The sequence below is a fragment of the Prionailurus bengalensis genome, chromosome A1, assembly GCF_016509475.1.
Source record: "Prionailurus bengalensis isolate Pbe53 chromosome A1, Fcat_Pben_1.1_paternal_pri, whole genome shotgun sequence".
NCBI classification, from domain to species: Eukaryota; Metazoa; Chordata; class Mammalia; order Carnivora; family Felidae; genus Prionailurus; species Prionailurus bengalensis.
Genome location: NC_057343.1, coordinates 1,350,874 through 1,594,666, shown reverse-complemented (window position 1 = coordinate 1,594,666; position 243,793 = coordinate 1,350,874). Strand labels below are relative to the sequence as shown.

Sequence of the window (243,793 nt, the reverse complement as noted above, 5' to 3'; positions counted from 1 at the left end):
CGTTCATGCTCTGTATCTCTCTGTCCCAAAAATAAATAAACGTTGAAAAAAAAAATTAAAAAAAAAAAAAAGGGGAGAAGGTATAGAGTGAGCAGAAAAGAGAACACACTAACTAGAGAAATACAGTAATACTGCTTAGGAAGTGTGTGTGCTCTGTCGACCTTGATGATCATGAATTGGTATTGATGCTCATCTACCCTGTTGTCTGGTACTCTCCCAGTCCCATTTTCTCCATTGGATTTTCATTAAGTACAGACATAGAAAAAGGCAATGGCAGGATTCATCCAGGGTTGGAATTCATTAGTCAGTTGCAAAGAAAGGACAGAGGGAAAAACGAGTTATAATGGTAGATGTGAAATTGAATACGAATAATAAGGGAACCAAACTGAAGGGAACTAATGAATAAGAAAAAAGTTGAGCAGTCAGGTCAGAAGTGCTGATGGGGTTGGAGGAACAATTGCCACAGGTTGGAGAGTAGGCTTTCTGAGCAAGCCATTCTGGAAATAGTGCAGTGTTGAGATGGTAACGAGGCCCAGGATTCGATGATAGGTGCGATCGGGAGGAAGCCATCCGGGATTAGGAGTCCAGAGTTGAAGTCACTGGAATAAGGTATATATACTGAGCCAGTGGCGGGGGAGAGGGGGGAACAGGCAAAGGAAGGAGAAAGTCGGAAGAGGTTTGAAAAAAAGTATGGCCTGAGATTCACAGCCACAGAAGGTTTGCAAGAGGGTGGGCAACTGATGGTCTGGAAGCAGTGTGGGGAAGTCAAGGAGAAGCTACTTACTAACTCTACTTTCTGACTCTGAGATCCCTGAGCTGTGAGAGAGTGACCTGACGGGCCTTCACAGGAAGCATGGTCCTCAGAGGACGGCCAGTTTTCCCCATTAAAGCAGAGAGGCGGGAGAGCACTGGGAAAAGAGTTTTAAGATGTGGGGACACTATCAAGCGCAGGACGAAAATTCCAGTGGACTTGGGGACAGTTTGGGCCAGGGTGTGGCTGCTGACTGGAATGACTGGCCCCAGGAAAACAGGAATGTGAGAGGGGATGGATGTAGAGCAGACCCTCTCTGGGAGGGCTTGGGCACAGAGTCGTCACCGAATTCCGCTGGAGCTGCAAGGAGTGCCATGTTCCCTTTCTTCACCGTCAGCTGTTGATGGCAGTTTCAGGCCATCGGCAGTGGCTGGCACAGCAGCAAATGAGCACCAGCGTTGTGGACATTATTTATTCCGTGGAAGGTGGTGGAGGGTGGGTATGTTCAGTCTGGCTTTCGACATTGGATTGATGCTCTCGTGATCTCAAGGTCAGTTGTCTCAAAGGTCTGTGTTGTGTGTCATCCATCAATAATCCTGTCTGGCCTGCCACATTTCTCTCCAGCATTCCCCGGTCTCCATCTCCCTACCACCTGGAGCGTCTGGGCAGCCATCTTCTCTTGTCTGTCTGGTTACCGTAACTTCCTAATTCTCCTCTCCGCTTCTTCTTTACTCTTCCATCTTGCTCTCGTTCAATGTATTGTCACACTGTAGCCAAAGCGATCATCCTTAAGTGACAATCTGATCACAGGATTCCCTGCTTAGAACATTTGGGTGTCCTCACTCGCCACTCTGCCTTGATCTCTGGACAAAGTCTAAACTCACAACGTTGTTTATAAGGCCCTTCATAGTCTGAGTACTCAGGATTCTTTGCTGCAGCCAAGAAAAACCAATTCATGCTAACAAGCAGAAAAGAATTTTTTTGGAAAGATATCAGGCAACTCGCAGAATTGTCAGAGAGATTAAGGAATGAGGCTTGGAAAAACAAAAGAAGCCCAGGGAGTAAGACACAGTCAAAATCACACCTCAGCAACAATCTGTCTAAATTATGGAGAGCAACCCTCCCGGTTTGCTCTGGATTAGGGAGTTCCCAGGATGAGGGATTTTTAATTATAAAACCAGGAAAATCCCAGGCAAGCCTGGGAAAGTTGGTCACCTTACTCAGTCTGCTGCTACTGGTATCACCTGCCCTCGCCTTGATAGCTGTCATCTTGTCATTGAACTCTTGCTGCCACAGAGCTGTACTCTGTTGTTTCTGGCACTTTCTTCCTTGCCACTGGACACTAGTTTCTACCACAGACCCCGTGTACAATTTCTAGCCATCCTGCGCTTCATTTTTCTCCATCCAGAGTCAAAGACCCAGATGGGAACATGAGCTGACTAGGTTGGGGTCAGTACATGTTCTGGCTTCCAGGGAGCTTAAAGACAGGGTATGTGCTGTCCCTAAGCTTCCTCCCGCCGATTTTGGGATTCTTGTAAAATGGAAAGGGTGTTCAGATGTTAGACAGCCCAAAATGACAAATGTCCATGACACTTCTTCTTTTGTCCTCCTCGCTTGCACATTGTGCCCCAGGTATACTTAACGACTTTCAAGACAACTGGCAGGTATCATGATCTCTCTTACCTCTAGGCCCCTTTTCTTTTCCTAAAAGGGCCTTTCCTACCATCCTCTTAGCCTAGCCACCCCTCTCTCCAGGCTGCCTTCCTTAATCCTTGGTGTATTCGTCTGCTAGGGCTGCAAGAACAAAATAGCACAACCTGGGTGGTTTAAACTACAGAAATGGATTTTCTCACGGTTCTGGAGGCTGGAAGTCCGTGATCGAAGTGCCCATAGGGTTGGTTCCTGCTGCTGCTGTCCTTGTTTTGCAGATGGCTGCCCCTGGCTGCGGCTTCACAGGGATGTCCCTCTGTGCATGGGAGACCCCTGGTCTCTCTCTGTGGGTCCTAATCTCTTCTTATAAGGACACCAGTCAGATAAGACTAAGACCCACCCTAAAGGCTTCATTTTAACCCACTTACCTCTTTAGCCAGATACAGTCACATTCTAAAGCACTAGGGGTTAGGGCTTGAATATATGAATTTGAGGGGACACAGCTCGCTCCGTAACACCTAGCTCATGTTAGGTCCTGTGCATGCCTGGAGTATGTTGACCTTCCACTATGAGTACACACAGCACAATTTTATGGTTATTACTTATTTGTAAAAGTTTACCCAAGTCCTGCTCACCACTGGGTTCCCACCCCAGTATGACACAACTTGATTTCTCTAATAAGTAATTTAGACACTGTGAAAACCTTTCCCCTAAGCTTCCCAGAAAAATACCATGAAATGCAGTCATTGTCTGTTACATATTTAAAAGTATCATGATTCTTTTCTACCTAAAAGTGAAAAGCAAATTAGCTTGAAAATACAGAGTGACAAATTTTTTCTCATCTTTAAAATAACAAACCAGTTATAATACTTTTTCTACTTATTGGGAGGATAATCACCACTCAATATTGTGAAAATATGATCACTGAAGTTCCAACCTTCTTTTCTTTTACTGTTTGTATGACACAGCACCAATTTATACTCCTACCTGGATGTTTCTCAGGGGCTCACTTTGTGTTGAAAAGTGCAAGAAAGACTGACTAGCCCTAATTTGCATATTCTACATCAAATATATTGTACTCTCCCCTTTTAGAGCCACTTAAAAGAGATTCATATTTCTTAATATAAAAAAAAACAACAACAACACTGTTTTTCCAACTGGCACCAATCCGGTCTGGAGAAATCATCATCTTGGCCTTTGGAAGGATCTTTAGATAGCAAATTGTAGACAGACCCCATACTCACAGTTTAACAGAAGTATCGTACTTTGTGCTTAAAGCTGTAAGATCTCTTACTTGCAAGTTACGAATTAACTTTAGCCTGCCAATAATTTCAATCTGTCTAAAATAAATGGATGTTGGATTATAAATTACCCTAATGAAAGAGTCCCATTCCATTCACAACACAAAACCTACAGTCATTAACAAGTTGAAATTAATGTGTAACACACAAGGAGGCATGAGGTATTTCAAGTTGTGCCCACACTAATGTTAGCACTGGGGGATGTGAGAGTGTGGGTATCATAAATGGCAGCATGAACAAAGCACAGTTCAAGTAAGAGACTCTAATTTATAACTAGGGAGCGCTCACTAAAGTCCAACCATTAATTTTGTACTATGTTGTTTGCCAAAGAGGGATCAGCCAAATAAATAATGACTGAACATTATCATGACTGATGACTTTCCAAGGATGAAAAAGGCAAGCTCTTGGCCTTCTAATGGTAAAGTAACCCAACTCAAAGGCACACGTAAAAATAAAATTAATAACACTGGCTGCATATCACTCAAGTATGCTACTCATGCAGCTGGTATAAAGCATTTGTTTGCTTTTGCCGCTTTCCCTTTTAAATCAATCTCTCTCTCTCTCTCTGGTCTTGGGTCATTCTTACTGCTTTAAGTCTACCTCTAAAATCTCATGCCTACCAACAATTCTTGATGTATACAACAAACAAGAGCCTAATAATTGAGTTCACTGATGTGGCTCCAAGGATGAGACTCAGAGAACTAGGTGTCTATTAAGAAAGAAGAGTGTCTCGGGGCACCTGGGTGGCTCAGTCGGTTGGGTGTCTGGCTCTTGATTTCAGCTCAGGTTATGATCTCAGGTTTGGTGAGACTGAGCCCCGTATTGGGCTCTGCGCTGACAGTGCAGGGACTGCTTGGGATTCTCTCTCTCTCTCTCTCTCTCTCTCTCTCAAAACGAAAAAAGAAACATTTTAAAAAAATTAAAAAAGTAAAAGAAAGCAGAGTCTCTGAGGCGTGGAGATATCCAGGCTAACTGGCTAAGTGTCGTGTAAGCAGATTTCTGTGTGTTGTCAGAAGGCAGTCTTTACTGTGGGTGTGAAGTGCTTGTTTCAGGGTAGTGGTGCCTCAGTTGTCCTTGCTACTCCAGGATTATGGAATCCCAGCTGTCATTTTATTACTATTACTTTTTTTATTTTTTAAATGTTTATTTATTTTTGAGAGAGAGGGACAGAGTGTGAGTGGGGGAGGAGTAGAGAGAGAGGGAGACACAGTCTTTGCGCTGTCAGCTCAAACCCGTGAACGGCGAGATCGTGACCTGAGCCAAGTTGTCACTTAACCGACTGAGCCACCCAGGTGCCCCCTCAGCTGTCATTTTAAAAGAAATCAAGTCTGCATTTTGCCTCCAACCCCTCAGGTGGTATCACCATCGTCACCATCATCATCATACTAATGTATCATTGTAAGCTTCTGGACATGGGGGCCATGCCTTATATTTCTTGGCATCCTCCATGGATGTGTAGAATAAATTTGATTTTCATCTTAGCTTTTTCAACTATAAAAATAAAATTGAAAGGTTTTTAAAAATATTCAAATAAAAAAATTTACTTGTAGGGGATTGCAGACAACTCAAAATTTCTGGACCTGAACATTCTTTTTTTTTTTTTTTAATTCTGGTTTTTTTTTTTTTTACATCCAAGCTAGTTAGCATATAGTGCAACGATAATTTCAGAAGTAGATTCCTTAATGCCCCTTACCCATAGCCCATCCCGCCTCCCACAACCCTTCAGTGACCCTCTGTTTGTTCTCTATATTTAAGAGTCTCTCATGTTTTGTCTCCCTTCCTGTTTTTATATTATTTTTGCTTCCCTTATGTTCATCTGTTTTGTATCTTAAAGTCCTCATATGAGTGAAGTCATATGGTATTTGTCTTTCTCTGACTAATTTCGCTTAGCATAATACCCTCCAGTTCCATCCACGTAGTTGCAAATGGCAAGATTTCATTCTTTTTGATTGCCGAGTAATACTCCATGGTATATATATCTGATATCACATCTTCTTTATCCATTCATCCGTCGATGGACATTTGGGCTCTTTCCATACTTTGGCTACTGTTGATAGTGCTGCTATAAACATGGGGGTTCCTGTGTCCCTTCGAAACAGCACACCTGTATCCCGTGGATAAATACCTAGTAGTGCAATTGCTGGTCCTAGGGTAGTTCTATTTTTAGTTTTTTGAGGAACCTCCATCCTGTTTTCCAGAGTGGCTGCACCAGCTTGCATTGCCACCAACAATGCAAAAGAGATCCTCTTTCTCCGCATCCTCGCCAACATCTGCTATTGCCTAAGTTGTTAATGTTAGCCATTCTGACAGGTGTGAGGTGGCATCTCATTGTGGTTTTGATTTGTATTTCCCTGATGATGAGTGATTTGGAGCATTTTTTCATGTTTTGGTTGGCCATCTGGATATCTTCTTTGGAGAAGTATCTATTCATGTCTTTTGCCCATTTCTTCACTGGATTTTTTGTTTTTCAGTGTTGAGAAGTTCTTTATAAATTTTGGATACTAGCCCTTTATCTGTTATGTCGTTTGCAAATATCTTCTCCCATTCTGTAAATTGTCTTATAGGTTTGCTGGTTGTTTCCTTCACTGTGCAGAAGCTTTTTATTTTGATGAGGTCCCGATTGTTTATTTTTGCTTTTGTTTCCCTTGCCTCTGGAGATGTGTCGAGTAAGAAGTTGCTGTGGCCCAGGTCAAAGAGGTTTTTGCCTGCTTTCACCTTGAGGATTTTGATGGCTTCCTGTCTTACATTTAGGCCTTTCATCCATTTTGAGTTTAGTTTTGTGCATGGTGTAAGAAAGTGGTCCAGGTTCATTCTTCTGCATGTTGCTGTCCAGTTTTCCCAGCACCACTTGCTGAAGAGACTGTCTTTATTCCATTGGATATTCTTTCCTGCTTTGTCAAAGATCAGTTGGCCATACATTTGTGGGTCCATTTCTGGGTTCTCTATTCTGTTCCATTGATGTGTCTGTTTTTATACCATACTGTCTTGATGATTACAGCTTTGTAATACAGCTTGAAGTCTGGAATTGTGATGCCTCCAGCTTTGGTTTTCTTTTTCACGATTGCTTTGGCTATTTGAGTCTTTTCTGGTTCCATACAAATGTTAGGATTGTTTGTTTTAGCTCTGTGAAGAATGCTGGTGCTATTTTGATAGATATTGCATTGAATATGTAGATTGCTTTGGGTAGTATTGACATTTTAACAATATTTGTTCTTCGTAGCCAGGAGCATGGAATACTCTTCCATTTTTTTGTGCTTCTTCAATTTCTTTCATAAGCTTTCTATAGTTTTCAATGTAAATTTGATGATATTCTTATGGGGGCTCACTTGTATGTAACAAGTTTTTTTTCTTGCTGCTTTCAAGATTCTCTCCTTGTCTTTAACTTTTAGCATTTTAATTGTATTTTGTCTTGGTGTGTGTCTCTTTGGATTCCTCTTATTTAGAACTCTTTGGGATTTCTGAATCTGAATGTCCATTTCTTTCCTCAGGTGAGGAAGTTTTCGACCATTATTTGTTCAGTTTTCTTGCCCTTCCTCTCTATTCTCCTTCTGGAATTCCTCTAATGTATAGGAATGTAGCCTGCTTGGTGTTGTCTCATGAGTCCCTTACACTATCTTTACTCTTTGTTCATCCTTTTTTTTTTTTTTTTCTTTTTGCTCCTCTGATTGGGTAAGTTCCCCTGCCTTGTCTTTGAGTTCACTGGTCCTTTCTTCTGCTTCACCTAGTCTACTGTTGAACCCCTCTATGGTATTTTTTTCAGTTCAGCTACTGTATTCTTCCGTACTGTGACTTCTGTTTGGAACTTTATTATATTTTCTATTTCTTCAATATGAAGTTCTGTGTTCATTCATTCTCCCAGGTTCAATGAGCATCTTTATGGACATTATTTTGAACTTTTTATCAGGTATTACTTATCTCTGTTTCATTAATGCTTTTGTTCTAACATTTTATCTTTTTCTTCCTTTGGAACATATTCCTGTGTCTTCATTTTGCTTGACCTTCTGTGTTGGTTTCAATCAATTAGTTGAAACAGCCACTCTTTCCATCTTGAAGGTAGGCTTTGTGTAGGAGCTACAAATTATTGTTCAACCCTGCTCTGTTTGATCTTGGTTGTCTCTCAAACCTTCATGATTTTCCAAGAAACCCATTATATTCTTAACAGCCCAGTATTTGAGGGTGTGCCAAGACCAGTCAGTGTCCTCAAGGTGGGGAGGTCTCAATAGGTACCTGGATTCAGGCTGATTGGAAGCCAGACACTCAGGCAGCAGCTTTTAAAGAATGCAAATATATACAGTCCTGTGGGACTGCAAGCATAAACCTGACTGGCTTTCAGAGCCAGATGATCTGGGGGGTGTCTCCTGGGTGGCAGTCACAATAATCGGGACTCTAGATGAATGGACAAACTCCTTCTGGGAGATACCAATGAGCTATAGTGGGACAGAGGGAGAATGTAAAGATGATGTCCCCTGGCCTGTGTCCCCCAGGAGCAACGCCGTAGTCTCTAGATGTGTGCCAAACAGGTAGCCTGCCCCTAACTTCAGGCCCCATGACTAGCAAGCAGTTTCTTTTTCACAGAAAGCCTGGGGTATGTTTCAATCTGCTGTTCATTCAGCTTCCTGTGGCCAGCCTGCCAAGAACAGTGTCTCTGATTATTATAGTCCCTTGGGACCCAGGAATGGAAAGCCTTCGTGTCACCAGATCCAGGCAATCCAGGGGTATCCCTGGGGCAGCAGCCTTAAATATTGAGGCACCAGATAGCGGCCACATATAAGAGTTTCCCTCTAAGAGTTGCTGGTGCTCTGGTTACGACAAAGGGAGAATAGGAAGAATGTGCCCACTTTCTAGGGTCTTAAGAAAAGTTAGACAGCCCTTAAATGTGTGTTTAACTAGAAGCCTGTGCCTCAGCTAGAAGGCTACTTTCCTTTTTTAATGTTTATTTTTGAGAGAGAGAGAGAGAGAGAGAGAGAGAGAGAGAGAGAATGGGGGAGGGGTGGGGGGGAGCATGAGCAGGAGAGGGGCAGAGAAAGGGAGACACAGAATCCGAAGCAGGCTCCAGACTCTGAGTTGTCAGCCCAGAGCACAATGCGAGGCTCAAATTCATGAACCATGAGATCATGACCTGAGTCAAAGTCAGATGCTTAACCCACACAGCCACCCAGGCGCCCCAGGCTACTTTCACAGAAGGCCTGAGCTCCTGGGTCTGCTGTTTATTGCTGTTTAAAAGCTCTTTCTCCATTGGCTAAAGTCCCATGGAACCTGAGAGCATAAACTTGGATCCTGTGTGATATAGAGATGTCCCCTGGCAGCAGCCATAAAAATCAGGGCACTAGTCAAAGGTATAGGCTCCTTTCTGGAATGCCAGTGAGCTGAAAAGAGGCCGAAGGAGAGTGCAAAGATTGTGTCCACTGGCCTCTGATCCCTGAGAGGCCCTCTGTAGGCCCCTGTAAGTGCATCAACCCAAAAGCTTGCCCTGCGGGCCAGAGCTCCTGGATGAGCAAATAGGCCTCTTTCTCAGAAAGACTGGTGTGGTTCTGTTATCTGTGCAGTGCCCTGTGAGCGGTAGTCTGCCATGAAGTGTCTCTGTAATTGTTACAGTCCCATGGGACCGATGAACGCAAGGCCCCCTTGGCCTCCAGAGCCAGGCAGATCGACGGGTGTCCCCTGGGTGGTGGCTGTAAAAACGGAGTCTCCACATGTGAGTTAGAAAAGGGGGAAGAAAGGAAAAGAAAAAGAAGAAGGAGGAAAAAGAAGATTAAAGGCGCCTCCCGGCTGTCTCAAAGCAGAGGGAGAATGTGCAAGGTGGTGCTCACCAGCGTCTGGCCCTGGAGAGTATCCAGCAGACCTCTGCTCTGCAGGCCAATGCTTTACAATGAAGAAATAGGTCTCTTTCACATGGAGTCTGGGCACTTTTCAAAGGGCTGCTTTTGTGTTGGGCCTGGGGACGGGTAAGTCTGTGGGTGGGCCTTTAAGGGCTGTTCCTCAGTTCCCACAGGCCTGTGGATCTCCTGGGCAAAGGCCTCATTTGTCTTCAAGGCCAGATGCTTTGGGGATTCATCTCTAAGGTGCTGGTTTTGAAAGTCAGGGTGCCCAGTGTGGGTGAAAACCCATCACTCCTCAGGGGAGTTCCCACCCGATTGTGGGTAGCTACACAGGGGAGGGATTGACGGCACAGAAGTCTCTGAGCCTTCCTATCCACTTCGATGTGGTTTCTGTCGCGTTTGCCTGATGTGAAGGGGTCACTCCATCGGTTTTTAGGTTTTTTTCGGAGGAAATGGTTCCACACGTAGCTGTAGATCCAGTATGTCCGTGAGAGGAGGTAAATTCGGGATGTTCCTACATCGCCATCTTGAACCAGAACCTCAAATATTATTTTACATTAACGCAAATATGGATATATTGTAAAACAATGTAAATGATTATACTTTCTTAAGAAAGCACTCCAAACTCCAATGAGACATTAAGTTTGGAGGAGGTGTCTTCTCTGACCCAAGGAAGCGTCTTCATTCTCTGCCATGGGGGTTCTTTGGTGAGAACAGTGGAGACATGTTGGCCATAGAAAGCTTACCTGCCTAAGTTAGGGATCCTGGCTTCTGCTTCCAGCACTGCTACGGGGCTGCCGCGTAACTCTGGGCAAGTCCCTTTCTCCTCTAGGACTGCATCTTGTCCCTTGTAAAAGGAGAAGCCGGCCTTGGCCTCTCCTGGCACTAACTGCTTCTGGGCTCCGATCTTACCCGACTTCTTTTCACATGTCACAAGGATGACTCTATTTCAGCTTGTTATTGCCAGCTAGTCGGACCGACGTTCGCTTCGAAAGGAATTTTCACTATTGTTTAGAAGAACTTAAGTATTAATCTATATCTTTCTTCGGGTTCAAAAGTAAAATTCTCCTTTACACAGACCTCTCACTTTCAAGAACCAGTAGAGCGCCCTAGATTTAGGGTAAGAAATCTGTATTCAGTGTTACAGGTGATTACTGATTAAACAGGGGAGTGGGGCAGAGAAAGAGAAGAAGTGGAAAAATACTGTCAGAAACACTGAAACAACTTTTACGGATGGAAACTAGTAAAAGGTGACCCGAAGTCTACTCTGCTGCCTACGTAGTCTTGCCTGTGCCCGGAGCGAAGGGGGGCCAAATGGAAGGGTTTCTTTAGAAACCAGCACACTCCTGCCCTTTCATGAGCCCCAGACACTGCGCTGTTGTTACAGCCGTGGCTTTCGTGCCCCACGAAAGCCGACTTCTAAAAGGGCCATTTGTGCAGGATATGTGCAAAGTAAATTTCCATCACTTTGGCTTTCCTTTCTCTGCTTTCAGAACTTGCTTACGAAAAGCCTGATTTCCTAGTATAACATGTCAATTTTTCCTACTTGCTTGGGTCAGTAATGCAATCAGTTTCATAATAACAGATGTGAATCTAGCTTTTCAACTCAAAAGTAGGATCAGTGAAGGCTGGAATATGTTTTGAAAAAAACCCGATAACCCTCATGCAATCCAAAGTAAACTCCTAGTCATTCATCATCCAGAACCACACACACACACACACACACACACCAGGAACACTCAAGTAACCAAACTTTTAGAATATTTTACACAGATATTTGATGACACGAAACAGTGAAACTAAGTGCATTATCTTGTCAGCATCATATATTTTTATTGATCTGCATCTGCTATATATGGTATCTACTTATAACATGTTCATTCATTCATTCATTCATTCATAGGGGTTTCACAAACGGATAAGCCAGAAATAAAGCATTTCTGGCAGAAGGAAGATGATGTATAAGCTGCACTGTCTAGTAGGGCAACAATTAGCCACAGGTGACTATTTAAGATGAAATTTAAACTAAAATGAAACAAAACCTGAAAAAAACAAAGTAATTAAAATAGAATTAAAATGAAAATTCAGGGGTGCCTGGGTGGCTCAGTCGGTTAAGCATCCGACTCTTGATTTCAGCTCAGGTCATGATCTTACAGTCCGTGAGATCCAGCCCCACGTTGGGCTCTGTGCTGACAGTGCAGAGCCTGCTTGGGATTCTCTCTCTCCGTCTCTCTGGCCCTCCCCCAGTCGTGCTTGCTCTCGTGCACACAAGCTCTCTCACTCTCTCAAAATAAATAAATACATATTTAAAAAATAAAAACGAGGGGCGCCTGGGTGGCGCAGTCGGTTAAGCGTCCGACTTCAGCCAGGTCACGATCTCGCGGTCCGGGAGTTCGAGCCCCGCGTCAGGCTCTGGGCTGATGGCTCAGAGCCTGGAGCCTGTTTCCGATTCTGTGTCTCCCTCTCTCTCTGCCCCTCCCCCGTTCATGCTCTGTCTCTCTCTGTCCCAAAAATAAATAAACGTTGAAAAAAATAAAAATTAAAATTAAAAAATAAATAAAAACGAAGATGCAGTTCCTTAGTCTCACTAACCACCCTTCGAGTACTCAACAGCCAGACACGGCTGGTGACTGCTGTGTTGGAGAGGACACAGGGAGACCATTCCAGCATCACAGGAAGTTCTATTAGACAGCACTGGGAGGGTGGAGAGAATATTAAAATCACCTGAGTGCACCATTTAAAAATAATTTTGAATAAACTCTATTTGCTCGTGAGCCCCAAGCATGGTCCAAAGAACATTAGTGACCTGATAGTGTTTTCTAAACTCTTCTATCTATACAGATATACAATATATAATACATACACAACACAGAACACTGAGGAACGAATTTGTTTCATTGACACGTGCTCTGCAAAACTCTCCTTAGGAAGAACTAGAGGTCCCTTCACTGACACATTGTTAGTCTTCCCATTCCTTTGGTTTGTGTTTGGGTGAGTTTAATGCTACCGGAAAGTGAGAGTGGCTTAGAAAGATGGGAGGTTTTGTCTTTCCGAGGTGGCTTGTATGTAAAATTGCTGAACTGTGCCAAGAGGCCAAGAGAATCTTTCTTTTTCATGCAAATGTGGCTCTATCCCTAACGACTTTGACCCTGAGGCCCCAACAAAGAAAATCAAGAGTCACTTGGGGTGGAGATCTTAATTGTCCTGTTTGCTTAAGACTGCATGCTTGTTGATTTAAGCTCTTGTGCTTGGCATGCTTTTCAAGTCAAGGATCTCCACCACCCATTCTCTTGTTCTGCTTCCTACCACTCCAGAATCCTAAGGCTAGACAAAGATAAAGTCCATGAGTGACATCTTCTCTGAATGAGTTCAGAAATCATTTGGAGAGAAGCCACATTTAATTATAACAGTGATGAAATCCTTAGTTTCTGACAAGGAGCTACAATCTATTAGGACACAATTATATTCAAGCACATGAATTTCCTTAGACAATATTATTCTCATCACAACCTCTGCCACATATGGTTGTATAGGTTGTGCATTGCACAAGGGAGACACATCTAAGGAAGTGTTATTTACATTATGGATATCATAGATTTGGTATGTATAACAATGATAAAAACAATTTTCCAGAAGATGGCAGTAAAGTATCTTATCTCAAAATCAATACAATATGATTATTTTCAGCAGATGGGAAATATAAGTGTCTTGAGGAAGAAGTGTTTGTTGAAAATGCATACAAAGGCATGACTTTGATTATCACTTGCTCTCGGTCCTGTATAAAATCAAATCTCTGTTATTAGTGAAAGTGAACCAGTGCAGTTTAACAGGTAAAGAAAAGGAAAAAGAATTATCAATGTTAGGTACTGAAGTTCCAGCTTCCAAAATGCTGACTCTTTGTTAAAATAATAATATCAAGATGGGGGCGCCTGGGTGGCTCAGTCGGTTAAGTGCCCGACTTCAGCCAGGTCACGATCTCGCGGTTCGTGAGTTTGAGCCCCGCGTCGGGCTCTGGGCTAATGGCTCAGAGCCTGGAGCCTGTTTCCGATTCTGTGTCTCCCACTCTCTCTGCTCCTCCCCCGTTCATGCTCTGTCTCTCTCTGTCTCAAAAATAAATAAACGTTAGAAATATTAAAAAAAAAAATAATATCAAGATGGGACACCTGGGTGACTCAGCCGGTTAGGCATCTGACTCTTGATTTTGGCTCAGGTCATGATCTCATGGTTGGTGAGATCAAACCCCACATTGGGCTCTGTGCTGATAGCATGGAGCCTGCTTGAAATTTCTCTCTCTCTACCTCTCTCTACCCGTCTCCTGCTCATGCTCTCTCTCTCAAAATAAATAAACATTAAAAAATAGTATCAATATATTATATGAGATATATAGTATAAATAATATACATCTCCTGGGAGTGTGGGTACACATATGATTAATGTAAATAAATAGGAACTCTTCCACTTTGAGGAACATCTGTCTCCCCAAAAGTGTCCCCACCATATACAGTCTTTAGTCTTTGGTTCTGCAAAAGAAAATGAATCAGAACTATTGTGATATTAAGGAGGAAAAGGCAGCACAGGAAAAAAAGTTCCTGATTCACTTTGCAGTGCGTTTAAATCTTTTTGCTGTCATTCAGAACTATGGTCTTTTTGGGTAACAGTGAATGATCACGAAACCCCTATTTCTGGTGGAGCAGTTTTATCGTGAACTGTGAGATCACCCAGGTACCCCTAAAAAAGAACAGGAAAGAAAATGGGGCGAATGATATGTTTTTTTCTCTTGCTTTTGGAAATAGGCAGAAGAGAGCTTTTAGAAGCATAATTAAAGAGTATACCAATTAAGTGCTTAGTAAGGAAAACTGGGGCATAGTCCTTAACCTGAAGAAGCTTACAATTTAGCAGAAGACTAAACATTAAGCATCACTTAACACAGTGGATTGTACAATGAAAAACAGAGTGAATGAATGACTAAAAGTTACTGTAATGCTCACAGTAAGCTCAGTTTGCTCAGAGAAAAGAGCAGTCATCCCTCGGGGGGGGGGGGGGGAAGCAGTCATAGCTTCAAAAGGAAGTGGGCACTGACTTTGTAAAAGAAGAAGAAATTTTGGATAATTTGGATAATTTGGGGAGTCCTTATCTGTCTTGTTCACCATTGCCTCCAAAACCATAGAACTGACCTAATACAGTAACCACCAACCACCTGTGGCTATTTAATGTAAGTTAGAATGAACCAAAATTAAATAAAATATAGATTTCCTCAGCCACATTAGCCAAGTGTCCTTGTGTGACTAGTGACTACCATATTGGACAGTGAAGATATTGAACATTTCTACCGCTACAGAAAGTTCTGCTGGACAGTACTGAGTCACAATAGTGACTGGCACGTAGGATGTGCTCAGTAAGTATTTAACGAACGAGGTTAAATAAATGAAAGTTGCTGAACTTGCCTCTTAGAGCCTCCTGTTTTCTCATCTTACAGATGAAGAAAACAACAATTAAAAGATTGTGAGGATCGAGTGAGACAATGAAGCGAAATTACTCCATGCACTAGGAGAACAACACTAGTGTAAATTCTCGTAATTCAAGCTTCCTGGAACTGTGGGTACAATGGGATTATGTAGATAGGAAGGACTCAAATTTCACTGGCACTTGCCCTTGCCTACCTAATACACATGGGTTCTCTCGTGAGGCCCCTCCTGATGTCTCAGAGCCCCTCGCTGGCCATTCCTGCCAGTGACCACTAGCTTGACAATATTGATAACGGAGACGCGGATCTGTCTCCTGAAGCATTCAGACTCACAATTAAAGAAAAATCCACAGGTCAAACAACAACAATAACAAGTTTGTGAGTTAGATTCACCCAATATCAAAGTGTTTACGATCCCCAGAAGCCTGCTTGATTATCCAGTCTTCATGGAGTTTTGCATCTTCCACACCAACTGGGAGGCACGTTCCTTTCCCCGAGACCTCTTGTTCTCCAGCTTTGCCAGTGGGCACCAAAGGACACCTGCATGTAGCCCTCCGCCCCACGGAGTCCTTACAAACACAGTCCCGTCAGCTTCTGCCTGCCTGCGTCCTTTCTTGCCAAGATCCAGACAGATGGTAAAAGAAGGGTCACCAGGCTGAGTCCTTCATGCCCCCATTCCTACCTCAGGCTCCCTTTCACAAGCCTCCTTGATGTCCCTTTTTACCTACGCAAATTATTCACAGAAGTAGGTATTCACAGGCTGCAGACTCCATCAGTTAATCGGACGCAGCCAGGCCAATTGGCTTCAGTAACAGTTCATCTCACCGGGGTCTCCTCTGTTTTGTGCAGTGAAATGTGTCTAGTCCCTAGGCCGAGGCTCCTATCCTTCCCCACAACTTCTTGGAGGGTACAGCAGGTGGCTGTTAACTCATTTCTTTGGATTCTCATCTTGGGCTTGGATTCTCATCTTGGCTTCATTTCCAGGTGTGCTGATTTGTGTGAGTTTAATGACTTTCAGCTGCCAGGACCCGGCCCTGACTGTCCTGAAGTGGGGAGGCAGCCTAGACCCCAGTTCAAGGTCTGCATCATGTGTACAAGGTCTTGACACTTCGACCTGGCCTTTTCTGTCTATCTCTGCTTCCTTTAGACTGGAGGACTGGGGCTGCGGCAGGAACTTCTTTTTCCTTCAAGCATTCTGTGATCAAGGAGGTTTGCACCTGTCTCTATCTCAAAGTCAATCCTTAGGATCTGAGGCTATCTTCTGGAAGTATCCTAGTTTTCCACCATTGATAGGAGTTTTTGGGTTGTTTTAGAATACAGAAAAGATGATCCAAATATTTACTTTTTTTTTTTGACATTTAAAAACTCTCTTTAATCGATATTAGTCCAAAGATCAATAAAGTCATAGAAAATCTAAAAACATTACCAATTATCTTGATGTTGATATTTATACATTACACCCTAAAACTGAAGAATAAACATTCTTTACAAGTGCACGTGGCATGTTTACTAATAAAGACAATATTCTTGGCATATAATAAGCCATAATAAATTTATAAGGTTTGAAGCCATATAGAAGCCATATAGTGTTCTCTTAACACGATGGAATTAAATTAGAAGTCCATAACAATAAGGGATCTAGAAAATCCTCAAATATTGGAAATTAATTGACATACTTCTAAGTACTCCATGTATCAAAAAAGGATTACAAGAAAATTAGAATGAATATATATATTTCAAATATATAAAAATATACATACTTCAAGTTTGATCAGGCTCTACTTTTAGGTACCTTTTTGCCCTCAGTTTCTTTTTTTTTTTTTTTTTGTCTTTTATTTTTTTAATTTATTTTTTAATTTACATCCAAATTAGTTAGCATATAGTGCAACAATGATTTCAGGAGTAGATTCCTTAGTGCCCCTTACCCATTTAGCCCAGCCCCCCTCTCACAACCCCTCCAGTAACCCTCTGTTTGTTGTCCATATTTATGAGTCTCTTATGCTTTGTCCCCGTCCCTGTTTTTATATTAGTTTTGTTTCCCTTCCTTTATGTTCATCTGTTTTGTCTCTTAAAGTCTTCATATGAGTGAAGTCATATGGTATTTGTCTTTCTCTGACTAATTTCACTTAGCATAATACCCTCTAGTTCCATCCACGTAGTTGCAGATGGCAAGATCTCATTCTTTTTGATTGCCGAGTAATACTCCATGGCATATATATCTGATATCACATCTTCTTTATCCATTCATCCGTCGATGGACATTTGGGCTCTTTCCATACTATGGCTACTGTTGCTAGTGCTGCTATAAACATGGGGATGCATGTGTCCCTTCGAAACAGCACACCTGTATCCCGTGGATAAATGCCTAGTAGTGCAATTGCTGGTCCTAGGGTAGTTCTATTTTTAGTTTTTTGAGGAACCTCCATCCTGTTTTCCAGAGTGGCTGCACCAGCTTGCATTCCCACCAAATGTTCACTTTTTATTTCTTAGACTTCTTAGATCTTGACAGCCAGTTTGCTTGTCTTTAAAAAAAATGCATCAAAATTTTAAACACTTAAAAAATTTTTTTTAATGTTTATTGATTTTTGAGACAGAAAGAGACAGAGAATGAGCAGGGAAGGGCAGAGAGAGAGGGAGACACAGAATCCAAAGCAGGCTCCAGGCTTTGAGCTGTCAGCACAGAGCCTAACACGGGGCTTGAACTCACAAACTGTGGAATCATGACCTGAACTGAAGTCAGAGGCTTAACCAACTGAGTCCCCCAGCTGCCCCTGGGATTTTTCTTCTCATAAATTTGAGGTTAATTTGCTTTTCTTTTTCTAGTTTCTTAGGGTGGAAGTTTTAATCACATATTTGAATTCTTCTCTTCTAATATTGACATTTAATGGTACATTAAGAACTGAACAGTTGTATCTCATAATTTCATTTTTAATTTTTAGTTACTTTAAAATTCACATACAATTCTGAGAGTTTTGTCAAATGAGTAGAGTATGCTCTGGATTCAGAACAGTTCTATCTCCCCTATCCTTCAATTCCCTCTTGATGCTCCTTTTCATTCGACCCCTCACCATCCCCCACCCCCTGGCAATCACGGATCTATTCTCTATCCCAATCGGTTTGCCATTTCCAGAATTTCGAATAGATAGAAGTACACAGCATACAGTCTTTTGAGTCTGGCTTCTGTTGTTTAGCATACTTTATTTGGATTTATCTACGTCGTGGACATTAATAGTCATTCCTTTTTATTGCTGAGTTTGTTCCTTTTATTGTCCATTGTATGGAGGTATCACAGATCAGTTTTCTATTTGCCAGTTGAAAGGTTACTTACAGTTTGCGGATTTGAACGAAGCAGACACACATGTTTGCCTATAGGCTTTCATGTGAACTGAGTATTCGTTTCATTTGGGTAAATACCTCAGAATAGGAATTCTGGCACTTTGTGGAAACTGGCAGAAATTCTACATAAGAATTTATGTATGCTACGCATATATTTAAGTTTCTAGGACACTGTCAGACTTTTTCTAAATGGGTTGTACCGTTTTGCATTCCCACTGGCAAACATGAGAGTCTCAGTTTTTCCACATCTTCACCAGCACCTGGGATTGTCAGTTTCCTTATCTATTTTGATTTTAGCCATTCTGTTAAGTATGTGTTGGTTCCTCACTACAGTTTTGATGAGCACTTCCCTAACGACTAGTGATATTTGCATCTTGTCATGTGCTTATTTGCCAGCCATACATCTTCTTTCATGAAATGTCTTTTTAAATCTTTAGGCCATTTAAAAAAGCTGTGATAAAGTATACACAACATAAAATTTATCACTTTAACTATTTTTTAAAAATGTTTATTTTTGAGAGAGAGAGAGAAGTGCAAATAAGGAAGGGACAGAGAGAGAGGAAGACACAGAATCTAAAGCAGCTTCAGGCTCTGAGCTGTCAGCACAGAGACGGGCTTGGGGCTCGAACCCAGGAGTTGTGAGATCATGACCTGCGCCGAGGTCAGATGCTTAACCGACTGAGCCATCCAGGAGCCCCTCACTTAAACCATTAAAAAAAATTAAAAAAAAAATTTTTTTTAACATTTATTTATTTTTGAGACAGAGAGAGACAGAGCATGAACGGGGGAGGGTCAGAGAGAGGGAGACACAGAATCTGAAACGGGCTCCAGGCTCTGAGCTGTCAGCACAGAGCCCGACGCGGGGCTCGAACTCACAGACTGAGAGATCATGACCTGAGCTAAAGTAGGACGCTTAACCGACTGAGCCACCCCTCACCTTAACCATTTTTAAAGTGTACATTCAAGGACACCTGGGTGGCTCGGTTGGTTGAGTGACTTTGGCTCAGGTCACAATCTCACAGTTTGTGAGTTTGAGCCTCACATCAGACTCGCTGCTGTCAGCAGAGAGCCTGCTTTGGATCCTCTGTCCCCCTCTTTCTGCCCCTCCCCCACCTTGTGCTCTCTCAAAAATAAACATTAAAAAAAATAAAGTGCATATTCAGTAGTGTTAAGTACATTTGTGTTGTTGTGCATCCACTCTCCAGAACTCTTCATTTTGCACAATTGAAACTATTCCATCAAACAACAAAAAAGTTTAAAAACTTGAAAAAAATACATTGTGCTAAAATATACATAACATAAAATATACCATTTTAAAGTGTTCAGTTCTGTAACATCAACTATATTCCCATTGTTGTACAACCATCACCTCCAACCATCTCCAGAACTTTTTCATCTTCTCAAACTGAAATCATCCCCATTAAACAACAGCTCCTCACTTCCCCCCTCCAGGAAGCTCCCGGAAACCAAAATTTTATTTTGTCTCTATGAATTTGACAGCTCTAGTCACCTCATATATGTGGAATCATAAAATATTTCTTCTTTGTGACTTAGTTCTCTTAGCATAAAATCTTCAAAGTTCATCCATGTTGTAGTGTGCCTCAGAATTTCCTTCCTTTTTAAGGCTGAATAATATTCCATTGCACGTATATGCTATATTTTGCTCACCTATTCATCTATTGATGGGCACTTAGATTGCGTCCACACTTTGGCTATTGTGAATAATGATGCTGTGAGCCATAGGCATACAAATATCTGTTTAATACCTACTTTCAATTCTTCTGTGTATATACCTAGAAGTAGGATTTCTGGATCATATGAAATTCTGTTTTTTAATTTTTGAGGAAGTGCCATACTGTTTTCTTCAGTGGTTGCACCAGTTTACATTCCCACCAGCAATGCATATGGGTTCTAATTTCTCCACATCCCCACCAACACTTGTTATTTTTTTTTAAGTTTATTTTGAGAGAGAGAGAGAGAGAGAGAGAGGGAGGGAGAGGAGTGGGGGAGGGGTATGGGGGGGGGGACAGAGGGATCTGAAGCAGGCTCTGTGTGATAGCAGAGAGCCTGATGCAGAGCTTGAACTCATGCACCATGAGATCGTGACCTGAGCTGAAGTCGGACTTAACCTACTGAACCACCCAGGCACCCCTCTCTCTCTTTCTCTTTCTTTCTCTTTCTTTCTTTCTTTCTTTCTTTCTTTCTTTCTTTCTTTCTTTCTTTCTTTGTTTCTTTCTTTCTTTCAATAGTCATCCTGATTGGGTGTGACGTGGTATCTCATTGTGGTTTTGTGATTATTGATATCAAGCATCTTTTCATGTACTTTTTGGCCATTTGTATATCTACTTCGGAGAGATGTCTATTCATAAGTCTTTTGCCTTATGGTTTTTGAATTGGTTTGAGTTTTGTCTCTTTTTAAACTTAAAAAAAGTGATTATTGAGTTGGAGAACTCTTTATATATTTTTTACGTGAGGCCTGTAACAGATGCCTAATTTGAAAATATTTCCCCCCAGTTTGTGGCTTGTCTTTTCATTCTCTTGATACTGTTTGGAAAAAGCAGAAACTCTTAATTTTGATGAAGTCTAACTTATCAACTTTTTCTTTTGCCTTTTAACACTTTTTGTGGCATATCCAAGAAATCTGTCTAACTCAAGGTCACCACGTTCTTTCCTATGTTTCCTTTTAGATGTTTTGTAGTTTTAGGTTTTGCATGTAGGGTTGTGATGTATTTGGAGTTCGTTGTTGTGTATATGGCGAGGGGCTATTATTATCACTACCTTATCCACCTGTTCCAGCTCCATGTGTCGAAAAGACTATCCTTTGCCATCGAATTGCCTTTGTACCTTTATTGAAAGTGAGCAGACTATGTACATTTATGGACTCTGGGATCACAAACCAAGACTCCCTCTTGTCTAATGTCTTAGAACATTCTCCCTGGATTTTGGCAGCAGTGGTGCGTGTGTGGGTTTCCTTCTGTTTATTTAAGGCAGGAGCTTAAGTCTGGTTTCTGTTACTCCGTCTCAGCCAGAAGTGAAGCCCTCTGTACCATAATCTTTAAAACTGTCTCTTTGATAGTCATCATGTTTTTAATATCTATTTTAACATTATTTTAAGATTATAATATTTCCATATTTTTAAATTCTATTTCTATGCTGAAATAATTTTGTCTTTGTGTCTACTGGTATTTTTTTTTATTAAAAAGATTTTTTTTTCATGTTTATTTATTTTTGAGAGAGAGAGGCAGAGAGAGAGACACAGAATCCAAAGCAGGCTCCAGGTTCCACGCCGTCAGCACAGAGGCTGACTCGGGGCTCAAAACCACGAACCGTGAGACTATGACCTGAGCCGAAACCGAGAGTCGTACCCTTAACCAACCGAGCCACCCAGGCACCCCTTCACTTGTATTTCTGTGTAACATACATCTAGACTGGAACTTGCTAAGCCAAAGTACATACCTTTTCAATTTTGGCGCGTCTAGAACTGGGAGGGGTCTGAGATTGTCGCCGTTTTGCAAACTAACAAGTCAGCTTGCCGCACTTTTGTGGAAGCTGCCCAAGACACAAGACTCACGGATGAGAGATGCAAGACCTTACTACCCACAGCAAAAGCAGTAGCCAGAGTGTCAGCATGGCAGCACCAGTTCTTGGAGCCCCATTTCCGGCAGGGTTACAGGGCGGGCCAGATGACCCCAGCATCTGCAAAGGGCCGAGGGACCAGCACGTTTTCAGCACAGGGCCAACACTGTGGTAAGCAGCACACAAGCCAGTCCCCTTCCAGCCCCAGAGACGAGCAGTGACGGGTACTCACTCCGCGGGAGCCTTGGCCTACTAGCCGCCTGTGTGCGCAGCTGCAGAAAGCACTTAGCATCAGGAGATGGAGACGTCTTACAGTCTATTCTGGTCAGTAAGGACGTGCCGCAATGCTCAGGGCTCGTGGCTGGCTGCTGTCCCGGCAGCATTTCTATCCAGAAAGGCTGTGTCCGTATCAGCCTGCCTTCAGTTGTGTATTAAAGAGTTGTATGTCGGAAACACGTCACTGCCAACATGGATATTTTATCAATCTTTGTAATTTTAGACAATTGATCCGTAAAAGGTGAGTTATCTTTCTTGTGTTAACTTTTCATTTACCGTCCCTTGAGTTGCGCACCTGTTTCAAATGTTCGTTGACGGTTTGTGAAATTATTCTTTTTTTTTTTTTTTTACTTTTTTTTTTCAACGTTTTTTATTTATTTTGGGACAGAGAGAGACAGAGCATGAACGGGGGAGGGGCAGAGAGAGAGGGAGACACAGCATCGGAAACAGGCTCCAGGCTCCGAGCCATCAGCCCAGAGCCCGACGCGGGGCTCGAACTCACGGACCGCGAGATCGTGACCTGGCTGAAGTCGGACGCTGAACCGACTGCGCCACCCAGGCGCCCCGAAATTATTCTTTAAAGCCTACTTCCCCCTGTGACATTCCTCCTTCCGCGCTCTGAGTGGGGAAAACGAAGGAGGAGCTCCGTTTGTCGTCCGCGTTGCACACGTTTTCCGCTTTCCAATCATCCTGAACTGGATGGCTGGTATTCCCCTTCAGCTTGCGCTGTGTGGACGCGAACTGTCTGGCCACGTATGATGATCCATCCTCTTGGTCTGCTCGTCCCTGGGATCTGAAAAGAGCCGGGTGTCAGGCACTGTGACACTTCCTTCCTGTCATACACAGACTCTGCCTCTTGAAGGAGGAAATACAGTTCAACCCGGCCCCACTCCTGACAGTCCCCTTAGCACAGTGCAGTGGAATTAAACACGGCTTCCAGGTTCACAGATTATTAATACATTTGGAGCTTTCCGTTTCCGCTTTCCCGAGGCTCCTGGGTCTCAATTCCCATCTGTGGAGAAAGGCAGCGAGGATCTTTCTAGAAACGAATCACGAGTGTAAACCCAGCAATAAGCACTCTCATTATAAACGCCTGAGCTGGTGTGCATTGAAGAGGTGCTGATATTTTCAGACAAGAAATTCAGGCAGTTTCTTTGGGGTCCTTTAGCGGTCAAGCCTTGCGCCAGCACGGAAGTGTCCCCTTCTACGTACACTGATTTTGGGGTGCGCATTTGGAAACTAAAGTATGAGAAAATGAATTACTGCAGTCCGCAGGGTCGGGTCTTCGCGCTTTCCCTCCGGCGTTGCCCTCCGGCCCGTCCTCCTGCGGACCTGCCCCGCCCGCGCCCCTTAGCACGGGGTCGGCGCCTGGGTGTCCGGGTGGAGGTTCCGCCTGCCACGCGCACCCAATGGGGGCCGAGGCGGCGGGCCCGCCTCCCGGCCCTCCCGCAGCCTATCGGGACCCGCACGCCCGCCCCCGACTCGAGCGCCCAGCCAATGGGCGCGGGTCACGCCCCGCCCGGCGCGGGGATCTGGCGCCGCGCGCGGCGTCCGGGAGCCCCGTAGCCCACTGCTCTTCGCACTTGCGGTGCGGCTCCCGGGCCACCCGGGCGTCGGGCCATGGCGTCCCCAGCGGCAGGCGTGGTGGTGATCGTTGGCAGGTAAACGGCCCCGACCCGCCGCCCACTTGCCACGGCGCTGGGGGAGACCCGGACCCCGCGGTGCGCCCGAGCATGGGGCCCGCGCGTCGTCGCCGCGGCTTGGGCGCCCAGGTCGCCGTCACCTTCCAGAGCTGGAAGCGGCGTGGTGGAACGCCGGCCTCCAGCCCTCGAGGGCTCAGTGCGTCCTTGCAGCCCTCCACGCAAGCGGCCGGGCGGGGAGAGTCGCCCGGTAGCGGCGTGGCTTTGCAGGTCGAGGCGCCCCGTAGAGTGCTATTTTGTTTCACTTCGGGCTGATGTGCAAGCAAGGTTCGGGAAGCTGACGGCGCAGGCTGCGGTGGAAATGCGGTTTGTGGGATTAGTTGATGCCAGGCCTCCCAGCTAATACAAATAGACGTGCTGGGCGTTAGACATGGACGAAATGGAAGTCTGGGAAAGATTCTGCAGGACTGTATTCTTAACTGTTCCCATTTTACGGATGAGAAAATGGACATTAAGCAGTTTGCCCCTGGTCGCAGTTAAGTGACTGACATGGGACTGTCCCAGCAGAGAGGTTCATTAGCACACCTGTGGACAGGGCTGCCTGCAGGGCGTAGGAATGTGCATGTTTTTGTCCCCAGGCGTGTCTCTGGGCGGCAGCAGGTGTTTGGCGAATACACGGGGCAATTCATTCCTGATTGCTGATTCGTGGGGAAAGCGCCTGGAGGCCAAAGACTTTTCTAGGGCGTGTCAGTTTAACAGCCTGAATTCTATGCAAATTTTTGTTTGTGCCCCCCAGCCGCTCTTTTAAAACTCCTGCTATTTTCATTAAAAAAAAAAAAAAAAAAAAGCATTTATGTGTACCTTTGCTTTGATAGGGTATCATAGCAATCTGTAGGCATGGGAATACTTGCTGTTTATAACTAGAAGCACCTTTTTAGGGGTGACTTTGTGTCTGTTTTTGCCGCCGAGGTGTTGGCATACCTGACCCTCCCCTCAGCGACAATTCCAGTGTCAGGGTTTTTCCCTTTAGAACCAATTGGAAGAAGGAATCAGGATGCTTTTTGCCAGCTTCCTTTTGCTCACAGCTGTGGAATTCACTGAGCCTTTGGCCTTTACAGGCACGCGAATGTGTGACTGCCCCGTGAGGGAATATATTTTCTTTCTTTTTTTTTTTATTTAAAAAAAAATTTTTTTTTTCAACGTTTTATTTTTATTTTTGGGACAGAGAGAGAGACAGAGCATGAACGGGGGAGGGGCAGAGAGAGAGGGAGACACAGAATCGGAAACAGGCTCCAGGCTCTGAGCCATCAGCCCAGAGCCTGACGCGGAGCTCGAACTCACGGACCGCGAGATCGTGACCTGGCTGAAGTCGGACGCTTAACCGACTGCGCCACCCAGGCGCCCCAGAGGGAATATGTTTTCAAAGTGTCCCCTGTACTGGATAACAGTGACCATGCTTGCTTTGCGTTTCAGTTGTCCAGGGTCAAGGGCAAGAGTTTTGTGTCTCACAGCATGCTTTGGAGTGGGGTTCTGCTGGCGCCTAATAAATGTTAAGTGAAGCTTGGAATTGATGGTGCTCCGACCTGGTTCTTGGGTGAGGGAGCACAGTCTCCCAAGAAGGAGTAGGGATTGGGGAGTCCGGTTATTTCTGCTTTCCTTGAGGGAGTTTGACAAGGAATTAAATAGAGTTGGCAAACTTTAATGACCACAGGAATTAGCACAGGGTAGGAAGCCCTTTCTGTCTGTCCCTACACCATCAGCACCTCAAGACACACCCATCTATGCTTCTAGAGTAGTGCTGCTCCCCTCCCCTTCATTCCTCTCTGTTCCCTCCCTCTCTCCCCTCCTCACCGCTCCTCTCCCTTCCTCCCCCTTCCTTGCCCCCTCCTCTTTTCCTCTCTTTCCCAGCCCCCTGGGTGATTCCAAGGAACCTCCATTTATTTACCAAATGGGGCTGGGAATGTAAGTGAATTCGCTAAAACCTGGTTGAGTTTCATTCTTGGATTTCGACAGACAAAAGTATCCGTATTTCAATTTCAGGGACATGTTGGACCATTGTTTTTCCATCTTTTCCTAGTAAGTACCAGACTCGTTGAAAGTCGCTGCTAGAAATATAGTCCCTATTTAATTCTTTTCCGTTCATTTTTTTTTTTTTCCCCCTAAAGGCCACTCGTCCTCACGGCTTTTTCCTGCAAGCATCCGGGGCGGGTCCCTTCAGAATGGTGGGCTTGACCCAACAGGAGTGTGCTTTTGAAGAATTAAGAAAGAGAAAAAAAAAAAAAAAAAGCCTCTTGTATCTAGGGCTGTGGGAACATACAGAAGGGAAATATGGTAATGGCAGCTTTAAAAAATGGAGTAAAAGTGGGTGTCCTGAACACATTTGACTGGTGTTCTCCAGCTTTTGTATCTGTTAGCCCTAGAAGCCTGCAGAGGAACTTATCTGTACATAATACAGTGTTTCTAAATAACTGAAATGTGAATTCTGTATCCATATACATACTGCATTGTGTTTACCCACATGTTAGGCCCTGAGCTTGTTCAAATAGGAACCAATCTGGGGGAGAAGGCCAACATCGTCACGTCCCTGGTGCCTCCTGTGCCTCTTTTCACTGAGCACAGTTCTTTAGGACTGAGCGCAGGGGCCCATCTGCTTCAGGAAAAGTTCTGCTTCCCCTTTGGGTGGAAATTGTATCATCGCCAGCTGTATATCCATCATGCCTGGTCCTAGTAGACAGATGTTTGAGCTTTGATAACAGAGATTGCATTTTTTTTTTTTAACTGAAAAAAAAGCCTGAAGGGCTTGCTAGGATGCTAAGATGTTGGTTTTTTTTTTTTTTCCCTGTTTTTTTTTTTTTAATTGAAGTAAAATTGGTATATAACCTTATGTGGAATCGAGGTGTACAACATTATAATTTGATATTTGTATACACTACAGAGTGATCACCACCACGAATCTAGTTATCATTCATCACCATACAATTGAACCCCTTCCCCAATTTTTCCCATTGGAACCCCTTCCCCTCTGGTAACCACCAGTCCGTTCTCTGTATCTATGAGTTTGGATCAGTTGAGTTTAGTTTGTTTTTCAGATTCTACATAACACTGCAATCATACGGTATTTGTCTTTGTCTGACTTCTTTCACTTACTATGATACCTTCAAGATCCATCCGTGTTGTCACAAATGACAAGATATTCCTTTTTTTAAAAAATGTTTATTTTTGAGAGGGAGACAGAGTGCGAGTGGGGGAGAGGCAGAGGGAGAGGGAGACACAGAATCTGAGGCAGGCTCCAGGCTCTGAGCTGTCAGCACAGAGCCTGATGTGGGGCTCGAACCCACAAACCAGGAGATCCTGACCTGAGCCAAAGTTGGATGCTTAACTGACTGAGCCACCCAGACGCCCCATAAGATAATCCTTTTTAAAGCTGAGTAGTATTCCATCGTCTGTGTGTGTGTGTGTGTGTGTGTGTGTGTGTGTTTATACACCATGTCTATCCATTCATTCATAGGTGAACACTTAGGTTGTTTTCATATCTTGGCTGTTGTAAGTAGTGCTTCAATGAACGTAGGGGTGCATATATCCTTTCAAATTAGTGTTTTTGTATTCTCTGGTAAATAACCAAAAATGAAACTGCTGGATTGTATGGTATTTCTATTTTTAATTTTTTGAGTAGTCTCGATACAGTTTTCCATAATGGCTGTACCAGTTTACAGTCTCATTAGCAGTGCACACAGGTTCCCTTCACACCCTCGCCAACACTTGATGTTTCCTGAGTTTTTGAGTTTAGCCATTCTGACAGGTTTGAGGTGTTACCTCATTGTGGTTTTAATTTGCATTTCCCTGATTGTGATATTGAACTTCTTCTCACATGTCTGTTGGCCATTTGTATGTTTTCTTTGGGAAAAAATATATTTAGATCCCCTGGGTTGTTTTTTGTTATTGAGTTGTAGTTCCTTGTATGTTTTGGATATTAACCCCTTATTGGATATGTCATTTGCAAAGATTTTCTCGCATTCACCTTTTCATTTTCTTGATGGTTTCCTTTGCTATGCAGATGCTTTTTAGTTTTATGTGGTCCTATTTGTTTATTTAAAAAAATTTTTTTAATGTTTTTATTTTTGAAGGAGAGAGAGAGACAGAGCATGAGCAGGGGAGGAGCAGAGAGAGGGAGACACAGAATCCGAAACAGGCTCCAGGCTCTAAGCTGTCAGCACAGAGCTGGACGTGGGGCTCGAACCCACGAACTGTGAGATCATTACCTGAGCTGAAGTCAGACATTTAACTGACTGAGCCACCCAGGAGCCCCCCCTCCTTACTCTTTTCAATCTCTTCTTTTTTTTTTTTTTAATGTTTATTTTTGAGAGAGCAGGACAGGGCGCGAGCAGGGGAGGGGCAGAGAGAGAGGGAGACAGAGAATCCGAAGCAGGCTCCAGGCTCCGAGGCGTCAGCCCAGAGTCGGACTCAGAGCTCAGTGTGGGGCTCCCTAAGGGGCTCAACTCACCAAGGGTGGGATCATGACCTGAGCTGAAGTCAGACACTAAACTGACTGAGCCATGCAGGCGTCCCTCCATTTGTTTATTTTTGCTTTTGTTTCCCTTGCCTTTGGTGCCAGATCAAAAAAAAATATTGCTAAGACATGTGTCAGGGAGCTTACCACCTATGTTTTCTTCTAGGGGTTTTATAGTTTCAGGTCTTAAGTTCAAGTCTTTAATTCATTTTGACTTTTGAGATATTTTTTGTGCATGTATAAGATAGTGGTCCATTTTCATTCTTTTGCATGACTGTCCGTTTTTCCCAGTACTATCTGTTGAAGAGGCTCTCCTTTCCCAATTGTATATTCTTGTTTCCTTTGTCAAAATTAACTGACCAGATATGTGTAGGTTTATTTATGGACTCTATTCTGTTCTGCTGATCTGTTTGTCCATTTTTACACTAATACCGTAGCGTTTCAATTACTATACTTTTGTAGTATAGGTTGAAACCAGGGAGCATGATACCTTCAGCTTTGTTCTTCTTTCTCAAGATCCTTTGAGTTTTTTTTGACTTACTTTGAATTATTTGTTATAGTTTTGTGAAAAATGCCATTAGGATTTCGATAGGATTGCATTTGGGTAGTATGGACATTTATTTATTAATTTATATATGTATGTATGTATTTATTTATTTGTGTTTATTTTTGAGAGAGACAGAGCATGAGTGGGGTAGGGGCAGAGAGAGAGAGAGAGGGACACACAGAATCTGAAGCAGGCTCTAGGCTCTGAGCTGTCAGCACAGAGCCTGACGTGGGGCTTGAACCAATAAGCTGTGAGATCATGACCTGAGTGAAGTCAGACGCTTGACCGACTGAGCCGCCCAGGCGCCCCAGTATGGATATTTTAACAATGTTAATTCTTTCAATCCATGAGCATGGAATATGTTTACATTCATTTATACCTTTAATTTCTTTCATCAATGTGTTAAAGTTTTATGTCTTAAAGTGTCTTTTACCCCCTTGGTTAAATTTATTCCTGTACACTTTGAAGTCTCTTTTGTATGATACAAGTATAGCTATGCAGCTTTGGTTTCCATTTGCATAGAATATCTTTTCTTTTCCATCCCTTCACTTTTTTTTTTTTTTTTCAACGTTTATTTATTTTTTTGGGGACAGAGAGAGACAGAGCATGAACGGGGGAGGGGCAGAGAGAGAGGGAGACACAGAATCGGAAACAGACTCCAGGCTCTGAGCCATCAGCCCAGAGCCCGACGCGGGGCTCGAACTCACGGACCGCGAGATCATGACCTGGCTGAAGTCGGACGCTTAACCAACTGCGCCACCCAGGCGCCCCACCATCCCTTCACTTTCAGTCTGTGTGTGTCCTCATATCTGAAGTGAGTCTGTTGTAGACAGCATATAGACTTTATTTTTTATCTGTTCAGCCACTCTTTTGATTGGAGAATTTAGTCCATTTACATTTAAAGTAATTATTGATAAGTATGAGCTTATGGCCATTTGTCAGTTGTTTTATGGCTGTTTTTGTACTTCCTTTCTGTTCTTCTTCTCTTACTCTCTTCCCTTGTAGTTGAGTGATTTTCCTTAGTGTTTTGTTTACATTCCTTTCTCATTGTCTTTGTGTGTCTGGTGTAGATTTTTGCCTGTGGTTACTTTGAGGTTCATGTAACAACTCTATATAACAGTATACTTTAAGTTTATAGAGTCTTATGTTTGAATTCATTCTAAAAACTGTACGTTTTTACCCCCTCACACGTTCTGTTTTTGATGTCATATTTTTCATCTTTTTATTTTATTTCTTAATAATTATTAAAAGTTAATTGTACCACTTTTGTGTTTTACTCTTCATATTAGTTTTATAAGCAGTTAATCTACTGTGTTTACAATATACTTGCATTTACCAGTGAGATTTTTACTTTCATATGTTTTCTTGTTACTTGTTAGACCCTTTTCTATTCACCTTTAAGAAGTCCCTTGAACATTTCTTGTAAGGCTGGTTTAATGGTGATGAACTTGGTTAGTTTTTGTTTATCTGGAAAATTCTGTTCTTTCTTTCTTTCTTTCTTTCTTTCTTTCTTTCTTTCTTTCAAGTTTATTTGAGGGGGAAGGGGCAGAGAGAGAGGGAGAGAGAGAATCAACTCAGGGCTTGATCTCACAAACTATGAAATCATAACTTGAGCTGAAATCAAGAGTTGGACGCTTGACCAACTAAGCCATCCAGGCACCCCTCTCCTTCAATTCTGAATCATAACCTTGCCAGGTAGAGTATTCTTGATTGGAATTTTGTTTTTTTCCTTTCAGTATTTTGAATATACCTTGCCACTCCCTTCTGGCCTGCAAACGTTCTGCTGAAAAATAAGGTCATAATCTTATGGGGTTTCCTGTGTATCTAGCAAGTTGTTTTCTTCTTGTGCTTTTAATAGTCTCTTTTAATTTTTGACATCTTAATTATAATGTATCTTGGTGTGGTGTCTTTGGGTTCATCTTTTTTATAAAATTTTTTTAATGTTTATTTATTTTTGAGAGAGAGAGAGAGACAGAGTGTGACCAGGGGAGGGGCAGAGAGAGAGGGAAGCACAGAATCTGAAGTAGGCTCCAGCTCTGAGCTGTCAGCACAGAGCCCAATGTGGGGCTCTGAACTCACTGAGTGGTGAGATTGTAACCTGAGCCGACTGAGCCCTCGGTGCTCCTGTCTTTGGGTTTAAGTTATTTGGAATATGTTTTGCTTCTTGGAGCTGGCTGTCTGTTTCCTTCCCCAGTCTAGGAAGTTTTCAGCCATTATTTCTTCAAATAAGTTTTCTACCCATTGATCTCTCTTTTCTCCTTTTGGGACTGCTATAATGTGGCTATTATTCCACTTGATATTGTCCCATAGATCAACAGCTATCTTTGCTTTTTAAAATTTTTTCTTTTTGTTGCCCTGAACGGGAGAGTTCCACTGCCTTGTCTTCCAGGTTGCTGATCATTTCTTCTGCTTCATCTAGTCTGCTGTTGAACCCCTCTAGAGTATTTTTCAGTTTATCTATTATGTTCTTCAATTCTGTGACTTCTCTTTGGAACTTTTTTATGTTTTCTGCCTCTTTGTTGAAGTTTTCACTATGTTCATCCATTCTCCTGAGTTCAGTGTACATCTTTATGACCACTACTTTGAACTCATTATCAGGTAGATTAGTTATCTTTATTTCATTAAGGTCTTTTTCTGAGGTGGTGTCACATGCTTTCATTTGGAACGTATTTCTCTGTCTTCTTATATTGCTTGGTTTTGTGTATTTGTTTCTTCGTATTCTGTGAAACAGCTACTTCTCCCAGTCTTGAAAAGTTGGCCTTGTGTTGGAGATGAACCTTATAGTTCAGCCTTGCTCTAGCTTGTTGTTTAGCGGAACTTTGTGAAAGCACCCTGCTTTGTTCTCCATAGGTTGCAGTTGTTGAGAGTATGCCAAGACCTGTCAGTGTTTCAAAAGGAGGGATCTCTGACAGTGCCTCGTTTTAGGCTGATTGTAAGCCAGATCCTTAAGCAACAGCTTCTAAGGTGCATACAAATATATAGTCTTATATGTATAATTATAAACCCTGACGACTTCTAGACCAGGTGATCTGGAGGTGTCCCCTGGGCAATAGTTGCAAAAATCGTGGCTTTAGACAGGTGTGTAAACTCCTTTCTGGGCAGTATCAGCAAACAGTGGCTGGGTCAAGGTAGAGCACTAATATGGTGTCTCCCTGCCCATGTTCCCAGGGGGCACTGCTGTGGCCTCTGATTATGTGGCAAGCCTAAAGCCTGCCTTTTAGACTGAAGCTTCAGAACACGAAAACAGGCCTTGTCACATGAAGACTGGGAGTGTGTTTCTGCCTTCTGTTGTGCAGTGCCCCGGGGTTGATGGCCTGCCAGGGAGTGTCCAATTGTTTCGGACCTGTGGGGCCCAGAAACACAATCCCCTCTGGCCACCAGAGCCAGGCAGACCTCCTGTGTGGGCTGTGGGTGCCTGTTGGCCGTGGCAGGGCAGGCCAAGCCAGTATTCTGTAGAGGTGGGGATGGGGCACTCCCACCTAAGTTAGTAGGCTGGGGGGTGTATAAAACTGGTTCTTCTTAAAGCTGGCACCAACAAGGCAGAAGGAGAACACAAAAATGGCACCCACAAGTGCTTCCATCTCCCGAGAGAGTCCCAACAAGTTCCTGCCTCTTCTCAGATGCTTTAAGATTAACAAGTGAGGGACACCTCGGGGCTCAGTTGGTTGAGTGTCCAACTCTTGATTTTGGCTCAGGTCATGATCTTGTGGTTCATGGGATTGAGTCCTGCCTAGGGCTCTGTGCTGGTAGTGTGGAGCCTGCTTGGTATTCTGTCTCTCTTCTCTCTCTCTCTCTCTGCCCTTCTCCCCTGCTCACACTCCCCATCTCTCCCAAAATGAATAAATAAGCTCAAAAAAGAAAAGATTAACAAGTGAGTCTCCTTTGCATATGCTAGGTGCCTTTCAAATTGTTATTTTTGCGCTAGGCCCCAGGGTCTGTGGACCCTTTAAGAGTGGATTATTTTAAAAAAATTTTTTTTAATGTTTATTTATTTTTGAGAGACAGAGAGAGACACAGCATAAGTGGGGTAGGGGCAGAGAGAGAGAAGGAGACACAGAATCCGAAGCAGGCTCCAGGCTCTGAGCTGTCAGCACAGAGCCCAACACAGGGCTCAAACTCACAAGCCGTGAGATCATGACCTGAGCCGAAGTCAGATGCTTAACCGACTGAGCCACCCAGGTACTCCAAGAGTGGATTTTAAAAAAATTATTTATTTATTTTTTAAATTTACATCCAAGTTAGTTAGCATATAGTGCAACAATGATTTCAGGAGCAAATTCCTTAATGCCCCTTACCCATTTAGCCCATCTCCCCTCCCACAAGCCCTCCAGCAATCCTCTGTTTGTTCTCTATATTTAAGAGTCTCTTATGTTTTGTCCCTCTTCCTGTTTTTATATTATTTTTGCTTCCCTTCCCTTATGTTCATCTGTTTTGTAGCTTAAATTCCTCACATGAGTGAAGTCATATGATACTTGTCTTTCTCTGACTGATTTCGCTTAGCATAATATTCTCTGGTTCCATCCACATAGTTGCAAATGGCAAGATTTCATTCTTTTTGATTGTTCTGTTTGTTATGGAACCAGGCTGGAATGCCAGCGGAAAAACCAAGCGTCACTCGGAGATCTTGGTGGATTGGAGTTTTATTTAACACCGAATGCAAGTGGGGAGGGTAATCTATAGTCGTCAGCTTCCATATCTGTGGGGGTTTTCATGCAGGCAGCAAACAAAGGAAGAAGAAACCGGAGGAGGGGTCTCTAAGCTAGAGACCAGAGTCTGTTTTTGCCCCATAGGCCATCTTTGGCGTACTGTGTTCACTTCTCCAACATGTTGATTGCTTCATTCTTTTAATACTCCATTGTCTATATACCACATCTTCTTTTTTTTTTAATATTAAATTTATTGTCAAATTGGTTTCCATACAACACCCAGTGCTCATCCCAGCAGGTGCCCTCCTCAATACCCATCACCCACCCTCCCCTCCCTCCCACCCCCCATCAACCCTCAGTTTGTTCTCAGTTTTTAAGAGTCTCTTATGTTTTGGCTCCCTCCCTCCCTCTCTAACCTCTTTTTTTTTTTTTCCTTCCCCTCCTCCACGGTCTTCTGTTAAGTTTCTCAGGATCCACATAAGAGTGAAAACATATGGTATCTGCCTTTCTCTGTATGACTACTTTCACTTAGGATAACACTTTCCAGTTCCATCCATGTTGCTACAAAGGGCCATATTTCATTCTTTCTCATTGCCACGTAGTATTCCATTGTGTATATAAACCACAATTTCTTTATCCATTCATCAGTTGATGGACGTTTAGGTTCTTTCCATAATTTGGCTATTGTTGAGAGTGCTGCTATAAACATTGGGGTACAGTGCCCCGATGCATCAGCGCTCCTGTATGCCTTGGGTAAATTCCTAGCAGTGCTATTGCTGGGTCATAGGGTAGATCTATTTTTAATTTTTTGAGGAACCTCCACACTGTTTTCCAGAGCGGCTGCACCACTTTGCATTCCCACTAGCAGTGCAAGAGGGTTCCCGTTTCTCCACATCCTCGCCAGCATCTGTAGTCTCCTGATTTGTTCATTTTAGCCACTCTGACTGGCATGAGGTGGTATCTCAGTGTGGTTTTGATTTCACATCTTCTTTATCCATTCATCCATCGATGGACATTTGGGCTCTTTCCATACTTTGGCTATTGTTGATAGCGCTGCTATAAACATGGGGGTGCCTGTGTCCCTTCGAAACAGCACACCTGTATCCCGTGGATAAATGCCTAGTAGTGCAATTGTTGGGCCATAGGGTAGTTCTATTTTCAGTTATTTAAGGAACCTCCATACTGTTTTCCAGAGTGGCTGTACCAGCTTCCATTCCCAAGTTTGATAAGTTCTTTATAGATTTTGGATACTAACTCTTTATCTGATATGTTGTTTGCAAATATCTTCTCCCATTCCATCGGTTGCCTTTTAGTTTTGCTGATTGTTTCCTTCACTGTGCAGAAGTTTTTTATCTTGATGATGTCCCAATAGTTCATTTTTGCTTTTGTTTCCCTTGCCTCTGGAGATGTGTCAAGTAAGAAGTTGCTGTGGCCAAGGTCTAAGAGGTTTTTGCCTGCTTTCTCCTCGAGGATTCTGATGGCTTCCTGACTTACATTTAGGTCTTTATCCATTTTGAGTTTATTTTTATGTATGGTGTAAGAAAGTGGTCCAAGTTCATTCTTCTGCATGTTGCTGTCCAGTTTTCACCATTTGCTGAGGAGGCTGTCTTCATTCCATTGACTATTCTTTCCTGCTTTGTCAAAGTTTAGTTGGCCATATGCTTGTGGGTCCATTTCTGGGTTCTCTATTCTGTTCCATTGATCTGTGTGTCCGTTTTTGTGCCAGTACCATACTGTCTTGACGATTACAGCTTTGTAATACAGTTTGAAGTCTGGGATTGTGATGCTTCCAACTTTGGTTTTCTTTTTCAGGATTGCCTTGGCTATTCGGGGTCTTTTCTGGTTCCATACAAATTTTAGGACTGTTTGTTTAGTACTATGAAGACTACTGGTGTTATTTTGGTAGGGATTGCAAGAGTGGAATTCTTGTTACCTATAGCCCTATGGTTCTCCTGGAATTAAGCCCCTTGATTGTCAAGATCAAACACTTTGGGGGGCTTGTTTCTCTGGTGTAGTTCTTTAGGGTTGGGGTGCCTAATGTGGGGCACAAATCCCTTGGTCATTGGGAACAAAATCTGTATTGTGATGAGACTATGGGTGTAACAGAATAAATGTCTACCTGCGGTAGTTTTTTTGAAGGACTAATTCGGAATTATGAGTTGAGAAGCTTTTAAGCATATCCGCGCCCGTCCTCTCCTCTCGGCCGAATTCCCCGCGTGCGGGCGCAGGACGCGGGGGGCCTTAGCCGAGGGAGGGCTCTGCGGCCCACGCGGCCCCGGAGGAGCACCCCCCCCCCCCCCCCCCCCCCGCGGGCGTCCGCCCGGCCAGAGGCGGTCGAGTCACTCCGGAGGCTCGCGGTAGTTTCTCAAACCGCCGAGGGCAAAGAAAGAAGAGCGCGCTCGGCCTGAAAACGATTGCTCTGAAGCGTGCCGTACGTGCAGCGGGCGCCGCAGTCATTCGGGCACCGCGTGGACGCGCGCTGCAAACCCCGCCGCGGGACTGTCCCTTCTAGACCGAGGCTGCAAGCGGGGCTTCCCCTCCGGTTGGATGAGTCAGCGCACACCGCAAACATCGTGATACTGACAGCGGGACGAGGAGCCGAGGCCAGTGGCTGGCCCCGTGGGATCATCCGCGCGAACGTGTCTCGGCCTTCTAAGCCCCCGCCCTGCAGCTCTGGAGAGAGCGAGAGAGCGAGAGAGCGAGAACACGTCTGTAAGGAGGAGAAGGAAGTCTTTTCCGGCGAGCGCGAGCGCGTGTCTGCGAAGAAGGGAAGTCTTTGTGCGCGGCCGGGCTCCTTCCAACCCCGGCTTGTGGCGTGGCGGACGGTCTAGGGCGACAGCGCTGGTAACAGACCTTTCTGCGAAGAGGGAAACGCTCCACCTACGCTCTTGCTGTCCAGGCCGGCGGCCCCTGTCCCAGGTGGCTGTTGAGTACTTGAGACGTGACCTGATTTTTAAAGTTTATTTAAGTTCATTTAATGTAAATAGCAGCATGTGGCTACGGTCGGCCGTATTAGTGCAGGTCTAGAGCACTGAGGGCTTAGTAAAACTTTATATGTACATAATGTGTAAATTTTACGTTAGTTCTAAAAGATTTTAATACCGCAGGAGAATACGGAGTAAAGTCTCCTGTATCATCCTGCGCCCTTTGCAGAAGTCGAGCAGAGGCCGTTTTAGTTGCTTCGCCGGCGTTTTTCAACCGATGCCTTTGCGTAATATACCTTGTAACAAGATAGGAGCCCCTCTCAGTCGCCCTTTGCGTGTATCGAGGGCTCAGCTCAGCTCAAGTGAGCGTTGCGCGAGGGCTGTGAAGCCCGGATGGCCCTTCTGTGGCATTAACAGGATTTTCAGGTCAATCGGAGGCAAGCCGCGCTCTTCCCTTCCATGGCTTGGGCCCGAGCCCCACAGAAGGGGGGCTTTGTGGCCGTGTGGGGCACTCCCTGGACTCAGTCGGACCTGTAGATGAGCTGAATTAGGAGGGGGAGCGGGGGGAGACCCAGCAGGGACGATAACGTCTCGGAGCGCATCCTTGGCTTCACTGTTCTTCTAGCCCCGCTCCCGCAAAGCAGCTCGCGTGGGCGCCGCGGTGAAATAAGGCCACGTCTGAGACCAGCGCGTCCCACTGCGTGTTCTGCCTACTTGCAAGCTAGTGATTCAGCGTGTTGCTCTTTCTTGAACGCCGGCAGAGGACACGAGACTCACGGGTCAGAGACAGAGGGCTTTCTTAATCATAGCAGGGCAGGCGGCCTGAGCTTCCTGCTTACGCGTTTGTCCCCTTGCCGTGGGGGTGGCTGTGCACATCCCAGGTGCGTGCCTGCACATTCAGTGAGCGTGCTCCAGTGTGGGAACGTGGAGCTTGGGGAAGCCACTGTTTAAGCAAGCCTGCTGTTTGTCTCCAAGGGACGCATTTTCCTCCCCTTGAGGTGGTGGCTCACTGCCTAGGAACTCCGGAAATGGTCGGGCGAGGAACAGCCACGCCGCACGTTCTTGGCACGCCTGGCGAGGCTGCAAGTGCTCGCAGAGAAGTGCCCCCACCGCTTCATGCTCTGCTTTGTCCACACGCCCCTTCGGGACCCTCTAAAATGGGAAATACGTTGCTGCTGACATTTGCACCGCACTTTTTTTTTTTTAACATTTATTTATTTTTGAGACAGAGAGAGACAGAGCATGAATGGGGGGAGGGCCAGAGAGAGAGGGAGACACAGAATCTGAAGCAGGCTCCAGGCTCTGAGCTGTCGGCACAGAGCCTGATGCGGGGCTCGAACTCATGGACCGTGAGATCGTGACCTGAGCGAAGTTGGACGCTCAACCGACTGAGCCACCCAGGCGCCCCTGCGCCGCATTTTTAAGAGCGTCTCGTTTAGAGGAAACCCAGAGAGTGTTGTTGATTTGTTTTTAAATTGTATAGAGTAGAAATTGTAAGGACATTTTGTGGACGGGATGCAACTTGCGTTTGGTACTCTAAGTGGCATTGGAAGATCTCAAGGCTGGAAGAAAAATGGAGCGTAGTCCAGCTGCCTATCCGATATTTGGTGCTAAGTGATTACCTGCCTCTGTTCAGACACCCCCAGTTCCAAGGCTTTTCCACTTGCTTGATCACTGGGGCTGCCTTTTCCTGAGTAACATTAAGCAAGTGTCAGGATGACGAGGCGGTGGCAATCGGTACGGTGGCCTCAGAGCGCAGTGCTGGGTTGTCTGCGGGAAATCCCACTCTACAGCATGTAAACGTCGTATTTCTTCCAGGCTAATAGTATCCCCAACTTGAGCGCATTTCTCCTTTCAGTAACTGCCACGTTTTCCCTTAAATCTCAATGAAATTGTCTATTGTGTCTCTAATTCCTTTGTCCCCATCCATATTCTTTATATTACGGAAAAGTTTCAAATCATATTAAAGTTGGGAGAATAGTACAGTGAAAACTTGTGTACCCCTTCTACCCCAGTTTCAACAATTATTAACACAGGGCTAATCTAGTTTCATTTATATTCCTTCTGTGGATTAATTTGAAACAAATCCCAGACATTGTGTCCTTTCACCTACGGATATGTCAGCGTATATACCTAAAGGATCAGGGCTGCAGTTGACCCTTGAACAATGCAGGGACCAAGGGTGCCAGACTTCCCCACACAGTTGGAAATCCGTGTATAACTTTGATTCCCCCCAAAGCAAAAGCCTTATTGATAATATGAACAGTCAACTAACACATATTTTTATGTGATACATATTAAATACTGTGTTCTTGCAATAAAGTAAGCTAGAGAAGAGATGTGAGGAAAATCATAAGGAAGAGAAATATATTTATAGTACTGTACTGTAAAAAATCTGCATATAAGTGGACACGCATAGTTCAAACCCTTGTTCAGGGGTCAGCTGTATTTTATTTATTTTTTAATGTTTATTTTTGACAGAGAGAGATAGAGCGTGAGCAGGGGACAGACAGAGAGAGAGGGAGACACAGAATCTGAAGCAGGCTCCAGGCTCTGAGCTGTCAGCACAGAGCCCGACACGGGGCTCAAACTCCGGAGCTGAAGTCGGATGCTTAACTGACTGAGCCACCCAGGCGCCCCCAAGGATCAACTGTATTTTAAAAATATAGAACTGTGATACCACCATCATGTATAAAACATTAACAGAATTCCTTGCTATCATCACATAATGTCTTTAGATATCGAGTCAGCATTCAAAATTTACCTGATTACCTAAAAACTTTTTTATACTTGGTTTGAGGGTCCAAGTAAGGCCCACACGTTATATTTATAGTTGATATGTAGCCTTCTTTCAATCTATAGGTTTCTCCATCCCTCTTTTTTTTTTTTAATTGTCTTGCAGTTTCCTTGTTGAAGAACACAGTCACTTGTCCTGTGAAATTTCCTACGTTCTGGATTTTGCTGCGTGTATCCATGTGGCGTCCTTTAATGTACTTGTTCCCCTGTCCCTCCATTTCTAGAACTGGTAGTTAGATCTAGAGGCTCATTTCTCTTAAACGCAGGCAGGCTTTCTTCCATACCAGTATGTCAGAACTGCTCTTGTCACTGTCCCCACCCCCATTCATCTTGCTAACCCCAGTGGCCAGCCCTCAGTTTCGATGTCACCTGGCACCTAATATATGCTGAAATGCTGGTGGTGGTAGCAGTTAGTATTTTCCCCCATCTTCCTCAAATAAGTAACATCTCTGTTCTTCACATTAAGTGACTTGCCTAAAACAGTGGTCAAATGGGGGTTCACATAGGAGCCTTTTGCCTCACGACACCCTACCACTTTACTACTGTGATTTCTTTTTAATGTTTGTTTATCTTTGCGAGAGAGAGAGAGAGAGAGAGAGAGAGAGAGCGAGCATGAGCAGGGGAAGGGCAGAGAGAGAGGGAGACAGAATCCGAAGCAGGCTCCGGGCTCCGAGCTGTCAGCACAGAACCAGACGCGGGGCCGGAACTCACGGACAGCAAGATCACGACCTGAGCCGCGGTCGGATGCTTGACCGACTGAGCCACCCCAGGTGCCCTGCGCTACTGTAATGTTCGTTTCAGGTGTGAACTAATGGTAACTGCCTGACATCTGGCAGTGCGCCAGGCATAATATTAATGCCGACACTGGAGTTGAGAATTCAGGGGCTCCTACACAGAGATACAACATTTTCAATGAATACAGCTATCAAAATGTGTAACTATTCTTAAGTATTTTAGAACAGGGTGCTGTATAATTTTAAAAATTTCATTCTGGGTTGGGAATGAAAAACTGTTCCATTAAGTTAACTGGAAGCCTTTCTTTCTCTTTAGTGGACTCATCGGGCGAAGCTGGGCTATGTTGTTTGCCAGTGGAGGCTTCAGGGTGAAACTCTATGATATTGAACAACAGCAGGTAACAAATGCCTTGGAAAACATCAGGTACGTTAACTGGCACCTTCTGGGAGGACTTGACACGGCTCTTTTGCTCTCAGGAGGTCTTGGTTATCATATTCTCAAGGCTTCAAACACTTGTGATTTTATTCTTCCCTTTGGTGGCGGTTCCAGTGCCTTGGAGCTGGTAAAGAGACCCGCGGTGGCTGAGACGTAAATTAAGACCGAAGAAGGAGCTCAGATGGTGAGGAGAGGACCCTTAGGGTTGTAAAGATGTGTGATGGGAGTGGAGTCGCTGAACAGGCATCTGAGGCTTCCAGCCGGAGTGAGTGAGTGAGCTTACCTCGCTGTGTCCCACGGGGCTGGACGTCTGGGTCTCCCTGTGGTCCCCGGGCAGACAGCGGTGGCTCACAGCACGCGGTAGCCGGAGCTGCGTGGGCATTGCGTTTTAGGAACAGGAGGTCCCGCAGTGTGTTTCGACCTATTGATCTAATGATGCCAGGACTCAAATGAACCGTGACAACTGTGATAGTTAAAGGCCTCAGAGTAGGTGAACTTACATAGGCTGAGTGCTAAGCTTGGGGGAGGGCTAAGTTTTGGGAATAATCACAGGGGGCAGGATAAAAACAGGAACCAAAGGAAAAAGGCCAAGAATGAGGGAGGTCAAAGATAGAGGCTCCAAACGAATACAATGTTCCGGAAGATGAAAGGGCCCTAATTCGTGACCTCTTCACCCAACATGACCATCACTGAGCACAGTTTTGACCGTCTCACACATGGTGTCGTTCAGGCAGGTATTCTCCTTGGAGGATATCCGCGAGCATGCAACCTGAAGTTGTAGTCGTGTAACAAGACTGTGCTTACTTTATAGTTTATTTTTTGAAAAGACTAATATACATGGCTATTATTTAATATTATCGGTGCCTGATTAGATTGAACTTTTAAAAGCCAGTTTGTAAGAGTTTTGCATCAAAAAAACCAAAATAATTTATTGCTATTAGCAGCCTTATGAAAGAAAAGCACATCTGAATTCTTGCATATCTAAAACTTAAGTGTACACACGGTCCTTTCGTCAATAGCAGTAGCTTTGTTTTTGTAGCCCATCTACACATGACTCTGAGTTCACTTAAATATGCAGAACTGGTTGTACTTCTTTGGCAGGAAGTAGAGATCTCAGGGTATCTTGTGACTGACTACCTTTTTCTTCTGGAATTATTACTAGCAAATAGTAGCAGGAAAATCAGGTTGAATGGTGTCATGTTGCCCTCCGAGGGAAGACTACATTTTTGGTCTTATCACCTAAGTAAAGCCAGCTGTTTCCCTTACTTACGCAAGATTTTCAGATGCTCCTTTCCTGGACACAGAGACCAGGTTAAGAGCATTGAGTCCAAACCTTATTTTTGCATATACCTTGGTCAGTAGAAGAGTTGTGAGTTTCAGTGCTTTTTCAGTCAAAAAAGAATTACTGCTGCTGCTTTCAGTAAGTCAACCGTGTCACTCAGCACACAGAGACTGTTAGCTCACGTCAACAGCACTGGCTGTTTGGCTGTGGTCCTAGTACGTTCAGGAACCGAGACTAGAACGTCCCTGACCACGTCTGAGGCACAAGTGTAAGGAGAGCCAACTTGATCCTTTTCGTCAAGAAGTATAAACAATGCATCTTCCTGATTGGGTTGAGTTGACTGATGGGTCAAAATGGTTTGTGCCCACCATGCCCCCTTTTATGCCACTGGTTTATGTTCTTCATTCATCACACTAGGTTGTGAGCTCCATGGGGACTGAGACTATGCAGTATACTCACAGTGCCTTCATTATTGAAGTGGTTTGTGATCTCTGCTAGCCATGACGGCCGCAGAAGGAAGCCACATGCACACCTCTTGACCCCAGAGCCGGGCACCAGCTCAGTAATTGTTTTAAGTGAGTCATGGGAGCCTTTTCTAGAGTCTCAGAAAGTACTTCTTGGCGTGTCTTTTGTACACTCTCTCCCTACCATCTGTCCAACCCTTGCTGTTTGCCTCACTTCCCATAGTCCCATCCTTCCAGACATCTTATGGTAGGGAATACATGGTTGAAATCTTACTACTTCTGCATGAAAACTCTATGTTAGACTTATTAGACACTAATCTTAAACGAGTAGAAATTGTACATCTTGATTCTGAAATTGTAAAAATTAACTTAAACTGGTGCAGTTGATTTATTTTTTAAAGTTACAACATTAGAAGATGAGAGGAATTATCACGACTCATGCCATACCGAGAGATCATGGAGAATTAAAAAAAAATTAAAAAGATGTCACGCAAGACTAATTGTTTTCTAAGAGTGGTAAAATGAGAAACTTAAAAGTTATTTAAATCTCAAAATAGAAAGGTAGCTTGACCTCAGAAAACCTCGTTAGCTGCTGCTTTACCACTTGGTTTTTGGTTTCCATTGTATGCCTGATGTTCGGCACGTGTTAGGTCTCAAGAATCTGAGACTGAATGTATTTTAAGAGAAAAACAATAATCAGGTAAAAGTTGTAATATGGACTCCTAGATCAGGACATGACTTTTTGGAATTTGGATCCAGCATCGTTTCCACGTAGTGACAGGCCATTCTCGCCATCACCAGACCAGGGCTGCCTGGCATGAGCCATATTGATATCTCAGGGACCGCTCCACTCTGAGGCAGAGGACAAACTGCCTTGTTTTACATGAGTCCCAATCTGAAATCACTATCATATTTTGATAAACTTTCTCTTTACAATTTCTGGATTGCCGTCTCTTTACTACCTGTAGATGGTCATTCTCGTATGCAAATCCCCCCAAAATGAATCTGCTTTCTACACAGATTAGGATTTAATAAACCACCAGAAGTGATCCCTGAAAGCAGGTAGCTGCCCTGTACTCCTGCCTCCTGAGTAACTGAACTCCTTGTCTCTGAACTGAGGCATTTCTAATAACTGGGTTCCTGGGGATGTGTTTAAATTGCTACCCCGACCCCTACACTTGCTTAAATATCTTGAATTCAGTTTTGATCTGGGTTCCTCTGGATTGATCTGTTCTGGTTTGAAAGGAACTTTTAGTTTTCCTGTGTACCTTTTGGCTAGAATAGCTGAGTGTAATCACGAAATGGCCATGAACTGCTTCTATCCCTGTCTGCACACCTCCTTGTATTGTGACTTTGCTGCTCCCACCGCCCGACTCTGGGTTTGGCCACAGACTTTCACTGGCCAGTGGGACAGAGAGCAAATGCCATGCGAGCAGAGGCCTGGAAAGCTCCTGTGCATTGAGAACTTACCCTCACTTGCTGCTGGGAACCCTTCCTGCCATCCTTCATCCTGTCGGTCAGTTCAGTCTGGCCCCCTGGAGACACGTGGCCCAGCTGTCAGCCGGCACTAGCCAACACCAGCATCGACCCCTAGATGGATGAGTGAAGCCATCCTCCACCAACAGCCCCTAGCTAACCTGCCACACGACTGCAGCGTCACGCACGAGCTGAGCTGACTGCAGCCAGAATTACTGATTCCCAGGATTGTGACAGCAGATTGGTAGATTACCAACATACCAAACCTTGGCCAGGTTCCTGTGCTTAGATTGCTGTCCTCTACTGATTCTAGGTTCTGAGGGGTTCTGGTTTTGTCTTCTTACAGCTTTTACAAGGGAATTCTGCTTCTGTGGGAAGTGATGGAAAGCTATCAGTCCCTTCGCTGTCTTAAGGGAACATACCGTGAATGAACTTCTATTGGGAAACGGCGTGCCCATTTGTTTATGTATCGTCTATGTCTGTTTTCACTCTACAACGAGTAGTTGCAACAGAGACCAAATGACCCACGAAGCCTAAAATATTTACTATCCTTTCACTCCCACCAAGGGAAATGGATCAGCAGTGTATGAGTAATAATTAACATGCCGTGAGATTTCAGGAGAAGTTGAGCAGGCCTAGCTGAACTGATAGCACATGCTCTATTGTCAGGTGAGATTTGAACATAGATTTTGTAGGGAAAACTCCAAGGCTGGGGAAAATATATGTCAGGCTGAAAAAAAACCAGTTATATTTCTATACATTGGCAACACATAGTTTGAAAACAGTAAAAAATTTGCTACAGAAAATGTAAGCAAACTAGGGATAAATATAAAAAGAATGTGAAATACATTCATGGAGAATTTTTAAAAAATGTTATTGAAGGACAGTTAATAAAAAGTAAATGGAGAGACATCTATCCTAGCAACAACCTGTCTTTGGTGGTTTAATTGAAACCCTCCTAGCAGCGGGGGACAGGGAGTGGGTTGACTAAACCGAACTGCATGGAAAAGTGCAGAAGGGATCCGAGGTCCTGATGCCAAAAGTTCACACCAGTGGGCTATGGGTTCAGCCAGGTCATTCAACTTGACTTATCTATGTGTTCACAGATCATGCTGTCACTTGGCTGTCATTCGGACAGTTCAAATGATTGCTTCATTTCAATTATTTATTTCCCTTCCCAAACAGAAGTCGTGTTGCTTTATCTGATTTGTAAAAGGTATATATGCTAATTGTACATTCAGAACATTGGGGAGAAGTAAGAGTATTTCGACTGTCTCTGAATGGTGGGAATAAGAGTGAGCATTGTTGAACATTTTGAGGACACGCGCTGACACCTTGATCTGGCACGCTTCTGTGCACGTGGACACGCACGTGTCAACAGTGAAAGTAGGGCTGTGAAGGCTTATTTGGTATTGGGGGTGGACTCAAGAATGTTACGAATTCTGCTTTGTCTGGTCGTCCGCCTGTGAGGTTTCCAACAGTGACAAACAAAGTACACGTGTTAACTTTGGTGAAATCAACACTACTTGAGGCTTAGTGGGTCCTCTGCTCCCCTGAGTATCTCCCCGCCCACCCAGTCCCAATGTCACCACCAGCCTGAGGGAAGAGAACTTCAGGGTGCCCAGGCGAGGGGGCAGAAGTGGGCGCAGTGACAGGGCCAGTGGAGGCAATCAGAGCCCCAGCTTTCCTGGGGGGTGAATGGGGAGAGTTCTCTTTCTTTCTGTAGTACATTTAACTTACATACTCGCTGAGAGGTCTTCAGATTCAGGTGTGCAAGGGGGTTGGGCTGGTAACCCAGGGGAGAGAGTAAAGTAGCAAAGAGGTGGATCCTTCGGCAAATTGGACCTAGTCTTTGGTGGAAGGTATTCAGGACTTAAAAACACTGTGCTGTTGGGGCGCCTGGGTGGCTCAGTTGGTTAAGCATCCGACTTCGGCTCAGGTCATGATCTCCCAGTTCATGAATTCAAGCCCCGCGTCGGGCTCTGTGCTGACAGCTCAGAGCCTGGAGCCTGCTTCAGATTCTGTGTCTCCCTCTCTCTCTGCCCCTCCCCTGCTCATGCTCTCTCTCTGTCTCAAAAATAAATAAAAACATTAAAAAAGTAAAAAAAAAAACCCACTGTGCTGTCAAGCAAAAAAGGTCTGGGGCCACTCTTTAATAAATTTTTTTTTGTATTCTATCCTTTCATTTCCCATTTCAAAAACATTAGGAATGATTTTTAGGGTCCACCTAGTATCCCACTGCGGAAGATGGGCTGTGCTGTTGGACATGCGTTCCTCCATTTTCATATTGCAGTTAACTTAATACAAGAATTTTGTAGAGCTTCAACTTGATCTGCCCGCGTGTAGTTAGCATGGTCCCTGGGGCACTCAGGAAGTCCAAGGTGGGCCTCCGTGCCAGGGCGGCAGAGCCTGGTTAGAGGACAGGAAATGGCAGTGCCGTGTCTAAGTATCCATGTCTGCTCGTCTCCTTTCTTGGACTCTTCAGTTTGCCCGGAAGAGAATCTGCCAGTTTCCATCTGGCACTGTTGTTCCTGATCAAAGGAAAGTGCCCGGAGGTGCCTGTGTATGTGTGTGTGGGTGTGTGTGTGGGGGGTTCTAAAGTATGTGCGTTTTATCTTAACTCCCTGTTTTCAGCAGCATGGCGTCTCTCTCTCTCTGCCTCTAACATGTCTCGTGAGTTCTGCGAGTGGGGAGGGGAGGAGATTCATTAGCTCCCAGGCTGTGCTGACCTTCAGTACTCTTTGGCTCTTGCTCCTTTCTCAGCCATCTGTCCTATCTGCTGTCTACAGATTCTGACCTTTGCCCGGTCTCTTGGGAGACTTGCTTCTCTCATTGGCTTTCCTTTCCCCACACTTAAATCTCAGCTCTCTCTACCCCATCAAGTCATTTACCATACCACTTTTGTGTTCTTTTCCGTCTCCCACAAAATTAGATCTTTTGTCCATTGTAACTTCGTGATGTCTTTGACTTTGTGGGCGTTTATGTGTGTATCTGTGTCTGTATCTACACCATCTATATTGTCATCTATGTCTATATATCTGTCTATATCCATATATCTATATGTATATATTTATATATGTATATATATAAAAGTTTATTTATTTTGAGAGAGAGGGACATTGAAAGTGAGTGGGTAGGGGCAGAGAGAGGGACAGACAGAATCCCAAGCAGGCTCCACACCGTCAGGACAAAGCCCAATGTGGGGCTCCATCTTGAGATCATGACCTGAGATCATGATCGTCAAACCTTGAGATCATGACCTGAGCCGACAAGAGTCAGATAAGTACTTAACTGATTGGGCCACCCAGGCACCCCATGTAGTTTTTAAAGATTCCTTTAGTTTGGTTTTATTGAGGTTTTTGGAGGGAGCAGAGATAAAATGTATGTTTTATCCAGTGTGTGTAATTAGAAGTCCAAGGCCTAGGTTATTACATGAATCAACTGGGATGACACTGGCTAAAATGATTTTCTAACTCCTTCTACAGAATCTCCAAGCCTTTTAGTCCCTTACAGTTTATTTCTGAGTTCTGGTTCATATGGAGTTTAGTTCTTGCATGAATTCTACCCTCTTTTACCTTCTAGAAGAATCAAGTTCAAACACAATTTAAATGCCACAGTAATCACTTAAAAAGAAAATATATTGTTTCTATTTTTAATTATGGCAAAAAAGTAACAAAATTTACTTTTTTAAAAACCATTTTAGGGGCGCCTGGGTGGCGCAGTCGGTTAAGCGTCCGACTTAGGCTGAATAATTTTCCATTGTATGTACACACCACATTTTGTTTATCCTTTCATCCACTGGTGGACATTTGAATTGCTTCTACCTTTTGGCTCTTGTGCATAATGCTGCTGTAAACATGGATGTCCAGATATCTCTTTTAAGTCCCTGCTGTCATTTCCTCCGAATATATACCCAGAAGGGGGATTGCTGGGTCATACAGTAATTCCATTTTTAATTTTTCTAGGAAGCACTATAATGTTTTCCGTAGCAGCTGCACATGTTATAATCCCACTGGTAGTATACAAGGGTTCCCACTTCTCCATTGTCTTTTATCTTTTTTAATTAATAAATGCTCCTCTTGAATAAAAATTCAAAAATATAAATATGAAAAAATTAAAACCACCCATATTTTGCCATACAGTGATAACTGTTAACACTTTATTTTCTCCAGTTTTAAATAAAAATTTAACTTCATTGAAGTTACGATGGAAATATTTTGACTTCTGGTGCTAGGTTGACCTCTAGAGGTAGAACTGGTATGCTGCAGCCACTTACTAAAGTGCTTTGAACAAAGTGCATTCTTAACTATTAAATAGTGTAGGTTGCAACATTCTGGGGTGTGTCAGGCTGCTGAAAACCCCACTGAGAGCCCTGTCTTTTCCAGCTGTTTATGTGTTAATTTCTTCCGAAGTATTCAATGTAAAACTAGAATAATGGGGACAAAACATTGCCAAATGGCTGGTTTTGATTTGTGGGCATAGTTCTTGAACTTGAAGACAATGTAAGGGATTGTCTGAGTATGTCTAAAAGCTCCTCCAATGTCTTACCTGGTTTGCTCTTGGGGTCCTGGAGTTGGCAGCCATCCAGGGGGTTAACGTGTGACCAGGTCTCTCCCCTCATGCTCCTGTTTTTTCCAGGGGCAGAAAGGGCCTTGAGGCCAAATCACTTACATGGATTCTTCACTCTGAGTCTAATCTGCATGAGGCCATTGGTGTGGCTATTCTGGCTCCTGCCTTCTGTCTCTTTTTCCTTCCTTTCTTCATAGGGGTGTCCCTGGGAATTCTACAGAACAGTAGCTCATCTAAGCGACAGGAGCCACTCTTGTAGTCCCATCTCTTTGATCTAATCTGACTCCGCACATTGGGAAGAAAGGACAAAAGTTTGCTTTGGCTTACTCATGCTTAAAGCAGGTGGTTTTGAGCACATGAGCCTCTCAAACATAATTCTCTAAATGAAGAAATGGGTAATCATTATGTTTTCAGGGTTTAGCATTTAAAAATCCCATCTGAGTTCAACAGAAGAGGTTGGTGGATAAAAGAACTTCAGTGTTTTGTTTACTTAAAAAATGAAAAGCACATATGTCAGGATTGGTGGTTTTTAATTCTCATAAATGTGCGGATGTTTATTATTCTTTCCACTTTTTTTTACTTTAAAAAATAAGTTACAGAAAGAAAGTCTTTCCAGAAAAAGAACAGGGGCACTGTATTTTATTTGTCACTTGTTCCTCTGTGACAGCAAGTACATTTAAATGAAATGATCTTTTTGTTTGTTAGCTGTAAACAGTTTTTCAGAGATATGAACATTTTTATTCTGGTTATATTTATGGGCAACGTAGTTAATGTTTATCAGTGTTATTGGTTTCTAGGCTTAGCCACTGCTGCAGGTCTAATTTATATAAATCATATAGTTTAAAACCAAGCAGTTTAGATATGGTATAATTTTCTACATCCTATCTGTCAAATTTCTGAACAAAATAGACGCGAGGCCCTTTCAGTTTATAAGGATTGAGGCATCCAGATTATATCTGTTGGTGGATGTTTATTGCAAGGCTCTTCAAGGAAGCAAGGGATACTGGGAACTGTCTCTGCAGCTCCATCACTGCTGCAGAAATGGGACATTGTTCAGGGACACCCGAGATTCTGACAGTCAAGACAACAGCTCTGGTAACTTTCAGCGGTTCTGGGGAGGATCGTTTCATAGCCGGTCCTTGTCTGAGGTCCTGCCTTTCTAAACCTCACCATTGCAGTGACTCTACTGTGGGCTCCACCGACCTTTGACCAACTTACTTCATGGGTCTTCATTCAAACCGCCATGAGGGATGAGTTGATGGATGGGCCATGTACCGGTGGCACAGGCACCCAGTGGGCTGAACTCTGGAGCCGGGCCGTAGGTCAGCCTGGCACACCTGTTGGTAACGACATCCTGCAAGGAGATGGTAGGTTTGCTAGGTACACCAGGGCTCCCTGAAGGGACGATGGGAGCCCGGTAGTCTAAGTTCAAGCTCAGCAGCATTCACGAGGGAGGGAGTGGATGCAAACTCTTTGTTTTCTCCAGTATATTGTCGACCTTCGATTTTCAAAATTTAAGCCAATGCACTGTGCCCATTAGTTCTACAAGTAATAATTCCCACCAGACAGGGTTGTGTGTGTATGTGTGTGTGTGTGTGTGTGTGTGTGTGTGTGTGTGCGCGCACACGCCATCGTGGTCTAGTAGGAGTGAGGAAGAGGCAGTGGCTCCTATTCTGTGTGCTTTTGTGAGAAGGAGTCAAAAGACCGGCTTCCATCCCACATGCTGCTAGCACTTTATATCTTTGAGTGATCTAGCCAGTTTGGGCCTCAGTTTCTGAAGTATCAGAGGGAATAAGCTAGATTAAATGAAACAGAAATGTGCTTTGCATTTTGATGCGTTTCAGAAGTATATTGTTATGTTTAAGCCTAAACTTGTTGGATTCAGGTGGATTTAGGTATTATGTATATACGTATAAATATAGAATATTCTTGTAATAACATATACATACTATTTTGTATATAAATAATATAAACATGTGTATGTTTTTCCAAATGGGTAAAACTGGGAAACAGAAGAGTAGGCCTTAGCAGTGGTAACTCAAAAACATCAGTATTGTTTTTCTTTTCTATACATACGAACAGGAACCATGATGTAATCAGTCAGTGATTATGTGTTATAAATTGTGTGTATAGTAGAGATCATATTCACATTGAATAACTTATTGCTGAAATGATATGGTCAGTATTTCTCCTTTCTCATGAAATATATAAAATGTGCCTAATACCTAAGAATATTAAATCTCAAAGAAACAGTCTAGGGTTTAGTTTCTGGCAATACGGCAACGTAAGCATCCTAGAAACCCTTTTCACTTCAAAATACGTACAAGTATTGAGTAAATGTGTAGTTTATAATGCATAGCTGAGCTGGCAAGAAAGTAATGGCAATTCTCAGAGGCCAGATTGGGAGCACAGATCCCAAGAGGTATGTGAGAGTCACGGCTGCTCTTAGTAAGCTACTTGCCAGTCTTTCTTTGGTTCTAACAGCAGACCTTAGTCTGAGCAAGATGGGGATCAGATTGGAGACCCCCACGGGAAGCTGGTTTCCAGAGGTCTACATTGCTGCTGAGAGGAGTAGGAAACTGACCCACACGTGGGGGCTTGTCTCTCCTGGCCATGGTTCTGGGTGGAGGGGAGAAGGCGTTTCTCTGAGGATTTACAGCCACAGACAAGCTAAGAGTAGGAGCCTGGATTCATCTTCCCGGGTGGACTTAAACATTCCAGCCCAACAGTTCACATTGGTCCCTTGGTTAGTGGTGCCTTCAGTGCCTGCCCGAAGCAAATACGTCCCATCTCCAGGATAATGTACCTTAAACAAAGGCTCAGAGAATTTCTGCAGGGTTCAGTGGACATCTGCTCACAACTAAAAATCCCCAACACACGAGAGACGAGGTTTTATGAGTATAGTAACCCGGAAGTCAGATCTGAAGATACTATCTGGCATGTGGTTCGGGAGATAGAGGTTATATGTGACAAGAGTAGTTAAGAAACATGGAGGATACAGAGAGAGTGTCTAACAAGATCTCCTTAGAGGTCTGAAAGGGTTAAGGAGAATAGGGAAAAACAATTTATGAGGATGTAATGATTGAGACTTCGTTTCAGTTGAAGACATGGACCCTCATATTCTGGAAGAACAGAGTGTCCTGAGCAGGAGAAACAGGAAGGGTATCTATATCTACATACCTCACAGTGAAACTGTAAAACTCCAGGGAACATCAGAAAAGTCTTACAGGCAGTGAGAGAGTGAAAGGAGAGGCTGCTCACGAAGGAACGACGGATTGACAACAGCTTTTCAACAGCCAGTGAATTTCTGAATATGGCGGAATAACGTCTGCAAAGTGCAGAGAGCCAAGCATAACCTAGTTATCTGATGTGAGGCAGCTTTAATGGGCAAGTGCTCTCTGTTCTGTAAGCACAGTTTTGGACAGTAATTGTACAGGAATTCTATCTACATACTCTATTCTAAAAGTTTTTTTAAGTTTATATTTTTGAGAGAGAGAGAGAGAGAAAGCAAGAAAGGAGGGGCAGAGAGAGGAGGAGACAGAATCCCAAGCAGGCTTCACCCTGTCAGTGCAGAGCCCTATGCAGGGCTCGAACCCACAAACCGTGAGATCATGACCTGAGCCAAAATCAAGAGTCTGACGCTTAACAGACTGAGCCACCCAGGTGCCCCTTGTTTGTTTCTGTTTTTGTTTTGTTAAAAAGTGTGGTAGTCAGAACACTGCTTCTCTCAGGCCCTCATCCCTGGAACCTGGGAATGTGTTACCGTACGTGGCAAAGGAGACCAGATGTGATTAAGTTCAGGGTATGCATGTGGGAGATTATCCAGATTGGTTCAGTGTAATCACGAGGCTCGTTCTTAGGAAAAAATAGTCAGGAGAGTCAAAGAAGGAGGTGCGATGACAGAGCAGAGGTTGGTAGTGAGATTGCAGGCTGTGAAATGGAAGAGGGCCACAAAGCCAAGGAAAGAGGTGGGGGGGGGGTGCTCTAGGAACTAGAAGGCGCATCGAACAGATTCACTTCTAGAGCTTCCAGAAGGAACTCAGCCTTGCTGATATTTCGACGTTAGTCTACTTGAGATTTGCAGCCTTGTGGTACTTTGATGTTAGTCTACTTGAGATTTCTGACCCCTGGACTGTAAGGTAATAAATTTGTATTGTTTAAGCCACTAAGTTTGTGGTAATTTGTCACAGAATCAACAAGAAACAAATACATCAGCTTTATCGAGATAGAATTTATATACCACACACCTGACTCTTCTAAAGTATACAGTAAATGGTTTTAGTATATTTACAGACTTATGTAACTCTAAAACTTCCGAAAAATGGAACAAATACATGAAGTGAAAAATAAATGATCTTTGGATCACATGGTGCTCTCCTCACCGTTGTTGTTTGAATGAAGAACACAGACTGTGTTCAGGGAGGTTTGGGGACACTACTGGTACATGGTCACAGGAACAGGAGCCTCTAGAACAGGTAAATATTTGCTTTTCCTTATCTTAGTAGGGTAACTTTTTCTGGTAACTCTTCATACGTTTCCCTCGATGGCGTGTAAGGTACTATTTTCTGGCATTTAAGTCCGTTTTCTTGATGTTAGCTTATCAAACTTACAAATCATAGATTTCTAACCTGTTGCTAAAACCCCACGCGCTATTCTATACAACGAATACAAATTTCTTGAACTGGCTAAGAAACAGACCTTGTTTTGTATATTTTCAGTAACTTTATAAACCTCTACTTCAAGGAATGTGTTGCATGTAGAAATACTTTCGAATGCCTGCTAATTGGGGTTGGTGGTCGGGTTATTCAGTTCCCAACACTGAGTTGTTCCGAAGGGCGCCTTCCACATGTGTGTCCTTAGGATCCTGCGGAATAAGGTAGCCATTTTCTGGCCCAATTTTAAGGTAGATTTTTTAAAGCTGATATATTACAGACCTTCCAAATTATCTGTATGCCGTCATCTCAGATTCTCCCTCTCCTTGAAACAGATTCGGGTTCAGATCCCAGGTGTGGTGATGGCCCGCCATGGCATTTTTCTGTTTGCTGACCCAGAAGCAGGAGAGACTTTGAATCTGCCGGATCATTTATTGACTCATTTACCTTTGCCAGGAAGCTTCTTTTTGTTAATTAAAATAAAGAAATCTGTTTGCATTTCAGCATATCTTTTTTTCCTCCCAGTAACAGTAGCAATTTGGTCCTCAGTGTGTAGTTAAAACAAAATACAGGTGCATAGCTTTAAGAAAGAAAAAAAGACAAAACAACGGAAGCACAGCCCCTGACGTCTGGAGCTGGCGGGTCCTCACGGGTAGGCCGTGGCACTCTCCTGTTGGACATAAGGAGTCTCAAGAACACCCACCCCAGACAAGGTCACTCTTAGACCATGAGAGAACGCGACACAGCAAGACCACGTTTTAAATTTGTCTAAGCACAGACAAGAACGAGGGCACCGTGCAAACCCACAGACGCTGAGTCTTGGCTAAAACGAATGACTGTTACTTCTTTGCCCATTACACCTTTATCTTCCATTTAGTCTGCCCTGCAGATATTTATGTTTGTGGAGACACTCAATCCTCACGTTGCCTTCGCTGAGTTCACAGCATCCAATCCAGTGAACTCAGACCCTCAGATCCTCTTCCGAATCCCCCCACCCAAGCTCACATCTGCTCTCGGTGCCCTCAGACACCCTTACTGATACCCCACGGCTCCCCCTGGTGTGCACTCTCCCTCACTGCAGTGAGTAACGAACCTGAGCCGCCCCACTGTACGTGTGTTCCTGGTGCTCTGGCTGAAGACGCTGACAGCGTAAAGATAAAAACCATGATACGAAGCGATGTAAAAATTGTTTGACTCACTGGGAAAATCCCACAGAAGTTTTTGGAAAGCATAAATGTTGTTCCTTGCTGTGTGTGTTTGTATGTGTTCTTTGTCTTGTTTATTTAATATATCACGAATTATAAGCCGGACTGACTGCATAATTTATGAGGCTAAATGAAAATGTGGGACCCTTTGCTTGATAGTCATTAAGAATTTTGAGACAGTGAGGGGCGCCTGGGTGGCTCAGTCTGTGAAGCATCTGACTTTGCTGCAGGTCACGGTCTCACGGTTCGGTTCAGGAGTTTGAGTCCCCCACGGGGCGGGCTCAGGCCCTGCTTCAGGCAAGCTCGAGCCCCGTTGTGGGTGAACGCTGCTCCTGTCTCTCCCTCTCCCTCTCTGTCTGTCCCTCATGGGATTCTCTTTCTCCTCCCTGCCCCTTGCTCACTCGTGCGCGCTCTCTCTCTCTCTCTCTCTCTCTCAAAAAAAAAGAAAAAAAAACACAAACAAAAGAATTTTGAGACCGTGACGGCAGGGCATCAGACCCAGCCCAGGGCCCTTCTGAGCGCCCATCTCTGTGACGCACAGGCCGCACCCCACGAAGCCAGCTGCTCCTGATTATGAGATACGTTCTTTCAGCCCGTCCCCCAGGACTGAAAGAAGCGGGCGGAGAACTACTCTCCAGTCTTACCTCCTGTTGGCCTCGCCCCATCTCTTAAAAAGATAAAAATAAAAAAAGAATTGTGAAATGTACGTAACATAAAGTCGACTATCTTAATAATTTCTGACTGTACAGTTCAGCGATATTAAGCGCATTCTCACTGTGCAGCCATCCGTCACCAAAAGGCCATCTCGCACAACTGAAACTCTGTATCCCCGAAACCACCGTCACCCTCACCCAGCCCTGGCAGCCTCCATTCTACTTCTGCTCTGTGAGTTTGACTGTCCTGGGCACCGCGTATAAGTGGGATCCTACAGCACTCGTCTTTTTGTGACTGGCGTATTTCACTTAGCCTGACGTCCTCAAGGTCCGTCCCGTGGTTGCCGTGACAGGATTTCCGTTTTAAGGCTGAATTGCACTGATTGAATTCTGCTGTGTGCACACGCCACATTTGTTTATCCATTCACCCAGGTGTGGACTTTTTGGGTTCCCATCTTTTGGTTATTGTAAACCATGGAACATGGGTACACAAATGCGCATTTGAGTACCTGCTTTCATTTGGGGAGGGGGGTATAACCAGAAATGGAATTGCCGGATCATTTGGTAGTTCTGTTTTTAACTTTTTGAGAAGTCCTCAAACTGCCACTGTGGCTGGCCCTTTCACATTTCCACAGGGTTTCAATTTCTCCACGTCCTCACTAACTCTTGGTTTACTTATTTAGATTCTAATGGGTGTGAAGGGGTAGATCGCTGTGGTTTTGATTTGCATTTCCCTACTAGTTAGTGATGTTTACCTTTGTTTTAATTAAAAAAAAATTTTAAATGTTTATTTTTGAGAGCGAGCAAGAGAGAGTGCGAAAAGGGAAGGGGCAGAGAGAGAGGGAGACACAGAATCAGAAGCAGGCTCCAGGTTCTGAGCTGTCAGCACAAAGCCCATCGTGGGGCTCGAACTCACGGACCGCGGCATCATGCCTTGAGCCAAAGTCTCACGCTTAACCGACCGAGCCACCCAGGCGCCCCTTTGTCTTAATTTTTTTTAAGTTTATTTATTTTGAGAGAGCGCATGAGCGGGGTAAGGGCAGAGAGAGAGAGAGACAGACAGACAGACAGACAGAGACAGAGACAGGGAAAGAATCCCATGAACCTTGAGATCGTGACCTGAGCCCAAATCGAGACTCGGACAGATGCTTAACTGACTTAGCCACCCAGGCGCCCTACCGTTCGTTGCCTTCAATTTGCTCTTGAATACTCACAGGGTCACTCTTCTTTCTAGAAAAGAGATGACGTTTCTGGAGCAGTCGGGCTCTCTGAAAGGCTCTCTGGGTGCCCAAGACCAGCTGTCACTCATCAGTGGCTGTTTGAACATCCAGGAGGCAGTAGAGGGCGCCCTGCACATTCAGGTGAGTTAAGGGTCCTGCACTCAGGTCTGTAAGCTCTTGGGATGGTGTTCCAGTCCCCTTGGAAGAGCAGGGGAAGATAAAGGGCAAAGTGTGGGCATCATGTACCTGAAGGTCGGGGTTCTGTTTTATGTGCTAGGAAACATTGTTTCAAAACATCTCCTATACAGTCTCTCCTCAAACTCCTGTGTTCAGAGGAGAATTTTGAGCAGAAATACAATTTTCTGGACAGCTAACACGTTTCTTTTTGTTTTATGTTCTTACTGAATGAGAGATCATATTCTTGTTCTGATACATAATACATTAAAAGCTTAAAGAAATCATAGAATAAACCTTTTCATTTCTTGTAATATTTGCATTTAGCTTTTCCAGCGACTTCACTTTTAAAAAGAACTCCTGAAAGAACTGTTGACACAGCAGAGAAAGCTCCAGGCGAGGCTGGGGACAGCCTCAGGGGCTGTGCGGGCAGGTTGGTGCCTGCCGGGTCAGGACCCATCCCTCCTGGAGCTCCTGTGTCTGTGGACGGCTTCTGCACCTCTTTAAGAACCGCGATGTATAAATTTGTCTTTGAAACATGTTACACTTAGTGCTGTAAGGTTTAAGCAGGTTTACCTAAACTAGCATCACTCCTGATCTCCCTCCTGGATATTATGTGTTCTGAGGCTGGCCCATTTCCATTTATTCCTTGTTGCACATTGCATTTTGTTTCTGTAACGACATTCTAGCTGAGAATTTGGGAGCAGACCAGAAAGACAGTGTGTTTTATGGTCAGCTGCTACTTTTGAGATTGAAGTCAAAGACAGGAAATGTAGGTTCTTCATCTTCGTAGCACTAAAATTTTTCTACTTCATTTAACAAATGCGTGTTGGGGCGCCTGGGTGGTTCAGTCAGTTAAGTGTCTGACTTTTTTTTTTTTTTTAGTTTTTTTTAATGTTTATTCATTTTTGAGCGAAAGAGACAGAGTGTGAGCAGGGGAGGGACAGAGAGAGAGGGAGAAACAAAATCTGAAGCAGACTCCAGGCTCTGAGCTGTCAGTCCAGAGCCTGGTGGGGGGGCTCCAACCCATGAACTATGAATTCATGACCTGAGCTGAAGTCAAGTCAGACGCTTAACTCACTGAGCCACCCGGTGCCCCTAAGCATCTGACTCTTGATCTCGGCTCCGGACATGATCTCATGGTTCATGAATTTAAGTACTGTGTCAGGCTCTGTGCTGTCAGCTTGGGATTCTCTCTCCCTCTCTCAAAATAAATAAATAAACATTAAAAAAACCACAAATGAGTGTCAAATGGAACATAAGAAGAGCACTGTTTGCCAATTCCGTATCTCTTTTGAGTATTTTCATCTCTGTCTCTCATTTGGTGAAGGTTGTATCAAACTGGGGAGTCTTACCTGGGATCAGAGGGGTCCTTTAAGGAGCTTTCAAGTGCTGTCTGTTCCACCCTTACTGCGATGCTGGGTGCTGTGAGGGTGGGGGATTCACCGTCTGAGGAGCACGGTGTGGGCTCAGCAGAGAAGGTTCTTGACACACATCTCGTTTCTAAGGAAAGTATGTGCTTTTTATGCTGATCCTACCAGAGGAGGAGAATCAATTTACATTTTGTGGCTTCTGACACGAAAGGCCTGTGGGAGCTTCCTGCCGTGGAGGTGGTGGTTGAGGACACACACTGTAAGTCAAGTGGACTCCGCACTGAGCAGCTGTGTGACCTTGTGAGTCTCTTAAGGTCAAAGCTGCGCTTCCTCATCCGTACAATTGACGTAATAGCCAGGGCACCGGGTGCTTGTGAAGAGAACCATCCGTGTTCACACCTGAGGTCACTGCCATGGAAGTCAAGTCCATGTTTCCAATGAGAAGATGAAAACAGTTCTTTCTGGGGTCAATTTGATGTATAATATTTACATGGTCCATAATAAAGTATTATAGTTACATATATAATGTGATCTTAAATAGGCATATCTAACACATTACTGAAATATTTCCTTCACATTTTTTCAAAAAAAGCCATTTCTGTTGAAACTCTTAACAAGTGTTTCAGGGCTCCCCGGTAGCTCAGTCGGTTAAACATTTGACTCTTGATCTCGGCTCAAGTCATGATCTCACAGTTCACAAGTTCAAGCCCTGCACCGGGCTCTGTGCTGACAGTTCAGATTGTGTCTCCGTCTCTCTCTGCCCCTCCCCTGCTCACACTCTGTCTCTCTCAGAAATAAACATTGGGAAAAAAAAAGTATCTCTGACTCCAGTGTCTGCCTTCAGTAGAGTGATGTTTTGAGAGTCTCTCTTTTTTTTCTTTAACGAATGAGACTTTATTATTACTTAAAAATATTTTTTAAAATGTTTATTTTAGGGGCGCCTGGGTGGCTCAGTCAGTTAAGCGGCCGACTTTGGCTCACGTCATGATCTCGCTGTCTGTAAATTCGAGGCCCGCGTCGGGCTCTGTGCTGACAGCTCAGAGCCTGGAGCCTGTTTCAGATTCTGTGTCTCCCTCTCTTTGACCCTCCCCCGTTCATGCTTTGTCTCTCTCTGTCTCAAAAAATAAATAAACATTAAAAAAAATTTCAAAAAAATGTTTATTTTAGAGAGAGAGACAGAGTGCGAGCAGGGGACGGGCAGAGAGAGAAGGAGACACAGAATCTGAAGCAGGCTCCAGGCTCTGAGCTATTAACACAGAGTCTGACATGGGGCTTGAACTCACAAACTGTGAGATCATGACCTGAGCCAAAGTCGGACACTTAACTGACTGAGCCACCCAGGTGCCTCGAGACTTTATTATTTTTACTAAATTAATTGATTTATTTTGAGAGAAAGAGACAGAAAGAGTGAATGGGGGAGAGGCAGAGAGAGAGGGAAAGAGAAAATCCCATGCAGGCTCTGTGCTGTCAGCAAGGAGCCTGACATGGGGACTTGGTCCCATGAACCGTGAGATCATGACTCGAGCCAAAACCAAAGGTTGGATGCTTAACCAACTGAGCCACTCAGGCGCCCCTTGAGTCTGTTTTCTAAACAGTTTTCTACAGCACATCTTCTTTGCTTTCCTGAGATGTTGCTGTGCATCACATGTGATATGGCATTGGAAGGTTTATATCCAGCCTTGACTACCAATTCTCAAAACTTTCTCTGGTGGTATATTTGTTTCTCAACATAACAACTATGTTGCTTTTTGTGTGTTAAAGTGATCTTTATAAAGTTTATTTACAAATTTTCCTGCCGTAGCAATTGTGAAGTCATGCCCCAGGAATAATTAAAACACCTATGTTAAATTTCTTTGTCTCCTGGTCCCATTTTGAAAAATAGATTTTATCAGATGATCTCTAGGCAAGCGTGATTGAATTAGTTCAGATCAATGTGTCTTCCCCAAACAGTATATTATTTTTCAAAAAAAAAAATGATAGTACTGCGTAATAGGAGAACTTTATGATGACTTGAATGTAAGGTGAGTCTTCCTCTTACGGGATAGTTTTTGGGGAATATTCTGGGTTATAATGCACGTAAAATTTTTAGTCACAGCACTTAACACAGAAAATGCTTAAAAAGTTTATAAAATAAATAATTTTCTGTTGTGACCATTTGTATACAATTTTGATAGTAAACAGATGATGTGTGTGGGGTAACGTGTTCTATGCACAGTATTGAAAGTTGCTCTTTAAGGTCTGTCTGCAGATTGAATACATGTGACATTTACATACTGAGCAGCATTTGTTATGCAGAACAACACTGAGTCAGTCAGTGTAAGGAAGGGAATATAGAGAAAGGTGATGTAAACTCTAGTAACTAGATTTATTTCCTATCAGAGATTATGTTCTTTGGAAATTCCTTGTACTTCTAGTTCTATGAAGAGTAATAGGGAGGAGCCCAGATCTGAGCCAGGAGGGTTTGGGAAGGTTTGATGAAGGTAGGATATGAGCCTGCTTTGGCCTTTGACAAGTGGATTTTGGGGAACGGGTGGGGACAGTGTCTCAGAAAGAAATGATCGGATGATGGGGCACCTGGGTGGCTCAGTCGGTTGGGTGTCCGACTTCGGCTCAGGTCATGATCTCACGGCTCGAGAGTTTCAGCCCCGCGTGGGGCTCTGTGCTGACAGCTCAGAGCCTGGAGCCTGCTTTGGATTCTGGGTCTCCCTCTCTCTCTGCCCCTCCCCCCCCCCCTCATGCTCTGACTCTCAAAAATAATAAATAAATATTTTTTAAAAATGGGGAATGAAAGAATGAGGATGAGCGGTGCCAGTGAGTGTATTTTAGGCAACCAGAGTGGAATGGTGAGGCTGTCACAGGGCATTTGGAGCAGTGGGAGAGGGCTGGGAGTGGAAGCCAAGTGGGGAGCGCTTGAATGCCAGCCTGAAGACTTACTTAGAGGAAATGAATTAACATTTGCAAGATGCTTGTAGTAACGCATGGCTTATAGGAGCGCTATTTAAGTGTTCTCTGAAAGAAATCAAGAGTTTGGGTTTTATTCTGTATCCTGATTAGAATCCTCCAAGGAAGGCGTTTAGTAGGACAGTGAAGCTAGTCAGAAGGAAGAATGAGTAAGAAAACAGAAATCAAGATTGCATTTTTTTTGTCTGTTGCTTTGACTGTCTTGAGCGTGTTTACACAATTTCTTTGACCCAGGGCAAACTCGATTTTGCAAATTTTGCAACTAATGCTTATTAATTTCATCTTCTGTTTATCAAACAAACAAGTCAATAACCCTCCCAAATCAAAACCTTCCTCGTGTTCTATCATGTGTTTGTTAAATTACATGAGATTTCTAACAATCTAAGGATGTTAAAAATATGTTTTAAAGAGTAAAGAAAGAATGAAGGGAGTTTAGGAAAATCCTGTGTCGGTCCATTGTTCCCAAATGTCTTAACGTTTTGATGTATTTTATTTCCTTCCATTTCTTCTAGGTCTTTCCTCTCTTTCTCTAACATACTTAACATTATACCATAAATAGAATTTTGTATCGTGACTTTTGTTTAAAACTTAGAACACTTCTTGCTGTGTGCTTTGCCCAAAATTGTATCAGATTTAAGTATGATTTTTGGATTTAACATAATTGTTATGTTCATCATGTGATATCTGATCTGAAAGAACCTTCCATCTAAGAATGTTATTAAAGCTGAAGTACCAAAGCGCCATCTGTCAGGTGTCTACTCTTTACCAGGCCTCCTGGCCCTGCCTCATCTTGGTGCCCATAGACTTCTCGCTAGCTGTACCCTTATCAGCTCTTACAATTCTGTTTTCCAATTTATAAAAGGAAAGGTTTGCCTCATAGAAATATTAATCTGGGCCATTTGGAGACATTTTCTTACAAAAGGAAAATTATCATTACCTTTGGGAATTGTTCAAAAGCAGGAGACGGAGTTTGTGAATTAACAAATGAACAAAACACACTGCTTGCCACACGGTTGTTTAACTACAAACAGTCCTGTAGGATTTACTGAGTCCCCGAGGGTCAGAGTCCCAGGAATGTGAGTGTAACTCTCTATGGTGGATTGTCTTCTACCCAAACCCCAGAGGGTAGGAGCACGGGTCAGAAAGTTCCTTAATTGTCTGCTGAAATGTGGGAGCAGGCGAGAATGAAACCTGAATTACTAGAACTTAGTGCAATTTGGAAATCAAATCTTGCCTAGCAAGAAAATCTACTGTGCTGGAAAAGTAAGTTTATTCTGAAAAGCCTGTCTAAAGCTTTGACTGACTCTGAAAGAGCCTTAGTGGTGTGATATAGAGCCTTTATCTGATTTCTGGAATTTAAGACTTGAGATTGAAGTAGCTGGTAGGAGCCATGGGAATGGCTTATAGAATTAGGGAGTTTAAATGGAATTTACTTATACAAAATCAGGACAATTGCTGAAACCCTAGAAGTAAAAATTTCATCATCTGAATTAGGGAGTTTAAATGGAATTTACTTATACAAAATCAGGACAATTGCTGAAACCCTAGAAGTAAAAATTTCATCATCTGTGTAGATGAGCAGAATTTGCATCTGAACTTTACCTTTAAAATTTAGAAGATGCGAGTCATTTTGATGAGGACTTTGAGACACTGTCAGGAATTACAGGATGCACTATTCATAAAAACTAACATCACTTTTAAATGTGTATATTTTCTTAAAGGATGGAAACTTTTTGGACATTAGGTCTTGGTTCACCGAGACTCAGTGTAATCATTTCGGTAGGGACGGGGCTGTGGGTACGGGGCCGGGGAGCTTGCGTAGCAAAGGGCACATGGGCAGCCAACACTGAGAACATACGGGAGTATACACAGAAACTCAAATCTTACCTTTTCTGTTCCATGTGTGTTCTTTTTTAATTTTTTAATGTTTGTTAATTTTTGAGAGTGAGAGAGACAGCATGAGCAGGGGAGGGGCGGAGAGAGAGAGGGAGACAACAGAATCCGAAGCAGGCTCCAGGCCCCAAGCTGTCAGCACAGACCCACAAACCGTGAGATCATGCTCTGAGCCGCAGTCAGAGGTTTAACTGACTGAGCCACCAACGCACCCCTCCGTGTGTTTTTTTATTTTTTATTTTATTTTATTTTTTTTCAACATTTATTTATTTTTGGGACAGAGAGAGACAGAGCATGAACGGGGGAGGGGCAGAGAGAGAGGGAGACACAGAATCAGAAACAGGCTCCAGGCTCTGAGCCATCAGCCCAGAGCCTGACGCGGGGCTCGAACTCACGGGCCGTGAGATCGTGACCTGGCTGAAGTCGGACGCTTAACCGACTGCGCCATCCAGGCGCCCCTCCGTGTGTTTTTTTAAAGAAAAATTTGTAAGATCAAGTTTACGTAACTATAGCTTACATATGATAAAATTCACCATTTTTAGTGATCAGTTCTATGTGTTTTGACAAATGCGTATAATCGTGTAGTCACCATCGCATTCAGACTTGAGAACATTTCCATTACCACCCAGAGTGCCCTCCTTCCCCTGTTCTCAGTCTCCTCCCTCCCCTTAGGCCCTAGCAAACAGTCATCTGTTTTTGTTTTTTTTTTCTTACCGTTTTGCCTTTTCCATAATATTCCAAATGTTTTGTTTCTTAAATTCCACATAAGAGTTATCATATGGTATTTGTTTTTCTCTGGCTTATTTTTCCTAGCATAATATTCTGTAACTCCATCCACATCATTGCAAATGGCAAGATTTCATCTTTTTTAGGGCTGAGTAATATTCCATTGTATGCGTATACCCTGTCCTCTTTATCCATTCATCAGTCAATGGACACTTGGGCTTTTTCCATAATTTGGCTATTGTAGATAATGCTGCTATAAACATTGGGGTGCGTGTATTCCATTGAATTAGTATTTTTGTATTCTTTGGGTAAATACATAGTAGTGTGATTGTTGAACCGTAGGGTACTTCCATTTTAATTTTTGAGGACCCTCCCCACTGTTTTCCAAGGTGGCTGTACCGGTTCACATTCCCACCAACAGTGCAAGATGGTTCTCCTTTTGCATTCTTGCCAACCCTTGTTTCTTATGTTGTTGATTTTAGCCACTCTGACAGGTATGAGGGTGTCTACACTCATTGTAGTTTTGATTTGTATTTCCCTGATGACCAGTGATCTTGAGCACCTCTTCACGTGTCTGTTGGTCATTTGGATGTCTTCTCTATTCATATCTTCTGCCCTTTTTTGATTGGATTGTTTGTTTTTTGGGTGTGAGTTTTACAAGTTCTGTCTAGATTTTGGATACTAACCCTTTATCAGATCCATCATTTGCAAATATCCTCTCTCATTCCATTGGTTGCCTTTTAGTTTTGTTGATTGTTTCCTTGGCCGCGTGGAAACTTGTTACTTTGACGTAGTCCCCAAGCGTATTTTTGTTTCCCTTGCCTCAGGAGACATCAAGAAAAAATTTGCCGTGGCCTGATGTCAGAGAAATCACTGCCTGTGCTCTCTTCAAGAATTTTTATGGTTTCAGGTGTCACATTTAGGTCTGTAATCCATTTTGAGTTTATTCTTGTGTATGGTGAAAGAGAATGTTGCCGTTTCATTCTTTTGCATGTGGCTGTCCAGTTTTCCCAACACCGTTTGTTGAAGAGACAGTCTTTTTCCCATTGCATATCCTTTCCTGCTTTGTCGAGATTAATTGACCATATAACCATGGGTTCATGTCTGTGTTTTATATTGTGTTCCATTGATCTGTGTGTCTGTTTTTGGGCCAATTCCATACTGTCTTGATCACTACAGCTCCGTAATATGGCTTGAAATCTGGACTTGTGATGCCTCCAGCTTTGGTTTTCTTTTTCAGGATTGCTTTGGCCATTCGGGGTCTTTTCTGGTTCCATACAAATGTTAGGATTGTTTGTTCTAGCTCTGTGAAAAATGCCATTGGTGTTTTGATAGGGATTGCATTACGTGTGTAGATTGCTTTGAGTCATAGAGACATTTTAATAATATTTCTTCTTCCTGTCCATGAGCATAGAATGTCTTTCCATTTCTTGTGTTGTCTTCACTTTCTTCCATCAGAATTTTATAGTTTTCAGAGTATAGTTCTTTACCTTTTTGGTTAGGTTTATTCCTAGGCATCTTATTATTTTTGGTGTAATTGTAAATGGGATTAGTTCCTTAATTTGTCTTTCTGCTGCTTCATTATGGGTGTATAGAAAGAAATGCAGCAGATATCTGTATGTTGATTTTGTGACCTGTGACTTTACTGAATTCATTTTTCAGTTCTAGTAGTTTCTTGGTGGAGTCTTCTAGGTGTTCTGTACAGAGTATTATGTCATCTGCAAATAACGAAAGTTTTACTTCTTTGCCAGTTTGGATGCCTTTTATTTCTTTTTGTTGTCTGATTGCTGTGGCCAGGACTTCCAGTACTATGTTGAAGAAAAGTGGTGCTGGGTTTCCTGGGTGGCTCAGTTAAGTGGCCCTTGATTGTGGCTCAGGTCATGATCTCACAGGCCATGAGACTGAGTCCCTCATTGGGCTCCATGCTGGGAGTCCAGATCTCTCTCTCCCTCTCTCTTTCTCCCTCTGCCCCTCCGCTACTCACATGTGTGCCTGCACTCAAAATAAATTGAATGAATGAATGAATGAATGTTCAAAAAAAAGTGGCAAGAGTGGACATTCCTGTCTTGGTCCTGACTGTAGAGGAAAAGCTGTCAGTTTTTCCCCATTTAGGATATTAGCTGTGGGTTTTTCATATATGGGTTTTATTGTGTTGAGGTGTATTTTCTCTAAGCCTACCTTGTTGAGGATTTTTATCATGAATGGATGTACTTTGTCAAATGCTTTTCTGCATCTATTGAAATAATCATATGGTTCTTATTCTTTCTCTTATTAATGTAATGTATCATGTTGACTGATTTGCGAATGTTGAACCACCCTTGCAACCCAGGAATAAATCCCACTTGATCGTCCTGGATGGTTTTTTAAATGTATTGTTGGATTTAGTTTGCTGGTGTTTTGTTGAGGACTTTTGCATCTGTATTCATCAGAGATATTGGCTTATAGTTCTCTTTTTTTTTTTTTATTTTTTTTTCAACGTTTTTATTTATTTTTGGGACAGAGAGAGACAGAGCATGAACGGGGAGAGGGGCAGAGAGAGAGGGAGACACAGAATCGGAAACAGGCTCCAGGCTCTGAGCCATCAGCCCAGAGCCCGACGCGGGGCTCAAACTCACGGACCGCGAGATCGTGACCTGGCTGAAGTCGGACGCTTAACCGACTGCGCCACCCAGGCGCCCCTATAGTTCTCTTTTTTAGTGCTGTCTTTATCTGATGTTGGTATCAGGGTAATGCTGACCTCATAGAACGAGTTTGGAAGTTTTCCTTCCTTTTCTATGTTTTGGAATAGTTTGAGAAGAATACTTATTAACTCTACTTTAAATGTTTGGTAGAACTCACCTGTGAAGCCATCTGGTCCAGGACTTTTGTTTGTTGGGAGGTTTTCGATTACTGACTCAATTTCTTTGCCGGTTATCAGTCTATTCAAATTTTCTATTTTTTCTTATTTCAGTTTTGGTAATTTATATGTTTCTGGGAATTTATCCATTTCTTCTAGGTCGTCCAATTTGTTGGCATCTAGTTTTTCATAATTTCTTGTAATTGTATTTCTGTGGTCTTGGTTGTTACTTGTTTTCTCTCATTTGTGACTTTATTTGGGTCCTTTTTTTCTTTTTGATAAGTCTGGCTAGAGGTTTATCAATTTTATTAATTTTGTAAAAATCAGCTCCTGGTTTCACTGATCTGTTATTTATATCATTTATTTCTGCTTTGATCCTTATTATTTCCTTCCTTCTGCTAGTTTTCGGTTCTGTTTGTTCTTTTTCTAGCCTCTTTAGGTTAAGCATAGGTTATTTATTTGAAATTTTTCTTATTTCTTGAGGTAGGCCTGTATTGTTACAAGCTTCTCTCTTAGAATTGCTTTTGCTGCATCCCAAAGATTTTGGACCCTTGTACTTTCATTTGCATGTACTTTTTTATTTCTTATTTTGTGTCCTGATTGACCCATTCATTGTTTAGTAGCATTTTATGGAACCTCCGTGCATTTGTGGCCTTCAGGTTTTTTCTTGTGGTTAACTTCTAGTTCCATAGTGTTGTGGTCAGAAAAGGTGCAGGGTATGACTTTGATCTTCTTGAATTGGTTGAGGCCTGTGTTGTAGCCTAATGTGTGATCTCTTATTCCATGTGCACTTGATAATAATTTGTATTCTGCTGTTTTAGGTTGGAATGTTCTGAATATCTCTGTTAAATCCATCTGTTCCAGTATGTTATTCAAAGCCGTTGTTTCCTTGGTGATTTTCTGTTGAGATGATCTGTCCATTGATGTAAGTGGGGTGCTAAAGCCCCCTACTAGTATTGTAGTATTATCAATGAGTTCCTTTATGTTTGTTATTGTTTTATGTATTTGGGTGCTTCATGTTGGGTGCATAAATACTTACAATTGTTACATCTTATTTTGGGTCGTTCCCTTTATTGTTTTATAATGCCCTTCTTTGTCTCTTGTTACAGTGTTTGTTTTAAAGTCTAGTTTGTCCCGTATAAGTATTGCTACTCCAGCTTTCTTTTGACATCCATTTATATTATAGATGTTTCTCTGTCCCTTCTCTTTTAATCTGCAGGTGTTTTTAGGTCTAAAATGAGTCTGTCTGTCTCGATTGATTGATTGAGAGTGCAAGGAGGGGAGGGGCAGAGAGAGAGAGAGAGAGAGAGAGAGAGAGAGAGAGCGATCCGAAGTGGGCTTTGTGCTAACAGCAGCAAGCCCAGTGTGGGGCTTGAACCCATGAACTGTGAGATCATGACCTGAGCTGAAGTTGGATGTTCAACCGACTGCGCCACCCAGGCGCCCCTAAAGCAAGTCTTTTGTAAGCAGCGTATAGATGGGTCTTTTAAAAATTATTATTATCCATTCTGACACCCTATGTCTTTCGATTGGAGCATTTAGTCCGGTTTGAATTATACATTCAAAGTAATTATTGATAGATATTTGTATTTGTTGCTTTGTAGTTGTTTCTGGAGATTTTCTCTGATCCTTTGTTATCTTTCTTTCATGGTATGCTGATTTTCTTTAGTGATATGTTTGGATTTCTTTTTCTTTATTCTTTGCCTATTTATCAATAGGTTGGATTTGTGGTTACTATTAGGTTTGTATATAGCATCTTCTACATATAACAGTCTATATAAAATTGATGGTTGTTTAAGCTTCAACCCATTCTTTACACCTGCCCTCTCCACGTTTTAGCTGTATGGTGTCATATTTTATATCCTTTTGTGAGTTCCTTGACTGATTTCTTTTTTAGTTTATTTTTTTATTTATTTGTATTTGTTTAAAAATCTTTTTAAGTTTATTTATGTATTTAGAGAGAGAGAGAGAGAACAGGGGCGGGGCAGAGAGAGAGAGAGAGAATCCCACCAGGCTCCACACTGCTAGCACAGAGCCTGATTCAGGGGTTAGAACTCATGAACTGAGATCATGACCTGAGCCAAAACCAAGATCTGATGCTTAACTGACTGAACCACCCGGGCGCCCCTGATTTCTTTTTTGTTTTAAGTTTACTCATTTATTTTGAGAGAGAGAGAGAGACAGACAGAGACAGAGTGGTGGAGGGGCAGAGAGAGAGAATTCCAAGCAAGCTTTTGCTGCCAGTGTGGAGCCCTGCACAGGGCTTGAACCCAGGAACCGTGAGGTCATGACCTGAGCTGAAATGAAGAGTTGGGCGCTTAACCAACTGAGCCATCCAGGCACTCCCTTAACTGATTTCTTATAGAAACATTCATTTTTCTGCTTTTGTGTTTCCTATGTTCATACTGTCACTTTGGTTTTTCTTTTCCATTCACAGAGTCCCCTTCAGTATTTCTTGTGGGACTGGTTTAGTGGTCATGAACTCCTTTAATTTTTGTTTATCTGTGAAGCTTTTTATTTCTCCTATTTTGAATAGCCTAGAGGATAGAGCACTCTTGGCTGCAGATTTTTCCCACCCAGCACTTTGAATATATCATGCCAGTCCTTTCTGCCTTGGAGAGTTTCTGCTAAAAAATCTGCTTATGGGTTTTCACTTATAAGTAACTGTCTTCTTTTGTATGCGTGCTTTTAAGATTTTTTCCTTATCACTATATTTTGCCAGTTTAATTATAATATGTCTTGGTGTGGATCTATTTTTGTTGATTTTGTTGGGGGTTTCTCTGTGCCTCCTGGATCTGAATATCTGCTTCATTCCCCAAATTAGGAAAGTTTTCAGGTATTATTTCTTCAAATAAATTTTCTGCCGCCTTTTCTCTTTCTTTTTCTACTGGGATTCCTATGATACAAATGTTATTACGTTTGATGGAGTCACTGAGTTCCCTAAGTCTATTCTTATTTTGTAGGATTTTTCTTTCTCCCTTTTGTTCAGCTTTATTTTCCATTACTTTGTCTTCTAGGTCATTAAATCTTTCCTCTGCTTTTCTTCTAGTCTGCAGTTGATTGCATCAAGCATGTTTCTAATCTCATTTATTACACTCTTCATCTCTGAATGATTCTTTTTTAACTCTTTTTATCCCTGTTGTAAGGGTCTCCCTGTTGTCTTCCATTTTTTTCCTCAAGCCCAGTGAGTATCCTTATGTCGATGCTTTAAATTCTCCGTCAGGCATGTTACTTACATCCGTTTTGCTTAGATCTCTGCCTATGGCCTTGTCTTGGTTTTTCATTAGGGCTAAGTTCCTCTGTCTTCTCATTTTGAGAGAAGTCTAAGTTTCTGCCTGCTTCTGTATGTTAGAAAGTCCAGTTATGTCTCCTGCTCCTGAAAGTAATAGAAGAAGAGGTCATGTGCCCAGGGCCTGGCCCTTCAGGGAGTGCCTCTAGTGTGTGCTGTGTGCATTCTGCTGTTATGTTCTGGCTGGTCTGTCCTTCAGACTGGTTGTCTGCAAAGGCTCTCCTTGCCTTCTGTGGGCAGTGTTTGGTCTCTGGCCTGAATGTGGTGAGTTTTAACTAGTTGTGTTCTGGACTACTTGTAAAATGAGACCAGTCACCACCTCCGCTGTACCAAGGTCCTGTAACACTCTCTGGTTGGGAGACACGGTGTGGCCATGGGTCTGTGCTGGTCTTCTGTGGGAGGGACTCGCTGTGCTGGGATTGAGGCAAACATGACTGAGAAGGGCAGTCTCACCAGAGTGTGTGTGTGGGGGTGGGGTGGGGCTTGGTATAAGCAAGTTAGGCAGCCATTGTCCGTGCTGTCTGTTTCTTGCAGGTGGCTCTGTGTTTATACTGAGGGGTAGGGGAGAGAACCGGCACTGGCCAGCTAATTTGTTCATGGAGAGGTCTCTCTCTGAATGCTGCCTCTCCGGAGCATGCTTTGAGAAGGACAAATAATCTCCCCACTGTGCTCTTCAGATCTCTGTTTCCATGCCGTATGTCCCTGGGTTGTTGGCCTGCTTCCTCTCCAAGAGCAGTCACATTGCTTCTGGACTCTTCTGGAGCCTGGCCCATTGGCACTTAGAACTCCAGGCTTCAAGGCCCTCTGCTTGCAAGAACTGATGAAATTCAGCTCCTTTTGCCTTCCAAGCCAATGGCTATGGGGAAACATTCTCCCCTTATGTTCCCTTGTATGCTCCTCTTTCTCTCTTGCCCTTCTCTTCAGTCGTGGCTGCCTTCCCTCTACAACACTTACGATTCGTTTCTCCCATAAGCCTCATCGCCACACTTCCTGCCTTCTTCGATGTGCCCTCTTGTCTGTCTTTAGTTGTGGAGTTCGTTTCACCAACATTCAGGTTGATTTCTGGGGTATTTAGGATGACTTGATAGTTACCCAGTTGTATTTGTGGGACGAGGCCAGCCTCGGGTCTTCTTCCTCCATTGTTTTCTTCCCCCTTCCCCTCCATTTGTTCCATTTGGTTTTTGTTCTCCTCTGCCACCGTCCTTTTAGCTGCCTTTTGGATTGAGTATTTTTTATCATTCCATTTTATTTCCATGATCGGCTCTTGATTTATAACTCTCGAAAATCTATTTTGGTGATCACCACAGGATTTATGATATTCTTTTAAAATTAGCCTTCATGTGCCGTGTAAGGATCTTACAATAATATGTGCTCCCAGTTCCTTCCATCTTTTGTGTAATTGCTATAGATTCTTCTTTTGCACATGCCAAAACCACAACTACAGTGCCGCCACTTTTTCTTCATACATTCAACTGACATTTAGAGCAATTAAATTAAACCTTGTACTTACCTTCATTTCCACTATTCCAGCATTATTCCTTTTTTTGTGTGTATAAATCCAGATTTCTCCTGGACTCATGTACCTTTTGTCTGAAAGACTTCCTTTAAGGTTCCTTAGAGTACAAGTCTGCTGGTAAAGAATTCTCTCAGCTTTTTCAGAGAAAGACTTCATTTTCTCTCCCATTTTTAAAGTAACTTTTTTTCTTGGTTTAGAATTTTATGTTGACAGTTTTTCTTTAGTTCTTTAAATATGTCACTTCAGGGGCGCCTGGGTGGCGCAGTCGGTTAAGTGTCCGACTTCAGCCAGGTCACGATCTCGCGGTCCGTGAGTTCGAGCCCCGCGTCGGGCTCTGGGCTGATGGCTCAGAGCCTGGAGCCTGTTTCCGATTCTGTGTCTCCCTCTCTCTCTGACCCTCCCCCGTTCATGCTCTGTCTCTCTCTGTCCCAAAAATAAATAAATGTTGAAAAAAAAATTAAAAAAAAATAAATATGTCACTTCATAATCTTCTGGCTTGCATAGTTTCTGACAAGTCTGCTTTATTATTATCTTTATTTCTCTGTATGTAATATGTCTTTTTTCTTTGCCTCACATTAATATTTTTCATATCTTTGGTTTTTAGCAGCTCGAATATGAGGTGTCTAGGAGTGTGTGTGTGTGTGTGTGTGTGTGTGTGTGTGTATTTGCTTTCTTTCCTATTTGGTGTTCTGAGCTTCTTGGATCTATGAGTTTCTGTTCATTTTGGAAATATCTTGGTCATTTTCTCTTCAACTTTTTTTGCCCCCTTCTGTCTTCTTTTGGAATTATAATTACGTGTATGTTAAAGTACTTCATACTCTTCCACACCTTTTGGATGCTCTGTTCTGTCCCCTCCCCGCCCCCCCTGCCAACTTGTGTGTGTGTCTGACCTTTCATTTCATGGAATATTTTTCATCATTATAGAGTTTTCTAATGATACTGTCTGTATTAGTTACCTATTGTGTCACAAATTACCCCAAACCTGACTAGCTTAAAACAACAATAAACCAATACTATCTTGGGAGTACCTTGGTTGAGTGATTCTTCCTTAGGGCTTCTCTTGATGTTTCAGTTAAGACTTTGGCCAGGGTTGCTATTATCTAAGACTTGGTGAGGCTGGAAGGTTCGTTTTCAAGATGCATCGTTCACATTGTTGTCAAATTAATTGCCAGGAGACTGTGGTTCCTTCCACTGTAGACCTCTCTATAGGTTTGCTTGAATGTTCTCATGAGCTGACATTTGGCTTCCCCAGATGAGTGATCTCCGAGATGGTGAAAGCTGCAATAACTTGTATGACCTAACCTAAGAGGCCACATATAGTCATTTTTATAGTATCCTATAGGTACACAGGTCAGACCTATTCAGTGTGGGTGGGGACTACATTAGGGCATGCATACAAGGAAGCGGGGATCTTTGGGGGCTGTCTTAGAGGCTGGCTACTACACTGTCAAAGGCAGCTTTTATTTTTGTCATTGTCATTTTCATTTCTTGCATTTCTGTTACTTTTTTTTTAACCTTCCAGCTCCCTGCTGAAAGTCCTCATTTGTTCACGTAGCCATTAGAGCATTTAGCATATTGAATCATAGTTACTTTAAGTTCCCTGTCTGCTAGTTCAAATATGTGGATTATCTCTGAGTCTAATTCTGTTGATTGCTTTGTCTCTTGACAAAGTGTAGTTTCCCTTGCCTTTTTGTGTTTCTTGTAATTTTTCACTGAATGTTGACATTGTGTGCAGGAAATGAGAAATTGAGATAAAGCACTATTTATGCCTAGAAGTGGATATGCCCTTTTTCTGCTAAATTGTTGGTATAAATCGAGTCAATCTAGTGAAGAATTTATTTCCGTGGTTACTTTCAGCGCACTACCAGCCCTCACATTCCTCTAGCATTGTCTTGTGCTTTGGGGCAGCTGGGTTGTTCGAGAGTGTTTTGCAGTGTTCTTGGTCTACTCTCAGCTTTTAACCTTTTGCCTGTCCCAGCTCCACAGAGGGGATTTTACTTCCTGCCCTTGCCCCTCCCCCAGAGGTAGACTGCTGTCATTTGTTAGTTCAGCTTCAGTCGTAGGCAGGCTTTGTACACCTTGATTTCTGGGGTAGAGCTTTCTCAATGATCCCACCCCTCCTCACCATGGCAGCCAAATTCTACCTTGTATGTTTGGTGAGTCTTACACCGGAGGGTTTTCTGCTCCTTCCTCAGCAGAATTTCTCAACTATGCTGCTGCTGACGTTTGGGGCTGGATAATTCTTTGTCTGGTGGCCGTTTTATACATTCTAGAATATTTAGCAGCATCCCTGACCTTTACCCATAAGATGCCAGTAGCATCCTCCCTCCAGTTTTGGTAAGCAGAAGTGTCTCTTGACATTGTCAAATAACCCCTGGATGAGAACCGCTATTCTCATGGCATGGAGATAGAATCCTTGACCTAGGATACTTCTTTATTCCTCCTTCAGGATGGAGAGGTTTTTCTTTCTACCGATTGCCCCCCAACTGCAATAGGTCTTTAAAGTTTACTCTCTCTTACCCCGAATTCCCTGTGGCTTAAGGCTTTTATTCTGTAAGGGAATCAGGGCTGGTGGGCTTTGTAGCTTTTTGTGCAGCAGCAGATGCTTCCCTCTTCCAGGCCTGCACCATCGAGGAAGCGTCTCTCTGCTCTCCTACCTGTTCCCAGTCTTTCTTGGGAGTACCTGGTATAGGATCACAAAGAACCTATGAGTGGATATGACCTCTGCTTCGTGTCTGGGTTTCCTGGTGGTTTTTACACCCGAGTGCTAGCTCACACTGAGCCTTCAGCAATTTGTTAAACATTTGAGCTGACTTCTTACCTACTTGTGTGGTGCCTACTGTCTTCCTCCCGTGCTCTGCCACAGGTGACCTATCCTCCAGTCTCTCCTCAGAAGGGTGAGGCTTTCCTTGGATTTCAGCCTGTTTCATTATCTTGTAATCTCAGCTAGGTTCAAGAAAAGTTATGATTTTATAACGTATCTGGCTTTTTCTTGTTTTTAGGGTGGAAGCAAAGTTCTACCCTGCTTCCACATCCTAGGCAGAAGTGGAAACCCATAGCTTCTTTATTATCCTTATTTTTATAAACAGAAACATAACATTTGTATTTAAAATAGGAAAAGCATTTATTTGGACATTTTACTGTTGTCCTAAGAGTTTAAACATGGTTCCTGCTCGTTGGAAAATAACGAGAACTATAAAGATGGATAGAAAGTAAAAAGTGAAATTTCTTTTTCCTTCATCGCCCAATCCTTAGGGATGAACATTGTGACTCTGGAGTCCTCCAAGAATTCTTGTAATCCTATATTACAGACTTAACATTTTAATAATAGGAATCCATTATAATACAGTGTTCTACAACTTGGATTTTGTACTTAATAATATATTATGACCATTTTTTCCATGTCCTTACATGCTGATCTGCCTAACAATGTATTTTCAGTAGCTTGGGAAATCATTTGTGAGTACACTGTTCAATTATTAGCTAAATAATATGTTTTCACAGTTGAACACATTGAAATTATCTTTACAGTTTGAAGAAGAGAAAAAAAGGGAAATAGATATACTTAGTATTTTGTTGGTCTCTGAAAGTTTGTATGCTCATAAAGCATACTATAATACCAGGGTCAGCAAATTCTTTATATAAAAGGCCAGGAAATATATATTTTAGGCTCTGAGGGCTGGGTAAAGCCTCTATTGCAAATTTGATAGTTCTTCAAAAAAGTAAAAAACAATTTGGCTTGTGGGCCATGGAAAAATAAGCCACGGACTGAATTTGGCCCAAGAGTCACAGTTTGCTGACCCTGGCTCTAATGTGTTGAAATGCTTTCTTTCTCCCCCATTCTCTCCGCTCCGCCATACCCCTCGACACCCTTCCCTAATCCACCACGTTTAGTGTTGCTTGGTTGCTGGAAGTATAAGCTCTGAAATTCAGATGTCGGCTCTACCACTAAATAGTGAAACTTCTCTGTCCTTCAGTTTCACCCACTGCACGATTGGGATAACAGTGCCTACCTCATTGTGACTTGCGAGAATTATGCTGTTATTCGGCAGATGGTATCTTGAGAACCTATTACATGCCTGGCGCTGTTTAGGGCTAGGAAGTGCTTGGCCTCATGAAGCTTACAGTCCAGTGGGAGATTCTGTGTTGATCAGGATACTTTTGGTGGCAAGTGACAGAAAACACAGTTTAAAATGGCTTAGGGAAAAAGTAAGTTTTTTGTTTGTTGTGGTGGCTTTTTTGTGGTTTGTGTTTTGGCTTATGTAATTGAAAATTACAGACCTAGGCCTGGCTTCAGTACTGGTCTACCTGGAATCTCTTTCCATTTCATGGCTCTGCTTTTCTCTCAGGCCTGTTCCCACTATGAGGTGGACAGAATGCTACTGGCAACTCCAAATCTTCATTCTCTTGGCTCATTAAGCCCGCGAGGGAGGGGTTTTTCCTTCTAACGACCACAGAGAAGTCCTGGGATTGACTGTACACTCCAGCTTGTCTTGTGCTGCCATCCCTGTAGCCCAGAGGATAGAAGACTTTGGTTGGCCAGGGCGAGTCTGATGCCCATCTCTGGGAACAGGGTTAGCCCCACTTGAACTTTCTAGACTGAATTAGAAGGGGAAGCTGGGTAATAAGCAAAAATGTGTTCACTAGCGACCTTCAATGTATGTAAACCATACAACCGTATAATTATTAACTATAGTAGTTGCAACAAAGGTAAGTGCTGTGATGGTGTTCAGTGGGATGGTCCGATCCTGCTGGGTGATAGTCAGGGAAAGAGACTTCGGCCTCAGCTGAGAAGGAAGTGAAGCCATTAACTAGGCAAAAGGACTAGGGTGGGTGTGGTAGGATAAGGAGAAAAACATGTGCAAAGGACCTCTGGTGGGTGATTTCATGAGAAGTCTCGTGTGCTTAGAATGGAAAGAGGGAGAAGGAAGTAAGAGCTGCTTTGGATTCTGTGTCTCCCTCTCTCTCTAATCCTCCCCCATTCATGCTCTCTCTCTGTCTCAAAAATAAATAAACATTAAAAAAAATTAAAAATAAAATAAAATAAATTAACTGTAAGGAAGTAAACCTACAACATTAATTGGCATGCAATTTTATTACTTTATTTCATAGGTCTTTACACTTTGAGGGTAAGAACATTACTAGGGTTGAATATGTTGTGGTAAATCAGAAAATGCACTAATTAGTAAGGAGGAAACAGTGAGCAAAGCACTTTAACCTCCTCCGGATCCTCAGTTTGCTCACTTGTATAATAGGAGGTTTGGACTTAAATGGTCTCCAGGACCTGTCCCAGCTCTCTAATGTGCTTTTCTTTGATAAATATTTACTGACTGAGTTGTGGGCCAGGTGTTGTGCAAGGGGCTGGGGACACAGCTGTGAGCAAGACAGGTGAGGACTTGTGGCCACTTGGAAAAACAACCCATGGTCTTTAGGCTTTGTCTCTACAAAAGAAGATAATCGATCCCTAAACAAAGCTTACTAGGTAAATAGATGAAAGGATAGCGATTAGGGTTGCAGTCTGAAAACTCTGAGCATGGAGTAGAGGAATCCGAGTGCTGTCACATCCTGTGGTTCCGCGTGTGTGGGCGGAGAAGGGGTTGCCGTGGGCTGATAGCGGAGGGCCTCGTGTCACACTGGACAGGCCAACAGAGCATGCTTGTGTTCTGATACTTGTTTTTCTGTTGGCCTAGTAATTAGCCTAATACTTTGATCATACTCAGACCTATTCTCTTGAGAGATTCATTTTTGCAAAACACTTCAGGATGGATCTGTGACATCCTTTAGCTTTGAAGATTTCTTTATGATGTGTTAAATCACGTAATTTATAGACCAGTGCATCTCAGCCAGGGGATATTTGGCAATATGCGGCGGCACTTTCTTGTCCCCGTGACAGGTAGTGGTGCGCCGTTGTCCTTTAAGGAGGGAAGGGATAAGGATGATGAATGGCCTGCACAACGAAGAAACGTCCTGAACACAGTGCTAGCGGGGCCTCTGCTGAGAGGCATCCCGTGGACGAAGGATACTCACCACCCACAGGAGGCAAAATGTAATATGTTACATTGTCCTATGCGATATCTACCATACAGCGGCAGCAGGTAAGTTGCTTTCTCATTGACGTATGATAGCGTTTCATAGCTACTTTTTAGGAATCGTACATCTGGAAGGACAGGAGTCCTCTTATTTTGGCTACAGAATCCCTGCGTTAAGCCCAAGTCAAGTTAAAAGGAGTGATTCTGCTTGGAAAGAAATGGTGCAGCAAACCCAGTGTAAAACCTCAACTCTTCCTCTCTTTCCCAATAATCTGATGATAAGAAACCAAATATGGTATTCTTCATGGAAACGGTTAAATTTAGGTTGTAAAACTATGTACTTTGGTCTGGTAAATGTTTTGGGAAAGGACTAATTTCCTTTTTCGAATGAAAAATATAAAAATATAAGAACTTTTATAACCATTTGACTTTTTAGGAAGGCTACTCCGTCCTACAGGGGTTGGTGATCATGCCTACAGAGTAACTTTGCTTTGTTATTTTTAGACAAATCCATAACAGGGAAGAAGAGAACCATCATTCTTTACGTTACTAAATAATGTAATTTAATTAGAACATCACACACAAAGCACAAAATACCTTTCCCACCCTACCCTCCTCTGAGTTCTTCACGTGAAATTTTCATCCTATGAGGTCATTTTGGTTGCTGGGTAAAGACTTAACTTTTAGCCATTGTCCTTTCGGTGTTAATAAGAGGGAAATAAATATACCACTTCTTTGACCCTCCTGAATTTTGTTCCTTCCAGGTTTAGAAGCGAGTAGTTAACCAAATGTCTGATTAACAGAGACCTTAGTTGGCGGGATGTGTCCTAGGAGCAAGGAGTGCATTGTTCTGGCCAGAAGGCAAAGAAGGTGGTGTGGGCCCAAATTGTGTGCGGAGGGCTCAGGAGCTGGGACATCAACTTTTATGGGTAATGGATGGGCGGTGTCCGAGGTCTATCATAGCAAAAGCTGCTTTGGGGGAAGGTTCATTTGTCTGTCGTGCCTCGTAGCTTTGGAAGTAAAGTAGGGTTACTTTGGGCTTGCGTTGTGCTGTCGTGGTAGGCTTATAGGGGAGGTGGTGGTGGAAAGAGAGCCATTCGTTGGCCGCTCCCGGCTTCTGGAGCAGTAGCGTCTCGGAACCTTGCCAGGCACCTGCCAGGGCCCAAGTGCCAGCTCCTAAGGAGTGCGTCATTCCCATGGTCTAGGTACGAGCCTGTTTCACAAAGCCACGGGCCATTTGGACGTATGCTGCCTCAGCGTTTTTACTTGCCAGGTACGAGAAACATTCTGTCCTCCTCTTCTTACTTTGTACCACAACTCTTGCTTTTCTCACGGTTCACTCCTGTCACGTTCCGGTAGTGTGCCCGTAGAGCTGGGCCTGAGGTCCCGTGTTTTGTTCTAGCGTACCTGTGTTGTCTTTACTTACTATGATTTTTTAAAGTTGATTTATTTTTGAGAGAGAGCACAAGCAGGGGAGGGGCAGAGAGAGAAGGAGCGAGAAGGAGAGAGAGAGAGAGAGAGAGAATCCCAAGCAGGTTGTGCACTGCCAGCATGGAGCCCGACACCGGGCTTGAGCCCACGAACCACGAGATCATGACCTGAGTTGGATGTTTGACTGAGCCATCCAGGCACCCTGATTTACTTATTATTATTATTTTTGTAATGTTTATTTATTTATTTTGAGAGAGACAGAGCATGAACGGGGGAGGGGCAGAGAGAGAGAGGGAGACACAGACTCCGAAGCAGGCTCCAGGCTCCGAGCTGTCAGCACAGAGCCTGACGTGGGGCTCGAACCCACGAACCGTGAGATCATGACCTGAACCGAAGTCGGACGCTCAACCTACTGAGCCACCCAGGAACCCCTCGTATGAATAGCTTTAAAGATGCAACATGAGCAAGGAATGAAAACTGTTATCATCTGCATTTGAGAGTCCAGCAAGTTTTACTCTTAATCTGTAATTATGTCTCTGGCTTCTTCCAGTGACCAAACAGGATTTGAGAAAGTGATTAATTAAAACATAGGAAGACTGAAATGAAGAAATAAAAGGGGAGGGCATCTTCACTGCATTCACTCTGGTTGTGGCAAGGACTGCAAGTGACCAGCCTTCTACATCGGTCCCCCATAGTGTCCAAGAAAGTTCAGGTGTGGGCGCAATTCGTGGGCCCACAGGCCCCTGTGGTGATGAGTGAGCCCGTGGCCTCAACTGTGTGCCAGACAGTGGGGGCTCTGTAAGGTCATTAGGAAGATATTCCACGGTCATCTTGGACCTTTAAATTCTGGACTTGAGTATGAAGTTAAATGTGCTGGGGCAGAGTGTTGAAAGGCTCTAGACTTTGACATTAGCCACCAGGTGTTGGCCTTAGCTTGGTGTCGGTCTGAATTTCCACACCACCTCCTGATTTGGGACGTCAGCATTTTTTCCTTCACACCAGAGGTACAGAGTGAATTTTTTTCAGAGTTAACACTTACCTTCTTTTCTGAGGTGTTTAAGTCTTGGAGGCCGGGTCGAGCTGTGTTACGACTTGGAGTTAGGTTTAGGGTGTTACTGCTAGCGTGGACCTGACTCGTAAGGAGTGCATAGTGAGGTGACGTGTTCTGTTGGAGCGGTACGGGGAAGACGCAGTTGTTGGTGACGGATGGCTGTGGCCTGTGACTTACCGATGAGCTGGGTGATGACAGGAAAGCACGTGGCCTAGCGCCATCCACTGCTGTATCCGGGGGGAGTGCCAGCACACCCGTCTCATTTCTGAACGGAGTATCCCAGGGGAGAGAGGTAGGCGAGTGCTCGCGTGGGCTGTGGTGGGGGCGCGCCTCACGTGGGGTTGCGTGGTGCAGGTTCCACAACAAAGCACTTGGTGAGGAAGGGCTGATAAATTGCTGTCGAAGCCTGTGCTTTGTCCCCAAGTCTGTGCACGCCAGAGTTCCTTCCAGGGCGCTTTAGCACATGAGCCACCCCGGTAACAGGTGTTACTTGTAAATCCTAACGATGTTTGAATACTAGAAAGGGGAAAACCTGCCTAATTCAATGATCCCGGTACCCATTTGTTACATTTTTGTGTTTCCCTCCAGTCTTCTTTCATGTGTAATTTTTATAGGGTAATTATAGTGTCTGTATATATATATACTGTTTCATGTTCTGCCTTTATTAATCAACATCTAACACTTTTCTATTTATTAGAGTCTGCAGTTTTTCTGGTCGCTGTGTAAGAATCCATCAAGTGGCTCCATCAACTAAATCAAATACCATTTATCCATTTACGTTAAAGTAATTACCGCTGGGGAAAGGCTTACCCTTCATACTATTTTGTTTTCTGTGTGTCTTGTAGTTACTTTATCTCTTCTCCCTCTCTTGCTGTCTTCCTCTTTTGTTCCCTTGACTTTGTTCATTTGTTTTGCTTTTTGCTTTGACTCCTTTCTCATTTTCTTGTGTGCATCTTCTTTGTAGGTAGTTTCTTCCTGGTTACCATGAGGAGTCACATAAAACATAGAAATTTATTTTAAACTGTAACAACTTAGTTCAACTGTATACAAAAACTACTCCTATGCATGTCCCTCCCACTTTATGTTATTGGTGTCACAAATTACATAGTTTTGTGTTTTTTTACATTAACATAGTTTTGCAGTTATAGCTATTTTTTATGCTTTTTATCTTTTAAATTCTGGACCAGAATTAAAAATGGGCAGTGCACCCCCATTATGGTGTTCAGGACTCTCTATTTTTCTATATATTTACCTTTACCCAGAAAGCTTTATATTTAAAAAAATTTTTTTTAACGTTTATTTATTTTTGAGACAATGCGCGAGACAGAGTGCAAGCAGTGGAGGGGCAGACAGACGGAGACACAGAATCTGAAGCAGGCTCCGGGCTCCGAGCTGTCAGCACAGAGCCCGACGCGGGGCTCAAACTCATGAACTGTGAGATCATGACCTGAGCCGAACTCGGACGCTCAACCGACTGAGCCACCCAGGCGCCCCACCAGAAAGCTTTATATTTTTAGAAATACTCTTGTTGCTATTTAGCATTTCAGTTTGAAGGATTTCCTTTAGCAACTCTTGATGAAGTCCCTCAGCTTTTGTTTTTCTAGGAAGGTCTTTATTTCTCCATTTTTTTTTTTTTAATTTAACGTTTATTTATTTATTTATTTATTTATTTATTTATTTTAAATTTTTTTCAACGTTTATTTACTTTTGCGACAGAGAGAGACAGAGCATGAACGGGGGAGGGGCAGAGAGAGAGGGAGACACAGAATCGGAAACAGGCTCCAGGCTCTGAGCCGTCAGCCCAGAGCCTGACGTGGGGCTCGAACTCACGGACCGCGAGATCGTGACCTGGCTGAAGTCGGACGCTTAACCGACTGTGCCACCCAGGTGCCCCTAACGTTTATTTATTTTTGAGACAGAGAGAGACAGAGCATGAACGGGGGAGGGGCAGAGAGAGAGAGGGAGACACAGAATCAGAAGCAGGCTCCAGGCTCCGAGCCATCAGCCCAGAGCCCGACGTGGGGCTCGAACCCACGGACCGTGAGATCGTGACCTGAGCTGAAGTCGGACACTTAACCGACTGAGCCACCCAGGCGCCCCTCTCCTTCATTTTTGAAGGGCAGTTTTACCAGGTACAGTATTTTTAGTTGTCAACTTTTTCTTTTCACCACTTTGTTGTTGTTTTTTTTTTTAAATATTTTAATTTATTTTTGAGACAGAGAGAGACAGAGCATGAGCAGGGGAGGGGCAGAGAGAGAGGGAGACACAGAATCCAAAGCAGGCTCCAGGCTCTGAGCTGTCAGCACACAGCCCGACGCGGGGCTGGAACTCACAGACTGTGAGATCGTGACCTGAGCTGAAGTCGGACGCTCAACCGACTGAGCCACCCAGGTGCCCCTCTTTTCACCACTTTGAGTAGATTGCCCCACTACCTTCTGGCCTGTGACATTTTTGCTGAGAAATCTGCTGATAATTTCGTGGGCGCTCCCTTAAATGTGACAAGTAGTTTCTCTTGCTGCTTTCAAGATTCTTTCTTTGTCCTTGACTTGACAGTTTGATGATGTGTCTTGCTGTAGGCTTCTTTGGCTTCCTCCTTGTTGGAGTCTTTTGAACTTTTTGAATGTGGATGTACATTTCTTCTCAGATTTTGGAAGTTTGTGGCCATTATTTCTTCACGTAAACTGTCTACCTCATTCTTTCTCTGTTCTCCTTCTGAGACTCTCATAACGCACGTATTGATTTAGTCAATGGTATCCCATAATTTTCTTAGCTTTCTTCACTTTTCTTTGTTCTTTTTCCTTTTTATTTCTCTGACTTAATAATTTCAAGTGGCTTGTCATTGAGTTTGCTGATTCTTCTGATTGGTCAAGTCTGCTGCTGATCCACTGTACTAAATATTTTAATTCAGTTATTATATTCTTCAGCCCCCGAATTTGTTTGTCTCTCTCTGTTGACATTTTTATTTTGTTCATGCATTGTTTTCTGATTTTATTTAGTTGTCTGTGTTCTCTTGTAGCACACTGAGCTTCTTAAGATAGTTATTTTGAATTATTTTTAGGGTAATTCATAGATCTTTGTTTCTTTAGTGTTGGTTTCTGGAAATTTATTTTGTTCCTTTAATATATATAAATTAAGTGTTATTCAATATAAATTAAGTGTTATTCAGAAAACAATGATCTTATTGCTACTTCTAGTACTTTGCTATTGGTCAGTCATTCCTGTATACCATTCTTCTCTCTTTTGAGTTACCTGTATAAAGGCACATTTATTTAAAGTGGAATTAGTAGGTATAAGCACCTTTGTGGCTCCTCATAACATTTGACTGAGTGGCAGTGTAAATGCCCTTTATTCATTTAAGAGCAACCAATTAAGACAGTTTGATTTTAAGCTTGCCAGTATTAGGTATATTAATCTTTAAAATCCTTATTAAACTGAAAAACGAAAGCAGATACTTCATTATTAGAATTTATAATGATAAACATGTCATTGTAACAGTGGCATTCTTTTTCTTTTTATTGAAAAATTTAAAAATCTTTAGTTTTGAGAGAGAGAAAGAGAGAGAGAGAGACAGAGTCCGAGCGGGGGAGGAACAGAGAGAGAGGGAGACACAGAATCCAAAGCAGGCTCTAGGCTCCGGGCTGTCAGCACAGAGCCTGATACAGGGCTCAAACTCATGAACTTCAAGTTCATGACCTGAACCAAAGTCAGATGCTTAACTGACTGAGCCACCCAGGTACCCCCTAACATTGGCGTTCTTAATTTGGTTTCTAAAATTGCTGTAAAACTGAGTGAGCAACCCTCCTTTTCTCTAAACTTAGAAAAATAGAAACTCAAATCTTTGTTTTTAAAGGACACTGCAGAGGGGCACCTGGGTGGCTCAGTTGGTTGAGAGTCCAACTCTTGAGCTCAGGTCATGATCTCATGGTTTGTGAGGTCAAGCCCTGTGCTAGGCTCTGTGTTAACAGCACAGAGCCTGCTTGGGATTCTCTCTCTCCCTTTGTCCCTCTTTCTCCTTCTCTCTCTCCCTCTCTCCACCTCTCTCCCACACTCTTTGCCCCTCCCCTGTTCATGCACACACACATACTCGCTCTCTTTCAAAAATAAATTAGAAAAAAATAAAGGACACTGCAGAGCTCTTTTGGAAAGATGGGGATGATACTTTAATAAAAACTTGAGAGTTGACGAAATGCTGATTATATATAGATACAGATAACAGATATGGGGGACTCTCTTACACTGCTGGTGGGAATGTAAACTGGTGCAGCCACTCTGGAAAACAGTATGGAGGTTCCTCAAAAAGTTAAAAACAGAACTATCTTACGACCCAGCGATGGCACTACTAGGTATATATCCAAAGGATACAAAAATATAGATTTGAAGAGGTTGCATGCACCCTGATGTTTATAGCAGCACTATCAACAATAGCCAAACTAAGGAAGAGCCCCAGTGTCCCCATCGACTGATGAATGGATAAAGAAGATTTGGTACACACACACACACACACACACACACACACACACACACACACACACACACACTGGAATATTACTCAGCTATCAAAAAGAATGAAATCTTGCCATTTGCAGTGATGTAGATGGAGCTAGAATGTATTATGCGAAATAAGTTAATCAGAGAAAGACAAATACCATGTGATTTCACTTATGTGGAATTTAGGAAACAAAACAGGTGAACATAGGGGAAGGGGATAAAAAAAGAGGGAAGCAAACCATAAGAGACTGTTAATGATAGAGAACAAACTGAGAGTTGATGGAAGTGTGTGGGGGATGGGCTAGATGGGTGATGGGTATTAAGGAGGGCACCTGTTGTGAGGAGCACTGGGTGTTATGTGTAAGTGATGAATCACTAAATTCTGCTCCTGAAACCAATATTGCACTGTATGTTAACTAATTAAAATTTGAATAAAATTTTAGAAAAAAAAGTTTATTAAATGGAAAAAAACGTAGATATAGATGTAAATCTAGATCTCTATCTGAACCTACATTTCTATAGACAGAAACTTAATTATCCCTTATGCCTTGGAAGTTGTATGTTGTTAGGGGCACCTGGGTGGCTCAGTCAGTAGGCGTTCAACTTCGGCTCGGGTCGTGATCTCATGGTTCGTGAGTTCGAGCTCCGCGTTGGGCTCTGTGCTGACAGCTCGGAGCCTGGAGCCTGCTTCGGATTCTGTGTCTCCCTCTCTCTCTGCCCTTAATCCACTTGCATTCTGTCTCTGTCTCTCTCAAAAATATATAAACATTTTTTTTAAAATTAAAAAAGAAGTTGTATGTTGTTAAATTAATGTCCAAAGTAAAAATAAGCAAGTGTCTAATATAAACATTTTCATTTTGTGAAATCCGTTAAATGGAATATGTAAATACCAAGTAAGGAAAGAATTTTTTGGTCTTAATCACTCCGTTGCAAATATGGTAAGTCCACGTGAAAGTAGCCAGGGCATGCACATTTAATGTTTGGAAAATAGGAAATGCTTTTGCAATTGTAATATTGGTCTCTAGTTTTTTCACTTGGCTGTTGACGGTGGGCGATCATTATTTACCAAGAGCATCAGATACCACGTGCTACACAGAACATGTACAGTCCTGTCTTTGAATTTTTTTTTTTTCCAACGTTTATTTATTTTTGGGACAGAGAGAGACAGAGCATGAACGGGGGAGGGGCAGAGAGAGAGGGAGACACAGAATCAGAAACAGGCTCCAGGCTCTGAGCCATCAACCCAGAGCCTGACGCGGGGCTCGAACTCACGAACCGCGAGATCCTGACCTGGCTGAAGTCGGACGCTTAACCGACTGCGCCACCCAGGCGCCCCCAGTCCTGTCTTTTAAAGAGGTTTGTTATAAGGCATATGAGGGAATCTGGGAATTTAATCTTAGTAGAAAGTAAGGAACACCTGGGACAGAACTCCTGCTGGTAGAAGTCCCATGGACCCCAGCATTCGGGAGCGAGTGCTGTGTAAGCATCCCGGACCGTTTGTTTGCTTTTCCTCCTGCTCTTGGCTTCCTGCTGCTTGCCGAGTGGCATAGGCACCCTGGGATTCATATCTGCTTACTCTGAACCTCCTTGGTTGTGTTTATTTTCATTTGAAAGTCAGCATTCAAAGACTTGTTGCCCAGTATATGTGTTTGAACAAGTGTGGGGGGGAATCAAAAGGTTTCTTTCAAGTTGGTGACTTGCACCTTTTAGGAGTTGGGTTGTGCTGGGCCAGTCCCAGTTCCCCGGGGGACATCTTCCCGTCATTCAGAATCCCTGGTCATTAGCACACATTGAATTGCACGTTTGTGTGAGGGAATGCATCTCGGATACTTGAGTAGCTGTTACTGCTGTTTGGGCTGAGGAGGTGGCTTCGCCCGTTCCCTTTGACTGATACTAAGTGTTATGAGTGTGGGTGGGAGAGGAAGAAAGATGTGCACACCTTCTCGCCTGCCTTAGCATTTGCCCTGAGCACGGTGCACGGGACAGGGCACGTGCGGCCTTCCTGGAGGGTACCTTACTCCCTTTCACGCTGAGAAAACATACATGGGCCTCCCCTTAATAAAGAACCTTTTCCTGCTGTTGATTATGTTACACGGACTTGTCTTGGGAGTCCTCTGCATTTTCTTGTGTTGCTTACAAGTTCAAATGAGCTACTACTTATTGTACGAAGTTTTGGAGTGATGGTGGGGTGGTCCTGAGCCGACGACAAAGAAAGGATTCTCAAAGACGTCTTTGGTGCAAAAAGGTGATTTTATGAAAGCACGGGGTCAGGACCCATGGGCAGGAAGAGCTGTACTAGGGTTGTGACGGGTAGCTCATTACATACCCTCAGGTTGGGAGGGGTCAGGAATAGAGTAAGTCTCCAAGGAATTTTGGAAGCAAGGTTTCCAGGACCTTGAGGGGCTGGCTGTGGCTAGGGAAGCGCCATTTATTACCATTTAATAAAACCTCAGTCATGAGACCCTTTAGATGTATATCAGGGGCCATAAGCTTGGAGTATGATGGCCACCACTTATCTTGGGGCAGTTGAGATAAAGGAAGTTGACTTACAGGATCCTCCAAGTTGGGATCATGTGAAGCTAAGGTTCTCTTTTGTCCCCAGCAAAGTGTCATCCTTAGGCAGCCGAGCTCCTTAAGGGAGGTCACTCTGCCGGTCTCAAGGACTTGTAGGCAGTAAGGCAGTAGGGAATTTAATTTTTCGTTTGCCTTAGTTTCCCACATTGCCACGGCCAGCACTTAAACCCCTTTCCTTTGTCTGTTCTTGGGTGGCCAGGAGTGTCTGAGGAATAACACACGTTTTCCACCTGGGGAGAGGGGGCGGGTACCAGCCTGTACTTCGCCCTGAGCTTGCCCCAAGCTCCCTCATCACTTGTCTGGCCACAGAAGTTGGTAGGTGGTGGGTGGAACTCTTCTCCCCCCAAGGGTCCTGGCTTTCTTCTCATGACTCTGAGCATCTGCCAGAGCAAGCCCTGCACCACCGAGTGACTCTCCCCCTCACCTTGCCCAGGGCGCCCTGAGGCCACGCGTGGCTCCTCTTTCCTCTTGGCCAGTTTTGGCCAGTATCGACCCACTCTTAGCAGTAAGTACTGTATGTCGATCCCTCATCCTTTACCGGGTTGTGTCTTGCCCTCTACACATAACCCAGCGCAGCCCTCGCAGTGACCCTGTGAGGTGGGCACTGTTGTGTATTCTGTGCCTCTCTCCCCCACTCCCCCATTTATTGTAACCTCCATACCTGGGGGATACTTGTGCTGGTTTCATTTACTGCTGTATCCCCGGCATCCCAAAAGGTGCCTGGTTCATGGCAGACGCTTAATACTGACATTTGTTAATTCATTTGTTAGACTCGGCGGATTCCCGCTTCACAAGTGAGACGTTAAGGAGCTTGCCTGAGAGCCCACGGGCAGTAAGTGGCAGGGGCGCATTTGGATTCAGGTCTCATAACCTTGGTGCTCTCCTGCCCCTTCCGGGGGAAGGAGGGACGCGAGGGAGGGAGTGCAGCCGGGCCTGGAGTGCGGACAGAGCCTTTCCCCAGCACCCCCGGGCAGTTCAGCCTCCTCTCCCTTCTTGTGTAGGTCGCTGCCCCTTTACCACACCCTTAACCTAGCTCTGACCGTCCTGCAGGCCAGACAGAACTTTTTACTTTTCACTCCTGGAAGGAGACACAGCGAGAGGACTTTGCTGCCTGCTTGTCCTTTCCTTGTGGGGGTTGGAGAAGCCAGGGTGAACTCCAGGGCCAAGGAAGGCACGGAATGTTCGGCTGACTGCACAAGGGTCCGGACACTAGCCTGTTAGAAGCCAGAGAAGACAGACCGGTGTTGCAGTCGGCTTGACCTTAGACGAGTGGCCTTATCCCTGGTCTTTTGGAAGCCGAAAAACCCGAAGTTGAGAGGAGCAAGGTTGCTAAGCTGTCCCCTTCCTCAGCTGGAAGTAAAGGAGATTGGGGCAAGCCCAGGCAGGCAGCTGGTGGGTGAAGGGCAAAGGCAGGAAAGGGTCCCTCCAGCAGATCGCTCTGGGCTGGGGTATTAGCTCTAAACGATGTGGGAGGGGGGAGGCAAGTGCCATGTGTCCCCTGCGGGCACAGCTGGCCCCAGGTACCCTGGTCTAAGCTGTGTAGAGGCCAAGGAGCCTGGGGGCCCTGCTGCAGCTGAGAGGCCCAGAGTACGTTATTTCTTCCTCAGTTTTTTGCTCATTCTCTCCTCAAGCTGACCCTTGAAATGTTTTGTTTGGCTGTGGGAAAATATTACCAGTGACAGTCAATGCCGTGAATGGAATTCTGTGCAGTAATTATTCACTTTGTCAGGTATGGGCTGGGCTAGCTTTTGGTAAGTCTTCGATTGCAACACAAAGCTTTATGTGTTTTTAGCTTTATTAATTAATTTGTTGCTTGTGGAAGATGGCCCTCTCTTTGTAAGTGAGAGATTCGAGAGAAGACCACTTCCCATCTCCCGTGCAGCCTGGGGCGGGGGGGGGGGGGGGGCACTGCGAGGGCCCCGCTGCGCTGCGGGAACTGGTGTTGGGCTTGGAGCATGCTCTGAGGACTGTAAGGGCACAAAGCCACCGCGATGCCGGGAAGGGTAAGAAAATATGGAAAATGTGGTGTCTCTACCTTACAACTCCTGCCGCACCCTGACATGGAGCAGTTTTCGGCAGCTGTTAAGATCTGAGCGCTCTTCTTTGTGGGCACCTGTGCTCTCCTGCTTGGACCCAGACATTTTGATTAAACGTCTGCTCTCTCCCTAACCCGAAGTAGGAAATCCCCTCCTTTAGGGGTTAAGAGGTGGAAACTGATGCCTTTTGTTAACAGCATTATGGGTAATCCACAACTAAATTACCCTGTTATTTAGACCTAATTAATTTGATATGTTTTTGGTACTTTCCTGACACCTTGCTCCTGAAATGTTACAATAGGTGAGAATCCTTGTTTTGATATATAGCCAATGCTTAAAAATGATAAATGAAAAATGAGTTACCTTGAGTCACGCTGCTCTCACAAATTACCTTTTTTTCCCCTGCTTTCTTTTGATCCCTGCAAAATTTTATGTGCAATTCTGTATTGTGCTTCCCTGCCTCCACCTTGACCCAGGTCTTGTTTTTCATTATATTTGTCCTTCTGTAGTAGAGCCCTGTTGTTTGTGACAGCCGGGAAGCTGGGCTGTGTGGGCCACCTCGGGAGAGACCTTGCCAGTGGGCTTGGTCCCTGTGCTACGTGGCCCCCCACCTGCCTTCCCAGGACCCCTCCAGTCTTTCTAGCGTAGGGGCAGTTCAGAGGCTTCCAGCCGGCACCCGAAAGCTAAATCTGGCCATCTACAGTTTTAAAAATAATTTTTTTGTTTGAATGAGTCACTCAGCTTTAAAAGTCAGGAAATTTCCACATGAAATGTAGATTTCTAGTTGCTCTCTAAAATCTGGTTGTCTGCTAGGATGCCTCCTTTCCCTCCAGCCACCCAGCGCCCACATACGGTACTGGCTCTTTGGGAACTGGCGGACTGGGAAAGCGTTACGATGGAATTTCCCATGGAAGGTCTTCCCGTGGAGCAACTTCTGCTGCTTTGTCCTCACTGATGGTCTGCCCTAGCGATCCATTTCCGGGACTTGGAGGGCCCTCACTGTCCTCAGCCCCATCAGAATTCCCCTTTCTCAGAGGCGAAAGCGGTGGCAGGAGGCAGAAGTAGCCACCACCCCAGCTGGCCACCCCCTTGTCCCCACTGAGGAAGGACAGCACGGCCAACAATTGCACAGGAAGTGTCAGAGGCAGGCTTGCTCGTCTGTGATGTGGAGATGGTAATAGAAAGCTGAAGCCTGCGAAGGCTCTAGTGATTTGGAAGTGGGCTAATGCAAGCAAAGTGTTGAGAAAGTACCTTGCATGCAGTATTAGCTACTGTTACGTTAGCGTTATTATTAATGGTGGTGGTGGGAGGAGCATCCGTAAATTTAGTTTCCTACGGGAGCAACGCTGTCCGTCTGGATCTCTTCTGCTTTGTCCATACACGTTTTGTTACAGCACACGTTGGACATGGAGGTCGAATGAATTGCCCACAATTATGCAGCATTCGGTGGGGGAGTGGGGGCCACACCGGTTTCCGTGACTCCCTGTTCAGTTTTTTGTTTAGTTCCAAGCTATTTCGTGCTGTGAAACTGTGTTTATCTGAGCTTTAGGTCACTTGTGGAGATGCTTAGTCAGTAGTTGGGATATTAAGAAGTCTGATATCCCCTAATCTGTAGATATGGTCCATAAGGGACTGCCAGTGAAACTGTGCTGCTTCTCTACGTGAGCCACTGAGTTGCTAAAAACAAGAACAACCTGGGGCGCCCGGGGGGCTCAGTCGGTTAAGCATCCGACTTCGGCTCAGGTCATGATCTCCCAGTTCGTGGGTTCGAGCCCTGTGTCGGGCCATGTGCTGACAGCTCTGAGCCTGGACCCTGCTTCAGATTCTGTGTCTCCCTCTCTCTCTGCCCCTCCCCTGCTCACGCTCTGTCTCTCTCTCTCTCTCTCTCTCTCTCAAAAATAAATAAAAACTAAAAAAGTTTAAACAAACAAGAACAACCTGAATCTGAAGAACAAATCTTTTTGAGTGACTAAAAGAGTCCTATCAAGGGACTTCCTGGTCAGAAAGCATTATCAAAGTTGCTTTGAGAAAGATGGAGAGGTTTCTTGCCCGGGTGTGGTGAAGGTGGCCACGTGCAGGACATTTTTGTCCTGAAGGAGTGTTTTTATATTCTTGAAAGCTGTAAAGGCTTTCCTAAGCATGAAATGGATTCTGAAACAACACTGATGAATACTTATGTGAGGCACACGTAGTGAACAAAATCCGCAGAATAGGAGAACATTCACAGGAGTGAAAAAAAAAAGTGTCTTTAGAAGGCTAATGTACAAAGAACTGCCATAAATCAAGAAATACATAAGAAACCTTGTGGTAAAACGGTCAAATATGAACTGCTGATTTACACACAAAAATATATACAAAGACAAATAAAAGTGTGAAAATCTAAGTCTTTTTTCCCCCCATCTAATTGGAAAAATCAAAGATTGACAAGACACTATGGTGAGTATATTCTTGTCTGCTTTGGTGGATTTGGGGGGATTAGGGGTGATTCCCTAGGGCTGCCATTACAAATGGCCGCAAACTTGGTGACTTAAAACAGCAGGTTTATTTTCTCACGGTTCTGGAGGTGAGTGGGGGGCTGGCCACCTTCGGAAGGCTCACGGGGAAGCGCCTGTCCTTGCTCGTCCTTCATCACCACACAGCCTTCGTCCCCGTGCGTCTCCTTTGTGTCTGTGCGTCCACCTCTCCCTTCCCTTTCTATTATGAAGACACCAGTCATTGGATTTAGGGTCCTCACTAATCCAGTGTGACCTCATCTTATGTTATGTCTGCATAGGCCCTCTTTCCAAATAGGGTCACACTCACAGGTACCTGGGTAAGGACTCGACTGTATCTTTTGGGGGGGGGGGCACAATTCAACCTGCAATGCCTCATTTCTTTTAAATGGGCACATGCTAGAATTTCATCCCTATGAAATTCTGCTCTATGAAAATAGTCTCCATTTGCACAGAAGTGTATATTCAAGGCTGTTTATCACAGCACTGTTTGTAATAATAGTAAACTCAAACCAACCTAACCATCGTTCAAAAGGAGAGTAGAAAACCACAGGATGTTTATGGAATGAGAAATTACACAACTTTTTAGAAGGAGGTAGCACCATCTACACCGATCTAGAAGGACATCACTTTTAAGCCCAGAGAGCAAGCCATAGCTCCCCATCTCTGGCTTTGTATCTGTGTACCTGGCCGATGGCTGTTTTTAAGGGTGGCCTAAGCTGCGTGCACACGTGTATATGACACGTCTGTGTTATGTTTAAGCACAGAAAAAACCATGCAGCATTCCCATACTACCCTGTTGGCAACAGTTCTTCCAAAATAGATCGAGAAGTGAGGAGCGTCTCTTTTCATAGCGTGAATGGCTTTTTATTCTGGTGTCCTTCACAGGCTTTGTATTGTTAGGTGGCTTTGTAGAATGTATTGAGAAGTTTAAGATTTTTTTCTGTGCTTTGAAATACATTACATGGGAATTGGGTGTTCTTGAGGGTATATTATTACTCATTCACACACACTCTGCTATCTTATTTTTCCATCAGTTATGAAAAAAATTTAAAAATAGAAAAGTATGGAGAATGCACTCACCCACCACCATGAACTAACAACCCAAACATTTTGTTCCTCTTGTTCTTTGCTTAGAAAGAAAAAAATCTTTTTAAATTGTTTATTTATTTATTTTGAGAGAGAGAGCATGAGTGGAGGAGGGGCAGAGAGAGAGAGAGAGAGAGAGAGAGAATCCCAAGCAGGCTCTGCACTGTCAGTGTGGAGCCCAGTGAGGGGCTCGATCCCACAAACTGTGAAATCATGACCTGAGCCAAAACCAAGAGTCAGATGCTTCACTGACTGAGCCACCCAGGTGCCCCTAAAATTAAGCAACTTTTAGTAGGTTGTTGGTCAGTTGGGTTTTCTCTGCTGCTAGTCACCTGTTCATTCATATCCTTTGGCCATTTTTCTATTGGATTGTTCATCTCCTTATTAATGAGTGCTGTTTTAGGGACATTGGTTTCTTTTCCACTAACCCCTCTCCCCAGTAACTGTACCCCACACACACACACACACACACACCCAGTACTGATTTTGGTAACATTTTTTTAGTCTATTGTGGATAAACTTTTGGCCTAAAGTTAGACTATAAACTTTAGTTTATTTTGGATAAATAGTTGGCCTAGAGTTATACACGATACAGAAACAGTGTTCAAATCTGCAGTCACACTCTCCTCGTGTCCTGTTGCCAAACAGTATGAACTCTGGCCAGTTTGCTCCACTGATTTCCTTGATGTCTCCCTCTCTGCACTGCCCTTCACAGTGAGGATGCGTGCACACGGAGGCACGCAGAGACCATTTTGGAAGTCTCAGCGTGCGGTGTCCTCGTAGGCATGAAAGCATGCTGCAAGATCCAGGGAAGCTCTTCTTCCAGCTGGTTAGGATTCAGTCCGCTGAGCACTGGTGACTCTCTCCGTGAAAAGGCCAGTTTTCCACTTCTGGGCCATAACTCTCAACATGAAGAAGAGTATGGCCATGTCACTCTGGAAACTCTTCTGAGCTGCATCTCCTATCTGAGCTAGGAGGTGACTGGGGACACAGAGGGAGCATATCTGCTCAAGTTCTTCTAGGAAAGTGCAGGAAAGGCTCTCGGTTTGGCCAGTGCCTGGGTCAGTTTTGCCTTTGGGAAGCGTCCACTTCCCCTGGGAAGTAAGTGGGATTTGAAGTAAATTTAACACATAGCTCAGAAAGGGGATGGTAAAATTTGTCCAGCCTGTCGAGGACGAGGGAAAAAGCTCGTATGTGAGACATATTATTGAAATCTTGATAATAGCTTCCCTGAGAGTGACTTACAAGGAGGAGGAGTCTTCTTACGATTTATTCCTGAGTAAAATCAAGCCCTGTGCGTCTTAACTAAACTTCATGCTACAACGATGGGAAAATAGGAGCTTGCAAACCAGTGTGTACAGTGATCGGAGTTGTTATTGAAAAATGCTGGGGAGAAAACACCAGTGTCACTAATGATTATCTCCTGGCGATGCAGTCTGAGTGATGTTTGTCTTGTCCCTCGGTCATATTTAGAATTTTTTCAACAGCGAACAATCTTGTAAAAGTAAACGCATGCTTGTTTTTTAAAGGGCCTCACAGGTGGGGTCCTCTGGTAGAGGCGAGGTTTCCAGGGCACCACTGCACGTGCTTCTTTGATGGGGAGCTGAGTGTGCAGCAGTCAAGACCTTAGTAGATGCACGGGCCTGGGGCCCTGGGACCCCGGGGCCCTGGGGCCCTGGGGCCCCAGGGGCCCTGGGGCCAGTCCCGTGCCTGTCTGCCGCCACCCATGTGAGCTTTGGCAGGTGAATCACCTGTGTGTGAGGCAGATGTCCCATTTACAAAGCATAGATAATATAAATACATGATTGTCCTGAGAATTAAATGAGAAGGTACAGAAAGTGCTTACCACGTACCAGGGACTGTTTGAAATGCTTGGTAAATGTTAGTATGCTAATGACCTACCTTTAGAGTTTTTTTTTAAGTTTTTTTTAATGTTTATTTTTGAGTGAGAGAGAGAGAGAGAGAGAGAGAGAGAGAATGGCAGGGTAAGCGGGGGAGAGGCAGAGAGAGACGGAGACACGAAATTTGAAGCAGGCTCCAGGCTCTGAGCCTGACATGAGGCTTGAGCTTCCGAGCTGTGAGATCATGATCTGAGCAGAAGTGGGACGCTTAATGGACTGAGCCACCAGGCGCCCCTGGAGTTTCTTTTGCCAACAGTTTTATTTACGCTTTTTTTTTTCTTTTCAGTATTTCTTTTTTGTTGTTTTAGCAGAGGACAAATGAGGAAAAACAGAACTGAATCCCCTAGGATGCAGTCATGTCAGAGCCTCAGTGACCGTGGAGAGGTGATCACTTTTTTTTTCTTTTAGGTATTTCTTTTCTTTTTTAATTTTAGCATGTGACAAACAGGGAGGAAAAGCAGGAATTGAATTACCCTGTGGTTCTGTTTCTCACTGGTTACAGTGAAGAGGTGAATGACTTTTTTTTTTATTGAGGTACAATGGATATACAGCACAATAAACATTATATTAGACTCAGCTGTAGAACATAATGATTCGATATTTGTACGTATTGTGAAATACCACAGTAAGTCAGCACCTGTTATCTTACATAGTTACATTCTTTTCCTTGTGATGAGTACCTGTGCTTTTTTATATCTGAGTTCAATATGGGCAACTTTGGCTGTATTTCTGATTATGAAAGCTGTGGAAATGTACATTTCCCGCAAGTATTAGAAAAACTGCATCATATGCCTATTACTTTAGGAAGGAATAAACTCAGTAGCCTCCTCCCCTGTAGTTAACCAGAATCAGGTGAACTGCCAAACCAGAGGCCCCGCCCCGCTCTCCCTGCAGAGAACCTTGGCTTTAGGCAGTAGCCACAGACCCGCACAAAGCCAAGTGGGTGAACCTCGTGATCTTTTCTTGAAAATGTGGCTACGAGTGAAACTACTTAGTTATTATTTCAAATGTGGGCTGCAAAGTGGCTTACGCTGTGTGATGGCATCCCGGCTAATGGAGGCTGCCAGCGAAATATCCACATTGCCAAAGCCGTGGAAATATCACCGTCTTCTTTAGAGGCCTGGCTGGATTCCAGAACCCTCTTCCGGGCAGTGCTCAAACCTGTCCTAGTTTGTTTTGTTGCTCTGTTTTCAGGCAACAGATTTGGTCATTGCTGTTACTGTATGAGTGCTGAAAGGGTGTCCTAAATATCCACCTACTCCAAAGATAGTCATCTGTGTCAAGATTCCCTGGAGATTGCCACTGGCATCACCGTCTGCCGACCCCCGAGCCAGAAGCCCGGGAGCCCTTCTCACCTCATCCTCTTCCGACCTCCCACTCTCAGACTCCCCACATCCAACAGATGATTCCACTTCCTGTAATAGTTCTGGAATCCATCTTTTCTTGTTCTCGTTTGCCCTCGCTTTCGATTCTTTCTGAGTGGCCGTTCAGTCGGTCATTTTAAACCCTGCAGTCATTTCCCGCTGGCAACGGGAGAGAAGCTGAGCTCCTTGGCGCGGTCCGCAAGCCTTCTGTGGCGTGTTCCCTGCCTTCTCTTCCACCCTCTCCTCCTGCCAAGCTGAGCTCTTCAGACGCCCGCGAACACACCCGTGCTTGGGGGAAAGTCCTGTTCCCTTATGCGACAGACCGCAAGGCTTTCGGCGAGGCCTTCTGGAACGGCTCTTCCTCTCCCTCGCCCCTCCGCTTCTACCAGAATCACTCAGGTTTTATCCCCCCACTGAGCCACTTAAGGATTTTAGTACAGGATGAATCATGCCACATTGTGGTAGTTTACTTGGGTGTTTCTCTTCTTGGTTAAGACCCACTTGAGGGCAAGACCGCGTCAGCTTGATATTTGTAACGCCAGTATTTACCCTGGTGCTCACGTCTGTGGTCTAAAGAAAGAGTGGCTTGTGGAACTGCCATCTTTTCAATAAAGACTAGCACAGTTTAGTATATGCTATATCTAAAAATAAATACATAAAAATAAGCATGTGATGGATTAAATAAATATTTTTAAAATGCTAAGATGGGGGCGCCTGGGTGGCTCAGTTAAGCGTCCCGCTCTTGATTTCGGCTCAGGTCAGCATGTCGAGGTTCATGGGTTGAGTCCTGTGTTGGGCTCTGCGCTGACAGTGGGGAGCCTCCTTGGGAATCTCTGTCTCTGTCTCTCTCTGCCCCTCCCCTGCTCATGCATGCATTCTCTGTCTCTCTCAAAATAAGTAAACATGAAAAAATTTTTTAAAAATGCTAAGATGTTTTAGAAGATAGTACAGGTCCTATAACATTGGGATAAGAGGGGCTTTCAAAGTGAGCTATGAAACCTAGGGTCTGATAGGACCTAGGGACTTCTGTTAGACAAGAGATTCTGTGAACAAAGTCAAAAGATAAGTAGCAGACGAGGAAAAAGTATTTGCAGTGTCCAGATCATATTAAAAGAAATCTAAATAAATAAGGGACCAAGAACGCAATATAAAAATGGGCAGAGGATAGGAACACGAAATTTGCCCAAAGGAAAACCAAATGGTAAATGTATGAAAAGATGATAGCATTCAGGGAATGTTGGTATTCAGGGAAATGCAAAATAAAGCAGCTGGCTGTGGAAGTCAAGGCAGCCCCTACCCTTGGGACGCCCTCCTGCAACCGGGCAGGGGAGAGTTTCAGTGTTTCTTTTGCGAAAACTCAGACGGCCACACGCTTGTTATGTGTGCCTTTCCCGTGTGTGTGTTACTCTCCGGTACGTTATTTACTTCCTGAACTCTTAGAAAAGAAGAGCTGCCCTCTGCCTTTGCCTCTGAGGTTGGCAGAGGTGAAAGAGCATCCAGCGCCGATGAGCGTGTGGTGAACTGGGGATTCTCCATCGTCCCTGGGTGTGGTACCACCGCTGCCTTGGTGCCTCCTTTTGGGAAGGATTGTTTGTCAGCTAGTCGTTAAAAATAAACTGATCGCTCCTGTGCCTTAGTAATTCTATTTCTAGGGATGTGCACGATGTCATGCAGAGACTTCATCCCACGTTGCTACTGATAATGAAAAACAGGAAACACTCTGAATGGCTACAGATAGAGAAGTGGTGAAGGTCGGGCGCGTCCATCTGTGGGGCCCGTGTGGCTCTTAGAGGCATTTATGAAATGTTAAGGGGGGGGGGGGGAATTGCTGGCCAGTATATACAGTAGGGACTATTTTTGTTAAAAAAAACCAGAAAGAATCCAAATCATTTGTATGTAAGTTTGTATAAACTAGAAAAGAATTCAAAAGTCTTTTAACAGTGAAGGATGGATTGGAAGGGGTTGAAACCTCCCTTTCTACTTCTGATTTTGTTGCATAGTTTTGCATATGTTCTAAAAGGGTGGGATTGAACAGTTTTTTAAAAGAGCTTTTGAGAGATTTCTACTGTAGCTTTGGTGGTAACTGCTGATAAAGTGGGTGCTGGTGAAAACTTCGGCCACAGACTTGCACCGGGCACGAGGCTGCTGCGGGAACTGGGTCCAAAGTTGCACCATTCAGCACGGCAGCCGCAGGCCCCCCGTGATTCTCGAGTGCCTGAAGCTCACCGGCCAGAAGCGAGATGTGTCGTCAAGTGTAAGATCCCTGTGGATTTTACTTGCTATGGAGAAAAGAATGTAATATATCTCAATAATTTTTAATATCGGTTATACATTGAAATGGCAATATTCGCACATATGGAGGAAAATAAAATGTTATTAAAACTAAGTTCATGTATTTCTTTCTACTTTTTAAAACCGTGGCTTCTGGTAAATTAAGAATTGCGGACGCGACTCAAGTTCCATTTCTGTCGGGTAGCTGGTCTGGGGTTTGAGACCTCGGAGGGCTCCCTGGCCTGGAACTGGACCCGTCATGGCTGGTACTCTGCTCCTTGGGTGGGCCTGCCCTCTCGGTTGCTGTGTACATGAGCAAAACCTGTGTGCACTTGACGAGCTGTCCGCCCGGAGCAGCTGTTGTCAATCTGCCAGCACGTTTGCTCTCAAACTTCTGGGCGTATTCTGAGCGTGTGCTGTCTTACCTCGTATCGAAAATGCTGTTGAGGGGCGCCTGGGTGGCGCAGTCGGTTAAGCGTCCGACTTCAGCCAGGTCACGATCTCGCGGTCCCTGAGTTTGAGCCCCGCGTCGGGCTCTGGGCTGATGGCTCGGAGCCTGGAGCCTGTTTCCGATTCTGTGTCTCCCTCTCTCTCTGCCCCTACCCCGTTCATGCTCTGTCTCTCTCTGTCCCAAGAATAAATAAACGTTGAAAAAAAAATTAAAAAAAAGAAAATGCTGTTGATTGTGAGATATCTTCTAATTTCAGAAACATCAGGGGAAAGGTGTGCAAATTAGAATAGATGGCACACGGCATTTTCTAACCCTTAACCTGTTTGGTGGTCAGGGTTTCTTCCTCTGGTTAATTAGTAAACGAATGAAGCCATGTATTTTCTGTAACTTTTTGCAAAGACCTTTGGGGTTGATTGAATCTGTATTCAGGGTCTGGCTTTGGAGGCCGATGTCCTGGCTCACCTTTCACTTCTGCCACTTGTTACCTGGGTGGCCCGAGCCACCAGCTTGGACCACGTCTGTGTGCTTCAGTTTCATCCTCAGTGCAATGATAATAATAACTGTCCCCATGACCATCCGGCGGTCACGACAGCCGAGTGAGTAAATAAACGTGTGCCAAATGAGCTCATCCGTGGACGGCATTCGGAAAGGTGCCTGGCACAGAGTTGGCCCGAACACGTGGCCTCACTCGCAGGCCCTTGTGGGGGGGGGGCCCGTTTTACAGACTAGGGAGCTCAGTTGACTGAGGTGGTATATTTAGTAAGTCATCCGTCGGTCAAGATTTATCTCCCGTTTTCATATTTTTTTCCTGAGCTAAAAGCAAATTTAAGATTTCTGGTTAAGTAAAGGCCATAGTTCTAGTGACGTATTTTTGCATTGTCATCCTGAAATTGGCTGGATGTTGCGTTTCGTCTGAACTAATTTCCACATCAGCCAACCTCACAAATTTAGAGAGACCATTCGGAATAGCCCAAAGTTTTGTGGGTTGAGTTTTGAGAACTATTTTGGGTGCGGCAGGGGTTGTTTCAGGCCCAGGAGTCCAAAGAACACGCCTGGTCCTCCGTGTTAGAGCCCTGTGAGGAGACAAAACCACATTAGCATTCGAACAGGGAAAATTTAATAGAAGAAATTACTAACTAGTGATAGGGGATTACCTTCTAAGAGAGGATCAAAGAGAACATTAAAGAACACCCTTGGGCTGAGGGAGAATGCCAGGAAAGGAACAAACTTGGAATGTGTCCCCAGCTTAGGGCTGAGACGCAGACCTTGCTGGAGGTGTGGCTGTGGCCCAGCGGTTGAAGGACATGCTCTCATTCCCTGGGATGCCCTGGTCTATAGCTGGTCTGTAGCTGCGGGGGGAGGCTGGCAGGCAGGAGTGGCGGAGGCTGGTTAGGCAGGAAATCTTGAGCGGGGACTGGGAGCAGGAAGCCTCCAGCCAGGGTGCCGGCAGGCTAAGGTGGAGAGCTGCAATCTTGCTGGAGGGTGAGCCACCCTGGATATCGTGCACACATCCCACTGGCAGCCTATGCGGGAAGAGCCAGAAGAAGGGGGAGCCCCCTGACCAGGCAGAGGAGCCCCTTCTCCCCAGAGTATTGCAGAGAAGGGCAAAGAAGTGTGGGTTTGCAGCAAAGGCAGCACATTGACAACGGCACGCCCCCCTTTTCATCTGCCTACCTTCTGTTGCTGTGGCTTCTTCCCCCACATCTGTTCTTTCCCAGAGCCCCTCACCTGTCCATCCTCCATGAGAATGGTTTTCCTGTCCTGGGTTACAGAAGAGGTTGTAGAAAGGCCATGGGGAGTGTGGGGTGGCACAGGGGAACGTAGCAGGAGAGTAGCTGGTTAAGAAGGCAAGGGGGGGCCGGGATAGGAAGGAAAGATCTTCTGAGAGGTAAGTACGTCTACAGTGGTGAATTTTGAAGAGAAGAGAGGGAATAACACGTTGCGTCATGGGAGAGAGGCTGAGAGGTGAAGGCAAGGTGAACAGGAAGTGTAACGCACGGTTTTTAAACGGAGGGTGGGGAAGCGGGACGGAGAAGTCAGGAGGTGAATAGGCGGTGAGCTGCAGAAAGCTTTCTTTGATGAAAACGGGACTCACATATGTGTGATGAGAAGTTTTCATTTTCAGTAGACCTCTTAGGGATATTTTAAATCTTATATATAGGTTGATTGGGATTCTCTTCAGCAGGAGTAACTCTAATTGATTCCCATACACGTCGATTCCCTTTGCTTAGAGCAGGGATGGAAACTTAAATCCTACAGGGGCCTGACTGGGGATGTGAGGGTGACTTGGTCAGGTTGAGCAGCAGTGAACTAATGACCCTTCCAAAAGGCCCAGTGGCACTCGTCCCCAAGAAGATCACCTGGTATTGGCTGGATCTCCCGATTTTTCACGCTAGCCAACCAGGCGAGAAACCAGAAATTTTATTTCTCATTTTTAGATTGTGGCTCAAATTTTCTTAATCACGATGTGATTATGTGTGACCTGAGGTCACAGTGTGGTCTAAATATTTAATTCTTGTTTTGAGAGTTATAGTTCCCTTTGAGAACCTTTATATCTTCTTATCCACTTTTGTTTTTACTTCCTTCAAAGACTGTTTCTCTGTTCTCTGGGGTTGGTAGCACATTCTTGTTATATAATATATATATAGCAAGATACAACAATATATATATAATGCTATATGTGTATGTATATAATAGGTTGCTGTTTTGACCATGATGTAGGGAGTGTTAGTTTTATGTCTGGTCTTGATCACAAAAACACATTTTAGGTAGGAAGAGGATGTATAAGAAAGACGTGACAAACATAACCCGTGTTACCGCCCAGAGAAACTTACGGTTCCTGTTTTTTTGTATCATACTCTAATCATTTTTCCAGATCTACATAACATGAGCAGTCACAAAAATGGAAGTACATGGTATATATTGTAAACTTCAGAAAATGTTCAGTTTCAAATGGGAATATGCATTGGAAAAAAAAAAAGCAGGCACAGCAATGGTTGGTCGTGGGAGTACGAGCATTTTACGTCCTTATTAACGTGTCCTATATCTATCTTCCTATCTTCCTATCTTCTAACAATGACCCTACAACATTCTTTTGAAAAAATTAGTGTAAAGAATTCATTTTACTCTTTAGGCATGGTTTGGGAAGTAAAATATTTGTTTTTTAAAGGGCATGGTTTTATCACTGCTCAGAAGACTAGCTCAGCCAGCACCCAGAGGGAGGACGCAAAACTGGAGAGCAAACCGGGTCCGAATTGGGAGGGAAGAGGCTGCAGGCCCTGCTGACTCAGAAAGCAAGACTGGCCTGCTCCGTGTGTCCCCTGCCGCCCGGACGCTCCCCCTCGGTGGCTGGAGCTAGGAAATACGTGCATGCTAACCCATACCTGCATAATACGTGCAGGTACACACATACCTGTTTTCGTGCCTGTATGTGTCTCCCCGTAGATGCGTATTAAAAAACAAAAACAAAACTCACAGGTTCATATGATCATGCCTCCGAAGTCCATCCGGCTAGCTCTACAGGGTTCATCCTAGCCTCCCCGCCTTTTTTATTTATCCTTTCTTTATTTGTACTTTGACAGTGAAACACTGGCTCTCATTATCTACGATGCATTTGTTTATTTGTTCAACCCGGTATGTTTCAAAACTGCTAACCCATACCTCTTGTGAAAAACAAACCTACCAGCTCCAGCACAGTGACTCTGCACAGTTCTTGTCTTTTCCTTTAAAGCTGTCAAGGGTGCCTGGATGGTTCAGTCATTTAAGCATCTGACTTTGGCTCGGGTCTTGATCTCACGGCTTGTGGGTTCGAGCCCCGCGTTGGGCTCAGTGCTGACAGCTCAGAGCCTGGAGCCTGCTTCGGATTCTGTCTCTGTCTCTTGCTGTCCTTCTCCTGCTTGTGCTCTCTCTCTTTCAAATATAAATAAACATTAAAAAACATTTTAAAGCAGGAAAAGCACCGTTTTCCAAAGTCACTTAGGCCACTCCTTTCTTACCTACTCATCTGAGGGCAATCACATAATTCTTTTGTAAAATAGTTGGGTTCATTTGCCATAGCCTGAAATTCATTTTTGACTCCCCCATACCCTGGATGATTTTTTACAAAACAATTTCATTCAAAAAATTCATTCATTGGGGTGTACAGTGCTGTGGGTTTTGACCCATGTGTAGAGTTTTGTGTCCACCCCACAGCTCCTTCCAGAATAGTTCCATCACCCCAAATGACGTCATTTTATAGTCAAGGCTACAACTGACGTGTTTTCTATCCCTATGATTTCCCTCCCTCTTCTCCGTGCCAAGATTTTGTAAATGAAATCATGTAATCTGTAACCTTTTGGGTTTGGCTTCTGTCCTTTAGCAAAATGGGTTTAAGTTTCAATCGTGTTGTTGTGTTGACCAGCAGACTTCTTTTTGTTGGTGAGGAGTAATCCATTGTAAGGTTGTACAGTGTTGTTTATCTGTTCATCAGTTGAAAGACAGCCGATTTGTTTCCACTTTTGGGTCATTTTTTTTTTAATTTTTTTTTAACGTTTATTTATTTTTTGAGACAGAGAGAGACAGAGCATGAATGGGGGAGGGTCAGAGAGAGGGAGACACAGAATCTGAAACAGGCTCCAGGCTCTGAGCTGTCAGCACAGAGCCCGACGCGGGGCTCGAACTCACTGACCGCGAGATCATGACCTGAGCCGAAGTCGGCCGCTTAACCGACTGAGCCACCCAGGCGCCCCTGGGTCATTTTTAATAAAGATACTATAAACCTCACATATAGGTTTTTGTATGCACATAAATTTTACTTCTGTTAGGTAAATAGATTGTGCACATGTATAAAATTTATAAGAAACTGCAAACCTGTTTTCCAAAATGACTGTAATTTTGCATTCCCACTAGCTCTAAGGAGTGTTCCAGGTGTTCTGACTCCTTGTCAGCACTTGGTATTGTCTTTTTCCTTTTCCGTTCTAATCGAAATGTAGCAGTATGTCATTGTGGCTTTGATTTGCCTTTGCCTAGTCACTGATGGTGTTGAGGATCATTTCATGTGCTTGTTTTCCATCCATATCTTCCTTCACAAAGTATCTATTTAGATCTTTTGCCTATTTTTTAAAAGCTTCGGTTTTCTTATGTCAAGATTTGGGAGGTCTTTATATATTCTGGATACAAGTTTTTTTTTTAAATTTTTTTTTTCAACGTTTATTTATTTTTGGGACAGAGAGAGACAGAGCATGAACGGGGGAGGGGCAGAGAGAGAGGGAGACACAGAATCGGAAACAGGCTCCAGGCTCTGAGCCATCAGCCCAGAGCCTGACGCGGGGCTCGAACTCCCGGACCGCGAGATCGCGACCTGGCTGAAGTCGGACGCTTAACCGACTGCGCCACCCAGGCGCCCCTGGATACAAGTTTTTTTCTCAGAAATATGATTTGCAAATATTTTCTCCTAGGTTGTAATTTATTCCTTCAGTTTTTTTGACAGTCCCACAGTGAAAGTTTTTAGTTTCAAAAAAATATTTTAGCGTTTATTTTTGAGAGAGAGAGTGCACGCATGCACGCACGCACAAGTTGGGCAGGGGCAGAGAGAGGGAGACACAGAATCTGAAGTAGGCTCCAGGCTCTGAGCTGTCAGCACAGAGCCCAACGTGGGGCTTGAACCCACAAACTGTGAGATCATGACCTGAGCCAAAGTTGGATGCTCAACTGACTGAGTCACCTGGGTGCCCCTGACCTTCTAGAATTTTTGTTAGGACTTTGTTGAGTCAGTAGATCAAATTGAGGTGAAGTAGGAACACTGTTGAGTCTTCTAATTCATGAGTGTGGTATATCACTCCATTTTATTCATATCTTCTTTGGTTTATTTTGTCAACGTTTTATAGTTTTTGTCATACAGATACTTCATGTATTTTGTTAGATTTATGGCTAAGTAATTCTTTTTTGTGTGCTATTGTAAGCGATATTTAATTTTTTAAAAAATTTCAATTCTTTATTGCTACTGTATAAAAACAGTGATTTTTTTAATGTTGACTTGATTGATTTATATCCTACTATGTTGCTGAGCTCATTTACTAGTTTTAGGAGCTTTTTATAGATTCTTTGGGATCTCCCATGTAAATATTCATGTGTTACTTAGGGACAGTTTCATTTCTTCAATCTCTATGCCTTTTATGTCTTTTTCTTGCCTTGTTACACTGGCTGGGCCTGCCAATGTGATGTGGAATGGTGGCAAGAAGCGGTGAGAAAAGACATTCTTGCCTTCTTGATCTTAAGATCTTACCATTAAGTATGTTGCAACTGTAGGATTTTGTAGTTTCCCTTTTGTATGTTAAAGAAGCTTTCTTCTATTCATAATTTGCTGAGAAGTTTCTTTCTTGTTTTTTTTTAGTATCAATAATGGATGTTGAATTTTGTCAGATTTTTTTTCTACATCTTCTACATGATCACCTACATTTTATTTGTTCTGTTTTACTAGTTTGTGTCTTTCAAATGGTTAGGCCATTTGATCTAAGTATAAGGATTTCTTGGCATTAAGAATTGTTTATAATATTCTTTTACTGTTCTTCTAATGACTGTAGGACCCGTAGTGATGTACCCTCTTTCATCCGTGATACTGGAAATTTGTGTATTCTCTCTGTTTTTTCAGTTGGTTAGTCAGCCTTGAAGTTTATCAGTTCTATTTTTTTTCCAAAAAAATGCCTAGCTTTGATTATATTGATTTTCTTTATGGTTTTTCTGTTTTCAATTCCATTGATTTCTCCTCCTATTTTTATTATTTCTCTCCTTCTACTTTCTTTGGATTTAATTTGCTCTTATTCTACTGTCTTTTTTTTTTTTTAACATTTATTTATTCTTGAGACAGAGACAGAGCATGAACAGGGGAAGGGCCGAGACAGAGGGAGACACAGAATCTGAAACAGGCTCTGAGCTGTCAGCACAGAGCCCGACATGGGGCTCAGACCCATGAACTGTGAGATCATGACCTGAGCCAAAGTCAGATGCTTAACCAACTGAGCCACCCAGGCACTCCTCTTATTCTACTGTCTTAAGGTAGAGACTTGGATTAAAGTTTTGAAACCTTTCTTATTTATAAATGTAAACTTTTTATGCTATAAATTTTACTCTCAGCTCTGCTTTAGTTGAATCTAATGAATTTCAAATATTGGATTTTCATTTTCAACAAATATGAAATATTTTCTAATTCCTCATGAGAATTCTGCTTCAATGTATGGATTATTTAGAAGTACTTGTTTAATTCCCAAACATCTGGGACATTTCCCATATATTCTTCTGTTATTGATTTCTACTTTACTTCAACTATGGTCAGAGACCATATTTGTATGATTTTTATTCTTTTAAATTTAATATTTGTTTCATGGCCCAAAATATGATCTATCTTGGTGAATACTCCATGTGCATCAGAAAAAAAGTATATATTCTGCTGTTTTGTAGGTGGATTGGTCTATAAAAGTCCAGTAGATCAAGTGGATTGATAATATTATTCAGGTCTGCTAAAACCTTATTGATTTTCTGTCTACTTGTTCTGAGAGCAAACTATTGAGGTCTCCAGTAACAATTGTGCATTTGTCTATATTTCCTTTCAGTTTTTACCTCATGTATTTTGTAGCTCTGTTCTTAAGTACATAAACATTTAGGATTGTTATATTTTCTTGAAACATTGACCTCTTTATCATTATAAATTGCCTACCTTTATCCCGGATAGTATTTCTTGTTGTTAGATCTGCTTTTCTGGATATTAATAGAGCAAATACCAGTTTCTTTCATTAGTATTTGCAGGAGATAGGTTTCCTTCTTTTATTTTTAGCCTAAGTATATATATTTAAAGTAGCTTCTGGATATCTTAGAGTTGGGCCTTGCTTTTTAATCCAATCTGACAGTCTCTGACTTTTAATTGGTGTGTTTAAACCATTCACATGTAATGTGATTGCTAATACAGGTGACTTAAAATATTGTTTTCTTTGCTGTTTTCTTCCACTTGTTATTTTTTTATTTTTCCTGTTCTTGTGTTAAGTGAATATTTATTTGATTCTATTTCATCTCCATTATTGATTTATTACTTATAGTGGCCATAAGGTTTAAGCCTTTAATCAAAGGCTGCCTTTTAATATTATTATGTTGCTTCACATTCCTTGTACAATTATTAGCCTACCTTTACTTTTACATGCTCATTTATAGTGCATTGCTAGGACTTCCAGGCTTGGAAGTTGCCATTCTATCCTAACAAGTAAAAAGGTGAACAGACTGAAAAATCAACATTCTTCTTGGATCTATAAGAGAAAGGAAAACACAGGGAAAACTGCAGCCCTCAAAATTGGAGAAACAGACAAATACAGGGATTCGTGGCTTACGAGCAGAGACTCACGAGCAGAAACCACCATGTGAACCATGCTGAAATGGAAAAAAAAAACTGTATTTGCCAATTGCTGGTGGCTTAGTGTGGAGAACTCTGAGAGTTAAAAAGTCCAGGGAGACCCGGTCATAGAGAGCCCCCACAATTACATGAGATTTACCTTCAGGAGCTCAACTAGCTTCTTACAGTAAATAGAGGAGAAAAATATCCTGGGGCTTCTGGAAGGAGGATGGGGAAAGGAATGATTTCAGAATAAGCCAGAGTACTCTGTTCTTAACAGTTTTATTAACCAGAGCCTGATCTGCTGGGGTTATCAGAGCCTAATTTTACATCTAAAGATACACATAGATTAACAGTAAATGGATGGAGAAAAATGTACCATGCTAACACTAATCAAAAGAAAGCAGGAATAGCTATATTACTTTCAGATAGAGCAGATTTCTCAGCAGGGCAAATTGTTAGGGATAGAGAGGGCATAACATAGTGATAAAAGGGTCATTTCTCCAAGAAGATGTGCAATTCTTAATATGTATGTGCCTAACAACAGAGTGTCAAATTATATGAGACAAAAACTGCTAGAACTCCAAGGAGAAATAGATGCACTACTGTAGTTAGAGTCTTGAACACTTGTCTCAGAAATGCACGGATGCAGCAGGCAGAAAATCAGTAAGGACATAGTTAAACTCACAATGCCACGATCAACTGGGTATAATTGACATCTGTAGACTGCTTCATCTAACAACAGTAGGATACACATGTTTCTCAAGCTCACATGGAAAATTCGTCAGGGCAGACCACATGATGGGCCAGAAAACACACTTTAACACAAGTAAAAGAATAGAAACCATGGAATGTCTGCTGTCGTATCACAGTGAAATTAAACGAGAAATCAGTAACAGAAAGATAACTGGAAAATCCCTAAATACATGGAGATTAAACAGTATGTTTCTAAATAACACATTGATCCAGGAAGAAATTTCAAGGGAAATTTTGAAATATTTTGAACCAAGGTGCCTGGGTGGCTCAGTCAGTTGAGCATCCAACTTAGGCCCAGGTCGTGACCTTGAATTCTGTGAGTTTGAGCTCACGTTGGGCTCATTGTTGTCATCCTGTCAGCACAGAGCCCACTTCAGATCATCTGTCCCTCTCTCTCTGCCCCTCCCCTGCTTATGCGTGGTCTCTCTCTCTCTCTCTCTCTCTCTCTCTCTCTCAAAAAATAAATAAAACATTAAAAAAGTATTTTGAACAAAATGAAAATGAAAACACAACTTATTAAAATTTGTGGGGGCCACCTGGGTGGCTTAGTCAGTTTGGCTCAGGTCATGATCTCATTGTAAGTTCAAGCCACACATTGGGTTCTGTGCTGACAGTGTGGAGCCTGCTTGAGATTTTTTCTCACTCTTTCTCTTTCTTCTCTCCCATGCACACTTGCTTGCACTCTCTCTCCCCCTCAAAATAAATAAACTTCTGAAAAAAAATATGTGGTATGCAGTGAAAGCAGTGATCAGAGGGAAATTTATAGCACTGAATGCATGTATTAGAAAAGGAGAAATATCTAAAATCAATAATAAAAGTTTTCACCTTAAGAAACCAGAAGAAATAGATACAATTAAATCCAAAATAAGCAGAAGAAAAGAAATAATAATTAGGGCAGAAATCAATGAAAATGAAAATAGGAAGTCCATAGAGAAAATCAACAAAACCAAAAGCTGTTTCTTTGAAAAGACCAGTAAAATTGATATTCCTCTAGCTGGCTAACTAAGGAAAAACAGAAAGAGGACACAAATTGCTAATATCAGAAATGAAAGAGATCTGTAGATCATATGGACAGTAAAATGGATAATGAAGGAATACCGTGAACAGCTCTATTCCCACAAACCAGAAAACTTAGGTGAAATGGACCAATTACTTGGAAGACAAAAGTCTGCCAAAACTCACGCAAGAAGAAATAGATGATCTGAATAAGCCTATGTATGATAAAGAAACAATTGATAATCTTCTTAAAAAGAAACACCAGGCTGAGGTGGTTTCACTGGTGAATTCTACCAACCATTTGGGGAGGAAAGTATATCAGTTCTTTATAACCTCAGGAGACAGAAGCAGAGGGAATACTTCCCAACTCATTCTGAGAGGCCAGCATTACCATAATATCAAAACTAGATGAAGACATTGCGATAAAAGGAAAGTAGAGACCAATACTTCTCATGAACATAGATACAAAAATCTACAATACAAAATCAACAAATCAAATCCAAAAAGGTAGAAAAAGAATTATTTACCATGACCGAGTGGGATTTATCCCACACACTCAAGGCTTATTCAATATTTGAAAATCAATTAATGCATTTCATTACAATGCATTGTAAATTTTTTGGATTTTTTTTTTTTTTTTTGCTTTGGCTATTCAGTTATACTTCAGAGGAATTGAAAACAAGAAAACATTTTTTTATCTTATTTATTCCATTTCCACTGTTCTTCATTTCTTTGTGTGGATCCATTTTCTGTCTGGTTTCTTCTTTTCCTTCTGCAGACTTTTCATAAGACTAGGTCTTATGGGAATGAATTCCCTGAGTTGTTTTCTCAGTTAAGTTTTTTTTCCTTCTTTTTTGAAAGATAATTTTACTGGGTATAGAACTCTAGGTTGACAGGTTTTTTTCTTTTAGCACCTAAAGATGTTACTTCATTATCTTGTATTCTGCTTGATCTCTCACAAAGTCTTGCAATTTTACCTTTGTTCTTGTGTGTATTATGTAACTTTCTTCTGACTACCTTCAGTATTTTTGTCTTCAGTAAGTTTAGCAATTTGAATATCATATATCTAGATTTGTGGGAGTTTTAGGGTAAGGAGGTTTATTTATCCTGCAGTGTGTTTTCTAAGCTTCTTGGTCATATGACATAGTGATTTTTATTAGTTTTGGAATAGTCTCAGCCATCATGTCTTTCATATTTTTTCCCTGTCTCTTCTGGGATTCCAGTTACACAAGTGTTCCATCATTTGATATTTTTCCTACAGGCCTTGGATGCTCTGTATGTTCTCAGTGTTTTTGTTCTTTGTTTCTTCATTTTGGATAATTTCCTTTGACTCCTCTTTAAGTTCACTGATTCTTTCCTCAGCTGTTTGGAGTCTCCTGATGAACTGGTCAAAGATGTTCTCTGTTACTCTTTCATTTTTTAATATTCTCTTTGGTACTTTTTTTAAATCGTTTCCATCGATCTGCTAAAAATTACCCATGTGATTTCATACTTTCCATTAGAGCTCTTAACATATTAATTGTAGTTACTTTAAATTCACTGTCAGATCGTGACACCATCTGAATCACTTTGGAGTCCGGTCCTGATGATCACTTTGTCTCTTGGGTGTGTACTTTTTTGTATGCCTCACAATTATTTGTTTTTGAAAGCCAGATGTCTTGAGTAGGAGAGTATTACTGAGGTAAACAGTTTTTACCCCTGGGATTTGGCATGCGTTTTCTTCTGTGAGGCTTTTACAGTGGGGATTTGAGTTAATGTACTTAGGAGTTGGTCGAGGTTTAGGTTTGTAATTGCTGTGGTCATTCTTGGTGCACTACAGTTTCAAATTCTTCCAGTAATACCTTGTGAATAAAACCAAGACTGGTTGGCCAGAAGTTTTTCCCCTCTCAATATCTTCACCTTCAGCTTTCAGTCTTCCTTTGCACGCCCTCAGAGAGGATCTCTTTCCATATTCCCATTCGGTCCCTCTCCCAGAAGTATTCTCCTGTTACTTGTTACCTTACACTTGTCAGCCTGGTGATGGGAGCAGTGAAGGGGCTTTTCTTGCAGTTCAGGTCAGACCTTAGTCTTAGGCAGGCACTGTGTCCCTGGGAGCTTAGGGATGTGGCTTCCGTAGTGCCCTTAGCTCTCTCCCAGCATCTCTGCCTGCTCGTCCCCTAGGGATAAGGGTTTTTATTTCAGTTCCCTCCCCGCAATTACGATGGGTTTTCAGCAATGGTAGGTTTTTGTGCTGTTGTCTCCAGTCACTTAAGTGAATTGAAATGTATTTGTATTCACATATTGAACAAGTCATTTGTCAGATCACAGTTGTTTCCAATGATTTCCCTTAGATTTTTCCTATGGACGTTTGAACTTCGAGAACTTTATATCTACTGGTCGTAGTCCTAAGTGGATTGGAAAGTGAATGGGTCTCATCGTGCACTAGAAGACTTGTGTGTCAGCTCTCCTTCGCAGGAGTAAGCCTATCCATCTGTTCTTAAATCTTTTTGGCATAAATATGGACTTAAATGATTGCTAAAATTTCCAAAAACTGGATTATAAAATCGTTTTGCCACAAAGGAAGGATTTTTGTTTGTTTGTTTTTATTATTTAGTAAGTAATATTTAGCTGTCCTATCACAGGAGTAACAAGGAATTTTCCTGATTTTGGATTAAACCGTGGGTAGATGTGCAGACTTCATCATCCAGTTAGTTGGTCCTATCTTTGAGCTGGCTTCTTAAAGGTGTTTAACCAGCTGAGAATATTGTCTAAGTTAATGCAATAGTGAGACACAAGAAGCTGTATGCTACATTGCTTTGAAGCTATATACAGGGTTAGAATGGCTGTTTTCTTATACCAAAACTGGTAAATATTTTTTTTTAAACAATCCTTAGTGGGCTGGTTTGAGTGACATAGAGAGCAGTAAAATGAGAAGAAGAGACTCCCTCTGCTTGGTACTTGCGCTGTCCTTGTATGCGTTTGGATGAAGAGGAGAATCTTCTTCCTTGAGGGAAGTGGAGAGAGCAGAAAGGGTAAAACTAGCCAGACCAGCAGATCACCTGATGACCAGTAGGGTGACAAAAGCTGCTGGCAGCTCGTCCTTATGCACAGTTCTTAAAATAGGGTTCATTCTCTTTTAGTTTAAACTAAAAGGCTATGACTCATGGCTTCAGTCATGGGTTTATTTTATTGCTGTCTTTTTTTTTTTTAATCGGGAAGGATTGCGACTTTGTTAATCTAAATTTTTTTTAGATTTAATGTTTATTTTAGATAAATTTTTATTTAGATAAATTTTTATTTAGATAAATAAAATTTTATTTAGATAAATTTTTTAGATTTAATGTTTATTTCTGAAGGAGAGAGAGAGTGTGAGTGGCGGGGGGCAGAGAGAGAGGGAGACACAGAACCTGAAGCAGACTCCAGGCTCTGAGCTGTCAGCACAGAGCCCGACGCGGGGCTGGAACCCACAAACCACGAGATCATGACCTGAGCCGAAGTCGGATGCTCGACTGACTGAGCCACCCAGGCGCCCCTCGACTTTGTTAATCTAGAGACTCTGACTAAACACATACCTGTTGGTAGGGTGTGTGTTCTCATTAACTGTTTTACCAAGATGAGTTTTGCATTGATTAGAGTCTTTAATTTGGGGATAGTTTGTGCTTCAAAATCTTCAGTTGGAAGAGAACTTTTCCTTTCTTAGCACATGGGGCTCTGCGCTGACAGCATGGAGCCTGCTTGGGATTCTCTCTCTCCCTCTCTCTCTGCCCCTTCCTCGCTCATACTCTCTCTCAAAATAAATAAACATTTAAAAATAAAAGTCTTCATTGTATTTTTCAGTTGTTGAATTTCCATTTGATTCTTTTTATAGTTTCTAGTTATATGCTAAAAATTTTCGTTATCTTTTCATTCTTAAACATATTAATAATAGTTATTTCAAAGTTGATGTCTGATAACACCATGCTCTGGATATCCTATGGGTCTATTTCTAAAGTCTGTTTTTTCTCTTGATTTTCAATCAGGTCTTTGGTGCTACCTGTTTCATTTCTGTGTTTGAGTGTGAGACATTGCTTACAAACAATCAAGGCTCTGGTTATGCTTTTGTCCTTCAGAGAAGCCAGGAGCTCATGCCTTTAATTTAATCATGGCTGAGATGAGTGGAGACATATGAGGACTGGTCACTGTTACTCTAGGGTATAGCCCTTGAGGGTCCCGGCTAGAACCTAGAGCAGTTACCGGGCCCTGAGCTCCAGTTTTCTCTCAACAATCTTCATCTGCCAGAAACCGTGATTATTGTTTCTGCCATCTTGTCTGTGCTTTTGAAATAAGCAATTGCCTTGAGGATAAAAGAGGAGCCATATACATAAGGCTGATGTCTCCAAGTTTCCCTGCGACCCTGTCTCGGCCCTGCTGTTCTTCACTGTTTCAGACAGATTCTTTTTTGTATGTTTTCAGCTTTTTTAGTTGTTCTCAGCAGGGTTGTCCATAACAATCTAGTGTACCATTCCTGAAAGTGGAATGCTCTCTACAAGTAGTTTGTTCTCACAGCTCCTTCTGTGCCCAGTGGTAGGCCCTGGGGTATGGTTGGCAAATAAGACCTTTGGAGATCACATAAAAACATTTTTGTGTTCCTTCTGTTGTTATCAATGTTTTCCTCCCACTGATTATACTTAAGAGCAGTTTGTGGTGGGGCGCCTGGGTGACTCAGTCAGATAAGCGTCCGACTTCGGCTCAGGTCATGATCTCGCAGTTTGTGAGTTCGAGCCTCGTGTCGGGCTCTGTGCTGACAGCTCGGAGCCTGGACCCTACTTTGGATTCTGTGTCTCCCCCTCTCTCGGTTCCTTCCCCGCTTGAACTTTGACTCTCTCTTTCTCAAAAATAAAGATTTAAAAAATTTTATAAAAAAAAAAATTTAAAAAAAGAGCAGTTTGTGGTACTGGATTAGTATTCCTATTTGACCAGTAGTATCTGTAATCCTCAAGTCTGACCGGGTGGGTGTGGCCTTCTGGCTTGGTGCCGTATCGTCATTTTGCTTACTTTTGTTACAGTGCGTATTATCTGCTCTGTTGTAGCTACTTGCATGGATGTCTATTTTTTTTTTAGTTTATTTTTTTGAGAGAGACCAAGACAGCGCGAGTGGGGAAGGGACACAGACAGAGGTGGAGAGAAAGAATCCCAAGCAGCCTCAGCGGTGCCGTCAGAGCGGAGCCCGACATGGGGCTAGAACCCATGAAACTGTGAGACCATGACCTGAGCTGAAACCAAGAGTCAGGCGCTCCGCTGGCTGAGCCACCCAGGTGCCCCGTGGGTGTCTGTCTTCCTATCTGCTTCTTAAAACATGTGCTTCTTGAAAAGCAGGGACTATATCTTATTCTGAGTGGGAAAGTTCCTTGCATAAACTAGTTCCTCGTCAGAAATGTCTTTTAATTCAGATGTTAATGCTAACATTTAGTAACTTGTCAGCCAGTGTTCGACTTCCATCTTCTCAAGGTTCCCTCAGTTGATCCACTTTGTGTAGTAGCCTTCTTCAAGATTCCAGAAGACCAGTACACAATACCTATACCAAGAGGAGCTTCTGTGGGATGTGGCATAATGTTAAGATTTATACTGTAAATTAAATGGGAATCATTGCACTAGATACCGGTGACAGAATTTTTTCTACTAAAAAAAATTCTAGAGGGGTGTCTGGGTGGCTCAGTTGGTTGAGCGTCCAACTCTTGATTTCGGCTCAGGTCGTGATCCCAGGCTAAGGGGATCGAGCCCCACATCGGACTCTGTGCTAAGTGTGGAGCCTGCTTAAGATTCTCTCTCTCTCCTCTCTCGCTTTCACTCGCTCTCGTTCTCCCCGCCCCTCTTCCCTGCTTGTGCTCTCTCTCTCAGATTAAAAAAAAATAACAAAAAATTAAAAAAATACTGGAGGTTGTTTTTACCATGGAGGACTGTCCGTGGGATTAGCAACATGACTCGTAGCTGAGTAACGGGCGGGGCCTTAGCAGCAGCAGCATCCGCTTATGCAACATGCAACACGTCGCAGTAGCTGAGAGTCCATCCATCACATGTTATACTGAAAGGAGACAGAGCCGTTCACCCTCAGGGCTTCATGCTGTTGCAGAAATTGGGGAGGAAGGACCGGGAAACACTGCCCGGACTTTCAACGGAGTATTTTCCTCAGTCAGAAAAAATGCTTAGTAAAAGGGGACAGGGTTTTAGTCCATGGCAGATAGGCGTCTGTTTTGAACGTGTAGGTCCAGAAATGGCCAGGATTGCCACATCGGCTGCCAGAAGGCAGGGAGGTGCCTGATGTTTGTTCCTTCAGCCTTTAGACATTTCCTCTAAAATAATGTAATGATAATATATGTATTCAGTGAGCTTGGGGAGGCATTGTATGAAATCGACTACTATGTCACAGAAGTTTTCGTTAGTTAATTCATCGATTCAACAAATGTTTCCTGAATACCTGCTATTTGTCACACATTGTTCTTGGAGCTGGGAATGCAGCAACAAACTGAAAAAAATTCTTGCTTTTTTGCTTTCAATTCTGTTTTTACAGTATTGATGTTTGTTTAAATGTAGCCATTTCCTTTTCTTTTAATATTTTTCTTTTTTTAATGTTTATTGATTTTTGAGAGAGCACAAGTGGGGGAGGGACAGAAAGAGAAGGGGGGACAGTGGATCCGAAGCAGGCTCCACGCTGACAGCAGAGAGCCCGACATGGGGTTTGAACCCACGAACCATGAGATCGTGACCTGAGCTGAAGTCAGATGCTCAACCAACTGAGCCACGCAGGCTCCCCGATGCTAGGAGTCTTTTTAAAGAACTAATGGTTCTTTATTTGCCTTATATTCTATTTTATTGGTTTCTGCTATGTTCTGCTATCATCTTTTAATTTTTCTTTGGATTTATTGTGTTCTATTTTGGCTTCTTAAATTGGATGCTCGGCTTGTTAATATTTTGGGCTTTCTTTTATTAAAAAAGATTTGAAGGATAAATAAGAACTGTTTTAATTACACCTACAAATTTTGACTTTTTGGTTTATCCTCTGGACAGATGGAGTCAAAATATGGATAGCTGTTGCCTTGATGATGCTGTTCCCGTTGAGAGTACTATAAAATTATTTTACAGTCAAACATATACGTGGTTGCAAATGAAACTAGTTTATGATACTATAAAACCTGAGTTTTCAAAAATGAGAATGTTTTCATAAAACAATGGTTGTCATCCAACAAAATATGTTGAGTGCAATTTGTTGTTCCACTCATTGCAATAACAAAGGGTTTGGGCTGAAAATACATAGTCCAATTATTATTAGCAAAAGCATTGTGTTTAAATTTCTATGTTTCCCCCCTGCCCCCAACCCTCACAAATAGACCTCTCCCTGTCCTCTGCTGCTTTGAGAAGTGCTGCTTTATAAAGAGAGATCACTGGTGGAAATGCATTACACATGCGTCTGACACAGAGGTAAAAAGAAAGTCATGTAAAAAGGTAATACACGTAGTCTTCTCGAATTTGTCACCTGGAATTCAAACATAGTCCTCCCTGGTAACAAATGGTCTCAGTGATTGATGTGATAGCCTTCACATCAACTTACTTGTTTTTTATTTGTCTTAAAAATTCATGCCTGTGCCTTGCTTAATCCTTCTCCAGTTTTGTGTTTCATGCTCTTCCCAGCACTTTGTATTAAAAATCCCAAGTCTTCCTCATGAGAACTATTAGAAATGCACTGTCTGCTAATTGCAGGCTTAAAAAAAATAATTTTAGTTGTAATTTTTTCCTGGCAGGCATTCTACCCCAATTCTAAATAAATGATTTCATAAAAGGTCCCAGAAATAACCTTGGAATGAGGGTGGGAAAAGACTCATGATCGGGACAGCAAGTGGTGCAGGTGCCATTTCAGCCTCTTCTCCGTCCCCTGTGGTTACCCGTGGAAAGGGCTGCTGTTTAAAGCAAACAGCAGGGGCGCCTGGGTGGCTCAGTGGGGAAAGCTTCCGACTTGGGCTCAGGTCATGGTCTCACGGCTCCTGGGTTCGAGCCGCGTCGGGCTCTGTGCCGACAGCTTGGAGCCTGGAGCCTGCTTCCCGTTCTGTGTCTCCTCTCTCTCTGCCCCTCCCCTGCTTGCAGTCTGCCTCTCACTCTCTGTCTCTCAAAAATAAACAGATGTAAAGCAAACAATCCGGGTAACCTTAACACCTAATCCCCAGGAAGTAATGTTCCTAAATCTGTGGCCTACACTGGTTTTTACTTTGGAAAGGTCTCTCTAGAGTGGATACAATTTGTTCCAGATTATTGTGGAACTCTGTTTAGGATTTGTAATATGCTTTAAAAATGTTTTTTATTTTTATTTCAAGGAAAAGAACGAGCCTCTGGTTAGGGCTTAGTGCAGTTTATGGCGTGTGGCAATAAAACTTGACAAGATACAATTAGTGCTAACAGATTTTATAATGTGGATCACTTCCATCTTTAGTTTGAGAGAGAATTTCCTTCTGCCATGATTGAAGTGAGGTTTTAGCTCACCTTTTTCTTGCCATGTCCTTCCCCTACAATTGGCTAAGAGGACTTCTTTGCATGTAAAATATTTTGAGTACTAAAGTCTTCTAGTCTAGTTTTGCTTTCTTTCTGGAAGGCGCATTGAAGATTGCTTCCAAATGTTTTGCATTAACAAATGTAGATTTTCTAGCAACAGGACGCCTATCTAAAATGCCTGAACTGATTTAAAAAAAAATAATAATGAAATTTCATTTTCCCCATGAAAATATTTGTTTTGGAAGATGTGTATTGTTGCACAGCGAGTGAGTAAACTTCGGAAGTGAGTTCCTAGGTAGGACTCCCTTTGCCTGGGAATTATCCAATGCTCTGACTTGCCATGGCCATGTTGCCTTTCTAGAACATTCCTAATGAGTTGAATGCTGTCACAGGTAACTCTAATCACAAAACACCAAAGTCTATACATGATTTGTCCTTTAAAATATAAGTAAGTTAGAGAGAATTAAAAGTTATGCCTATAATAATACCAACATTCAGTTTCTTGCTTTCAAGAAGACAAGGGAAAAAGGAGTGTTTAAACTTAACCTCACTTTTTAACTATTTGATACTTCCTGAGATGAGTAAACTTCTGATGTACCAGGAAAGGTTGTGATTCTTGGGAAGTTACGCGGTGCTCTCTTTACTTGTCCCCAGAGTTTTGTTTTGTTTGTTGAAACCTGAGCATAGTGGTTGTGCGAGAATATCATTTATTATGTGTTGTGCGTGAGAATATCATTTATTATGTGTTGTGTCTCCCTCCCGCTTCAAAACAAACAAAACACAAACATAATAATCATTGCTTCCAAAATGCTGTCAGAGTTTAATTAAGCAAAGTCAAGCTCATTACTTTGAATAGTGATAGAATGTTTGCTAACACTTCCCATTTTCTCTAGAAAGGACCCCTGAAAAACACCACTGAGTTCAGAAGGCAAGGCTGGATTCTCACCTGGTCCCATTGCTATAGTTTAGAGAGTGAGGCCGCGTTGCAGCTGGGTTCTCAGTTGTCTCATTGTTTGGGACTTTTCTCTGCCCTTCCTCCCAGCCCCTTTAGGGCAAAGAGAACGACCGTTGCCTCTCTTAGCTTTGCAGTCAACCACAAGTGACGATTAATCCTGATTAATAGCGTTTCATACTCTTTCTCAGGCAAGGAGTATCGGCTCCCCAATGAATAGCAAGGAAATGAACTCAAGGCTTGACATGGACAGAGGCAGTATAACCCTGGCCCAGCAAATTGAACACAGTTGCTGCTATCATCATCAACAACAACAAAACTTCAAGCAAATGTGCCGTTAAAAACCCTTACATAATTGTAGCAGGTTTGGGTTTCCTCTGGTTCAAGTTTTCTTGCCTCTTTGATAATCAGACGATCTGAAGAAGGCATAGCATTTCAGGGGCGAATCTGTGTGACAGACTCACAATAAGGCTGTTCACAAGGACTCTTTTATTAGCTTACACAGTATCTGCATCATTCTTAGTCTCTGGCTTTACTACAAGGCTCCATTTAAACTGAACCCAACTTGCAGACTTAACTGATCCAGGAATCACTCAATACAACCAGCCAGCTACTGTAGCTTTTTTCCCCTTTGTGATAAGGGGATTTAATACAATGGGCTTTACAGTTCTTAAATGACTCCATTTTTTTCCTTGTCTTTGAGATGTGGCGCTTATATGACCTTTTGTTCTTAATAAAAATTTCACATGGCTTGATTATATTTTTTAAAAGTATAAACAAACACAATGTTGACTCCCTACCCTCAGAGTAAAACTTTTTAAACTTTGTAGATGATTACAGAAACGGAATTCGGGTCATAATATTTACACAGCTGATTTCAATATACTATTAGATTTCATGATTAATGATTCAATATTACTAAGTCAAACCTGAAAACCTTTATTTTTGAGGGGCGATTCTCCTATAATTCCCAGTGGCCCTTCAGCATTGCACATTCGCCTTCACGCACCTCTGGTCGCCTGCTGGTGTTTATACCGTTTCTGCTACCATGATGCCGCTACACTAATCAGGGCATCCTCGGTGGGTCCCTGGGTAGCTCGGGGAGGAGGGGAGGACACTGCTCTGACATCGGGCTGGAGAGAGTCTCGAGGGTGTGTTTGGTAGCCACACTGAGAGTACAGAAGACCTACACCCCGAGTAGTGGGTCTCAGACTTCAGCAGGAACAAAAATCATCAGAATGTTTGATTAAAATGCAGATATCAGGACCCTACCCTCATGAGGGCCTGAGAATTTGCATTTTTAACAAGCACCCAGTTTATTCTGATGCTGATGGTTACCGGACCATACTGAGGCCATGGTCCTGTAAATTCTCCAGGGAACCTTGGGAGTTCTTGATGCCTCCCCTGCAGGGCCTATGGCCTCCGGGTAAGCTGGGACCCGTCTTGGGCAGGAGCGACCGCTGTGTGATTTCCCAGAGGAGTCGGTGGCAGGAGGGAAGGGGTGGGAGCAGCCCGAGTGTCCTCTCCCCTTCTGCTTCCATCCGCAGCAGGGCGGTATCCGCCGTGTTCCCAGGAACAGGCCTCACCCGTGGCCCCACACTTGGCTGTTGGAGAATGTCCTCTCACTCCAGCCGGCTCTGTGCACGATTAGGATTTCAGAGTGGTGTTATCTGCAGTACTTAATCCAAATTTGCTCCTCTGTCCTCCTCCCACACCCCATTAAAGTAATTTTAGATTTGTAGAAACAAAGGTCCTTTTCAAAAGGATTTCCAATTAGAAATGAATTCTCAAGAAGCTCTTCGGGAATTATGGATGTAACGTGTTTGTTCGTTTCACGAAGATAAGATTTTTCCTTGAAGATAAGTTGCTCTGATGGTCAGAACAGGTAGGGAAAATAAGTGGTGATGACTGCTGTGGATGTTTGTAGCGCCTCTCTGGAGGTGCTGTTCTGTGTTCTGTCGTGGAGTCAACCCCCATGTGCTCGGCAGACTGTTTTATCCTGCGAGTTTTCAGGCCTGTGCAAAGCTAGAAAGTTCAGCTCCCACATACACGCCCCCCAGTTTCCGGAGTTTCCGGAGACTTGCCATGTTCTTCAGCGGCTTTTTGGTTTGCTCTTAAAAATTGCTGGTAGTTTTCTAATTGGTTCATTGATTTTTTTTTTTTTTTTTTTTTTTTTTTTTTTTTTTTTTTTTTTTTTAGGAATGAATCAGACACGAGCTGCTTTGCTTGAGGCCTGAGTGCAGTATCATCCATAGTAATTTGAATATGTTCTTTTCAGGAATGCGTTCCAGAAAACCTGGAGCTGAAGAAGAAGATTTTTGCTCAGTTAGATCAAATCATCGATGACCAAGTTGTCTTAAGCAGCTCCACCTCTTGCCTCCTGCCTTCCCAGTTGTTTGCTGGCCTCGCACACGTGCAGCAGTGCCTCGTGGCCCATCCTGTGAGTGCCTCTACCCACCAGCACGGTGGCCTCTCGTTCCGGTTTTCCGGGGCGGTACGCCTTGGCTGATCCGATAGTGTCTTGTAGCTGCTTTATTGAGGTGTAATTCGCATGCCACACAATTAAAGCTGGATAATTTAATGTGATTCAGTGTATTTAGAGAGCTGTGCAATCCCGGCAGTTTTAAAGAGAATTTTATCCAAAAATGTCTTGAATTGTGTCTGTGTACCTGACGCACGATGGGATAGAACCCACGCTGTCTCCCTCACCTACGTAACTCACTGTCTAGCTGAAGAGAGAGAGTACTAACCAAATAATCCTACCGTCGGGGAGTCATTTTAAAAATGTGTCCACATTTTTAGTAGGATTTTGTAGCCGTTTTACTGCGCTGTGTGGTTTCCTCAACACAATGCGGAGTAGGATCAGTTTTACTAAAATGCAAATTCTTGGTCCTGCTCCTGAGATTCTGGTTCGGTAGGTTGGCTTTAAGCCTCCTACCCCTTTTTTTTGTTCCCTTGCACCCCTCTGTTGTAATTAACTGGGCAGACTTACACAGTGGGGGGGCATGATGAGGCCTGTTGGACAGTGAGTACAAGTTGGCGTGCGAGCACTCAGTAAGTCTTTTTGAGATTAATGTATTAATGTGAGGAAAGGAGAATCAGGAGAGCCAAGGTTGAGTAATAGCTGTGAGCTCAGTGTGACCTTGGGAAACTGGGGACAGCTCGTTAGGTTAGGACAGAAAAGCTAACTTAGCTCCGGCCATAATGAATGTGATAGTAGATGACGATGGCCACACCCTCAGCACCAGCAGGCCATCAGAGGTGAAGGCCGGGGAAGGGCTGCCTGGAGGAGCCAGGGCCAGGCTGGGCAGGATCTGGGCTGACCAGGGAGGAGAGAGTGTGAGGGTGGGAAAGAAGATGAAGAGACCCTTGGCCAAGAGCAAGCACGGGGCATGCAGAATTGTGAGGAGGCCAGCCTGACCGGAAAGACACACGCACCTCACGTACTTGGGGAGCAGGAGGAAAGAGCCAGAAGGCTTGGGAATGGTTGGGTTATACAAAATCGTGAGCGTTACTCTGAAGACATGGGACCGGTGTAGACACAGGGCAGCCCTGCAATGTGGTGGAAGTGCTGCCTTTGGAGGGTGATCAGAAGGTTCCTTCTATATTGAAGATGGCTCAGAGAGGGGGACAGCTACTTCACAGAACTGGGGCAGGATTCCTAGTATGAGCCACCAGGGCCGTGGTGAGGCGGAGGGTCTTAGACTGAGAGCAGGGAAAGTCCTCCTGCTGAGCAAGAGTAGCTTAGAGTGTGGGGGTGGGGAGGCTAAGGGGCTTGCTCAGGGAGGTGAGGAAAAAGGGCGGGTCAGAGATGCCTCCTGATTCTGCGTGCTGACAGGAGGGACGGCTTGGACCACCATTCACATGACCGTATGGTTCTGGATGTCTGGATATCCTCCTACCGAAGTACAAGGGAAAGTGGAGAGTGGTCGTAAAATACGGAGACTCAGACCCACAGAATATAGAAGAAAACCGGTCATGTTTAGCTACCACTCAGATACGGGAAATTAGCACCAAGAGGGACCTTAGTTGAAGCATCCAGTTACCAAGTGCCACGAAACATGACATGTCCTTGCTTTTATGACATTTACATGTCTGTAAAAAGGACTCTTAGGAACGGTAAACTGTTTGTTGATTAGAGAGTTAATCTTGCCTGGAAACTTCCAACTTCTAACCAGTAATTTTACTTCTAAGTCAGGTGGGAAAAAAAGGAAAAACAGCTAAGTCAGATTGTTTAGAAAATGCCTCCTAAGTCCTTTATCAAGACTTTTACCCATGTCTCTTAATTTTGAACTACCTGATGGATGACACCACACCTCCTTCACTTTCCTGTCACACCTAACAAGTACCTCTGACTAGTAGTTCAGCCACTCACTGTTGAGTAATGATATTTCTCATACCATTTTAGGATTGCTCGCTTTTACTTCTTTAATCAAGGTCAAATAGCATAACCAAAGTAAGTCCAGACCTTGTTTCACAAATCAATCTCTTCTTTCTTTTGGAAATCATTTTATACCTAAGCCAACATTAATTTAAGCAAATGCAGTCACCCAAGCCGGCCGTCTTTGGAATTTTATCCTTTCTTTCTCCTGCGCTGATATTGCCCACCGATCTCCTGCCCAGATGATTCCACTGAGCTCAGGTGGGGAAAAGGCGTGCTGAACAATTCAACCCAAGCTGGACGGGCAGTCCCAAATATTCCAGAACCATTTACGGTCTCTGAGGAGCTTGTTTCCCTTCGGCCCGGAGCATCGGCTCACACGCCGCCGCCTCAACATCCTGCCCCAGGCACCCACAGTTCTTTGCCCAGACAGGAAACAGGACAAAGGAAAAGGAAGCCCCTTCTTCGTGCCTCTGAAAGGCTCTGGCGAGAGTGGATAGTCAGCAGTTGCGAAAGATTGCCGCCTCCAGCCCTCCACAAAAGAGCCGGCAGCCAGCGAGTTTCGACATCACGTGTTGTCTTTTGGGCAAACACATGTTGTCTCGCTGGGGGTGGGGGGGTGGGAGGAGCTCTGGGTCATGTGAGCACTGGGGGTGAGCGGGGGTCACTACGGGGTGGGCGTGTTCTCTCAGCACACAGGTAGTTTGGGATTTTCAAGTGGGCTTCATAGACTAGAGCCAGGAGGCGACGGGCTCAGGAAGAGGGGTGTTAATGTGTCCCTGACATTCTTCCTCTCCATTGTTTCTTATGTTGCGTTTCCTGGTCTGCCTCATCTCCCTGTGGGTGTGTAGAGGGGCTCAGGGATGGGCATCTGGTGGCTGGGAGACGTTCGCTGATGATGATGATCTCAAAGTTGAGTTTGGTCGCAGTCTCTCTTGGTGCCTGGATCTATGTTAGCAATCAGTCAAAACGGTTTCAGCCACACTTTACAGCCTTACTTCAGTTGGGGACGTGGTGGTCCCATGGAGCTGGTGGGGGCTGCTTTAGCCCATCGGATGCTCCTGGCGCCCCTTTTATGGATGCTCTGTGGATGAGGCTGCCTGGGAAGGATGCACATGGCTCAGGGATTCCAGTGTTGAGTGGAGACAGGTCCTAACTCTCGTCTACTCATCTCTCACGTTGGTTACTTGTCAGCCACGGAGCTATAACACAGCCTGGAATTAAACCGGGCACTGCTCACATAAGGTGCCCAGGATGTTCCCATCTGAGCACCTTGCCTACGCTTGCCACTTTTGTTACTCACTCTCCCGCCTGACCCCGGAACCACTTGCCCTCGTGTTGGTGGTAATTTGAACGTCCGTCCCGGAGCTTGCTGTTTCTGGAGAGCGTATGTGTGTGCGTGTGTAGGCGGTGCCCGTTTCAGATTGTCAGCTGCTGCCCGTCAGAGGGGCAGCCTTCCCCCCTCTGCCTGTGGAGGGTTCAGGAAGGTGGGGTGGGATGGGCTGTCACTCATGAAAGGGCTTTACTCTGAAAATTATCAACATGGTGGGGGATTAGGCCTCTCGGCCTGCTGTAAGCAAGCCGCCCCTTCATTTTTACTTCCACTCCTCTGTAAAGAAGAGGAGTTCGCCTGGTCGGGAGTGCCCCCTCCGCGGAGCTGTGCCAATGAATTGCAGATCGCCGCGGCTGTCTTCTGGGAGAAGGGGCCGGCTGCCTTTCCTCTGAGTTTAACTCTGTTTCATCTGCTGCAGAGAAAATAAACGAAGCCTCTGTGTTGGGCGCGCTGTGCTATCTCCGCGATCACATGCCTCCCAGGCTCTGGTCCAGGTTCTGGGCAGGCTTTTCACGAGGTGAATGGAGAATGCCCCCCCTTGTACCGCCCGGCCCCACCTGAGCTCTCAAAGAGCCTCACCGGCCAGGCCCTCCGTCTCGCCTCCGGCACAGCGCTGCCCGCTCTGGAGAGCCCGTGGACCGGCTCCTGTAACCTTTAGAGACACTGCCTCCTTTTCCCCTCGTTTGTTTTGTTTTTCCCATTTCTTCAAGGCGTGATTCTCAGTCTGACTCACAGACCCCGATCCCGGAAGGCCCAGGCGTTCCGGGGAACACAGCCGTTCCTTTCCTTTTGAGAGAGTCGCTTCTTTGCTTATTTCCACGGCCCCTCCCGTCCCTCCTCCCTCCTCCCTCCTCCCTCCTCCCTCCTCTCATCTCTCCACCTGATTGTCCCGTCCCTCTCCCAGCCTGCAGTTGGCATCAGTGTCCCTGTCACAGGACTGAGGTGCCGTGGCAAGAACCACCCCCTGCGGGCCCTCAGACTCCGGGAGGTCCTCTCCCAGCAGCTGCCCGGTTCGAGCGCGTGGACACAAAGCGTGAACGCGGCCTGTTTCAGGAAGCACGGAGAGCTGGACCGTGCGGCTGGGTTTCCGCGGGTGCTGGGGAATCAGGGTCCTGCAGGGCTTTGAGCTGGAGGTGGTGCAGTCGGCATCCTGGTTTTAAGTTTTAAAAAAACGTTAATTGTGATGAAACACGTGTAAGGCTTGAAACTGTGTACGGTTCAGCGGCAGTGAGCACGTTCACACGGCTGTGCAGCCCTCGCACAGAACTCCATCTGCAGAAGTCTTTCTTGGGAAGCTGAAACTCCGCCCCCAGGGAGCGGCAGCTCTCCGGCCCCGGCAGCCTCGTGCTCCCTTCTGCCTCTGGATCCGACAGGCCCCTGCCTGACAAAGGCTCACCCTGGCGGTGGTGGCGAGAGGATGGGCCTGGAGAGAGAGGCCAGGGAGGAGAGTGCCGGAATCCGAGCGGGAGGCGACGGCCCGAGCCAAGTGTGCGTGTGCGGTGGCGGGAATGGGTTTTTCCAGAGACGTGAATAGAACTGACAGGATCACCGATGGGAAGTGGGGCAGGCCAGGGAGAGGCGGGCACCGAGGATGCTTCTCACGGTGCTGACTTGGGCGTTGGGTGTTGGGGTGATGGTGTTCTCGCCAAGATGGGACGCCAGGAAGAGGACCCTGTGTGGGGGCGAGAGGGACGGCAGTTTGATTCGTGACAGGTCGAGTGTATGCTTGTTAGGAGTGTGTCCGGTGCACAATTACAGATACAGCCTGGAATGGGGGGCGAGCTCCAAGTGAGATCTCGGGGTTTGGGGTGGGGGGAGACACCCTGGGAGCCACCCAGCTCTGCCCAGAGCCTGGGAGTGGGCACAGAGGGAGGCCAGCGGTGGCAGCCGGGAGAACCGCCACTTAGGGAGGATGCGGGCCGGGGAGCACGTTGTGCGTGCGGATCCTCTGTAGCCGGTGTCTCGGTCTGGGATTGTGCCGCCCGTGAGGCTTGCGGCATTGAAAGACCCCAAGCCCCAAAGACGTAGTCTTTGTCTTATAGGAAGATAAAATCCATCTAAGTAGACAGGCTTCCAGTTCTTACAATTCTGATCTTCGAAAAGGCCAGAGGTTAGACATTTTTATGAGCTCGATGATCATAGGCAGGAGACAAGTGATTCAGTTGAGGCACTGATTTACAATTTATTTATCTGAAAACAGATGCCGTCCTCTTTTGCTTTCTAAGAGGGCTGAGCGTGACCAGGGCAGGCCGAGAGCACAGGGAACCTCCGAAGCTAAGCTGTTTGTGGACCAGAGGCCCCTCCTAAGCAGTGTCCTAGGAGAAGGAAGGTTTTCTTTCCCTTTTCTATAGAAGTCATTGTATGTATGTATGTATGTATTTTTAAATTTCTAAAAAAGGTGTATTTGAGACACACAAACACACACAAAAACAGAGTGTGAGCAGGGGAGGGGCAGAGAGAGAGGGAGACACAGAGTCAGAAGCAGGCTCCAGGCTCTGAGCTGTCAGCACAGAGCCCGACACGGGGCTTGAACTCATGAACCGTGAGATCATGACCTGAGCCAAAGTTGGGACGCTTAACTGACTGAGCCACCCAGGCACCCCTGTAGAAGTCATTTTAAAATGGATGCTTCTTGGACTTCCTCGTGGCTCAATCAGTTAAGCATCTGACTCTTGATCTCAGCTCAGGTCTTGATCTTGGGTATGGAGCTTACTTTAAAAAAGAAAAAAAAAAGATGCTTCTTGTAGTAATTAGTGACTGTAAGATTCTATCAATTTTCCTCTATATATTGAGGAAAAATTACTTAAAAGTATTTGGCATACAGTTTACTGCGGTGCATTTAGCTTTTTTTTTTTTTTAATTTTTTTTTTTCAACGTTTATTTATTTTTGGGACAGGGAGAGACAGAGCATGAACGGGGGAGGGGCAGAGAGAGAGGGAGACACAGAATCGGAAACAGGCTCCAGGCTCTGAGCCATCAGCCCAGAGCCTGACGCGGGGCTCGAACTCACGGACCACGAGATCATGACCTGGCTGAAGTCGAACACTTAACCGACTGCGCCACCCAGGCGCCCCTACAGTGCATTTAGCTTTTAATGGTGAGGTTAATCTGGTCTATGAAGCAGCCTTTTCTTTGGACTGAGGATAATCCTCTTTGGGACTCTTCAAGAACAGTTTCTCAAAATAAACGAAGAAACAAACAAAAGACAAAAATGAAAAAAATAAACCAAGAAACCCAGAGCACAAAGTGTAAATGCTGGGCTAGGCAGGCATTTCCACCTGGGCCCGCTCATCGTGGGCCAACCCTTCCCACCTTAGGCCGTGTCACGACGTCAAGGCTGCGGTAGTGTTCTGATGCTGCGTGACCTCTGTGTAGGAGAGATTTGATTGGCGGGACACGTTTGGGGCTCAACATGGACACATTAAGGAAATACCAAGTTTTGGGAAGATGCTCTCAATTTTAACCCTGACACAGTAGAATAGCAAGACCCCGCAGTGAGGGTTTTGGAAGGTGGGTCTGGAGGAGGGCTAGGGCTGGGCGAAAGCCCGTGGAGTCTAGACAGTGGGTAGCTGAGAAATCCTGGGGGAGGCCAGGGGTCTGGAGATTAGCCCTGAAAGCATAGGATGGTCATCTGCACCTCCAAATTTCAACCTCAGGTGCTAGTTATGATTTTTCAATAAATAAGACACACAGATTTTTGTGCTCAGGTTTTTTCTTTCCCTCCTTTGTGGACTACTTTATATTTCAAGTTTCTTGTCATCAGATGCTGAATCTAAAGTGGCCCTTCCCCAGACAAATCTGTACCATCTGACCATTCAGGATAGGCAAGCAGTCTGCCAGAACTGCACCCCGGCTCCAGGGCTGTCTTCTGACTCTTCTCCCCTCCTGTCTCTCTCGTAAGGTAAATCCACCGTATTACGTGCCTTTGGTTGAGCTGGTCCCACACCCAGAGACGGCCCCTGCGACGGTGGACAGAACCCACGCCCTGATGCGGAAGATCGGACAGTCCCCAGTCAGAGTCTTGAAGGAGATGGATGGCTTTGTCCTGAATCGCCTCCAGTATGCCGTCATCAGCGAGGCCTGGCGGCTGGTGGAGGTGCGTGGGCTGCTTCCAGCCTCTGGCTGTTGGAGGGGAAGGGTAGCCGCATGTCCTGGGGCCGCATGGCGGGGTGGGAAAGTCAGCGCTCAGTCCCGCCTGTTCTGTTCTGGGGACTGAGGGCAAGCTCTTCTCTCAGGTTCAGTCAACAGGCAAGGAAAATAAAATGTAATGTGGCAGTTCATTGTATGTTTCAGAGATTCCTGTTACAGTAAGTCATTTGATATTCACACCTGATGATAGACTTCTCTGCTTCCTGTTCTTTCGTATCATTACCACATAGTTATCTCTGTGTGACAATGCTGCATTTTCTCACAGGGTCAGGTTTTCCCCCAGTGTTATAATTTTTCAAGAGGGAAAAACTGAATTTTGAGTAAACTTGTATCCTCTAAAGGAACCCAGTTTATTTCAAGAGCTTGAGGAAGAAACAATGGGCAGTCCTTAAACTTGTTAGCGCTATGCTTATCTTAAATATAAATAGGAAGTTATGCACACACACTTAACCCTGTCCTTTCATTAAAAGATTTTACATGTGACTTTATTTATTTATTCTTAATTTTTTTAATGTTTATTTATTTTTGAGAGAGAGACAGAGTGTGAGCAGGGGAGGGGCAGAGAGAGAGGGAGACACAGAATCCAAAGCAGGCTCCAGGCTCCGAGCTGTCAGCACAGAGCCTGATGCAGGGCTTGAACTCACAGACTGCGAGATTATGGCCTAAGTCAAAGTCTGACGCTTAACCGACTAAGCCACCCAGATGCCCCAAAAGATTTTACATGTGACTTTAGAAATCACCTCGCTTCTACATTTGTACGAAAGACCTGGTTCCAGGCAGGCTAGACCTTGGAGCAGCCCCAGGACTTGCAGTGAAGAGTCCAGGGGTCTTGGGCTCAGACTGTCTGTTTTCCATCCAGTTGCTTGTTGATGCTTCCTCAGCTTCTACATGGGTGAACAACACTGTCCATGCTCATGTTGCAGAAACATGGTGGAGCGAGCGAGGGTCTATCCGGGTACGCAAGGCAAGGGGAACGAAGCTCGGGCTGAATTGTCTGTTCCTGGAATAGGCCCAGAGCTCCTATGGGAGCCTGCCAGTCCCAGCCTGACACGGGAAGAAGGGGGCCGGCCTGTGGGCATTGTATTTTAGCTGCCCAGCGCGTGATGTATGTGACCCTCCTGCTTCCTGGTTACGGCATTCTGCCCCGTCCCTGTTAGATTCATCATCTGTGCTGACTGCCGTGTCCAGTTGCCACACAGTAGCTGCAATCCTGTGTCCTTGTTGGGGTTTTCACTGTTAAGTTCGTAGTTTTAACTTCCTAATAATTGGAGAATGTTCTTTGAGTATCAGTAGTAGAATATTTAAAGCCACACTGAACTGAAAGCACTTCCTCGGAGCTGTTTTTACATCATTTCCACTTGTCTGGAACACTTCAATAGACCACCAGAAAAGTTCAGTGTTACAGTGAAACACAGAGAGGTTTTAAGGCAGTTTTTGCCTTTTTTGTAAAGTAACGTAGGCCCAAAGGGGTAAAGAAAAGCCCTGAGCTGAATCTTGCTTTCTCCAGTCAGAACGATGTGAGCCAGCTCAAGGGAAAACCTGGAGGTTCTGGGGCAGAGGAATTAGGTGGGAGTCACACACAGAGGATCCTCTGTGTGTTGACCCCAGAGCAGAACCGGGGGTAGTTGGGAAGCTCCCGAGTTTGGCAGGTCGGTGGAGGGTGGCAGCGCTCCCCTTGGAGGAGCCGTGGAGGATTCCAGTTCTCCCCTTTACTGGCCAGACGTGGAGGGAGGGCTGGAGGAGTTACTGAATGTGGCTGCTCTACCGCCTCATTTCGTCCGCCCTCCTTTAGATTGTCCCGTCTCTGGCGGCTGATGGCAGACTGGGCGTGATCATGTTACCGACTTGCAGGAACGTTCTCACTCTTGGGTCTCATGCCGGAGAGTCCCGCGTGTGTCTGTTGTTGGCTGCAGTGGCACTCACGTGCCTGGAGTCTCCATGAGGCACCATGTGCTACAGTCCAGCAGGATAGAGTTTGTGACAAATTGCGAAGAGGCTACAGACATGACAAAGTGTGAATAGAACCTCAAGAGTTTTCCTTGGTGAATGTCCAGGAGATCAGTCCGTTTTAGAAAATAAAGATGATTGGCAGACAGAATTAAGACGGGTCTGGAAACTATAGGTCCCTCTCTCCAGGTTGTGAATAGGGTGACGGGCATCCCTGAGCTCTGTGGTGAAGTGGTCCAGGTGTGGGACAGGGGCTCGCAGAGGGAACATCCGAGGGGGCCGGGTCGCCCGTGTTGTACCTGCTCTTAACCGTTGCCGCCCGGAGACCACTACTTTGTCGGCCTCCCACACGTGGGAGTGCCAGTAGCACGCCGGCCGTGCGTCCACTCCTGAAGCAGTTACTTCTGAGGGCAGAGGAGCCACGGGCGTGGGCTCTGAACACCCCACAGGAGCCCTGCTTTCCTTAGGCTCTGGGCTTAGCAGAGTCAGAGCCATGCCGTGAGAGAACTGCCCCCCGGCCACGTAAGCAGCCACGGGATCCTCCGCTGGGTTCTCAACGGTGCACCCCAGCAGACACACAAAAGGCACGTTTCTCCTGCCTCCTCCTGGGATTAGTGGATCAACATTTGTGCCCATTAGGTGGGGTGGCCTGAGTAGTCTTGACTTGATCACATGAATTTCTTGAAAGAAAACTTGTGCCGCCTGTGGTCTGTTTCCACCTAAGATCCTGAGGGGCAGACAAGGCGAGCAAACCCCTCCCGAGCCCCACCTTCACCTGTGCAAATCTGCACGCGTGTGCTGGGCCCCGTCAGGGCTGGGGCCAAATGACGCCCCTTTGACTCACCACGTCAGAGCCAGTTGAACTTGAATTTAGATTTTAGGGTGTTCCAAGTGTACTTCAAAACATTTAAGGGCAACTTTGGTATAAAAAGCAGATCAATTGGGGAAATGTTACAGTGAAAACTGGAGATTTTTATACATCTTAGGTTGGAAAGATCCAAAGGCCTTGCAGAGTTTTTCTTTCAAAGACGTTCTCTCCCGGGAGTGGGTTTCACACGTGGGCCGGGGCCCCAGCCTTCTGGCAGCGAACACAGTGAGCGCAGACGAGCAGGGCCGCCTTACTTACTCAAGGACACTATGGCTGCTTCAGTCTCGTGCCTTCTGCATTCGCAGAGCGAGTTGAAATTTGGCAGAGCTAGGGCTGGCTGTTGAGGTCCGAGGGCTGTAAGGTGACTTGGCTGCAGAGCACTAGGACGCCTTGCGTAGACGTGGGCCCGGATGCTGCCGTCCTGGCTTCCGGGGTGCTGCATCTGCGGGCGGGTCGAGGAATACTGTTCCTTGCTGTCCGTGTGTCAACAGCTCTGCACAAGTCAGATCCAAGTGTGAATTTCCAGGGGTCCTACCCACAAGTTGGGGTGTGAGCTAGAGTGGGACAGGCAGGGCACCTGGCCAGAAGGATGGCTCACATTTCCACTTAGCCATGGCGGTGCCTTAATGCGGATGTCAGGGGAGCAGAAGGGTGCTGTTCTGCCACTTGCTAATTTTGTCGACCTGGTAGGTTACATCGGTCGATTTTCCCATGTTGGACCAGCCTTGCAGACCTAGAATAAATACCACTAGATGTGTAATTCTTTCTGGACGTTGCTGGGGTCAGTTCGCTTATGTTTTGTTGCATCTAAGTTCAGAGGAAACATTAGTTTGTAGTTTTCCTTTTTCTCTCTCTTTTACTATATTTGATTTTGACATCAAGGTAACACTGTATTAGATATCAAGGTAATAATGCATAAAATGGGAAGTTTTCTCTCCATCTATTTTCTGGAAGAGATTATAACATTTTTGTTAATTCTTCTTTAAATATTTGGTAGAATTCTCCAGTGAAACCACCTGGGCCTGGAGAAAAACCTCTTTTCCAGGAGGTTTTTATTTATTTATTTTTACTTACTTACTTACTTACTTACTTACTTACTTATTTATTTATTTACTTATTTATTTACTTATTTTGCTTGTGAGAGAGGGGGGGAGAGAGAGAATCTCAAGCAGGCTTCACACTGAGCTTGGAACCCGATGCAGGGCTCGATCCCACGACCCTGGGATTGTGACCTGAGACAAAATTAAGAGGCGGGCGCTCAGCTGACTGAGCCACCGAGGCATCCTTCCAGGAGGTTTTTAATTACAAGTTCAGCTTCTTTAATGGTTATAAGAACCATTCAGGCTGTCTGTTTCATCTTGGTTGAGTTTGGTGGTTTGTGGTTTTTAAGAAATTGTTCCGTTTCTTCTGAGTTGTTGAGTTCATGAGCATAAAGTTGTTGGCAGGGTCTGTAGTGATATCCCTGGTTTTGTTCCTGATGTGGGGCATTTGTGTCCACTCTCTTTGTATCCTTGTCAGTCTTGCTAGAGCTTTGTTAATTTTACTGATTATTTTGAAGAAGCCACTTTTTGTTTCATCAATTTTCTTTATCGTGTTCCCGTTTTCAGTTTCATCCACCAACTGGAGGGCATATTTTACTACTTGCAGCCAAGTGTGGAGGAGAAATTCTAAGAAAGGTGGGGCGGAAAAAGGTAAGGGAGGCTCCTGTGGAGGCCTGTCCATTCGAGAAGGGGGAGAGGAGCTGCAGGCACCATTTCCAGGTCAGAAAGAGAAAGTGCTGGGAATAAGACACACCTTGTCTTCACGGCAGCCTAGATCATGACATACTGTCCTGTCATCGCCTGTGATTTTGTCTGTCCCCACACAGCCATGTATGCTCGGCAAGGACAAGGGCTGTCTGGGAGCAAGATGGGAGCGAGGTATATAAGGGAACAAAGTTGCTGGGTTCTGTTTTATTGTCTCACAGACGCCCACCCCATTCTTCGCCTTCCAGTTTGGCTCAGAATTGGGGGGGAGCAGCCCTCGTAGGCTTGGAAATGTCAGAAGGACAAATCCGGCTATAGTCTAGTAGCCCAAGATTAGGTCACTGGGGGACAAGATCCTGTTGGCCAGGAATGTGATTTCAAGTCAGTACTCTTAAGCTAATGATCACAATAAAGGAAGTTGTGTTGTGATGATAAACCCTCTCCCAGACAATAGCTGAGCTTGTACTGCCCATAAATTCTTGCCCCATCCAGGTAGGGTAGGTGGAGGTGAGCTGGAGTGAATCACGAAGCCATCAGCAGATTCTCAGCCTGTTGGAATGTGTTGGTAATGAGCTTTGGAAATTGCTTATCTTGGGTTTTATTCACCCTTCTGAGCAATGTAATCGTGAGGCTGAATTTCTGTTCCTCATGCACTGGGCTGCAAAAATTCAGTTCTTGTTTTCTTGCCAGGTAGGTATAGTTTATGGGATCTGAATCTAATTCCTGTTATGAAGAATTGTTCAGTTAATAAAGTATATCTCAGATCTCATGTAGTAAAGTTAACAGAGGAAACTTTTTGTGATAAACGCATTGAGGGTTTTCTGTGGAATTTAATTATTGAGATTCTAACATAGGAATTAGGAGTAAGTCCAGCGAACCCCTGAGGATCATTTACTCATCAGTGACTTCAGTTTGTATGGTATTTAAAAGTTTACAAAGCACTTTCCTTTATATTTTTCATGGTTTACAGATATTTTCAGATCGTCCCATCTTTTTTTTTTTTTTTAATTTTTTTTTTCAACGTTTATTTATTTTTGGGACAGAGAGAGACAGAGCATGAATGGAGGAGGGGCAGAGAGAGAGGGAGACACAGAATCGGAAGCAGGCTCCAGGCTCTGAGCCATCAGCCCAGAGCCTGACGCGGGGCTCGAACTCACGGACCGCGAGATCGTGACCTGGCTGAAGTCGGACGCTTAACCGACTGCGCCACCCAGGCGCCCCCAGATCGTCCCATCTTAAAACCATGAGAGGTGCATTGTTATTTTTGCCCTTACAGATTAAGACACTGGCTCAAGAGGTTAGGTGATTTGATCCACGTTCCGCAGTCTGGTGGGGATTCAAAGCCGTGTCACTTCTTGTGCTTCAGTGTCTGCACCTGTAAGTGAATCTGTTTCTCATCGGGATGTGATGAGGATTGGATGGGGTTATGTATGTAAACGGCTTAGGACATGCCTGGCATATGGTAATGGTTTAGTAAGTGCTATGGGTTGTTGTGACAGTAACGATGACAGAGTTTTCTGATTCCCTGAATCCAGTGTAATTTTTTTGGACGCCACAGCTGCCACCAGTGTGTTAGCTCTGAGCTGAAAAACTCACATCCTGGCTACACAAGTGGGGCTCCCGGAAGGCAGCGGGGCCTCACCGGGGAGCCTGTTAGGAATGCACCGTCTGAGATCCCACTCCGGACCTGCAGAACCAGACTCTGTATTTTAATAAACTCTGCAGACCTTCGTATGCTGCCCGAAGTCGGAGAAGCCGTCGCTCCCTCCCAGGGAGACCCTGGCCTCACAGTCTTGATGGGTTGTATTTCATCTGTTTTAAGATGAACTTTTTATCTTAAGATGTTTACATTTTAACATCTTAGTTTTATGGGTGGCATTTTTCTTCCTTAACAGAACATTAAATACTAATTTAACTTTCAGTTGATGCAGTCTTAATTTTAGGGAGAAATAGTGTATTCTGCTGTTGTGTTTTTTTTTTTTTCAACGTTTATTTATTTTTGGGACAGAGAGAGACAGGGGCAGAGAGAGAGGGAGACACAGAATCGGAAGCAGGCTCCAGGCTCTGGGCCATCATCAGCCCAGAGCCTGACGCGGGGCTCGAACTCACGGACCGTGAGATCGTGACCTGAGCTGAAGTCGGACGCTTAACCGACTGCGCCACCCAGGCGCCCCTCTGCTGTCATTTTTATTTGTCTTTTCTCCTTCCATGTTTTCCTGTGTCTGATGCTCTATATCTGACTCAGGCTCACGGTAGATAAACATGCAGCTTCTGCTTAGTGGAAAGACTGTCACCTGGTCACTTTGTAAGTTATGATTTCCAGTCCTAGTTTTGTGACAGTGAATACCTCTGGTTATCCCGGAAATTATGTGAAAGTCAACTTAAGAAAAGGATTTAATTCACTTTTAATGAAAACACACACACATCGGAGGAAAAGAATGCTGGGCCGTCACTGCCTGGGAGTTGGAAGTGGTCATTCCAGATCGAAGCTGGCCTTCCCTGTGGCTCAGGCATGGATGTCCAGACGGCATCATCCTTGTGCTGGCCACACACGTAGCATCCGCACCGGCCTGTAGCCTTTTGATTTCCGGAGCAGGGATGCAAACTGTGGCCAGGTTTTCCTCTTACTAGTCATGGGCCTGTGGGAACAGAGGCATGTCTCTCCAGGAGTGACACCGAATGGAGCAGCATCCCGGTGTTTGCCAATCAGGTGCACCCGTGACCTGTGCTCCTGGTCTTGTGTTGGCGGCCAGCCGAACGAGCAGCCTGCCTTGTCGTGAACTGCTCCGTTGAGAACATACAGCAAGCTTTTTCTACGGAATGAGAGACACACGGGGAACTAATGGGGAAAGATGGCCCCAGATCGTAAGTGTTCTACTATAACTACCTTGTACATGTCTCACATGTGCTGTGATCATGGGGAAGTGGCCGGTCATCGGATTTCTGCTCTCCTTTTATGGACCAATATTAATGTAGGTTCCATTCTCCAAGTTCACATTAATTCTCAGGAACTTTACTTCCCACACGTCCAGCATTCTGCGTGGGAAGTTGTATATCCGTGGCCTATAGTTTCTTGGCAGCCTGGGGACACCCGTAGTTTCACTGATGGCTCTTTTCCGTAAATGTCCCCCTGTGACCCAGTATGTTCATTCCCTGGCAATCCCTCAGCCTTCTCTCTGGAAGAAAAGCAGTACAAGACAGGGAAGCAAGGCCGAAAAGAAGAAAATAGAGCAGAATCAGGCTGTCAGTTGTTCCGCAGGCTCTGGGACCAGGAAAGGCAACCGTAGTCTTGTGGCTTGAGAGGCTCGACAAGAGAAAGCATGTTCAAAGCAGTGGCTTCCAGGCAGTTGGAAGGTGGGGTTGTGTGAGCGATTTTTCTCTGGAGGGAAGGTGTTGGAAATGCTGTCGACTGCTCCAGGCTACAGCTCACCTGGAATGTGTCCAGCAGGAAAAAGCTGAGGCTTGATTGAGCAAAGTATTACGGTTCAGACATTGACGACATCTGCCTCTGTACCTGGCAAGAAGAGTCACGTAGAAGGCGGTCATGCAAAGGGAAACTAAAGGAGCCCAGAAAGACCCAGGGTTCTGCCCTCTGTGCCACACCCTCGACCGTAGGGCTTTCTACATCGTATGTGTTTTAAAATTCAAACTGAAAATTTTAGTTTTTTTTTTTTAAATTAAAATGATAATGGATAAAGAGTCTGACTGAACCTCCTTGTGGTTGAAAGGAACCGGCCTGCAGCAGTCCTATTGGCCGAGTGTGGGGTCCGGGAACTTCTGCCTCCTGCCCTGGGCCCCGTGTCCTTCCAGAAGTGACACCACCTCTCTCTGCCTAGTTCATTCCTGGCCTGGGCCTCCCTTCAGCGACCAGCCTTGGGCTGGTCTCCTGGCCTCACACAGGAAGGTTCCCTCTCGTTTCCCGTCCTGCCCTGGGTCTTGCCATGCCCTCGCCTGCCTCGCACTGTCCTTCCTTCTTTTGTGCTCATCCACTCGGCTTCAGGCACAGCGTGCACGGGGTCCTCCAGCTTCCCTTCCGCAGTGTGGCCTGTTCTGTGCATTTCTTTTAACTTTCTCACCAGGGCAAAATTCGCCCAGCAGAACTTTTTCTTAAGACATTTTTCTGCCATTTCTGCATTTTTGTTCGACCTCTTGCGAATAGAGCCCAGACCTCGGTATTGATGAGGCTGAAGGAACGGTCTCCCACCCCTCCAGCACCTGAAGCACGCTCACCTTTCCACCTCATTCGCACGCCCTGGGTCCACTGTCCCTGTGGCCTCCTGGCCTACCTTTTGCCTTCCAGAGCCTCTCTGTGGCAGCAAGCTCGTCACCCAAAGACATTGAACAGCTCTCTTGGCTTTCTCTTAGCTCTTGTACCCCGTAAAGTTTTCCCAAAGGCGGTCACGGATCTGTCACAACTGTCGTTTTCTTGGGCTCCGCTCCCTTTCTCAATGGGACTTGCTGGCATGTATTGGGAGTGCAGGGCCTTTGGAGCATGTGCATCACCTCCTTTACCAGGACCATTTTCCAGATTGGTTGAGACCTGCTTTCACCTTGGCTTAAATTCAGAGAGCTTCCTAGCAGTGGCTTGTTCAGAGATCCCAGGAGAGGGCAGTGCTTTCCATCCATATTGCAGCCCTCAGAGGACACTAAGGCTATGCCCCAGGACTGTACCAGAAGCCACACCCATGACTCAGCGAGTGTTTGTTTGTTTGTTTACTTAAGAGAGAGAGAGAGAGAACTCGGGTGTGTGCAAGCGGGGGAGGGGCAGAGGGAGAAGGAGAGAACCTCAAGCAGGCCCCAGTGCAGAGCCCAATGCAGGGCGACATCTCGGAGCATGTGGGAGTGGGGGGCCATGGGCCCCCCTGTGCGTGGAGCTCCGGCCGTCTCCACTCTCCCGAGCTTCTGTCTGACATCATGAGCGTCTCGGAGTCAGCCGTGGACACACTGAAGAAGCTTCGTAGGTTGGGATGCCTTCTCTCCAGAGCAGTCCAGGGAAGACGGAAGCCACTGAGGAAACTGGAGTTTTCTTTCCTCTGAGAGCTTTATTTGCTGGCTGGGACTCATCGGTTAATTAGAATTCCTTCTAGTCGCGATGGTCTGTAAGAAGTCGACGGTTTTTATGATAGGATTTATTTACTGTTTTATGGGAGGTTGCTTTGAGCAGCCACATTGGCAAGCAGCAGAGCCCTAATGAAAGGAGAGTTCCCACTCATTTACTTTAGAGACACCTCCAGACCTATTAACAGACAAACATAATGAAAACATCAACCACATACTCCATTTTTTAACAACCTGCTTGGCATGCCTGGATTACTTTAATAGTGTTTAAAGTAAAAGCTTCAATGCTAGTACTTTAACAACCCTTAAAAAAAGCTCAACAAAAATGCTCTTACCCTACTTATCGTCGCCATCAGGTAATCAGTCAGGACACATGCTGGATCTCAGCTCCACCAGTGTGAGCTGGAAAGTTAACAGGCAGTGGGATAGAGGGGAGAAGGGGGGAGGGGGACCCCAAGAGAAAAGGTGGAGAAGGGAGGATGCAGGTGACAAATTGTGCAGCCTTGTCACCCGGCCTCCTTTGTGAGGGGCAGGCAGACGCTGGGCAGGAGGCCAGCCTGTGACCGGGGACATGGGAGCAGGAAACTGCTGGAATTGCAAAGGAGGGGCAGGCAGAGACGGGCCTGGGCTGTGCTTCTGGTCCTGGATGGGGCACGTACCCTCCTCTGTGTTCGCAAACCTCTTTGTGAACACTTTTTCCCCTGAGGACCACTGCCCTTGCACGCTTAACGTTTGCACAGAAGGGGGGATTCCTTCTGCTGTGTTTGTTCTCAGGTCAAGTCTCTTCCTTCTCTTTCAGAATCTTTAATACTATTGACGGGGCGCCTGGGTGGCTCAGTCGGTTAAGTGTCCGACTTTGGCTCAGGTCATGACCTTGCAGTTTGTGAGTGTGACCCCAGGCTGGGCTCTGTGCCGACAGCTCAGAGCCTGGAGCCTGCTTCGGATTCTGTGTCTCCTTCTCGCTCTCTGCCCCTCTCCTGCTCTTGCTCTGTCTCTGTCTCAAAGATAAATAACAATTAAAATAAATAAATAAATAAACAAACATTAAAAAAATACTACTGTTTTTCTTCCTGAAAGCATTGTTATAAGCACAGCACAGTAGGAAAAGACACACCAGGGAATTACTGCTCCCTGGGGCCTAAAGAGTTCTTCAGCATCCCTTGTATTAGGACAAAGTCTTTCCTGTCTTTCTCTTTCCTGTTTTTTGTTTGGTTCCATTTAAACACTTGAATCTGAAGAATATTCAAAGGGAAAAAATACCACTTACGTTTCTCCTACCCTAAAGCAGTCAACTGCTTTTATTTTTCTGTGTTCCTGTCTAGTTTCTATTAAGAGTACTTCTTGAGTTTCCATTTTTAATTGCTTCCTGACATTTCATTAAAAATTTTTTTTAACGTTCATTCGAGTGGGGGAAGGGCAGAGGGAGGGAGACACAGAACCGAAGCAGGCTCCAGGCTCTGAGCCGTCGGCACAGAGCCTGACGCGGGGCTCGACCTCACAAACTTACCTGGTTTGTGAAGTGGTAACAACCTGTCACCACCTACCCGGTATGGTCCGCCTTGTCCCCCTCGTCTCCTTTCCCCTGAGCACCCTCTCAGCAGGCTCTGGACACTGGGAGTTTTATGAATCAGCGTCCTATTGCATCAGCCAGATGTGGTGTTCGGTCGGCTCTACCGCGAGTTAGCAAAATTTGCCCGAGTCATTCTGCAGGAATGTTTATGCCTCGCTTCCAAGAAAAATTGTAGGTTGTGGCAAGAGGCCGAGTAGCTCACAAAGCTGGCTACGAGCCTTTGAGTAGCAGTGGGGCCACACGTAGCAGGCTTTTGTTTCTCAGCACTTACAATCTTGCATTTGCCTCGCCTTCTCTCTGGAAGGTTGCTCGGGTGGGGATGGCTAGAGCCAGGTTCGTGTCGCATGAAGAAGTAATGCCTGTCAAAGAGTATAGAAAACCAAAGTATATACGTGTCTATGGACGGAGGGAACTAACTCCTGGTTCTAGTTCATTTCTCATGAGAAGAACTGTGAACCAGCATGATAGTTCTTAATTTACACTTCAAAATCTCTATTACTTTCTCTAGCAGTCACCAGGACTTGAGTTGGAGGTTTCTAAAAAAAGAGAGTCCAGGGGCGCCTGGGTGGCGCAGTCGGTTAAGCGTCCGACTTCAGCCAGGTCACGATCTCGCAGTCCGTGAGTTCGAGCCCCGCGTCGGGCTCTGGGCTGATGGCTCAGAGCCTGGAGCCTGTTTCCGATTCTGTGTCTCCCTCTCTCTCTGCCCCTCGCCGGTTCATGCTCTGTCTCTCTCTGTCCCAAAAATAAATAAACGTTGAAAAAAAAAAAAAAAAAAAAAAAAAGAGAGTCCAGAACCCCTCGCTCCTACTTGAGTTATTTCCACGTCAGTGATTATCCTCGTGTAGCCCATCCCCGAAACGTCTTTGCAGGCAGGGAGCTCACTGAGGTTTACCTCTGTTCCGTCCTTGCTCTAATTAGAGATTGAGGTGGGCTCTCTTTCTGTAACCCCTGCTCCTTGGCCTCTCTGGCCAGAGTCATGGTAAAATAAAAGAAGCCCATTGGCCCCTTCGTGCCCTCTTTTTTTGCTTTTCACTATGACATTTTCCTAAGATAAACCTTTTTTCTGGCTCTTGGTTTTCAGTTGAGACAGTGGATCGAGGCCTCAACAGCTCTGATTGGGAGGGGCAGAAGGACTTGTGCATGGCCTAGCGCGGGTTCCTCCGTAGTGTGTCTGTGTTCCCGGTGGTGATGGTGGCGGCAGCCAAGTTAAAGCAGTGTTTGCACAAGAAAAACGTGAAAATTCAGGTCTGGGTATGGTGAAAAGTAGAGCAGCACAAAACAGAAGAAAAGCAGAAGCTGGAGATTAGTAAAAAAGGAAGTGGAAGATGGCACGAAGAAAAATGAGAAAAGTGAATGAAAGTGAGGGCGTGCAAAAAATACGTGAATCCAATCAAAATTTAATATGACAATGGGACGATCAGCGAGAAGGAAAAATAACTGTGTGTGGCTGCTAATCAGTAGGGGAAGTCGTCCCAGGAGATTCATGCCTCAGTACTGCCAGACCCCTTCTTCTTCCTTGTCCAGAAAACCAGATCACCCTTTTGCCTACTGCGGGCCATTCGATGTGTCTTCTCTCCTTTCCCCGCCTCACTAACAAAGGCTAGATCCAAGCCGTCTGAAGGTGAGGACCATGCCTTGAACTTCTGTCCACTGGTGAGGGCCATGTTGGCTGGGCCAGAGTGCCCACATATTCAGTCAAACATAGGCTCGATGTTGCTATGAAGATATTTTGTTAATGTGATTAGTTTAACTTCTATAATCCGTTGGCTTTAAGTACAGGAGATTTTTCTCAATCCCCTGGGAAGGCTTCCTCCAGTCAATTGAAAGGCCTTAAGAGCAGAACTGAGGTTCCCACCCTTAGCTCCTGCTGCAGATTTCAGACGTATCAGCGCCCTCAATCACACAGGCCTGTCCCTCAAAATAAATGTCTTTACGTGTATATAACCTATGAGTTCTCTCTCTCTGGTGGGATCCTGCCTGATGCATCCCCAAACCTTTACTTGTACTTACAGTTTGTATCATGGTATCTTGCGTTTTCTTTCTTTTTTTTTTTTTAATGTTTATTTTTTTGGGGAGAGAGAGAGAGAGAGAGACAGAGTGTGAGCAGAGGAGGGGCAGAGAGAGAGAGGGAGACACAGAATCCGCAGCAGGTTCCAGGCTCCGAGCTGTAGGCACAGAGCCCGACGCGGGGCTCGAACCCACGGACCGCGAGATCGTGACCTGAGCCGAAGTCAGACGCGTAACCGGCTGAGCCCCCCAGGTGCTCCTGTGGTTTAATTTTAGAGAGAGAGAGAGGAAAAGAGCAAGCGGGGCGGGGGGGGGGGAGGGGGAGAGAGAGAATCCCAGGCAGGCTCCACACTCAGCTCAGAGCTGGAGACGGGGCTCGGTCCCATGATCCTGAGATCATGACCTGAGCCGAAATCAAGAAGCAGACGCTCAACAGGTTGAGCCCCCCAGGTGCCCGCAAATCAGATTTTAAACTAACAGGGGTCTAGTGTTCGTTGCTCTGTATGAGTTTTTGGAATCTTTCAACCACTCGGGGCTTTTCTTTGTCCGTGTGACTTGAGAATTTCGCCATAGAATGGGGGAAGTGCTGATGTCTGTACTGACGGATGTTCGTTGAGGCACAGACACGCCGGAGTAGGGCAGGCTTTCACTCTTCAAACGGGCGTGCAGCTTGCCACCTGTTCCCAAGGAACTGGTTGTCAGCTCAGTATGACCAACTCAAGCACCTCTTTCTGCCACTGTGATTATCAGTTGTAATTATTATTGAGAATATTAGCATCAAGACCACAGATGTCACTAAGGACCCGGGTGGAGTGGAGCTTAACCACAAAATTAGGCGCTCTGAGCCGCAAAATACCCTCGTGTGAGCCTTTGGCTCAGTGCTGAGTGCAGCTGCATGACTACTTAGGACCATTTGTTTTCTCTGCATTTGGCTTCTGGGTAAAGACTCAAACTTAGAGAATCTACCTCAGAAAATCCAGATGGGGCAGAGAGAAGGATTTAGGAAGAGAAGATATTAAAACTCTTTCCCTCTTCCCATTTGTTCAACTAATGAAGAGTAACTGATAAGACACAGATGGTCATTTTGGAGAACATTTGGGAATTGGAGGAGAGTGTGGCTGCCCCCACCCCCCGTGTGGTACCATAGTGTGGAGAATCCTTCTAAGGCTTTATTTAGTCGGAGTCACTGTTAGCTCACATACTTACAGATCAAAAATTACTACTCGTGGGTGGCTCACTTTTGGGGTATTTTGAAGCCCTTCAGAAGTGAGCTGAACACAGTATTTAGAGGAAGACAGCAGAGGCGAAGAGCATTGCAAGTGGCAGGTAGCGTCCATATTTGCATCCTTTACAGCCTGAGTGCTGTAGGGACACAGCACTCCTTGTCCCTTGACAAGCACTCCTTGAGGCTGTTCCGGATGTTGACCTGGACCCCGAGGGAGGGCGAAGGAGAGTCTGCAGAGCTCTCGCCTGGCTGCCTTTCACAGCAGTCCTGAGCTCACAGGGTGCAGGAATGCTACGGCAAATGCTTTTAGGCAGCCTGGGGAGGGGACCCAAAGCCACCCTTCCGGCCCTGAGAGCTGGGCGAGGAGGGAGAGGAAGGCGGGGGAGTCCTTTCAACAATCGGTTTCTTGACAGTTCCGGACATTACTCTGGACCTTTTGTGTAGCATTGCCTCCTTGTTGCTGCCCCCTCCCCACTTAAAAGCTTTGCTACCAGAAGCGAAGAGGGGTAAAACTTGTTGGCATTTGAGTAAACTGAATCAGTTAATTTGGTCTCCTTAGCAGTGCAGCTGAACATTTGGTAGGGTGATTTCAAACGGATAGGAAACCTGGTGAGACAGTGGGATAGATAGCCCAGCAGACTAGCGGCGCCTGGCAAGGGTGACACCATCAAGTGTTGGAGAGGTTGCCGAGAGCGACGGGGACCCACATACACTGCCGGAGGCAGTGAGCACGGGTACAACCCCCCTGGAAAGCACCTAGCATCATCCAGTCGAGTCGAAGCTCTGTGTGCCGTCGGACAGCCGCTCTCCTCTTGGATGCGTGCCCCACGGGCCAGGAACAAGAATGTTCCCAAATATTTGTGAGCAGTAGGTTGGATTAGTAAACTGTGATTTTATATGTCAACAAGGGAGGCCAGACCGCAGCTGCACACAACACAGGTAAAGCTCAAAAGCATCGAGTGGAGTGAAGGAAGCAAGCCACAGAAGAATGCACAGCGTGAGTCCGTTTTGAAGAGGAAGATAGGCAAAAAGCAAACTCTGCTTCAGGAACATAAACATAGATGGCAAATCTTAAAAGTAGAGAAATAGTTACTACAAAAGTCTGGATGTTTGCCTCCAGGAGGGAGGGAGGAGGACGCAGCCAGGAAGACCAGCATGGCGGTGTTGGCAGGTGGGGGCGAGGTGTGCTTTGTAATTCTTCTCTAAACCACGTGTGTAGGTTCATGCACATCTTTGTTTGTTTACCCCCCCTCCCCCCCCCCCCCCAAAACTAGATGGAAAGCAGTTCTTTCAAACAGAGTTTCTCAGGCATGCCTAAATGGTACTTGCCCTTCGTGGGTGGCTCTCTTTGGTTCTTTGGCCCCAGCCCCTTTCTGGTCCCTTCCCCAACACCGCCGTGGTGGTCCAAGCACCCCCAGGGACCTGAGACACCGGTGTTTTCTCCCTCAGCAGCTGATGCAGTGATGGAGGTAGAGGAAACAAATCTGCTTCCTCGCTCAACCTTGTGGGTGACTCTGAAGTCTGCAAAGTAGCGATGTTGCAGAGTCCCTGGAGGAGGAGGAGGAGGGACAGCAGGGGCGGGCTCTAGCCTCCGGTTCCTGAGCGGGGAGAGCCTAGCCCAGACCTCCCGGGGCTGCCTAGAGGCCAAACAAGCCTCCTCCTTGGCCAGAGGGCCTGGTGAAGCCCTGTGATGAAAGCTTTCCTCTGCCACAGGGACAGCCTCTCAACAAGACAACAGACAGTCCTTCCAAGGGAAGGACAGGATTTGCTCCAGAGCAAAAGAGGTGGGGTAGGGTGGGGTAGGGTGGGCCACTTGTGTGAGCCTGTTCCTGGGGGCCGGGTGGGTGCACGTGCCTGGTGTGCCTCTGGGGGTGTGGGCAGAACTGTGATTTCCACAGCAGAGCGCTCCGTCCTCCCCTCCGGCTGGGGGCTGGGGGCCAGCAAGGCTGCCCAGGGAAGAGGTGTGAGCCATGCAGGCGCACTCGGTGGCTTCTTAACGGAAGGTAGACGTGGCCTAGCTGTGAGGCAGGAGCATCTGTCTTCACTGTGCTCTGTGTGAAAGAAACCAGTCAGGAAAAAGGAACTGGAGACTTCACAGTAATTCTAGCAGTCTGACCAGCAAAGACCCGGGGGGAAATCTGACGGCCTTCCCCCTCCCCCCACCCCCACCCCCACCCCCATCTGCCTTCTGACAGCTGAATTGCCCAAGGTGAAGATATCCTCGGATGGAGACTCAACTGGCCGTGGCCTCCTGGATCACGCACGCATGTGCTTACGCGTCCTGCTCATTCCAAAAGCCGTGAGAGGTCGAGGCTGTGCAAAGAAAGGCCAAGTAACGCAGATGGCCAATCTGACGTCTGACCTAAACACATGAGACCTTGCCTCTTGCTTTGCAGTCCACATTTGCAGAAGATTCCAGGGCCCCACCTTGCAAACAGCACCGGTTCTACGCTGCATTTCATCAAAGGATGTCATTTTTATGAACTCATTAAAAGCCGGACAGGGCTGGGCTTGCAGGCGGGCAAAGCTTGGAGGATGACTCTTCAGTTCTTTTGATGGCTCCAGTCTTGGCGTCCAGATCTCAGGCTAATATGTAGACGGTCCTTTCTTGTGCTTTCCCACCAATGCCCTGCTCGCTCTTGTCTCCCTTCCCTTCACCCGGTCCCCCTTCTCCAAAGCTGCGAGTGACACATAGCTTTTAGGGAAGGGAACGGAAGACAGTGGAGATTGACACATAAGATGGGAGCTTGATTGCAGCTCTGGAAAAAGCGAGTTGGTGTTTGACCCTCTCACAAAATACTCTCTTTTCAGGATCTGTTTATATGTTACAGTTTTGTCACGCAGAACCTGTGAAACACATGTAGAATGAAAATACTATTCTGGAGCTTTGGAGAGTATTTTGGGATTGTGCTCCAAGGGAGTCAGCTTGAAAGTGATGGCAAGAACGTTGTTTCTCCAGAGGACTCATCTGTGTGCTGCCCCATTTTCTCCATTTAGGAAGGAATAGTGTCTCCGAGCGACCTTGACCTTGTCATGTCAGATGGCCTGGGCATGCGGTATGCGTTCATCGGACCCCTAGAAACTATGCATCTCAATGCAGAAGGTACGCTTTGCTTCCGTAGGGGCTACGATGGGAGTTCTTTGCTGTTTAGTGTTCTTAGGGGTTTTGTAAACAGTACAGTTTTGCCTTTTTGTTTTTAAACAACTGGATAGAAACAGTATCATATGAAGGAGACGGCGGCCAGCCCTGGTAATTCACAGACGGGGGCTGCGACAGGTCGTAGTGTCCTGAGATGTCAGTCCACATGGAATCCACGAACCCCAGGGCTCTGCGCGGCAGAGGGCACTCAGGCGGGAAGAGAAAGACAGATGCGTGTGGTCATGGAGACTTTGCCACATGTTACCCAGAAAGTTGTGTTCTCCTGAGAAAGATGATGCGGCTGTTTACAGAGGCAAGGAGAACAGATAGGGAAATGCCGTACGTGTCTCCTGCCTAAATCTGAGCAACTTCTAAGTGTGACATTTGGAGCTGGAGGTTTCCCGCCAGGAGGCTGGGAAGCCAGCGGGGAGACGCCTCTGCAGGGGAGGGGGCTGCGCTGGGCACGGGCGGTGCTCGGGCCAGGCCAGTCACCCCGACTTCAGAAGCCGACTGAAGCCGGCTTCAGAGGGTCTGGGGAGGTAGGGCCGAGCCCACGATCTAGCGACTCTAACAGGAAGATAGATTGAGAAAGGTGAGAAGCTTCCAAGAATGCAACTGTCAGCCACACTTCAAGTGAATCAGAAACAAGACGCCGTTCGGGAAACAAGCACTGAAACCTACACTAGACTGAAACAAAATAAGTTTAAAATGCTATGAATAAAAATCTAGGCAAATATCACCTAAATGTCATCAGTACCTGCTCTCTCTTAGTGTTGAAATTACAGGTAACTTTTATTACCTCTTTGCCTTTCTGTGTTGTTATAGTTTTCATAATTATTGCCATGTTATTTTAACATTTATATTATACCTGTAAAACGTATGTACGGGGAGAAAGGGAGTGTTGTATTTAGCTCCAACGGTCCACACTTAATTGAAATACTGAGAAACTGGAACTTGTCCAGAAGAAGCTGAGCGGAGAAGTGTGTGTGTACGTGCGTGGGTGTCTTTTGTGGGCGTGGACGTGGCAGACAGACAGGTTTGGGCTCAGCACATGGCAGGAAGTTTCTAGTTCCTGGGGCTGACGTTGAGGGAGAGGGCCATGCTGCTCACGGTGAATAGAGCAGTTGGGGCTGGTTGGCCACCTGGCAGGATGTTTAGATACCGAGCAGAGATGCCTGTAATGAAGCTGGAAATCAGGGGTCTGTTTGACTGAGATTTTGTGATTCCACAATGTTTTGGCAATGCTTCAGTTTTCAGCACCGTAATTAATGAAGTATGACTTCCAGTGAATATGTCGGGGCAGTTTCGCCAGACGTAATCTTGCAGGTGCGCATACGGTGCCTTGCGGGTCGTGCAGGTGGGGTTCAATACCCGACTTGACTCTTCCTTCGATGAGCGTGGCTGAGAGCAGCTGCAGGAACAGGGAACTCTGTCCTAGCACGAGCATCTTACTTTTGTGGCAGGAGGACAGCTGAACACAGGAGGATAATGTAAAGAAAGAGGCCTCTCTCTTTAAAAGTGAAACGAGGGTTTTGAAGTATCATTGAAATAAAGTCTGGGAGAATTTCAAATGCTTTTTCGGCCGGCACCTTAAAGGTGGCAAACATATTTAAACACTTGGCATGCATATCAACACGGCTTGATAACTGCCATGCTTTTCTCTGCAATTTTCTTTTCTTCAGAATAATAAGATAACTCAGGTATCATGAGAAATCAATAGGGAGACAGCTGAGAACAGCTCTGACTCTCAGACAAATAGAAACGAAAGCCAATGAAACCAGAAACTCAAGAACCAAATAGTGTGGCAGACAGGAAGGAGGCCCGTAACAATTTTTCAAACAAAGCAGATATGATAAGAAAACCTAATTGGCTTAATATGATAATGGTGGACGGATGTAGTTTTCAACTTCAGAGCATTCCAAAGACCAGAGTTAGAGTGTTATAAGATCTGGCTTGTAACCAATGGAAATGTTCATTATTCTTCATAGTGTCATCCAGAATATATCAAGATTGGACGGAGAGGGTTCTTTTTTTCTGATGTCGTTTTCCTAAAGCCAGCATCTCAGGTTAAGGCTAGTTATTCGTCTTAAAGCTACAGTTTATCTAGAAGTGGTAAAAGTATTTTAGGATTTGTCTTTAATAGCACCTAAAAAACAGGAGGCCAGCTTGCCTACTTTGCCTTTTGGCTGAATTTTAAAAGCCACCCTCAGCAAGGACAGACTCTCTGAAGAGGGGGTCTGGTCAGCGGAGCCTGGGTCGGCCTGGGTTCCTACCTGATTTCTCAGCTAACTAGCCTAGGGGCACCTGGGTGGCTCAGTCAGTTAAGCATCAGCTCAGGTCATGATCTCACGGTCTGTGAGTTCGAGCCCCGTGTCAGGCTCTGTGCTGACAGCTCGGAGCCTGGAGCTGGCTTCGGACTCTGTGTCTCCCTCTCTCTCTGCCCTTCCCCCGCTAAGCACTCTGACAGTCTCTCTCTCTCTCAAAAATTAAACAAAACAAAACACCATTAAGCTAACCAGCCTCTTGCAAGCGAGTACCCCCCCCCCCCCCACAATCAAATGGGCCTGGCAGCAGGGACTCCTTTCAAGGGTGCTGTGAGGATGAAGCCAGATGGAAATGTTTGTCTCGATGGCTGACACAGATGAGGTCCCTTAATCAGTATTCTGTTCATTCGGTGTCTTGTCTTGTTTTTAAATTCACTACTCTTCCAGTTTTTTTTTTTCCCTTTTTAACTCTCCCCAAAAGATTCACAAGTGCATGGGGAAGAAATACAGAATGAATACAGATTAGGGCATTTTTGCAATAGAATAGTGACATCTCCAGACTTCAACCGTTTGGTTGGTTTCTTTGCTAAGCTTTCAGACTACTGGGTCAGCGAAGAGAACTGCCCCATTTGATACCTGTAGCAGCTTTTTGGGCACCTCATGAGTTTACTTCTACCTGGAGAATGACTGTCTGAGAATCGGCAGGCCCCGGAAATCACCTCCAGTTGAAGCCAATGTTTACCATCCTGCCTTGTAAAATTTCCTCCTGTGTAGAGATGCTTGTCTTTTTTTAAAATTTATTTATTTTTTTTTTTAATTTTTTTTTCAACGTTTATTTATTTTTGGGACAGAGAGAGACAGAGCATGAACGGGGGAGGGGCAGAGAGAGAGGGAGACACAGAATCGGAAACAGGCTCCAGGCTCCGAGCCATCAGCCCAGAGCCCGACGCGGGGCTTGAACTCCCGGACCGCGAGATCGTGACCTGGCTGAAGTCGGACGCTTAACCGACTGCGCCACCCAGGCGCCCCTATTTATTTTTTTTAATTGAGGTGCTTACTTGCTGGGTTTGGCTCATTTACACAGGGCTGTTAGCTTCAGTGAAACAGGTGAACTGCTGGAGCTGGGACCTTGTGGAGTTAAGGGGCCCCAGGTAGGTTTCTGTCTCCACCCGCCTCCCTGACCTCAGGTGAGGTCTCACTCAGGTGGGAGTTAGATAATGTTGCTCTGTGCTTTGGGGCCTTTTTGATCTTCCTTAATAAGTTCTGTGAAACTCTGCCTCTTAAAAGCAGGTGAATTCACGTAGGTGTGGGTTCATACGTCGGTGCGGGTTCATACGCCGTGTGGAAACCAGACTCCTCTGGTGTGGGTAGCGGTCAGGGCTCTCCAAGAAACTGAACACCCAGAGCCCGTCTCAGGAGCTGCCGCTGCGGGTGACGGTAGGACCGTGTGCCTGCTGGCTGTTGCATAAACGCAAACAGAGGAAGGCGCTCTCTCTCTCCACCCACCTTGGCTTATGTTGAAGGTTCAAGAAAGCACATTGTCTCGCCCTTGTGGGCTCACAGCTGAAGAATTCCAACTTAGAAAGCAGCAAGCCACGCTGAATCTAATCTCATGAGAATCACGTCTTTCCCCCACTTTTTCTTATTCCATATAAGCATCTCTTAAGAAATCAGGTTCAAAATCCTCTAAAACGCTAAGCTCGAGAGAGTTTTGGGAAGTATATTGTTGAACCAGGACAGAGGGCGAGGACGTGGAGGAGAGAAAATACAGGCGAAGGCCCGAGTTCGTAGTAACGTAAGGGAAGTCTGGACTAGAAGGACAGAAGGTGAAATGGTTTCTTTTCCTCCCCATTTCCAGTGAAATTAGTATTATGGGATAATTGCCACGCACCTCCTTTCATAGCGTAGAGAAGCCAAAGTTATTGGTGGAAACGGAGTAAAAACGCTCCTTTTAATACTTGCGTAGTAGAAGAGGACAGATTGCAAATAACAGTAGCAATGATCAGTGTCCTGGGACGTTGCAGGTCGTGACTGTAAGTCACCACGAACTTGCATCTTGGGTGAGGGGGCGAGCCCTCCCAGGGGTGTCCAGCTTCTCTGCAGGTGGTGGGGGACGGTCTGCAGGCACGCGCCCTATTCGTTCCTTACCTTCACCACAAACAACGGGGCTGTTTGTCCCAAGAGCCCGAGGGCCTGTTACAGAAAGCATTTTTATATTAGTAAGAGTGAAATTTTCAGTGGCTTCCTGAACAGTACGGAGCAAGTTATGAATGGTGTGACAAGGATTTTTACTATCTTGTATTCTAGTTTGAAGGAATAAGTGCCCTTTAAAACGACAGATTTTACAAAAGGGAGAGGGAAAAAAGTTCTAGAAAGCCCTTGGGAGACTAAAATGACTCCGCAGGGACAGGGAAAGGCGAACACTCATTCAGCAGATGTGAAGTGATCCAGAAGTGAGACACAGTATGTGCACAGGACCCTGTGGGTTACTGCTCACACAGGGTGGGGGGTGGAATTGGTCCCTGAGAGACTCTGCTTTCCTTCCAGGCGGGCAGTCCTCAGCTGCGGGAATTTTTCCCGTTTTCTTCTCGTTTGGTATCTTTATACCTTGCTTGGTTCTAGTGTCTCTGCCCCACCAAAAGGAACACACTGTATTCGCGTCTAGATTTTTTCACCTTTAGTTCGAGTAGATAAACAAATGGATAAAGTGAAGCAGATACTTAATTTTCAAGAGGAGGGGCGCCTGGGTGGCGCAGTCGGTTAAGCATCCGACTTCAGCCAGGGCACGATCTCGCGGTCTGTGAGTTCGAGCCCCGCGTCAGGCTCTGGGCTGATGGCTCAGAGCCTGGAGCCTGTTTCCGATTCTGTGTCTCCTTCTCTCTCTGCCCCTCCCCCATTCATGCTCTGTCTCTCTCTGTCCCAAAAATAAATAAACGTTGAAAAAAAAAAATTTTAATTTTCAAGAGGAAATAAACGCACGGGTGGTTTTCTGTGTTCCAGAAATGCCATGCCATTCAAGATGGCTAGCCAGCGTAGGACATTTAGGAGCCTCCCTGAATCCCGACTGTCAAGTTATGCTTTCGTCAAAGGAAACAAAACTCCTTATTTTTATTCGAAACCCCTTATTTTGAAACGACAGTATCTACCACTTAATTATAGGTGCTAATGTCAGAAAAGTTGGTATGCTTGAAGTGTGTACCCTTGAAATCAGTTTCTCTTCTAAGAGCAAATTGGGTGTAACTTGAGCACCCTGAAAGAGGAAACCATTTGAGCCAAGGTGGACCCCCAGTGAATTGAGGCTTTCACGTCGGTGTAGCCGCACCCAAACCAGGCCCCAAAGAAGCTGTTAAGAGTGTCGGGCGGTGGTCACTTTTATTTGAACTTAATCAGACACACTTTTCGTGGCGTGGGTGGGAGCCACGCTCTGGGATCTCTGCAAAACCCCGCGTTTGTTCCCTCGCTCTCTCTTTCGCCTGACCCGCCGACCGCGGAGTCTGGTTCTGGAAAATGTCGGAAATGGGCCAGAGGCGGAATGGCAGGCGGCTCCGCGCCTGGCCTCGGCGGGGCCCGGGAGACGCCTCCCGGTGCACGTACCTGGGACCGGCCTGGGACCCGACGCGTGTCCCGGCGCACGCCCCCGCACCGGCCCGGCCGCAGGTGCCCGCGGGGCGGGGCGCGGGCCGAGCTGGCCGTTTGCCTGCAGAGCGGGTCCCGGCAAGCCCGCCCCGCGTGGGGAGGCCGCGCAGCCTGCCTGGGGCTTCCTGCCGGGGCACCTCTGCCTCTCACAGGAAATAGCAGCTTCGGCCTCAGCCGGCCCGCGCTGCTTCTCCCCCTCCCCCTCCCCTCCGGGAGAAGCCTCCTCTTCCTGGGTTTCTCCACCAGAATCCTAGGGTCCCGTCTTAGGCCCCGAGACCCAGGCTTCCCGAGGGCCCCGGAGCTGCAGGAGCAGGTGCAGAGCAGCGCCGCCAGGGGACAGATGCCGCCCCGGGCTCGAGGGGTGGCTGGGCGCCGGTCCACTGGCCAGAGCCGAAGCGGGTGCGCCCGCGGAGCCTGCCTCTCAGGTAGATGCAGCCTGTGCCGAAGAACCCGCCACCTTGCAGACTCCCAGCAAAGTGGTAACTAGAACTCAGGGAGTAAGTGCGAGACGGGCGGATTTAGGGAGCTTTGACACCTTTGGTTCTTAGAAAATGAATTCCAGGGGCGCCTGGGGGGCCCAGTCGGTTGAGCGTCCGACTTCGGCTCAGGTCGTGATCTCGCGGTCCGTGGGTTCGAGCCCCGCGTCGGGCTCTGGGCTGATGGCTCGGAGCCTGGAGCCTGCTTCCGATTCTGTGTCTCCCTCTCTCTCTGCCCTTCCCCCACTCATGCTCCATCTCTCTCTGTCTCTCACTCATAATAAATAAACGTCAAAAAAAATTTTTAAATGCATTCGAGCCATTCACAGAAGTAACCTTACAGACACATTGTTGGAGACCTTTTTGGTGAAAACAGAACTGAATGTGATATTCTACAAATCAGTGCAGGAACACAGGCCAACCCCAAAGTCTGTAAGAGGCGCTGACAGAGGCCCGAGGGTCCCGTCACTTTTCAGGATTTTAAGATCTGATGGAAAGCTTGAATAGTGACATCGGTGAGGACACTCCTTCCCCGGGGCCAGCCGACTGCGGTGGGCGTCCCCCTGCACCTTTTCTTCATCCACAGGAGGAGAAGAACTGAAGCCTGAGCTAGGATGAGACCCTCTGAGTAGATTTCTTCATTTGGAGTTTTATAGTGTTCTTGCTGATATTGTGGGTTCTTGCTTTCGTGATTTCAGGTATGTTAAGCTACTGTGACAGATACAGTGAAGGCATGAAACGTGTCCTAAAGACTTTTGGACCCATTCCAGAGTTTTCCGGGGCCACTGTTGAAAAAGTTAACCAGGTACGTAGACCCCTTCGAGAGACTCGTGCAGGCCGAGGGGAAGCCCTGTGCCACAGGTGAGGTTTTATTTGTAGCCAGGCTTTGCCTTGGATCCTGGTGGTTCCTCACTCCCGACTTGGCGTCCACGGTCCTGTCGTGGTCACAGGAGACTTTAGAGCCGTGTGACCGATGAACTGGTGGCTCATCTGAATGGTCTCAGAGGAGCTGCAGGCCTCTGTGGATTCGGAAAGTTTATGTTAATTGAGGGGTTACTAAGCTGCTTTTGTTTTTGAGAGCAAATGCACAGTTTGAATAACTAGGAACAGTTACTCTCCTGGTACGTTAGTTCCTCTGCACGCTCTGGGATTTTTTGTCTTGTCCTTTCTTTTCCTATTCCCAGGCCATGTGTCTGAAGGTTCCCGTGGATCCGGAGCATTTAGCTGCCAGACGGCGGTGGAGGGACGAATGTCTGCAGAGACTCGCCAAGCTGAAAAGGCAGATGCCGTCCCAATAAGAGCTTCCTGTGCTTCCGGCCTTCCTTACCGGGAGTCCCGTTCGGTGGAGTCACCAGCACCCAACCCCACCACTCGGGACCAGTGGGGAGCCGGGCAGTCTTGGTGGAGGCCCGGGGCCTGGCCACAGCAGCGGGGCTGATCGTGTCCCCGCCTTGGGTTCCCAGCACACTGGGCCCGAGGGCTGGTCCCTCCCCGCCACCTGGGCAAGCAAGAGAGCAAATCGTCTGAGGATCTTCACCTTTTATTTTTCGTGTGATTCCGTATTTTAATCTGTAGCGAAGTATTTTCGTAATTATTGTCAGATCTGCTTCTGAGTACTCCGTGGCCCTGAGGCAACTGCCTTCATTTTGCTAATGCTTATTCTGAATAAAGGTTTTTGATTGCATAAAGACGTCTTTTTTCTTCCCGTCTTTCTGAGAAAGACCAGTGTTTGATTCTAAAATGATTGACTTATTTCATAGTGACCATGACGAGTGAGTAAGCAAACACTTTGTTCTGGTTCCTTCGTCAGCCACTCAGTAAAAATGCACCATTTGGGGCCAGTGTTTCCCAAAGTGGATTCTACGGTGAGTGCCCTGGTGCCCTGGGGCTCTATGGTCAGACGTGTTTGGGAAACTCCTCCGACTGCCCCGCCCTTGGGCACTCACAGGTCTACAGGAAACTAAAGTCTCCAAAATCCTACAGTAAATACAGCTGTTTAACCCAACACCCCGTTATCCTCTTTGATGTGGAGTCTTGTTCTAGCACCCGTTCCCCAAATACTCTAGCAAATAGCAGTCCAAGTACCCCCCACCCTGCATGAGGTCAGCCCATCACAAGAACTTGGATCACAGGATGCCACTGCAGGGCTCCCCGACAGCTGCCCGCCCAGTGACCCTCCAGCCTTTCAAACTCAGGTGACCAGCTTGCCAGCTTCGCCTGGGAAGTAGGGAGACACCTTTTCAAGGCTGCGGTGGTATTCGAACCAGCGTCCCCAGTCAGGAACCGTGTGGGAGTTGTTCTTCTGGCTCGGGGTGCACAGACACTCACCTGTCACATTCGTTTATGTTTTAACATCTTTTGAGCAGCCGTGAGGCTTCGGGCATCAGGCAGGTAGTATCTGCCTCGCAGAAGTTTACTGCGAGACAGCAAGATGCTAGAATAAAATAGGATAGGGCCCAGAGGATCATATACACAGGACATCGTAACTAATTGCCTCTCGCTGTACCCTAGAAGGCCTCGCAGGAGACAGCCTCTGAGTCTGGTCTTGAGTAGCAGGGAAGAGTCAGCTAGCCTTCCTGGCAGAGGCAGCAGGGTGAAGGGTGCCGGGTGCCCCAGGAAGGTGGGGTGGTTCCCTGCAGCCTGAAAGAGAGCTCTGGGGAGGAGAGCTGGGGCTGGGGCCGGATCCACATGGTAAAGAGTGCCGAGCTCAAAGCAATGTGTGGACCTCCCCTAAAGCAACACAGAGCCTAAGCGGTCTGTAGGTTCTGAGTGGCCCTGTCACATTGGGATTTCAGAAAGTCCCACCTGACAACAGAAGGGACTGAGCTGCAGGTGGGGCCTGTTGTGGTCTAGGTGGGGGCTGACAAGGCAGTGAATTCGGAAGGTCTCCTGGGGGTGGGACTGACGGTCATCAGTGATGCCCTGAGAAAGGTGATACCAGACTTCCTGAGTCATCCGCTCTGGCGACTGTGCAGATTTTGATGCCGTTGTATAAGATGAGGAAATTAGGAAGGAGGGGCAGGAGATCTGAATGTTCCAGATACTGAACTTCACTGGAAAAGGGAATGTGGCAAGACACGGGGGAAGTTTTCAACTTGGAAAAGGCTCTTTCTCTTCATCTGATTAAGTTTTAGGTACTCCTCAAACCCTGATGACTCAACCCCTCACTCTGTGACCCGCCGGCAGGTTGTTTCATTGAGCAAGTCGAGCCCCTGCTTCTTCCTACAGCTTCTGGCCCCCACTCCTTTCCCTTCCACCGTCTCGTCTTCTCGGAATTGCTGCACTATCAGGGCCAGCCTGATTCCTTCTCTTATGAGCCCAGGGAGGCCGCCATAGTCTCTGGACCCAGGTTTGGGATCCCTGCTAAGAAGATGACGTCGCTGGGGGATGTGGGGTGTCGGTGGATGTCATACACGGCCTGTTGGTTTCGCGGCATCGATGGGCCATCGCAATTTCAGATAAACGGACCCAGGGAGGCCATCCGGCCTAATGGTGCGGGCCAGTACGAGGGAGCAAGGCCGGAGCGTCCTGGTGGTCCCCATGGTGGTTTGGGCGTGGAAGACACAAGTGGGGGCGGTGTGGGGGCACGTTCACGTATGTGTTCCAATTCTGTTTTCCCACGTGTGCTGTTCTTGGGACACGTGCAGCAGAGGTGCACCCGGCCTAGGCCTGTAGCCGTCACGATGCGCAACGTACGGCGAGGAGGGTCAACGCAAAAGACCGGTCGCGACAGCGTCGAGAGAGCCAGTGTGTCGATTCCCACGTGAGGGCTGAAAAAGTTAGTTTCCAAATTGAGAGCAGCGGAGAGCGTGCTCGCGGCCTGGAAGGAAGGCAGGAAGGCAGGCCTGGAAACCGCGGACGGAGCTAGGACTTGATCCGAAGGGGAACCGAAGGGACGACCCGGTATGTGAGCGCAGGCCAAGCCCTCCGGCCTCTCAGGGAGACATTGTAGGACTTCCAAACGAGCAGCCTCTGCCTTTCAGTTTGTCGTCGTGGGGGCCGGCTTCCAAGAGGCTCGCGCGCTTTGGCGAGGTTGGCAAGTGCATAATTCAGGTACCAGTCTGCCCGTGAACGTCCTCTGAGACACCACATTCATTCAGTCGCCTCTGGTCTGTGACAGTCTCTCAGTCTGGCCTTGCCGTTCGTGACCACGACGGAGCCCTGGCCAGGTCTTCTGCACAATAACCCCAGTCCGGGTGTGCCTGGTGTTCTCGAGGTGAGACGGGTTGGGTTTTGGAAAGAATACCCCGGAGGTGAAGTGCTCTTCTCACATCCTGTCCGGGGCCACATGATAGCCACATGACGTCACTGGGGATGTTTGCTTTCATCGGCTGTGTTTGCCAGGTTTCTGCACTGTGGGTTAACCATTAGAAAATAAGAAATTAATTGGAAGGACGAGCCCAAGCAGCTATTGTCCTGAGTGGTTTCTGAGTCATCTTCTGAGAACTGCAAAGCTGTCGATCTCCATCCACAGTGCAAAGGTTCCCTTTTCGTTGGTCTCTGATCCAGAGGCCTTCCTTCCCAAAGGCCCAGTATACGTCCGTGCACACAAGGATCCAGATGATCTCCTTGTTCCTCAAGTTTTAGTTCAGCAGCTTAGCACTCTTGCAGGACTCAGAGGAGGTGCCAGCTGCCCAAGGAATAGAGAACAATATATATTGTTCCCGTGGGAGTCCCAGAGATGCCAGGGACACGACTAGCAGTGGAGTCCCTACAATTCCTGTCTGGTCCTTGCTTGGTTTGTTGGTGCATCTGTAATCGATGAATTAGAAGGTGATTTTTCTCATGCTCATAAAACTCACGAGGCGAAAGTAAAAGCCGGAAAGCCAGTTCATTCGCTTTCAGTTGATTTATCTATCAAACACTTACTGAGCATCTACTGTGTGCCAGGCGCTGTTCCAGGGGTCAGGGATGCACTAGAACATGGAACAGGCAAACAGCACCTGCTGGTGTGCAGTGGTTCTAGTGGGAGCAAACAGACACAAACCAACCGATAGGCAAATTATAGAACACGTCAGAAGGGGATCGCCTGTGTAGCTAAAAATAAAGCAGAGGAAGGCGATGGGGAGTACAGGTAGTGCGTGTGTGCGTGCAGCTTTAGAGCAGTAATCAGGGGAGGGTTGATGAGAAGACAGCATTGGAGCAGGAAGTGAGGGTTAAAACCATGGAGAGATCCAGAAAAGAAGGACCCCCCAGGGAGGAGGAACAAAAGCGCAAAGGCCATGAAGTGGAAGCTGAACTTGTACACCTAAGGAGCAGCCAGGGGTCTGTGTGGCTCAGTGGGGGTGGGGGGTGGGGGGGGGGAGCAGTAAGAGATGAGGCAGGGTGGTGAGGGTGGAGCCTTAAAGGCCAGTATGAAGACTGGCTTTTGCTTTGCACAAGGTGGGAAGCCAGAGAGTTGGGTTTTGTTTTTTTTGTTTTTGTTTTTTTTTTGTCATAAGCATATCAACATTGGATCTACCTTCCTAAACTTAAAACAAAAAAATTTTTTAATGTTTATTTATTTTTGAGACAGAGAGAGCGCGAATGGGGGGAGGGCAGAGAGAGAGGGAGACACAGAATCTGAAGCCGGCTCCGGGCTCCGAGCCATCAGCATGGAGCCTGATGCGGGGCTGGAACCCACAAGCTGTGAGATCATGACCTGAGCTGAGGTCGGACGCTCAACCAGCTGAGCCACCCAGGTGCCCCTACCTTCCTAAACATCTAAGCACATAGTATAGTTAACTCTAGGCACCGTGTTGTACAGAGATCTCTAGAATGTATTCATCTTGCATAACTGAAACTTTACACCCATTGAACAGCAACACCCCATTTCTCCCTCCTGCAGCTCCTTGCAGGTGCATTTTCTCTGCTTCTATGTGTTTGAGTATTGTCGATACCTCATGTAAGTGGAGTTGTGACGTATTTGTCTTTGTGACTGGCTTGTTTCACTTCGTATAATGTCCTTAGTATAATGTCCTCAAGCTTCACCCACATTGTAGTATATTGGCAGTAGTTCCTTCTTTTTTTAAAAAAATAATGTTTATTTATTTATTTGGAAAGAAAAAGTGTGTGTGTGCACACACAAGCAGGGGAGGGGCAGAGAGAAAGGGAGAGAATCCCAAGTAGGTTCCATGCTGATAGTTCAAGGCCCAATGCAAGGCTCAAACCTATGAACCTGTGAGAACACGACCTGAGCCAAAACCTAGAGTCAAATACTTAACCGACTGAGCCACCCAGGTGCCCTCAGATTTCCTTCTTTTTAAGAATGAGTAATATTCTGACATATGTATATACCACATTTTCTTTCCATTCACCTGTCAGTAGATATTTGTTTCCAAATCATGGCTATTATGAATGATGCTGCAATGAACACAGGGATGCAAATATCTCTTCAAGATTCTGATTTCATTTCTTTAGACAAATACCCAGAAGTGGGACTGCTGGATCACAGAGTAGTTATATTTTTCATTTTTTTGAGGAAACTATGCTGTTTTTCATCCTTTTCCTTGTAAGGAAAGGATGCCTGCACCATTTTACATTCCCACCAATAGTGCACAAACGTTCTAATTTCTCCACGCTTCTGCCAATACTTGTCTTTTTTTTTTTCTTGGTGATAGCCATTCTAACAGGAATGAGGGGAGATCTCATTCTGGTTTTGATTCATGTTTCCCTGATGATTAGTGATGTTGAACATCTTTTCAAATACCTGTTGGCCATCTCTGTGTCTTTGGAGACATGTCTATTTAGTTCCTCTACCCATTTTAAAATCAGATTGTTTGTTTTGTACTGAGTTGTATGTGTTTCTTACATTTTTGGATATTCATTCCTTAACAGATATATGGTTTGCAAACATTTTCTCCCATTCTATCGGCTACCTTTTCACTCTGTTGTTTCATTTGCTGTGCAGAAGCTGTTCGTTTGATGTAGTCCCCCTTGCCAATTTTTGCTTTTGTTGCCTGTGCTTTTGGTGTCCTATCCATGAAATCATTGCCAAGAGCTATGTTATGAAGTTTCCCCTTATGCTTTCTTCTAGAAGTTCTATAGTCTCAGACCTTTTCAGAATATTTAAGTTCTCAGGGGTGCCCGGGCAGATCAGTTGGTTGAGCATTGGAATCTTGATTTTGGCTCAGGTCATGATCCCAGGGTCTGGGATGGAGCCCCACATCCAGCTCTTTGCTGAGTGTGGAACCTGTTTAAGATTCTATCTGCCTCTCCCTCTGCTCCTCCCCTGCTCACTTTCCCACCCTCTCTCTCTCAAAAAAAAATTAAGTTCTCAATCCATTTCAAGTTGATTTTTGTGTGATAAGGGTCCGGTTTCATTCTTTTGCATGTGGACGTCCCGTTTTCCCAATACCATTTGTTGAAGAGATCGTCCTTTCCCCATTGTGTGGTCTTGGCATCCTCACTGAAGATCAGATGACCATATATATGTCAGTTTATTTCTGGACTCTCCATTTTACTCCATTAGTCTGTATGTCACCTTTATGCCAGTACCATACTGTTTTAAATGCTGTAGTTTTGTGATATGTATCGGGATCAGGAAGTATGATTTCTCCAGCTTTGTTCTTCAAGATTGTTCTGGCTCTTCAGGGTGGGTTCCTTATGGTTCCATAATAATTTTAGTATTTTTTCTCCATTTCTGTAAAAAAAAAGTTCCATTGACATTTTGATAAGCGATTGCATTGAATCTGTATATTATTTTGGATAGAATGGACGTTTGATCAATATTAAGTCTTCCAATCCATGAACACAGGCCACCTTTTCATTTATTTGTGTCTTCTTAAACTTCTTTCATCAATATTTTTTTAGTTTTCAGTGTATAAGTCTTTCACTTTCTTGATTAAGTTTATTTCTAAGTATATTATTCTTTTTGATACTATTATAAAGGAGATTATTACCTTAATTTTTTTTCCAGATAGTTCATTGTTAGTGTTTAGAAATACAACTGATTTTGATACGTTGGTTTTGTATCCTGCGACTTTACTGAACTTATTATATTAGTTCTAATAGTTTTTTTTGCGGAATCTTTAGGGTTGTTTTTGTTTGTTTGTTTGTTTGTTTACATATAAGATCATGTCATCTGTATAACTTACGGGATGGAGGTAAAGCTAACAAGATGCGCTGACAGATTGGATGTGGGTTATGAGAGAAAGGAACGGGTCCAGGGTGACTCCCAGGTTTGTGGATAGGGCAACAGGAAGGATGACGTTGTCACGTGTTGCGACGGGGAAGATGGGGCAGGGGAGGAACAAATGACAACTAGAAAGCTGCCTGGTAGCTTGGAATCTGAGCAAGGGGATGGTGGGTGGTGCTTTTTTGGGAGCAACTACTGTGTATTTAGGTGTAGTATAGGGGTCTGAGGCTGTAGAAGTGAATTTAGCTTGACCATTACAAGTTCACAGCTTAGTGGAGAAAATGGACACACGAAGAGAAAAGCATAAAGTTACAAGTGCAGTAAGAGAACTGTCACAGGGGGCTCCTGGGTGTCTCAGTCGGTTAAGCCTCTGACTCTTGATTTTGGCTCAGTCACGATCTCACGGTTCGTGAGACAGCCTCACATCGGGCTCTGTGCAGACAGCGTGGAGCCTGCTTAGGAGTCTCTCTCTCTGCCCCTCCCCCGCTGCCTCTCTAAATAAATAAATAAACTTCAAATTAAAAAATCAGAGAGAACACGGGGAGTTATAGGAGCCTACAGGAAGGGCCTGAAGGTAAGCCTAGTATGGGGACAAGGAGGCTGCAGCAAGTGGTCCCTAAGGAAGGAGGGTCTGAGTTGAAAATCTTGAGAACTGAGAATAAATGAGCCCAGCAAAGGTTAACTGCTATCAATCAGAATAGCATCGGGCACAGCAGAAGGCACTAAGTAAATAATTGTGGGAAGAAAGAGTGAGTGAAAGGGCTTGGAGAGGGGAGGTGCAGGGGCGGGAACACCTGGACACCCAGCCTGGCTTCTCGCAGCCAGTCCTCTCTGTACATGTTTGGAAGATGTCCTGCCCCGCAGGACTTGTCCAGTCGGCTGACCTCCATCACGTGTTCGTGTCACTGGCTCCACTCTGAAGGTGGGCTTAACTCTACGTTCAAGGGGCACTGACGACATCCTCAAGCCATGTGGCCATCAAGCATTTTCTAGTTCTATTGGCTTCCTCCGAACCTGACATCCGCAGAGTTTAGTGCGGGGTGGGTCAAACGGGAAGGAGGGTTTAGTACCTGTCGGCACAGCATCGCCTCTTTAGCTTTTTCTCTGCACCATTTTGCTTCTGTTGCCCCAACCTTTTTAAAAAACAAAAGCCAGGAACTTCTGTAAACACAGGGCAAAATGCTGTCGTTGGTGGAACTTACGCACGTGGCCAAGACATCTAGAGAAGACCAAGCGATCTAGACGCAGTGTTCCGGAGCACTGAACATCAGGCTCAAAAGCTGGCAGACACGGGTGCAGGGACTCTGCATCTCTCTTCCTTGAGTCCCTGACACCCAAGCCTTGAGTGTGGCTGGCATGTAGCAGGCCCTCAGCAGCGTGCACATGAGGCCAGGTAGATGAGCGGGGTCTCGGGGAGAGGGAGTTGGTATCCCTTCCGCAGGATTGGTGGGCACAGAGGCGGAACTCGTGGCCCCACGGAGCATGAGGGCAGGGGTATTTTCTCAACCGGTGGAGTTTGGTAAGGCTGGAGCTTCTTACTGAGGGAAGACATGTCACATCAGTGTCTGGAAACCTCTAAGAGAGGTCAATCTAGATCTATCTAATACAGACAGCCTTGATCTATCGAGGACGGAAAACAGGTCATTAGCTCACGTAAAGATATTTACGTAGAGGGGCACCTGGGTGGCTCAGTTGGTTAAGTGTCCGACTCTTGATTTCGGCTCAGGTCACGATCTCACGGTTTGTGAGTTTGAGCCCCATGTTGGGCTCCGCGCTGACAGTGCAGAGCCTGCTTGGGATTCTCTGTCTCCCTCCTCTGCCCTTTCCCTGCTCTCTCTCTCTCTCAAAATAAATAAACATTAAAAAAAAAAGATATTTACATAGAAAACGCCTTGAAGGAAATATACCAAAATGCTAGGCTTGGTTATTTGTGGATGGTTTTAAATTTCTTCTTTATGGTTTTGTTTATGCCATGACTTTTACTATTCACACATATTATTGAAAGCATGATGCTGCTGGCATGAGTTGTCTGCTATGAGGACTTCTATGTGACCGTCAAGACCAGAGCATGGGACAGATGACCTCTGGTGCCCGCCCATCTGGTTTCACATGTGGACAGGCCCACATGTGGACAGTTTCCCGTGTGGACCGTGTTTGTAAGCTGTCGCGAATGGTCCCGCGGAGTCAGAGCTGGCTGTCCACCGTGGAGAGCCCGAGCCCAGTGATGAGCAGGGATGGCCTCTCTGCACAGAGCTGTGTGGTCCCCCAACCACAGAGGACTGGCTGTGAGAAACCAGGCTGCACACACTGTTGTCATCACCTGCTCTTCAACAGCCTCCGAGATTCTACCGTCCGGTGGCTACAGCTCAAACTGAGACCGGGTCCCTGCTTCCATGGAGCTTATGTTCTAAATGAGGGAGGCAGTTAAAAAAGAATAACTAAGTGGATAAACAAGTGAAATACCAGATGGTGGTGAGTGCCGAGCGGCGAATGAAACCAAGCGACGGGATACTGTGTGCCCAGTGTCTGCTTCTTGCCGGATGCTTGGAAGACCTATCCAAGACCTGGACAGCAGGAAGGAGTGTTTCAATCTGGGAAGGAGCAGCAGGGCCGAAAGCACAGTTGGAGCCCAGGCCTGGAAGTGAAGGGCGGGGCAGGCGAGCAGGGGGGCCGTGGGCGGGCCGTGTGGCGGGAGGGGGAGTGGGTGGAGGGAAGAACAGAGAGCGGGGTAGGGCATCAGGTTAGGTCAGAGTTTAACTTAAGTGCAGTGGGAGGCTCTCGGAGTGCTGTGATCTCGTGGCTTTGCCTTTTGAAAAGCCCCGTGGAGTCGTCGGTCAGCCAACGTCTCCTGTAAAGGGTGGCGCGGTGCCCGTGGGAATCTATTACAGCTAGTTCACACGCTGCCTGGGTGGCCAGAAAGCAGGTAGGTGAAAGGAAATGAGGCAGTGTGGCCATATTCCAATACAGCTTGTTTACGGACATTTGACGTCTGAAGTTCATGTGATTTTCGTACGTGAGGAAATGTCATTCTTTTGATTTTTTTCCCCCTACCGTTCCAATGTTGACCCCGCACACGACGTGCCAAGGCTGTGGCCGGTGGGATGAGACCCTGGGAGGGACTGGGGGAGGCAGGCCCGGCTCAGGGAGGAAGCTGGAGGCCCCGCAGTAACACAGCGGGCAGTGCTGGCGAGGGCCGAGGACTGAGAAGGGAGCACGAGAGGAAGGGGAGAGACTTGGGTGCCCCTTTGTGAGTAGTCAGCAGGACTTGGTCGGGCACGGACTAGAAAGCCTTGTAGCTCCTTTGCCACCCAAGGTGCAGGCCAGACCTGCTTGGTGCCTATGGTTCAGCCCTTGGGGAGGCTGAAGGCTGAGACTGACATCCCGATCTCGGTGACAGAAAAGAGCTTGGGGACTGCAGGGGGCAGAAGGCCAGGGCTTACCGCAGGACCCCTGGGGTGGCGGGCCTGGGGCTGGTTGCGGTTGGACGGTCGGACCTCAGCTCCCAGTGCCCCGGCTCACGACTGGTCACACACCCTGTGAAGGCCGGTGAAAGGACACGGCCCAGCCGCTCGCTTCTCGGAGGTGAGGGACAGAGCACCGTTCACTCTACTGGGGTGCAAGAGCCTCGGCCCTTCTGAAGGCGGGAAGGGTCGGGCTGCAGGAGAGCACGATAGCGAGCGTGCCACGACACTGGTTGAAAATAAATATTACAGTTTCCCAGCAGCTCAGTTGGCTCTTCGAGAGGGAACAGAGCACAGCGATCAGGAGCTCAGGCTCTGGGGCCAGACTGCCCCGAGTTCAGGCTGTGGTGTGGCCGTGTGGAGTGGGGCGTCCTCGGGCAAGGTCCATAGTCGCCTGACTGTCTCACTTTCCTCACGTGATACGTTCTGTCGCTGTGGCGTCTTGCTGTGGTGTTGGAGATGATCGATACTGCCTTTGCTGTAGACTCTGGGCACAGGATCAACACCGGGTCGCTGGCAGCTGTAGGAAATGGAGGAGAAAAGCTAGACAGTTGCTAGACAGGGAAACGGTGGCAGAGGGCACGCGTGGAGACACGAGCGTCCTCTCCCACAATTCTCCACGGCCTGGGAGTCGCGGCTGCTTACTACCATGACAGATGCCCTCACGGCGCCCATCGTGCACACCCGCCCCTGCTTCCTGGCCTATCCCCCTGACGGCGGGAGCAAGGAGCACATGTGATGTTTGTGTCCCTCACGGCTCAGCGTGTGCTGCTAGAAAGCGAGTGTGACTCAGGTCAAGGGGTGCCGTGTTAGTCAGCGTCCTCCAGAGAAAAAGAACCAACAGGGTCTGTAGAGAAATGTAGAAATGGTTATTATGGCAATCGGCTCACGTGACTGTGGAGACTGAGAAGTCCCTCGATCTGCTGTCTGCAAGCTGGAGGCCCAGGAGAATCGGCCCGCGATCCTGTCCGAGCCTGAAGGCCCGAGACCCGGGAGACCCCGTGTCTAAGGGTGGGGGCAGTTGGATGTCCCAGCTCAGAAAGAAAGCAAATTTGCTCTTCCTCCGCCTTTTTGTTCTATTCAGTCCCTCAATGGATTGGATGATGTCTGACTGCACTGAGAGCCTCTTCTTTACTCAGTCTACCCATTCAAGTGATGATCTCCTGAAACACCCTCACAGGCACAGACACCCAGAAATAACAGCTTACCAGCTATCTGAGCATCCTTCAGCCCAGTCCAGTTGATGCATGCAATTAACCATCACAGCCACCTACCCCGCCTCTGCACGGTGTAGAGAGCCTAACTCGGGGACAAAAGGAATCGAAAAGGAAAAGAAATCCTGATTGTTACTCTCACCTGTTATATTAGTCTACTTGGGCCGTCATGATATAATGCCACAGACTGAGTGGTCTGGATAACAGACATTTATTTCTCACAGTTCTGGGGGCTGGAGGTCCAAGATCAGGGTGCCAGCACGATCAGGTTCTGGTGATAGCTCTCCTCCTGGCTTGCAGATGGCTGACTTCTCACTTTGTCCTCACGTGGCCTTTCTTGCTTGTGCGTGGGGAGACAGAGTGAGATCTCTCTCTCTTCTTTATGAGGCCACTGATCCTATTGGGTTAGGACTTCACCCTTACGATCTCATTGAACCTTAATTCCCTCCTTACAGATCCTATCTCTAAATATAATCACTCTGGGGGTTAGAGTTTCAACATAGGAATTGGGGCGGGGGGGATTGGTGCACAGTTCAGTCCATGGCAACTCCCAAAGAACATTAAGAAGAGTCCATGGCGATATTTTGGGACCACTTCCAACTTGTCTGGTCACAGCTGCTCTGCCTTATCAGTCCTCCTGGATCTCTTCCTAAGTCTTCTCCCAATTCCACCGTATTTACTTGTGGTTGTGCCCTTCCAGGCAGGCAGGAAGGCAAAACTGGGCAGAGATCCCATCCTCCCAGGTAAACAGAGCGGGGAAAGAAGGGCAGGAAGGGGTGGACACAATGATCCTTCCTCACTGAATACGGACATTATTCAGGGGGATCCTGTGCACACTCTGTCCTAGAGCTTTCCGCTCATCTCCTGTGATCCTTACACGGGCATCAAGTAGGAGACCGAGGAGTTCACAGAGCCAGGAAGTGGTGAAGCCAGAATCTGAAATCAGGCAATCTATATCCAGAGGCCACACTCCTTCATGCGATATCTACACAAGATTACAGGCCAGGAGGCCTCTGGGCCCCAGAAGTTTCTCCCTGATGGTGCTGTGGGAGTTCAGTTGGCACATGACTGGAAGCTCCCCACTGGCTGTGCTTTGGGCTGGAGTGGGGAGAGGTTCAGAATTCTTGGGATAGATTTGGGTTGAAAATAGATGAGGAGAGAGGGTGTGGGACTAAGAGGAGAGTCCCAGAACAGTAGAGTTCTGCACAGGGACATTCTGCCGTGGTTCAAGTGCATGTGAGTGGACTGGGGCTTGGATGTCCCTGTTGAAGCACTTATGGGCGACTCACCATGCACTGGTTCTCACGGAATGCACGACATCCATCAGAAGCCACCCGCTGTGTGAGTGCTGTGGGAGGGGAGATGTGTGCTGTGACAGCCCAAGTCACAGAGTGCTTTGATTAGGGTCCTTTGTGTGTTCGTGTACTGGGGTGTTGCCGAGGATGGCTTCCCTAAGGGAATGCTGTTTGGACTGAGATGGGAACACTAGCCAGAAGCTTCCCAGGCTAATGGACCAAAGCTGGGGAGAGAGCATTCCTGTTTGTGCCCCTGTAACGTGAAATGATAGAACTTACCTCAAAACTGCTGTGTGAGGACTAAATAATGTGGGAAATGCTCAGAGTGCCTGACCCTAGCAGACCTGCCTGTGTTCTGCCCACAGGCCCTGGGAACTTGTATCTATGTGCAGAAAGCGGTGTACGGGGGAGCACCTGTGATTCTCTGACGGTTTTCTTCTGGCTGCGGGAGCCTGCCCAACCACAGGTAAGACAGGCCGGAGAGCTGATGCCGTAGAAGCAGCTCCCACAAGGACAGAAAGGGCGTGGGCAAATAGCGCCCCCCCCCCCAAGTTGGGAGAACCGAGCTGAGCTGCCCACTGCCTTCCAGAGTCCCTGGTTGACGTAAGCTGCATATCTGCTCACGGCGATTCAGCAGAGTTCGGTAGAGTGCCATAAAGGCTAGCTTTGCCACAGAGATGGACACAGAAATGGACTATCCGGAATATTCTCTGGGAGGGAAAGACAGCAGAACTCGGTGGTGGGTGAGGGATGGGGTTGGTGAGAGGGGGAGATGGCCTCCAGTGTCACGCTAGCATGGTTTGCGTGGAGACCTGCCCTGAGGTAAGGACCCAGAGAGGGCCGTGGGTGAGGAGAAGTCCTCAGTTTACCTCTGGCCATACTGCCTTTGAGATGCCCATGAGACTCGAGTGAGGCCTCAGGGAGGGGGAGAGATGGATGAGGGTGGAAATCAGAAAGGAAGTCTGGGCTGGAGACAAACTTGGAAGCCGTAAGCATCTACCTGATAAGCGAAACCACGGGCATGGTTGAAATCATATAGGGAGACGGCGTGACATCTGAAGGTGAGAGGCAGGGAAGTGAACCTAAGCGGGGGTGGAGGGGGGTGGGGGAAGCAGTGGCCACTGAGGGACACAGAGAAGAACCAGGAGGGAGGAAGGAGGAAAATCACCGAGCGGGGAGTCACTGAAGCCTGGGGAGGAAGGGCCCCCCAGGGCGCAGTGCCCATTTTGTGTCCGGCCTTTCCCTCAAGGCTGCCTGGCACTGTGGCACGGTTTCCCCATCTGGGGGATGCGCTGGTGATCCCGCCCCCTCTCCTCCGTTTCCTGAGCCAATCCCAAGCAGGGAGGAGGGGCTGGAGACCCACCTTCTCAGCCCTAGGAGTCAGGAGTGGGCCCTGACTCCAGAGGCCTGGGAAGAAGCGGGCTGTAATGTGCCCCCTTGGCTTCAGTCGCCCCTACCTCTCCCCAGGGCTGCCCAGCCTGAGGCTTCTAGCTCAGTTTCCTTGACCGACCCCTGGGGACCCTCCGCAGGCCTGGACTCCATTCAGTCTGGGACCCACCTTTTCCACCCTTCCTTCCCTACTGCTGGGATCCTGCTCCCGCGTGGGCATCCCACTAGGACCACAGCTCAGCTTCTAGAAGAAGCTGTCAGTTCTGGACTGTCTCAAGGAGCGCTGGACCCCTCCTTTGCACTGCTCTTAATTCTCGCAGCCCCTGCCGTCACCCCACCATAGGGCCACCGATTCTGCAGAGGCCGTGGCCGGTTTGGTGCGGCGTAGCCGGCACTGTCCCTGCTCCACCAGCTCTGCACCCCCCTCTTCCTGCTCTGGGCCTGTGCTGACCACGAGGGAGATGCCTCCTTCAGCACTCGTGCAGACCCGACCCCGGGGCCCCCATTGACCAAAGGAGGGCTGGGCTGCACGGGTATGTGCTTCCCCGTTCCTTCCCTGGGCGATTCTGAATCACTAGTCTCCCCAGAAGGTTCTGTGGGTGGAGCACAGGGCACCTCCCTCCCCTTTCATGCTTTGGGTCCTCACTCCTGCCCCTGTGATCACTGCTCACTGCAAGGGCTCATTTGGTCCTGGCGTCTCTGCACTTTTTTCGATCCCTGGGCCCAGGACTTTTGAGTCACTGCCCCTTCCCCTAACACACCCACACAAAACTCACTTCTCCCGTGAGAATTCCAGCTCGTCTTCCCCCTCAGTACCTCCTGGCCCCACAGCTCCCTCATGAGCCGGAACCACAGGCCACACAAAGTCAACATGGCCTTTCCCGGGGCTTCTGTGCTCTGGGGCGCCTGGCCAGCCAGCCCCGTGGGTGCCGGGGTTTCTGCCCAGTCTCATGCTAAGGGCTGATGCTCTCCTTTCTTATTTCCATGAGGATTTGAGATGATCCCTTTACCGTTTCGGGAAAACTGCCTTTGAATTTTGGGTCCTTAGATACACTGTGCTGCTTGTTCTTTTCTCCTTCTCCTCCTTTTTTTGTTTGGTTTGCTTTCGTTGAACCTGAAAATTCCAAAACTGGGTTCACTTCCACTGTGATCAGATCTGATTTCTCTACTTCTTCCCCTTCTTCGAGTTATGTGGTAGGTTCTCAAAAAACACTGGTTAAATGAACAAATGAATTTGATATCACGAGGTCAGGTCACTTCTGGTAATGACTGTCTGGGTGGTTCTGAGGACAGACAAAAAGCAAATATACAACAATCTTCTTAAAAGCACGGACAAACTAAAACAAGATCGCCTTGGACCACAATCCGAAAAACAAACAAACAGGGAAGGCATACTATTAAGCAAGGAAGCTCCCCAAACCCCTGGGGCCGTGTTAAAACCACTCCAGAGCCAACAGCGAGGGGTCCTCACTCTGCATCAATAAGAAAAATAACTGCAATGTTTTAAAACACAACTAATATGGCAAAATCTGTGAGTTAACAACCAATAAAACCTCGTCAGTCCCCTTTGGACCTAATACAGACAGACTCATTGTTCTGAAAAATGACAAAGGAAAGGACTCAAACCTGTGTCAACAGCCTCACCCTCAGCCCAATTCTGCTTTTCACGTTGGGTTATGAAGTAACCTATACCCCCTACACTTGGATGCACACATATGGCACCACAAGCCCACCAGGAGCTGGGTGCTCGAAGTCGTGGCGTGCTTGAACACAGAGCTCGCCTCTCTTCTCCAAACCCCGCCGGGAAGCTACGCTGGCTCAGCGGTGGGTTGGAGCCAGCTCATCCCGGCCCACGTGTGCCGATTGTGGGCGTCTCTTCCCAGCCCTGTGTTCACCGATGTCATGTCGACAGCTTGGAATTGGTCATGATGTACGTTACAGTGTGTATACATGTATGGACATCCAGAATTTGGCAAGACGAAGAAATCTGGGCTATTTATTTATTATTTTTGGTGGTGGTGGTTAAACATTCACCAGCACACCTCAGGTTGGCATCAGCCTGACGAGTCCTGCCCTGTTGCCTGGCCTCAGCTGGGCTCCCACTGTCCTGGATGACACAGTGCCTTTGAGATGGGCCTGTTTGGCTCATCCCCACCAGTTATTAACCACCCAGCCCAGCCTTCAACACCCTCCAAACCTTTCTGCTGTGAGAAACCAAGGACAAGAAATATACCAACCAAGTGTTTGGAACTATCAGAGAGTGAACTGGGATCCACGCAGGGCACTTGTTAAAAACACAGATTCCCTGTCTCCCAGACCTATGGAATCAGAATCTCTAGAGGTAGGGCCCAGGAATTTGTATTTTAAACAGGAACCCTAGGCAATTTTAGTGAGCAGCCGGCAAACACTCTCTCATGTTTAACCACCCACCTAATACCTCTCCTGGTATCTCAGCAGAGGCAAGCTCTTCCCCTCTCCCAGGGCACCTGCCTATTTGATCTTTGGATAACTTTGACCTAAGCCAGTCTTTCTTATGTTGAGTCGAATCTGCTCCCTGGAGCCTTCAATCCTCAGTTCCCAGAAGAAACTTTGGCTCCTTCCAGGTCCTGTCAAGTCTTCTGTTCCCCCATCCTTCCCAGTATTCCTTGCACAACAGACTTGAAGGTTTTCCTCGTGGAATTATGTGATTTTGCTCACACAATTGGAAGGGCAACTATGTCTCAAGAAAATGGTGCTTTCCATCAGGAAGAAAAAGGGAATTCTCCAAATATGTGGGATACTAGTAAATTGAGCTCTTTTGAAAACATTCATTCATGTCATGTTAAATTTGCCATGAAAGCCTTATTCAACTGGATCTAATTCAAAATTTGATATTTACAAAGTTTAGATCACCTGCCACTCTGCGACATGACCTTAGGAGGAAGTAGGGTAAAGAAGTATTTCTTTATTAGTCCAGGGTCTGGAAACCAGTGTCCATGTGCCATGCTAAGAAAATGGTCTTGACAAAGTGAGAAAGGTCACTTTTCCTAAGAAAAGCTTACTTTGGGTATTAGTTAACCTTTCAAAATTGAACCAATAATTCTTCTACAATGTTAAGGATTGGGAAAACTGTTTCTGATACGATGTGGGAAAATCAAGCCACCTGAACTAGGCATCTTTTCAAGTATTAGGACCACTGTTATCCTTGTGCTTAATATAGTACCTCCTTTACAAAAACGCGTAGTCCAGGGGCGCCTGGGTGGCGCAGTCGGTTAAGCGTCCGACTTCAGCCAGGTCACGATCTCGTGGTCCGTGAGTTCGAGCCCCACGTCGGGCTCTGGGCTGATGGCTCGGAGCCTGGAACCTGTTTCTGATTCTGTGTCTCCCTCTCTCTCTGCCCCTCCCCCGTTCATGCTCTGTCTCTCTCTGTCCCAAAAATAAATAAACGTTGAAAAAAAAATTTATAAAAAAAAAAAACAAAAACGCGTAGTCCGCTCAAATATTCTCTACAGCTGATTAAACTACTTGCTGAGCACTTGGGTAAGATGATGAACTCTTTCAGGCAGATGGTGACATCCAATTTTATCAATAATTGAATATTGCTAAATATATATATTATATATTCTTTCTGTCTCTCTCTCTATACCTCTCTATATACATATTATGTGTAACTCTATATAACATATTTTCTCTCTATATAATATATATATTATATATAACTATATGTATTTTTCCTATATATATTTATATATCTATATATATTATTATATAACTGTATAAAAACACTGTGTGTGTGTGTGTGTGTGTGTGTGTGTGATATCCTCTTTCTCTTCAACAGCTTCAGAAGTAGTTAGATCAATAGAACCACTTCACCTTATTTTAAACCCATAATGGGGAAAGTTGCTTGCTTGTAATGAGAGGGTATTTGTCGGATTGAAAAAACATAATATTTTGATGGTGCTTGACATTTTCTACAAGAAAATTTGGGGTTTTCAAAATAAACACGTAGAGTATCTTTACATCATATTACCCAAACCCATGGTAAGTACTGGTTTTGGGGGCTTAACGGGGTTTTACTTCCACTATAACACTAGCTTTGATCCTAAAATATAGTGCTGTCTTATCTTCATCTACAATGGAAAACCCACCAGCATGTTATAGACATGTGGCTCAACATTAACATTCTTACTTTGAAAGTAATATCTGAATTGCTGTGGCAACTGAGCTCTTTTTGTGGTCAAACCTTCTCATCTTGTTCTATACCACAGTACAACTGAGATCGCCCCTTTATTAATAAATTATAGACTGCTGGACTCAGATGAAACTTTATGATATATACCGCTTCCAGCTTCATCATCTACGATCTAATTTGTCTTCACCATTATTATTCCCACTTTACAGATGGAACTAAGATATTGAATCACAGAAGTAGTATGTGGTAGAGATGGCTCTAATCTCTGGTTTCCTTGACTCCACATAATAATATCTACCATTATGTTGAGCACCTACTATGTTCCTGGTACTGGGATGGGCACTTGATGTTCATTGCCTTTGATTCATAAAACAGCTCTGGAAGGAAACCCTCCAGTATCCATTGTCTGGCTTCAAAGCCTGTTCTTTTGCCCTGGCCATTTTCAAGATTTTACTTTACATGTTTCCATTATGCATGCCTAGGCCACCTTGGTGGGGGGCTAACAGTAAAGAGTTGGAGGAACCAAAGTGGTGTCCAACATTGTCTTCCATTTGTCTTACAAATGAACTATTCATCAGTTGGCTTCTCCATTGTATTTTTGTGAAGGAATTCTTTTCCGGGGACAGGTAACACCACAGCCTAATTCGCAGGAATTATTCTCAGGAATTCAGCATCTATTTTGCTGTAGAACTGTCTAATCCAGATTCCTAAAATCAAGCATTTTTAAGTAAAAGACAGTGAGGAAGGGAAAGGCTTGACCTTTGGAACAAGAATTTGTTCCAATAAGGCTACTTTAAAGATTACTTCTCGTTGATTTGAGTCTTTGCTGTAGACCTTTAAAAAATCACCTTGGGGATAAACATTTGTAGAATTCATGTTCCTACTCTGGAAATTGTCTATTCTCTGTTTTACTAGGACCGTATACTTCAGTTCCCGTTGATGCATAGATTAACTTAAAAGGCAACACTCTCAACAGCCTGGGGATAATAGTTAGGAGGATGAATTAGATCATAGATTACAAAACTGGAAAGCACTGTTTATCTTAAGATTACTAGCATCATAGCTTTCTTGGGGACTGGGCATCATTGTGATTATAAGGATGAACAGTGTGACTTTGTGGGCAAAGCCTCAGAGAAAACTATTCCCGTGGGTGGTATTGTTTGCGTCTTACTGTAGGCAAAGTGTCCCTGATAGATTCTGTAGTTTACACAGTCCTGGGTACAATTACATATAATTGGTGCTCGACCAAATGAAAGTTTGATAGGACAGTTTGAGCTTGGTAGGGCAGTTCACTCTCCAAATTTGAGTCTTCCAGCGAGGCATACATAACACTGGATATGCTGTGGCTATGAGGGAGGAGAAAATGGGTGCTCTGGTTCTAAATAACTTTGTGTTTTGGGAAAGAGAGCACCACATGAAATCCTTGATGGGTTAGGTGAGGGGTCAGGAGGAGAGAATGGTGGGGTTTAAACCCAAGGGCTTTTGTACCTATATTAGTTTCCTAGGGTTGCTACTCTAATAAATTGCCACAAACTAGGTAACATAAAACATCAGAAATTTATTCTCTCATAGTTTTGGAGGGTAGAAGTTCAAAATCAAGATGCTGACAGGGCCACACTCCCTCCAGAGTCTCCAGGGAGACCCCCTCCTTGCCTCTCCCAGCGTCTCCTGGCTCCTAGCATTCTTTGGCTGTGGCCACACCACTCTCCTCTCTGTCTCTGTCTGTACATGGCCTTTCCCCCGTGTCCCTGACTCTCTAATCTCCTCTGCCTCACTCTCATACCTGCCATTGAATTTAGGACCCACCAAGTAATCCAGGATGATCTCATCTTGAGATCCTTAGGTTAATTGACAACTGCAAAGACTCTTTTCCAAGTAAGGGTTACATTCCTGGGCTCTGGGGCTTAAGACATGGCATGTTTCTGAGGGGACACTACTTGGTAAATTGTGTAACTATTAATTTACTAAATGTTATCACCCTCTCTAGAGCATCTCAGTTTCCCTATGTGTCAAATGGAGCTACGGACAGTATCTGTTTCATAGAACTGCATGAAGAGCATATCAGATGATGCACATTTGTCACTAGTGTGTATTTTAGCAATTGCTATTATTATTACACGACTTGTATGCTATTTGTATGCAAAGACATTTTACTTTAAAATTTTAATAAGTGGAACTGACTGATCACCTATTAATTGCCAGGTATCTGGCAATTTATCTGCATTTCCCCCTAACTGTCCTATCAACCTATCAGAGTAGTTAACATTAGTCTTGTTTTTTGATGGGGAAGCTGAAGCTCAGAGAGTTTGAGTAATTTGTCAGAATCTAGAAGAACAGGACCTTGGTATGTTCACTTTCAAGTCAACAGTGACTTGAAGCCACTGAGGAGAGAAAGTCAGGAAACGAATTCTGAAGCTACACCCACCCTGACCCCCTTTCTGATGCTGGGGCCGAAAGTGCACCCAGAAAGATCTCCATGGTATGAGGAGAGTCTTCTTTGCCTCCGAAGCACCCCACCCAGGGCACACTGTCATGGCCTCTGGATGATCCCAGCACAGAGCTGGGGTATTGGGCCTTTGCCCAAAGAATAAAGGGGGACCAAGGTCCTCACTCCTGGGCTGGATCAGATCAAGATTGGCCTGTGGGTGTCAAGAGAGGATTTTGGGGGGTCTTGGGCCCCATGATATTCAGACATCAAGTGAGTGACCTATAGGTAATTAGGAGTTGTTTGCATAAAAATTTGATATCAATGTTCATTGTTTTTCTCTGATTCTATACTCCATGTTCATTATAGAAAATCTGGAATTTTCTTTTCATAGAAGAAAGTATGAAAAGCATAAAGGAAAATGCAAATGAAAAAAGAATCACTTACAATCTTACTGCTCTACAATAACCAATGTTTATATGGTATGTTTCTTTCTGGTCTATGTGTGTGTGCGTGTGTGTGTGTGTGTGCGTATAATACACACAGATACATACATATTTTTCTTTTAGAAACTAAAATAATGCTCTGTTAAAATATTTTTTGTAACCTAACAGTATATTTGAGCATATTCTTTGGTTGGTCACTCACTCATTCAATCATCCACTTATTCAGCAAAATAGGGACAAGGTGACTCTTGTGTGGTTTCTCTGACACACTCAGAGGAGTGTGAGCCCCGTTGGTGGGGAGAGACCACTAGACCAATGGCTAAACCATAGGCCAAGAGCTCAGCCTCCTCAGACCTGAGCGGGAGGTGCCACAGAGCACGTGGAGATGGGGCCAGAAGAGCACAAGCCCAGGGCTCCTTCCTCTACAAGGACACAGGTGTATCAGCTCCTGCTGCACACTTCACAAGACATGCCTGGAGAGGAACGGAACTCCAACAGACGAATCCACTGAACTGAGTCACCGAAGCAGAGACTGAGTTATCTAAGGAGTGGTTTAAATTATGGGCTTGGGGTGAGGTTACCAGATGGACTAAAATAAAGGTCTTTCTCCACACTGCTCTTTCCATAGCTATGTAGAAGGCAGGCACTTATGAGGAAGACCAGCTCGCTTACAGACAAAGCAAATGGTGTTTTCTTTGCACATCTGAATTTGTGATCCTCAGTACATATTCATTCCTTCAAATAAGTGTTTCATAAAGGCCTTTCCAATAACTAATAATTGCTCTGTGCCAGGCAATGCCCTGGGAGTCTAAACGATAGTCGAAGAGACACGACCTGTGTTCTCGTACAGCTTGCACGGCAGTGTTGGTGATAGATCTTAATCAAGGAACAACACAAATAAATATACAATTACAAATCGACAAGCGCTCTGAAAGAAAAGGAAGGACAGGGCGCTGAGCAAATACATGATGGAGGATTCACCCACTTTGCGGAAATCAGGAAAGAAATCCCTGGAGAAATGAGTATGACCAGAGATCTTCCACATGAGTCAGCTCTGGGATGGGGTGGGAAGGGGAAGAATGGTCCAGGCATTGGAAGCCTCGTTAGTGGTGGCCAGAGTGGGGGGTGGGGGGGCTGACCTATGAAGACTGAGACTGAAGAGTGGGGCACAAGGAGCGCATGCACGACTTTGTGGCCTTTGTAAGGACCGTGCAAGTGGTTGACAGGCTATAAGCCAAGGTCCGAGCTGCATGTTTAAAAGTTTACTTTGTCTGCTGGGATCAAGAAGAGATTGCTGTAGGCAAGAATAACTGGAGCAGGGAGCTTGGGAAAGGTTTTAACGTGGTGGCCAGGAAAGAGCAGGTGTCTTCGACTTAGGGTGGGGGTGGGGGTGGGCAGATGTGAAAGATTAGAAAGATACTTAGAGGAATTCTTACAGGGCTTGGTGGTTGATTAGATGGACAGGGTGATGGGAAAGATGATGTCCGGGTGTCTGCTGAGAGCAGTTCTTAGGCTTCTTATACAGCAGAGTCATTTAGGAGATATATTTTTTAATGCACGTGGGACTAAACAAAAGTGGAATCAAATTTCTGTTCTGCCATCGATCAGGTTTATGGTCTTGCTAAACTCACATTTTTCCGATTTGCTCTGGGTGTCTGTAAATAGATACATTAACTGCTACTTCTTTTATCTTCAATGTATAATTGAGGTATATTTTATTTTTTATTTTAATTTTATTATTTTTACTTTTATTTTTATTCCAGTGTACTTCACATACAGCGTTAGATTAGTTTCAGGTGTACAATATAGTGACTCAACAATTCTCTACATTACTCAGTGCTCATCAAGGTAAATGTGCTCTTAATCCCCCTCACTTATTTCCCCATCCCCCCCCACCTCCCCTCCCCTCTGGTAACCATCTGTTTGCTCTCTATAGTCAAGAGTCTGTTTTTTTGGTTTGTCTCTTTTTTTCCCTTTTGTTCATTTGTTTTGTTTCTTTAATTTCACATATGAATGAAATCATATGGTATTTGTCTTTCTCTGACTGGCTTATTTCACTTAGCGTTTTACTATTATACTCTCTAGCTCCATCCATGTTTTTGCAAATGCAAGACTTCACTCTTTTATGGTTGAACAATATGCTGTTGTATGTATGTAGCACATCTTCTTTATCCATTCATCAGTCAATGAACACTTGGGCTCTTTCCATAATTTGGCTACTGCAGATAATGCTGCTATAAACTAATAAACTAATTTGAATTAGTATTTTTGCATTCTTTGAGTAAGTACCTAGGAGTGTAATTGCTGGAATATAAGGTAGTTCTATTTTTAACTTCTTGAGGAATCTCCATGCTGTTTTCCAGAGTGGCTGCACCAGTTTGCAATCCCACCAACAGTGCAAGAGGGTTCCCCTTTCTCCAAATCTTCACCAATACCTGTTGTTTCTTGTGTTCTTAATTTTAGCCATTCTGACAGGTGTAAGGTGGTATCTCATTGTGGTTTTGGTTTGCATTTCTCTGATGATGAATGATGTTGGACATCTTTTCATGTGTCTGCTGGTCGTCTGTATGTCTTCTTTAGAGAAATGTCTGTCCATGTCTTCTGCCTGTTTTTTAGTTGGATTATTTGGGTTTTGGTGTTGCGTTGTAGAAGTTCCATGTGAGTTCTGTACTTCTAGCTCATCTGGCCTGCTGTTAGCCCTCTAGTGCACTCTTCAGTTCAGTTGCTGTGTTCTCCACCTCTATGACTTCTCTTTGGTATTTTCTTCTATTTTCAGTCTCTTTGTTGACATTCTTGCTGCGTTCATCCATTCTTCTCCCAACTTTGGTGAACATTTTTATTACCACTACTTGAACTCCTTATCAGGAAAATTACTTAATTCCATTTCACTAAGCTTTTTTCTTCCTGAAGTTTTATCTTGTTCTTTCATTTGGAAAATATTCTTCTGTCTCCTCATTTTGCTGAACTTTCTGTGTTTGTTTCTATGTATTAAGTGAAACAGCTATTTCTCCTATTCTTGAAGAAGTGGCCTTGTGTAGGAAATGAACTTTATCTCTCAACCTTGCCCTAGCTCTTGGTTGTCTCTCAGATCTTTGTGGCTATCTAAGGAGCATTGATTTATTCCTGATAGGACCCCGTTGTTGAAGGTGTGCCAAGTCCTATGAGTGTTCCTGAGGGAGAGATCTCAGTCAGTCCATAGTTTCAGGCAGGAGCTTTTAAGGTACGCAAACATATACAGTCCCGCAGGACCACAATCATATATTTTGCTGGCCTCCAAATCAGGCAGTCTGGAGATGTCCCTTTGGCAACAGTTGCAAATTTCAGGGTGCCAGACAAGTGTATGACCTCCTTTCTGGGAGGTACCAAAGAGCTATTGCCAGCCCAAGGGAGAGAGAAAACATGGTGCCAGTATCTCCCCCATCCCCCACCTATGTTCCCTGAGATCATTCCTGTAGCCTCCAGACGTGTAGGAATCCTGAAGTGGAGCCTTTCAGACTGAAACTGTAGGATCACAGGAAAACTGGGGATGTGTCTTAGTCTGCTGTCAGTGCAGTGCCCTGGGGGGGCAGTAGTCTGTCAAGAACTGTCTGCTTCAGACCTGTGGAGCCCAGAAATGCATTCCTCCCCGGCCACCAGAGCCAAGTACTCGAGGAGAATCCCCTGGGTGGGCTGCATGCCCCTGCCAGGTGTCAGGGCACAAGGCAGTGTGGGGGTGGGACGCTTGACCCCATGGCTCTGGGAGGGCCACAGTGCAGTGCAGGAGTGGGGCGTGGCACTGGCACTCGCAAGGAACAGGGAGAACCCAAAATTGGCTCCCTCCAGCACCTGTGTCCCTGGAGAGAGTCCTGACAGGCTCCTGACCCTCTGGCAGATGCTTTCAGGTTAGCAAATGAATCTCCTTCAGATACGGTCTAGGTGATTTTCAAACTGCTCCTTTCGTGCCAGGTCCCAGGGCGAAGAAGCAGCGTGTGAGCCTCCGAAAGTGAACTCCTCATTCCCTATGGTTCTCCTGGACATAAGCCTTTTGGTTTTCAAAGCCAGATGTTTTGGGGATTTGTCTCTGGTGTGGGTCCCAGGAGTTGAGGTGACTGATGAGCACAAACCCCTCGCTCCTCAGGGAGAAACCCCATATTTGTGACAGCCTCTTGATTGTGGGTTGCCTTGCCAGGGGTGGGGTTTGGGGCTGTGTTTCTGACTCTCCCACCCATCTCAGTGTGACCCTTTCTACCCTTTGTTGCAGAAGAGCTGTTAAGCTAGTTTTCAGGTCTTTTTCAGAGGGAATTATTTCATATGCGACTGTAGATTTGTTGTGTATAGGAGGAGGTGAATTCGGGATATTTCCACATGCTGTCTCCTCTGGTGGGAAAGTTTATGATGAAAAGTTAAGTTTCTTTAATAAGAAAATGGCTATTCAAGCTATTTATTTCTTTTTGTGTTAGCTCTCGCAGTTTGTGTCTTTTAAGTGATTTATTCACTTCAACGAATTTATCCATTTCTCTAATTGACAGAAAATTATTTATATATTTCCTTATTATTATGGAAAGTTCTCTAGAATATATAGTAATATCACTTTTCTAATTCCTGCTGTTATAATTTGCATCTTCTCTCTTTTTTAATGGGTTGTTCTAGCTAGAGGTTTAGCAGGTTTTTGTTTTTTTTCAATATATGAAATTTATTGTCAAATTGGTTTCCATACAACACCCAGTGTTCATCCCAAAAGGGGCCCTCCTCAGTACCCATCACCCACCCTCCCCCCCTCCCACCCCCCATCAATCCTCAGTTTGTTCTCAGTTTTTAAGAGTCTCTTATGCTTTGGCTCTCTCCCACTCTAACCTCTTTTTTTTTCCTTCCCCTCCCCCATGGGTTTCTATTAAGTTTCTCAGGATCCACATAAGAGTGAAACCATATGGTATCTGTCTTTCTCTCTATGGCTTATTTCACTTAGCATCACACTCTCCAGTTCCATCCACGTTGCTACAAAGGGCCGTATTTCATTCGAGGTTTAGCAACTTTTATTGACTTTATTAAATAATAAGCTTCTGGTTTCATTCTTTATTCTCTTTAATTTTTCTTTTTTCTTATGTTATTGATTTCCACCCTGAGTTCTATTATTTCTATTTTTTCTATTATTTCCTTTTCCCCACTTACTTTGGGTTTAATTTGGTTTTCTACTTTCCTAAAGGTGAATGTCACCTCTTTAAAAAAATTTTTTTAATGTTTTATTTATTCTTGAGAGAGAGAGAGAGAGAGAGAGAGAGCATCAGCTGGGGAGAGGCAGAGTGAAAGAGGGACACAGAATCTGAAGCAGGCTCCAGGCTCTGAGCTGTCAGCACAGAGCCCGATGCAGGGCTTGAACTCACAAGCTGTGAGATCACGACCTGAGCCGAAGTCAGACACCCATCTGACTGAGCCACCCAGGCGCCCCTAAATGTCACGTTTAAAGACTATCTTCTACTGTATGAAGGTCTTGACCTTGACCATCTCCCAGGCCTATGTAATCTCTGAGAATTAGTTAGTTTTTGGCTCCCTGTGCTTTGGTCATTTTTCTTTGCCTGGCCTCATTCAGTTTAGTATTCAGCCCAATATTAAGGGGTCCTCTGTGTAGATTTGTACATCTGAGTGCTTTCCTCATCTTTGATGTGCTGCCCTGCAATTCGCTTGCCTCTGAACTCCAATTTCTGTCTTCTCAGTTCAGCAAGACCACCACACTCCACTTGGGTTCCTCGTGCTTGCGTCACACTCTGAAATGTGCTGTCAGGCAGAAGCCTTCAGGAATCTTCTTTGCTTCTCCTCTCCCAGAGATCACAGGCTTGTGCTGTCTGTCACCCAATGTGTAAAGGCAGTTTTTGTATGATTTGTACAGTTTTCTCATTGTTTGTGCCAGAACAGCAAGTTGTAAAACTCACTCCACCATAGTTGGAAGCGGAAGTTCAGATACTTTATGTTTGAATTAGTGATAGGATTGAATGTAAGTCTACTTTCTCTCTATTTGTTCCCAATTTGTCCTACCAGTTTGTTCCTCATTTCCTGCCTTCTTTTGGTTTCCTTGAAAGTAACTTTTAGTATTCTATTTTCTTAATTGACTTTAAACTTAAATCTGTTCACCAAAAACCATAAGATATCTAGGAATAAACTTAACCAAAAAGGTAAAAGATCTGTATTCTGAAAGCTATAGAACACTTACAAAAGAAATCGAAGAAGACACAAAAAAAATGGAAAAACATCCCATGCTCATGGATTGAAAGAACAAATATTGTTAAAAAGTCTATATTACCCAAAACAATCTATATGTATAATGCAATCCCTACCGAAATACCACCAGCATTTTTCACAGAGCTAGAACAAACAATTCTAAAATTTATATGGAACCACAAAAGACCCAAATAGCCAAAGCAATTTTTCAAGATGGCCAGAAAACCAAAACTGGAGGCATCGCAATTCCAGACTTCAAGCTATATTACAAACTTGTAATCATCAAGACAGTGTGGTACAAAAACAGACACATCAATGGAACAGAATAGAGAAGCCAGAAATGGACCCACAAACGTATGTCCAACTAATCTTTGACAAAGCAGGAAAGAATACCCAATGGAAAAAAGACAGTCTCTTCAACAAATGGTATCGGGAAAACTGGACAGCGACATGCAGAAGAATGAACCTGGACCACTTTCTTACACCATACACAAAATAAACTTAAAATGGATGAAAGACCTAAATGTTAGATAGGAAACCATCAAATTCCTAGAGGAAAACACAGACAGCAACCTGTTTTTCATCAGCTGCAGCAAGTTTTTACTAAACACGTTGCTGGAGGCAAGGGAAACAAAAGCAAAAATGAACTATTGGGACCTCATCAAGATAAAAAGCTTCTGCATAGCGAAGGAAACCATCAGCAAAACTAAAAGGCAACCGACAGAATGGGAGAAGATATTTGTAAATGACATATCAGATAAAGGGTTAGTATCCAAAATCTATAAAGAACTTACCAAACTCAACACCCAGAAAACAAATAATCCAGTGAAGAAATGGGCAGAAGACATGAATAGACACTTTTCCAAAGAAGACATCCAGATGGCTAACAGACACATGAAAAGATCCTCAACATCCCTCATCATCAGGGAAATACAAATCAAAACCACAATGAGATACCACCTCACACCTGTCAGAATGGCTAAAATTAACAACACAGGCAACAGCAGGTATTGGCGAAGATTTGGAGAAAGGGGAACCCTCTTGGCACTGTTGGTGAGAATGCAAACTGGTGCAGCTGCTCTGGAAAACAGTATGGAGGTTTCTCAAAAAGTTAAAAACAGAACTATCCTATGTTCCAACAATTGCCCTACTATGTATCCCAAAGGATACAAAAATACTGATGTAAAGGGGCACATACACACTAATGTTATTAGCACTATCAACAATAGCCAAATTGTGGAAAGAGCTCAAGTATCCATCGACTGATGAATGGATAAAGAAGATGTGGTATGCAGACAGACACACACACACACACACACACACACCATGGAATATTACTCAGCCACCAAAAAGAATGAAATCTTGCCATTTACAACCATGTAGATGGAGCTAGAGTGTATTATGCTACGTGACATAAGTCAAACAGAGAAAGACAAGTACCATAACATTTCACTCATTTCTGGAATTTAAGAAACAAAACAGAAGAACACAGGGGAAGGAGGGGGCAGAGGGAGGCAAAGCATAAGAGACTCTTAACTATAGAGAACAAACTGAAAGCTTCTGGAAGGGAGGTGGGTGGGAGATGAACTAAATAGGTGATGGGTATCAAGGAGGGCACTTGTGATGAGCTCTGGGCATTATATGTAAGTAATGAATCACTAAATACTATTCTTGAAACCAATATAATCTTTGTTAACTAAGTAGAATTTTAATAATTTTTTTAAAAACTTCAAAAAAATAAAGTTAAATCCCTTTGTTTAACATATTTTAGTGGTTGCTGTAGAGATTTCACTATACATTCTCTACCAGAAACTTTAGCGGCTCCTGGATGGTTCAGTCAGTTAAGCATCCCACTCGATATCGGCTCAGGTCATCATCTCACGGTTTATGATTCAGCTTGCGATTCTGCCCCTCCCTCTCTCTCTGCCCCTCCCCTGCTTGCTCTGTCTCAAAACAAATAAATAAACATTAAAAAATTAAAAAACTAAAAATATTATGCCACTTCACATACAATGCAAGAACCTTATAACATTATAATTCCATTTATATCTCTAGACCTTCATGCTGTATTGTCATACATTTTATTTCTACTTACATATAAATAATGCCATAAATACATTTTTATTATTTTCACATTTTACAGGCAATATACTTTTAGGGAACTTAAAAATAGTTTTTTATATGTATCCATAGATTTATCATTTGTGGTGATTTTTGTTCTTTCTTGCAGATTCAAGTTTATATATATATAAACTTGAATTATTCTAGGGAATAATTATTCTAGGGAATTTAGAATAATACCCTTCAGCCTCAAGAACTTGCTTTAGCATGGAGTGAAGATTCCCTAGCAATTAATTCTTTCAGTTTTTGTTTGTCTGCAAAGTCTTTATTTTGCCTACATTTTCTTTAAAAAAAGTTTTTTTTAGTGTTTATTTATTTTTGAAAGACAGATCATGAGCGGGAGAGGGGCAGAGAGAGAGGAAGACACAGAATTTAAAGCAGGCTCCAGGCTCTGAGCTGTCAGCACAGAGCCCAGTGGGGGCTCAAACCCACGAACTGTGAGATCACGACCTGAGCCAAAGTCGGACGACCAACTGACTGAACCACCCAGGCGCCCCTTGCCTACATTTTCAAAAGAGATTTGTTTCTCTACATAGCTTTCTAGGTTGGCATTTTGTCCTTTCAGCTATTAGGAGATGATTTTGGGGGCACCTAAGTGGCTCAGTCAGTTGAGTGTCCGCCTTCGGCTCAAGTCACGAACTCATGGATCATGAGTTTGAGCCCTGAGTCGGGCTCTGTGCTGACAGCTCAGAACCTGGAGCCTGCTTTGGATCCTGTGTCTCCTTATCTCTCTGTTGCTGCCCCGCTTTCTCTCTCTCTCTCTCTCAACAATAAATAAAGATTAAAAAAATTTTTTAAAAAGATGATTTTCAATATCCTCTGACTTCTATTCCTTCTGTTGAGATGTCCACCATCATTAACTTTGTCATTCCCGTGAATTTAATGTGTCCTTTTTACTGGTTAGTTGTTTCCAAAGACTTTCCTCTTTATTTTCATTTTTCAAAAATTTGACTATAATATGTCTTTTGTATTTATCATGCTTGAGGACTACTCCTTGGAACTGTGCGTTGTCTTCCATCAGTTTTGGGGAGGAAATGATGATTATCTCACTAAAATTTATTTTGCCCCACTCTCTCTGTCCTCTTCTTCTAGGCTTCAACTGCATATATATTAGACCAATCGTTTGCTATTCTTCCTGAGGACTCTTTTTCTCCTTGTGCTATGGGAAGCGAATACTATCTGTTGACTTATTGTCAAGTTCTTAATTTTTCTTCAGCTATGGGGAGTCTTTAATGAAATCTATCCAGTGAATTTTAATTTCAGCACTATATTTCTCAATGCTAGAATTTTTATTTGTTTTCTTTCTAAAGAAAATGTTTCTCTGCTAATGTTTCTCTGCTGAGATTCTTTATCTCTTTGCCCTTATTATCTTTCTTGTAAATCCTTTAGCATATTTATAATAGCTATTTTAAATTGCTTGTCTGTTAAATTCAACCTGTAAGTTATCTATAGGCCTATTTCTATTATCTTGATATGGCCCCATTTTCAGGCTTTTTAATTGTCTTGTGTCTTTAAAAAAATCATTATTGTTTGGGGCACCTGGGTGGCTCGGTCAGTTAAGCATCCAACTTCGGACCAGGTCATGATCTCCAGGTCCATGAGTCTGATTCTCGCATCAGGTTCTGTGCTGACAGCTCAGAGCCTGGAGACTGTTTTGGATTCTGTGTCTCCCTCTCTCTCTCCCTGACCCTTTGCTGCTCTCTCTTTCTCTCTCTATCAAAAATAAAAAAACGTTAAAAAAATGTTTTTAAAAACCATTATTGTTTGGGAATAAGTTGTAGAGACTCCGAATCATCTTCCTCTAAAGTGTGTTGTTTTGATCTGGAAGGCATTTAAGTTACTGGTGGATCACCTCAATCCTGTGAAAGCTTGGTTTTGGGCTTTGCCATTAATCTAGGGCATAGCTTTTGTCTTGGGATGTGATTCTTCCTCCTAGGGTGTGGTCCTTCTAGTTTTTCAGGAACAGCCCATCTGCTGAGCCCTATCTAATTAGGTGGGACTCAAACTCAGAACTCTCCAAGCACTCAGAACCTGCTGAGATACAGCTCGAACTCGCTAAGGTGCTGCTTTCTGCTGGATTCCTGGGTGTCTCTTTATGCACGTGCCTAGTTTATAAGCTATCAAGGATCTTAAGGAAACTTTACAGTGATCTGTGAACCCCCCATTCTGCTTTCTGGGACGCTTCTCTTCCATTCTCAGCTGCCATGGCAGCTCTGAACTTGAAGCTGTGTCTGTCGGCTCCACTGCCTATTTTGGTTTCCATTGAGGCCACTGGACAGTGCCCTCAATGGAAAGGCTGGTTAAATGTGGAGTTCATCAGTGTGCCTCCCTTCTCTCAAGGAAGAAGGCTCGCCTGCTCTTGATCGGCTCTTGCTCCTGTGTGCTCAAACTGTCGGTGCTTCTATTCTGACCAGAGTTTGTAATTGTTGTTAGCAGAATGGGTAGTCCAATACAAGCTATTCCTGCATGACTAGAATTAGAGGATGGAAGGAACTTGAGGAACTTTGAAAAACGTGGATGTTGAGTCCACATCCCAAACCAACCACATCAGAATTTCTGGGTGTAGAACCCAAGCGTCAGTGTTTTTAAGGTACCTCAGGCGACTTCTGATAGTAACCAAAGTTACCAAAATGTGTATCAAGTTACCAGAAACATTTATTAAGCCCAGTTCTTTTTATTAATTATTTTTCTTATTTTGATGGTAACCTTATTATTTGTATAGAAGGAAACTGGGTCTTAGATAAGTAAATATTCCAGGGTCACACAGAATGTTCCAAAGCTGGGATTTGAACGTAGCCTATCTGCCTTCAGACATACAAGTTTAACTCTATGCTTTACTGCAGTGCATGAGAGAGGACGGGCTTAGAGGGGAATACCATAAGTTAATTTTTGGAATGAATAGTATTTCATCATATTACCATCATTTATTTTTGAATTTCCCCCATTGTAGGATAGTTAGAATACAGTCAATATTTTTACTGTTATGAATTATTATGCATACTCTTTTGTATGTAAAGCTAGGTACATCTAATTGTTTGCTTAGAATGACCTATTGGAAGAATAATCAGGTGGCCAATAGACAGGGACTTTTCACAGTCTTGGTGCGTGTTGGCAAAGATCCCCAACAATAATGTATATGAATGCTGGGGATACCATAGCTGTGAGTAAATTTTTTACTGGAAAACAACAGGATTGTATTTTATCTTAACTCGTCCATCTGGACTTGGATATTTGGTTTCTAGTATACCCTTCTTGTCAAGCTTTACATTTATCCATCGGCATATCACATCTGTCTATCGGAATGCGTGTTCCAGTTGCTTGATGGGCTTCCTGGTAAGATGGAGTTGCTACGAAAGGATGAAAGAGGGCTGTCCCTGTCACAGCACACCAACACGTCTATTGTGGAGTCAGGCAGGTAGTTCTACAAGTGAGTCACAGCCACAGACACTTGTCTCTTAAGCCACCTAAGAATTTCCTTGCCATAGTTACCTTTTTTGCCATTGCCTTTTCATAACTCCTTGCTATATTTATCTTTGGGTTGATGGAGGGTTGATGAAGTAATAGGATGATATTTAAAAAAACATGTTACGCCCTTTCTGGAATGACTACCTTCTTGTGTGATGGTGAAAGAGCAGGGAAGGGAAGGAGAGAGGATGACAGGATGTGCCCGAGTCTGATTTGACTAGGGCACGACCAAGAGAATGGATTGATAATCTTCATTTTTTCTTTTTTATTTTTTATTTATTTTTTTTTTCCAACGTTTATTTATTTTTGGGACAGAGAGAGACAGAGCATGAACGGGGGAGGGGCAGAGAGAGAGGGAGACACAGAATCGGAAACAGGCTCCAGGCTCTGAGCCATCAGCCCAGAGCCTGACGCGGGGCTCGAACCCACGGACCGCGAGATCGTGACCTGGCTGAAGTCGGACGCTTAACCGACTGCGCCACCCAGGCGCCCCCATTTTTTCTTTTTTAAAAAGCATGCTTATGACAGACCAATAACATGGCATTTATAGATATTTTGAAGACATTGTTTCAATCAGAAAATATGTTGTAAACTGAGGTAAAATTTTAACACCCACAACTCTAGCTTCCATTTTTCTTCTTTTTTTTTTTAAATGCCCTTTTTTCTGGAAAACTGTAAAACAGAATCAGCAGTTTCTCCAAGACATAGCGGTGCTACACGAAAAATTTAAAGTCAGGCTTAAAAGCGTGCTTTTCGGGTTAAATCTGGAATGTGCTGAGGAATCAAAGCAACTCTTTGACTTACAATATGAGTGTCCTAAAACCAGATAAAAATAAGTCCTGTTCAATATTCGTAGGAGGGTCACTAACTATCAGAACTAATTTCCATCATGCCCGCCTGAAAACCTGCCAACCTGAAAGAGGGAGAGCTTCCACAGGTGACTAATTCTGAAGAAGTCCGCTGTTGTTGTTAATCAACTTCATGTAAGTATAATTTACAGGCAATAAAATGTGCACATTGTAAGTACACAGTTTGGTGAATCTTGACAGATGCGTACACCCCTGTAACTGCTATCCCAAGCCGGGCATAGAACGTTTCTCCCACCGATCACGTTAAGTTCCCTTGTACCCTTTGCAGTGAACCCTCCTGCAACTCCCTGCCTCAGGCAACTACTCATGTGATTTCTGTCACTAGAGATTTGTTCCGCCAGTCGAGAGCTTCACATAAATGCATTCAGACAGTGTGAGCTCTTTGTGTCCGGCTTTTTTGCTCTCAGGATGTTTTTGAGAGGCATCCGTGTCATCGTGTGTGTCAGGAGTCCATCTTTCTTATTGCTGAGCAGTAAAGTTTCCGTATGTATGGACATACCATAATTGGTCCATTCACCATAGCTGTCCCTTCAACGACAAGGGCAACAGCTGTCCACTCAGAGACAACTTTGTTGTTGTTGTTTTCCCCATGTTTTGGCTTTTAGGAATAAAGCTTCTATGAACGTTTGTTTACGAGGCTTTTTGTGAAAATGTCTTTGTTTCTATTTCTAGAAAAGGGGCTGACGAATCATCCTGCAAGCCTAAGCTTAAGTGTAAGAAATGGCCGATCTGTGTTTTGAAGGGGCTGCACCAGTTTACGTTCCTACCGGCAACGTATGAGAGTTTCTCTTGTTCTGCATCTTTGTCAACACTTCAGCTAGGTGGTCTTTTCATTTTAGCCATTCTAGTGAGTGTGAATGTACTTTAATGTGGGTTTCATTCTCTGACAATGACATTGAGGATGTGTTCATGCGCTTTTCGACCCGACATGTATCTTCTTCTGTGAAAGTCTATTGAAGTCATTCTATTTTCAATGGCCTGTTGTCATGCCTTTGTAGGCGTTCCTTAGGTATTTTGGAAAGAAATTTTTTGGAAGATAATGTGTACCGCAAATATTTTCTCCTAGTCTGTGGCCTATGTCATCATTTTCTTTTTTTTTTTAATTTTTAATGTTTATTTATTTTTGACAGAAGCAGAGTGTGAGTGGGGGAGGGGCAGAGGGAGAGGGAGACGCAGAATCCGAAGCAGGTTCCAGGCTCTGGGCTGTCAGTACAGAGCCTGACGCGGGGCTCGAACCCACAAACCGTGAGGTCATGACCTGAGCCGAAGTCCGGCGCTTAACCGACTGAGCCACCCAGGCGCCCCTCATCATTTTTCTTAACAGTTTCTGGAAGAGTCTTTCTCCCTCTCTTTCATATAAATTTATTTGGATTTCCTCTTTTTTTTTTTTTTTTCTTGTCAACTATGGCAACATCAGCACTTTCAGGAAGTATTGTTCCTTCTACAAAAGACATAGTATTCAGACAATCTTAGCCTTTTCCTATCACAGCTTGCCATTTAAAACAGTCTGTAGGGCTTCAGAAGCCCAACACTGGGTTGTGGATGATCTGTTTCATTACGTGAAGGTCAGGGAAACAACGCTTCTCATGCTTTAAGGCAGCTGAAGATTTGTATCAAATCCCCGCTTTCAGGCTTGTGTCTCACCTGCAACTGTTTGGCAAGTACCAACACTAAAAAGTATATGAGGATGGGGAGGCAAAAAAGGATATGACCCAGGTGAGAAATGAAAATGCACTTTAATGGAAAGTCATCAACTTTCTCCTTCATACCAAGCTCCCCAGCCAGTGGAGAAGGCTGACATTGCCAGATGGCCATTTTATGACTCAATTATAATTAATCTTTTCCAGTACAAAACTGACTGTGTTGGGCACCATATGTCCTAAACTTCCATCAGTATCCATAGGCAGAAATTTTTGGTATGGAACATTTTTTAAAACGACCAAACCCTGTGTATCCTCGAGGCTCACCCTTACATCTCAAAGACCAGAACTAAGTGGATCACTGAGCATCCTTTATCATTTCTCTAAAAAACTGTCATCTTCTGAGCCAGAGTTGTTTCTTGGAATGGCCATTCAAAAATTGTCGGCAATTACTTTCTGGTCACCGTCTGTCCTTTAGATCTTAATATTCAGAGCCACCAATGTGGTCTTTCATAATATTTTGCTGCAATTCACCAGATACGGGGCCTGGAAAACAATGATGATATTCACTACAAATAAGAGTTTGTACAGAAAAGACAGGAATGACCAAGTAATAGAAACAGGCTTAAGAAAAGTTGCCTGTTCCAGCTTAAATTCAGGAGGAATCACAATTTTGTCCTCATAAATATAGATCAGTGGTGACAAAATGGAAAAGGGCCCGTGGATCTGGTGCCTCACCTGTATTCAGGGTCTGCACTTAGAACCCAGACTGAGGTACAAAATTATCTCAAACTTCCGTTGTCTTATCAGACTCACTCCAAACGTATCTGTGAATTTTTATTCTGCGTATTTCAGTTGCTCTGTCTTAAGCAACACCGTATCGATTTTTCCGGGCACGATATTTTTTGTTGGAAGATGCACAGCAGATGTAAAGGATTTTACGTGAGTTAGGGTTTGTGTTGGAGATGGGTGTACGCAAATCACCGAAAACCAGTTTGCCTTCTTTTTCTTTTCACGGGGTTGAGGAGAGTGATCTAGAGAGACTAGTGAAGGCTCCGCATGTGTTCTCTTCTCTCCCATCTGAAGCCAGTGCCAGCCCTTCTGTGAGGCGGACCTGTCCGCGAAACTCACGCGGAGCAACCGGGAGAGACCAAGGCCTGGCGAGTCCCACTGTTTCTGTGAACCGGCCAGGACTGTCTCCACCCAGACTGACCACCTTTGCGGCTGCTGCAGGAACCTCCCTGGAGAGGAAGAAGAGGAGAACCCGGCTTCAAAGTCGCGAGGGCTGGCCTTCTTACTCAATTCCGTTTGTTTTGGAGAAGGGCGAAAACGAGGAGTCTGCCTCTGTGCCAACTATAATTAATGCCTGAAGTAAAGCCCAGACCGCACGTCGGGCGTCTCACCCCGTCTTCTGTCTTCGTGCTTCACTTGAGCTGCTCTACCTGAGACAGGCAGACTGGTCATGTCTCCACCGGGCCGAGGAGCCCTGTAAGACCCGAGACCCAAGCTCCACGAGCCAAGTCCTCAGACTCACTTGCAGTGTGGTTTGGGAATAAAAGCAGATTCCCCTCAGCAGCAGTAATAGGGAAGGCCACAGTGCCTTTTCCTGTACATCACCTCTCTTGATCTGAACCCAACCACACACACAGGCAGAAGTGAAGCTGGCATCGTTATCTCCTCTAACAACATAGTAAACAAGACTTCTCAGAGGATAGGAATTGAGTGGCTTTTGTGTTTCAGCACTGAGCTACAAAAACTGTTAGGAATACAGACTCAGGCCCGGTTCTTCCTACGGGGGTTCATCTAATCAGAGGTTTGAGATTATCACACAGGAATTCATGACCGGGCGATCAGGGGCCTCACACACTAAGGTTCCACGGATGCTAAGTAGCGTGGAGGAAACTGTCAAGCATAGTACCCAGGGAGAGGGAGAACTCGCAAGGACAGAGTAGTTAGGTCTTCACCGAAGGCTTGAACTGTATTTTCAAGGCTGGAGAAGACTCATGTGAGCAGATAGAAGGGGGAGGGAAACCGGGCTGGGCGCATGAGAGCAGCAGAACGCAGATGTCCCATCGTATAGCTTGTAGGAGATGGAGAGAAGCCCCGCCTGCCCCGACCAAAGGCTGGGGAAGGCATCATAGGGAGACGGGATTTCCTCGCTTCCCGAGTCTGGCAATGGGTTTGAGTGCCTGTCCTCTCCCTACCTCACGAAGGGCTCTGTGTGGAGACGCGCCCTGGGGTTTGGTCTTCTTTTCAGTCCTTGCGTTGCAGAAAATGAACAGGAGATTCTCCATTTCCAGCCAGTTGGGACCCGAGTCTGATTTGCGTTGAGCAGCTCAGACCCTCTCCGGCGGGCGCTGGAGCCTGAGTGATGCAGAACCGCGACTCTGCTCCCCTGGCAGGCACGGCTGGGAGGGTGTTCGTCCAGTGGAGAGCCCAGGACGAGCCAATGGCTAGGAGGAAGTCAAGAGGCGGGCCCCGGGGCAGATCACGACAGTGTAGTTTGGGTCTGGAGCCGGGGAGGCGTTGTGGCTTCTGGACCAGGTGGAGGCAGAAGAGAGGTGTTCTGGGCGGGTAGCAGTTTCCTTGGTGGCCTGGTCCTGAGGTGTGGTTTGGGGAGTCATTTCTAAACCTTGAGTCTTTTTCTTCGACCCTTTCATAACACCGTAGGCTGTTGACTGCCCCATACTGAACCTCTTCCTGCTAAAAGGAAGCTACCGTGGACTTGTGCTCTGGAGCTGAACCCTCACTGATCACGGCCAGTTCCTCGTCTTACACATTGTGAGCAACAGTGCACACTTTGAGCAATTGAAGAGAAAGCCATATACAAGCATGCCTCTCCCCTTGGAAAAGAGAAGGAAGTTCTGTTGTGATAGCTCCCAGCTGAATTCACTATGGGAGCCGAGGCCTCATGCTGCTGGGCCAGAACCACAGCTGCCCCGACAGCCTGTTAGGTGCGTAACCAGGACCTTGCGTAGATTCAGCACAACCACCCTCCCACTCTTGGGTTCTCATGGCTGGTTTGGGGCCAAGGCAATTACATGCTTCCCAGAAGGCACTCTCCCCGGAAAGAGGGAAAATGAATCTCCATGGGATAAGCGATCATCTCTTTGGCATCTAATCTAATCACCAAAGAAAGTTCTCCCCCCCCCTTTTTTTTTTTAATCAACCCACGGGTTTATCTGTCTGGACCTCTGCGGGGAGCCCTCAAATTGTGAACACAAGGAGGGTGACTGGTGACCGAGGTCTGTGTTGGGCAGCAAATGGGCCTCCTGCTGGGTGAGAGAGAAGGGAGGAGAATGGGGGGGGGCAGGCAAGCGTGCCCTAGTTCTTTTTTTTTTTTAGGGGAAACCCCCTAAAATTATTTAAAAATTTTTTAACGTTTATTTTTGAGACAGAGAGAGAGAGAGAGAGACAGAGACAGAGCATGAGTGGGGGGAGGGCCAGAGAGAGAGGGAGACACAGACTCCGAAGCAGGCTCGGGCTCCGAGCCATCAGCACAGACCCCGACGCGGAGCTCGAACGCACGAACCACGAGATCACGACCCGAGCCGAAGTCGGACGCTCAACCGACTGGGCCACCCGGGCGCCCCAGCGCGCGCCCTGCGCCCGTCCCCGCAGGCCTTGGGCACGCGCACGCGGTGTGCACACCCCCTCCTGGCACGTGGTGTTCCTGATGCGGGAGCGACGGGGGTGACGAGGAAATCGCACCATTTCCGGAACGGCTTACGGCGGCGCCGAGAGCACCGGGGGAGCCTTCGGGTGCCCGCCAGGCTGTGCCCGCGACGCCTGCCACTTGGCGCGGGGCGGGCGCTCAGCTGTGGCCAAACGCGCCGCGTGGGGAGCTCCCTCCGCGCAAGCTCTGGCCTAGCCGAGCCCCCGGCGACCTCTCCGGCTCAGCTTTACCGCCGTGGCCCTCGCTGTCGCCAGCGCCCCGGCCTGCCCTGTCCCGCGCGCGGGGTTCCTCAGCCACTCACTCCAATGCCGGCGGCGGAGGTGGCCCCCCTCCTCCCCACCCCCTTCCCTGCTGCCCCCCCCCCCCCTGCAAACACCCGCACACCCTAGCTGCACAGCCGATCGTCTTGCTCCCGCGCCTGCCCTCCACCCGCCTGGGTGAGAGGCTCCCACACCCACCTGTTCAAGACCCAGCTCAAGGTGGGTCCTGCGTCTCCGAAACCTCCCCCGGCGCTCCCCAGGCCAGCCTCTTCCCGCCTTCGGTCTGCTCCTTAGACTCGGCTTCCCACCTCCCTTGGAACGCTCTTTCGGCTGCTCGGTAGTCTCGTCACTTGGCGGGTCTGTCTGTGCCCTTAGGCTGTGAGCTCCCTGGAGTCAGGGTCCGCATTGTCCTTCAGATCTCTTGCAAGGAGGAACTGGCACCTGAGGAGACAAGTGAGCTCCCCATCGCCCCAGCTGGGAGGACGGGGAGCTGGGAAGTCAGGTTAAGGGCAGTTTTCATCTTAACTTTAAAAGACTCACTGTTGTTTTTGTTTGCTTGTTTTTCAAACCGTGGCACTCCATAGTGGAAAAATCTACCTTCCCTCGCCGAAGAGTGATCTCGCTGCCTCAGGATTGGGGCTGTGACCGCGGTCCGTCTGTCCTGGGTGTTATGACAGGAGCCCTCAGCCCTGATCCTGCGATGTCACAGCTGCTCCGTGTTCTTTGTGGCCCACACATCCAGAGGGGGCACCAGCCAGAGACTCCTGCTCTGTGAGCTTAGTCCCCAGGCTCTCCAGTCTTTGCTAAGCATTTAAAAAACCCCCCAGGGAACTGAAAAAACCCTTGAAGCCCCATGGATGGGAGCCGGGCTTCAGTATTTTTTTAAGACCGCCAGGTGAGGGGCGCCTGGGTGGCGCAGTTAAGCGTCCGACTTCAGCCAGGTCACGATCTCGCGGTCCGTGAGTTCGAGCCCCGCGTCAGGCTCTGGGCTGATGGCTCAGAGCCTGGAGCCTGTTTCCGATTCTGTGTCTCCCTCTCTCTCTGCCCCTCCCCCGTTCATGCTCTGTCTCTCTCTGTCCCAAAAATAAATAAACGTTGAAAAAAAAAATATTAAAAAAAAAAAAAAAGACCGCCAGGTGATTCTATTGCACAGCAAAGCTCCCAGACCCCTGGGCCCTCAGCCTGATGGTAGAGGCCTCCTGGGGCCACCTGTGTTCTGTGGAGTCAGAAGAATGAACAGCTAGACCTGGACCCAGGCTGCCGCTTTCTGGGGTCAGCCTATTTCAGAGATCAGAGGGCCCTGGCACCCGTGTGCAGAAGGGACAAGCAGGCCTGTGTGCGCTTTGGTCAGTGCAGGAAGGAGGTTTGAGGATTTGCTGAGGGGGGAGGGGACCACCGGGAAAACAGACCCATTCAAGCCTGGGGGCCGGTGAATGTCAGCACCTCAGGTATCTGAGTGTGGCTGTCTGTTAGCCGCTCGGGTTCCTTCTCTGTGCATTAGGATCCTTCTGTTTGCTATTAGGAAAACACGATGCTGGCCAGAGCCGTGTGATTCCCCATCTCTGCCTCTCAGGGGTAATTGAGCTAATAAGCTGAAGGCAGACCCGTGATTTTTTGTCCAAGTACTGTGCCAGGAAAGAAGATTCCAAAATTAAAAACGAGTAGTTACTGCCCTTGAGACTCTCTTAGACTAGTGGGGGAGAAGGAACGTGTAAACAAATAGTCCTACAATGTGATAATTCCGTGGGAAAAATTAGTGTGTTTCATGCACAAGTAGTGGTAAAAATAAGCTCTGGCTTATCAAAGGCTCCCTGAGATGAGCCCAGAACTTGTTACACACCTTACACTTGTGTTATCTGTTTGGAGTCCAGTGCCCCCTTGCACATCCCGTGGATGAGATAGCTGCCCTCAAAGGTTGCCTAAGTTTCTGAATCCCCGGTGTGAGCGAGAGGCCCAGGTGGGGTTTGACCCCAGTTCCGCCTGCCTCCCAAATACCGGGGCTCATCTGCTGCCCTCCTGCTGCCTCCTGCAACGGCCCTGAGCTGAAGGGGAGCGAGTCAGTTGAAGCTTCACAGATGGTTGCGGAAGGGAGATGAGCTGGACGGGATTAACAGGCACCACCGTGAGAAGGATGATCTCGGGAAGAAAGACAGTGAGGGTGGGGGCAGTGTCTGTCTGGTTTGCACACGCCTAGCATCTGGCACGTAGTAGGCCCCGGATGTGCAGTGGGGGCTTCGGTGGAAAAGATTCCATGGGGCACAGAACAGAGAGGAGTCGTCAAAGACCCGGAAGTGGCCCCGTGTAGGTGGAGTCGGTGCTCCATGCAGGGGATGCTGGGATCCAGGTGCAGGTGGAGAATCAGGCAAGGGCCCCATCGTTGCTGACCTGTGAACCTTTAGGTATGCTGGCTTTATCCTAGAGGTGACCAACTCCATGGGGGGTTTTTTTTTTTTTTTTAATTTTTTTTTTCAACGTTTATTTATTTTTGCGACAGAGAGAGACAGAGCATGAACGGGGGAGGGGCAGAGAGAGAGGGAGACACAGAATCTGAAACAGGCTCCAGGCTCTGAGCCATCAGCCCAGAGCCTGACGCCGGGCTCAAACTCCCGGACTGCGAGATCGTGACCTGGCTGAAGTCGGACGCTTAACCGACTGCGCCACCCAGGCGCCCCCCCATGGGGGGTTTAAAGTGGGGGGGGGGGACATGGCTGTATTAGCTAGCTTTATAGACACCTCACCCTGATGTCTGGGTGGCCTTAAGGGAAGCAAACGGGGGCAGGTGATCATTAGAAGACACGGCTTGAACCGAGGCAAGGACAGGGTAGGTCGGGGAGGGGCTTTGTCTTGCCTGCCATTATGCCCCTCATCTGGCACATGGATGGGGTCAACAACAGCAGACAATCTGTCACTCCATTCAGAGCACAGGAACGATCAGGAACATTTCCGGAACACTCGGCAAGAACCGCACAGCCGACAAGACGGTGACATGTCCATAGCCGTGGTCCACTCTTCAAAAAGAAAGCGATCTATAATTCTACTCCGAGGTACATCTAAGAGAACTGAAAACATACATCCACAAGAAAACTTGCACACAAATATTTGCAGCAACACTATATATATATATATATTTTATATATATGTGTAGAAGGTATATATATATATATATATATATATCAACTATATAAGAAATATATAAGATTGTGTATATATATTATATATACAAGAATATGTATATAATGTATGTATATGTATATAATATATATTTGGTACAATCCGCAGTTTCAGGTATCCACTGGGGGTCTTGGAACATATCCCCCATGAATAAGGAGGGACATCTGTATATCCACACCATGGAATATTACTCAGCCGTGAAAAGAAAAGCAGTAGTGTTACATGATACAACCTGGATGAACCTTGAAAACACTGTACTAAGTGAAGGAAGACAGGACACAAAAGGATACATAATGTGTAATTCCATCTACATGAAATATCCAGATGATAGAAACAAAAAGTAGGCTCATGGTTGCTGCCGGCTGGGGGGAGGGAGGAATGACGCTACAGGGTTTCTTTTTGGAGCGATGAAAATGTTACGAAATTAGATAGTGATAGTTCACCATTCTGTGAATATACTAAAAAGCTGAATTGTACACAGGGTGAGTTTTATGATATGTGATGCGTATCTCAGTAAAGCTGTTAGCGGGGGGGAAAGGTGAAAACTTTATGATTAAAATAATGTGAGGTGGTTAATTCTGATGGCAAAAGCTAAGGAGACGTTTTCAGCGACTTCTATGTTGCTGCCAGGTGTGGTTTTTGGTGGTCTTTAGTCACAGGCAGACGGTCTGTTACAGAAGGCCAGGCCGCTGTCTGCCTCTTGCTTCTGTCCAGGGCCACTGTGCCTCCCCCAAAAGGGCGTCACAGAACTGGGACGGGAGCAAGCTGGGGGACGGGAGGGTCCCAGTGGCGAACTCTAGTCTTTCCTGGTGCCCCTTGCTCACGTTGGGAAGCGCTCACTAAGCACCTTGAGTGCAAGACCCCAGATCTTCTCCAGTCCTTGTGCTCAGAGGGCTTCACTGCAACGTGACATGAAGGATGACGAGTGACGGCCAGAGGTCTGCGAGTTGCCCGCTTCCTATCACGAGATGGGAGATCCTGTAGGATGGTCCTCAGCTCCTGCTGAGCTACCTGCTTACTGCACGCCTGTGACTTCTGGTGCCGAGGGTGACGGGTGTGGAGGCCACAGCTCTGATGGCGGGACAGATTGATGAGGCCCCCCAGCACTGGCCAGCAGAGCTGATTTGGGTTTGCTGCTCCCCCGCAGGCTCTCCGCGGACACCTGAGCTGTCATCTGAGAGGGTGTGCTTGGGGTCCGTGGAGGCCATCTGCTATCTCTGTTGCTCAGGAAACGGCCCCCAGAAACTCAGTCCGTGTCAACTGGGCCAGAGCCTCAGCGATGCCCAGGTGGGAGTCTTTGGAATCTGACCCTGGGAGTGCATTCCCACCAGGAAGCCAGGCCCTGTCAGTGTCTTGGGGTTGACTGGGCAGCGTATGATGTCAAGTTGCGTTGCAGGAGGGAGGTAGAGACAATCATTCAGGTCTTGTAGAGGACACAGGTAGAATGACATAGACACTAAGCACTACCGTTCTGGAAAAATTCCCATGTTCCTCCCAATTAATGTATTATTCTTTATGCAACCTTTTCTTGTGTGTCAAAAAAAATGAACTGTTTGAGGGGTGTCTGGGAGGCTCAGTTGGTTAAACATCCGGCTTTGGATCAGGTCACGATCTCACGGTTTGTGAGTTCGAGCCCCGCGTCAGGCTCTGTGCTGACAGCTCGGAGCCTGGAGCCTGCTTCGGATTCTGTGTCTCCCTTTCTGTCTGCCCCTACCCCCTCTTTCAAAAATAAATAAACATTCGTTTTAAAAAATTAAATGTTTGAAATTTTTCAAAACATTTATGGGAATGGAAAGTGTAAGTCACATCATTTTTCCCTTGCTGATAGTAATATCCCATAATGACCTTGCAACCAAATATGGTCATTTTCTTTATCCAGAGGCATAGAAAACTCATCAGTCGAATGTAGTTTTGAATATAGAAATGGGTGAGGAGGCTGGACCCTGCAAATTACCTATTGGGAAATACCAGAAGCACACACCGATACAAAATGAAACTACTTGCAAAACCCTGTCAGAGTGTGCCCATTACTGCCTCTCAAGGGCCTTCTAGAGGACCCCCCAGCCACATCCACTCAGGCTCTGACCTTCCCCCTATCTACTTGCAGCCAGGTGTTTGGAGAAGGTATAGCTACTCCCTTAAACTTGGGCCCTAGACCATCGCCAGTTATACAATTTTTTGAGAATGTAACTTTGTAAATAAGGCTCAGCCCAGCCTGAAGGCCAAGATGAGTTTTATTAAAATCCTAGCACTGTGGAACTTCTTCTTCCCTGAAGCCTGACTGTGATGGATGTATGAAGAACAGAGGTATTTCAAGGAAGACACACAACAGGGGCCAAAGCAGCTCTGGAATGTGGCCAAGCCCATGGCCAAAGGCTAAGTAAAATTAAGACTTCCAGGTGCCATTTATACTATGTGTGGTGGTAGCAATACAATAAGAAGTAAATTATGTCAAGTTTGAAGACTAAATTTATACTTTGAAACTAAAGATATTTACAAAAATAAAAAAATGAATGGTGAAGCTAGTTTTGATCTTTTGAGGGCATCTGTTAAAATTAAAAATGCCCTGGGTTAGGGGGTTGGGGGAGAATGAATAGGAGGAGGACAGGGGATCTTTAGGGCAGTGAAACTATTCTGTATGATTCAGTAATGGCGGATGATAGTCATTTCACACTTGTCAAAACCCACAGAATGCACAACACAAAGAGAGAAAACTGTAAACTCTGCAAACTGTGGACTTTAGTGAATAATAAGGTAGCAATATTGGGTCCTCGATCGTAACAAATTATCACACTAATGCAAGATGTCAAGGGGAAACCATGTGCAGGAGGGGAGGGGACATTTGTATTTTCTTTGTATTTTCTCCTCAAGTTTTCTGTAAACCTAAAACTGCTTTAAAATAAAGTCTATTAATTAAAAAAAATAAACTTTGGCGAGATGTAGTGATTTAACTCTTTTAGAAATAATTAGTTATGTAGGATGGGATCTTTTTGTAAACAAAGATACTGGGAGAGGAAGACTGAGACAAGGTAGAGAACCAACCAGACTTTCTGTAAGAGTTTTGCTTTGGTGGTAGAGATGGGCACTTGTACAGGGCACCAAAATAAAGAGCTGTAATTCCCACACACTTACCAGTACAAGCAAATTCTCTTTGGGCATTTTAGTTGGCAGACATCTGCATCAGATGTAGTAGGAATTAAATAGTGCGAATCCTGAGCCCATTCTGAAATCCGCTAACGTGGGACTAGGTCTCAGAAGTCTGCATTAAAAATTTTTTTTTGATGTTTATTTTTGAGAGACAGAGAGAGACAGAGCATGAGTGGGGGAGGGGCAGAGAGAGAGAGGGAGACACAGAATCCGAAGCTGGCTCCAGGCTCTGAGCTGTCAGCACGGAGCCCGATGTGAGGCTCAAATTCAGGAGCTGTGAGAACATGACTTGAGCTGAAGTTGGATGCTTAACCGAGTCACCCAGATGCCCCCAGAAGTCTGCATTTTTAACCAACACTATAGGTAATTGTTATGTACGTTAAAGTTTGAGAACCACGGCAGTATTATTTCTAGCACAGAGCCCAGTGTTTGCCCTCAGTAGGTGCTCAATACAGAAGTGAATTTATGGAAGAAGCACAGAACTCCAAGCCACTGAAGAGAATTATTAGACATGTTTAGGCACTATGACTTTTTTTATGATCTAAAACTACCTATAGTTTATGCAAGTATGGAAGTAGGAAGATTGTGTGCTTTGTCAATACTCATGGGAAAGCACACAGAATGATCTAGAATTTTGCAATCTGGTTAAATTCATTGGAGGAATCAGGGAAAATACTCAGGACTAAAGCAACTTTCTAGCACTCAAGAGAGTATGGAGCATACTTCCCTCTAGAACGAGACGTTCAGTTTCAGTTGCAAACCTGATGTTTTCTCCAGTACTCCAGGCCAGGCTAGCTTTAGGGAAGCAGGAGCAAGGTGCTGGCTGGCCACAAAGTTTTCTAGAATCACTCACTGTGGTGAAATATTCGCAAGAGAATAACGTGGACTTGACAACAAAGAGCTCAAAGAAAAATCTAACAAGGGAGTGTTAACCACAATTCATAATTGACAGCTTACTTCATGTCTGTGTGTTTACTCAAAGTGTTTATTGAGCAACTATATGTCTCAGGCATTAGGGACATACCTGGAAATAAGACAGACAAGGTCTCTGTTCTCATGGAACTTACAGAAAGAAGACGGAAAATAAACAACCAAATGAATTAGTACCTTTGAATAGTGAAAAGTGCTCTGAAGAAAATGAAACAGGAATCATGATAGCAAGTAGAAATGCTACTTATATAAGGTGGTCAGAGCAGGCTCCTTTAGGAAGGTAATTTTGAACTGAGATCTGAGTAACACAAGATGGAGAGCGGTGGCATCACTAGGCCATATTCTAGAAACAGAAAGAGGGTCAATGTGATTGAAACATGGGCAAAGGGATTTTGGAGAAGTAGGGATCAGGATTGTGTTCCAAGTGTAATGGGGAGCCATTAGAGATTTTAAGCAGAAAGTATATTCAGATCTAATTTTCGTAAGAACAGTCTGCTAATTCTTCAGTTGGCTAATAGGCTGAAAGTGTTATTTTATTATCACAGTTCATAAACTATAAAACATATATAACATTGATAATACAGAATTTTTTAAAAAGTTTATTCATTTTGAGAGAGAGAGTGCGCACACACAAGTGGGGGAGGGGCAGAGATAAAGAGCAGAGGAAAAAGAGAATCCCAAGCAGACTCTGCACTGATAGCACAGAGCCTGATGCGGGCCTTGAACTCATGAACCGTGAGATCGTGACCTGAGCCAAAACCAAGAGTCGGACACTTAACTGACTGAGCCACCCAAGAGAATATTTTATAATTAAAATCACTGTGTCTACTGTATGCAGAATAGTTTATAAAGGAGTAGAAGAGAGGCATCAGGAGATCTTCAGAGGGATCAATTAGAGAACTTGAGGAGGGTTTGGATTGAACAGGGATGGTAGCAATGGAGCTGGAAACAGATTCATAAGGTGTTTTGCAATAAAATGACAAGACTCACTGATTGATTGGATGTAGAGGAATGGTGAAAAAAAATGAGAAGAACCAAGGAGGACTCTGGTTTTTGGCTTGAGCAACGGAGTAGATGGTGAAGGTATTTATTCAAATGAGGAAGACTGAGATGGAAGAAAACTCGGGAACATGTTTAGGGGACGAATGAACACTTATGTTTTGAACATATTAAGTTTGAAATGCCAAAAGGAAATGTTAAGTACGAGCCTGGATATAGAAGTCTGTTATACAATGTTGAGATCAGGGCTAGAGACATAAATATGAAAGTGATTGGGATACATATGGTAAGTGTATAGACTTAGAATCTCTGTTTTTTAACTGGTGAGTTTAGTCCATTTATATTTATTACTACTGCTGATACATTTGGATTTATTTGTACATTCTTATTTTGAGCTCTTTTTACTGTGCCTTTTCTCTTTTTCCTTTATTCTGTAAGGATAATTTTATTTCCTGTTTGCTCCCCTTTATTGGTTTGAAAATCATATATTTTATGTTTTCAATGATTACCCTTAAATTTTTCTGGTGATTTTTTTATTGTGGTAAAATATACAAGACATAAACCTACCACTTTAACCATTTTTTTTTAAATTTTTTTTTCAACGTTTATTTATTTTTGGGACAGAGAGAGACAGAGCATGAACGGGGGAGGGGCAGAGAGAGAGGGAGACACAGAATCGGAAACAGGCTCCAGGCTCTGAGCCATCAGCCCAGAGCCCGACGCGGGGCTCGAACTCACGGACTGCGAGATCGTGACCTGGCTGAAGTCGGACGCTTAACCGACTGCGCCACCCAGGCGCCCCTAACCATTTTTAAGTGTACAATTCAGTGGCATCCACATTGCTGTGCAGCCATCACCTCTATTTCCACAACTTGTTTATCATCCCAAACAGAAACTCTGTAACCATTAATTAATGATGCCCCACTTCCTCACCCTCCAGTTCCTGATAACAGTTATTCTATTTTCTGTCTTTATGAATTTAATGATTCTAAGTACTCATATAAGTGGAATCATATGGTATTTGTCTTTTTCTGTTTAGTATGTTTCCCTTAACATAATGTGTTCAAGGTTCATTCATGTTGGAGTATATATCAGAGTTTCATTCCTTTTTATAACTGAATATGTATAAACACATTTTGCTCATTCATTCATCATTCATGGACATTTGGGTTGTTTCTATCTTCTGGCTATTATGCAGAGTGCTACAATAAACATTGGCATACAAAAATCTGTTCAATTTTGGGGGGTACACCTAGAGGGAACTGCTGGATCATATGGCAATTCTATTTTTAATTTTTTGAGGAATTATTGGACTGTTTTTGTTTTTGCAATAGCTGCACCATGTTACTTTCCTATCAACAGTGGACAAAGTTTCCAATTTCTCCACATCCTCATCAATACTTATAATTTTCTGTTTTTTTTTTTTTTTTTAAATAATACCCGGTCTAATGGATGTGAAGTGATATCTCATTGCAGTTTTGATTTTAATTTCCCTAATGGCTAATAATATTGAGCATCTTTCTATACATTTATTGGCCATTTATATATGATTTTTTTGAGAAATGTCTATTCAAGTTCTTTGTCCATTTTTTAATTGGGTTGTTTGGTTTTTTATTATTGAATTGTATGTGTTCTTTATATATTCTGGGTATTAATCCCTTATCAGATATGATTTGAAAATGTTTTCTCCCATTCTGCAGGTTGTCTTTCACTCTCTCAATGTACACAATTTTCAGTTTTGATAAAATACAATTTATCTATTTTTTTTTCTCTTATTGCCTGTGCTTTTGGTCTTATATCCAATCATTGATAAGTCCAATGTCATGAATATTTCCTTCTAAAAATTTTATAGTTTTAGCTCTTATATTTATATCTTTGATCCATTTTGAGTTATTTTTTGTATACAGTATAAAGTAAATGTTACCTTTAAATTTAAACATGAATTTTTGACCAACCCAAATCTAATCATAACCAGTATTACTAAAGAAATTAAATTGCTACTCTTATGCCCAATTACCTTATTTTATCTTATTTTTGTTTAGCTTGTTAGCTTCACCTTGGTTTTACATCGCTGATTTCAAATTGTTATTATTTTCTCTCATTTCTTTACATTTACTCAAACTTTATCTTTTCTTTGCTCACTATTGCTTGCTAAAGCATATTCCTCTTTCCTTTTCAGCTCAATTGATTATAATTCTCGAATTTCAACTGGAATTTCAACTTCTTTATTTACATTCTTAATCATTTTAAACACACTTATTTTGAAGTCTTTTTTGTCTCCCAGACTCCTTTATCATCTTCCTTTGTGTATTTTTCTGAGTAACCTCTTCACTGTTACCCACATAAGATTTTAACATCCTGTCTTATTTGGGTGTACTCTCTCTTAGCCCATTCCCATATGAGTAGTAAAACTTAAGTCCCTACGTACCAAGAAACCTCACCTACTTCTCAGCCCCATCCAAATTAGCAAAATAATTATAAATCATGAAGCCTTTGAGAGGGACCAGGACTAAACCCAAGGGGCACTCCAGAATTTAGAAGTCAGGCTTGGGAAGGGATGAAAGCAAAGAGGCCAAGAAGGAGTGATAAATAGAAAAGAAAACCGGGAAAATGTGATGTCACAGAAACAAAAACAAAAGAGTGTATCAAGAAAGAGTGAGCAGCCAACTGTACCAAATAGCACTAGGTCAAATAAAATGACATCATGACTGGAAATAGCAAGAATGGGAGGGGAAGAAGTGGAGGCCGTGATTACAGACAGTTCTTTTTAGACTACCTATGAAGGAGAAAGAGAAATAAAATAGGAGAGATAAAGGACTGGGATCAAGGGGAAATTTGAAAATAAAGGAGGCACTATATTCCAGACCATATTCATGTGCTCTTAAGGATAATCCAGAGAGAAGGAGAGGGGTGTGTTTACTGCAGGTGCAGCTCCTTGGGAATGTGGGAGGGATGCGGATGCCTGGGTGGCTCAGTCTGTTGAGTGGTCAACTCTTGATTTCAGCTCAGGTCATGATCCCAGAGCCATGGGATTGAGCCTCCCATTGGACTCCTCGCTGAGCATGGAGCCTGCTTAAGATTCTCTCTCTCTCCCTCTGTTTCTCTCCCCTGCTCATGTGTGCTCTGTCTCTCTCTCTAAAACAAAACAGAACAAAACAAAAAACAAAACATAAGAATGTGGGAGGGATGCATTCTCTGCCTAGAGCCATGACCTGCCACCCACCATAACAGGAAGGATGAAGAGTAGGGGCAACACAGGGGGCGCTGACAGATTGGAGAAACAGTTCCAGCCAACAATTGCAAATTAAGGTCATTGGTCAAGAGTAGGGGCAGGGCTGGAAGTCTTGGAATTGTGAGGAAAGACCAGGTCTGAAGCGGTCATTTGTAAAGTGGGCAATGTTAGCGGCCTTTAGTGGCTCTCAGCATGAAATTAAAATTCTCTTCGCTTCCACCAGACTTCCAGGTCCTAGAGAAGCGTTGCTGTGTTTGGGTGCATTGGCTTTTCTGAGGATTATTTCCCTGATTTGCTTTTCTGATTCTGGCTACAGATTATAGTTGCATCTTGGAATCATCCTAAGCTGCAGGCACTTAAGAGCCTGTTATAGCTTAGAATGTCAACTGTTCCTGGTGTATCCCAATTGGCTATGGGCTGGACACAGAAGAACTAAGGCAACAGCTATGCTTGTTGTGAGGCCCTTGGACATTCTCTCTCATGCCCATTTGGCCCCCTGAGGAAAGAAATAGAAAGGTGTGAAGTTCTGGGACCCCACACCCTTGACCATGTCTAACACCCCCACGTTTGACCAAGTTGGTAAGTCTGAGATATAATGTAAGATATTTAGTTTTCCAAAACTAAAAATAAAAGAGTTGATTCAAAGAGGTCCCCCTTGATACATTAAGTGGATTGTTTTCAATGGGTCTGTATATATAGCAAAACTACACAGGTTTTCTTTTTTCTCTCTCCCTGCCCCCTGCCCCAGGAAGCACTAATTTACTTTCAGTCTCTATGGACTTGCTTAGTCTGGACATTGCATATAAATGGAATGATATAGTATGTGGCCTTTTGTGCCTGACTTCTTTCACTTAGCATGATGTTTCTGAGGTCCACTCATGCTGTAGCATGTCTCAACACTTCATGCCCTTTTATGGTCAAATAATATTCTATTATATAAACATTTTATTTGTTCATTCATCAGTAGATGGCCATTTGGGTTGTCTCCACTTTCAGATGACAGCAGTTTTTTAAAAAACTCAGAATACCATTTCTCAACCCACTGCTCCAGTGGGAAAAAGCACTCCAGATTCACTTTGGTTCAAACCTGAGTTCGTGGCTAGTGTTGACAGGAGCCTAGCATACCTGCTCTTCCTGTGACCTCAGGCCACAGCAGGGTCAATGATTAGGAATAATGTTCAATTAAGACCACAACTGAATTGAAAGTGAGCCTAACTTTTCTTGACATACTTGTCAATTTACCTTCAACATCTACTCTGAGAAAATGACAATCGAACCAGACAGGCCATAATCTAGCTTCAATTGGATTTAGTTTTTTAAAAAGACATGACTCAGTGTTGCCCCATTGTGCAACATTTTCTAATTCGATGTAAATTGACCTTCCTTGTATGATCAGATAATGACATGAAAAGTATTGATTTTGGTTAAAGTTTATAGGGGCATCTCAGAACCATCTTAATACTGGGTACGGGAGATAAAATTTATTTAACATCAGTTTAGGGCAAGTTTCCCCTGAAGATGTAATGAAGTTCATCAGCATTCCAGGGGTCCCCGTGGACCCTCAATGTGTTCTCTTGTTTCTCTACTTTATCTCCTGCTGTTGGGGGCCCAGGCAGAGAAGATCGCTGGAAAGCAGACTGCTGACCAAAGATCAGCAGGCTTAAGCCCTGACTTTCCCAACCTTGGGCAATGTGAAGATAAAGTTACTGCCAGGGTGAAGACTCAATCCACTGGAAAAAGAAAAACAGAAGTGATTGTGTTCTCTGGAAGGCAAGGCTCTGAGTGTAGAGTATCTCATGTTTTCAAAGCAGGAAAGTGTCCACAGCTAATATTTAGATGGGCCCACAGTGCTTGTCTTTCTCGCCGCTGCCTGGGCCTGTCCCATCAGAGACAAAAGGCCCTTGCTGTGCACCTGTGGAGAGGAGAGCTTCGCTGAAGGGAGGCAGGGCCAGCCCCTTTATGCTCTTATTGTCTTCAGCAGAGTTTTGCAAGGGGAGCGGTTCTGGAAGCGAAGCAGAGCTTGGAGTGTCTGAGCCTCAAGTGTTTTGAAACACATCTGCTCTTGAGACCCCCTGCACCAGGCTTTCCACGTAAGCTCATTCCCCATTTCTCCACCCAGGACTGCTGACCCTTCCATCCTCTGCCAAGGACAACACTGGCCAGTGGAAATAAAGTATTTGCTGACCTACGAGTTTAGGCGACGTGAAGCTTTCACTAGTAGGGAAGGTGAGGGAAAAACAAAAGGAAAATGCTTGAAGTGGGAACCTCTGTAAAAGTTTCTCCTAAAGGCTCCAGCCGAGGATGACAAACGCTCACAAAGGCATCAGGACTGTGCTATGCAGTGGGCATCTCTCAGGGAGCTTACGGACAGCAGTGGGGTCAGAACAGGGCTGGAATCCAACGTGTGTGCCACAGTGGATATACAAACAAGTACAGAAATAGAAATGAGACGGGGGTGAACTGGGTGTAGGGAAATGAGGAAAGCGCCAAAGCGATGACATCAGTTAGGTTTTTAAAGGACAAGAAATCGCCCGGAAGACAACACAGGGGTACGGAAAAGGATTAGGAAATGAGGTGCCACAACCCCCTTAGAGGAAATAGGACGGGCAGAGGCACAGGGCAGGTGACAGTGTGATGTATGTGAGCGTGTGAATGAGTGTGTGTGGGTGTGTAAGCATGAGTGAGCATGCTTCGTGATGTATCATTTATGATTATACAAATGATTTGGTGATCTGGTCTGCAAAGTCCTGTGGACGTTGTAACACTTTCCCATCAACACTCATTACATTTTATTAAAATTCTTTAAAAATTTTTCAACCTTCTCACTAGATTGTAAAAGTCATGTCTATCTTGATTAATCTTAAGAAGACCTGAATAAATGGAGAGGCATATTTCATGTTCCTAATTGAAAAAACCTAATTTTGTGAAAATATAAACATTCCAAAGTAAACTATAAAGTTTTTAATGTGATCCCAATCAAAATCCCAATGGGATGCTTTTCTAATGCTATTCTAGATTTAAATTCCATCTTCATGAGTAAATACAAGAATATCTAAGCTAAAGTTTTAAATGAAGAATCCCATTTCAATCATATCTTAAAACTGTGATAATAAAGCGGATAATGCTCATGTGAAAATAAGCTAGATCAACACACCAGAGTAAGACATTTAGGGGAAAAATCAGGTATATCTGGTAATTCAGTTATTATGCAGCAAACGTATTGGAATAACTGACTTGTCATTTGGAAAACAATTCACCCAATGGCTTGTCAAGTGTTCAAGTCAAACTCAAGGCTTGGCCCAAGTGGCAAATCCATCTGTGAGTTTGTTCACAAGCACAGTGATCTCTCACAGCCTGGGGACATCGGGGCACAAGAGGGAGTAAAGTGTGTCTTCTGAGTATTGTTCTGCCCATCTGACCATTTCATGCAAGAATCTTGTGTCCTATTGAGGACATCTTGTGTCATCTGCATGCCAGTTATGTTACTCGAGAGATGTTTTGGAGTACATGGGGTAAGGAGGAAAAATGTCTGCCCTCCAACAGCTGAATTTATAGTGGGGATACCTGGTCCTTCTTCCATGAGAGAAAAGAAATCAACCAATGGCCCGATGCAAGTGAAGAGCAACTTACAATGAATTCATTGCTGGGCTTGTTGGAAAGGTTTCAAAATGAAGGATTGTGCATTCAACAATCCAATAATAAATACCTTCCATTATGGTTAGTTGAGTGCCTAGAAAGGAGGAAGAAAAAGACAGGAAGGGCCTTTTAAAAGAAGATGATGAAAAAGCTTTGGAGATGGATGGAGGTGATGGTTGTTCAACAATGTGAATGTGCTTAATGTCACTAAACTGTATACTTAATATGGGTAGAATGGTAAGTTTTATGTTGTGTATATTTTAGCACATTGAAAGAGAGTGAGAGAGAGAGAGAGAGAGAGAGAGAGAGAGAAGAAAGCTCCAAGGCAAGCAGGGATGGTGGGGAGATGCCTACGATCCTCTCTCCCAGGATGCACTCCCCCTCTGGAGTTTTGGTGGGCTGCCCAGGGCTGATGATCTCCATTCAAGACTTTTCCTGCTCCTGGGCTATGCCAGGACATGGCAGGTTTACATCTGTTCGTGTGCCAGGAACTCAGCTTAGGAAACATTATTTTCTCTTTCTCTGTCAACTCAGAAACTCAGGTTGCTACCCTGAGTAATTTGTTTGGGTCTCTGGAAAAGCCTTCTTAGACATGGGACATGACCTGACAATGGGGACTTCAGATGTTTGTACAATGGGATCAATTGTCATATCTACCCCTATAAGTGCTGTTGAGAGTGTAGGGAGTGCGGGGAGGAATCCTAGTGGAAGTGGGGACTTGAGAGACCTGGGGACCATCCTCCCAGGTGGCACACCTGATGCCCTTTGGCACACTGATGCCCTCTCTCCCCGGTGCTCACCATTGCCTTCTTAGAGCACAGGCTGTTGCCTCTCTCGGACCCTCTCCTTTGGCTGCCTCTGACTTGTTGCCATTGTCATCTCATCCCCCCACCCCAACCACTACTACTTCCTCACCCCCATTCCTCCTCCCTCTGCCCTGGGCCAGACACCTCTGTTCTGCACTCCTGTTGTCTCCACCCGTGAGAATGTGTATCATGTATGAAAGTGCCTGAGTCGTGACTTTGTTCCATTCAACTTGAACCTCCTTGAGAGCAGAGACCAAATTATTTGACTATACCCTCATCCCCACAGATGCCTCACACAGAGAATGCACCCAAATTCTTGCCGAAAGAATCAGTGAAATCTGAACCTCTTCATTGTACTGTTATTATCGCTGAGGCTCAGAGCCCTTAAGTATCTCAGGTAAGGAGTGATGGAATAGGGCCAGAGGCACACCTGCTGACCTGGGGCCCAGGCTTCTTGCCCTCAATGCCCAGTGATGACACAGCTGCTCCCAGGAGTCCAGGTAACCTGCAGGCTGAAGGTGAGGGCAAAAGCTGTGCACAGCTGGGCAGACTTGTTTGGGAAGGCACTTCTGAGCAGGAAAGGTTGAGGATCTAGTTCTCCTTAGCATTTCTACAGTCATCCACGGCTCAGCCCTGTGATGGAATGCTAGTTAGCCTTTCCAAAGGGCCCGATTGACCATTTATGGGGTCTACACACATGAATCACTTTCACCCACTCTGTAAGTCCTCCAAGTCCCCTTGGAGGGGTCCCAGGAATCTGTCCAGGTTCACTGTGGGCCATCTCTCCCTGGAGTCCTATGTAAAGACTAGGGCACGGAGGCACTTTGCTCTCTCGCCCTTTTAGGGGTTTGGGGCACATGGCCCCTCCAGTGAGACCCACGGATGTACACTAGTAAAGAACGCTACCACAATGAGTTCTTTGTGTCAAATCCTTGCAAAAGTCCTGTTCTCTCCTACGACAGCTCCAGAACGTGGACTCGCTGAGCAAAAGGGTGAAGGCATGCACGTACCAAACTGCTCTGCAGAGAACACCAACCTAATTCCCACCCCCGAGCTGTGGAAGCACCTGCCCACAGCGCCCTGGTAGGTGAGATCACTCGTTACATTCTTTCTCAAACAGAGAGATGATTTTATCCACTGCCTATGCGCTTCATGTCTTTCGGTTAGATGACTGGCTCTGAGAACAAAGCATGTACAACCAGGACGGGAGGATCTGGAGCCTAGCTTCCTCATCTCCAAAAGAGGGCTAAGGGACTAGAAGTGCTCTGCAGGAATGAGAGCAGAGGCAGGTAGCGGGGACGCCGACTCAGGGAACACCTCAGAGAATCAAGCCTACTCGTAGGACGGCCGGCCCCGTCCCCAAACCAGGACAGACGGTCCTACACCAGAAAGGCAGCCTGACTCTTCAGAGCTGTCCCTTTGCTGGACTCAGGTGGCCACCCCAACCCAAAGGCTCCATCCTGTCCTCCTGTCTTCAATAACAACGTTGCCTGCTTTCCCTTGATTACACCTCAGTGCAGCACGTGAGCAGTGAAAAGACCCTCCAGCACCACTGTGGCCTGCACTGCTTACCATGTGATTTGTGGTGGTTTATTGAAAATTGGTTTTCCTGTGTAGCAGTTTCCCTTTTGCCCTTTTTCCTGGTGTCCCGGCCAGATCCAAAGGGCTCTGGAGACCTGTTTATCACTACAAATCCAAGTGCTAACCACCTCCACCACTAACACACACACACACACACACACACACACACGAGTGCTCCAAGTAGTTTTAACTCCAGTGTTTTCTGGTGTGTAACATTTTGAAGTAATGCTTTGTGACATGATTTCCTTTTTGTAGAGAGGAGGAAACTAGCCCTTTGTGGGTCCCTGTGATGCACAGGAGCGGTAACAGGTACCGTACAGGTTCTTTCTTTCTCATAACCGTCCTTATTACCCCCCATCTCTCATGAGGGAACTAAGCCACATGGCTGACCAATGGAAAAACCGAGACTGAAAATTCAGATCTACGCCTACCATGTTTTCTGCTGTGGAAAGTTGCTGCTTCCAAGAATGCTATCTTAAAGCATTTGCACGTTCTAAAGTGTGGTTCTGTCCCAGGTGACAAATCACTCCCCGGGGACCCTAGCGATGGTTTGACCTTCAAAGTGGCTAATAATTACTTATCAGCATACTTAATAGATGTTTCCTCACAACATCTCTTAAGCATAAAGGAACACGGAGTGGAAAGAATACGGAAGTTGTCAGGTTTGTGCCGCTAGGCTCCTACGGAAACGAGTCTCCCCGGGATGAGAGGCATGGTGGTGCCTTCCACGGGAGCAGCAGCAGGCCCATCACTTTGGCCAGGGTGGGGGGTTCACAAGGGATGGGGGAGAAGAAGCAGATGAGGTACTGAGGCGGGCCTTGTAAGGGCACTGACTGAGCTAGGACTCGTTTTGCCAGGAAAGAAAGCACGAGTGAGTTACGTGACCTACATAAACGCCTAGACCTACAAATGACCTAAGGCAGATAATTCTACCTTTTGTGACTCAGATTCTGTCTTTGTAAAATGGAAGAGATAAAACCGTGCTAAGCAACGCACTCCCTTTACTTCCCAGAGATGTTGGAGGGACTTCTAGAGAGCTTTCTTCACCCATCAACTCTGGTTATGCGCCAATGTACAGCTCTCTAAGTCTTTATTCTGACGTCACAGAACCCCAGGAAAAGAAGCTTTCCGGCATCAAACAGAAATTACACAGAGGCACCTGAGTTAATTCTAAAATTCTGTTTCTACCAAACCCAGTTAGGGTTTACAGATTCATAAAAACTAACCCGGCTCGTTTTATGGATTCATAAAACTAAAAGGTCTTAGAGATGACAGTGCGGTGAGGACACACGCAGGTGCTCACCTGCACCCTCTGAGCGCAGCCCCAGGGAGACACTACGTTCCATCCTGGTACCGTCCCTGGAGCCTGACCACAGCCTCAGAACCCTTCTCGCCCAGCACCCCCAGCAGCCACCACCGGCTGACTGCAACTGGCATTTGAAGGGAAACCTACCTGCCACCTCTGAGCTAGTGCAACCCTTTCCTTTTCTAGAAGAAGAACCGGAAGCGTAGCGCGATTGAATGATGAAACCAGAAAGAAACTACGATCTTACAGCCAGTAAGCGGCAGAGCCAGGAGTCAGGAGTGAAATCAAGGCCTCTGATTTCTAGCTCCACACCCATATTTTTAAAATATCTTTGAGGCCAATGAGACCCAGCTCTAGCACATAATTCAATAGTTACTGAGAACCTACTATATACAAAGCATTACGCCCGGATAAATGACTAATCCCCCTTCGTCCAGCTGGTGAGGAAATGCAGAAACCATAGGTTTTTTTTCCACTCAGCATAAGTTGGATCACAATTCAACTAGATGGATGGATGGATGGATGGATAAATAGATAATTACGATATCACATTTTTCATGGACTTTAGAAATACCTCTCAAAAAGAAGTTTACAAAATTAATTATAATACAATAATTAGTGACTGTTACCGGCTACATCTTCTTGTTTGTGTATTTTCTATGTCTTCTTCTGGTCATCTTTTCCTGAGCATTGTGCTATAAGAATATATATAAAGAACATGACTATATTTAGTTTTGATGGAAAAATTATTATAGAAGAAAAAATAAATAGAAGACTTCCTTCACGTCTTATATCAAGGTTGAGAAGAGAAAAAATGTGTAATCATCATAGGTCTAGGTCACATTTACATTAGCGACCGTGAATAAAATGTCACTTGAAGGAAATATGCTATTTCCTTTGGTTATATTATAGAGATAATACCATTGAGCCAAGTATCAGAAGACCTAAGTTCTAGTTTTGCTCCTCCGCAGGCATTTGTGACACCAAATGAATCACTTCAATATCGCTGAAACTCTCCACTTATAAAATGACTTTGTGCCCTGCCTGCCTCCGAAGGCTGTTATTAGCATTAATAATAATAATAAAAGCTCCCACTGCTATTGTGATTTGCCATGTGCAATACTCTTTCATAACAACCCTGAGAGGTGGGTAGGGCAGTCATAATTACCCACAATTAAAGATGAGAAACCCACAGCTCAGAGAAGTGAAGTAACTTTCTCAGGGTCACCCAGCTAGAAAGTGGTGGTGATTGGAATGAGCTTTCCGTTTTCTTGTGTGGGCCATCTCCCCCACCACCTCCGTGCTGCTTCTCGGAGGGAGGCAGGGTGCCCAGAAGCCTTTCCCTACACCGTGGTGTTGTGGGTGCATGGGGGGAGCCAGCTCTCTAGGCAGCTCTCGGGAGCTCGGAAATATCTAAGTGGCTCTTGGCAGGTCTTCTACTCGTGGAAACTAGGACAGGATGTTTTCAGTGAGAAGTTTCTCTGCTGTGCTCACAGACTCCTTATCTGTTTGTTCCAGCCTGCTCCATTTCTCTACCATATTAGTAGCTGTCTCCGTGTGTGTCCTCTGAAAGGCACAACACACACACACACACACACACACACACACACACTGCACCACTTAATTACACACAAATTTCAGTGGAATCGCCCTATATCAAAATTCTTAGCATTGTAAACAACAGCCTTAAATATGGGTCTTAAACATGGATGCTTGCGGCCCAGAGCCCAGGAAAACACGCACCAAGTTGACTGGCACTCTTTCTGTGCCTGACTGGCTCTCCGGTGCTGGGAGGCATGGTGGATATGACAGGGCAGCAGCAGGGACCATCACAGCCATCTCCTTGACCCTTTGGGAGTCTCTACCCTGAGTGTACCTTTCCCCAGTGCAGATGCCCTTTCCCTTGTGCTTATTACAGAAGTCACTGTGCACTTACCACCTCCTGTACTGGGCCAAGGGGAGGGCTTTCAACAGACCCAGCACATGGTGACTCTCCTCACCCTCGACTTTATCGGTAGCTCTAGAGAAGACACTTGCCAGCTTTAAAAATGTCAGTGTGTGTGTGTGCAACAAAAACCAATACCCCACGTGTCAGCTACTTTCGGATTTCCTAGATTATTCTGTTTATATAAATGAAATGCTGGTTGCAACCTAATGTGTTGATTTTATGACCTACCAATAGGTTGTGACCCACTACATGAAGTAGCATCTTTCAGAGGGTGATCTCATAGCCTCCTGCGTACCAGAGGGCAGACTCCCATTGCACAGGAATAAGACCGTGCTCAGAGCAGTGAAATGATTGGCCCAAACACTGTGTCCTGAGGCCACTCGCACCTTCCGTGTCCTTCCAGACTCTTCTATTCACATACTTCCGTCAAGTCCAGCCTCCTAACAAGACTCCCTGCCTCCAGATGGGTCCCTCTACATCTCACCCTCCACCACAGCCAGAATGATTTTCTGAAATAGACATCTGGCCCTTTCACACCCTTCTGAAAACATGACCTCCCCCAGCCCCATCATCTAAAGGAGGAGCTTTAAACTCCTCAGATGGTTGATGAGCCCCCCATGTCCCCAGCCCTACCTCCCCAGTCTCAACCTCTACACTCCTTCCCTCTCCCCTTGTATTCCCACCGTAGTGGTTGTACCTGCCCCACAGCACATGCCATCTTGTGTCTCCATGCCTCTTCTCCCCCAGACCTGCTGTGGATACAATAGCACCTCCTCCAGGAAGTAGACTCTGACCCATCTATGTGCTCAGGCGCCTATTTTGCAGGATCCGTGGTCCTCTCGACACACCCTTTTTGAGCACCTGCTCTGGTATTGTCCCCCGCTGAACAAGTGTGTAGGTGGCAGGAGGGGTGGGACCCTGGGCAGGACGAAAGAGGCTGTTGCTCGCTCCTGTACTGTAGCGTAGAGATGAGGGAAGTGACTTAACAAGCAGCAGGTTGGGGGAGAAGATGAAATCAAAGCCAGAGACTGACCAAACTGAGTCATCAATATAATAGGTTTGGCTGAGAGAAGAGTCCAGGTACAGGGCAATAAGATTCCCCAAGGAACCCCTATGACCAAAAATGACTGAACATAGAAGCTGAGCAGTCCAGCGCACGTCCTGGCTACTCAAAGGGTGGCCCACGGGCCAGCACTTCTGGCAATTTGTTACAGGTACCCTAGCCTAGATTGGAGAAGCGGTAGCCTGAAGGAGCTTTCCTGAGCTGAAGAGAGCAAGTGTTCTGGCCTTCTAACTGCCTGGCTACCCTGAGTGCTCCCTGGGCTGTGCCGAAGTTTTCTGTCTACAGGTTTGCCCATCTGAGAATAGGGACTACATCTTGTGTGTCTTTGTGTCCTCAGTACCCAATCTGCCCCCATCATATCATGTGGGCATATCAGCATTCTTGCATGGTGTGGTTCAGAAACACTTCCCACAGATCTTCCTGATTGACTTACATGGGAAGAAGCACTCTCGTCAACTTAATTCCATTTCTGCTACTTAAAGTTGTTATGAAATCGAGACATGATCATCATGGATGTCTTAGAAAATAAAGACGAGATTTAAAAATTCATCTATACACTCACAATCCAGGGACAACCACTCCTACAGTTTTACAGTGTTTCTGTTTTCTAATCCGTATGGATGTTTATTATTCCTTCTAAGCAGTTCACATCACATTCATGTAACAGGTTTAACTTATCATTGGTGACAGTGGCCCTGAGACAGTGGCTCTGACATTTCCACAGTCTACAGTAAGTACAGTTCTGTGGCAGCAAGCACATTCACATCCTTGTGCCACTGCCATCACCAACCATCCCAGAATGCTTTCTTCTTCCCCAACACAAAGTCCACACTCATTACACATTAACTCTCCTTTTTCCCCCTCCCCTCAGCCGCTCACAACCATCGTTCTCCTTATGACTCAGCCTAAGTCGATAACCCTAGGAATGTAATATAAGAGGATTCATACAATATTTGTCCTTTTATGACGGGCTTATTTCATTCATCATAATGTCTTTAAGTCTCACCCATATCATACATATGACAATTTTCCTTTCTTTTTAATACTGCAGTGGCGGGGCGCCTGGGTGGCTCAGTCGGTCAAGTGTCCGACTTTGGCTCGCGGTCCGTGAGTTCGAGCCCCGCGTCGGGCTCTGGGCTGATGGCTCAGAGCCTGGAGCCTGCTTCCGATTCTGTGTCTCCCTCTCTCTGACCCTCCCCCGTTCATGCTCTGTTTCTCTCTGTCTCAAAAATAAATAAACGTTAAAAAAAAAGTTTTAAAAAAAAATACTGCAGTGGCAAAGGGTAATCTTTTGTAAGTGGCTGGAGGCGTCTCCTGTGGTTAAGCAGTTCACCCAGGTCTCGGACCACCAAAGAACTACTAGCTTCTTGAGCTGGCCGGAAAGTACAGACCAGAGACAAAGCAAGAGAAGCAGCGATTGTTGGCCTGGGCTGAGAAGAAAACTGCCCAGCAAAGGGAACGTCCTCACGGAGAGTCCACTGTCCTTTGAGCAGAGGTTAATATGCCACCACCTTGGTGGTGAACAAGAAGGCCACACTGGCAGTGATTGCAAATGTCATGGATCCTACCAAGCTGGTTGCCTTCTTGCCTGCCCTGTGTCACAAGATGGAGCTTCTCTACTGCATTGTCAAGGGGAAGGCCAGGGTGGGGCATCTGGTCCAGAGAAGAGCTGCACCACACAGCTCACCTTCACAAAGGTGAATTTGGAAAACCAAGGGGTTCTGGCGAAGCTGCTGAAAGCCATCAGGAGACAAATTCAATGACAAGTTTGATGAAACCCACCATCACTGGGAGGCAGCATCAGGGGTCCAAAATCTATGGCTCTCATCACCAAGTTGGAAAAGGCAAAGGCAACAGAACTTGCCACCAAACTGGGTTAAATGCACATTGTCGAGTTTTCTGCACATAAAAATAATAAAAATTGTCCTTCCAAAAAAGCTTAAATTCTCTCAAGTACTTTGCCCTCCCCTTTTCTTCTGCCTGGAGTGCTATCTGGTTGGGGATCTAGGACGAGGAAGCAGCTGTAATGAATTTACCCTATATGTGTGTGTGTGACTGACTGACTGAAGTTTATTTCTTGTTCATATCAAGCCCTAAACATGCGTTTTTGATTGGCAGGCGATCTTTTCCGCAAGATAATTCAGGGCAGATGGCTCTGCCTTTCTGTAGGAACTTGTTATCATCTGTTCAACTGTGTGTGGGTAGAACCTGTGTATGGCAGGGCACACCTGCTTCTAAAATGCCTTGACCTGGAAACGCAAACACCGATGGTGCTCACATTCTAGTCCTCTGCTAGCCACATCCAACTGAAAGCAAGCCTGGGAAGTCTAGTCCTCTCTGGAAGAAGAGCAAATGATTTTCGGTAAATAGCGCAAGTCCCCGGCACTCCCAGAGACTGGGAGGAGAGACCTACCACGAGCTGACCCCAATCATCTCTGGCCTCTCTGAAATGTCTCCATCCACTTGTCCCTGCTGGTCTCTGTCCCTGCTTCAGCCATTTTGAGAGGGCTGGCCTGGTCTGGCCTTTGGGCACATGCCATTCAGATCAGCCCCGGCATGGGCTCAATCCTGCAGCCTTTACTCTGTGCTCACTTCTCACACCCCTAGGACACCTTTGCCACTAAGCACAGGGAGACTTTGTCTCCCCCAAAACAGTGCAGGGTGTGAGGGACTAGTGGGCACTGTCTCAGGTTCCCCTCTGTCTAGATGTACACCTTACTAACCAGCCCATGTTGAGTGAAAGGCTTTCACAAGGCGGAGTCATCTCAGAGAAGTAATATTGTTCAAATGATACTTAATCTTTTCCTGGGGTATTTACATTCCTTTCCTCCCATTGTTTTCCCCCAAAGAGGAGGCAACTTAAGGCCTTAAGCTTATTTAAAATAAACAACCTCTCCCTTTTTCTTTCCGCAGTTCTCTCCTGAATCTTGAAAATAAAAAAGCTCTTTGATTCCAGACTGTTGTGCCCATTACCAGTTTAATCCATTCAGTGCTTCAAATGCCCTTATTTTGCGGGGAGGGACAATATGTTCTTCCTTTCCTCCAGTCCTTGAATGCCAGTGAGCCATTGGGCAGAAACCAGACGGGCAAAAGAATAATCGTGAGACAGAAATTTCGTTTCAAAGCCTCCTGATATTGTCCTATCACGTTCAGCTTTGAGTTTTGTTTTTTTCTACCTACCAATTATGCCATGAGACTTTTCCCATGCCTGTTGGGAATTATTTGAAAATGCAATTCTGTCACAATAAGAAACAAGCAGAACAAACTGAAAATCACAACTCTTCCCGGTGCCATCGGAGAACTGAGATCACAGGGCAAACCACTGCTCTGAAAATACGAGCGCGAGAAAGACACAAAGAGCCACAGCTTACCAAGTGCAGAAGTCCACAGCTGGAGCCAGTAATCGGTAGGAACACAACTAAAACTGATGAATTCTGAAGGTTCAGTGTGGATGCACTTGAGAGTTGATTCTGGGTCCAATCTTAGTGGACCTTCCACACTTTCATGAGTTTTACCTCCAGGAGTTCTGCCAGGTCCTCAGGGTGTAGACTGAAGAAAAATGCCCTCAAACTTCCAGCAGGGGGAGGATAAAAGTAACCATTTTGAAATGCATCTGCCTTCAAGGGAAACTTTCACCAGAGGCTAACCAGCTTAGGTTGTGGTACAGCCCAGCCAAGGTGGGTGAAGGGAAATGCCCAACTCCAGCCCCCACCAGCCTTCCTGTCTCACCTATGGGAGGAGGAGTAAAGTTGAGAAGCATCTGTGAAGGTCCCAGCCCAGGGCTCACCAACAGACTGAGCCCTGATCAAAAGACTAGGGAGCACGTACCTTCCCCCACACCTCACCACACCCATCGATAGGGTTTCTGTATAATAAATAACGGGATCATTGCTAAGAAAAAAAACCAAAAAAACCAGCAAAGTTCAGACCCAATTTAAGGAGTCTCTATGGAAATCCAAAGACAACAGGGAAGATGAAAAAAAGAATGCTAGAGGAACTTTAAGCCTCCAATACCTACAGCTTCAGCAGTCAACATAGCTTAACTCCTAGCCAGATAACCATAAAATCTCACACAAAAGATCTATTTACTACAATTCCTATTACCTGGAACATTATTTCCACCTTCAACAAAAAATTACAAAGCATACTCAATGCCAAAAACATAGTTTAAAAAGACTGAACAAGCATCAGAACCAGACTCACATATGACAGAGATGTTGGATTATCAGACTGGGAATTTAATAGAACTATGACTGATACGGTATGGGCTCCAATGGGAAAGTGGACAATATGCAAAAACAGATGGATAACATAAACAGAGAGCTGGAAACTCTAAGAAAGTATCAAAAGAAAATTCTAGAAAAAAACCCACATTGTAACAGAAATGAAAAATGCCTCTGATGGGATTATCAGTGGACTAGACATGGCCAAGGAATCAGTGAGTCCGAAGATATGTCAAAACAATTTCAATCGCTTTGTATTTTGTATTAGCTGTTTGTAGTTCCTTTTCTTTAAATTATCTGCTTTTTCCTGACAATTTAAACTCTATGTCAAATCATTTCTCTTCTTTGGATCAATATTTGATCCTGAGAGAAAAATTCATTAATATGTGTGATTGATGGAGGCAGATAAACAGTCACATGCAGAATAAAAATAATGTAAGGAAGAGAAAAAATAATTAGAAATCAGACTAATAAAGTGTTAGAAGATATGGAGACCAATTTCAAAAGAGAAAAAAATAAATCAGAAATATCAACCTACAAATGGATCAAAGATCAGCAATGATACTGAAAAAAAAAACAAAAACAAACCTAAAGAGTCAGAGTACCCATAAGTCACATAGATCAAATAAAAAATAGGATCATTAGAATTGATACTCAAGATGCAGGGAAATACATGTAAATACACAGAGTAAGTGTAATAAAAAGTGCACCTGAAATTTCAATGCAGGTCTGGAGCTAGGCAGTATGATGTGGTAGAAAGAACAAGGCTCGGGGCGCCTGGGTGGCGCAGTCGGTTAAGCGTCCGACTTCAGCCAGGTCACGATCTCGCGGTCCGTGAGTTCGAGCCCCGCGTCAGGCTCTGGGCTGATGGCTCGGAGCCTGGAGCCTGTTTCCGGTTCTGTGTCTCCCTCTGTCTCTGCCCCTCCCCTGTTCATGCTCTGTCTCTCTCTGTCCCCCCCCAAAAAAATGAACGTTGAAAAAAAAAAATTAAAAAAAAAAAAAAGAAAGAACAAGGCTCCTGAGTTAACTGTTAAATTAGATTCTTTAGTGCAGATGCATGAACTCTGTTAAGTAAATTAACTGCTGTGCCCATTTCTCCAACTCTCAAATGGGAGTAATAACAGTACCTACCTCAAACCATTGTTGAGACTTGAGTCAGAGCACCTAAAAGTACCGAAAAGAATACTTGACATATAATATTTTAGCTTTTATTATTACTACAGTACAGTTGTTTAGAACGCAAGATTCTGGAAAACAAGGGCCATGTCTTGGTCATTTTTATATTTCACCTGCATACTGGCTGGCACATACTAAGCACTCATCAAACGCATACTGCTAAGAGCAAATATAATCTTGAGACTATTACTAAGACGATGACTTTGAATTCCATAGTAGAATAAGAGCCGCTTTTCTTAAAGACATGATTATAACCCTGGAGAAAGTTCTCACGTAACTTTAGAATTTCCATTGTTCGTTTTATCCAGCCAAGGCAGAGAAGGCTAAGTGGTTTGACATTTACCTTAGATGGTAGGCAGACTAATTTGATTTCAGCTGAGATTCTAAAAGATAAGATATTTCTAAACGGTGCAAAAATACTAAAACACTTAGTTCTTGTTGCAATTGTAATTTGTATGATTGAGGATTAAAAGGAGGGAAATAAACACAAAATTTCCACGATACTCTCTAACAAGGTAAGATTTTAAAGGGTTTTACATGTGAGAATGATGTGAAGTGGTAAGAATGGCTTCAAATACGCGGAATCTAAAATTATGGCTGCAAAAAAACTAGAATACAATACAGAGAACAATAAAGAGAGAAGTCTCTTGCTTATTTGTTTATTGTTGCTTGCGGCTGGTGGTAGGACATTGATAGAACACATACAGGAAGTGAAATTTATTGTCTTCTAACTTGAGTCTGTCTCCCATGTTAAGGAGAAACATTTTTAGATTGAAAATGTAGAAAGAACTAGGTAAGGAAAGTTGAAACCCAGTGTCGGTAAAGAGAGTAGGAGAGATTTCATGAAACCTCAGGAGAGAAATGAGAGCTGCAGGGTTATTGCAAAACGTTGCACTACCCCGGCTGAGCTCTCTGCCTCTGTTGGCTGGTCCCTCAACTGGAAAGAGCACAGAGCACCCAGACCTCGGACTTCTAGCTGAGAAGGAAAAGCGCCTGGGAGGCAGTGAAGCCACGCCCACTCTATTAGGTATGCAAGGTATGAGTCACATAGTGATGACTGACAGGGAAGTTCTGCTAGTGTTTCAACAAACAAGAAGGAAGGAAAGGGGAGGGAGGGTAAGAGGAAAGAAACCAAAGAGACAGAGAGACCAACCTAAAAGAGAACACGACTTCAAGGAACAGAAGCAAATTCCTTCCAATTGTTTCACTTCCACCACATCATTTAACAGAATATGAAGTCGGGGTGCCTGGGTGGCTCGGTCTGTTGAGCGTCTGGCTTCGGCTCAGGTCATGATCTCACAGTTCGTGGGTTCGAGTCCCACGTTGGGCTCCGTGCTGACAGCTCAGAGCCTGGAGCCTGCTTCGGATTCTGTGTCTCCCTCTCTCTCTGCTCCTCCCCCACTCTGTCTCTCTGTGCTCTGTCTCTCTCTCTCTCTCTCTCTCAAAAAATAAATAAACATTAAAAAAATAATAAAAGAATATGAAGTCAACAAAACAGTCAAAATGGAAAACAATTATAGGGAGAGATTGAAAGGAAGTTGCAGGACAGAGTCAACCCGCTGAGGATTAGAATCTCACTGTTAATTAACAAATGGATCACAGAAGTGATGAAGTCTTGGGGTGATGGGAGGTTCATGGGGTGATTCTGAGCCGATGACCAAGAAAGGATTCTCGAAGACGTTTTTGGTGCAAAAAGGTGATTTTATGAAAGCACGGGGTCAGGACCCATGGGCAGGAAGAGCTGTACTAGGGTTGTGACGGGTAACTCATTACATACCCTCAGGTTGGGAGGGGTCAGGGATAGAGTAAGTCTCCAAGGAATTTTGGAAGCAAGGTTTCCAGGACCTTGAGGGGCTGGCTGTGGCTAGGGAAGCACCATTTATTACCATTTAATAAAACCTTAGTCATGAGACCCTTTAGATGTATATCAGGGGCCATAAGCTTGGAGTATGATGGCCACCACATATCTTGGGGCAGTTGAGATAAAGGAAGTTGACTTACAGGATCCTCCAAGTTGGGATCATGTGAAGCTAAGGTTCTCTTTTGTCCCCAGCAAAGTGTCATCCTTAGGCAGCCGAGCTCCTTAAGGGAGGTCACTCTGCCGGTCTCAAGGACTTTCAATGGGCTGTAGGCAGTAAGGGAATTTAATTTTTCGTTTGCCTTAGTTTCCCACATTGCCACGGCCAGCACTTAAACCCCTTTCCTTTGTCTGTTCCTGGGTGGCCGGGAGTGTCCCAGGAATATCACACAGATCCCACCTGGGGTGGGGAGAGGTGCGTGCCAGCCTGTACTTTGCCCTCAGCTTGCCTCAGTCTCCCTCGTCAGAAGCAAGGGGTGGAACTAAACACTGATGGAAACTGAATTACCACAAAGTTGGACAGGTTGGGTATAATCCTGGAGAAAGACGATGAAAACAGCTAGAAAATTAAACTGGAAGGAAGCTAATAGATAGAAGTGACAAAGACAATCCCCACAGGAGCTGAGGTAGAGAACTCACAAACGAAACAGAAGATGCATTCAAAGACAGAACGCAAGAGCATTTTCCTGAAAAAGAGCAGAACTTTGTATCAAGACAGCTCACCACATTTCCGGAAATTTTGATAGCGAACCTCAGGCATAGTCAGGCTATTGAATTTTGAGGCAAAGAACAAATTCGTAAGACACCAGACAGAAAGGTCAATAGACCTACTAGAACCACGCCCCCCCCCCCAAATAAAAACCCAATTCAGTCTGATCACCAGCTTGCCCACAGCAACACTGAGCACCAGAGGCAACGGAACAGCCCCTGGGCTTTCTGGAAAGAAGTCTGAGCCCAGGGCTTGGGCCAGCAAAGGCCTTGGGAGGGGACAGGTGGCAGGTGGCCACCCTCACGTGGAAGGACCATCGGGCAGAGAAGCTGAAAGGATTGCTTGTGAGCTAATACAAAACAAGTGTGGTTGCCAAAGAATCCCAAAGTTACAAACTTGGGTGAAATGAAATCCAAACGTGAGTAGAAGAAACAGGGAGGCGTGGACAGGGGGTAAGGGCGGAAAGAGGAAAGATTTACTGTTATCCTGAAAGCCAAGAGTTTCAACAAACACTCAAAAATTGAAACAATGCTTTGAAAAGGCAACAACGGTGACCCTGTCCTTTAACTGTTTCTCACAGTTTCTCTGTTTAAATTGAGGGTGATTTTTAGGAATAACATCCTTTGCCGTGAAGAAACTTTTGAGTTTCAAAGCTTCCTTCAGTTTAATTTTTGTCTGTGAAATTCGAGTGAAAACAAATGTAATACTTTTTATGAATAATGGCATTTTAGTATGATCACATTTTTGTAAACGTATTTCTTTCCCTGTGTCCTTCTGTCTTTATGCAGAGGGAGATACCACATGTAATGTTTACCTTAACAGTAGGTGTGGACCTGGCGGGGGGGTTAGAAACCTTTCTATTTAACTGACATTTTTGTACTTTATATCATAAACCTTTTTTTATAAGATACTTATAAAAACAATGGAGTGAATTTTCTTTAAAAGACAAAAATACGGGGCACCCGGGTGGCTTGGTCGGTTAAGCTTCTGACTCTTGATTTCAATTCAGGTCATGATCTCACGGTTCGTGAGATTGAGCCCCATGTTGGGCTCTGTGCCGACAGCACGGAGCCTGCTTGGGATTCTCTCTGTCCCTCTCTCTCTCTGCCTCTCCCCTACTCAACACTTAATCACACTCTCTTTCTTTCTCTCTCTCTTTAAAAATAAGTAAACATTTTTTTTTAATGTTTGAAAAGATGATAAGAAAACCAGAAGCAAAATATGCCAAAATGGTACTAATGGCTAAATCCTTTTCTTAAATTTTTTTAATGTTTATTTATTTTTGAGAGAGAGACAGAAACAGAGTGTGAGTGGGGGAGGGGCAGGGAGAAAGGGAGACACAGAATCTGAAACAGGCTCCAAGCTCTGAGCTGTCAGCACAGAGCCCAAGGCAGGGCTCCAACTCGGGAACGGTGAGATCATGACCTAGGTGGAAGTTGGACACTTAGCCAACTGAGCCACCCAGGTGCCCCAATAGTGGCTAAATCTGATGGGAGTGTGTAATATTAGTATATTTTTTTTTAATTTTCATTTTAAAAAGGTGTTTTAAAGAGGTTTAATAGAGTTCAAAACCACTGTAAGACCGTTAAAGTCTCGTAGAGTTTCTCATATTCTGGATTTTGCTGATTGCATTGCTGTGCATCATTTAATGTGGTCACTGATCTCTCTATGTCCTGTAAACTAGTAGTTAGATATGAAGTCTTGGTTCTATTCAGGTTTGATGTTTTGGGCAAGCCTACTTCAGATGTGTGTTGTACACTACTCATTGTGTGACAGCAAGAAACACGTAACTGATGACTGATTGTCTCCCTTGTTGTGGCCTTAGGGATAATCAGTGGGTTTAGGTGTTTTGAGTCTGTTTCATCTATTATAATTTCCCCATCAGCGTTTCACCTAATTTTTGCATCAATGATGCATCAATGTCAATGATGACTGCCTAGATCTATTATTACATTAGGGATTGTAAGATAGTGAAGTTTATTACCTCTTCTTTGTTAATTGGCTGGAGTACTTCTATATTTGGTCTATATAAAGACCAAAAACACCTCTTCCCTATCAACTGGTTGTTTTCTTTGAGGTGCAGTTCATATAGAAAAGTCAGAATAAGTGGTTGAGTATTTTATTTATCGGTTTTTGGAGTGAGGAGGTGGATCCTTAGAATCTTCCAGAGGCGACCGATGAGGGACTTTCTTCCCCCTTTGATAGTATCGAGGAACTAATGGAGTTTTAACATATTTGACATGTTACAACCTACTCCAGTTGTTCTTCTTTTCGATGTTCAAGTTATTCTGTTACTGACGAGTGTTAGCTTCTTCAAGTTGGCTCCTAAAGTCTTTTGACACGAGTACAGCAAACTACGATGGCTTCCTTGTTTCTGCTATGACAAAATGTTTCTGGCTTATGTGTTTCCTGCCTGATATCCACAATCAAGACAAATAATCAAATCTCTTCCACAAGTAAAGTGCAGTGGGGAAAAAGTTAAGGAGAACTCATAGATTAAAAGAAACTTCCACCTATCAACTAAATGTAGACTTTGGATCCTGGATCAGGCAAAGCAAATGTCAAAAAACAAAACAACTATCATTTTTAAAAATAAATTTGTATAGAAACTGGATGTTTGATGATATTAAGGAATTTTTATAGATGTGATCATGATGTTGTGGTTTTATTTTTAAGGACAATGAGGCCGTATCTGTTAGAGACACAACCTGAAGCATTTACAGATTAAAATGGTAGAATGTCTGGGATGTGCTTTGAAACAACACATTTGGGGAAAAGGTAGTCAGCAGTAGTATAGATGAAGCAAGACGGGCCCTGTGTCGACACGAGGTGATGGGTGCGTAGGGATGGGTTATACTGTTCACTCTGCATTGTGCTGTTCACTCTGTGTATGAACTTTTCCATAGTAAAATATTCTCAGTATAAAAGAAAATAAAACAGTTGGAGTCTCCCGATGAGGAGTCACCGTAGCCAAGATAACTCAGTGAATACAAATTTTCAGAGACAAGCACAGAAAATAAGAAAGGTTGGAAGGACCAGAGTTTGGAAAATGTTGATGTAATTTTCAAAAAGAGGGAGAAAACGGATCTTTCAGGCTCTAGTCTGTGTGTTGACATTTATCCTGGAAAGATTCTAGAATGGGTTTTTAATGAGGTGCTTTATGAATACAAGCAGCTACCGTGCATCCAGTTAAAATTTTCAAAAAGCCGCAATGATCTAAAACAGTTTTTATTTCTGATAAGCTTGCTAGAAAAATCAGAGACGTGTAAATATGCCGTATCAGCACTTCAGCACGATGCCTTTGAGAGCCATTCAGGCCAGGGAATAGCCGATGTGTAGATTAATAATTGCTTTAAAATGCCATACTCGTAGGACAGTGGTTAGAGATGATGCTGTTGGGAAGAAGGTTGGTAGCACCCTATGGGGGGCTCTGTCCTTAGCTCACTTCTGTCCGGTTGGGAGCAATGGCGGCGGTGATGGGAGATAGGAAGGGGAGGGCAGGAAGGATGAGTCTTAGAGCATTTCAGATTAGTTGCTGTATGTACATTGTCTTAGTCTATCATAGTGGCAATGCCACACAGAGGGAGCTGTGTCCCAGTTTCTCAAGGTGTCTCTCATCCAGTTCACCAGGGGATGTTCTCTTCCGGTGACCCCTATCCGTAGTCTTGAGAGGCTGGCTTTTTGATGTGTTGGGACAGTTGCCTGATGTGTGTGTCATGAAAGCAGAAGTGAAGTTGTCCACACTGAGGTGAAAACTGTCTCACTCAGGCCACGGTGAGGCCTGTTCCGGAAAGCTCCGTCGTGTTGGGCTCAGGGTCTCTCTCCTCCAAAATGTAGTTTCTTGCTCCCTTCGTCTGGGACCCATCCTCTCTGGTCACACATTTGCTCTCTGAACAGATAACTCTCAGGTTGCTTACGTTTCTGCCTCCTAAATTACAGTCCCTCTGGGGTACTTCTCCCCTGAGGCTCTGGGCGCCAACCCCACAGGGTGTGGACTTAGTCATTTTGCTCTTAAAGAACAGCATTATGTCTAAACAATGCTACAGAGATTGCAGAAAGGTTCTGCAAGACTAAGTACCATGGCTGTCCAAGATCGCACAGCCTGTAAGTGGCAGAGCCAGCGAGCACTTGAATCTGGGTTAGTATGACCTTAAACTATGTTCTTTTCACTATGCAACACTGCACACACCAGAAGCTAGACACAAAAAGAGTATTTGAATAACAGACCTGGATTTTAAAAAATGCCACTAAGATAAATTAGAACATTGTGCTGAACCATCAGGACGCAATTTATTAAGAACAAGTGTAAGTCCCTCCGCTTAGCTCATTAGACAGGCTGCACAAGGACAAAGCACGGCACGTCAGGAAAAACAAAATTTTGTTTTGTTTTTAGTAACCTCCGTCTGAGTCACGCCCGTGACTTTACTTCACATTGTCCCTCCCCCAGACAATAAAGTTGGATCGTGGTGAAAGTTAGCGTGTAGATTCCCAGGGCTCTCTGCCCCGCATCCCAGCTCCCTGAGGTGCAGCCTTCTGCAGCACCCAGCTTCAAGCTGCACACAGGTGTTGTCCTTCTGGGCACACGGAGGGATTGGTGTTTGAGGAATCTTGGGAGGTCTAGGGATATTTAGCCTGGACAAGAAGACAATTCATGGGAAAATGATACTCAAGAGCTACCCAACAAGAGGATGGATTGTCACCAGAACCCAGCGAAGGAATCAAGGGACCCAGTACTACTCAGCCTAACAACTGACTTCCTAGAGAAACAGCGGTTCAGGAGGGTAGTTAAAAGTGACCCTTATGACTCTGACAGACCTGGCGTTGAGTCCCAGCTTCACCTCCAGATTCTGAGCACGGCAACGTCTCTTGCCCTGTGAAGGGTGAAGCCAACAGCGTCTCTTGAGGAAGGCTAAGGATTGAAAGAAGTTGAGCCAACTCTTTGGCACAGTGCCAAAGAGCTCAGCTCCTCAGTAAGTGTTGGCCACAACTGTGTTATTGTTTCTCACCTTCAGAGCTGCCCATGGAAGCAACGGAGGGATTCGTGGCTACGTTTCAAAGGACTCTTCCAAGGCTGAGGCCCTCATCTTTAGGGAAGAGTTAAATTAGGAAGATTTACACAACTGAAAACACTACATAAAACAATAGTCTCTTTTTTTGAGAGAGAGAGAGAGAGAGAGAGAGAGAGAGAATCTTAAGCAGGTTCCATGCCCAGTGCAGAGCCAAACACGGGCTCAAACTCATGACCATGAGATCATGATCTGAACCAAAATCAAGAGTCAGATGCTTAACCTACTGAGCCACCCAGCCATCCCAAAACAATAGTCTTGTTAACAAGAATACGTTGACTGAAGTTCTTGATTGCCAAATGGATTTTTGCCTCGTAGATACTTTTGAATCAATTATTACTGCAATACTGATTAGGTGAGAAGACAACCATATATACTTTCCTATATTTCTTTTGCGGGCTTGATATGACCCTGGGTGTATCTGAACCCACATCATTGCAGACTACTGAGCTCCCAGTGCATTGTGAATGTTGCTGTAACATTTTCACGGTTTCTAGTATTTTGTGGTCAGATGTGTAAAATGAGGCCCGAGGGTTTTTCAGCTTGAAGAGCTCATCACCTGACTGTGGTTTACTTATTCTTAGAACGATGCTAAGAAGGAAAAATTGTGACAACACTCATCCCTAACGATGCGCGAGCATTAACTTAATTTACATTCCAAAGTATGGAGAAGTAAGAGAAATAATGAGTTATTTGTTTAATGGAAGACTGTTAGATTACACTCTGAGATGGTGGTGGTTTTTCTTTTGTTTCTTTGTTTTTAGCGTTTTTGTTTAGCGCCCGGGAGTCAAAGTATGAATCTTCAAGGATCTGTTTCAGAGGGACTGGGAGCCTTTGGCTTTTTAATTTCGTGTTTGTTTGTTTTGCTTTTTTTTTTAACAATCATGGCCTCAACTCTGAGAGAGCTGCTTACATTTCACAAATAATTAGCAGTCGGGAAAGCAACTTTGGTTGTGACTTTAACACACTTAGGTCAGTGGAATCCCTTCTTTTGAGGGCATAAAACATTCCCCAAAGACAGACCCTCACCAACAGGAAATAATCTAATGTCCTCAAAGAGCTAATTCTTTTCCAAAAAAAAAGGCAAAACAAAACATTACAGCAAACTCATTACTGTAAAGAACTATTATCAGCACCTGTAAAGCTGAGGAAAATGGCAGCACCAGGAAGGGAAACAGTCTCAGTTTGGAGAAACAAACGGCATCCCAGGAGTTTAAATCTTTTGACTGTTGACACATTGTTCATTAATCCAAGTGATCTGGATATATGAGGTTCCTTTGAATGGCTTTCCTCTTTAGTTAATTACTTATTTAGAAAAGCTTTGTATCTCAGAAGGAAAAGAAAAGTATGAAGAATTCCAAGTGTAGTGAACTCCTATTTGGAGAATGGTTTAAGTCTAAGTTCGTTTTCATTAAGTCCGAATCAACTTCAGGTTACAGTTCAGATATCACTTTCTCTAGCTGTTCTTTCCAGAGTCCCCAAGACGGCGTTAAACATCCCCCCACCCCCACCCCAAAGATTCTGACAGTACTCTGTCCCTCCCGCCACTGCACATGGTTCTAGCACCCATCGTATGTCAGAGATATGGTTTCCTTATCTGTACCCACGGGCCCAGGTCTGTGTTTTTCAGAATACTGAGTACTTACCTAAGTATCTGGTACATACCAGGCACTGATAGATTTGTTGAAAACTGCGCAATAGAGTTTGGAAAAGGGCTATTGTATGCAAGAAAAAGATCCCTTCTAAAAAGGACGCTCAGGGGCAAGGAGGAGGTAAGACACTCTCTCAGCCCCTGTCTGTGGCAAAAATGCAATTGCCGACGGTAAGAAGGCCCCAGAGGTGAGCAGCGTTCTGCGGGGCACACGTTCAGCTGGGCTGCGTTGTGTCCAGCCCTGATCTGATGTCTAGAGGATCCGTTCCAAGGGTAGGGGACCAAACCAAATCCTTAGTCACACTGTTAAAGCAATGTGACCACATCCCAGGGCTGGGTATTAAGGAAGGGTAAAGCCGTTTTTGTTTAAAATCCTAGCAGACCTCAGGTCAGAGTTTGGAAATGACTTTGTCAAGGCAGACAGCCATCCTAGGAGTAGGCAAGGCCTGGCAGGAAACAAGAGGTGGTCTAAGCTGAGGCTGGAGATGTGTTGGGCCCAAGGTCAGGTCAGGAACACAGCCTGGCCCCAGCCCCGGAAAACCCAGGCACAGCAGGGCTCCAGCCCCCTCAAATCGTTCGGTTAGATCAAATCGGGAACAAGGACTCACGGAGCATGCGCACGGCTGATGGGGGAAGGAAGGGCATTGGGCTTTTACTTCCAGGGGAGACTTGCAAGGTCACCCCATCAGGTCACTGTTTTAGAGTCAAGCCCGCAACCTCTTACTATCCGTGGAAAGCGAAAGAATTCACAGCAGAGGTTCTCAGCGGTACGGAAAAGTCAATGGCGGTGCCGGTTAAAGATGCAGACTCCTGATGCCACGTCAGAATTACAAGCATCCTGAGAAATTCTGCCGCAGGTGGTATGCAGACCACGTTCCGATGAGGGGAATAATTTGGGACGAGGGCACGGACATGTCCCTGAACCCACGTGGGGTGCCATGGGCTTCGACACCAACTCTTCACAGGTAGCGACTTGCCCTTGGAGACACTGTTTTTCTCTGGGGCACCTGAAGCACTCTTTCATGAAAGAGGAGGTAATAAGGGACCCGCATGGCTTTCTATTAAAAAAAAAAAAAAAAATTGGAAACGAATCTTGCTTTCTTTGGAGTGAAATGAAGAGTAGTGATTGGGCCTTTTGTTTTCTTTGTCTTGATGGTGCATTTTTGTAAGAAAGTGAATACCAAGCAAAATACAAGTGGATGTAGAGAATTCTGCCTAACTCAGCAGTATCTTCGAAAGTAAAAACAGCTCTAGAAACGCAAAGATCCCCAAGGATACACACCAGGCCTGCTTCGCACAGTGGGGCCAACACGCGGCCACCACCCAGGCTCACCCCGACGACACACACCCAGGAACACAGGTCGTACACGACAAAGCTCGGCGAGAGCAAACTTTTATTTCACCTGACATGCTCTTTCACATATTCTTCCATTTTAAACAGCTTTATTGGGATACAATTTAAATACCACACGATTCAGCTACTTGGTGGCCTTTGGAATATTATGCTAGGAACTTTTTCAAAAGGTAGTCAATAGGTAGGTGACATAAACATTGCTATTTTAACTATTTTTCAGTATATGATTCAGGGAGTGGCATCAGTTACATTCACAATGTTGTACAACCCTTACCACTATTTCCAGAACATTTTCGTCACCCAAAACACTAACCCAGTGACCCCCCACAGCCCCTGGCAATCACCACTCCACTTTCTGTTTCTATGAATTTGTCGACCCTAATCACCTCGTAGAAGGTGAACCATGCAGTATTTGTCTTTTCGTGTTTGGATTACTTCACCCGGCCTGTGTTCAAGGTTTACTCCTAGTTTAGCATGCATGTCTCTGAAGTTCGTTCCTTATTATGACCGAATAATATATGATTGTTTATACTACTGTTTATCAATTCACGGGCACTTGGGTTTTTTCCACCTTTTGGTTACAGTGATAATGCTGCTATGGACACTCATGTACAAGCATCTGTTTAAGTTCCTATTTTCAGTTCTTTTAGGTATTTCCCTAGGAGTGGAATTGCCAGATGATGTGGTAAGTCTATGTTTAACTTTTTGAGGAACCACCAAACTGTTTTCCGTAGTGGCTGCACCATTTTACATTCACACCAACAATGTACAAGCGTTCCAATTTTCCACATCCTCAAAAAAAAAAAAAATTATAACCATTCTAATGTGTACGAACTAGTATCTCTTTGCGGTTTTGATTTTCATTTCCCTAGTGACTGGTGATATTGAACATCTTTTCAAGTACTTGCTGAACATCTCTATATCATCTTTGGAGAAATATCTATTCAAGTTCTTTGCTTATTTTTGATTTGGCTTGTTTGTCTTTTGTTGTTGAGTCATAGAGTTTCTTTATATATTCTATATAGTAAGCCCTTAACAGACATATGTGATTTCCAAATATTTTCTTCCACTTAGTAGATTGTCTCTTCATTGTCTTGATAAAGTCTGTTGATGCATTTAAAATCTTTACATGTCAATCAGTAACTCAGTAGATTATTTACCAATAAGAGCCATCACAGAGTAACTACGCAAGGAAATGAGGATCCTTGAGATTCGGCTGTTTCAGAAATTCCTGATGAATTTTACAAACTCCTCGATGAACAAGAAGTCTTAGAAGAACTGTGTACATTTCTTACCAGCTTACTACTCTGATGACAGCCTTCCAACATCAGAATACAAAGTGCTGTTCTTTTGTGTCCCAAATCTGTTTCTCAACCTTCACTCTAAGGGGTTCCCAGGCTAGCCTAATGGGGGTTCCATGATAAAAGGAGACACTTTTGTTTTTTTTATGTTTTAAAATGATATTTAAAAGAGAAATAAAGTATCTTTAATCCTTGTATTGTTTTCTCCTGCTTTTTGCGCTTGGACTCTCCCTCCCACCTTGCTGGTAGCTTTTCTTTCAGGTTTAACGCTTCTATTAAATCTAGTTTTTTGGGGTTTTTTTTTCCTAATTCTCTCTCCTTCTTCCTCTTTTTTCCCCACTGGAATGTTCACTAAAGCTTATAAAAACGATACTGCTTAAAAATACATATTCTAAGCCAGAGAACTCTGAAGAGAAATAATTTTCAGGTGACTTCTTGGCATTTGATAACAACAAAGTTTGTAAACCACATTAATTGTTTTAATTCACACTGGGAAAAACTTCAATGAGCCTCCTCCACACTGATAATACTGTAATAATGCAGTGTATTTACTCTATGGAATGACTTCCATATTATATCTTCAAAAATATCTTCGGTATTTTCACAACATGTAGGAGACAAGAGGCCAACATTCATATGTTGTAATTGCAGAAAATAAGTCAATGTGAATAATTCGCTTTGCAGGGGTCATGTAGCCAACTGGCCCAGCAATAAACATGAAACTTGGGATTTAGAATGCCTCATCTTGTAATCATGCCCCACCCCAACTTATTAAAGTAATTAGGAGAACTTCAACAGATGTGAACAGAATCCTCCTATCTTGGCTAACATCAAAATTGACTTCATTCTGAAGTCAGCACCCGGGGGACAGGGTGGGGGCAGAGGAATGTGGGTGGGAGCTGATGGCAGGCTTATGATGACTGTCTTAGCACTTTCTGCCTCTCACCTGGAGGTACCAAGATTGTTCTCTGACAAAAGAGAAGTTCTAAGCTCCTTGAGCTCTTCAACAGAAACCGTGAGCTGTCTACCCTTTCCATACTCCCACCTCATTCCTCTTATTTAACATGTGAAATGACACAGAAGCACCGCTTAAACCTTTACCCACTCATTCCTGACTTCTAAAGGAGATCTGAATGGTGATTGCTAAAGACAAAAGCAGAACAGGAAAAAATAGGTGACTTGATGAAACCGGTATCCTGAAGAGAAGCAAAACCTAACATTCTGAGGCTGACACTCATTCAAACATCTGTTAGCATTAACTTCTGCATTATTTTTCAACCTGTTCAGACTTTAATCTATAGTAAGATATATATTGTATATTGTGACCACCAAATGTGTATTTATGCAAGAGTGCACACATACATGTAAATGTCTAAAACAAACGATACAGACCAGTGCGTTGCAACATAACATGCACACTGATATTTTAACTTTGCTTTGGTCTGATTACTTGGAAAATTCTGGTTGTGACGCACAGAGTTGATTTCAAAGCTGACTACTGGGCTACAATACCAGTAATGGTGGCTTAGTACCCTAACCCTAACCTTAACCCTACCCTAACCTTCACCCTAATCCTAACCCTAACCCTGACTCTAATCCTAACCCTCACCCTGACCCTGACCCTAACCCTAACCCTAACCCTGACCCTAATCCTAACCCTAATCCTAACCCCTAACCCTAACCCTAACCCCTAACCCTAACCATAACCCTCACCCTGACCCTGACCCTAACCCTCACCCTAACCCTGACCCTAATCCTAACCCTAACCCTAATCTTAACCCTAATCACTAGGCTTCCCTCACAAGACAGTGAATATGAGTGCTCCCCTCTCCCTACTTAAATCTTCAGTTTCCATTTGGGGCCAACTTTTGGAAAGTAATTGGACTTCCTAGATTTCTACATCATTTCTGACAGGCTACAGACCAGATGTGGAGTCCACTCACATACGCATTCTGCGAAGTTTCCCCAATCTCTTAAACTCAGAACACAGAGATTTTACAAACCAACAGTGCAGGAGCAGGTGCACAAAGTTCACCCGTAAGTCTGTCCTTTGTTGCCAGTGACACCGTGGAGGCGTGGCTTGAGCTAGCCATGTCCTTTCATTCGGGGGCTTGCATACATTTTATTTTCTTATTTTAATTTTTTAAAACTGAGGTATGATTTACATATAACATCATATTCGTGTCAGATACACAACATGATGATTCATTATTTGTATATATTGCAAAACAATCATCACGAGGTAATATCCATCACGAAACACAGTTACAAAATTTTTTTCTTGTGATGAGAACTTTTAAAATCTACTGTTTTAGCAACTTTCAAATATGCAATACAGTATTATTTACTATAGTCACCATGCTGTACATTACATCCTCGGACTTATTTATTTTATAAATGGAAGTTTGACCCCTTTTGACCCATCTCACCTACAGCCCATCACCCACCTCTGGCAACCACCAATCTGTTCTCTGTATCCTTGAATTTCTTTTATTCTACATATTAATAAAATCATAAGAGAGTGGACTTCCTTGTCTTATTCTTGATCTTAGAGAAAAAACTTTCAGCCTTTTACTATTCTGATGTCAGCTGTGAGATTTATTATTATTGTCATTATTATTTTTTTATAGCTTGCAAGTAGCTTTTTTTAAATTAAGTTTTAAACTTTCAATTCCAGTATAGTTAACATAGAGTGTTGTATTAGTTTCAGGTGTATAATATAGTGATTACATTTTTGATGTAGTCCCAACAGTTTATTTTTGCTTTTGTTTCCCTTGCTTTAGGAGACATTTCTAGAAAAATGTTGCTACGGCTGATGTCAGAGAAATGATTGCCTGTGTTCTCTTCTAGGATTTTTATGGTTTCGGGTCTCACACGTAGGTATATAACCCATTTTGAGTTTGTTTTTGTGCCTGGTGTTAGAAGGTGGTCCAGTTTCATTCTTTTACATGTAGCTGTCCAGCTTTGCAAGCACCACTTATTAAAGAGGCTGTATTTTCCCCATTGTATATTCTTGCCTCTTTTGCCATAGATTAATTAACCACATAATGGGTTTATTTGTAAATTCTCCATTCTGTTCCATTGATCTTTTCATTTATTTTTGTGCTAGTATCATACTGTTTTGATTACTACAAATTTATATTTGCTCTTCAAATCTGGGATTGTGATGCCTCCAGCTTTGTTCTTCTTTCTCAAGATTGTTTTAGCTATTTGAGATTATTTGTAGTTCTGTACAACTTTTATGATTATTTGTTCTAATCCTGTGAAAAATGCTGTTGGCATTTTGACAGGGATTGCAATTTTGTCACATGATTTTCCTGCATCTATTGAGATGATCGTATAATTTTTATTCTTCATTTTGTGAGCATGCTGTATCACATTGATTGGTTTGTGGATGTTGAACCATCCTTGCATCCCTGCAATAAATGCTACTTGATAATGATGTATGATCCTTTTAATGTATTGTTGAATTTGATTTGCTAATATTTTTTAGGGATTTTGGCATTCAGGGATACTGGCCTGGGATTTCTATTCTTGTGGCATCCTTGTCTGGTTTTGGTATCAGGGTAATGTTGGCCTTGTAAATTCCCTCTTCTATTTTTTTTTTTTTTGGAAGAGTTTAAGATGTATTAGTATTAATTTTTTTTTGAATGTTTGGACTTTTGTTTGTAGGGAGGTTTTGATTATGACTCAGTCTCCTTACTAATGATCAGTCTGTGGAGTTTTCTATTTCCTCATCATTCAGTCTTGGTAGGTTATATGTCTCCAGGGATTTATCCATTTCTTACAGATTGGCAGATTTGTTGGTGCATAAATATTCCTAGTACTCTCTTATGATCCCTTGTATTTCTGTGGTATCAGTTGTAACACCTACTTTTTTATTTTTTATTTTATTTCAGTTTTTTTTCTTTTTCTCTGGTGAGTCTAGCTAAAGATTGGTGAATTTTGCTTACCTTTTCAAAGAACCAGCTCTTAGTTTCATCGATCTTTTCTGTTGTTTTTTAAGTGTCTTTCATTTATTTGTGCTCTGATCTTTGTTATTTCCTTCCTTCTACAAATTTTGGGTTTCATTTGTTTTTCTTTTCTAGTCCATTGAGGTGTAAAGTTTGTTTATTTGAGATTTTTCTTCTTTCTTGATGTAGGCATTTATGCTAGGGACTTCCCTCTTAGAACTGCTTTACCACACTGCCATAAGTTTTGGTAGGCTGTATTTCCATTTTCTTTTATTTCTTTTCTTTTTAATTCCATGATAATTATCATACAGTGTTATTTTAGTTTCAGGTGTATCATACAGTGATTCAACAATTCCATATATTACTCAGTACTCATCAAGGTAAGTGTCCTCTTAATTCCCTTCACTTCTTGCACCCATTCCCCCCACCCACCTCTCCTCTGGTAACCTTCAGTTTGTTCTCGATTGTTAAGAGTCTCTTTCTTGGTTTGTCTCTTTTTCTCCCTTTGTTCATTTGTCTTGTTTCTTAAATTCCACATATGAGTGAAATCATATGGTATTCGTCTTTTCTCTGACTGGCTTATTTTGCTTAGCATTATACTCTCTAGCTCTATCCGTGTTGTTGCAAATGGCAAGATTCCACTCTTTTTCATGGCTGAGTAATATTCCATTGTATATAGAAACCACCTCCTCTTTATCCATTCATCTATCGATGGACATGGGCTGCTTACATAATTTGGCTACTGCAACTAATGCTGCTATAAATATGGGGTGCCTATATCCTTCAGATTAGTGTTTTAGTATTCTTTGGGTAAATACCTATGGTGGTATTACTGGTTAGTAGTTCTATTTTTAATTTTTTGAGAAACCTCCATATTGTCTTCCACAGTAGCTGCACCAGTTTGCATTCCCACCAACAGTGTACGAGGGTTCCTTTTTCTCCACATCCTCACCAACACTTGTTGTTTCTTGTGATTTTGATTTTAGCCATTCTTACAGGTATGAGGTGGTATCTTATTGTGGCTTTGATTTGCATTTCCCTAATAATGAGTAATGTTGAGCATCTTTTCATGTTTCTGTTGGCCATTTGTATGTCTTCTTTGGAGAAATGTCTGTTCATGTCTTCTCCCCATTTTAAATTGGATTATTTGTTTTTGGGGGTTGAGTTTTATAAGTTCTTTATTTATTTTGAATACTAACCTTTTGTCAATATGTCATTTGCAAACATCTCCCATCCAGTAGGTTGTCTTTTAGTTTTGTTTGTTGTTCGCTATGTAGAAGCTTTTTATTTTGATGTAGTCCCAATGGTTTGTTTTTGTTTTTGTTTCCCTTGACTCAAAAGACATAACAAGAAAAATGTTGTTACAGTCAATGTCAGAGAAATTACTGCTTGAAATTACTGCCTGTGCTCTCTTCTATGATTTTTATGGTTTCAGGCCTCACATTTAGGTCCTTAATTCATTGTATTTCCATTTTCATGTGTCTCAAGGTATTTTTGTTTTCTTTTTTTATTTATTTGCTGACCTATTGATTGTTCGGTAGCATGTTCTTAAATCTCCACAAATTTGTTAATTTTCTTGCCTTTCTTCTTGTAATTTATTTCTAGTTCCATACTATTGTGGTCAGAAAAGATGCTTAAAATGATTTTCATCTTAAATTTATTCAGACTGTGAAGAATGTATTTTAATTCTCAATATTAATATTGAGATGAATGTTTTCTGTTGCTTTGGGATGGAATGTTCTGTATATATTTGTTAAATCCATCTGGTCTAATGTGTTGTCTAAGGCCAACGTATCTTTATTGATTTTCTGTGTGGATGATCCATCTATTGGTGAAAGTAGGGTATTAAAATCCCCTGATATTAATATGTCAGTGCCTATTTTTCTCTTTTGTATTAATTTTTGCTTTATATATTTAGGTGCTTTATGTTGGGTGCTTTAATATTTACAAATGTTATATCCCCTCATTTGATCGCTCAATCATTATGTAGTGTCTTTGTCTCTTATTATAGTCTTTGTTTTAAAGTTTAATTTGTCTGATATAAGTATAGCTGCCCCAGCTTCCTTTTTGTTTACATTTTCATGGAATATATTTTTCTATCCCTTCACTTTCAGTCCGTGTGTGGTGTGTCCTTACATCTGAAGTGACTCTCTTGTGGGCAGCATATAGATGGGTCTTTTTCTTTTTTAATCCATTTAGCCACTTTATGTCTTTTGATTAAAGAATTTAGTCCATTTACATTGAAAATAATTATTGAAAGGTGTGATCCTATTGCCATTTTGTTAATTGTTTTCTTGTTGTTCTGTATTTCCTCTCTATTCCTTACTTCTCTTGCTCTCTTTCTTTGTGGTTTGGTGACTGTTTTTAGTGGTATGTTTATATTCCTTTCTCTTTCTCTTTAGTATCTACTAGATGTTTTTGCTTTGTTGTTACCATGAGGCTTACATATATATAGATAGATAGATATAGATGTTTTTGCTTTGTTGTTACTGTAAGGGTTAAATTGTAGAATAGGGCTAACCTGTAGCCTTGAGAAATAACAGCTTTGTTTTGACACTATAGGTTAAGAGATAACAGCCTTGTCCTAGCAATCAAAGGAACAAAAGTTCAAGGAAAATCAACTGGGTTAGTATTTGATTGGATTGGAGCAAGGGCATGTCTGAACTGTTTTCACCCCCATCTGGGAACTATTTCTTTGATCTGTTCCTAGGTGATGATAAGACGATGTGGTCGGCTATAAAAACTCTGTACCCCAGCTGTTCAAGGCTGCCCTCTCATTGCAACAAACTTTGTTGTGACTGTCACTGGTGCCTGTAGCATTCTGTTTCAGGAGTCGTGTGCATGCAACAGTTACCATGAGGCATATCTATTTTAAGTTGTTATCTAAGTTTGAATCCATTCCAAATCTCTTCCATTTTTATCTCCCCTCTCCCATGTTTTATATTTTTGATGTCACATTTTATATCTTTTTGTTTTGTGTATCCTTTAACTAATTATTGTAGTTATATTTTTAATACTTTTGTATTTTAATCGTGATACTAATTGTAATGTGGATAATAGGATATATTTATATTTACCTTTACCAGTGAGATTTATACTTTTTAAAAAATCGTTTATTTACTTATTTTGAGAGGGGGAGTGTAAATCGGGGGAGAGGCAGAGAGAGAGGAAAGAGAGAGAATCCCAAGCAGGCTCGTTTCTGTCAGCACAGAGCCTGATGCTGGACTCAGTTTCATGAATCATGAGATCATGACCTGAGTTAAAATCAAAGGCTGGACACTTGACCGATTGAGCCACCCAAGTGCCCCCAAATTTATGCTTTCATATATGTTTTTCTAGTTAGTTATTAGTAGCCTTTCTTTTTCAGTTTAAAGAAGTTCTTTTAACATTTCTTATAGAGCTAATTTGGTGGTGATCAACTCCTTTAGCATTTACTTGTCTGGAAAAGTTTTTATGCCTCCTTTAATTCTGAATGAAAACTGCTGGGTAGAGTATGGTTGGGAGTTTTTTTTCTCTTAACACTTTGAATTTATCACAATACTTCCTCCTGGCCTGCAAAGTTTCTGCTGAAAAATCTGCTGATAATCTTATGGGTGTTCTCTCATACATAACAAGTTATTTGTCTTTTGCTCCTTTTAAGATTATCTCCTCATCTTTAACTTTTGACATTTTAATTATAATATGTCTTGGTGTGGGTCTCTTTGAGTTTCCCTTGCTTGGAACTCTCTGAGCTTCCCGGAGCAGGATGTCTGTTTCTTTTTCCAGGTTATGAAAGTTTTCAGCCATTTTTTTCAAAAAAGTTTTTCTGCCCATTTCTCTCTCTCTTCTCCTTTAGGGACTCCTACAGTGTGAGTGTAAGTCCACTTGTCCCATAAGTCCCTTAAGTTTTAGTCACTTTTTAAAAATACTTTTTTCTTTATGCTTCTCTGATTGGATAAATTCCACTGCCCTGTTTTCTATCTCTTTGTTTGAAGTTATCACTGTGTTCATCCCATCATTGTCTCCCAAGTTCACTGAGCATCATTATGACCTTTTATCAGGAAAATTACTTATCTCCATTTTGTTAAGGTTTGTTTCTAAGATTTTATCTTATTCTTGTATTTGGAACAAATTCTTCTGTTTTAAAATTTCGCTTGACTCTCTGTGTTGTTTTCTAAATATTAGATGAAATAACCATCTCCCTCAGTCTTGAGTGAGACCCCTACAAGGAATATAGGAGATGAGCTTTATTGTTCAACCCTGCCTTAGCTGCCTCTCAAATCTTTGTGATTGACCAAGCAGCCTATGTAATTTTTAATGGGTCCCAGTAGTTGAAGGGGTGCTAAGACCTGTTGGTGTTTCAAAGGGGAAGAGCTCAGTAAGCACCTAGATTCAAGCTGATTGGAAGCCAGACCCTCAGGCAGTAGCTCCTAAAGCATGAAAATATATAGAGTCTGTGGGACCACAAGTGTAAGTCCTGCTGAATACCAAAGCCAGATGACCTGGAGGTATGCCCTTGGTAACAGTCACAAAAATTGGGGTTCCAGAGATGTATAGGCTCCTTCCTGGGAGATACTGGTGAGTTGTGATGAGACAGAGGGGGATCCCAAAGATGGTGCCCACTGGCTTATATTCTTGGAGGTCTCCTCTGCAGGCCTATAGATGTGTGCTGAACCTGAAGCTCCAGGACAAACAAATAGGCCTCTTTCACAGAAAGGCTAGGTGTGTTTCAATCTACTGTCTGTGTAGTGCCCTAGAGTGGTAGTCTGCCAAGAACTGTCTCAATTGTTACAGTCCTGTGTGACTCATGAACACAGTCCCCCTGGTCACCAGAGCCAGGCAATCAAGGCTTGTTCCTTGGTGGTGACCACAGAAACTGGGGCAGCAGATGCATGTAATCACTTCCCTCTGAGAGGTACTGGTGCTCTGGAGCATGGCAGGGGAAGAGAACATTGTCAGTGCTCACCTTCCAAGGTCTCTGGAGAGGATTATGGTCCTTAGATGTGTCTAGTTAGGAGCATGCCCCTCAGGCTGCAGCAGTGATGATAAGCTAATAAGCCTCTTTTACAGAAAAACCAGGCTCCTGGGTCTGTTGCTTCTTTCTGTGGCTTGAGGGGGTAGCTGTTTAAGAACTCTCACTGTGATTACACCAGAGCCAGATGATATAGAGGTTTCCACTGGCAGCAGTCACAAAATTGTGTTACCTTAGATGCCTGCCCTTCAGATTCATGCTTTACAATTAGCAAATGAGTTTCTTTCACATAAAATCTGGGCAATTGGTTGTTTCTGAGCTGGGACTTAGGGTGAATTAATCTGAGCATGTGAGCCCTTTAAGACCTGCTTCCCAGATCACTATAGCCTTGTGGGTCTCATGGACATCAGCCCCCTTGGTTTTTAAATCTAGATGTTTTGAGGGGTTCATCTTTCAGGTTCAGGCCTTAAAAATTGATGTGCTTGGGTCACCTGGGTGGCTCAGTCGGTTAAGCATTCACTCTTGATTTCAGCTCAAGTCACGGTCTCAGTTGAGCCCCACATGGGGCTCTGGGCTGACAGTGTGGATCCTGCTTGGGATTCTCTCTAGCCCTCTCTCTCTCTACCCCTCTCCCACTCATGCTCTATCTGTCTCAAAATAAATAAATAAACTTAAAAAAAAAAAGTTGAGGTGTTTGATGTCAGTTACAAACCCTTCAATACTCAGAGAGAAGCCCTGGGTTTTGAATTCCCTTCTAACTGTGGGTCACAGCACCAGGGGTGACGTATTTATAGTAAGATTTTGTCTCAGACTCTCCTACCTGCTTCAATGTGTTTTTTTTTCCTCTCATTTGTCCAATGTATAGGAGTCATTCCACAAGTTTTTAGGTTTTATTCAGGGGAAATTGTTCCATATGTAGTTGTATGTCTGTGGGAGATGAATTCAGGATCTTCCTACATGGCCATCTTGAACCAGAACTCAAAACCCACCAGTTTAAATTTTAATCTCATTTTAAAAACATCTTCATGGAAACATCCAGAATAAAGTTTGACCAGATATCTGGACACTATGGCCCAGACAAATTGATACATAAAATTAACCATCACAAGCCCACCCCTTGTCAACTTGGCACATGTACACATCTCTGTAAAGCATACTTAATCTCTGAATAAAGACAATAACACAGTTGTGCTTACATCTAACATGTTACAAATATCCTGTGTATAATAAAAAACATACTAATTCTCACAGAAAAGGATGCAAAAGTCCTTGGGTCATGTTTACCCTTCCTGATATCATAACTTACATACTATGACATAAAGTTAACAATACTTAAATACTATGATATAAAATTAATGCTTCTGATGTTACATGATAAGAGAAAGAAGAAAATGAAGATATGACTAAATATTTACACACAAACAGATTCATAACAAAATAAGGAAGAAATATGACAATTACAGTCCTCATTTCTGTAACTAGTCATATGGTTGTAGCTGGTATTTATAACAATCTTCTTCTACTGTCCATTTCATATTCTCTTTGACCCCAGTAAGCACCTCAGCCGGTCATGTTTTTTTACCTGGTGGAATGACCCAAACCTTCATTCTTTAAGGGTCTGGGCCATTAATATTCTTGCTTGAATTGAGTTGTTGTAGTTTTCCATTGACTTAACTTTTTTTTTTTAATTTAATTTTTTTTAATGTTTAGTCTTGAGACAGAGAGAGAGACAGAACGTGAGTGGGGGAGGAGCAGAGAGAGAGGGAGACACAGAATCCAAAACGGGCTCCAGGCTCTGAGCTGTCAACATAAAGCCCTACTCGGGGCTCCAATTCACGAACCAGGACACCATGACCTGAGCTGAAGTCGGATGCTCAACCAACTGAACCACTCAGGTGGCCCTCCATTGACTTTAATCAAAGGGCATGGTAATAGTAAGAGGTGTCCTAAGGATCTCCTGTATTCCACACATACTCTTCCTTACCTCCACTGTAAAGGAATAGTCCAATTTCCTCATGGAATCAATCACCCTAGCTAGTGCAGTAACCCCCTTGTTTGTTGATTCAAAAGCATGAGAAGCCCAAAGTACCCGGGTGACAGTCTTCACTTCAGTTCAGTGGAATCATTGTTGTGTCTCCTGATGGAAACATTTCTCCCTTTGGGACAAAGACCTGTAGGCCAACAGAGCATAAATTCACAGGAACAGGAAGCAAACATTTTGCCAGCAGTTTACTAGGGGTAATAGTGAGTGGTGTCACTCCTATTTCTACTCCTTGATTGCTGGATTTCTCCTGGCTGGGAGAAACAACATGTATATTGGATCCAGATTCAGAGTCTGGAATCTCCTGAAGATCCCTGCCCCAGCCCTGAAAGGCATTGCCACTGAGCTGGTACTGTAACTGAGTCTTTTAAAGGCCATTCCACTCTTCTATCAAACTAGCGGCCCTGGGATGGTGCAGCACCTGGTATGACCAGTGAATTCCATGAGCATAGGTCCATTGCTTTACTTCATTTGCTATGAAGTGAGTTTCTGTATCCAAAGCAATACTATGCAGAATACTATGATGGTGGGTAAGGCATTCTGTAAGTCCATGGACAGTAGTTTGGCAGAAGCATTGTATGCACAGAGAGCAAATCCGTACCCAGAGTATGTGTCTTTTCCAGTAAGAACAAAATGCTGCTCTTTCCATGACTGAAGCGGTCCAATGTCAGTAACCTGTTACCAGGTAGCTGGTTGATCACTCCAGGGCATGGTGTCCTATCAGGGACTTAATGATCTCTGCTGTTGGCAGATCGAGCACTCAGTGGTGGCCAAAGCCATGTTGACCTTGGTGAATGGAGGTCTGTGTTGTTGAGCCCATACATAACCTTCATCCCCTCCAGTACAGCCTCTTTGTTCATGAGTCTACTGGGTGATGAGAGGAGTGGCTGAGGGAAGACACTGAATGATAGCTACAGAAAGGGTCATCCTATCCACATGATTATTTAAATCCTCCACTGCTGAGGGCATCCTCTGGTGAGCATTCACGTGGCACACAGATACCTTCCCGTTTTTGCCCACTCAGAGAGGTCTATCCACATACCTTTCCCCCGGATATTTTTTTGTTTTTGTTTTTGTTTGTTTTGTTTTAACAGGGGAAAGTGCGAACACAGTCGTTTTTGACACCGATTTTCCAATCATGTTTCTCCCAAGTCCCTGATCATCCAGTCAAACCACTGGCCACAGCATACAATTACACATCTGGCCATTGCTTCCTCCAAGCAAGGTGCACAACCAAGTGCACTGCTTGATGGTAACCATCACAGGGAACGTAATACATTGGAACTTCACATTACTGCAGCATCTTCCACAGGACTGAATTCAGATCATCCTGAAACACTTAGCTGTGTTGACGTCTTTGATATTTTAACATTCAGTAGGTAATTACCAAGATCTATTCCATTGTGAACTTAGAGCACTGAATTCCTCCCCAGAAGAAATAGTATTATTACACTTGCATATAATGATGAGACTTTAGATTAGTAGAATATCTAAGTATTCTAAATATCAGCCATATCCAAAACTACATATAAAGAAAAGTGAGAAAATCCAATTATTTTTGTTGGCCAGACATCATGAATACAGTAAACACACTGGGAAGAAAAATACATAGAGTTCTCTATAGGTTTTATGGAATCCTGTTAGAACTGAAAGGCTCCAGAATGGAAATATAGGAAGATCTGGAAAACAAAGGTATTTTGCTTGCACTTTCTTTTTATTTTATTTTATTTT

The 243,793-nt window shown here is 44.6% G+C and overlaps 1 protein-coding gene across 2 annotated transcripts; it reads left to right on the top strand.

Moving 5' to 3' along the window:
* Positions 1-23,695: 23,695 nt before the first annotated feature.
* CRYL1 (crystallin lambda 1) lies at positions 23,696-152,908 on the top strand. Of its 2 annotated transcripts, XM_043574734.1 has the most exons (8): positions 23,696-23,834; positions 40,284-40,391; positions 55,939-56,065; positions 119,701-119,862; positions 127,038-127,232; positions 144,703-144,808; positions 151,919-152,025; positions 152,405-152,908. In XM_043574734.1, exons 1-8 carry the CDS (start codon positions 23,794-23,796, stop codon positions 152,516-152,518), a joined length of 960 nt encoding a protein of 319 aa, XP_043430669.1. In that variant the 5' UTR covers positions 23,696-23,793; the 3' UTR covers positions 152,519-152,908. The 2 variants fall into 2 exon arrangements, with proteins under 2 accessions (XP_043430669.1, XP_043430680.1); XM_043574745.1 differs by lacking the exon at positions 40,284-40,391 and having other exon boundaries at positions 23,699-23,834.
* The last annotated feature ends 90,885 nt before the right edge of the window (positions 152,909-243,793 follow it).

Bases quoted from the DNA above. Each gene is read 5' to 3' on its own strand.
- CRYL1 (XM_043574734.1), top strand. From the start codon at position 23,794: ATGGCGTCCCCAGCGGCAGGCGTGGTGGTGATCGTTGGCAG. The intron at 119,863-127,037 runs GTGAGTGCCTCT...CTCTCTCGTAAG, and splicing joins AGTGCCTCGTGGCCCATCCT to GTAAATCCACCGTATTACGT. The intron at 152,026-152,404 runs GTACGTAGACCC...TCCTATTCCCAG, and splicing joins CTGTTGAAAAAGTTAACCAG to GCCATGTGTCTGAAGGTTCC.